Genomic DNA, 288,358 nt, shown 5'->3' on the forward strand with positions numbered 1-288,358 from the left:
GACTTTTACAAACAGACTGATTGTCTGCGTATAATTACATTTTACCATTCTATAAGACATTTATAAGTATCAGTACCTTGGAAGATATAGATTATAACATTTAAAAAATAATAAGTAATATGTAGGTAAAATCTTATTTATTAAATTAAGAACATAAACTGAAACAGAAACTATACAACAAAAACAGAAACTATACAACAAAAAAAGAAACTGTACGACAAAAACGGAAACTATTAAACAAAAAAACAGAAACTATACACCAAAAACGGAAACTATACACCAAAAATGGAAACTATACAACAAAATGAAAACTATAAAACAAAAAATGGAAACTATACGACGAATGGAAACAGAAACCAAACCACCAAACTATTTACAACAAAAACTATTTACAAAAAAAAAATTATTCGTCGCCTCCGATATAGCCGTGGGGGACCGTGCGGATGTCATCTTCACAGATTAAACGTTTGTCATCCTCCCACGTTATGGCTAGCTTATTGCTGTATTCGCTGTACAGCACATGCTTTCTCGACCGTATGGCTCTAACACCTGCCCTCCTTGTGCGGTGGTCTTGCAGGACATCCAGGTAATCACCGAATGTGATGTGGTTTTTGACCACACAACGCTGTATGCCCTTAGCCTTCTTCTCAACCTTGCCACCGCGCCTACTAAACAGCTAATCACGTGCTACATTTGGCCATCGTCGCTAAGGGTTACGTCTCCGTGGCGAAGGTTGCAGTCAGGTTCCCAACTCCAGGCATTATTCTTTATTAATTTGCACCCAGGTGGTACCCACTACTCTCCAAGGTTGTGCACGAAATGAATGTTAATTACCACCGTGGATCATGAATAATATGCTCATTACTCTTCACAAAGGAGCTGTTCAGTTATAAAAATAACATAGAAACGAGGAGATAAAAAACCAGATAATTTTTGAATTCACAATTAAAAATACAAGAAAAAATAACAGAAAAAAATTCTTAAGACGCATCGAGTTCTAAAACAGTAGAGTATGATATGTTGGTGCTTCGATGGTGTGTTTGTAGCCTAGTTTCAAATAAGATAGAATGAGTGACCAAAAAGTTATCACCTTAGATAAAAGTAGTAAACAGCGGAAACCATATGGCGGCCATGACATCATCTAAGATAGCGGCCTCCAGCAGATGAAAACAAAATGGTGGACATGATTTCAGAATTGAAAAGAAGTTGCTGTACACATCAGATCCAAAATAGCGGACATGTCATTATAATTCAAGATGGCGGCCGTAACGAAAATTGAAACGTTCTAGACTCCAAGATGGTGGTCGTTACAAAAATTGCTCTGTGACTTCATACACATAAAATATGGCGCGCATAATGAAAAGTGTAACATTAAAAGTGGGGCGCTCGATTTAAAGATGATGGATCTAATATGGCAATCGAGGTGCAGGTAAATTTAATTCAATATGGCCGCCGTGACGTAAGGGCGGTCGGTCATTGACCCCATCTTCAATCCTCAACCTGGAACCTGTAGCAGGACCACCATTTTTATACTACTGGTATCCTACACAGTCAGCCTTGAATTTTATTTTTGCTACCAGCACTTTCATTCCTCCTTGTTCAACCAGCAGCGTAGAGAATGCTGTCGAGACAGTCCCTGCATTTACCGCATTTACAGCGCTACCTGTTATAAATTTCATATTTCGTTCAGAGATTTGGCGTGTTCCAAATGACAGAATTGTTTGAAGAAACAGTAACACGCACTTTTTTTATGACGTGAGTACTTCAACAGTGGGTAATATTTATTGTTAAATAATCATAATAAGAAAATTGTCTTCTTTCTCTCTTTCTCTCTCTTTCTCTGTCTGTCTTACCCCTTACGATATACTTACTAGTCGAGGATTGAATTGCCAAAGGATTTTCATTTCTATTACACGCATTGAGTTACACGCCCTCTTTTTTCTATTTTATTATTATTTTAAGTAAGCTCTTTTAAATTTATCGCGATACAACTGTTGTATTTTATGGTTAATATAAAATTTATTAAACAAACATTAACTATATTTTATCTAAAAGCGGTGAAATGTGACCTTTCAGAGCTCTAATTTAACGTTAAAACATTTTTTGGTGAGAAAATCTGTGACCCAACACTAAACACAAGTGAGCTATCGGAATAAATGTACATTAATAGTAACATCATTAAAAATAAGTAACCAACTCGGCGTGTGAGATCACCTTAAACGGCATTTCTGTATGTCACCATGAAACGTAATTCATTTAAAACAGAGAAAATTTACGTGTTGAAGTAATAGACCAAAAAAATGTATAAGGTATCGCATAAGACTTTCAAGAATGTCTCTGTGTTTGCAATGGGTGTTTGAGCTGTTCTTGACTGAAGACAGTGAGTAATCACGGGAACAGCGAACCTTGGCCTGCATCCCGCGGCTCTGACCGCCAGGGGCGCTGCTGACTCTTCGAGGTCATCCTCCACTCGGACTCCTCGAGACAGTCTCTCCTCCGTGCGCGAGGGATCAGACTACAGTGTTATGGCTAGAGACCCGGAAATTTCGCGGATTCTTCTGGCCTCAGGATAGAATTCAAAGTTATAGGTGTGCTCGACCCATGTTTACTTCCCCATTGGTTGATTTCTTAGCGAGAACATTTTTATCCTTGTTATTTGGCACTACCTGATTCGCTTACTTCTCTCCTAGCTGGTTATCATTGGCTCACGGTCGTAGAGGGGCGTGTCCAAACAACTGCGTGCCAATCATGAACACAATGCGATAGTGTGAAGGTTTGTATTCTAGCTTGCGACTAAATGAAACCGCGAAATTTCCGGGTCTCTAGTTATGGCATACGTCTCAAATCTGGCATTTCTTTTTGAAAAAGTAGCACACGTGGCAAACATTTACGTCTGCCACCCTCCAAACAACGGTTTTTACGAGCACTCAAAATTTCGTGAAGTTGATATACAAACAGTGTTGACAGAACAACAGTGGCGGAAGGATACTTAAACTACGTTGGATACGTTGGGGATACGAATGATACATTGGGAATAATTTGAAGAACTGTAAAATTGGAGACAACTTCAATGACATAGACTTCCTTTGAACGATTCTTACAAAAGTGAAGAATGATTGAAATAATTAGTTGGGACATACAATTTTGCTAGTTTGCACTGTATGTCACAGAGAAAACACAAAGAACGGACTTAAAGAAAGGTTAATACACAAACACACAGGAAACAAACCAAAATCAGCCGATGTCAAACTGTAAGGACAGCACAGAGAATTGCGTGGAAGGAACAATCATAACAATATCACAGTACAGACTAACACAGTGGGTTGAGAACTACGAGACAGTTGCAAAAAAAAAAGAACAGTAAATACAGACAAACAACAACTTTAGACAACACAGCGACAAACAAAGGAACCCAAAAATGATACTAAACCGAAAATCTGGACACACGCCGACAATACAACGATGCACTTTCGAACCCAGCGAAAACATACAACGATAACAGTACAGGAGAGCACAGTAGGCTCCCTGAGCCAAAAGAGTTGCGACTTTTCGAGAAATGAGAAGTGTTCCCGTCATCAGGCACAAACAGACTGAAACATGTGTATTTGTGTGTTCATCTTTCTTCGTCTGTTCTTCGGGTTTCATTTATGACATGCAGTGCAAACTCTCGATGGTGTTCGTCGAAGATAATGTTTTCAATGACTCAGACTATTGCAATAATTCAATAGTGTTCGGATTAGCTAAGAAGCGCCTTTAAAAAACATTTTTTTTCCACTGCACAAACACACGGCAAAGATAAGGTGCCATTTACTAACATGTAGACATCTGAACACATATGAAGCATTACACCACGGCGACGTGGGTTCGAACTCCGGAGAGTTTACAAAGCATTAATGTGAACAAGCGAAATGTGGTTTAAAGTAAAGGCTGGGTTATTGCGTCGCCGATTTTCTTTAAGGAGGGTTCGCGTTAAGGCTCGGTCTCATAGCAGATATACAATGGGAAAAAGTGTTCATTTTGCTGCACTCTTAGCACAGATTAGAAACATCTTAAAGCATCAAATTAATTATCTACAGCAAGTAGACATTGTTGACATTGGCTGCATAGTAAAAGTTAGCGGCTTAACTGTTTTTAATAATTTTTAAAAAATGTTATATTTGTTCATTTTTTAATCATCAAAAAATGGTTTTATTTTACAATACAGCTATTGGAAATATTACGACGATATTGAATATATATACATTTGTGTACATTCGATAGATGGTTTGCTTATAAACAGTAATTCAAATATTTATATTTAGTTCCGGCGTTTGCCTGAAGAACGCGCGACCCTGAGTCCTGTTCCCCCACCACCGGCAATATCCTTCCCCTCCGCGCTCCGGCAGAGCGAGAGCTTGGACTTCCGCAAGGGAGGTTTAGGGGGTGGGGTACCACCCGCTGTGGCCACGGGTACACGTCGTTTGTCCTAAAATCGTTTGTCCTAAAGCGTTTATCCTAATTTCGTTTGTCCTAAAAATTAGGACAAATGACTTTAGGACAAACGACGTTAGGACAAACGACTTTAGGACAAACGACTTTAGGACAAACGAATTTTAGGACAAACGACGGAACAGCTTCAAAATATTTTTACTCTGAGTTTTAGGACAAACGACTTTAGGAAAACGACATTAGGAAAAACGACTTTAGGACAAACGACTTTAGGACAAACGACTTTTAGGACAAACGACGGTTCCAGTATCGATAAATCCTTACTCTGAGTTTTAGGACAAACGACTTTAGGACAAACGACATTAGGACAAACGACTTTAGGACAAACGACATTAGGATAAACGACTTTAGGACAAACGACATTAGGACAAACGACTTTAGGACAAACGACATTAGGACAAACGACTTTAGGACAAACGACTTTAGGACAAACGACTTTTAGGACAAATGATTTTAGGACAAACAACATTATGAAAAACCAAGTTAGGACAAATGACTTTAGGACAAAAAACTTTGAGTCAAACTATTTTATTTAAAAACCACAGAGCATGTGAGAACTTACAGTAAAAGAAAACGTTTGAAAAAATAATGTTATATACTGGGGAAATACTTTACATTCTATGTAAAAAAAATTCAGCGTTTACGATCGTTACAATTTTTAGACATCTAGGAATGGACTACTACTGTTTCAACGAGTTAAATCTGTTTTTTTTTTATTTTGCCATCTTGGATCCGCCATATTTAAATAGAGCGCCCCACTCATTATGATGAAATTTTCGTCATGACCGCCATATTAAATTTTTCTGTTCCACTGGAGGCCACCATCTTGGATGCCGTCGACTTTGTTTCTGTTCTTTGTTCCTAGATAGTGCCAGCAACGCTCTTGATTTTTTTTTGTTCTTCTGGAGGCCGCCATCTTGGATACCGTTGACTTTGTTTCTGCTGTTTGTTCCTAGAGAGCGCCAGCCTAGCTCTTTATTTTATTTTATTTTGTTCTTCTGGAGGCCACCATCTTGGATACCATTGACTTTGTTTCTGCTGTTTGTTCATAGAGAGCGCCAGCGTCGCTCTGATTCATCACATAAGGTCGATGTTACACCATAGCTATTATTGTCCTTATCGACATATTAAATTTAAATTTTTTAACAAAATACATTGGAAGTGCTGTGATTCGAACCATTGCAGCTCTGATCTCTAGGTTGGAAAGCATACGCCTTTAACCGCACGGCCATCGAGACATTTACCAAACTGAGAATAAAATAAGGTATATATAAAAATAACATGCATATTCGGACTTATAATTTTTTTGATTTGAAGTAATAATAGCACCACCTGTTCGAGACAGAACCACCATCATGTATTAAGACGTAACTGTAACAATTATCGTTACAGTCACAATCTTGAATATCCATAATAATTATTGTTTTGTTAGAAAATCGGGAAAAAATTTAAAAATCATTAAAAAATTAATCAATATAATTCAATAATAAAAACCTTAAAAAAAACACCGTTGCACTTTTCGTTACGGTCGCCATCTTGAAAATACATAATTTTAATGCTAGAGATTCGAGAAAAAAAAATTACTTATTAGAATACTGATTAATTAGTTCGATTCCTGTACTTGATTCGAAACTATTAGAGCAAAAAAATAAAAACAGATCCTTCCTCCACAGAAGCCACCTACAGACTGATCTCCGCCACCAATAGCAAGGTATATATATCGTCAGCTGGTATGACGACATGTCCGCCATCTTGTCTTCATCCGCTGGAGACCACCATCTTGTTTTCGTCTGCTAGAGTGTGCTGATACTATGTTAGTATAATATTCTGTTCACCATAAATTTGTCCTCAACTGTTGGCATTGCACTTTGATCTTGACCTTGAAATTTGACCTTGAACCTTGAAATTTGATTTTACCTTAACGACCATCATGGATCCGCCATTTTGCGTTCAGTACATGCTACCAGGAGCTACCACCTGCTAGAGGTCATTGCCACCATCTTGTTTTCGTCTGCTGGAGGACACCATCTTGTGCGTGTATTCGTCTTATAGAGTACATTACCATCATACTTGTCTAAGTTTTACCCGCTAGAGTGCAGTTATCATTTATTATTACTGAAGTGCCTGCCATATTTAAATTTGGGCGCCATCTTGGAATCGTGTAATTATTTAGCTGGAAAATCTGGATAAAATTCCAAAATTCATCGAAAAATTCACTCTTAAAGTAATGATTGATTATATCCATTCCTGTTCTTGGTTCGATCCTTGGATGATGCAAAAAAATTATTTTATGTAAAAAATAATTATTATAATAAATTATTATCAAAGTCCTAAAAGAGACTTAAAATCATATATTACCATCAACCTTTAAACCATTACGACCGCCATTTTAGATATTTGTATTTATTGACTTATTAGTATGGGAAAAATTCCAAAATTCACCGAAAAAATCACACATTATTTTACATATTGAATCGAAACTTTCTTCGATATATGAACAAAGCTGAAAAAAAATTTAATTTAAATACCAGAAAAATGTCAGGTTCGAGAAATAAAACAACGCAAGTTCTTTTACAAACATATTATTTATTACATAATTTCTATCCTACTAAAGGATCACTTGCGAAAGCCAGCAATCTTATAAACATTTAGCCCTGCATAGACGTGAAACGACTAATTCTTAGCTCCAACAGCTCCAACTGCTCCAAATGCTCCAACAGCTCCAACAGCTCCAGAGGCTCCAAATGCTCCAAATGCTCCAAATGCTCCAACAGCTCCAAATGCTACAATGGCTCCAAATGCACCAAATGCTCCAAATGCTCCAACAGCTCCAAATGCTCCAAATGCTCCAACAGCTCCAAATGCTCCAAATGCTCCAACAGCTGCCAAATGCTTCAAATGCTCCAACAGCTCCAATTACACCAACAGCTCCAAATGCTCCAACTGATTTCAATTACTTTTTTTTTATATCGAACTTGACATGATTACATGCATGACTTTATTAGTATACATTTTGGATGTCAGTGGTGACTTTTTTACACCTTTTAGTTATAAATTTATTTAGAAATGAGCTTTCGAGAAATGATAAAATACATTTTTAAAAAATCTTAATTTTTCTTCAAGTTTATACACATGCAATTAATGGAAACCATTATTTTATGTAGCCAGCTTCCCTCAGTTCTTTAAGTATGAAGAATATTTCTTTGATGCTCGAATAGATTCCTGCACAAAGCGAGCCATGTAGAAGTTTTAGCCTGTCAACCAATATGTTAGGATCTTCCCATGAGGTATAATCAATCTCTCTGCTACGTTCATCTTCCTTGTATGTTTATAATAAATATGATTATCCCTGGTGTCTTCTGATTCAACACCAACCACAAGGTCACTTTCGTCATCAAACCAGTGATTATCACAAGCTTGATTAGGATAATTTATTTTGTGCCGGAAATTATGCATTTCGTCACCTTTTTTAATTTTTCTATAATTTTAAATTTTATTTTGAAAATCTTATTTTTTTTAATTTATCTAGTTGTTAAGGGGGTGATTTACTCTTTGTTAGGCCGGTGTACGCCATGTGTTTAAACTTTGTGCCAGTGGACCGAAGACCCCTTTCCCAGGGGGCCTATCTGATATTTTGCTGTCAAATGTGGACGTGGGCAGCCCAGTTGAAATTTCTCTCGCCTGCAGTCACGTCCCGAGTTTGTAATTTTATTTCTCTTCATGACCAAAATTGCATAGAGCAGCTTCTGGGCTGCAAGCTGCTACTTCTTAGAGGCCTGCTGAGAATAGCAAGTCTCGTCACGAATGGGTCTCCAGTGGACCTGTGTTCCCACCTTAGTGGCTATTTCTGTCCCCCCTTCCTCTCACTCCACGTCACCTTAGTTCTGAGAAATCAAGTCGGGAGCAGTGACCTGACGTGAACTTAGCCAAGACGATGGGCTTCAAGGACTTTCTCCCTGGTCTTTCAGAGACGCCCACGACATCTAGTGGCAGAAAAAGTAACCGCGGGCCTGGTCGCCAGCGTACAGAGCTCACCCTCGTGACACCTGGTGGCAAGTCAGCTCACCGCCTCAATTAGTTCCACTTTACGCCGCTAGAAAGCAGCGTCGCAGCGCCATAAGGCACTATGTTTCTTCTCGCGGCCTGTAGAAGACGATTGTTTGTTGCCTTCTGTACTTGCCGGTAGAGAGTGTGCATGTCTGTGTTCTTGTCACGACCGCCACGGACTCCTTCGCATGTTTTCGGCCATGAGCCGAACCTTCCCCCTCTTTTTTCCTAGGGCCGACCACCCGATTTAATTAGTAGCTATGACCGTCATCGCCAGGACTTAGTACTCTGACCTCGGCTGCTGACCACATCTTCTCGGCATCCTCTGTGGGATAATCATATTTATTATAAACATACAAGGAAGATGAACGTAGCTGAGAGATTGATTATACCTCATGGGAAGATCCTAACATATTGGTTGACAGGCTAAGACTTCTACATGGTTCGCTTTGTGCAGGAAACTATTCGAGCATCAAAGAAATATCCTTCATACTTAAAAAATTGAGGGAAGCTGGCTACATAAAATAATGGTTTCCATTAATTGCATGTGTATAAACTTGAAGAAAAATTAAGATTTTTTAAAAATGTATTTTATCATTTCTCGAAAGCTCATTTCTAAATAAATTTATAACTAAAAGGTGTAAAAAAGTCACCACTGACATCCAAAATGTATACTAATAAAGTCATGCATGTAATCATGTCAAGTTCGATATAAAAAAAAAGTAATTGAAATCAGTTGGAGCATTTGGAGAATATGGAGCTGTTGGTGTAATTGGAGCTGTTGGAGCATTTAAAGCATTTGGAGCTGTTCGAGCATTTAGTGCCTTTGGAGCATTTGTAGATGATGGAGCATTTGGAGCATTTGGAGCTGTTGGAGCATTTGGAGCATTTAGAGCATTTTGAGCTGTTAGAGCATTTGGAGCATTTGGAGCTGTTGGAGCAGTTGGAGCATTTGTAGCATTTGGAGCCTTTGTAGCATTTGGAGCTGTTGGAGCATTTGGAGCATTTGGAGCCTCTGGAGCTGTTGGAGTTGTTAGAGCATTTGGAGAAGTTGGAGCTGTTGGATCTAAGAACTAGTTGTTTCTCGTCTATGCAGGGCTAAATGTTTATAAGATTGCTGGCTTTCGCAAGTGATCCTTTAGTAGGATAGAAATTATGTGATAAATATTATGTTTGTAAAAGAACTTGCGGTGTTTTATTTCTTGAACCTGACATTTTTTCTGGTATTTAAATTAAATTTATTTTCAGCTTCGTTCATATATCGAAGAAAGTTTCGATTCAATATGTAAAATAGTGTGTGATCTTTCCGTGAATTTTTGAATTTTTCCCGAACTAATAAGTCAATAAATACAAATATCTAAAATGGCGGTCGTAATGGTTTAAAGGATGATGGTAATATATGATTTTAAGTCTCTTTTAGGACTTTGATAATAATTTATTATAATAATTATTTTTTACATAAAATAATTTTTTTGCATCATCCAAGGATCGAACCAAGAACAGGAATGGATATAATCAATCATTACTTTAAGAGTGAATTTTTCGATGAATTTTGGAATTTTATCCAGATTTTCCAGCTAAATAATTACACGATTCCAAGATGGCGCCCAAATTTAAATATGGCAGGCACTTCAGTAATAATAAATGATAACTGCACTCTAGCGGGTAAAACTTAGACAAGTATGATGGTAATGTACTCTATAAGACGAATACACGCACAAGATGGTGTCCTCCAGCAGACGAAAACAAGATGGTGGCAATGACCTCTAGCAGGTGGTAGCTCCTGGTAGCATGTACTGAACGGAAAATGGCGGATCCATGATGGTCGTTAAGGTAAAATCAAATTTCAAGGTTCAAGGTCAAATTTCAAGGTCAAGGTCAAAGTGCAATGCCAACAGTTGAGGACAAATTTATGGTGAACAGAATATTATACTAACATGGTATCAGCACACTCTAGCAGACGAAAACAAGATGGTGGTCTCCAGCGGATGAAGACAAGATGGCGGACATGTCGTCATACCAGCTGACGATATATATACCTTGCTATTGGTGGCGGAGATCAGTCCGTAGGTGGCTTCTGTGGAGGAAGGATCTGTTTTTATTTTTTTGCTCTAATAGTTTCGAATCAAGTACAGGAATCGAACTAATTAATCAGTATTCTAATAAGTAATTTTTTTTTCTCGAATCTCTAGCATTAAAATTATGTATTTTCAAGATGGCGACCGTAACGAAAAGTGCAACGGTGTTTTTTTTAAGGTTTTTATTATTGAATTATATTGATTAATTTTTTAATGATTTTTAAATTTTTTCCCGATTTTCTAACAAAACAATAATTATTATGGATATTCAAGATTGTGACTGTAACGATAATTGTTACAGTTACGTCTTAATACATGATGGTGGTTCTGTCTCGAACAGGTGGTGCTATTATTACTTCAAATCAAAAAAATTATAAGTCCGAATATGCATGTTATTTTTATATATACCTTATTTTATTCTCAGTTTGGTAAATGTCTCGATGGCCGTGCGGTTAAAGGCGTATGCTTTCCAACCTAGAGATCAGAGCTGCAATGGTTCGAATCACAGCACTTCCAATGTATTTTGTTAAAAAATTTAAATTTAATATGTCGATAAGGACAATAATAGCTATGGTGTAACATCGACCTTATGTGATGAATCAGAGCGACGCTGGCGCTCTCTATGAACAAACAGCAGAAACAAAGTCAATGGTATCCAAGATGGTGGCCTCCAGAAGAACAAAATAAAATAAAATAAAGAGCTAGGCTGGCGCTCTCTAGGAACAAACAGCAGAAACAAAGTCAACGGTATCCAAGATGGCGGCCTCCAGAAGAACAAAAAAAAAATCAAGAGCGTTGCTGGCGCTATCTAGGAACAAAGAACAGAAACAAAGTCGACGGCATCCAAGATGGTGGCCTCCAGTGGAACAGAAAAATTTAATATGGCGGTCATGACGAAAATTTCATCATAATGAGTGGGGCGCTCTATTTAAATATGGCGGATCCAAGATGGCAAAATAAAAAAAAAACAGATTTAACTCGTTGAAACAGTAGTAGTCCATTCCTAGATGTCTAAAAATTGTAACGATCGTAAACGCTGAATTTTTTTTTACATAGAATGTAAAGTATTTCCCCAGTATATAACATTATTTTTTCAAACGTTTTCTTTTACTGTAAGTTCTCACATGCTCTGTGGTTTTTAAATAAAATAGTTTGACTCAAAGTTTTTTGTCCTAAAGTCATTTGTCCTAACTTGGTTTTTCATAATGTTGTTTGTCCTAAAATCATTTGTCCTAAAAGTCGTTTGTCCTAAAGTCGTTTGTCCTAAAGTCGTTTGTCCTAATGTCGTTTGTCCTAAAGTCGTTTATCCTAATGTCGTTTGTCCTAAAGTCGTTTGTCCTAATGTCGTTTGTCCTAAAGTCGTTTGTCCTAAAACTCAGAGTAAGGATTTATCGATACTGGAACCGTCGTTTGTCCTAAAAGTCGTTTGTCCTAAAGTCGTTTGTCCTAAAGTCGTTTGTCCTAATGTCGTTTGTCCTAAAGTCGTTTGTCCTAAAACTCAGAGTAAAAATATTTTGAAGCTGTTCCGTCGTTTGTCCTAAAATTCGTTTGTCCTAAAGTCGTTTGTCCTAAAGTCGTTTGTCCTAACGTCGTTTGTCCTAAAGTCGTTTGTCCTAATTTTTAGGACAAACGAAATTAGGATAAACGCTTTAGGACAAACGATTTTAGGACAAACGCCGCACCCCCGTGGCCACAACTTACCTGCGACCCTCTTTTTTTTTTTGCTTCCGACAATACACGAAGATGCACAAAGTGGTCGGTCGGGTGGATTATGTCTTTCCCGCGTTCCAGGTATTTGTTTTATTGTTTTAACTTCGTCGTCGCGGGAGCGGGCCCTGTTTAGCTCGAGATGACAAAGCACCACCGAGTTTCATTCTATACAAAGTACCAGTTTGACCCATTATCCTGATCAGGATCTTCAGGATTAGCGATTTTTTATACCCGGAGACACGGTAGTGTCTTGCACCATGTACTCGTATGAAATAAAGTTTCCAGAGGGAGCTTAATAAATTATCGTTTAAAAGTAAAAACCACACGTTAATGATGAATTGATCTAAAATGTAAAAATAAATAATAGTTTGAAAACTAAAAAAAAAACACGCTTTAATAGAAAACCAAACTAAAAAGTAAACAATAAATAATAGTTTAAAAACTAAAAAACACGCTTTGATATAAAACCAAACTAAAAATTAAAAATATAAATAAAAAAACACGCATTAATATAAAACCAAACCAAAAAGTAGAAAATAATTTTCAATAAATTTAAATTAAGAATAGTATGATAAACAAAAATAAATTATTGTAAAAAACGTGAGGTGCTTGATGTCAGTTGTTTTAATATTTTATTGACAGATATTGGTAAAAGTAGAGTCATTATGGAAATATCTTAAAAAGCACCCCACGCATTTTTAAAATTAAATAATTGTTTTTGATAGTCACACTATTCATAATTTAAATTTATTAGAAATTATGTTATACTCTTTATTTTAGTTTGGTTTTCTATTAAAGCGTGTATTTGTAGTTTTTTTTAACTATTTATTTTTACTTTTTAGTCTGTTTTTCTATCAAAGCATGTTTTTTAATTTCTTAAACTATTATTTTTTTTTAACAGAAGTACAATAATACAAACTAAGGTAATTACTTAAATTAGATAATTTACACTTATCTATGGCGGTATTAGCTACTTCAAAAATGTATAAAATTACACATACAGAATTTTGCGATTTTAAAAATAAATTATAGCCAAACATTTAAAAAAAATATTTTCACTCGACAATTCGACAAGATATATGATGCTGGTAGACCACACACAAATTACTTGTAAAATGTATATTGTAAATAATGTGTATTGTCACCATAAAATTCTTGCCAGCTAGTTTCGAATTTTTTTTAAAAAAGTATAAAACATTTTTTACTGTATGTATTGTTTTACCGTGTAGGCTGTTCACGGTAAGATTAGGTCTTTTGAAATCAACATTTGAAAATTGTCCCTACCTGACTGTATGTCCCTGAAACTAAACGTACTCGCCGACAGTTATAAACTGCGTTGTGTTAGTATTGACGAGGGGAAACTATTTGCATATAACTATTTACAAACAAATTGTACCAGCGTACTGTTTATAATTTTTTTTAGGTATTTAATAGCAACCATATAAATAAACTGTTTTCTATTGCACTTCGCAGTACGCATTTATCATTATCCGTATATGGTGACCTTTGTTTGTTTTTTTTCAGAAACATCAATGATGTTGATACGAGTACACAGAAATGTGCATATTCCTTTAAAGGTAGAAGTATTGTTGATATCGGTTTCCTTTTCCAACTGTTAAAAACCTTAGATGATCACATTCCCTTTCATTGTTCATTGAAAAATATGATTCCCATTTCTGAGAAAAGAGAAGGCCTGAATTCGGGAAGAGTACTGAAATGCCAATTGGGCGATTTGAAATCCACCGTTTGGACGAATATAAAACGGAGCTCTAAATCCATGGATGTAAACACTGCTGCTGTGTCAGCATCAATAAGTACTGGTGGAGGACAGTCTCAGCTAGAATAAATTATGACTAAAATGGATATCCCATGAATGTCACCTAACACATTTAAAAAATATGACGATTTGGAGGAACATTGGGCGAAGGCTGCGCAAGCTGAAATGAAAACAGCTGTGAAGGAAGAAATTGAAGAGGCCAAGAAACGTGGTCACAAAGAAAATGATGGCAATCCATTACTCACAGTTGTAGCTGTTACTGCCGGGGGAAGATATCTTACAGAAACAACTATAGTTCACTTTCTAGTGTAGTAAGTACCAAATCTGTACGATATTATTTATTTATATATATATATATATATATATATATATATATATATATATATATATATATTATCGAATTTGTACTCCCGCTTTACTCCATGAAATGCAGAACATTTACACGCTCCCTTGTTTACAGCATGACATTTAAGCGGATAAGTTTATAATATGGTTCTTATAAGAACTATAGACATGTCTATAGACATTTTACATGTAATCGGACAACTTTTTTCATTTGGAGACTAACTTGCGTTGATGTTTACATTCTTTTATTGTAAATTACTGCGTCTTAAAACTAATTATACAGAAAACTGAAAACGTTCCCATACATCTATTCAAGAAGACTTGGGACGTAGTTTTTTTTTTTAGTAAGACAGCTTGTATGCATATGCGCGTATCTCAGGAAGTAAACGGTGTGGGATTATGTTTTTTTAAAAATAAAATTTAAACATTTATTATCTATGGATGATCCTTTAGATTTTATCCTATTTAGTATATGAAAAGAAAACAAAATTGTGAAAATAGTCAAAAAGCGCATATTTAAATCTTGCCTGCGTAGTTTCCTTTTAAGTATTTTTAATGGCCGAATTTGACGTGTTATGAAAATTACATGAACAGGGTACAGTGTTTTCAAGAAATGCAATGTGTTTATGTGTCGATTTGCTGTTTGGCATTGGTAAAAGTAAACCTCGCACTTACAGATTGTAATGTCTGGAATAGGAATGCAACGCAAGGCTAGCCAAACAAGATCTTATAAACACCATAATTACTGAAAATAAGATAAATTTCTATCTTTTTAAATTTTTTATTATTTTTTCCCAATATGTTATTGGAAAACTATTTATACTGATACACTTATCCATAGCGCTGAGATATAAAAACAAACCAGTTATAAAACCAGGGCAAAATCCTGTGTTACTAGGTCTATACAAACTATATCAAAACAGAACAGAATGACACGCAGACGACACCTTCTGACTGGCGCGGTGTGTTACCGATAGTGGCCGTGACAAATCACATGTCTGAAATGCGAGGCTACTGAGCCTTGGCCAGACGAAAGGATTTTCCCTCCCTGTCGCCTGTGAGCTAACAACTTACAAAAGGAAGAGGGGGAGGGGTGCAGTCCGTAAATACCGGTTCCATGCATAGACGAGGGATGAAGGGTAACCAAGGGGCGAAGGAAAACCTACCTCCCTCGCTGTTCTAGAGAGGGGGTAAGGCATTGTGTTGTGAATTCTGCTCATCTTTCCACCCCTCAACGGCCTGAGTGCCGCAAGGACAATTTATCATGACTGAGACCGAGCCTTAATGAGATCTCCTTGGTTGTAGTGGGCTCTAAACCACTTGAATGCCGACCCAGTGGACTAATCACTAGGGGCATGATTTATTCGAGAAAAAGGTTACGAGACTAGCTGAGAGTTGAAACCATGTAGCTTCGTCTGCGTTTCGTGATTTGTTGAGTTACAACATTACACGTGTAATGTTAGTGCACGAATCGCAGCCATTCAACGTGGAAGCAAACGCGTAAATGAGCTTTCAGTTGTTTGCGCGCAAAATACACGGCTCTACAAATTACGGACAATCGTGGAGACTTGAGGTGTTCCCAACGAACTGCTGAAACAACTACCGCATTCGATGATTACAAACTAATGTGGTATGTGTTTCGTTATCATCCGTGAGACTACGGTCAAAATTATTGACGTTGAATGGCAAGCTACCACTGATCAGTTAATCTTATTTTGAATACAATTTTTTGTCTGTTAGATACGATTATTCTGTTTCACTTATAACGATGATATTTTTTTTGTATTGTCACTTTCTTGTCTCATGATTTAAAGTTTTGACAGTTTTTTTCTTGATTATTGAAATTAAAAATGCAGTGGGAAAATCGCGTGTCGTCGTTGTATCCAAACGTGTGCTATGCTAAAGTAGGCATAAAAAACATTAGAGTTACAAAATAAAACACTACAATAACTGTTTCTTACATCATTTATTTTTCTCGTTTAAAATATATTTCAAAACTTGGGTTCAAATGCAGAACATGCAGAGGTCCGGTTTATCGCTAAAGCTGTTACCATTAACATTGAGATACACTGCATCCCTGGTATGGGGAATCCTAAATTCTACACAAAACACCATTCGTTTATCTTACCGATATGGCATTCAATTTAACAGGGCTCCTGTGTAGCTCAATGTACATGGAAATTTCAATTTGGATATGTCTGACTTCTTAACACATTAAACTACGTTAAAAGAATATCGTGCCAAACTTTCAATCACTTGATTCCACTAAATAATAAACACTTGTAATATAACGTATCAATGGTGAGATAAATAACATCCGCAATGCGTGCTCGTATTCAAAGGTTACGTTACATACCGTCGCAACGTCATCAATAGTCGAGGTATAAAGAACAATTTTGTGTTCGTACTCTCTTGACTTCTTTCTAAGGGTAGTTCCCACGACCTTCGTTGTTTACCGTGTCGTACATCGAAATATGTGTGGTAATATTCATATCGCAGAGCACACGACTCCGATTGGTGCTGACGCGACGCACAGTGGGGAAAACGAACACAAAACATGGTAAAACTAATTAAATTGAGCTATAGGTGAACTCTCAGGCGGTAGCGAACAGGACTTGACCTGCACAAACATGTCCTAGCTTGTCACGGCTCCAGAACTTGTACAGTCCCGACCACAAAATAATAAACTAGAAACCTGAAACCATATGGCATATTATAACAAGACGTGTCTTCAAACAAACGGTTAAAAATTCACCTGATAATATTAATTTTAATAAAATATGTCCCCAATTTATTTTTCATTATTTTCATAAAAGTTAGCAAATAGAAGTGTTGCTAGCTTTTAAATATAGGCACATTGTCTACTAATCATTCACACAATCTCGCATATTCACATACAACATAATGTAAAAATTTTTAAAAATAACATTCTTCTTATGTATGAGTGTTCTTTTATGATTTGTATTATTGCACAGTAGTTAAATCCAGAATCAATAATAGAAATAATTCTTTAACTGGTATACAGCAATGATATGTATATTGTCATGAAAGGAAATTTTATTTTATATGCATTGATGATTTTACCAGTTCATGTGCCAATTAAATTATTTATCTGTGACTGATTTTAAATTTAAGTCTACGTATAGTCGCTAAGCCCTGCTAAAATAAAATAGACTCCAAGCACTTTTTTTTTGCTAAACTTAGTTGCGAATTCATAATATTATTGTTTCGTTTGAAATCGACTATCACTATGACTTTGGCTTCGTTTTTTTTCCTCTAGAAAGTAGATACTTTTTTCGTGTTTCATGCTGGGTTCGTCAAGGATATATAAAAGTGAGAAGATTCTCAAGATCTCACGAGATACAACAGCATATGAAAGATTAAGTTCTCAATCTAGAAAATTTTAGAATTTCGTGTAGCTGAATAAGACTGTCAAGGGGTTAACTCACTGAAGAATAATCAGAATTTTAATATCAGGTTTTTGTAAATTCATACTTGCAGTACCAAATCATTTAATTATGGTATTTCACGATAAAGTTGTCACTGCAAACTACAGACGTTGCATTATCTCCAGTACGAGGAATACAATAATCCTCGTGAATTGTGTGTGATTTTTATGATCTAAAATCGAATGGTATACTCAAACAGTTATGATATGAGATATAACTATTTTATAATATGCACACTTTCCTGCATTATCAGTAAAACTATGATAGTATAATTTTATTTTTACTTCCTTGTTCCGTCTGTGTACTTTAAATGTGTCCTTCCAGTAGCAGTAGTGGCCCATGAATTCAAAATAGGATAAAAAAGTAAAAAAAAAAAGTTACCCCAAAAAGATTGGCAGCACCTATTTCATTGAAGCACGTGCGAAAAATGTATAATCGTTCAACACAACGAACAAAAATGACATCCTTAACCCAACTACAGTAAGCTGTCGGATATTGTGACGCTTCGAACAGCTGTTAGCTGCTAGCCGATAAAATAATCCCGAAATGCGTCCGGCTGTAAGCACGTGCACAGATTCTGGACTAAGTAAATAAAAAACTTGTGAAAACAAATGCATAATATTCTACAACAATTGCCAAGAGAGTTTATAAAAAGAACACGCACGATGAGCAAATAATTATACCAATTGTTTATTCTAGACAAAAATCAATTTTTTTTCTCGATATAAACAGTTTACTGAAATTTTGCTCTAAAAATGTTTTGAAAATTGCATGTCATCTACTCCGAACATCATAACGTCACAGACCATATGCTTTTGACTTTATCATTTTCCTGTACTGAAAATTGGTTTAGTATTAATAATTGTCGTGGCTTCATGTAAATAAGCAGGGCAGTAGTGCCTTCATTTTTGAAGACAAACTTGTCCGGCGGTTATGCTATATGTTCAGGAGTATATACAATGTATCTGTACAACAGGCAAGTCAGAAGTAAAAAGTAAACAAATTATAGGCCTATTCGTTTTATTCGTGCAATAAAACGCACCCCACTCACACTCTGAAAAATACATTTTGTAATTCTTACTTAGGTATTATATATAGTAGTAATAAGGGTTGGCCACGTCTGTATGATTTTATGATAACTGTGTGAAGCAGTTTTTTCCTTCAGTTAATTTTTCGCCGTATTGGTTTGACGCCCAAAATATTGGCTGAAGTGTAGTGTTTGCATTGTTCAAACAGTTTCAAATGACCTTTTCAAAACAAAAATGAAAGTGACTGTTTTTAACCAAGGAGATTGTAATTGTTACTTACTAACCATCATCTGACGTTATCAAGAACTATTTCCGCAATGCTTTGGGCGGAACAATATGGCAGTGGCAAGGTTAAAAAGTGACTTCAACTTCGCCACAGCATGCAGTCTTCTGACAGTTACTAACTCCATGGTTGTAACGGAACCAACAGAAACGCAACTCTGATACGCAATTCTCGCGAGAGACAGGCGACGAGTCTGGGCACACTTCAAACTGTGCTCCTTCCCCAATGTTAAAATGTTTATAACAGATGACGTCATGCTCCCGTGCGCATGCGCAGACAACCCTAAAAAATGTACGTAAGTCCATCGTGCGCTTCACAGTGTTGCAACATCGCAGCTTAAAATATTACATAGTGAAGATATTAAAATATCCGTGCTAAATTGAAGGTAATAGGAACTAAAAAGTCACTGCAAATGACACAGATGACGAGTGCTTTTCATACCTTCCGCTACTGCAGTTACTAAAAACTATCTTCTTGTGATGTAGAGCAGCACAATATGTAGGTACATATAGCCTAGGCCTTAAATAATAAATGTCTAAGACCTAAGATATTTATCAAGACTGTTCGTGTCCAACTAAATTTTAGCGAATATTTTGTTTTTTATTGCTTGCCTTATATATTCATAGCTTTAGCTTAGGCGATTGTAATCACGTACTCGAATGCTGTACTATATATATTAAATTACACAAAGCGAGGGTAAGTAACCTGAAATTTAGATTGTAATTCTGTCCCAAAATGAAAACTTGTTAGAGCTGTTATACGAGTGTGTGAATGCTCTTTTTGATGAAACATTTTAAAAAGCAAGTTCAAAGCTGTCCAGCCTCGGTGGGCTACCTAACAGTGTGTCTAACTACTGTGGATTCGTGTGTTTAGTTCTTTTTTCTGGTATGATATGTTTAAAATTAGTTGGTACTTGGTAAGTCACCACCACCATTATACCTGAAGACATAAAAAGGGTGTTTTAAAACCATGTAAAATAAAAAAAATTAAAAATTAACTATTATTAAAAGTCAATTTTTTCCCGGAAAATGTAACCGTTGGAATGCGTGGACATTGACAAATTATTTCATTTTTCTAGACTCAACCTGGCTATCCATTTATTTGGTGGAGTTACAGGAAGAAATTATAACTTTCCAAGATGTTTTCTACCTAGCGCTGAGATGGTTTCATTGATTACGTACATTTCGTAAAGATCCACAGCTTTCGTGGCTTCACAAGCATAAGAGCGCACACACAGATTTTCTTTACTTCGGCATCAAGGGTGTTGGATGGGCGGTGATATATCTCCCTAAATACTGACTATAGGAGATTTTCAAGTATAGCGGAGTTTACATTCGATGGACATGTATTCAGAAAAACATAGCTACAACTTCATCAATTTTTTTTCTATTAAATTTAATGAATGATTTAACATTTTTTTGACGTGAAAACGTCTAATATATCGATGAACGCCGGCTGCACGCACGAAAAAGTGTCCCATTACGCACATTGTCCCGTTACGCTGTGTCCCGTTACGCTCATTGTACGCTTGCGCCGCATCTATCTCTCTTCCACTCGATTGGAACAACCATCGATTTGACTTTTTCGAGGCACATTAAACTTGAAACACTCCCATTCGTTTCCTACTTTTCCGTTAAAGTAATAAACATATTTGAATTAATGAGTGCAAATAAAAGTAAATTTATCAGTTAAATTGTAGATTTCATTTCACTCCTTTGTATCCATACAAAATAGTGATAATTCAATAAAAATTATTCAATTTTATTCATAAAAGTATGCAATCATTTCATCAATGTTTTGTTACGACGTTGTCACGTTAAACTATCGTCCGCAAAACGACTTTACAGACAACCAATTTTTTTACTTGTTGTGTTGTTTGGGGTGAAAAATAGTCCCATTAGCAAACGAAAAATGAGCGAGGTAGTTTGGGTGGACTTGTGCTCGAAAGCCGCGATTTGCTTTCCCCTGAGCACGCCCTGGCGGCGCAGGGCTGCCACACGAGCGGCCGGCAGGAAAGAAAGCCCCGGAGTTGGGGGGGAGTGAAAGTGGCAGCAGTGGTTGACGCGCGCGTGCATGGACGGCAGGCAGCAAGGTCGCTGCGGCGCTCTCCTCCGTGCCGATGTTGGTATCCTTGACGAGGGACCAGCCCCCCCTCCACAGCTTCCCCTCCCCGCGCGAGCACGCGCCTCTCCTTCGACCGCGAGGCTCGCCTTCAGTGCCTGACCGCGTCTCGCCCGCCATGGATCTCCGCTGCTGACCCGCGCGGCATGCGCGACTGACTGAACACTCGAGCCGTCAGAACTGCCACAGCTCTCCGCCCGCGCGCCTTCTCGTAGCCAAGTCACGTCTCCAACATGCAGGGTGGCGGCAGAGGCAAGTTGTGTGCCAAGCTGTCCAGTGGATTCCTCAGGAAGTGGTGTAAGTACACTCTACCTCTACCTCGACGCGAACAGGTTGCGGTACTGCTCAGTGACCAGTGCCTGGAGAAATCAGTCAAGTTACCCGACGTGAGATGACGTGGCTCGCCAAGGGATCTAGCTAACACCCCAGCGCGATAGGACGGCATTCATAACATACGGTTTTATTAAAAACTTCACGTCACCTTTCGTCAGTGGGCTGTCTGCATTTTACAAGCGTTGTGCTCAAAACGTTCAGCAGGAATAAGTACGCATAAAACTTTGTTCAATGCGATATTGTTCATTTGGCCGCATTTTGATGAGCCGTGCGTGTAAACATGCGCCGTGAAAAGTGAAAATAATATTAAAAAAAACTTTCAAACAAGTTACTTTCATAGAGCAAATAAACCAGTCCCGCAGTCATTGAAGTGTAAAGGTTCGTGTCTTATAGGCATTAAAATTACTTGTAGATGTGTTACTAAATATTCATCGTTTTATATGGATTATCATTTTTGTAATCATTCTTGTTTGTTTATTAACTTTATCTTAATACTGAATCGTGTGTATTTTAAGACTACAAGCTCTCGTCAGCCATTTGATACCACGGTACATACCAAATTAGACTCCAACACAATCCAACGCCTTTATTTTGTTTTGTTTTTTCCCACATAGCCTTAGTCAACCTTAGAGATAATGTATGTGTAGTTACAGTGTAAATAATCTTACACATTTAAAACATTTGCTTGCATTAAAGTACTGTATATACTTAATGAATTTTTTTTAGTATCATTGAAGTCATAAACGTTTTGTTGACCAGTAAATAGACTTACACTGTTGTTAACTATTTCACGCTTTCTCATGTCAAGTTTAAACTATTCAGTTATCTAGTAATATGTCGCGCAATAATCAACATTTTCATGGATATACTAAAAAATGTTTTCAGAACATATGACTTTCTTGGATCCTAAGAAACAAGAATAAAATTTTAATTAACGACGTAACAACTTATTTTCCGAATTAAAAAAAATTATGTAAGAGTCTGACATTCCAAAATATTTGCCCGTTTATTTAATGCAGAAACCTATTTTGCATCTCCATATTTAAAAAAAAAAACAGGGTCAGATAAAACGTCTAACTTCACTGAAGTACATCTGGCGTGTTTGATTTTTATTGCTAGTATGGAAAAAGTTTTTCCCAGACTTCTTTCTACTTTTCATCCAAAGTTTTGCAGAAGTTGAAGTGTATAAGTTTAACCCATCTGCAGGCGCTGTCTGATTGCCAGAATCAAAGTAAAATATCCTTACTGACAACAGCCTTGTGCTCATAATTTAAAGTCTTGCCTGGAGTATGGATCGAACTCATGACCCTCGGAAACATAAACGATGACCCGTTAGCGTTCACGCCCTCAGAGGATTCCAACCAATCTGCTGTATTGCCTGATGAGTTAGGGGCAGGCATTTTTCGCGAATAAATCTTAACGCCTATTAGACTGCAACAAGGTATACCCGCACCAGAGGTTTCTTCCTTGTGATTGGCGGCCGTCTGTGAGAGTTGCTGTTATGACCTAGCCACTAAGGACGCGTTTGCTTCCCCACTGAATTGTTGTGATTGGTGTTGTAACAATCGACATGAGCCTGAAAAAAATTCACACAATCACAAAACACAGTCAATGCTATAGTGTTTTAACTTACAACTAATCTCGGAATCTTTTCGCGAAATATGCATGGCCCTACTGATAAGTCAAGTGGAAAACTTGAGCTAAGTGTAATTCCTACACACGGAGTGAGGTGGGCACTGGCGGTGCATGTCGAAGGACGTGGGTTCGAATGATGGCCTTGCAGCGCTGGAGTTGGTTTCCCATTGCTTGTACACGTCACTCCAGGTAAATGTCGGGATGGTAATTGACTATACGCAGAGACCGGGAAAAATTCAGGTATTCATTTCGTGGTAGACTAGACTGCAAACTCGTTCACCTTCATGCTGCTTCGGTGATTGGACCACCTTTTACCTGAAGGACTTGGAGCCAATTAAAAAAAAAACCCTCAACGAAAGAGGTGTCGAATCGCATGCATCCCAGTTAACAGGTGGCACGAGTTAGTAGTCAATGAGCAGACTGTGTGATTTGACCGAGTACATAGAGGATCGTGGAGTCTATCTTGGAGGTCATTGAAACCGCGAATTTTTCATGTCCCTTCCTATGGTTCATGGTACTGTCTAGAAGACATTGCGTGTAAGACCGAGCTTTAAGATAGATTAAATTTGTTTTCTGTAAATGTTAAAAATATCACGAGATAGTTAACAGTTCGGGGAAGGAACGTCAACGTAACGGGACGGAATTCTGATAACACGAAACTAGGGGATAAATGGTTGCATGCTTTCACCACTATTGTCTAATAAAATATCACGGTTTTCGAAGTAAGTCACGTCGAAGTGGCAGATTGTACCGACTTTCGCTCCGCACTGCAGCAGGCATCTTCTGCGTTGAGAAATCTGGATTTCTCAACCCTGAAAATGCCTGTTGCAATGCGGAGTGAAACGTCGTTATACTCTTCTACTCCCACTTGTACCAACCTCAAGAGGTAGTATAATTTACAGGATAACCGTCAACAGTCACTCCACTTCTCCTCAGTCGACTGGGCAAGAAGCAGTCCCAGAAAGTACAATCTTAGAAATTACAGTAGATTTACGAAATTTTCAACGTAGAATTCACCTCAAATAATCTTCATGAAAACTACTCCGTATTTCGACTTCCGAAAACTATTTATGGGTTAAGAACACACGCAGAAGAAATAAGAGTGTTTTTTGTTGGAGTCTTAACAAGTTTTTGAATGTTTTGCTATTATACGAAGATTATTCTTTTGGATTCATGTTCCTAGTAAGTAAATATAGCTCCCGTATTTTAATGAAGATATCTAGGGGCATGCAAATTTCGCGAAAAGATTCCGAGACTAGCTGAAAGTTAAAACACTGTAGCATCATCTGTGTTTCTTAATTGGGTGAGTTTCTTTCAGGTCAATGTAGATTTTTACAACACCAATCACCGTCAGTCAGTGCGGAAGCAAACAAGTCCTGATTGGCCCGGCCAAATAAGACAATAACTTCTCTCGCAGACGGCCGTCAATCACAAGGAAGAAACCACTGTTGCGGGTATACCTTGTTGCAGTCTAATAGGCGCTCAGATTTATTCGCGAAAAATAATACCTGCCCCTAAATATACCGTACATTTACGAAGCTCCCTGAATAATATGTAACCAGAGTTCTTTGTAAGTTTGGGTGGACAATTAACAATGTAACGGGAACGCGGGGGGGGGGGGGGTGGTTAATTGTACAAATTGATACCCTTTGCTCCGGTCCTTATTTTGTGAGGGATACCACGTGTTAATTTTTTTCTAATTCTGCCAAATTTGCGGCTATTTGCAATATGAACCAACTGCTGTGGATTTTATTAAAGCCGCAACATGGACAAATGCTAAAACTATCACCGATTGGAGCCTTACACGAAGCATTTAGGCCGGAAAGATTTTTCGAATAACGTTATTGCAATAATTTGGTTAAGACGACTTGAGTTTATGGGATTTATATAAATGCATACACAGGATGAGTCAGATTCCGACCTACAAACTACGGCTGCAGGTACAGCACGAAAAAAATAATTTGCAAACGTATAACAACCTATGGTTTTAAATGCTCGCCAAGGCTGTTATACGGTTTTGAAGATGGAACTGAAAAACATATTTATACTGAAAATAATAGATAAATTTATTTGAGACAAAACACTGAGCGTCTGGACAATGACCAGTTTAAGTTCTACAACCACCCAAAAAAATTTACGTGGTCGTAAAATGTATTCATAAAAATAGTTCAGAGGAACGTTATTATTTTTTTTTTTCTGAAGTGTTGTTGCCTCCAATTATTTCAAATAAATCATTTAACGACACAGAAAAGTTTTGCGGAGGTTGTAGAAGATTGTTTAACCAAACAAAATACCACCACTCATTGTTTATTGTTAAATACTTAAAATCGTTTTGTAAAAAAGTTTATATCAGCCTTGAGAAGTCCTTTAGACCGCAAGTCGTATATTTGTTTCAACAATTTTTTCGTGATGTCGGTCGCTTTCTGACTCACCCGGTCACGTCTTTGGAAACGTTATGTACTCAGTTTAATTAGAATGTAAAATGAAAGATTGGGTGCAAACGCAGTTGTACACAGAACGCCTCAAGAAACACGTGGGCGGGTCTGTGAAAAATATGCAACTTTGTTTCGTCCGACCAATGTCTTGTCCCTGTGTGCAGACGGTCAGTCGGTCGGACCGACGTAATTGGTTCGCAAGTGTGCAACGTGGCGATATGAAACTTTTCGCGCAAGTAGTACGAAACTAAACTAACATTTTCGTGGCTTTGGTTTTCCTCGTGTACTGCACACATCATTCGCGAATGCACACTCGATAAACGCTGTATATGTAGAGACCGGAAAAATTCCAAAATCGCTCACGTACAAACTGCTTCGGTGATTGGACCACTGTTTACCTGAAGGACTCTGAACCAATGAAAAATCCTCAACAAAAAAAAAGTAACGATTCACCAGCATCCCAGTTAACAGGTGGCATGAGTCAGTAGCCAATGAGCAGGTGTAATTTGCCCGAGTACATAGAGGTTCGTGGAGTCTATCCTAGAAGTTATTGAAACCGTAGATGTTCCCAGTCCCTGTGTATAGAGACTGGAAAAATTCGCAATTTCGATGACGTCTAGGATAGACTCCACAATTCTCTGCAAACTCGGAAAAAATACTACCTGCTCATTGATTGGCTACTGACTTGTGAGACCTGTCAACAAGGATGCCAGTGATTCGATACTTCCTTTTTTGAAGGTTCTTAATTGGCTCAAAGTCCTCCAACTAAACTGGGGGCCAATCAAAGAAGCTGACTGAAGGTAAACGTGTTTTAATTCCAGCCTATCGCGAAATGAATCGCGAATTTCTCCTGTGTCTGCGTATGTATATGAATATACGATAACTCAGCCCTCCACTCCCACTCCCTTCCTTCGTATCTCGTAGTTAAATACATCGAGCGAGTAGGCGAGCTCGCGCGCATGAGGACCGTGGTTCGAATCCCAGTGCTTTCTCTTGATTTTCATTTTACATGACTGAGTTAGCCCAACGACAATTCTTCCGTAACTTCCTCGACTTGTGTAGTGTTTTGTGTGACTTCATTATCGATGGAACGTAAATAATAATAATAATAATAATAATACGTACTTTAAAAACACAGAAAACGGAACACCAATGATACAAACTCGATCCCGCGTTCCCGGTTGTCTTCCACCGAGAGAAAGGATCGTTTGCCTGTACAATATATTTGTTTGTATACGGCAAAATAAATGTGTACAGTTCATCGAAGAAATATTTTGTGCTAGAAAATATTTTTTTGGCCCCCCCCCAAAAAATTGGTTTCGTCAACACAACTGTATATTTTGTAACGTGTAAAAAATCAATTTTGTTGCACGTAAAATTTTGTTTCGCCAGTTACATACAATTATTTGTTTGTATTGAGCAAGCGTGGGCCGTCACACTTACATTTTAATTTGAATAAAACTTACTTATTGCTATTGAAATTTTATCCTCGGACGATGAGTGAGTATTGGTAGAGTGCGGTCGCACGCTGCGCAGTAACATGTAAGTGGTTTTAACATTGAGCAGAATTTTATATAGATATTTTTTTGCAATAGAACTTCCAAAAGCACAGCACAATAATTGACACGTGGTTGAAGTCAATGGAATAACATTGCTCATTGCATTTTTTATGCCCGAGTTTCAACATGGCAAATATTTCACCCAATCATCGGTTTACATCTAATAGCAGAAGTGAGGTATTGGAATATGTGGTTGGATCCGGCCTGGGAATATTGATGCCATGGTTTCCCTCAGTCACTCCAAGATAATACTTGGACGAATGCAATTCTTCTGATTCTGTACCAAATCTGACTTTAGCCTTAAGATTCTTGTTAACATTATGTGTTTCAGCAGCATCGCGCGAGAGAAGTTATTTAAATCTAAAATAATGTAATAGTTATCTCAGGTCCACTATGAGACAAGCTCGGCTCTTTGACTTAACCATTTTGTAAATTGAAAACAGATTACATAACGAAAGGAATTGAATTTGATGATGTGATTTTTCAATTCGCAGAGAACAAGTTTTAAGTGTGAAGTGTTAAAGAAAATAAACCAGAAAATAATACTTGGAACCTTACGAGTCTTATTTGAACTTATTTTAAGAACTTTATTTCGGTGAAAAGAGTTTTGTTTGAGTTGGGGGGGAGGGGGGGTTGGGGGAGGTGACAGTAAATTTCACCCGACCTTGCTACGCCATTAAATGGCGTGGGGATTACCGATACATAGGGCCATGTAGTTTTCGCGAAAAGATTTATAGACCAGCTTTGTGTTAAAACACTGTAGCATCGTCTGTGTTCTGTGACTGGTTGAGTTTCTTCCCGTTGCATGTTTACTGTCGGCCCACCAATCACAATCGTGCATTGCGGAAGTCAACACATTCTGACCCAGCCAAACAGGGCGATGGCTTCTCTCGCAGACGGCAGCCAGTCGCAAGGAAACAATCGCTAACGCGGACATAACTTTTTGCAGTCTAACAAGCGGTCAGATTTATTCGCGAAAAACACCTGCCCTTACCGATACACCTTGGTTTTTGTAGTAGTAGTTCTGTAATAGTAAAATAATACTACTTAAATTATATGGCTGGAGTTCAATGACTAGTAGAACCGCGTTGGCAATAAAAACATTGCTTGCAAATTGAGTCCTTTCCTTAGCAGCAAGAAACATCTGGTGCGCCCATTGTAATTAATCCTATGCTCCTGCGTCTAGAGACGTGGCACATGCTAAATACGCCATCTATAAACTGCATATAAAACAGACACATAATAGCGTAATAATTTTTCACAGTAACCTTGTATATCTATAAGTAATCCTTTAACGTAAAAATTGTCTTATTTAAACTTTTCTCTTGAGAGAGAATATAAATGAAGGCCTTGGTTGACGATATACAGGTTTTATGAAACTGTAATGGAGTTTTCTTAACTCAAGGAGACTTAACTAAGGAAAAATCGATGTATCCTTGATTATCATGATTAAGAGCAAGCGAAATCGTTTATGTTTAACAACTTTTTCTTCGCGTTCGAAAGTAGACCGAGGGCAGCAGACTTGCCGGCAGATATTACCTGTGTGTGAAAAGTTGTCGGTGTGGTCTTTGTTGAACTATGCGTTAGAAATCATTACATTTATTTATACTTTTTCTTTCCCTAATTGTCTATGTTAATATGTTTATGAGCTACTGTAGACTTCCAAGGGTCTACCATGCTAAGGATTCAACAGACATTTGGTATATTTGTACTCGTTTTCTGTAGACGAAAACTGGTTTGTTTCCAGGGTGCTATAAGCTGTGATAAGATTTGGAAAGCCCGTAGCTTTGACCGAGTATCGCAAAACTTACATTTGGAGGTTAAGCTTATCTTAACATGTTTTAAAACAATTCCTTTGAAAATATTACTTTCCTAAGCACGTGAAATGCTTTTAATTATAGTTTCAAAGTTGAAAGCGGAAGACCGCTAAGGACGACATTAGCGCCCATCTGACGTGTCGTCGTCGCCTCTACGATTCTGTCGGCGACACGTCTCTGTGGGACTTTTCGATGACCCTCTTGGGAAATATAAATGGAAGAAGTCAAATGTTCGTATAACATATTGATTTTTCTGTATTTTTACAATAAAAATGTGTTGAACTCATGGTGAAAGACATTTCAGAAATGTTCATTCTATTAAAAATGCGCGTTAAGGAAGAAATGAGAATACAATCAGCCCTCCAGAGGTTAAACTTTTCCTAAAAAGCTTTCCGAAACGTTTCAAACATCTCGAATAGTTTTTTTTTTCATCTAAAACTTTATTTACCTATACATTTTTGCTTGGTATACACCATTGTAGTAGCCAGTATATAAGTCGAGGAAAGAAGTTTTGTATCGTAGCTTTTATAATTTAAAATAAAAGTGATGGCATTCGTGACGTTCTTCATGTGACAATGTGCGGAGTGACACTTGTGACCGAGAGCGCAAATCTGTGGGATTTCACAAATCCTGTGGCCTGTATTTGCGAATTCCATTTGATTAGTAGGGCCATGCATGAAAATATTTGGAAAGTAGCTGACAGTGAAAAAACTTTAGCGTCGTCTGTGGTTCATGATTGGCTTTTTTTTTTTAGTTTTTTAAAAAATAATTCTCTTATCAACCACGACTAAAGTTTATCTACCGATGCCGTATTTGAGGATCCCCGTATCAGCTGACGGCGCTGACAAGTAGGTAGCCATTCCCTAAACGTGGGGAGAGTTTCTAGAGACACTGGTGCGAGTAAAAATCGAGCTGTACCAAAAATACACAACCAGAAAGATTTCCACTTCGCGTTTTGTGTATTATCACAAGAGCCACGACTATTTCGCGGATTCATCGGGTTGCGAAGTAGACTTGAATAACTTGCACGTCTGCTTCACGTGGATGATTGGAAAACAGTGCTCTGGCATGCCCTTGAGGACAGTGAGCCAGTTATAAACAAGGCTATTAAGTGGTTAATAATGTAACCTTGTTATTGAACAATGATCTTTCTTTGATTATTTGTAGGCAAGTTAAGTATTGTCTGGAGTGAAATGAATCAACGAATTGATGTGGCTCTAACTTTCGCAAATATTTATATTTTTTAACGCTGAATACTTTTGTACACTGGGTGACCATAAAATAATTCTCCAGTTTCAATGGTATATAACTAGGGACCGGAAAAATTCGCGGGTTCAATGACCTCCAGGATGAACTCTTGTGAGACGTTCCAGCGTAGCAGCCTGTGATTCGATAAAGCCTTGGTTGGGTGTTTCTCATTGGCCCAGAGTCATCCAAGTGAGTTGTGAACCAATAGCAGAGGCAGCACTGATTTATACCGATTTGTATTTTAGCCTATCGCGAAATGAATTCGCGAATTTTTCCGGTCTCTACTGATAAGTAGGGACTGGAAAAATTCGCGGTTTGAATGACCTCTAGGATGGACTCCACGATCCTCTATGTACGCGGGAATATTAAACCAGCTCATTGGCTACTGACTCGTGACACCTGCTAACTGGGATGCTTATGATTCGATACTTCTTACGTTGAGGGTCATTCATTGGCTGACAGTCCTTCAGGCAAACTCTGTGAAGCGGCAATAAATTACACGCACTTGGATTCTAGCCTATCGCGAAATGAACCCGCGAATTTTTCCTGTCTTTACTGATAGGCAAGGAGTTTTACTCGTGGCGCGCGTGGACTCCACGTTGTTGTGAAAAGGAAGGGTGTAATCTGCCTGGAAGCGAACCGAGACCCGACTCGCGGTGTCGCAGGGGGCAACGACCCCACGACCGCCAGCAGCCGACCTGATGTGCGTCCGGAGCGCGAGGTCCGGCCAGGAGCAAGCGGAATATGGCCACTAAGAAAACTGCGCGGTTCAGAAATGCCAACATCAAAAAATTTAGTTTGGAATATTAAAAAAAAAAATAGAAATTTTTAAAACAAATGACTAGAGACCTGCAAAATTCGCGGATTCATTCGGTGATAGGCTAGAATTCAAACACATATACCTTTTAGATAATTTTTAGAGACCCGTGAATTTCGCGGATTCAATGACCTCCAGGATGGACTCCAATATCCTCTACACACTCGGGCAAATGCCAACTGTTCATTGGCTGTTGACTTGTGAGTCGTCTCGACTGGGTGGCCTGTGATTCGACATTTCTATGAGTGAGGGTCTCTAATTGGCCCTCCGTCCTCCAGATTAACAGAGAACCAATGACAGAAACAGCACTAAGGTATACTTATTTGAATTTTAGCATAACACGAAATGATTCCGCGAAATTCATGGGTCTTTAATAATTTTGCTATTGGCTTACTGTTCATCTGGACGAATCTCAACCAGTTATAAACCCTCAACCAAAGAAGGATCGAATCACAGACAAACAAGCTGGGACGACTTACAAGTCGGCAGCCAATGAACTTGCGTTATTTGCCCGAGTGTACAGGGGTATGTGCAGTCTATCCTGAAGGCCATCGAAACCGCGAATTTGCAGGTCTCTAACAATGACTTAAAAAAAGTACATTTACAGACATTATTAGTTCGAAATTTACGGAATGATGTATTGACGGAGTGGCGTATTGAGTATAACTTCAAACTGTTATACTTTGAAAACAATTATTTGATAATACTGAGTTATCTTGGTAGCAATGAAATAAGAATGGCTGCCATGTGCAGACGTGTGCACGTTTGTATTTTATTTTTTGTTAATCGAAACAGAAATTATGATTTTCAACACCTTTTCTTTGCAACCTTGCGGTTTTTAAGTTTTGATACTAAAGATAAATCACTTTAACATAGTTTCGGTTGTTCCGTACTGGAAAACAGTAACGAACGACCAACTAAAAATCAAGGTAGCCAACATTTTCTTTCGAAAAGTTAATGACTTTTAGGTTGTTAGGTTGATTACAAATACCGCAAAGTTCGCTGGTTTCCAAAGAAAACAAGAGCGTTAGTTATAGCATTGAGTTGTGACTCTTTATCGTCCTTGCTTTGTGGTCTCGGTTACATCCTCTGAACCTGCTTACGGAGCGGTCCGACCAAGTCTAGTAGGCTAGTACGTAGACTAGGTTCGTCGTCACGTTAGTGCAGTTGTCAGATACCTGCAGAACTCGTGTTATGGTCGGGGGATAGCCGGTCAGGTAGGGACTGGCGGAGTTCACGGTTTCAACGACCTTTGAGATAGACTCCACAGTCCAATGCACACTTGGGCGAAATTCCCCTGACCATTGGTTGCTCGACTGAGAGATTTCTATCCTGGATTGGCTCAGGGACCACCACATTGACTGTAGGCCACTAACAGAAGCAGATCGAAGCTAAAACTGTTTTAATTCCAGCCAACCACGAAATGAATCAGCGATTTTTTTTCCGGTCTCCAGGGGTAAGTTAGTCTGATAACATATATGTAAGGACACCTGTATTTCGCGAATACATTTCGTGTCTAGGTACATCGCAAAACACCGTAGTTTTTTTCTTGTAGTTATTGGCTGTGGTCGGCGGGAGGTGTTTTCCCGCACTTGACGGGGCCAATGGGAATGTGGATACCGTACTGCTGCACGCACACGATTCGCCATTACTCTAAGAAAAAACTACAGTGTTTTGTGACATACCTTGACACGAAATGTATTCGCGAAATACAGGTGTCCCTACATATATGTACATTAGAATACGCTTTGCCATTGGAATATCAGTTTTATGCCACACCTTGAAAAACAGAAGCCAATATGCGTGAATCATGTTTAACTCTGAAGGTAAAATGTGGCAACAGCCAATCAGCAAGCGAAACCATTTTTTATCATACTAAGTTTGTTGAGCCTATTTTGGCACCAGAGAGTAATGTAAATTTCTGAGGTGTTAAGTTATTGTGCGTTTTGACGTTTTCATCATCGATATAAATAGAGACCGGTAAAATTCGCGGGTTAAACGACCGCCAGGATAGACTCCACAATCCTCTGCACACTGAGGCGAATGCCACTTGTTTATTGGATCCTGATCTATGAGATTTCTGAACTGGATTGTCGTGGTCATTACTTCTTTGACTAGTGACTTCTTATTGGCCGATGGTCAGCCATATTAACTGCGTGCCAATTAGTAGAGACCCGGAAATTTCGCAGATTCGTTTGGCTTCAGAGTAGAATTTAAGGTAGTAGGTGTGTTCAACCCATGTTTGCTTTCCCATTGGTTGATTTCCTAGCGAGAGCATGTTTATCCTCGTTAATTGGCACTACCCGATTCGCTTACTTCTCTCCTAGCTGGACATCGTTGGCTCACGGTCATAGAGGGGCGTGTCCAAGTAACTGCGGGCCAATCATGAACACAGTGCGAGAGTGTGAAGGTTTGCATTCTAACTTGCGACCAAATGAATGCGCGAAATTTCCGTGACTCTACCAATTAGAAGAGACCCGTGAATTTCGCGGATTCATTTCGTGTTATGCTAAAATTCAAATAATTATACCTTAGTGCTGCTTCTGTCATTGGTTCTCTGTTAATCTTGAGGACTGAGGGCCAATTAGAGACCCTCTCTCATAGAAATGTCGAATCACAGGCCACCCAGTTGAGACGACTCACAAGTCAACAGCCAATGAACATTTGGCATTTGCCCGAGTGTGTAGAGGATATTGGAGTCTATCCTGGAGGTCAATGAATCCGCGAAATTCACGGGTCTCTACCAATTAGCAGTAACAGCGTAAAAATACAATTATTTTAATTCTAACATATTGCGAAATGAATTCTCGATTTTTTCCGGTCTCTGGCCCGTACTAATTAGTAGAGTCAAGATTTTTTCACGGATTCATAAGTTCGCAAAGTAGACTTGTGCACATCTACATCTTCACGTCAATGATTGGACTACCGTGCTCTTGACACGCCCTCGACCACTCTAGACAGTCATAGACAAGCGGAAGAAGTGGTTATCAAATCACTTGCAACCCACCGAAGAATGTGAACTTTTTACGGACCAAATTAGCATTTTTAAATTTATTGATTATATGTAGAACAATATTGACTTAGTCAGGAGTGAAATGTATTCGCGAAATATTCGTGGATCTACTTTATTAGTAGGGACCTATAAATTCGCAGTAGCATTAACCATAATACTAGACTACAAGCTGTTACACATTTTCATACCGCATATCAGTGGCTCTCGAGTTATGCGTAGGGACTGAGGAAATTTGCTAGTTCATTGACCTTCAGGGTAGACTACACAGTCCTCTGTATAGTCGGCCAAAGAACGCCAGTTCGTTGGTTGCTGACTTGTGATCAGTTTCAACTTTATTATCTGTAAATTATATACTTCTTTGTTTTAAGGTTTCTCATTGGCCAGAACCCTCCAGATAAACTACGAGACAATGGCGAAAGCAGCTCAATTGTATATGTTTTTGATTATTAGCCTATCGTAAAATGAATCCGCGAATTTTTACTGTTTTTAGTTATGTAGTTGTGTCAGATTAGAAACCAAAAAAATAATCTTACCAAAAAACTAGGTTAGATTTACAATGTGGCGGCGGCAGACCAACATACAACTCCGCCCGGCGTAATTGTGAAATCTAACCTGGTGACGGAGAATAACAAGAATATGGCAGGTCTCTGCTTGTTAGTGACAGAAAAATGTTTTGGTGACACCAACAAATTGTTTAGTAAAAATTAATTTTTTTTTCGCCAAAGTGTATTTAATCGGGTTTAAATGACAAAAATGCCAAGTCGTTTACACAAAACTGTTTAGTTGTTTAAAATGCCGTTACAAAACACGATTTGATTTACATTTACTTCCATGTATCGAATGCTCGAATACTCTAAATAGTTAAATTCATCAGATTTTCGCGGATTTATTTTATAGCAATGTAAACTTCAAGCACATATGCATATACTCTACTTAATTGATTGGACAATAAATCAGTTGACGCGTCTTGAACGATCTTGAGCTAGCTGTACACTAGGTGCATAAGTGTTTACCCAATCACACACAACACAATCCAAAGGATGTAAAGCCTCTGTTCCTGATACAAGCCAGTATACACAAAAGTTGCCTCTATAAATAGGTGGGCGCGCACAAACTACTGTTGTATCCCCGAGCGGAATGTATACATCTTCTGCTGAGTGGGTAGGTAGGAGAGTGAAAGGCAATTACCTAACTACTGCTCACAGAAATATTCTTGCTGTTTATTTCACTTAATACGAATGAGGCATACAACTGGCTACATTCAATTACAAGTTATTCTACAGCATGATTACAATCCTTGTCTTAGTCAGTCTTACAACTCGTAGTACAGATCACTGGTACAGGGTGGTCCCCTGCGTCTCTCGTGGACTCTACATACTAACTGACGTCCCTGAACCAAAAAGTCCCCTTGAAGCTTGTAAGTCACTATATATCTGTTTCTGCTACATCTCAGGCCAGTTGTTCCTTCTGGAAACTTTCATTTACAGAGTCTGACACAGAACCTTCCGTGGTTACACAAAAGTTTCCAGAACGTTTTGTTTTCATACTGCGTTGCTGGGGTCCTCAATTGGCCCCGTCCAAGTAAACTACCGAATCATCTTATTTGCACTGAAATCACTCTGTTGTCCGCCTGTACTAACAGACTGTTTACTTACCATGGAGCCATAGCTGCTCTGAATCATAGGCCTATTGTTTCCCGTGTTACTAGCATTAAAAAAAAAATTAATTATTATACATGTTTGGCAGCTCACAACACTACTTGCTTGGCCATGTCATTGAACGTAGGTGCCATTTTCTCGTTTCGTTTTGTACGTGACGTTATAAACTCCAAGACGAAATCGTAGTTGAAAGTCCCAAAAAAAAACCGGTGTCACTCTTTGTATTTTCGCAATTTTTGACAGCGTGCTTGTATTCATATTCGAGAATTTTGTCTTGAATCGCGTGTTAGAAATAATAGTTGATTCACTGACTTTTCAACCAAGCATTCACATCAAGTAAGCGAACTGTTCTTTGTAGTTACAGATAACTGGATCGTCGTAGGTGCCATCCGGATTCTTTGTAATCAGGGTGAAAACAGGGTAAACAGGCATGTTGGCTGCAGAAGAGTTATTTTTTCACTACATACTTAAAAATGTTTGAAGAGTTCTGGTTGACATACCATCCTTATTCTTGTGAGTTCATCCGCCATTAAAGTAAACTCAGTAGCCCGTAAATGTTATTGGAGGATTTGTAACCAGTCTTTTTTTTCTTCGTAAATTTCAGTAGAACCTTTTTGATAGTTCTACACGCAAGCTTGTGGAATATGCGTGACAGTTTCTTCCCCTTACTCCTTGACGCGGGCAATTTTTTTTTTAACTTTCCACTGCGAATGTGAACATTTTTTGAGTTGACGCGCGGAGTTCCGGAGGAGCTCGAGTGCCGACAGGCCTGCCTCACCGGTGTGGAGAGCCGATCGCTTTCCCGTGCATTGCAGTCCCCGCGCCAGGCGCCTCTGACTCGCATGTTCCCACTGCTTAGGGCTGGGTCGGCTGACGTAAACCACAGTGGTTCAAACCACGGTCTGAACCATGGTTTCAGTCAAGTGGTTTGTATAAAAAAAGGGGGGGTTGTCTCTAAAGTCGGTTTACGGACGATAATGCTACGTGATAACGTCATAAGATTAAATTGCTGCTTTTAAAAAGCCTTCCTTAACCTGTTTGATATTATAGAAGATTTTCTCGCACGGTTGTTGGCCGGTTCTTGCACGCTCGGCTCACGCGGAACGTGACAATGTGAGTCATGCTTTTTCGTGCGTGCAGCCTGCGTTCATCGATTTATAAGACGTTTTCACGTCAAAAACCAAATGTTTTCTCCAAAAATGTACTTTTAAACAGAATATCTTAATAAATTTTAATTGAAGGTCTACTTCCACTCTAATAACAACAATGGTTTGCTCAATAATAATGTTCGTAGGCTTTCACGGCCATTGTCTGAAGTAGCTGGGCTTCTGGGTTGTAGTCGTGTCCTGAACGAGCTTGGATTTTAGCCTATCTCGAAATGAATCAGCGAATTTTTCCGGTCACTAGGTACACAGTGTATCCCACGTCTTGGTATACGTCTTTGAAGTTAGGGATGAACAATACTTTTATTGTAACTAATAGAAAAAGTATTTAAGATGAAACCTTGAGCGTCTTTATTATCTTTCATTGAACAAAGTTCTACAAACACAGTGAATTTTGTGGTTGTAGAAAAATTATTTAATTTAAATAATTGGGGGTAGTAACACATCACAAACATATTATGTGGAAAAAAAGAGCTGTTCTTCCCAATTGTTTCAAATAAATAAATTTGCTACAGCCACTGAATTCGATGTGGTTGTAGAACTTATTCAGCTAAACAAAATCCAAACGCTCAGTGTTCCATGTTTTTCCTTTTAACTATTTATAATAAAAAAATATTGCTCAGCCCCAACTTTAAATTCGTATGCAGGCCGCAAGAAGCTATTTAGACCATAAGTCGTACAGATACATTCAACTTATTTTGTCGTGATTAAACTGTAGCTCATGAAATAAAAAAAGACGTACGTGTAATTTCATCAGAGTAAAATATATCCTCAAATATACACTTAAACTTTAAAGCGGGTGTTATAAAACGGATACTTCATATAAACTAAAAATTGAACATGATTACGCGTTACCACTTCAGAAAATATTCTGAAACTGTTTTGTTATAAATCAAATTTTTTATGCACACCTTTTGTGTCTATTTCTTTAGTGAAATCGTTTCGTTTGGAAATAATCACATACTTTACTTACAATGGTAAAATATCAGCAATACAATGCCCTGAAATAGTGCGAACGAATCTGCATATGTGTATTTGTATAATTTCCTTACAGTTTTTTTCGGTGATTACAAGTGAAGGTCACTGTAATGAAAGACGTGGCGCAGGAGGATTCTGCGATGGTTTGCCGTTGCTTCCTGCAGCGTGAAGGCATTGTGACAACACCAAACGCTGTCTACAAAGCCTCTAAAAAATTTCTGGGGAGCCGCCAGCTTCGCGGGGTATCAAATTCACGATCTCTGGCTCGCTCGAAGCCGGTCGTCCTTCGCCACAAGGTCCGACGTCCAGTGAATCGACGATGAGGTTAAGACAACTGAAAAAAAAACTCCTCTCTGAATTCTATTCACCCACTAGCGTTGTCATTTACAATTTATATAAATTTTAAAATTTTTCGAACCGGTCGTCGAGTGAGTATAGTTCTCCCGCAGCAGCTGCACAATAACGAATTTCTGGCACCCAAACGTGAAAAACTTTCTCTTGTCCTGGGACTCTCAGAATCATGTCTCACGACGGACGCAATTGCCACATTGTTAAGGGGCCCGCCTAGTCAGGGGCGTATGTGTGTTAGTGAGCCGGGATGATAAGCGCTACGCTCGCTGGTGCTTCTAGCGCGGTATAGCCCCTAGGCGCAAGGCTCTGGACTGGCGCGCAGTCTTCTCGTCGTGCATAGGACAAATTGAGCGGTGGCCGTAACATTACACGGCGGAGAAATGAAGATAAAGTTGTAATGCAAGTCCCTTAATTAATTAATTAATTATTTAATCCAAGAATCTGTACCGGTTGTATTTAAAGACACCCTACTCTGATATCTTGAGTATTTTTAAAATCGCGTTGTTTTCCTGTAGCTATGCACATCGTGTGTGTTACCGGGTAGGCGGGGACCGCAAGGTATAAAATCTCAGAATAGAAGCATCAACGACTTGCAGTGCGAAAATGAAATGTTAAATTATGTCTAATGATTAGGGGCAGGCATTTTTCGCGAAAAGATCTGAACACTTATTAGACTGCAACAAGGTATACCCGCACCTGTGGTTTCTTCCTTGTGATTGGCGGCCGTCTGCGAGAGAAGTCGTTGACTTTTATGACCTTGCCACTCAGGACGTGTTTGCTTACGCACTGACTCACTGTGATTGGTGTTGTTACAATCGATATGTACCTGGGAGAAACTCTCCCAATCACAGAAACACAGACGATACTACAGTGTTTTAACTTTCATGAAGTCCCGAAATCTTTTCGCGAAATATGCATGCCCCTACTAATTTTTATGAGTCGTCTTACCTATTATTGTGTGTCGTGAGCACAGTCAACGCCACGGTTATGACAGCAGTGACGTCCCTATGCTTGCCGAGGCAGGATGATTCCGTGATGGTTTCCCACTGCCTTCCTCAGGATGAAGTGTGAAATAAACATCACCAACACCCAGTCCTGAACTCAGGGAGAAGGTTTGAAAAATCCCAACCCCGGCCGGGAATCAAACCTGGGCCCCTTGGCCTACCAGCCAGACGCCTAGCCACTGGACCAAGTGGACGGACTTAATAGTGCATAGAACAGTTAAATATGTAGACATTGTTCCAAATTTCTTCTGAATACTTTAAAATTTTAGAAATAAAATATTTTTTTTATTGGAATACTAAATGTAGAAATATTAATTCAATTTTTTTACATTTATTTGGACATAAATAGTAGGCATAAGTCAATACTGGGACGTTGCGCAGAATACTGAAAATGAAGGATTACATTATTACTCTGTTATCATTCAGTTTCCCTGAAATAGGTTTCATTTTATTTCAGCTCACTTTCAGAGCATTTCGGAATCGGCGCAGGTCATGCCTTTTGAATGCTTAGGAAATGGTAACACCTTTATGCCATTGATTTGAGTCTGCGATTTTAGCTGCTGTATGTAACCTAGCGTCACTCCAACTCAGCTCATTCAGCACTTCAATGTTCATTGTTTCCTGCCATAAAGGTACACAAGCACACTTTTGAAACTTTCCACCCTTAAATTTATTAAAGCTACATTTTACAAAGTATACAGGGAGATTCGTATCTGTACGGATATCATCGTAAATACAAGGTTGTCTTCGTGAAGTGAATTCAAAGGTAACTATACTGGGTTTACTTGATTAAAACAAGAGCTCACCAGAATCTGCCTGCAGAAAAAAAAAACAATCTTATTCATTTCACGTGCAAGTTTACCCTGTTTACAACACAACCAAAGTCGTACCAGAATTCCATTTTGGGCTCGTGTGTGTCTGTTTGTGAATAGCCGCTGTTTGCTCATATTATTTTCATTTGATAATGGGAATGATCTATTTTGGTTAGGATTTAAGTTTGGGGAGAGGGGGGGGGAAGGTGTCATGATATATCCCCCAATATACCCCTTCCTCCCTTGCGTACGCCATGGAAATACTCAACACAATGTAGTCTTTTTCGAAGACAGCAATCTGTAACTTCGAAAAATTCTTAATTTATTTGAGGTGAATTATTCCTTGTAAACTTGGTTCATTTACTGTAATTCCTAGCAGTTTAGCCGCGAGAGAGTTAGTTTTGCTGGGACAGCAGGAGGGCTTCTCGTGCATAGCCAGATGTCCATCTCCCTCTCTGACTCTGACTGGACCGATGTCCGAGAGCAGGTTGGAGTGGCAGCGCTGGCATGGAATGTGCACACACACGAGAATTACACGTATTCAGTTGTTAGCAAAGTAGATTTTACGCACATGTGTACCTGCTTTACTTGAACGACTGCAACGAAATACGACCGAGACGCCCTGAACATATCTTGGGCCAGTAGTAAACCAGTAGAATAAGTGTCGACCCAGCGACACACAACACAGTCCTAAGGATGGAAAGCCTCTGGTTTTATAATGTGGCATAAATTACACAAAAGTAGCTGGGTTATGTAACAATAAAAGTCAAAACTGAAGCGAAAACGAATCTGCGACTTAACTGTAGCTCTAGGAATGTTCTGTGGAATGTTTAGCAGTCCGCTGGATTTTTTCATTGAAATTTGGTTTATGGTCATGTTGTGTTATTTTCGGGGCAAGGTTTCTGAAGCAAGGTTTCCCACAATGCGAAAATTGTAGCCAGTTAAATCTTACTGTCGTGATGCTCCTGGGGAATAAATTATTTAATAACAAGACGTAAGCACTTTCACTTATAATACCAAAGTATTTTACCTAGATAAGCTGACAAATTGGTATTAAGTTTCATGGTGAAACTTAATGATAGACGGTCGAAAAGATTTGGCATTACACCGAATAGATAAAAGTAAAAATATCTTTTGGAATCTGCATCTCAGGCCAATTCATATTGAATGTTGAAGTTAACTTGAACTTAATACTTAGACTTAGTGTCACGAACACGAAAAAGATAATTATTAAAAAAAAAACTAAATATAATGAAGTTCTTTGCAGGCCTACGTACGTAGGTGCTATATATAACATGGCAGTAAATATTTATTATGAGATCGTGTGTGTAGAAGTTTATACAATCCAGGTTGGAAAAAAAAAAAGGTTTTGAGTCATGTTTCAAATTTAGATCTGAATGTGGCTGGAAAGACTTTTGCTACACGGAATACTAGCACCATATTTCACTTCTCTTCTTACAGGCCACAGCTCATATGGATTTGTTATTACTCCACAACGACACTCATAACATTCCATTATTCAGTGTGGATAAAATTGAAAATTTTATTTTAATAAAACCGCGTTTAACTCAGTACACGCGATAGAAGTAAACATTTTTTGGCAATTTAAACCTCAACTTGTAAGTGCTCTCCAAAACATTCAAGTAACCATTCTGCACCTACTGAAGTCTTGAACAAAATTATTCCATTGCTCAAGATTTAAATAGCAAAAGAAAATCAAAGAATGTAATAGGTATTGGTGCTCAAGCGATTGAAAATATAGCAAAGAAGACAAAGGTTTTGAACGACAAGGCAATGAAAGACGACCGAGCTCATCAACTTACACTTTAATAGCAGTTGCGAACCAACTGAAGATGTGATTCGCTTTTGGATGACACAAATAATTGCACATAATGCCGGGAAATTTATTTTGTTACTCAGAAGAAGCATATTGGATTAGCAATGTTGTAAAAGCGCAAAGTGGTAGCACGGGAGATATTTTGTCTCCGTGAGTAGCTGCAACGATTGTGGTAGGGATAAAAAAAATTACAATGATCAAAAAATACATTTATGTTGTTTTTTTTTTCGTAAAAAAGTCTACAAACAGAATTTTTTTGATGTGTTTAATTATGTGTTACTGTACTCTACATCACACTGAATATTGGCTTAGAACATGACAAGAGTTTTTTTTTTGTTTTTAAGTAGGAAAATATTTACTTTTCTCTAGTTCTTCAGCCAAGTTAATGTATAATTATTACAAATAAATTTTATTTTAAGTGCATTAATTTTGCACCTTTTTTCATGTTGCTATTAAAAGTGTTTTGTATGTACTGTGTTGAGATATGAATATTAACCTGTGTTTAGATAAATATGAATGCTGGTGCCATCTGTCCCACTCCCTGCGCCATCCAACCCAAACGTTCAGGGAGAGATGACGCTAAAGAATACATTTGAAGAGATGACGCTAAACAATACATTTGAAAACAGGCATATATTTTTTAATTTGACTCTAATATAGTTTACTTGTAAGGAAAATTTCATGAAGATTATAAATGAAAGTAACAAGTCACGTATAATGTTGCAAATTTTTATGAACATACAATTGGCAATGACAACTGAAACAAAATGTGCAACAACTCACCCTGTTTTACCTGATATAAATATATAATTATGATTATTTTGCTTTGTGTAATGGTAGGTTTGTTAGCCGATTTAAAGTGCCAGAAAAGCCAATAAAAATAAAGGATGAATGTTACAAAATAAACCAATATCGCAGAGAACTCTTATTTGATGAATAATTTCGCGTGTAGGTTTCTCCTGTCTGTGACCAAAGAGAGCCAAATAAGTGTCTGAGAGCTTAAATATCCTGTGAGCAGTGGAAACAGTGAGTTGCGTTATGAAGCGCACGTTGGTTTAGAGCGGGGTTCGATGCTCTTTCGAGGCGTATCCGTTGCAAACACGTGGAACGCGTCGCTGAAGCGGCCGGAAGATTCCACATCTGTAGAGACAGGAAAAATTCGCGGATTGTGATAGGCTAAAATTCAAACATGTGTACAGTTCTGCTGGTTCTGCTATTGGCTCGTAGTTTAATTGGAGATCTCTGGGCCAATGAGAGACTATCGACCAAAGAAGCGTCGAATCACAAGCTACCCAGTGGAGATGCCTCACAATTTAGTACCCAATGAACACGCGTGTTTACTTGAGAAATGCAGATGATAATGGAGGCTATCCTAAAGGTTATTGAATCCACGAATTTTTCCGGTCCCTACACATCTGTATTGTATCGTGACACGAGCAGATATTTCAACCGACTGTAATTGCCACAGTTATTCCAAATGAATGCCTATTGTGATTCTTCGTCAAAGTCGTGATAACAAGCCTTCCTCTGGAATGCGGGTGCACAAGAATGCAGCGAGCGTTCAATCTGTGATGATACTTACTGCTCGGAAAAATTTCTCGCGATTACTGAGAAGAAACGACAGTGTTGATTGTTTAACCTCAGTACATTTTTTTCTTCCCATCTAGGGCATCCGGGTTTTTGTTCCTAGTGGGGTGAAACAGGACTTTTTTTTTTCGCAATGGAAAAAACGTGACTGACATTACCGTGAGCCAATAAACTTTCTCGGGTTCGTCACTGGTGAACGTTGTCACTATTCTACTCTGATTGCTTTACGCTTATGTTGAGACAGTTTTTTGTATTGAGCGGGAAAATTCGAGTGTTTATAGTGTTGATTTCCCTTTTGGCTTCGTTCGGTGAGAGTAGTTTACTCAGAACTTGACGGTTTCCGTAGGAATTCTGTCGCTGCACTGATGAATGTCTCTCAATTTTCCAGAACTTACTATGTCTTGATTCACGGGATTATATGAACCAGAAGAGAAATATTACGCTGTAGTGTTTCTCGGAGATATTTTGGCATGAAAAATGTTTGCGAAATATATAACTGGCTCGATGTAAAATGTGTTTCTACTGTTACGAACGCGGGAGACAAGGCCGTGATGCGCGCCAGTTACCGGAGCGGCCTGGCTGCCCCGCACGGCCACTGACGTCATGCACGCATACCTTTAGGGATTATAGCTGCCCGGCCACGTCCTTAGTCCTTGGTGCTGTTATGTATCCCTTAGTGGCCTCGGAATGTAGCGAGCTTACAGAGGCCGCCGCCTGGAAAGGTGTGAATAAGCGCAGATGTTCTGAACGCTTCGAGAGTCGGGTAAGACCCGGGATGACGCGACACATGACAACCATCCAGTCAGTTCCAGAAAGACGGCCGACGGGTATAAAAGGGGTGACGCCGGCCTCCGCGGGAGTTGAGTTCCAACGGGCGAGTAGAGTGACACGCGAGTTCTGCGGAGCGACGGGACCGCGCGTGTGTGACCGAGTGGGGCCAGACCGTGTGTGTGGACAGGCGCGGTGTTGGGCCCAGCTCAGCTTGACAGATCCTTGGTGATTTCTGAACAGACTTCAAGTGTGATCTGGTTATTAATGTAAATATAAGTAGTAAATAAAACTATAACATAAATTGGGCTGTCTTTACGAACCCGCTTTTCCCCTAACTCTTAACAGTACGTACGCCATTGCTGGTGAAACCTATCTCATAAGAAACATAAAGTTTAACCAGCAAAGTCCAAAAAAAATAAAGTCTTAAATCAATCGTTCCTATTGCAAGTACAATTCAAAGAAAGTATACAACTCTCTTATAATATGTCTCTACTGGCTTCGATGTCGACGAGGCGTTTTACTATATTATATATTATTTTTTATTTTTTATTTATTTTTGTCTGGAATCAGCAAAACAGTTTTGCAACGCTATCTACTGCGTCAGCTACAATTCCACCGCTGTGTTGAAAGTCTGTAATATTGCAGCAGTGTTCCCATCGCTTTATTTATTTCTAGAAAATCGTGGAGGTTCGCTTGTAAACAGAATGTCCGTTATTTGAAAACAATAAGTAGCCTATGCCATGAAGCCACGAAAACAGCCATGAAGAGTCCTTACCATTGAATTATGAGTGCGGCATCACCAAATAACGGTCCAGTGGTAGAAGATGCTAAGAGCCACAGGCTCTCGTGGCAGTGTGATCTGCGGTGATTGCGCTGTAAGCAGGTAAAGAAGATTACCAAAGTTTCCAGTTATACAAGTGGTAAAACTCCCCGACTCAACAAACAGGACTGCTGACCAGCCAGAAATACTGACCATCTCACCAGTCAGGATATCTTATTATCTAGGTTGCTGACCACTACACCACCCAGAACTGTTGATCAGGAATATATATAATCCTTTATTAGTTTTTTATTAATTATCTTAAAATCACATTTTCCCCTTTTTTCACCCCCTAAGGTTTAGATTTTATATATAGCCTAGTTTTTAAGTGATCCAAAGACCTTTCTAATAAAAAAAAATTCACCAAAATACGTCGAGTAGTTTTCGATTATTGATGCTCGAACAAATAGGCCAACAAAAAAAAATTTAAAAACTAATTTTTTGAATTTTCAGTAATGTAAATAGCCATGTTCAATAGGTTTTCCATCGTTTTATCCTATGCACAGACTTTTTGACTAGAACTGTTTTTTTATTAGTATAGATTACAACTATTGTATTAGCTACAATGTTTCACTATACATATATTTTCTCCCGAATATTTTCGGCATCCTAGTAGTGGCTCTCACGGCCATATGCTGAAGGAAACCGGAGGAAAACTGTAATACGATCTTCTTGCGAACACATTTGTAAGTCTGTGTCTGTTGAGATGTCCGAGATGTTGTCTGTCCTTGTATTCGAGGGGCACCAGTATATAGAATGCGTGCTGTGAGTTAGATATAACGGTGAATGTCGAGGCAAACTCCTGGACAGGAGGTGGACGCTATAGGACGAGGCAAGCCAGTTTGTCCAGCTCCTCTACGCTAAACGCAACCTTGGAAAAATAAATTAAACATAACATGCCGCGTGTTACGGTACGTTACATTTATTTTGAGGTTATGTATTTTAATTTACTTATTTTCAAATCTTGTAACTCTCAGATGGTGAATACTACAAAATATGAGAAAAAAAATTTTTAATTTTTTATTACTTGCTGAAACTTGACAAAAGGAAGATGGCATCATGGCGTCGATAGTGATATGCGTGCTTGCTGCAAGAAATCTCATTCATTAGTCGAAAGTTTTGTGATATTTGCATAAAATTCGTATGTTTAGTATGTAATACCACAAGCTAAAAGCCTCCCAAAAATATATATTCTTAAATCTGTCTACGTTGTATTTGCCAAATAAGATCCAATAAAGTCCTTAAAATAATTTTAGGATTGCTATCCCGTACGCTAACAAAAATAATCTCAAATTTTCCCATACAGATTTGATTTACATTCAAACTATTTTTTTTGCGACATCTCAGTTATTTATAACATAAATTTTTACTGACTTACTATACGTTTATCGTATTTTAATAGCATGACAAAATTGTTTTCGTATTTCTCAAATTTGTAATTTTGAAATTTTATAACGCATTTACACTCGTAAAATTTTCATCTCTAATTTACGAAGAACGCTGGTTACATATTATCGAGGGATCGTAAATGAACGGCTATCCTCGTAAATTTACTGACACTGACACTTTGGCTTGAATCAAAAAGAATATTCTTGGTATAGTAGCAAAACTTTTAAAAACTGGTTAAGTCTACAGAAAGACCACTCTTCTTTTGTCCACGTGTTTGTTTACCTTTGTATAAAACGAAATATTCAACGGGAAAGTCAAAATACGGCGTAGTTTCTACTAAGATTTTGTCATTTGAAATTATGTAAATCTCTTCGTTTATTTAGTTGGGTTCTTCGTTGAATAGTCAGTAAATTTACTATAATTTTTAACAGTGTACGAAGAAAAAACGGCGGTGATTCAATTGCAGCCGGTGCTCACTCTGTGCTTGTACTATGTAACATCATGCTCCTGGACACAGTGAAGAAAGAAGGCACTGGACTTTTTTTTATTATGCTTGGCGCGAGAACGTTGCTGCGTCATAGGCTGCATTTAATTTCGTTGAAACCTCGAATTCTCTTCTGAAGAAAACCCTTTTTTTCAATTGCTATTCTGAAAGTGAATACCAAACGTACAGCCGTGAGAGCCGTAGGAATTGCCTTTTTTCCTTCTTCTTTTGTTCGAGTAAGTGTGGTTATTGTTTCGTGGAACAGGGGACAAGTAGAAAGCAGAATATACTGACGAATGGAGTACACAACAGTTCTTAGAAACAACTGCATGTTGTGGTGTTCATAATGTTATATGTTGTTCACCGGCAATGGATTCCTGACGAATCACGCAGAGATGAGTTACCTTTCAACGCGCACTTGGACAAGTTTTGGTATTGTTTACAATTGTGTCACATGTGCGAGGCAGCAGACTACGTAACACACACATCGAACAATAGAACATTGTAGCAGTGAGTGTCGAGGGCAAATCGAGGAACAGCGATGTCACGGCCTTGTGCCTATCTCTGGAATGTGCGTAGCAATAACCATGACAATCATGACATCTAATGTGATTGTCATTGTGAAGCCTTTAGGCTCCGGGTGTTAGGAATTGTAACCGCGGGAATACAAGTAACTCGTTCCTGAATTAACTGTAAAAATGTTTTCGCATCGTTCCAAAACATACTATGGAAGTTACTGACATCTACTTAACGCATGAATTTTCCATGAATCCATGGTATCCATCGTGCATTTGTTTCGACAAGACTTATTGCATTATAAATGTACCTTCCATATTTCTATGCCAAAACTTTCAAGGTATCATATTTGCTCCCAACACAGCGAACATCTGTTCTGCCTGGCGCGTACGTTGGTTGGGGCAGTTGACTCGCATGCTATTAGAGCTTTCTGGCTTCTACCCAAACAACTATAAACATACATAGGTATTCGCACTTTTTAGAGTTTAGTCCAGTAGTCGGGAAGTCTGGCTGGAGAAAAAAAATGGTTTCGATTTCAACTGTTGGTAGAGCAAGAGATTTTCCTTTATGGCAAACTAACTTCTTTGGCTTTAAGCTTGAGGCAGGAAAACGCCACTGTGGAATCATCTTAATTCTGGCAGTGCAAAGGATTGGCGAGCTACGCGATGAGACCGTGGAAAGGACCAGTGGTTCGCACTTCACCTCTACTCCAGCATCTTTAGTTTCAACTGCCGGATACTGAGTGATTCGTAGCCTGCTACACCATTCAACACCACATACATAGCCTTGACAGTTCTCCGCATAAACGCACAACTTTTGAAACCTTCTTTTTATCCTGTAATTTCGAATTCAGCGTGTTTGAGATGGTTATGTAACGACAATTTTCGTGTCTTCAGGCAATCTCTGAATTGGCCTTGCATAAAAAAAAATTGGTCGTCTGTAAAGTCGGTTTACGGACGATAGTTTAACGTGTCATAAAAAAACATTGAAGAAATGATTGCATAATTTTATGAATAAAATTGAATAATTTTTATTCAGTTATCACTATTTTGTATGGATACAAAGAAGGAGTGAAATGAAATCTACAATTTAATTGATAAATTTACTTTTATTTGCACTCATTAATTAAAATATGTTTATTACTTTAATGAAGAGATTATTTTAACTAAAACTTTTATACATGTTTGCTATTTAACTTCTTCCAATCTGTGTTATTTTGTTAAGGATAGGACGATGATAGGAAAAGTAGGAAACGAATGGGAGTGTTTCAAGTTTAATGTGCCTCGAAAAAGTCAAATCGATGGTTGTTCCAATCGAGTGGAATAGAGATAGATGCGGCGCAAGCGTACAATGAGCGTAACGGAACAATGTGCGTAACGGGACAGTGAGTCATCCTTTTTCGTGCGTGCAGCCGGCGTTCATCGATTTATTAGACGTTGTCACGTCAAAAATCAGTATTTTAAATGATACAGTAACATAACTCAGTATAAAACCTAGTGTACCTCTATAAGATAATTTTCTGGCAATTATGCAGACGTTTAGGCCTCTAAAAGAATCTTCGCACGTAGACGTAATATTTTATGACGTCACACTTGGCTCCAGTGGATGTGTAAGACGGGTGCTGAAACATGTTGGGTCTAGAGGAGTTCACTAGGGAGCTGCATGTTACGTGCATGTTTTAGAAGAAAGCGTGATGCAGTTAAAAACAGGCACGGAAATGTTTAAGGGGCCTCCCTAGTAGCATCAGAAGTTAGCGGAACACTATGTTTTTAAAATAATGATGGGACTTTATTAATCGACACTACGAATCTGAAAATTTTTCACCCACGAGAAGATAATACACGAATTGTCTGTATAATTTTACATTTTTGTTTTTTTCTATCAAAATATGAAATAAAAAATCACCAACTTGTCCAACTTTGGGGCCATTTTATACTGCTTAGGAGAATGACAGAAAAAAAGTACAAGTCTAGAAAAAAAGATAATTTTTTTCTGAAGAAATTCATGTATTTAAAACATATAGTCATCGCTTTGAATTCCGAGATATCTTTTACACAATTTCCGCAAATCCTGAAAGTTTTCCACCGTCTCGTGCTGCCGCTCGGCGAAGCCAGCTCGCAGGCCACACAGCTCAGGTAGCCGGGTGGAGGAACACGTGGCCGGAGGGGAGGCAGGCTACCTGTGTGTGCGTGCGTGCGTGAGAGGGAGACAACCCACAACCGGCACCGGTAAAAGATAATCCCGTGACCGAAAGAAATTCTCAGAATTGCTTTTAATGTGCCTCGCCACAGTACCATGTGCTCGACTTACTCTGTGACTATATTCGTGTATCTCTAAAACATTGCTTTTGTTTAAACTACAAATATCCTAAAGCTTACCATACTAGATCATGTATTACGAAATAAAGTATTGAAACTAATCAATCAACACATTGAAAGTTGTCCTACAAACTATTTATTGGTGGCTTTACAGTCTCGCTAGCTAATTCGACAAAATTTATATTTAATTTTTAACATGAAAATACACTTCATTGTTTTTCCTTTTATTTTTAATAAAAATTCAAGAAACAATTATTATACCACCCAATATTTTTTTAAATTATTTTAGTTTTCCAAAATAATTTTACACATCTTACAATGCCGGGGAAAAATTTTATACTGGTATTAACCAAATTAATTATTTACAAAAGTTTTGATACTTAAAAATGTAGGTTTTATATAAAATGTATTTTAAATTAAAAGAAAAATCGTATTTTGAAAACTAAATGTCATTTTGCTATGCTTTATGGTTAGATAGATATCTGATTGCCTGCACTGTTTTAAAAATGTTCATGGGATGATATATAAAAAAATAAAAACTAGGGAAGTTCCATATTAAATAAGCTAGTCAGAATTATGTAAATGTTCCTCCTGGCGCAGGAATCACGAGGAGGATTGAAGATGAGGTCAGTGACCGATCGCTCACATATGTAGTTATGGATGGTACGTTATTAATTACAAAATTCAAAAACAATTTTGAAGTTAAAAAGTATAATTAGTGGCAATGTTTAATAAAGATGACGTAAATTTTCAGATAAACTTATTTCTACAGCTCAATTAATTAATAAGGGCAGGAAATAAATTTTTTACAGCAATTATACAAAATTATTAAAAAAATTTAAACCACAATTAATTTATCCAAAAACCAAAATTAAGTAAATATTGCCCACACATTACAACATCCACGAAAGAACCTTGCAAATTATTTTTGTTATATGCATTATTTTGCATTCAAGTTCTTTATTTTTTTATACTTCACCTACTTATAATTGTTACATATTTGGCACATGGTCCGTCACGCCCAATTAAAGGGCCTGAATAAGTAGAACGCGTTTCTGATCAAATTGCACGCCTGTTACTTTACCTGCAACCCGGAGCGGTGTGAAATAAATTATTGTACATTCGTGACGTTGGCAATCAACTTAAATATTTATGAGTTAAAACCAAACATAACTATAACGGATAATCAAAGAAATTTTGAAATTTTGAAAGCTTGTTATGTTTTTATATAGTACACAAAGCAGTTAAACCATAAATTATTTGTTGTTGAAAAAAAATAATCCTTAACCTTTCATGCTTTTTTCATTTATTTTTATTACCAGATATTTCCGTTTAAGTAATACTTATATATATAACAATATAGCAATCTAGAAAAAAATTAAGGTAGCCTTATTCCAAATATAGACGTTAGTTAACTAAGAATATAAATTCGCTTTACAACCACAGCTTGTACACAAGTAAAAAAAACATGGTTTTACTTACAGGCCGTATTGAACGTAGGGTAGGTTTATGACAAATACAACAGCAATAAACATATGGCTGAGTCTGCTTTCATGTACACTTTTTTTTTAAGTTATCACTTTTAAAGCGGGTAAAGGGTACCTATCAAGTAGCTTAGCATTACCCAAAGTGAATGTCGTGCTCCAGAAAATGTTCGAACTATGTAATATTTGTATCACTGTTGCGTTACAGACCTGCAACTTTTTTCAGTGCGCGATGTCACTCTCATGTAAAAATATGCCGTGTTTAGCGCAAACGTGTTCGAATGAATCCACATGGAGCTGCCAAAGAATACCTATCGATGTCGGCAACATACATAAGTATACAAACCAACGTTTACAAGTGTATTCATACGTAAGTATAAAACTGGCGGCGGGCCATGATGCAGTTGGTTCTTCGCGTACAGTCCACTGACGGGATTAGAAGCGTCAAAGATCTTATATGGCTATTCTGTAAACTTGTATGTCATTTCACTGCCTGCTTTAGACAAACAACATCCATTACTTTTAGCTTTGGCTTGAAAAGAATTACTCCGGCCTGCTTTCTTATATTACTTATTTCAGCTCCTCGTGCGACCAGTGTGTATACCTAATTTGTCCGCGGCCTTATCTTTGGGTGAAAGTTATTTGTAAGGGAAGTTGTATCGGTAATGTTCATGTATTACATAACAATTCGACTTAGATACGCACATGTGTTTTTAAAATATATGTTTAATAACTTGCAATACAAAGTATGTGTTGAATTTCATGTATTGAATTTTTTTTTACATTATGTACGAACATAATAATCACAATATTTCATGAGAAATTTTTAAAACATTTTACAAAGTAATCTCTAATTTCTTCCACACCTCATGGTTAACCTTACTATTTTATTTCATGTTTCAGTTGATTTAAACTGTTTGGAATCATAATATGACGGACAATGAAGAATATTAGTTTCAGTAAATTTTATGAGATGATTTACTTATTACATTAAATATACCTCAATTTTTACCTCAAAGGAAAATAGTTGCATATAATTAAATGATAAATATTTGTTTCCCATTAATATAGTTTATGAACATAACTTATTGTTATAATACCTACATTAGTTAAATTGTGTTTTTGTAATGCTCTCCTATTTCAGTAAAATTTTGGGCAAATTGAATAGCATATAGTCGATCTTTAACATAAGCTTTTGGAATACATAAATATAATAAATTATGTTCTCGTGATTTTAACAATTAAATATTTCTTCGCATGAAAAAATTAATTAACTAAAAAATATTTCAGTAATTTATACTTAAGGACTAAAAAAATTTATTTTTATAATATAATAATATTGTATGTATGTATACTTTTCTGAAAAAAGTAGATTCAAGAAAACAAATTTTCTTTTTTTTAATTTTGTTCTTGAACTTACTTGACAAGCGATATTGAACTTCAACTTTATACTTTCGGTATAGTACTTTTCGATTTATTTTCTCCAAACGGGAATTAAAAGTAAAGAATAAATAACATTTTCCTCTATAATTATTGCAGCCGTATACTGAAAAGTTTAACTTTCCTTTATTTGCATGACGCGGAGCTCCTAACTACACAAAATTTTTGTTATTTATTTTGAACGTTGTATTTATGTTTCCTTACAAACTTAAATTAACCTCTTAACATTTAATTTCATCAAAAGTTATACAATATAAGTATCAAGTTAAAATATTTTTAAGTGTAGTTGTGGCTATTTTGTTGTTGAAAATGACACTCTTAAGTTTGAATGAAAGTGAGATATGATAAAATTATATTTGTAGTTAAAAACAGATAATTCATTTCAAATTCAATCTTTTGTTACATGCATATTTCCAAATAAATTTGACAATATATTAAATTCTATGCATTTGAATCTATTCGTATATTCTGCAGCATTAATTCCTATAAGCAAATACTTATTACGTACAATGTACTTTTAGTCCTGTCGTATAGTTATGCAAAAAATTGTATCAAAAGTATTGTTTCTTCTATGCGGTTATGGTTTAAAAACAAAAAAAGTAATTTAATTTATTTTTAAATTCGGTTGTCAGTAAGAACACGTATTTAGTGTAATACGACATATATTATTCTGTTTATTAAAACATTACTATCGATAACTCCATTTTAGATTTATCTGTCTGTGTTATATTTCAAATTGATTCTTTTTCTTCGGCTTATGACAGCAGCAAATTTTGTTTTATCGCATATGTAATGTTTTTATGTTTTGCATATTATAATTAATGAGTTAGTATTGTTGGCGGGTGAGGCTTTTTCACAAATGGACGCGTTCTTGGCGGCTAGCAGGTAGGACGCGTGTATTACGCAGGCTGGATAGGGAAGTACGACTGCGGGCGAGCTCCATGATAGAAGCAACGGGAGTAGTATCACTCGGCTATTTGTATAGGTTGGGATAGCTGTGCGAATGGTAGAACAGACCACGGGACTATGGTGAGGAAAAAGGTCCCAAGCTCGACATCCCGACGATGAGACCGTTTACGAACTGTCGATGGATCATCAGGAAAGTTAACAACTTCTTCAGAAACTTGAGTCCCTCTTTCAAAATTCAGTTTAATACCTGGAGATGACTATATTCGGTGTTCTACCAAGCGAAGCATACTCTTAATTCATTACTAGTTGATGTTTAATATTTTGACGCAAAATAAAATTGTGAATCAGCTTACTTTGCTCATGCCAGGTTTTACAAGTTTTGTCAAAGTTAATTAAATGAATAAAAATTGTGTCCCTTTGTTACTGGCTACCCGCAAGAAATTATCATGGTGAATAATAATAATTTTAAGTCGACATGTAATATTTTGATTTTTATGGGATTGTGTTTTGGTAATGGTGTGTGTAACTGTCTTGTGTATTTTATTACATTCACTTCACGTAACGAATTGTCTGAACGTAATGTTATTGTTTGTTTGTTTTAATATTTCGTTTTATTGAACAAAGATACATAGTTTGCCACTTCGAGCGACTACAGAAATGACAATACAATTAGTTTACAGTGTTCCAAACATTTTAGTTTCCTCTACTGTACATGGGGGGAATATTTTTTATGTTATGTTTACTGAAACCATTTTACGCGCTAAGTGAGATGTTGCGATTGAGTAGAAGGGAAAATATGTCATAAAACCCTGCGTAATGTTATGAATTCCATTCATTCGTTTACTCTGTGATCCGGAGGGTCTAATGTTAAGACTGAATACATGTGCACTTCCTCTATGTAGAGTGGCTTCATTGAGATGAAAGCAAAGCTCACGTTGATGAAATACTTATTAATTAAAAAGTTAAAATGTTGTTTTATGCTTCAATTTCTGTTAGTGTCGTACACAGATTAAAAATGTAATGCAGAGTTCCTCAGTTTTATGTATATTGAAATTTGCTCATGTGTAGAGTAGTTATTAAAAGCATAAAAAACATATATGACGAATTGTTGTGTATTATTTCCATTAGGCGTGACCATGAAAATAGATAAGATTTTATCATTATGTGAAATCTACATTTTAAATGTTGGCGTTTAAATATTTATGAAAGCGTGTGATCTTAAAGCACTATTTATCTATTAAGGAAGTAGGTAGTTTCTTTGATTTTAGAAGGGTTTTTTAAACAAACAACTAAATTAATTCAAAAATTTGAACTACTGCAAGCAAAAAATACTTTATTCCATTTTTATTTTAAAATTAGCCATTGTATTCTACCTTGCTTACACTCTATTATCGAAAAATATATTTTTTTGACAGAGATGAATACCGTAAATTAATACACAAAACATACATGTTTTCGTATGATACAATAATAGATAGTGACAGTGACGAAACCAAAATTATTTTGATAGTTTGTATAGAAAATCCCCAACAGTAGTGGTGGTATATTTAGGGATTTATTTGTAGATGGGTAAGTACTATTCCACAATAAAAAGGAGTTATCGTCAATTATCAAAGCAGCCATATTTCGTATCTTCTTTGACAGCCTAAATACAGCACCAAATGACGTACTTGGCTAAAAATTAATTCCAGCTGCATGCGTAGATTCCGGGAGGAGGGGAGAATCTCAGGGTGGCCCGAACCTCCCTGAAATAAAAAAGTCCGTCTGAGGGGGCCCCGCTTGCATTTGCAAAATCTTCACGTTATCCCGTGGGCCTCATGGGAATCCTACAAATTTTCGCCCGTGATTCCAGCTATACATTTCACTGACACCTTGAGCACAACAGTCAGTGCACACTGAGTTCTTCCATACCACCCGCACTTGTCTTCGATAAAATCTGAACTCAGGTGGATTCAGCGTGACTGACTAAGCCTGCAGTCTGAATCCACCTGTAGGCCGCTGTTGCAACAGCTAAGAAATTAACACTGCTCGTAGTGAACAGTCTGTATGTAACTCGAAACGTGATTCCAGTTCATTCGTGTATACTTATTCATCATATTATGCAACGTTAAAGTCATTAAAAAAATATGCAAAAATAAAATAAAATGCTAAACGTGTAATAAGAGCCAGAAAATAATAATATGCAGTAATATTTAGTGTAACTAAATACGACGTGAACCCTAGAATACAAAGTTGACGATGTGTCGTTGGTGGGAACACTTGTTTGTTCCTGACATTTTTTTTCTTTACAGAATTTAAAAGTAAGTTTGACATGCACTTTTTATTCAGGAAGTAAGTTAAAAATTTATTTGTCGTTATTGCGATTTAAAAAGTTGATTTGTGTCTAAGATTAAAAATAATTAATATTATTTTCATCATTTTATTCCCAGTTTTATTACTCAATTATTAGTAGGACGTGATTTCTCGTCGCGGTGCGGAATACTTTTATGAATGAAAGCATAACTGTTCGTGCAAAACCATTCATCACACAAATGTCAGTTCGAAAGTATAATGTTGGAAATTTTTTTAATGATATAATTTTTGCATTTTTTCCCCCCTGAAAACACAAGCTAACACATCGATTGTTGGTGACAGCATTTTTTGTAATGTATGTAAATCTCTTAATTATGTAGAACGTTAATTAAAATAAAAATACCTGTTTTAAACAGAATTGACGATTGTTTGCATTTCATGGATATGGACTGGATCGCAACACTAATTTAATGTTTCAAGTTAATAAACACTGTCAGGAAGCAAGCAAGGCAATATGAGAACATTATCTTTTGGTTGAATGTAGCGAAAGGGAAAAACAGTCATCTTTCTTGCCACGATCTTGTTCGCAGATAACGCAGGTATAAGTAGCAAATGGACTCCACACAATGACAACCCTCCCATTATTCCGCCCCCCCCTCGCTGAAACGCCCTCTCCCCCCTCCACCTCGGCGCAGGCGACAGTCTCAGGTATATCGCCCCGCCCAACCACTGGCCGTAGCACGTGGCCAGTGGCCCACCGCGCTAAACATTTTTACTAGGGAGGCCCCTTAAGGCGCCCGCCTACCTAGCAAGTGTACAACATTGCAGTGTGTTTGAAATACACATTTTTACAGAAAGCTATGGAAAATTTTCGAAATTGGTTTCCGTACGAAAAGAACACACACTTCAGGTATAGGCTTAATTTTTATTAGAAATTAATTATTCATATAAAAAACATATTTTAGAATCCCTCAACATGGCCAAAAACGGGGTTTTCAGGCTGCAGTATCTTACAAACTATTCACGGGATCTATGTGGCACTAATATAGAGACATGCAATGGACCTTGATACAAAATATACACCAATAAAATTATAGGGTCACCGCATTGAATTCCGAGAGGCACTTGTATTACTGCGGCATGTTTTGCACTTGTTGGCAGTCCATCACGTGGCGCGCTCTCAGCCGTAGAACAGCAATCGGCTCGTTTCCGCGGGGGGAGGTGAAAGATGAGTCAGGTTGGCGCGCCTGATGCCCCCTCCACTCTCGACACAGGGCGTGCAGTAAGCAAGCGCAGTTGCGGGGTGGAGTCGCTGGACGTGGCCGGATTGTTTTTATTTTACATCATTATGTTCAGCTGTTTCCTTTGAATATATATGTTATATTTGTTTTAAAATGAAAGCTGTCGACGACGAACGAAGAAAGGGAAAGAAATCAAGGTTGAGATTACACGCCACTCGGAAGAAACGAATCTGGAAAAAAGGAAAAGTTAGATATTTCGACGGCACAAGGTATAATTTTACATTATTACTATTGTGTTTACTAATTTATTTTTAATTTTTATATTATAACTTCATTTTTGTGTTCACAGACGGTCTCTGATAGCGTAGTCGGTTATGGCGCGGGAGCAATAGGCTCTGAGTTCGAATAGAGGCGTGCAAGTAGCAGTAAGTTAAGGTTTAGTAAATAATATAATCCTCTCGCTAGTTTAACCGGCGTAATGTAGGAAGTTAAATAAAACAAAATTCGAGTGATGTTAAATGCGTCACGTTTGATGGATGTATATGTTTCGTTAACTGTGTAAGAGAAGATGCCAGTAGTAAAAATTTTCCTTTTTAAACCTGTACTGTATATGTATTAGGTCAATACAACTCACAATGTAGATACAAGAGCGTGAAAGCTAAAAACGAGATAAAATGGTACGAAACCAAATGATCGCGTAGTTGCGACGGTAAATCTTCACCACGATACAAACAAACAACTGAAACCAATTTACAGTGCAATTTTTCGTAGCTATTACATGCTATTTACCAGTTAGAAGGTCGATGATAAAAGTTTTTATGCATCAGTAAATAAATGGAACGCATTCTTTAACTCGTACGTGTAAATTCATTATCGTTAGTAAGTTATAACCAGGAAACCTTTGCTCATAAATGGTAACGGCATGAATTGGATATTGAACATTATAGGTATTTAAAATATTTATTACATAAACATAAACAAGGCGTGAATTTTAAACTCCATTTCCTTCAATTTAAAAATAATTTTGATATTTTAAATATATATTATGTACTATTTTAATGCTTCAAGGTAAAAACTGACATGTTTTGCGAACGGACTAACTTTGGCTAAATTTTCTCATGTTCTCAGTACTGCGTGGACAGAATTTAATTTCTGCCACATAGCTTTTATGCTTGGATAATAAAATATCTTAGAATTATTTCTTAGATTAGAGACGTCCACTGTTGGTAATCGATGTAGCTATTTATTTTTTTTTCCGTCAGAGCAGAATGTCTGCAGAATTTCGTAAAGAAGGATAGAGATAGAGTTTATTACATAACTTTATGTTGTATTAAGCTGGAGTCACAATACCACGACGAGGCCGACACGACAGGCCCGACAAACCTTCGTTCAGCGTTCCAGCACGACAGATTTAAAAGCGTAGGGTCACAATACCACGACAAAAATAACCCGACGATTTTCAATTTGGCCTTCGGCAAATGGTAATATGTGGATTACAAATAATTTAAAAAGTACAATTTTTTTTTTTAAATAACCAAGCCAAAAACTCGAAGCAACTGCATTCAGAACTGATAAATATTTAGTTAACTTACCGTCAACTTCTTCTCCCGAAAAACTATATGTTATCTCAGCCCAGCAAGGTTTTTTTTTTTTTTGGCTGGTTTCTGTAGTCCTTCACACCAATATCATACAAAATAGCATAAGCTTGGACTTTACTAATTAGAAGTTCTTCGTTGAACTCGTCCATTCTTAAATCCAATCTTCACGATTCTAAAATAACGTCTTTAACCGCAAACAGACGAAGGGAAGCTACCAATTTTTAAATTCATCAACACGTAAAACGAAATTTCACTTTCCAGCAAAAATATTCACCAAGTAGGTAAATATTTTTGAAATTTAGTTCTGTACTGGTTCTTTTCCGTTGGCGTTTTCTTATCTGTCGGGCAGTACGACACGACGGAATTAGAAATATAATCTATTCCTTGCTGGCCCTCGGGGTGCGTATTTTGCCGGGGTGACGTCACGGCGAGCTTGTATTTAATTGGCTATTGAACTTTTCGGGCCTGTCGTGTCGGGGCCGTCGGGGCACTGTGATTCCAGCTTTCCATGTTAGCTGAGTTACTAAGCCAGCTGAGCTGATAAATCAAATAAACCTTTATGACATGACATCATACGTCTAGGGAGTTTTGTTTTTGTCGGCGGAAAAAATCTGTTTCAAAATATCGGGTCTAGTTTCAAGTAGGAATGAAGTTCATTATATGATTTTTTGATGTTAGTCTTGGTAATCAAAATGGCTTTCAGTACTGCGACACTTAACTGTGTTTTGTCAATTGTTCATATTTTGTTCATTAGGTATGTTGAATTATCATTTTGTTTGCGAAAGCGGGGAATTTTTGCCCTCGCTGGGGACAGCAGGACAGACAGCCTGAAAGCGTGACTGTCCCGCCCTAAGTAGGACGTATGGTCACGTTACCTATACTACATATTATAATAAATCTGTCCGAAAGTACAGGAAAACTTACAATTTGAATATTCATTTAAATTTTTGTGGTAAACTTACCTAAACTTTTATTTGGCGCAGAACAAAATTAATAAAGCCAGAAGATCTCAAGAAAATTAAGAACTGTGATGGAGCAAAAACAGCAGTTTTGGAAAATCCGTGTATCCCTTGCACTGACGATCTGCAGGGTGACTCCTGTGGCAACAGTTATGCGAAGACGCGTGATGGGTAAGTAAACAGATTTGTATTTCTTGGAGATGAGAGATCTTGACGCTGAATTTGTTACGATGTGTGAGGGTAAAAATTAGCAGGGGGGTTTTCACGAGTCAAAGTAAGGGGCAGAACAGATGAAGATTTTAAAAAGTCTATGAATTTATTAAAACAATTTGAAGGAAAACAAATGAAACATTTACTTAGAAAACAAAACTGATGATTTTTTTAAATATGATATAACATATTTCAACACAATTAAGTAGATATATAATATTTTAGGTCCACACACGAACGCTTACTTGAGTTTTAAATACTTATGTCGTATACGAACTGGAATTGTAAGATTGGTAGTGCTTAAACTACAGCTATAATTTGGAATGTACTCAGATGCTGCGGTTTCTTCTCACCTTTTTAATTAATTATTATAATGCCGTCATTTAATTTAAAATGATTATAAAATATTTTGTATGATAAGGAATGATATGTCTGCCTATCACGCAGGTCACGCAGACAACATTAACCTTTCATTATACGCACCTTACACTTTAATTAAACTTCATCTTTCCAAGCTTACTTAATTTGAATTTAATTTATTTTACATTAATTCTCTAAATAGCCCATTGCGTCGTGAAGTCCATTAAAGGAGATCTTTCTGTGCTTCGTACTCAAATAACAATGTAGATTTGACACTGCTGTACAACTGCTGTAATATGTTATCAAACATTTTGTTTCAGATCACCCATCCAACTAACCACACTGACAACATTTTCTTTGGAAAACACTCAACCAGGTTGCTCTCATTGGCCTGATGTGTCATTTGAAGTGACAACCCCTACAAAGAGCAGTAACGTGCACAGTGACCTGTCCACTACAAGTCAAGTAAATCACGCTGCCATACCTGACCATTATTGGGATGAATCAGATGTTAGTGTTCTACCGTTATCACCAGCAAGTGAAGTCAATAGCAATGGCCTGTCAGAGTATCCCGCCTCTACAGAAATAAGTGGAAAAAATGCAACTGTATTAGTTCCTGAAACATCTACCACACTAGTACGAGCAATCATTCAGGGGCGTCGTATTTTTTATAAAAATCGCCTGTTTTCAGAAGTAGCAAGAATAAGTAGACACAGTAAAAATTTTGACTGTAGCTTTGATAATATGGTGTTAAGCAACATACAGAACAAACAAAGATCTGCAGAAAAAAGGAGAAAGCGGCTCCAAGAAAAACCGAAAAAAATTAAACGTAGGCGATTAGTAATGACTGGGCCAGATTGTCACTATGGCAATGTGAATGCAGAACCTGAAATGACTAAAGAAGAATTCCAAAGACAAAAGCAAAACTTTTTGGTAAAACTTAGCCTTGATGAATGTGAAAGAAATTCTCTTCAGGCTAACACGACAGCTCAAATTAACTCTCAGCTTTGGTTGGCAGAACGTTATAAACGATTAACAGCATCTTCTTTCGGCCGTATTTGTAAATTTAAATCATCAACACCAAGATCAAAAACTCTTATATCTTTAATTTAAAGCAGATTTCAAGGATCGTTCGCTACAAAATACGGATTGGCCAAAGAACCTATAGCCCTAGAACAGCTAGAAAAAACTCTCGGCAAAACGATTACAGCATCAGGATTGTTTGTTGACCAAGAGATGCCTTGGTTAGCAGCTACCCCGGATGGTCTAATTGGCGAAGATTCAGTTGTCGAGGTGAAGTGCCCTTTTTCAGAATCACGCCTTACTCCAGAAGAGGGTATACAACAAAATAAAATAAAATTCTGTCGTCTTGAAAATGGGGAACTACGCCTGAAAGAAGACGACAGGTATATGTATCAAGTACAGGGAAAAATGCATATTGCTCAAAGACAGACGTGTTATTTCGTAGTGTGGACTCCCTTGGGCATGCTTGTCCAAAAAATTGAGCGAAGTAAATCATTTTGGGAAGGAAAAATGGTAAAAAAGTTAAACGACTTTTACATAGAATTTATGCTCCCTGAACTTGTGGATCCGCAATAGCCGAAAGGATTACCTGTGCATGACATAAAAAAAATAATGTACACAGTTTTGAAACAAAAGTTTCTTGACAAATTGTATTTTGTTGAAGTATGGAATTTTATTTTCAAGACATAGTCACATATGATTTATTTCTAACTAAACATTTGCATATATTACATTTCTGTACTTATTGTTTAATTCCGTTACATTTGTTACAACTGAGTAATGAACTTGGTGTGTTCGCTCTTTCCCCTGTGTGCATATTTGTTGTGGACATGTTTTATACATATTGTTATTTCATGTATTTGTTATAAATAATTTAATTTTTTATAAATACTAATGTCTTAACTTATACAAAAGCATTTTATATTTTGTTTGAACTAAGGTTACTTTTAAGTAAACTTCTCATAAATTACAGCATAAAAATACAAATATGTTCTAGGCAGTCTCAAATAGGTATGTTTCTTAGAAAATTAACATTGTATAGCTGATGAATTTTTTAAAAAAAATCTACACAACATTTTATTTCCATTCGAACTTTCAATGTAAATATATAAAATTTAAAAAAAAATGGCAAATTTATTAATGCCGCCGTAATGATTGAAAACGATTCACTATTAGCTGCGAGTTTGTGATAGCCCATTTCACGCGGGTAAGCGGACTTCGTTTGATGCAGTGCGAGTCTCAGGAATATGCTACATTTTCGCTCGCAATACAAAGATAATACGTGATCATAATTGTTTATCCATAAATTTTAAATTAAAACGATTCTTTAATAAAATACTCGATGATACACGTCGGAAAATAAGATATTGTCAGTAACTTAATTTACACCAGTCCTGAACTGAAACTGATGTTTAATAATTTGAGTGCGATCATTGTGTGTGTGTGTGTGTGTGTGTGTGTGTGTGTAGGTGTGTGTGGGTGTGTCATGATATTTTGTCCACTTAAATTTTTTTTTTTGTTATAACTAGTTCTCGTAGTTAATTTTATATTGATTCGACTGTCTTTTACACTTGAAAGGCAATCATAAATAATTTTTGTTAGAGCGTAGGCCTATTGTCAATCTTAGCAAACTTGTTCAACTAGGTAATAGTAAAATGCCGAGACACCTATATTACAATTCATAAAAAATATATATAGATTAAACTAATATTTACTTAAATTTAAAAACTAGTTGATACAACTAGGAAAATTTAAGCTAATATCTAGATTGAATTATAAAAACTAGAGCCGCGCAAGTGCTGTTGCTGTAGTTAGATACTTTGGGCCCTTTTTTTGTCAAACGATTTTTTTTATATTTTATTAATCCATATTTAATTTAAAACTTTTGTGTTAAAAGTTATAGTTTTACCTTTATCTATGTTGTTTATATTGTCGCCTAAATTTTTATTATGATAACTTGTAATAAAATTACAATATTGAAGGGCTTTCGTTGAATTTAGTACACATAGTACCTTTTGTTTGTATTAACAAAGCAACGGTATTTGTCTTATATAGGATAAATGACACATGAATACACTTATAAATGTTTTCAATTACTCACAAGATTACACTGTGTTAAAAATAAATGAAATGTATTAAATGATTACAATATCATTTTTCAAAACATTCATGGATATGTAAAATAACTGTACTTACAACTATTAGGTTCTGAATAATGTTAATTTGTATTTTTTTCTATTGTATATTACGCAAATCGACGCAATGAATAATATTTTACTATGAAAGAGTTCATTATTATAACTAACTACTAGATATTTTGTACGAAATATATCGCTCGACGTGAACATAACCTACTATTGATGATAATAAACAAAAATAAAATGATTATTCTAATATGAGTAACTCATCTACGAAGGAAACCACAATTTATTTAACTTGCTTCCACTTACACAGAATTTGTCCTTCCTATTGCATGTTTTCACCAATTTACTACACATATCATTATTCTTTGGAAAGGAGAAATGTATATTTTATTAAATAATATTTATTATGTTTGGAGAAACTGTGACATCCGTACGCTTCATAATCTAGCATCTTGACTACATGCATTGAATATATATTCAATGCTACATGTAGCTCATACGATTATACATCAACAATCAGAAAGGTCCTCGCGAGACGTAAATGAAATGGATAGCCTTGGAATAAGAGCTCCGTCTGCAACCAAGGAGCGGTGGCGTGGAAGCTGGAAGGGGGAGAGGGTGGAGAGAGGAGCATGCACGCGGTATCATCTGTCTTTCTTTCCGCCGTGAGAGCAGAAGTACTGGTGGTTTGGAAACACCCTACTACGGTGGTGACTCTCCTTTGGAGGGGGGAAATGGATAGCACTCCCGCTGTGCGAACACTGCTGCAGCCGCCTAGTTCCAGTACCGACCACTGTCGCCCGGCAAGGTCGCTCAGCCAGCGAGTGAAATTTCGGGATGTGCTCCCAGGTAGGCGGGCGCCTTAACACCAATCCACCGTGAATCACGTAGACTACATCAATTCGTTCTGACCGTAGGAGACAGCTTATGTGTGTGTTACATAATGTTTGTGCCAGTAGCGTGGATACATAGGCCTACTGAATATCTGTATGTTTTAAAAGGTCAAAGTATGCTGTCTACTCCAGTCAACATGAAATGTGGAAAATGATCTGCCTTTTTTAAGGTAGAGACCACACATTGAGATATTTTCAGAGCCCACTGAACGTCATTATAACAGTCGTAGTCATTCCAAAAAATAATTAAATTATAAATGCTAGTGTCTTCATAGGGGAAACGGCCATAGGGGTAGCAGCCATTTACTATTAACTTCAGGCATCCAAAAGAATGACAAATTTTGAAAGGTATGAAAGTTTTTTAAATCATGATGACATATTTTGGTTCCTATCACTTCCCCTTAATAGCGTTACACTTTTGTCAAAACATCACATAAACCACAGTAAACCTACAGTAGGTAACTGCTCCCTGATGATGGCGACTGCAATTTCAACCGAAACGTCGGTGAATTATGCACCAAGGACACGGCTTCAACCCAGAAGCCAAGCTACTTCAACATTACATAAAACTAAAGATTTTGTAAGAATATACAGGCTGTTCGCAATTTGCGGGGCAAACATTTAATTAGAGACCGGAAAAATTCGCGAATTCATTTCGCGATAGGCTAAAATACAAATAGTTATACCTCAGTACTGCCTCTGCTATTGGCTCAACACTCACCTGGATGACTCTGGGCCAATGAGAAACGCCCCACCAAAGCTTTATCGAATCACAGGCTGCTACGTTGGAACGTCTCACAAGACAGCAGCCAATGAGTGGGTGACATTTGACCGAGTGTACGTAGAACTATGGAGTTCATCCTGTAGGTCATTGAACCCGCAAATTTTTCCGGTCCCTACATATAATACATTATAAAGCCATTTTTGTTACAAAAAAACGTATATCTGGAAACGAAAACCTTCAAAATTTACAAATGCGACCAGTAGCCCGAAAATTTGAATTTGGCGGGCTTCAAGAGACTGCTGGCTGAGCGCAGCGCAGTGGCGTTCGAGGTTCGAGCACACCTCGAAACAGAAGGCGACGAGCCGCGCGCAGACGTCCAGAGTCGGCCACGCGCGCCAGCAGCCAGTAGCCAGCAGCCAGCAGCCAGCAGCCAGCAGCCAGCAGCCAGCAGTCCCGTGCGCGACACCGGGGCTGGTTGGCTGCGCTACTTTCACGCGTCTGATTTAGGGAGGAATAGCGCAGCGTTGAATGTACTGGCATCGCTGTGACCGCGACTTCTCTCAGCCGGCGGAGTAGTCCCGAGGTCAAACTTGCGCGCTTTCGTTCGCGCCTGTAACGTTTGCAGGTTTTCATTTCCGGACACATAATCCCAAACAAAAAAATGGTTTTATTTGGCATTGCGTACCACCAATTACTTTTATGTCCAGCAATTTGTATATCTATAGATATAAGGACGAATCATATTGTGTTTTAAAGGGCGGTCACAAGGCAGCCAGCAACAGACCCAACTCAACAAACAAATTGCAGTAGGCTCTGCTATTTTAAAAAAATAAGCAGGAGCGGCGCGGTAACGCCCAATCGCGGTAATCTAAATTTTGAACTCGGCTAATGCTAGAGTGACTTAGTTTAGTTCACGCCGGATTTCGGTGCGTGGGGTTACGGAACCCGCCAAAATTTCCAATTTTTTTAAAAAATAAAAAATTTCCCTATTTCGAGGAAAAAATTTCCCGTTTTTCCCTCAATAATTCCAAAATGACTTACGTAATCCCCGCCGTGGAACCTGAGTGGGCAGAACACGCTAAGCTGTGCCGCGGACTTGCGCCGACCTTCGCGCCGCGCGGGAAACAATGGGCAGTGAGCCGGGCATTTCCCTTTGTTTTTCGCCGCGATAGCAGCGTTCCCCGCACCTGAGCGCGCGGGCCGTTACGACTTGTGACGCATTCCCGCCCAGTAGCTCTCGGCGCCCGCTGCGAGACCACCGTTATCTCCGCGCAGAAAGTAGTTCCCCGTGATTATACAGAAGTATCCTCAGGACACCTGTTTGTAATACCACAACAACGATAGTACTAAGTATTTCTAGGGACTGGAAAAATTCGCGGTTTGAATGACTTCTAGGATGGACTCCACGATCCTCTATGCACGCGGGAATATTACACCAGCTCATTAGCTACTGACTCGTGACACCTGCTAACTGAGATGCTTATGATTCGATACTTCTTACGTTGAGGGTCATTCATTGGCTCACAGTCCTTCAGGCAAACTGTGTTCCAATCACTGAAGCGGCAATAAGTTACACGCACTTGGATTCTAGCCTATCGCGACATGAACCCGTGAATTTTTCCTATCTCTAGCGTTTTCAATTACCTTTAGGTCAGACTCCACGATCCTGTATATACTTGGGTAAATTACACCTGCTCATTGGCTACTAATTCAGGACACCTGCCAATCGGGATGCCTGTGATTCGATCATTCTTTTGTTCAGGTATTTTCATTGGCTCAGAGTCCTTCGAGTAAATTTTGGTCCAATAACTGAACCAGAATGAACGTGAACGAGCTTGGATTTTAGCCTATCTCGAAATGAATCCGCGAATTTTTCCGGTCACTAAGTATTTCTTACGAAAATTGGCTCATAACTTTATATATTGATTATTGTTTATATTAAAGCATACATTTTTTTAAACCATGTAAAATATAATCGAATATTTAATAATTGGACTTAATTGGGTTTGTTATTAGAGACCGGAAAAATTCGCAGATGATTTCGTGATAAGCTCGTTCACCTTCAAGCTGTTTCTGTGATTGGACCACCGTTTACCTGGAAGGACTCTGAGCCAATGAAAAACCTTGAACAAAAGAAGTGCCGACTTTCAAGCATCGCAGTTAACAGGCGGCACGAGTCAGTAGCCAATGAGCAGGTGTAATTTGCCCGAGTACATAGAGGTTCGTGGAGTCCATCCTAGAGGTCATTCAAACCGCGAATATTCCCAGTCCCTATTTATCATGCTTATTATGTCCGCATTTAATAGATACCGGAAAGCTATTCAAGGACCAGTTTATAAATAACATCAACTATTTGAGGTACTGGGGCAATACGACGCATAAATGTCAGTTAAGAATCAGAACCCAGTATTATTGCAACACTATTTTGTAGGGACATACGTTTTTTCTCACGTAAATATACAATTATAAGTATCAGATTTTACATCAATCAATTTATTTATTTATGCACGAACAAAAATTCAGCACTAGACAGTTTTTTCAGTTTTTTTCCTTGTTTATTACTAGACACCCGGAAAATTCGTGGGTTCAATGACCTCCAGGATAGACTCCAATATCCTCTACACACTCGGGCAAATGCCAACTGTTCATTGGCTGCTGACTTGTGAGTCGTCTCGACTGGGTGGCCTGTGATTCGACATTTCTATAAGTGAGGGTCTCTAATTGGCCCTCAGTCCTCCAGATTAACAGTGAACCAATGACAGAAGCAGCACTAAGGTATAATTATTTGAATTTTAGCATAACACGAAATGAACCCGCGAATTTTCCGGGTCTCTATTTATTACATATTACAAAAAGTAAAATATCAGTAGGGACTGGAAAAATTCGTGGTTTGAATGACCTCTAGGATGGACTCCACGATCCTCTATGTACGCGGGAATATTACACCAGTTCATTGGCTACTGACTCGTGACACCTGCTAACTGGGATGCTTATGATTCGATACTTCTTACGTTGAGGGTCATTCATTGGCTCACAGTCCTTCAGGCAAACTGTGTTCCAATCACTGAAGCGGCAATAAGTTACACACACTTGGATTCTAGCCTATCGCGAAATGAACCCGCGAATTATTCCTATCTCTAAATATCAGGTTAACATTAAATATTAAACCACGCTATAGAAAACCATGAATGAAACTTAATAACTAAAAAATAAAAAAACCCTACTTAAAAGTTTATTTCCATACATTATACCGCACCTTATAAGTAGAGACCTGCAAAATTCGCGGATTCATTCGGTGATAGGCTAGAATTCAAACACATATACCTCTTAGATAATTTTGCTATTGGCTTACTGTTCATCTGGACGAATCTCAACCAGTTATAAACCCTCAACCAAAAGAGGATCGAATCACAGACAAACCGGCTGAGACGACTTACAAGTCGGCAGCCAATGATCTTGCGTTATTTGCCCGAGTGTAAAGGGGTATGTGCAGTCTATCCTGAAGGTCATCGAAACCGCGAATTTTGCAGGTCTCTACTTATAAGTTGTATTTGGTGGTATTGACTGGGTACAGCAACTACTTCCAGTGCTCTGCCTGTGTTAATGTGGCAGGGTTCCAGCTGTTGGCTGTTACATTAAAAAAAAGACAGTGTAGCCGTTCTTTCCGCATGGGAAACAAATAAATTAAGTTGAAATATTTTGATTTGTACACGAAATACAAATGGAATTGACTGTAAATATTCGCGGTTTATTTGAACTCTAGGATAGACTCCACAGTCCTCTGCACATTTTGGCAAAATATCGCAGCTCATTGGTTGCTTGATTGAAATATTTCTAACCTGGGTTGCCTGCGATTCGATACTTCTTTTAATGAGGGTTTCATAGTTGGCTCAGAGTCTCACATTACCTGTGGGCCAATAATAGAAGCGGATTAAAGCTAAAACTGTATGATTCCTAGCCAACCGCGAAATGTATCCGCGAAATTTTCTGCTCTCTATACACGAACGATTTTTAGTCCATTTATTTTAGTTGTAATGACTAGGGGCAGGCATTTTTCGCGAAAAGATCTGAACACTTATTAGACTACAACAAGGTATATCCACACCTGTGGTTTCTTCCTTGTGATTGGCGGCCGTCGGCGAGAGAAGTCGTTGCCTTATTTGACAGAGACATTCAGGACGCCTTTACTTCCACACTGAATCACTGTGATTGGTGTTTTTACATTCAATATGTACCTGGGAGAAACTCGCCCAATCACGAAACACAGACGATGCTATAGTGTTTTAACTTTAATCTAGTCTCGAAATCTTTTCGCGAAATATGCATGGCCCTAGTAATGACTAGAGAAGGTGATTATCGTGGAAGTGTTTTGTGCCAGTCTAGTTTAAATCCCATATATATTTTTACCCTATGTTTGGAATAAGAGTCACAGACGGTCTTTAGTGCAGTACTGTGTGTTTCCTCATTGGCTGAATTAGGTGCAGAACGAACTTTATGTGCTTATCAGGGCCAATAAGATGAGAAATAGCGCCAACTTGTTAACTTGTTTAGAAGGTGATGAAATAAAAAAAGGTTAACACTAAAAATCATCATCTGTAACAAATTGTATCAACATAAAAATGTCTCGCTCATACCAGGAATAAAAAGCGCACAGGTACTCAGGAAATAATTACATTTATGTTAGAAAAAACCAGTTTTTTTCATAATAAAGAAAAGAATATGGCTTACTTGCAATGAGAAAAATTAGCAGAAAAATGTTGACGGAAACAATTTTGTGACATGTTTAGAGCACAATTATCTCTGTATAGTAGATTTAAACCCTAAATTAACAACATTTAAATTCCTTGCAGGAACAGTGTACCGTAAAAATGACACCAAATAACCGATACTATATCAAAAGTTTATTTTTGTTGTGGGTTCCAAAATTTGGTTCTTGAAAATAATTTTTTTTCTTTGGTGTGGCTTTTGACGTTGCACAACTGCTCAAGGTAACGGAAACATCAAGGTTTGTGTATAAATAATAAAAAAAAGCGTTTGGGCTCTCGTGAGCGATGAGTATGTACTTTGCACGAAGCAGATGCGTATTCTCGGCTGTGCTAACCAGCGCCTTAGCTCGACATCCGTCCGTTAGTTTCTCTTTCGTCGGTAAACGCCACGCAGCTATCCAAGCGATTTACATATCATCCGACTGTCAAGATATTATCCCAAATAAGGGCTGCCAACAATCCATGTTTTTCCATTAGAGATTTATGTAAATGTTATTTGCTTTCATTAGCCCGCGACGCAAAAGAAGGGGTGTTATACCTTTGAAGCCTTTGTCTGTCTGTCTGTCTGTCTGTGGCAATGTAGCTCCAAAATGGATGAACATATTTCAATCCGGTTTTCTTTATTTGAAGTTCTGGTTTAATCGTAATGGTTCTTATCTATGTTTTATGAAAAAAATTTCCAGCTGTTTATAGATAATCAGCTTTTTTTCCTATTTGGCGTAGGAATCTCAGCCATACAATGGATATTTATTTTGCTTCCACTTGTCTGACTGACTTGAAATTTGGTGGACGATGTTAATCGGATATTACTGCAATAATATGGTTACCTTGACCTGATGCTTACACCAGGACAGTCTCCCGATGCTTAAACCAGGACAGTCTCCCGACTTCCCAACTCCTCGACAACTTATGTGCTTGAGCTCATTGAATTGGCTTCGATTAGTAGTTGGCCTTCAGATGTTGTCCAAAGTCTAGGCTCTGATGATGGAGCAGAAAGGTGGTCACAGGAACTCAGCTTTATTAAACGTAGCTCTACCCTAGTTTTGACTCGACAAGCAGTTGGTAGACAGATGGTGATCAAGGTTTGATGATGGATTAGGAAGGTGGCCGGTCACAAGAAGTCAGGTATATCAAACGTGGACCCATGTTTATACTTGTTGGATTAGATTCAACGACTAGTTGCCTGATAGATAGGGGCATGGATATTTCGTGAAAAGATTCCGCGACTAGCTGAAAGTTAAAACACTGTAGCATCGGCTGTGTTTCGTGATTGGGTGAGTTCATTTAAGTTCCACGTCGATTGTTACAACACCAATCACAGCAATTCAGTGCGAAAGCAAAAAGTCCTGAGCGGCCCTGTCAAATAAGGCAACGACATCTCTCGCAGACGGCCGCCAATCAAAAGGAAGAAACCGCTTGTGCGGATATACCTTGTTGCAGTCTAATAGGAGTTCAGATTTATTCGCGAAAAATTGCCTGCCCCTACTGATAGATAATGTCCAGGTATGGATATTTATTTTACTTTCACTCGTCCAAAGTTACCAACTTATGGCTTTTTACAACTTTTGTTATATACACTTATGACCAGAGACAGGAAAAATTCGCGGGTTCAATGACCTTCAGGATGGACTCCAATATCCTATACACACTCGGGAAAATGCCAACTGTCCATAGGCTGCTGACTTGTGAGTCGTCTCGACTGGGTGGCCTGTGATTCGACACTTCTATGAGTGAGGGTCTCTAATTAGCCCCCAGTCCTCCAGATTAACAGTGAACTTATGACAGAAGCAGCACTAAAGTATAATTATTTGAATTTTAGCATAACACGAAATGAATCCGCGAATTTTTCAGGTCTCTTCTTATGACTAATTTTAGGTTATTGAATCTTTGTGCACAATTTGCACAATTTGCCGGTAACGAATCCAAGACAATACGGTTCAGACATCTCATAGATAGAGACCTGCAAATTTCGCAGATACATTCGGTGATAGGCTAGAATTCAAACACATATACCCCTTAGATAATTTTGCTATTGGCTTACTGTTCATCTGGACGAATCTCAACCAGTTATAAACCCTCAACCATAGAAGGATCGAATCACAGACAAACCAGCTGAGACGACTTACAAGTCGGCAGCTAATGAACTTGCGTTATTTGCCCCAGTGTACAGGGGTATGTGCAGTCTATCCTGAAGGCCATCGAAACCGCGAATTTTGCAGGTCTCTACTCATAGATCAGGATCTAATAAACAAGTGACATTGTCTAAGTTTGCAGAGGACTGTGGAGTCTATCCTGGCGGTCGTCGAACCCGCGAATTTTCCTTGTCTCTGTTTATGAGTCGTCTGAACTGGATTGTCGTGGACTAGTGACTTCTCACTGGCTGACGGTCCTCCAGATAAACTATGTGTCAATAGCATTAGCAGCACACGGGTACAATTGTTTGAATTCTAACCTATTGAGAAATTAATGCTCTGTTTTAAGGGGCGTGTATCTTTCATGAAACATTTTTCGTGACTACCTGACAGTTAAAAAACTGTTGCATCGCTGGTTGAGTTTCTTTCATGTACACGTTTACTGTCAAGTAAATGAATCAGAGCCTTTCAGTGCGTAAGCAATCGCATCGTGAATGGCTCGATCAAACAAGGCAATTGCTTTTCTTGCAAACTTTGACCAATTACTAGAGACCTGTAAAATTCGCGATTTCAAATCCCTAAAGGATAGACTCCATGATACTCTACGCACTCTTGCAAATTACATCTGCTGATTGTTTACCGACTCGTAACACATGTTGACAGAAATGATCGTGATTCGCTAATTCTTTTGTTAAAGATTTTTCATTGGCCCAGAGTCCTTCAGATAAACTGTGGCCCAATCACTGAAGCAAAATAATGTCAAAAGTATTTGGACTCTATCCTATCGCGAAATGAATCCGCGAATTTTACAGGTCTCTACCAATTACAAGAAGATACCGCTGACGCAAGTGTGCCTTATTGTCAGAGACCCGGAAATTTCGCGGATTCCTCTGGCCTCAGGATAGAAATCAAAGTTATAGGTGTGCTCGACCCATGTTTACTTTCCCATTGGTTGATATCTTGGCGAGAACATTTTTATCCTTGTTATTTGGCACTACCTGATTTGCTTACTTCTCTCCTAGCTGGGCATCATTGGCTCACGGTCGTAGAGGGGCGTGTCCAGATAACTGCGTGCCAATCATGAACACAGTGCGAGAGTGTGAAGGTTTAAATTCTAGCTTGCGACTAAATGAATCCGCGAAATTTCCGGGTCTCTACTTATTGTCTAATGAACGTTCGTGGCCCCAGCGATTGTATTTTTACGGTACCTTCTCATGAACGTGTTTGATTTTCTCGCGGCCGTTGGTAGTTCGTAAGCCCGGGCCCAGAGGCGCGGCTCCCAGCGCTCCGTCGCTGACCGCTCCTCCAGCACGGGGTCCCGTTAGTCTGCCCGTGCCCGCCCCGCCCCGACACACACACACACACAGTCACCACACTCACCTACACACTCACACTCGCACTCGCACTCCACGCTGCAGCAGGCCTCAGCCACCACCAACCAACCTCCAGCACGTCCTCAAGAGAATGTCCCAGTTACAAATTTGAATGCTATCGATAGAGACCTGCAAAATTCGCGGATTCATTCGGTGATAGGCTAGAATTCAAACACATATACTTCTTAGATAATTTTGCTATTGGCTTACTGTTCATCTGGACGAATCTCAACCAGTTATAAACCCTCAACCAAATAAGGATCGAATCACAGACAAACCAGCTACAAGTCGGCAGCCAATGAACTTGCGTTATTTGCCCGAGTGTACAGGGATATGTGCAGTCTATCCTGAAGGCCATAGAAACCGCGAATTTCGCAGGTCTCTAAGTATCGACGTTGAGTTTTGGTTCAAGGTCACATTTTAAGAGTACTGCTTTGTGGTTTTCTCGCTTGCAGCGCCAATTACTAGAGACCGGAAAAATTCGCGAATTAATTTCGCGATAGGCCAGAATACAAATTGTTATACCTCAGTGCTGCCTCTGCTATTGGCTCACAACTCACCTGGGTGACCCTGGGCCAATGAGAAACACCCAACCAAAGCTTTTTCGAGTCACAGGTAGATACGCTGGAACGTCTCACAAGACAGCAGCCAATGAGTGGGTGGCATTTGACCGAGTGTACGTAGAACTATGGAGTTCATCCTAGAGGTCATTGAACCCGCGAATTTTTCCGGTCCCTACCAATTACGCAAAATGTCGATTAGTAAAGGGTGAACAGGTAAATTTTGATTTGCCAACAGTATTGACCCTCTCCCCATTGGGATCTCTTTGTACGAGAGTGGCTGAACGTCGAAGTCCCTGGCCGTTGGTTTGGTCGTAATGGTCGAGACGACAGAGCTGTTTTTCGCCTGGCTGCCATGTTCACCTACATAAAGCCATGCGATTTTTTTTCTTTTGGGCTTAGTAAAAGATCGTGTGTTTCCGCAGCTACCTAATGATTTGCCAGAGCTGAGTTGAAGAGGCTATTGCTTCCATTACCCCAGACTTCTTATCCAAAGTATGGAAAGAATTGGACTTTGGGTGGGATGTGTGCCGTATAACTAAAGGTGCACATATTGAACATTTGTAAGAGAACTAGGTTAGTTTACCTCCAATTTGATGTATAATTTGTTGGAAATAGTCTAAATTAAACTGTTATAATATACCACTGAAACTGGGACATTCTGTATATGGAAAAGACTGGAAACATAAAGTTTTTTTAATCGTATACAAATACCGACTACACTGCTATCTCTGAATATACACATAAGTAACGTGATCAAAATTGCGCGACGATAGAATGTAATGAAAATATCGATTGTCAATGGAATGAAGGAACTCGGTAACTTTCTGTGTCGCATAGTAGAGTATTAATAATAAAACTAAACGCCTCAAAACGTTTTTATTGCTAGGATGCTTGATACAATTACAGAACAATAATAATTTTTTTTTTTAATTTTAAAAACAATTCTCTTTGGATTATGGACTAAATATACCTGATAATTTAAATTTCTCCAGCTATTATAGAAGCGATCAAGTGGTAACACATAACCGTAAAAAAAATACATTTTTCATTGTAGTCTGTTGGTTTGTGTTGTTTTCTAGAATTAAAAGTCCCTCTCTAAAGGCAGTAGTTACTGTGAATTGGATATGATAAAAGTTATAATAACTTCAAAACTTGTTTTAAAGAAAACCGTTTTGAATACCGCTATTTTAAAGTTTTCCACTTACAGCACGCACATAGGCCTGGACCACGTAGCGAGAGATAAATTGTGTTGGTTTCCGCTACGCGTGTAACCCTTGACCTGAACACCCCCTTAATCAGGGCCGGCGCGTCCATATAGGCGATCTAGGCAACCGCCTAGGGCGCCAAGTAGCTGGGGGCGGCGCAGCACGACACATAACAGCTGATACAATATGTTTAACGATTATTGAAACTAGATGTAAATGGATTTTTGTAACTGTTTGGAATGTTTATATTGACATAAGTAATTATTTAAAGTCCACGGTGACCTGTTTATGATTTGTAATAAGTAAAAAAGTAAAAAAAAAACACAAGCCTGCTTACATTTGATTGTTGACAAAATCTTAGCCAATTTTTTGGGGTGTCCGCCGGGGGGGGGGGGGAGGGGGGGGGGGGCATTGAGGATTTTTCACCTTGCACCGGCCCTGCCCTTAATGCAGGTGGGCGTGATCACTACTGTGGCGTGTCTCGTCCATGATTTGCTCTGTGCATTTTAGAGATCAATCACTCTCTCTTCCAATGCATGAATTCCGCCATTAGCCCTATCCTTGTTTCAGTGTGCTCTGTTGCCAGGTGTACGCCATAGAGCACAAAAATTTTAGACACATCTTTGCAATGTAAAACGCAAAACGTGTTGTTGCCCTAAAACTTTTTTTCTTTGGAAAAAATTAAGGAATGTAATATGACATTATTTCTGCTAGTCGCCTGCGTTTAATTAAATGACATTAGTAACCTACCTAATTCTTAAATATATATGTAAATAATTTTTTGTTTTAGCTTTTGTTTTCTAGGTAAAGCGAGGTCATTGGACGACACGCGTTTATTTTTACAGTTCTTTCCACAAAGCAATAAGTCCTGTAACATTAGAGTCCAGCGTCTCACCGCTGCACCATTTAGCTCGAGTCAATCATTACTAGAGACCTGAAAAATTCGCGGATTCATTTCGTGTTATACTAAAATTCAAATAAATATACCTTAGTGCTGCTTCTGCCATTGGTTCTCTGTTGATCTGGAGGACTGAGGGCCAATTAGAAACCCTCGCCCATAGAAGTGTCGAATCACAGGCCACCCAGTCGAGACAACTCACAAGTCAGCAGCCAGTGAACAGTTGACATTTGCCCGAGTGTGTAGAGGATATTGGAGTCCATTCTGAAGGTCATTGAACACCGCGAATTTTTCCGGTCTCTAATCATTACTCAATGATTCACAGCTCCTCGGGCTGGAATGGACGCGACGCGCCCAAAGTTGGCCACACTGAGGTGTGACGCAAGGAACGCCGCTGTGGCCTTCGATTAATCGGAGGACCCCCTCCCCCCCCCTCCCACCAAAAAGCGCGCGAGGGCACAAGCTCGACAGTAGCGGTCGCCGCTATGCGTGACCTTAGGCACACAGCCTGCCTCATGCATCTGCGCTGTGTGAGGATAACGTCTCAAATAACACAGCGAGCGGCGCATTGCAGGTAGATATTTTATTGCAGAGTTTGCACGGATAGGGGAGTGGTTACACGGAACGCCCAACGGTGAACTGGTGTAAGTAAAGATATTTACAAACCGAAAAAGTACCGGGTCACACGTCAGTTGGTATAAAGTATGTTCAACTCCAAAAAAGATGGACTACTGTCATCAATTGAACGTGTTGTGGATCCTATTTATTTGAGCAAGCGTACCACTGTTGGAGAATTAGCGTCAGAACCTATTTTAAAACAATAAAATATTTACCTTTTAATATTTTTATCGCAGTCGGTAAAATATTACACGGACTTGTGCCGGTAACATACTCCATCTTGCATTTTTCGCGAAGGACTGTTTATAATCCAAACCCTCAACAGCCAATCGGATACTTATGTAGAAGAGATGTATTTCTGAACTACTTTTCCAACCTCTTTAGATAGAATGAGAAATGGCCTCGAACGAAACATGTTCAAAAGTTCAACATATTTAACCGAAGTAGTTCAGAGTCCCGTGTAACCGTGCCATTGCAATTATCTATCCAGCCTTGGAACACATTCTCCCTTCAATTAGACGGTTTCTTTACAAGCCATGTTCTGTAGACAAAACAGTTCAACGTGATTAAATATTACGTACGTAAACATTTAATAAACATGATCCACTCCAGGCTGCCGACGTAAAATTGATAGAGCCTTGACAACGAGTACTAAACGAGTCGTGGCTCGCCAATCCGCAAACGTGATATTGAAGTAAATTCTGCAATAAAATGTAATCTCGACGTGGCTGTTAAATGCACAACTAACTCTGAGGCGCCCGAGTATTGCGGGTTAGCGCGGCCACAGGGACGAGACAAGGCGAGGGAAGAGCACACACGCCACTTCAGAACAGAACGTTACGCCCGTGACAACTGGTCCGACATCTCACAAGTAGTACCATCGATCTGCGCGTCATCCTTCCACTGTTGTTCTGCAAACAGTGTTCGTGAACAACTCCGTGTGCTTGACGGTGTTCGCAAACAACACGCGATGATTTGTAAGTGACAGTTTGTCAAAGAGCACCACTTGTACTACTTACGAGATCTTTTAGAATTCCAGACAAGTTACGTGACACGGAACCATGTAAGCGTGGCGTGAAATCAGGATGCAGGTGGTTTGAAACATCCGTTTTTCATGGAAACTACAGAAAGTAGTTCGTAATCCGAATATTCAGACTACGCGGGTGACCTACTTTCATGATACGTAGCGTTTTGTAAGGTGTTACGTGTCCGAAACGTTGGCTTAAGGGTAAAAATGATTTTAAACTCACATCCGTTGCGTAGCTGCATGCACACCGGGTTTCGATTATAGGGATTCTGGGCTCGAGTCCCCAGTAAGGCATGGATGAATATTTGCATCGTCTGAATTCATCCTAAAAAAAATTCAAAGTGAATGAAACTGCCAAACCAAAATGTTGAAAATTAAAATAAAATTTACTTGCTAGTGAGCCTAAGTTCTTGAGTTCAGTGTCCATCCGGGTGGTGGAATTATTGTCAGTGAAACATTTCCTTGGCTGGTCCATGGCTGGATGCTGCGTTGTCACTTCGTCTACAAAATGTAGAATCCCCCTGCTGCGGGATCCACCAGGCGCACCGCAGCGTCACCTGGGGTTGCCGTGTTCCGACACAAGTGTAAAGGAATCATCATCATCATCATCATCATCATGAACATTAATATACTGTATATCGTTTGGTTACATGAAAAAGTTGTACAGGTATTTTGTGGGCAAGATCTTAATCAATAACTAAAAAAAAAACCTCAAAATATGCTGCCAGACACAGAATCTGTTCTTTTCAACTTCAGATTTTATAAAACACCGCATTTTATGATTGCATTGGACATTGTAGTACCTAATGTCACTGTATGAAAATTGGTTAAAATGTGGTTTTTATATTCAATGAAAGTGTTTGGTGATGCACTTGGTGTGTCAAAAATACTGGGAGATTATGGAAGAATTAAATGTACATGTTGAAAGAATATTTACTGTTAACGATATTTACCATCAAAATTACACTGTTTACATAAAATATTCATCATCCTACAACATAATACTTTTTGAAGCACTTCAGTGTGGCCAAAATTAGCATTTTTTTTTCACCGCTGCAGCTCAAAATATTGTGACTGAATATCTACGAAACCACCCAAGGCGTGTGCACTTAACATTTACGCACACATTTAAACCATAAAATGACAGTTTGGTTTCATACTATGCGTTTCTGTCTCTGTGGCTAAACGTTCCCGCAGCGTTTTTTTGGCTGAGTATCCTTTCGACCTCTTTTCTGAGATTGCATAATGCAGGTCTCTCAAGAATATACTAAGTAAATTGATCAAAATCTAACACGTAAAAAATCGATCTAGAAGAAATCACCAACTAGAAACTGGCAACCGGTCCTGTTCAATCGCATAGTGTGTCACTGGCATGAGGTCCTTAGTTGCACGCAGGTCTGACTTGATGTTCCGCTGCGGCCTGTTCTTTAACACGAGACGATACCATCGTAAAAATATATCGATAAGATCAGCCTAATTAATGTCTTATCGTGCAAGTAATTATGATGGATATTTCAAAACAAAAAAATAACCACTCCTTAAAAAGTTAATTTTTTGCGGTTTTAGACACTCAGCGACCACAATCAGGAACTCTGAGGAAGGAGCCAGCCCTGGCCTGATCCAAGGAATAGTCCTAGCACTTTCCTAAAGTCATAGAAAACAGACACGAGGAAGGCGAACCAGGAATCTCCCGAGCGAGTCACGTGTCTCACCACTGGGGCTGGCTCCCTTGGTGCTCGCTTGTTCCTGGCGAAACGCAAACAGGGATACAGCGGCTGCGATCTCTCACAGTCGGGGCTTGCCGTGGGAACTTGCTCGCGCGGTGGACCAAGTGGACCAAGCCCAGTAGCGCCTCGACCTGCCCCACCACCCCAGTGCTGGTGGGCGGAGTCTTCGAGAGAGAACAATAGCTCGTCGTCATCATGTTGCAACGAGAACAATGAGGAGAGAAAGTAAGACAGAGCAGTTCAGTAATAAGTAGAGACCTGCAAGATTTGGGTTATTTTCGGGTACCAGGATAACTCTACACCCTTGGACACAAACCAGTCTAATGAGGATCGCAGGCTTTCGCGGCCATTGTTTGGAGTTGCTTGGCTTCTGGGTTTTAACCGCGTCGAGAGCGAAGATATCACTGACGTTTTGGCTGACGTTGCATTCGCCATCATCAGGGAGCAGTTACCTACTGAGGTTACTGCAAGTTGGCCAGCACTTCCAGCCAATCACAGAAGCCCAGCTGTGACTGGCTAAACCAACAGGCCAACCAGATGAAAGGAAGGCTCTGATTGGCCCACAGCTGCATCCAATCGGGAAACACTCCCCTCTCAGGCGAGAGTAATGAAAGGCAGGCTACCTGATGATGGTGACTGCAACGTCGACCGAAACGTCGGTGGTATCTTCGCCTTCGAGGCAGCTGCAACCCAGAAGCCAAACAACTCCACAAATAAGTCTGTGTCCACTGCTCAATGGTTGCTGCCTCAATTTACCTTGCGGTCAGATTGTATGTGATTGGGTCATTTAAATTTTGTAATGTTCTTATCGTTCATTTTGTTCTTAGGGGCGTGTGTAAACTATATTTGCTCATATTAGAAGTCATTTTAAGTGCATAAAAGTATGTAATCCAGCGTCTCTCCAACTAATATCAAAAATTATGCAGGTCTCTTGTAAGGTTACAAGGTAGCGGTAATTAAAACAGTACAAACATTAGAGTGATCTTTTTATATATAACAAGAACTTTTGTGTCGTCATTTAAATATCCCATTGGCAACAGTATAGATTTGGGTAGAGATCTGGTAAATTAGCGTCTTTTTCTGGAACAAGACTAAATTCCACACACTTACACATTAATAAGCCAGTGTCTTCTGTCCATTGGTGCTGCCTGTTGTCCGGCTAACATATACGATTGGCAGAGACGGGGGAAATTCGCGGATTCATTTCTCGGTTAGATAGAATTCAAACAGTTTTAGCTTGGATCTGCTTTTATTACTGGTAAAGACCAGAAAATTCGCTGGTTTGACGACCGCCAGGATAGACTCCACAGTCCTCTGTAAACTGAGGCAAAAATCACTTGTTTATTGAATTTTAATTTATGAGATGTTTGAACTGGTTTGTCGTGGATCCGTTACTTCTATGACTATTGACTTTCAACTGGCTGCGAGTCCTTCAGATAAACTGTGTGTCAGTAGCAGTAGTAGCATAACGATAAAATGGTTTGAATCTTAACCTATTACGAAATAAATCTGCCATTTTTTTCTGGTCTCTAATTATTGGCCCATCTGGTCGACTACAAGCAACTAAGAAACCCTCATCAGAACAAGTATCGAATTGCATAAAACCCAGGTTTGAAATCTTTCAACCAAGCAACCCACGAGCAGCGAAGTTTAGCCCAAGTGTATATTGAACTGTGGTAATAGAAACCGCGAATTTTTTCAATACCTAATGTTTGGTTCATATGAATCTTGTAATGCTGTGATTGCTATATTGTCTCTAGGGTGATCTTACGAGAACGTTGTTTAAATGTGCATTGGTGGCTTTAAATAAAAAAGTGATCTTTGGAAGTGTCTACTTACGAGTAGTGGGTGCAAAAATTCGTTTCCTTCAGTCACTCTTAGGTCAGTGTGATAAATGATGAATAATGGGTGTCTATAATTTAATATTATTATGGACATACGGCATTGCAGTATTACACTGTTTACCATTGAAAAAATTCAAGAACACAAATTAAGAAAAAAAAAAAAATGAAAACGTTAACCAACAAAAACAAGTCTTAATCGGCTATGTCAAACAGATAAACCCAACAATATACCAAAACAGATATTAATGGACAACACAACAACGACAGCACAGACGATCACATTAAAACTTAAATAGAAGATAGCACAAGAATTCTGTGAATTCTGTGATTCCAACTATCCAAGCAGTGACAAAACCTAACCAACTCAATAGTTCAGCAGAGTGACACAGATTGCGATGTCGGCTTTCCTTCTCAGGGCCCTGCCAACACCGAAAACCATGTTATCGGCCAGGTATGGAGTGTAAAAATAAACATAAGTGTTTTACCCCAAGGCAATGATGCCTCATGCACCCAATCCCTACAGTCGATGTTTTTACAAGGGACAGTAAATCGTAAATCAAAAGAAAAGGTAATACCAATTGAGTGGTTGTTTTAAGAAAATTATAGTTTATAAAAAAATTATTTTTATATTGTTCAAAAATGACTTCAAGAGCACTTCGATTATATGCCAACCAAAAGTCTCAACATTACCATTTCACTTTTAAATCTACAACTCCACTTAACTTAAAAAACTAAAAAAAATAATGTCCAGCTGAAGCAAAGCTAAAATATATATAAATTAAATTACAAAATTTCGTCCCTATATTATAAAGTGGATTATTTAACAATAATTCGTGTAGAAGCTTATAAGCCCATAATATACAAAACCAAATCATAATTACAAAAAGTTACATCATATTTATTAACCTAAGGAAGTGATTCTAGCCTTTGTTGATTTGTTGTCGATCATTTCACGAAAATAGCAAGCCGAGCCAAAAAAATCACTGTCATTCATTGCTTACTATAAACTAAATTTATTTGGCTACACTCAGCAACATTTTCAATGCTGGTGATTATTTTTCTCTAATCGGCCGAGTCAAATTGCGCCCTAGTACCGAGGGAAAAGTTAATGAAGACGAAAATAGTTTGCATCGTCACTCATCGCTAAATATTGTTATCACTCCATCTAATACTTTGCTGTTAACTCTTCGTTGCCAAAATCTAAAACAGTACTCCAAAAGGCACTGCAAGTCACTAAAACCAGCAACCAGAGTCGTGTCCAATCTCTTCTCGCCGAGCATTCCCACTTGAACTTCCACAAAATCAAATAGAACAGCACAGTTAACGCAACGTATTTTTTTCTGGTAAAATTTCCCATACCATGTAGGAATCGAAATCACATTTTACCGCACACAGTTTTCTAATAATTGTGCGGAAGGGTTAAGTAGAGTTAATAAAAATTCCCGGGCCTTTGCTACCCTTGCCAAACTGGATCAATATAACTTACTCCTTGCTGCGCCGCGTCGCGCAGACTATCTGCAGTAGTCGGCAGTAACCTCAACAGTCCGGGTCGTAAAACCAGCTTATCGCCGCCACCTCGAGCAACAGCAAAAACAGGGTCACCAACAAACAGTTCGTGCGCCAATTTCCCTCCTGCGCACATTTCTTATTTGTTTTGGGCCGGGCTTGCAATAACCTTTTACGTCTAGGAAAAAACTAGCAATAAACTCAGTTAAGGTAAATAACCAAAGTAGGACATGTAAACAAAAAAAAAAAGAAAGGAATATTTAAAAATTAGCAGAAATTATGAAAAGGCAGTACTAAATTGAAACTAAAATATATTTTAACTCCTGAAGTGAAACATTTTGAGGTACCAGTTACCTCAATGGTGTAATATTGCATGGCGTATGTCCAATAAATAGTATTAAATCATAATTCCCCAGAGCACGAATCATTGAAAGAACGTATGAATAGTGCAAAATAGTTCCTATTACATAGATATCACAGAAGAAGTATGAAGTATGAAACTGTGGCAGGGGGGAGGGGGAAGGCCGCGGGAGCACCACCAGGAAACCTACTGTCTCACGGAAAGAACTCGCCGTGGTGGGAGAGCCAATTATCAGACCACTCAGCCAGCGTTGCCCTCTCTTCGTAGTGACTTTAAATAGCCTTGATTTTCAGGTGTTTATTTCTAAGGCTGGAAAAGGTCCTGGAAGTTACAATCTTACAAATAACACTACCAGAGTCGCACGTAACATTGAATTTGATTTCTGTGCAGTAATGAAAGTAGAGATGTTACACTACTTTTCTGTGTTCGGTGTTTAAGTTCTCAGTTATTTTTTTAACGTGTTTTCAGAAAAAAAAACAGCAGATTGTTAAGCATTGAAGAATATTCATCTTTGTAAGTGTTATGTTGTCTAATGTTGTAAATTTATTCTGTAATGATTTGGATAGTTATAAATAACTTGTAGTGAGATGGTAAAGTTATAGCCGAATGTTACTTGGTTATTCTATTGAGAATACCAAGGTCATTGTGCGTATTAACTGTGCGATAAGATTAATTATCTTTAGGGGGCCTTTTTTGTTGCGAAATAATCTAATTGCTCATTAGACTCCAATTAGGTATGCCTGCGCTAGCGATTGTTCCCTTGTGATTGGCGGCCGTCTGCAAGAGAAGCCATTGCCGGCTCGTTCAGGACGCGTTTGCTTCCGCAATGAGTGACTGTAATTGGTATACTGACACAAGACGTGTTCCTGAAATAAGCCCAGCCAACCACGAAACACAGACAATTCTACCGAGTTTTTACACACAGATGGTCTGGAAATATTTTTGCGAAAAGTGCATGGCCATAATTATCGGGCTTCCATACGACTTCACTTGTTATTTTAATTAAACATGGTTTCCCTTTTCTAGGTGAAATTTTTTTCCTGGTTTATTTGCTCTCCGTGTAGCCTGAGAAGTTACGTTGGTATTCAAAGTTCTCGAGTAACTTAACAGTTATAAGAAAACTTCATGTAAGATTTCTGGTACGACGGTGGTCGACAGATTAATCACACGCCTCCGACCTATGTGAACCGTTGTCGATTCCCCAAGGGGACAAGGTCGGATTTTTCGCAAGTGGGCAATGCCTCAGACCGGAGGTTTTTCTGGGGTTTCTCTCATCTCATTTCCCCCAACCATTCATTCCATTAGTGTTTCATTTATATCTCATCGTGTCTAATGACCCGATGTCAACTAGACGTTAAACCGTATTTAATTCTTCCATTGATTTAAAACTCAACCTCCGTTATTATCATAAAATTATATTTAAATGTTTTGCAACCACAATCACCTCAAACACATCCCAATTGAAAATAATTTTTGGTATAAAACTGATTGATAACCGCCTCTCCCACCCTCAACGCAAACGCATCCTGACAAAAGTATATATTACAGGGTTCTAACGCTGATTGAAAGTCCATGCTATAGTATGTGTTATTGTAACTTGTAACAAATTTTACAGTTCTCCAAAGTAATACCAATATCCTTTTGCCACTGTTTTTTCTGTGAACAGTGCCTGTAAACAACTTCATGTGTTTGTTAGTGTTGGTGGAAAGATTACATAATGCTTTGTAAGTGACACGAAATGGGTAACACTGGTATCACTTTCGAGAACTGTGAGATTTGAGTCAAGCTATGTGACAGACTATCTCAGTTTATAGTTTAAAACCCTTTCAAAATAATTTATGATTCTTTCGGCCTTTAAAAGTCCCTGAATTCCAAATAATTGTGAGAATAACATTAAATTGTGTGAACGGCCGGCGTCAGGCAGTGGAAAACATTGCGAGGATTGATTTTTATGTATTTACTTAAAATTGGGTTATAAAAATTAATATTGACTAATGTAATCGATTTTAAATGATAAGTAGACATGTGAGCTAAACATGATTCAGTATTATTAATTTCGTTTCTTGAAGTACTACTTGAAAATGCAACCAAAATATCCGCAAGAACACTGTAATACCTACAGTTGGTTCGAAGAGAACCAGCGTCCTCAGTATTGAAATGTGGGAAGTGTGAGGGTGTGAGGGTGTGAGGGTGTGAGGGTGTGAGGGTGTGAGGGTGTGAGGGTGCGAGGGTGTGAGGGTGTGAGGGTGCGAGGGTGTGAGGGTGTGAGGGTGTGAGGGTGCGAGGGTGTGAGGGTGTGAGGGTGTGAGGGTGCGAGGGTGCGAGGGTGTGAGGGTGCGAGGGTGTGAGGGTGTGAGGGTGTGAGGGTGTGAGGGTGTGAGGGTGCGAGGGTGTGAGGGTGTGAGGGTGTCAGGGTGTGAGGGTGTGAGGGTGCGAGGGTGCGAGGGTGTGAGGGTGCGAGGGTGTGAGGGTGCGAGGGTGTGAGGGTGCGAGGGTGTGAGGGTGCGAGGGTGTGAGGGTGCGAGGGTGTGAGGGTGCGAGGGTGCGAGGGTGTGAGGGTGCGAGGGTGTGAGGGTGTGAGGGTTGAAGGACAAAGACAACACACTGGCGCCAGTGCCGGGGCTGGCTTCCCAGCGGGCGTGCGCCGGAAGGCGAGGTGAGGCAACTACTGTTAGCTGCTGGCTGCTGGCTGCCGGGAAGTGTGTCAGCCGTCGCTGCGTCACTCCAGCGGACTGCACGCGGTGACTGCAGCAGACAAGGACGCAGATAGACTGCTTTCCACCCGGTTTCTCCCCTCAACCAAAACAACCAAACCAAAACCCTTCCCGACAACACCTCATAACGCCATCACTCAATTACCAACATATTTGTTTCAATTAGATGGTCATTTCATTTTGAATACATCGCAAGTTGGATAGTACACGAAAAAAAGTTTTTAAAAATTTGACGATAAACATGCGCGTTTCTTTCAACACAAATAATTCTGTTCATCTGCCCTCAAAACTTTTTTCTCTGTTATGAAATATATTACTCTCCCCCTCCTCTAAAATGCGGCGCTCGTGGCACAAGCTTGGTCTGCCCCCCTCCCCTTCTTTTTATAGTGACGTCCACGACAGCAGCATGCGTCACGTGACTGCTTGTAACAAGTGCGTCAGCTGTAGCACCAGCAACCAGAATACGACCCGAGAAAAAGTGCACGCACACTTTAGGGCACACAGGTTTGCTATTCATGTTTTATGTGTAAAAATAAATTCTCATTTTAACAGGTGATAAAGGGCGGGGAAGCAAAAAAAAAATACTCATAGAAATCCCGCCATTTCTGGTCATCTTATTGTTAACGAGATGGTAAGAAAAAATAGAGCATTTAGAATCTGCAAATGGCATGCGACAATTATTATAGTTCTCACTCAATTAAACACTATATTTATTTTCGTTCATGCAGTGATGAACTACATAATCTATTTCAATGCTGTTTTGATTTAATTCAGGAGTTCTTCATTTATATTGCACACTTTATTTGCTCTTTTCATAATGTGAACAAGCTGATCTACGGTTATTTGTAATGATTTTATTATTTATTCGTTCAGATTTATCAACCGCCATATTGCAGTGAAAACCCGCACTTTTTCTAGAATTGTTGCAGTCAGGACGCACTCGCTGAGTGCAGTTAGCGCATGCTCCTGCACGCAGTGTGAGTCGAGTAGAGTGGCTGGACCAGTGCGAACCGAGTGTAGGTCAGTGCGCTTTGAGTGCAGGTCAGTGCGAACCGAGTGTAGGTCAGTGCTCACAGAGTGCAGGTCAGTGCACTCCGAGTGCAGGTCAGTGCGAACCGAGTGCAGGTCAGTGCGAACCGAGTGCAGGTCAGTTTGCTCCGAGAGCAGGTCAGTGCGCACCGAGTGCAGGTCAGTGCGAACCGAGTGCAGGTCAGTGCGAACCGAGTGTAGGTCAGTGCGAACCGCGTGTAGGTCAGTGCGAACCGAGTGCAGGTCAGTTTTCTCCGAGTGCAGGTCAGTGCGCTCTGAGCGCTGGTGAGTGCGCTCCGACTGCAGGTCAGTGTGCACAGAGTGCAGGTCAGTGCAGGAAATTGCGTTGGACTTTGCTGTGAGCTGGTGGACTTTCTCTATCTACTCCCGTTTCCCCCCACCTATCCTTGCCGGCAAAGCTCCATTCTCATCTCATCGTCACTAGTGCGACGTGTAGACAACTTCCAAGATGGCGAACACTGAACCACGGACTGCTAGCGCATGGTGCAGCAGAAAGTCTACACTATGGATGACCAAATCAGAGATCAGATCTCTCACGGGGTTTGAAGTGAAACTTCTTTGGGCGCGATAGGAGTAAAATTTCAAGGCCGAATTTTAATGCAAAGTTTTCGTGAAACATTGCAGTGAAATGTTTCTGACGCGAAAAGGACGGAGAATACGTTGTGGATGGTGCAGAGAACTAGACGGGCCGCGGGCTCCACGTGGTGGCGTGCGGCTCAGGTTAACCCTGCCATGCTGCAGGGATAGGCGGGTCGCGGCGGTAGGGACCCGCCTGCGCCTGAAGCCATCCGACTTGCTCGCATCTAGTACCTAAGGGATTTTTTGGGCAGAGGACAACACAACGGGGTTTGAGCTTATTTTGAAGTGAGTAATATTTTTGTTATTTCATGTTTATGTAAAAAAAAAATTGGTTGTCTGTAAAGTCGGTTTACGGACGATAGTTTAACGTGACAACGTCATAACAAAACATTGATGAAATGATTGCATAATTTATGAATAAAATTGAATCATTTTTATTTTAATAATAAAAGAATACATACTTGACATTATACTAGTAATCAGATTTTTAAAATGCAAGAATAATTAACCTTTATTGCCGAAATTGTTGTTGTAATAAGCAATGAAAACCACATTAAATTTTCACTTCACTTTATAAACAGTCGAGTGGAAGAGAGATAGATGCGGCGCAAGCGTAGAATGAGCGTAACGGGACACAGCGTAACGGAACAATGTGCGTAACGGGACACTTTTTCGTGCGTGCAGCCGGCGTTCATCGATTTATTAGACGTTGTCACGTCAAAAATGATCTTATTAACTATATTGCTATCTCTCTGCCGTTTTAGCACTTACGATATACTTACGAGTCAAGGTTTAAATTGCCAAGAAGTTTCACTTCTATAAAGTGTTATGAGTTACATTCACTCTTTATATCTATTCGATAAAAATAATTTTTAAAGTCTTGTTTTCAGTCTTTCTAAGCATAACAGTGTAACGCGACGTGCAACACGTCGTTTAGGCCCCGAGTCAAGTCGCCAGTAGGTAGATTAATCGAACTGCGAATCTTGGCGCGCGCGCGGTTGAACCAGAAGGACAGAGGCACGCCGGGCGGAAGAGCAACAATTGCCACACGCCAGTTTCGTTGTTGATGTTGGCGTTGGAAACTGCAAGACCAGCAAAGCTGCCCGCTCTCCCCAAGGTCCTGCGCTACAAACATCCGTGACGTCATAACTGGCACACTTTCGTGTTGAATCGGGAAGTGTCTTGCCCCAGATAGCGTTTATAGACTTTGCATTACAAAGTGTGCCTAAATACACTCCAGAACTTTGAAAACATGCTCAGGAAATGTAGAGGAAGCAGTATTGTTGATTAAGATATGTCCGCTAGTGCTTCTGTTTATCGGTAGAGCCTTTACCGTGAACGATGAGTTGGGGCAGGCATTTTTCGCGAATAAACCTTAACGCCTATTAGACTGCAACAAGGTACACCCGCACCAGTGTTTTCTCCCTTGTGATTGGCGGCTGTCTGCGAGAGAAGTCGTTGCCTTATTTGACCTAGCCACTCAGGACGCATTTGCTTCCCCACTGAATTGCTGTGATTGGTGTTGTAACAATCGACATGTGCCTGAAAGAAATTCACCCAATCACGAAACACAGACGATGCTACAGTGTTTTAACTTTCAACTAATCTCGGAATCTTTTCGCGAAATATGCATGCCCCTAACGATGAAACATGCTGCATCACTGTTTTTATGGCATGTCGCAGAACAGGGATCCAGTATTTGACGTTTATACCTCCTCTAAATGGCATACCCACAGTTATGACATGTATTTTAGATACACCCTGTGTTTCGCTGTTTAGAATTAAACTAAGACACATTTAACTGACCTGTACGGTCTTGAGGCATGATGAAAGATGGCTGTGTTTCGCAGAAAAATAATTGACTGCTTGTTAGACTTAGAATCTCGGGATTAAATGTTTGCACAGTTTCTTTCCCTATCGGTTGTAATCGGTGAGATTAGTCCAGTGAAAATTAATTCGCTGTGCTACAGCATGATGGTTAATTGCATGAAAAGTACAAGGCCATGCAAAAATTAATACCACCAACCAAATTGGTATCCTAAGAAAGAGCTACCTATACCTATACAGTGTTTTAAAAAGTATATTGACACGTAATATTTTCGCAAAATTTATAGCGCACACTCATAACAATTTTGCTACTAGGCTTAAGTTTACTAAACACCGTTTGAGGAACTCAAACCCAATAACAAGGCCACATTGTCATGCATGTAAGTTTAAAGGATTGCGTAAAGATTTGAAGAGAATGTTGGTGCTAAGGTGTTTTTTAAGAAATACCTCAGGATGAAGAAAACGATTGCGACTAGGGGTTTAATATTTTACGATGTCTGCTATGTGAAAGCTTTCCTATAATTACTTTCGCCCACATTTACCACATACAATCGCATTTTTGTTTCCCGTAACTGAAACGACTGCTTACGAATTGTGTGTTTTTTTAACATTCACCAACTATCGCTCTTTCAGAATATGTTCCATTACGTGCCACTTAAATTGTATTATCATAATGTTTTATTTGAAAAAGGCACGTTTTCCTGTTTATTAGATCCTTATTATACTTCTGTGAACAAAGTAAGTGTTGTGTTTTTCCTGCTGTAATACGATTATAAATGTTTAGAGAATGTTAGCTTTACAGCATAGATTGGCGTTGGTAGTTTCCTATTTGTTTTGATTTCCACCCATAAAAAATGCTTCGTATTGGAAAATGGTAAATTGAAACTTTGTGTGCTCGTGTGTGTGTGCATACATTTTTTATTGCTTCATTAATCTTTTGGCTCTACAAAATGACAACATATTTTTTTACCAAACACAATAATACATAACACATCGATTGGAGGCACGTTTAAAAAAATGGAGTGATATAAATGTACCTTTTTTTATATTTACTCATTATTCCAGGTATTGCTATTTTTGTTGATATTTTAAAAGGCAGTAAAGAAAGAAAAACGAAAGCTCTAACTGGACCATTCTTCAATTTGTTTAGTATCCTTAATATGATACACAAAATATTTTAAAGAAAAAAAATAAGTGTTCATTAGTTGATAACAAGGTCACTTCGTTTGGCGGCTAACACGTGATTTGGTAATCATTTCGTCGCCTTGTTAATAACTGGCTCAGGGTCATCAAGAGCGTGTCTAGATTACTGTTGGCCAATCATCTACGTGAAGCAGATGTATGTGTGCTTCAAGTATACTTTGCCACTCAAATCCTCGAAATAATCTTGGCTCTACGTATAACATATACAGAATGTGACGAAATGTGGGTATCGGTTTCGAAGGGCTATTAAAAATAAACGGAGCAACAAACAGAAATGAGGTTTATTTCATTGGAATCAGTTTACAACCACATTTTTTTTGTCAAGCTCTGAAGAGCATATCAGGAAGATGGTTGCCATCAGCAACGATGCATTGATGGGAGCGATTTCGGAACTCTTCGATCACTTTTCGGCACATTTCGAGGGGTATAGCGGCAATTACCTCCCGAATTCGCATCTTCAGTTCTTTCAAGATGTGAGGACGATGTCTGAAAACCTTTTCCTTGGGGTACCCCACAGGAATAAGTCACAAACGATACAATGGGTGACCTGGGATGGCCCGTAAGCTGACTTTAAAATAAAGATCATTTATAAATATTATATACAAGGCTTCAGGATCTTAGCAACATAACTAAAAAAATGAGTATTTTTCACACTGACAGAAGTTTACCACACTTATCCGAAACGTCATTTATAGACGCCTAAATCAATGCGTGGACAATTAAGAGATTTTGTATAAGAATTACCTCAGATGATATTTATTACCTGGGATTAGGCTACACCATTTTTGTTTTTCAAACTTTAAGGGACAGCTTAATGTACACCTTCTGTAGTACGTTGTATGGTAAGACACAGCATACGACTTAATCTTCATAGAAATTAATATTTCTAACTGGTGTAATGATTAGCAGCTAGAGTCGCTCATGAAATACTTAGTTATTTTCTTCCAGCGGTTACAGACTGTAACATTTACAAATATACATCCGGCTGTAATGAGTTATAAAAGCTTTTACGCTTCGGGAAATCTTACTGTAGGCTACACATCTCAGTTATTGGCAGGTGAAACATCACGGACTACCGCCTGTTATTCGGTACTGTGAGTCTTTTGTGGGCCCAATCTGGTAATGATTTTGTACTATTTGTAACTGTCATTCATCGCTACCATCGGGCAGTCCCTCTGGATATGTCTCATTTCCAGGCAGGAAAAGCATCTCATTTAACTTCCTGCTCTTCGAACCTTTGGGATACTTTTCTGCTCAATCCGGCAACCACGTGGTGTTATTCTTGCTTCAGTTTATCCTTACGCATAGGGCTGTTGTACTGGACGTGCCTGTCGTGCCAGAATCTCAGATAAGATATATAGCAGGAAAAAAGAAACATCCAAAATAGTGGCGCCTGATCCTTTTTACATTGGATGATTTGCAAATGCGTTAGTGAACAAGATGATGTAACTCATGTGCTTGTTTATCAAACACGAAAGAGTGATGCCCTCATGCAAGAATGTCTTTGAAGGATGCATCAGGCTCGGTGTGATTGTTTGCCGTCATGGCAGGAATGGGAAATCTGCGGGCTCTAGAGGGACAAAGGCCGTTGAAGTTTGACCAAAGTTTTCGCGCCGGCACGTGATTGCTCCACCACTGACTTCAAACCGGAAGAAAAGCGAGAGAGGGGAAGGGAGGGGACAAAGCCCCTCCTTGTCACGGCGGACAGGCGAGCAGACACGGCCTCGTGCTCGCGTCAGGAGCCCCCCGTTACGTGACAAGGCGCTGAAGTCCGCGTCCACACGCGCAGAGTGCGGCACTAGCGGCGCTTCGCACGGCAATCAGCAGGCCTCTTGGTTGCGAAGTTATCTGCTTTTCCTAAGTCTACTAGCCGGCAAGCTCTTACATCTCAGATATACAGGTTGGCCATAAAAGAACGTCCCAGTTTCAAAGGCATATTATTACAGTGTAAGGGGGTGCCTCCCATTTTAGGTAAAGATTTTATATTTACAGTAATTACAGATAAACGTGTAGACCTTTTCAATTGTTCTGCTTTCACGGAATGGAAAAATATATACAGCGCATACGTTTTGCATAATTAGCTGCAAAAGTTACATTTTTAACGTTTTTGGGTTGTACAAATAAGGAGAATTTAATTTATTGCAAAACTGAAACTTTTTAGGTTTAACTACAATGCCACTGGCTACTTCAAGAAATGGTTTCAATTTATTTAAGAAAATATGGATTGATTTTACCTGCCAATTTGAAAATTCTCAAATTTGTTACGATTTTGACAGCCAAGAAACATGCATTGCGTTTTTGTGATAGAAATTCAAACCATATCATGAAGTAGCCAGTGGCATTGCAGTTAAACCTAAAAAGTTTCAGTTCTGTAATAAATTAAATTCTCCTTATTTGTACAACCCAAAAACGTTAAAAATGTAACTTTGGCAGCTAACTATGCAAAAAGTATGCGCTGTATATATTTTTTTCATTTCGTGAAAGTTATACAATTGAAAAAGTCTAAAAGTTGATCAGTGATTAATATAAATATAAAATCATGACCTAAAAAGGGAGGCACTTCCTAAATTTAGACTATATACAACAAATGATACATAAAATTGAAGGTGAACTAACATAGTTCTTCTTACAAATGTTCAGTATGTGCGCCTTTAGTTATACAGTGATTGCATGATTAGCTTGCAAAGTTGAATTTTAAACATTTATCCGCAGTATGGATAAGGGGAACCAAAAGGGAAAATTTTGGTTATAAAGGCAATGCTGGTGGCTACTGAGTGACATGGTTTTAATTCAATCAGAAAAAAATCTTTTTTATATTATCTATCCTTTTAAAATCATAAAAATACTGATCACTTTTAAAGGGTAGGTAAAATTAAACCATATCACTAGACCTGAAAATTTCGCGTTGTTATGTGAAGACAGGCTGGTATACACCATTACACACATGAACTGAGTCATCATTGAACCATAGTTAGTTTTTAACCGCCCCCAAGAAAAAGAGACCAATAACAACAGTACAATATTCAAATGACATGTGATCCGGCGGGAAGGTAAAATATGACAGCAGCCAATGGACAATAGACACATGATAATTTGTGTTCAATAGCGTGGGGATCATCCTGGTACCAGAAAATAAAGCAAAAATTTCAGGTCTCTACATATTACACAGTAGCAGGAAAAATTGACTTCAAACCTAAAAAGTTCCAGTTTTATATTCCATTTCATTCTGCACGAAAACATTAAAATAGCAACTTGGCCAGGTAATAATGCAAAAAGTATGCGATATTATTGGAAATTAAATATAACATAATGACCTAGAACTTAAGGCGCTTGCTTCGTTGCCCGAGAGACATCAACCTGAGGGAATGCCCACTTCCTTTCCCCCAGGGTGAAGCTGAGGTGTATCTAGGGCAGGCATTCCTCGCGAAGAAAAACACGTGAATGCCCATTAGACTGCTCGCGCAAAACGGTTTCTTCCTTGTAATTGTCAGTCGTTTGCAAGAAAAAAGCCATTGCCCTATTTGGCTGTACCATCACATGTACCTGAAAAAAAAAACTAGACCAATCACGAAACGCAGACTATGTAACGGTGTTAAAACTCTCTGCTGGTCTCGAAATCTTTTCGCGAGAAATACGTGCCCCAAGGTGGAACCCATATCTACGAGACGTGTTCTTATCGAACACACCGCGCATTCCAAGGCCTACTTCGAGCAAGAGTCTGCAACTGAAAACTACATCGAAGCCAACAACTACATTCTGCGATGGCAGACCAAGTCGACATAAAAGTCATTTTCTGCATTTTGTGACAGAACCGAAAAGTAATTTTATATTCAAACATCAAGTTCTTGTACTATCCGTGTGTAAAATGATATTTTTTTTTAAAGAGAATGTAGCTGAGTTTTTAATTTGTTTCAATACTTTATTTTACTAACTTCACTGTATAAGTATATCTAGGAGCATGTATTTTTCACGAAAAGATTTCTGAGACTAGCCGAGAGTTAAAACACTGTAGCATCGTGTATTTTTCGTGATTGGTCAAGTTTATTTTGGTACATGTCTAATGGCAGCACACAAATCACGATAATTCAGCGCGGAAGCAAACGCGTCCTGAATGGCCTGGTAAAATAAAGCAATGGCCTCTCTTGCCAACGGCCGCCAAAAACAAGGAAGAACCAGCTGGTGCGGGTATACTATATTGCAATCTAATAGGTGTTCATATTTTTTTTTCGCGAAAAATGCCTGCCCTCATATATAGGGCATTGAGACAAAGCAAAATCTGTGAAAATTGAAAAATGTGTCCAAAATGCCGATGCGCAGTTGTAATTTGCCCGAGTATATAAAGGATCACGGAGTCATTCCTAGATGTCACTGAAACCGCGAATTTTCCCAGTCCCTAACCATTAAGTTTCTTTGCGTTGCTTTCTGTTTCCCAGCGCATTTAACTTATGCTACAGTAACAGCCAAACCATTACACTTCAGACTATGATTGTCTATAATGTGTTACATAACTACTTTTTTTTATCCACGTTGAAACGATTTATTTTTTGTTTCCAGGGGTGGTGATCCTGGTAGCGCTGGGAATGCTGGTTTTCGGCGGAATTGTCGCCATCTTCTTCACGCAATGGGTGGATCTATTCATCAACAGCGTAAGTAGACTTTTTTGTGTTACTTTCCAGGACGCGTGTAAGAGTGTTTAAATATTGTCGAGCAGATTTATTCTTTTCTGTGAACAAATGTTCAAGTTTTTGGGTTAAATTGGAACTTCCGTGACTAGACTGATGGGTAGAGACCCGTGAATTTCGCGGATTCAATGACCTCCAGGATAGACTCCAATATCCTCTACACACTCGGGCAAATGCCAAATATTCATTGGCTGTTGACTTGTGAATCGTCTCGACTGGGTGGCCTGTGATTCGACATTTCTATGAGTGAGGGTCTCTAATTGGCTCTCAGTCCTCCAGATTAACAGAGAACCAATGACAGAAGCAGCACTAAGGTATAATTATTTGAATTTTAGCATAACACGAAATGAATCCGCGAAATTCACGGGTCTCTACTGATGGGTAAGCAGTGAATGTATGTATGTGAAGTTTTTCTCGATCTGTATTCGAACAAGATTATAGAGAAATTTACTACCCAAAACAATATCATACATATGTAATGTATGACTGCGAGAGTGTAGTATGCAGGCCTTCTCGGCCTGTTTCCTGACAAGCCTTCTAGCCTAAACTGCGATGTTTATTTGGAAACAATTTTATAAACAAGCACAAACTTTTGAGATTTGACTTTCAGGAGAGTCGTAAAATATGTAGGTTAATGAAACAAATAGAACTTCGTTAGTAATTTTATTTTAAATTACTATACATTTTAGTCACATGATAATAATTAAAATATATTGAATAAATATTAAAATTATATTATATTAGAATGGTGTAATTGATCAAGTAATCTATTTGCAAACTGATTCAATACAACTCTTCTGGTGCACGTGTTTGTCTCATCACAGTTAGTACGTTAAAATCTATTATTATCTGTTTCTATTATTAAATAATAATATTATTCTTTAGTTCCCACACTTTACTTTTTTCCCCATTGCTGATGCAACTAACACTGGCCTTAGTGCATCTCAGACATCGCTACATACACGTTAAATAATTTTTTTGTCGATATTCCCACAAATTATTTTGAATATTAATGTGTTATATATATAAATTCCAAGCTTCATAGGTTTTTGTTTCCAAAACGATTATCACACGTTTAAATTTAGAATTTTGTGTCGTAATTTAAATAATCTACTTACTCCAGTGATTATTTTTTATCTAAATTCTAGAGTAACAAAAACCACTTAGCAATTTTTAGTTTTGGAGTTTTTAATTTATTTTATATAAATTTTAATTATATTCGTTTAAATATAATGTATTTTAATTCAGTTTTAATGCTGACTTACAATAGTAAATCAGAAATTAGTACCTAAACTATCCTAATATCCTCCGCTCCAATTGCTAAATTTTTTATAAAGATTTTTAAGTGTTGCCGTTTTGAGTTTCATCCGAATCTTGGCAAATAAATGTAAGAGTTAGATTTGCCACGAAGTTATGATAATTTTAAGTTAGATTTGGAACGAGAAAACTTAGTTTTCGGGCGTATTTCGTTACACTGCAATTTTAAGCTGGTGTATATACAGAGTTAAAGTTTTTCCTGTATTAAACATTGTCTTAGCCAATCATGCAGCTGCGTAATCGTTAAATACCAGTAACAGTCAGTAACTTAACGCTTAGAAGCTCTCACGGATTTAGAGTAATCTCAGAGTAAACGGTTCTTGAGACCATTACGTTATCAGCTGTTGACTTTAGATTTGTAACAATCCTAACGTTCTATCATTGTATAAACTTGTTCCATTTATTTATCACAGAACCTATATCCTATGATTAAAAATTTATTAAAGATTTAGCGAATTATCAAAAGTCTGTTAATTTAACATAAACGTTAATTTTTGATTTTTTTTTTTGTACTTCAAACAGAAATTAAAGCACTCCTACATTGAATACAGGGTGAATATTTGTTTAAAGTTATATTTGGTAAAATATTTCGAGCTAAGATTACTATTCTGTATGTTTAGACCATACAGTTTATTTGTTCTTTCTTAACAGACTTTTGACTACTGAAGAAAATATTCGTAAATGGTGGCATTTAAGGACACGGATTCTTGAACGCAACCAACAGTCTAATATATTACGGATATTAAAATTATTCATTCATTTAGTGTTACTAAATGACGCTAAATTAATTCTTAATATAATTAATCACAAATATTTTAAGGAAAGTGTTACTTCTCATGTATTTAGAATAATTTAAAGTATGTACAATTTTCAGTGGTCAAGGTAGTTAGATACTATCACATTTGAATAAGTCTCACATTTCAAAATGCTTTGAATCTGAAAATTATTCATTACGGCTACACGTCTTTCTCTAAGTAACTGACGTTTCATAATTAGATAACCCGATTCTTCGCTTGATTTATCCTCATTTATGTTCACAAAATGCAATACATTTCATGTCTCAGAGATATGAAAAAAAAAAGGTTTATCACCGTTTAAATATAAGTTTCAGGCAATATATATTATATGTTTGTCATGTTGGATATTTTATTGAAGGGGACACGTCGAGTGTTATACAAAATCAATTTAAAGCAGAGTTATGAAACGACAATGTAACCCTATGATTTAAGTAGAGTTGATTGTGTGGCCAAGTTCAGTACTTAACGGAATGTAAGTTTTTTTTTTTTTGGTGAAAATGTTAATAATTTATTTAAGGATGCATCAGTATTAAACTGCTATATTTCTTCTGCGCTGAAAGACACGACTTTCATATTCACCAGCAGCAAACATTTCTGAAAGTTTTTTTTCCTGGACTGTTCTGAAGCTAGTTATTTCCTCGCGAGCAGAACGTACCGCGACACACGTTACGATATACCGGTCAGGTAAACCTGCACAGATAAACCGGAAAGGTATACCCGTGCAGGCTAGAGCACACACACACACACACACACACACACACACACACACACACACACACACTACGGTAAACCGGAAGAATTTAACTCAGTCGAGAGATGGTGAGCAAACAAGAGGACGACGAGATCGCGTTAGTCGATTTGTTAGTGTCCACGCAGTGTAAGAAGAAGTGAAAACGCAAAGACCGGTGTAAAGATTGGCTCACAAAGTTAGAAAGAATTGAATCTCGATTTTTCTCCGGTCGCCTGCGCAGGTCGCTTACACCATGTGTAGAGACCCGGAAAATTCGCGGGTTCAATGACCTCCAGGATAGACTCCAATATCCTCTACACACTCGGGCAAATGGCAACTGTTCATTGGCTGCTGACTTGTGAGTCGTCTCGACTGGGTGGCCTGTGATTCGACACTTCTATGAGTGAGGGTCACTAATTGGCACTCAGTCCTCCAGATTAACAGTGAAACAATGACAGAAGCAGCACTAAGGTATAATTATTTGAATTTTAGCATAACACGCAATGAACCCGCGAATTTTCCGGGTCTCTAGCCATGTGCAGTCTGGCCTGCGGCGGCTGGCACACACACACGCCCCGGTGCAGGCAAACCTCGCCGGTGTACCGGGACGTGTGTGCCGGGCCCAGCAGGTTAGTGCAGAGCCGTGCGTTCGAGTCTCCAGTCTCTCGCCCGCGGCGCAGCAGCGAGCAGCAGCACGTGACCCGGGTCGGCGGCGAACCGCGCGGTTTTTTCCATCGCCCGAGGCCGCGCCTCGCGCTGACCCGGAGGTGCGCCCGCCGCGGCCGCTGTGTGTCTCTCACCGACTGTGGACTGCACCCTGAAGCTGGGTTTACGATTGATTTCCTTAACAATTATAACTTAACATCGAGCACACGACTAAGTCAAAACTACATTTTCCAGTTTATCATTGACATAGAAGTCGTTAATTCTAACCAATCACAGCACAAAACACATGGTCGGCCATTGTTCGAAACGGAGAAGCAGGTTTGAAATAGGTTATTGACAAATGGGATATCTATTTTTCGAAATGGATGATGATTAAAAATGACAAATATACGAATTCTAATCCAAAATACTGCCTCGCTCGGTCCAATAATAAGACATAAACTTCCGGTTGAAAGGTTCCAGTTTGTTGTGATTGGTCGCTTCCCTTAAGTCTTAACGAAAAATATTAAATATAAACATTTCTGTTAAGTCTTAAGTCATCATATGGTTCGCACACGACCCGTCAAAATTCACACACGACAATTATAAACCATTCCACTAGTTTACATAGAGTCATATGGTAAGTACACGACTAAGCCTTAAGTCTTAATTCTTAATTTTCAATCGTAAACCCACCTTAACGCCCGGTCTCACTCGCCGTTAGTCATTACAATTTATTACTAGGGCCATGCGTATTTCGCGAAAAGATTCCGAGATTAGTTATAAGTTAAAACACTGTAGCATCGTCTGTGTTTCGTGATTGGGTGAATTTCTTTCAGGCGCATGTCGATTGTTATACAACACCAATCTCAGCAATTCAGTGGGGAAGCAAACGCGTCCTGAGTGGCTAGGTCAAATAAGGCAACGACTTCTCTCGCAGACGGCCGCCAATCACAAGGGAGTAACCACTGGTGCGGGTATACCTTGTTGCAGTCTAATAGGCGTTAAGGTTTATTCGCGAAAAATGCCTGCTCCTATTGATACCCTATTTCGAGCGTGGTGAGCCCGGGTAGCGACCATGCAGGTTGATTCTGCGGTGTCTTCCTCAGTATGGCGGCGAAGTACAACACAGTACTCGGGCGGGAATCGAACCCGGTAGAACTTTTGATTCACCAGCCGTCAGAACAAAAATTAACGAAATAAAATGGCAAGAATGCTGGATACCTTAATGAATTTTACGTTAAAATTTGTTGCTAGTTTATAAAAAACATTAACCAATATTAACATCACGTGTCTTAGGTTTTAGTTGTATTTAGTACCTATATAAACACTCTGTAACTCATTTAGTATTTAATTTTGCTTTTTTAACATGGGACATGTAATGCCAAGACCACATCAATTTAAGTAGCGCAATTATGTACTTGCTATTGAATACATTAAATTTGATTTATTCTTGCAAAATGAAAAAAATATATATATATTTAAATTAATTTTATGGACATACCCCATTGCTAGAGACCTCCAAAATTCGCGGTTTCGATGGCCTTCAGGATAGACTGCACACCCCTGTACACTCGGGCAAATAACGCAAGTTCATCGCCTGCCGACTTGTAAGTCGTTTCAGCTGGTTTATCTGTGATTCGATCCTTCTTTGGTTGAGGGTTTCTAACTGGTTGAGATTCGTCCAGATGAACAGTAAGCCAATAGCAAAATTATCTAAGAGGTATATGTGTTTGAATTCTAGCCTATCACCGAATGAATCCGCGAATTTTGCAGGTCTCTACATTGCTTGTTTACACTGCTTATCAGGAAAAAACCTCTCAAGAATGGACGACAAAGATGATTATACCTATAAACACACAGAGAACAAGACAAAATCAGCTGATGTCAAATGCTGAATGGCTAGACAACTCAGGGAATTCCGTGGAAGGAATTAACACAGAATAAATTACAGCACGGATTTACACAGTGTGCTGCACGTGCCCATAAATTTAATTTAAATATACATTAAGTGCCTTCTGTCATAGATTATAAGAGGTTGGTTAAATTGTTTCAAAGGAATTCTCGCATTTGAATTTGAAAGTTACTGGGATCGCATTCTCGTCCAAAGCACGCGTTGTGGGTATCTAACATGTATGTCCCACGCTTTTTTCACGCGAAAGGAAAATTCTGTTTCTACAGTAATAAAGTAGGTGCGTGTGTAACCATAACTCGTGCACTCAAAGTTATTTGCAGATCGTAAAAGGAAACCATACTCCACCAAATAAGATCTGTTGAATTAGTTTTGCTATAATATCTTAAGTTCAAATAATACAAACTATATGACAAAGCTCAATTTTCTTCTAATTTTATTTATTTCTTATAGTCTGGTATCAAATAAAAGTCTTCTGTATGAAACCGATAGCAAACAATTTTATACTGATTCACGCATGGGGACTACAATTAATGTTCAAATATACACTAGGGCACCAGTGATGGCTTCAACAGGTGTCCACATCTGTAACCTGTGGTTTTTAGAGAAAAAAAAACGATGGAATAATAAATGCAAACTGAAAGCTACACTCATGTAAAAAAAAACCTACGTGGTGGTGTATAATTCTACTTAAAGAAAATTCAAGACGGTGATAAGATAGAAGCTTTACTATGATTTGCAAATTAGTTTTAGAAGGTTAAAATGTGCAAGGGTACCTACATTTGCACGTGTCCGCCAGTTTGCAGAGTGAAATAGCTGGACTAAATCACGTTTACAGGAAACTTGATGAAGTCAGTCTCACTCTATCGCAGCGTTTGCGAAACTTTTCGTGACCGCGCCACAGCAATATTCAATTCCAAGACATACACACAGAACACGGGCTAGTAGAGGACAGTGTCCGACGAGACCGAGCTGTTAAATAATACTTGAAGCTGTGCTGGCTTGAGTCGCGTGCAAAGAAGCCATGGCCTGCCTTACTTTGGCCTACAAGCAAGTTTAGAGGGCCCTGTTATGTTCAAGAGGTCCCCATGGATACCATCGCCTGCTAGTCCCCCGAAAGAGAATAAACGCAACTATAATAATTCTCATTTTTCTGATTATTACTCTCTCAGAATACCTCCTTTAAGGAAATTTTAGTCTAAATAATTTATAAAAAGTTCATCTTAAAGGATAATAGCAATTTTTTTGTTGACCTTCCGAATAGGTGGAAGAATCCTTACAGAATCGCTGATGCAGTCTTTCGTGGAAGGATGAGTCGCTCACATTATTTTGTGCATTCTTGTGGCCTTTAAGGCGTTTGTCACTCTTTGTTTTAGTATGAATGTAACGATAGTCTGTTGCTTACCCAGCCACCTGCTGTCGACATCCTTTTATGTTTATCAGGTACTGTCAAATTAACAAGTAAAATATGAAAATTTCCTGAAAGTTGAGTGTGGAAAACTTGTAAACGCAATCTGATTACAAATATTAAAAATGTCTTATCCAAAACCAATTGTCCGCCAGCGAAAAACTGGGACAATGCATGAGCAGCCAGCCATCAGATGGGTTTAACTGCCACGTGTCGTAATGGCCAGTGCTATTACGAGTGGCTATTACCCGCAGAGCTCGGCGAGCTCGTTTGGAAGACGCTATGCTTGACGTCAGTGATGGGAATCGTTACGTCTTGCCGTGAGAAGCCTGTCGCAAGAAAAATGGCAGGTAATTAAAGGATCGCGAAGCATGGCCATTGTCTCGGCAAGCCCTCGCGAATCGTAAAATTTTGCGAACACGGAAAAAAAAAATTAACAGGGAAATTTTTCTAAGGTTTATTAACAATGCTATTCTAACTCACCTTGCAGGTAGAGGAAAGGTTTCCGAGACCAAATGAGTTTGAAAACCTTCAAGTTTTATTTCATTTAATTTACCGTGGAACTTCGTTTTGGTTTGCAATTTCCTTCACAATACCCGCCGTTCTTTGTGGAAATCGCCGCGCCCTGAACTGCACTAAGTGACGATAACTTCTGATGCGGACAGTAAGTGACCGTTAATCATCTTCTCGTAAGCGCTCCGAGTGCTTCGAGGAAAACAAGTGTGTGTGTGTGTGTGTGTGTGTGTGTAAAGAATAATTAAGAATCATAAAGCCTATTCGGTTTTGATACTGAAATTTTTTTTATCAAAAATAACTTAAACTAATGAGACAGTTAATTTGAACGTACGAGGGAATTTATGTAAAAAAAAAAAAAAGACCTCAGTAGTGACATTTCACTTATTGATTCCGTACGTGTGCTGAAAATTCTGGTCAGCGTCAAAGCCAATGTAGTGGTCAGTGACTTAATTTGATTGTATTTTTATGTATTTTTGAATATGAATATACTAATAATTAAGTTTTTTTCCTTTAAAAATGAAAGCTTTTTACCATTTTCTCAGGCATTAGACTGGCAAAGTATTCAGGTTATTCATAATCTTGAGACTTAAATGATTAAGCGTGGTTCAAACTTATCATGTCGATTACTTAATGACTTTTGTAAATATAATAATCATTGTTTTAAATTTTTCCACGCATTGTCTGATTAACATTTAAACAGTCTAAATTTCTTTACTCCTGATTTAAAAAAAAATTGCTCGAGTTACTTCTTCCAATAAATTCGTATTTCAGAACTTTTTAATTAAGATATGAATTAGTTAGCAGATTTTTTGGTGTGTTGCATTTTTTCTTCCTTATCAAGTTAAACTCCATCATTACGCCCCAAGTTACAAACAAGATGGAACATCGTGATATATATTTGGATGGGGCCTACCGAGACATTAACTTATTTTGCTCTTCGAACTCTACACTACATTTTTACTTTACAGTCTTTTTTAAAATTGAGTCAATAATCGAATCGATAAGTCTCTAAATTCTAACCACTGTTCAATAAAATATTCGAACATTTACCATACCTATATTGTGTAGGTCTGCTCTGTTCCTAACAGATTTAGCTACAGAAATCTGGCATCTATTTCGTCACATGAAGCCGACTGTATTTGATTGTGTTGTCTCTGTTATGCTGAACTCATTTGTAATCGCATATCAAGTTTTTTTTCTATTTTTTTTTCTGTCTTTGTTGTGTCGTTTCGAACGGTTTGCTTGTTGTCACTAAAGTGTCCTCATCGTTTATTCCATTTTATTATTCGTTCAGTTGATTTCTATTTGTGTTTTTTCTTCCTTTTTTATGACATCATTCATTCTTATGAATTCCATTTTTTCTTGACAATAACTGATACGATGATGGATATATTTATGTGTTTTTTTCGTAATTTTCTGTTTTCTGTGACTGATAAATTCTCTGTAAAGGCGTAGTGTTCATAATTTATCACTAAATAAGGGAAGCGTATGAATGTGCAAACTGTTTGCTAAAGCCTTTGAATACCCTACACAAAAAAAAAGCATTTGTGGAAGACATAAATTATTTTATCACTAAACAAATTACCAAATATTTTGCTGTAAAAATGTTTTCGTGAAAAAAACAGGACAATTTTTGTTGTCACTAAAAAGTCTCCGATTTTTTTTGTCGAGGCTACAAACGTGTTTTTTTAAGTGAACCGTTCAAGAACTGGTGTCATTGTCTAAGGTCCTCTCAACCATATCTACAGCTTAAACGTGATGCATATTATCTGCCAGCATATGCCATTAAAAAGACATCTCTATTATGATAGGAAAATATATTGACAGTTAATAACCTCAGTTATGACTCATTAATTTGTTCATTTAAAGTCCTTTGAGCAAGTAGCCAATTCATAAAATAAATTTATTTTTCAAGGGGAACAAAGTTGTATCTAAATATTTATTTTATATTGATGACTGATTTTGTTAAGCGGTATTTGTAATGCTGCAAGTATTAGCTTTTGGTAGGTTCCTCTTACAAAGCTCACTACTTGGAACGGACCTGTTATTTCTAACTCGATTCTCGTAGCAGCTTGCAAGTTGCTGAAGTTTGCTGACAGTTCTTCTTTCAAATCATTTAAAATACATGCGGAAAACTGACTCTGAACTAGAGTTATTAATAGAATATCAGCCAAAATTTGCAAAACGATGGAAAGTTGCTGATTTACAGCACATAAATATTCACCAAACAATGAGAAAATAAACGAAACTCTGAAAATAAAAAAAAGATGGAAAAAAATCAACGCAGTTAGAAAAAAGAACTAACAAACACAAATTTAATGGTCTAAATTTGTTTTCGCAAAGCCTTGCGAATAAAATTTTAGACTTAAATCACATCCACACTGTTTGGCATAATTATTTCACTTCTTGGCTTTTGGTTTGAGATTACGTCCGTGGAAATGATGGTGTGCACTGACCTTTGGCATGCTCATTTGTAGTCATCTTTAAGGACGAATAACACCTGAAGTCTTTGTTGTCTGGCACAGTATTAATATAGGAACATTCATAGCCAGGTCCCTATGGGCAGCCATGAATGGAGGTATATCTAGACAATTGTCTAGGTTGACGGTAGGAATGTATAGACAATTGTCTACAGTCTACCTAGTAGGTGCTCAGTTTTATCCCCTTTCCTGGTATCAGCAAACTGTCTTCTCCACATTAAAGAAACTTAAATCATTATTTAGATTAATTCATTTCCAAACTTTATGACAAGTGTTAATCCTTTTTTTAAGCCAAGATCTTAATTTTAAGGGACGGAATATAGTGTCTGACAGAATGAATACCTCCAAAATTTAGGAACATGTAAAAACGACATCCTACAGTACTTCAAAATCACCAATAGTGTTGTCTACGTTGTTGGTTTGAAAACTTTCGTTGTTTCCACGTTACCTTAATCTACGATTTTCCATGTCAATATACGCTGGACGGGATATTCGCCAAACTGGCTGGACGTTTTAGTATCACCGGGTATTTGATATTTTCTGTCACTCTGAAAAAAAAAATTTTTAGAGGAAACAAATTGTTGCTCATTTAATATTTAGATAGGTCGCAAGCTTACAATTATTTTGTGTGTAATCTAATGCCTGGAAAAAATACACTTTCATTTTGCTCCAATGACATTTATTTTTACTGTGTACTGACTAACATCCCGTCTCAGAGGAGCCACGTAAAAGCAGTTATAGTTAGTGCACTATCAGTGGTCGACTATAGTTGCGTAAACATTAGGCTTGGTTACGTCGACACAGTTTGGCGCAGCGTCTGGCCTTCCGGGAAGGGCAACGTGACAAAAACACAAACAAATAAAACAGTTTTTTTATACTGTGATATCTGCAGTTGCTGATATCCGATAGTACTGGAGCCTCAGTCCCACTTTCCCAATCACTGGTCGTGGTTGGAATCTCTAGGGGAAGTACAACTAATTTACTTTTGTTATTCCATAAAGTTGATGACATACTATAATTTTAAAATAATAAAAACCACAGCAGATCAGTGAAATTTGAGTGCAAACTTTTTGAACATGTTTCATTGGTGGATAATTTTTTTACAGATGCGCAGTGTAGCCTTTCCCTAATTTGAAGAGTGGTTTTCGCCGTTTCACAACATGGGTATATATAATTATATATAAATTTTGGTTTTAAACACCTTTTGAGTGGGGCTTATGCACAACGATAAGTATCATACTTGTACTATACTATACATATTCACGAACTCTTTTCTGTGAAATGTTTCTCAGTGTACTAGCATAATTTAGTTGCTGTAAACGATATCCTTATAATCCAGAAGGCAATTCGAATTTTGACTGGTAATAGGCATAATAATTGTTGCAAAGCTATTTTTATTCAATAAAAATTCCTGCTGTTTATAATTATGTGTATTTTTTTTATTGTGTATTGTATGTAAATAATCAACTTTTTAAGTTGACCTTTTAATGATTACTATACCATACTAAAATGTATAGTATTTAGCTAAAATGAATATTATATCTACAGACAAATGTTATGATGCATAGTGATCCTTGTCTTTTACACATGAGACCTTTATTGGCTAACGATTCGCCATCAGAACTGTCAGTATCAGCTGTTTTAGACATTGGCACTTGCGTTTGTTTCAAAATGGTTCTTGAAAAGGCACGCTCTTTTGTTGCAATTAAATAATGTGAAGTTGTAATTTAAAATATAAAATATATAACTACAATATTAATAAAATAAAACAGATATTTAGCCCTAAAATAAGTGTAAAATGTGTCGAAAGAGACCACTAGAGGTCTTGTTCGATTATGATTGTTTAGTAAGCATATTATTGCCTGTGGTGCTGACTCAGTATGATTGTAAAAGCCTTGTAGCTGTTGCATGGGCGTCGCAAGGATATATATTTTTTTTTGGGGGGGGGGGGGGGGAACTGCAATTGATTTAGTTGTTGAGGAATATCCATCCCCTGAAAAAAAAAGCGGGGGGCCGGGGGTCTTCCCCCGGGACAATTTGGGGTTTGAAAATGCAAAAAGGTGGTTTTTAGGCATTTTTCTTTCCTAAATATTCTAATTATAGTTGGTTCCAATATATAGTTAATTTTTAATGAAAAATATTTTCAGAGAACATATTTGTAAAAACATTACCACGATTGGACTAAATGCGCCATGCGAAACATATGGGTTATATCACATAAATCATATTTTTAATACAACTACGAAACTAAATAGGCCTATATTATTGGAGGGGACGAAATTGAAGACTTTTATTATTGGGGGGGACGTGTCCCCCCCGTCCCCCCCCCCCCCCCCGGTTGCGACGCCCATGGATGTCGCGGGCAACTATTCGAACACGCGCGCGCGACCCACTGTCGCTGTGACTTGTGCGCCCGGCCTAACACCCGGTGTCGCGTGGGCGCAGGAGATCGTGCTGCGGAACGGCTCGCAGACGTTCGACTGGTGGCGCCTGCCGCCCGTCAACCCCGTCATGAAGGTGTACGTGTACAACGTGACCAACGCCGAGGAGTTCCTCAACGGCGAGAAGCTCATCCTGGACGAGCTGGGACCCTACGTCTACGTGTGAGTACTCCCGCCCCTTCCCCGACCGTCCTCATCGCACCCTCCGGTGCGGCTGCTTCGGTGTTTCCCTGCGGCTGCTTCAGTGTTTCCCTGCGGCTGCTTCAGTGTTTCCCTGCGGCTGCCTCAGTGTTTCCCTGCGGCTGCTTCAGTGTTTCCCTGCGGCTGCTTCAGTATTTCCCTGCGGCTGCTTCAATGTTTCCCCTGCGGCTGCTTCAGTGTTTCCCTGCTGTTGCTTCAATGTTTCACTTCGGCTGCTTCAGTGTTTCCCTGCGGCTGCTTCAGTATTTCCCTGCGGCTTTTTCAGTGTTTCCCTGCGGCTGCTTCAGTGTTTCCCTGCGGCTGCTTCGGTGTTTCCCTGCGGCTGCTGCAGTGTTTCCCTGCGGCTGCTTCAGTGTTTCCCTGCGGCTGCTTCAGTGTTTCCCTGCGGCTGCTTCAGTGTTTCCCTGCGGCTGCTGCAGTGTTTCCCTGCGGCTGTTTCAGTGTTTCCCTGCGGCTGCTTCAGTATTTCCCTGCGGCTTTTTCAGTGTTTCCCTGCGGCTGCTTCAGTATATCATTGCGGCTTCTTCAGTGTTTCCCTGCGACTGCTTCAGTGTCTCCAGACGACGACTCACCGCAGCGTGACGGCGAGAGCCATCCAGAGATGAGACACGTTCAATAACATGCAAGTTGTCCGTAAAAGACTGTCCCAGTTACGACGGTATATTATAACAGTTTAATTCATACTATTTACCTAGTTTTTCTTTACAAAATTTTTCATTACGTGCACCTTTAGTTATACGGCACACAACCAACCTAAAGTCCAATTCTACCCACAATTCGGTTAACACGTCCGGAGTAATGGAAGAAATAGCCTCTTCAATTCTGTGTCTCAACTCTGACAAATCATTGGGCAGCGGCGGAACGTAGACACGGTCGTTTATAAAGCCCAAAAGAAAAAAATAAAGAAAATCGCATTGCGTTATGTCAGGAGAACGTGGAGGCCAGCGAAAAAGAGCCATGTTGTCTCGAACATTACGGCCAATCCAACGGTCAGGGACTTCGACGTTAAACCACTCTCGTACAAAGAGATTCCGATGGAGAGGGGCTGCATCCTGAAATTACATATTCACTCTTAGCAAATTGCAGTACAAAAAAACAGCTTTACGACCAGGAGTTGCCATTTTGCGTAGGTGGCTCTGCAAGCGAGAAAACCACCAAGCAGTAAAACTGGTTGAAATACTCTATAATTGTGACCTTGAACAAAAACTCTACAACGCTTACAGTTGATACTATAAAATTTTAAACCTGGGACATTCTTTTATGGACATAATACCTATATTGTATGTTCCAGATAATCTGAACTTTCGGAATTAACTTCTGGCAAGCAACCCTGTTCAAAGCTGCAAAAAAATATTTTGAAAGTATATTCAAGTTTATTTATTTTCCAGCTTAAAGCATATTATAGCAAGCAATTTAATAATATAGCACCTTGTTAAGCGAAATAAACATTATGAAGGGTTTTTTGGTGATCGGAACAGTTGTAATAACTTTATGGTCCCGTTGCGAGTCAGTTGTATATTTAAGGCTAGGTTTCACACACCTTATTAGTTTTATAATTTTATTGTAATATGTTATTATAAAGTTAGCGATTTCTCCATAAATTTACCCAAATAGATCTTTTGTATTTTTGGTTTAATCACAAATGTTTCCCTCATATATTTACTCAATTTTTTAGAGCTGTAAAATGTCACATAAGGGATCATAACTGTTAAAAATTGCGCGACTTTTTACAACTACTAGATCATTTTGAGTAAATATCTACGGAGAAATTTTAAGATGAATCATAAAATGCAAGTGAGCTATCTTGATAAATTTACAGGAAAAACCCTTCAAATAATAGCAAATATAATAACCAAATTGGAGTATGAGACCAATCCTTAAGTGACAGGGAATAAATGTGTAGGTTTCCGTATGAAAGTGGGGAATGAGTTAAGCCTGCTATAAAACTCACTATTATTTGCAACCTCGTGGTACACAATAATTTGATATTCGTAGAATGTACGTTTGATACCATATTCAAAGTATTGTGTCATGGTAAACATTATAAACAGGCACTTCAAAGGAAGAAGGATGTTCCTGCTGTAGACTCAACAAGTTTTCAAATGTTTTGTAAGTACTCCTTGTGCGTTAGTATTCATACCCACTACCCACTACCCGCGAATTTGCAAAGATATGGTGGATTATTGATAACTTGTGTTCGTAAATTTAAGGTGAACATTTCATACAGGGCATTAGAATTTCTGAACAGTTTCTTCATTCTGAGATGTCGCAGACCTGGAGACCGTGTGGTCTGAGGGTTCGTTCAGTCCAAACCCACCCACTGGTGAAATCAATACCACCGCTGTTGCACACGAATATAGCGAGATTTTCATCAGTGGACAATCCTTCTCAGTAATTGAGAATATCTTAGAAAAGGGAAACACCCGAAAGTGACCTCTACTGTTCCTCCAGGGAATTGAATTGAAGGCTGCCTTTTCGGCGAGAATGTTTTTGAAACTCTGCAGCCATCAATTCATCGGACTTGTTGATACCTGATTCGGGCGTTAGAGCTGACTTTTGAGCGGCTGGAGGCTTCTACCCAAGGCGTTGGCCAGATAGCTGAGTGATTTAGCGATAAAGCGATCTCCAGCGATCTCCGGCGATCTCTACTGACGATAAAGCATTCAAAACAAACATGCATTTATAACGTTGGCATTACTGGCGCAAGACGTTCACTTCCTAGGGGTTGGTCACTCTATTCTGTGTTTCAAAACTTTGCAAACTCAAATCAAATAAGTTTACCGAGATTGTCCTGTATTCGAAAAATTGGCCGGGGTGTACCCTCATTTGAGGATGTTGACAGGTTGTGAAATCCCCCTTTAAGTTTGTCTCATACTTTTATAAGAAGGACAGCATGAATTATTTGGATTCGTAACAAAATATACTCATCTAATCATTATCTAACAACGAGAAACGATGCCCTCTCAACGCCATTAAACAGACTGACAAAAACTAATCCTGTAGATGTGCGCTGGGTGATGAAAGATTCAGCGCTGCCTCTGCAGAGGAACTTGCAATACTCCGCCTGCTCTGGGGTTTGGAGGCAGAACCACGAGAGAGCCAGGCTAACTACGCCACAACTCGCCCTGTAATGTTTTCCGGCCCGAAGGTTGGCTCACCTTCCTTCTGCCCCGCCCCTCCCAAATACGCGCTAATTCTGGGTAGATCGGGAGTCCACTTCAAGATCTGCTTAATCCAGAGCTCCACTTCCTGTACCTAACAGGCTTGGAAAACATGTTCCCTCCACCCCGTCCCGCTAGCGACCCACAACCAGCCACGCAAGCTTAAAACTGGGATTTCCCAGTATTACCGGATTGAGGCCGGAGGAGCACCACCCGTGATTCCAGCAGTGCAGTCTGGATGACCGAGATCCCCAGACTGCCCTACTCGCTCTGCCCGTCAGGAGACTGGTCTGGCCGAGGCACCTGAGGTGTCGCACTCCGAGCATCTGGCCCGCAAGAAGGAAGCCGCCCCGGGTGAAAGCGACCAGGCAACTGGCCCCCGCCTCCGGACTGCCACCGGTGGTCTTCGGCCAGCAGTTGCTTCTCACGCTGAGCCCCGTGCTCTTCCCCACGACCGTCGCACACTCGCTCCACCTCCGCGCGTGTTGGTTTAGGCTATTTATGATTCTGACGAGGTCATCAGACTAACTACTCCTCGACTTCTTGGTCGGGACCACGTCCTTGGAAACGATGGTGTCCATGAAGTTTTTTCGACGTGCTTCCTGCAAGGGCGATCACGGCCGAGCTGTGATTGTTAGCTCCTGTGGATGGCCATGAATGGTGGAGGGTCTGGCCAGGGAGGATTAGTCTGTTTAGTCGGTGCAGAAGCCTTTACTCTCGTCTAAGGGTCATAAGAGACAAATGCATATTGGGAAATATACAGGTGTCCATTAACTAGTGCCCCTGTTTCAATGGTATATTCAAACAGTTTAATTTAGACTATTTACAACAAATCAAACATCACATTGGCTGTAAACAAACCTAGTTTTTCTTACAAATGTCGAATATGTGCACCTTTTGTTATAAGGCACACATCAAACTTGAAGTCCGATTCTTCTCACACTTTGGTTAACACATACGGAGTAATGAAAGCAATAGCCTCTTGGATTCTCGTGTCTCAACTTTGGCAAATCATTAGGTAGGGTCGGATCGTAGACACGATTTTTTATAAAGCCACAAAGGAAAAAATCGCATGGCGTTATGTCAGGTGAACATGGACGCCAGCGAAAAAGAGCTCTGTCGTCTCGACCATTATGACCAATCCAACGGCCAGGGACTTCTAGATTCAACCACACTCGTACAAATACATTCCAATGGGGAGGAGCTCCATCCTGAAATTTTACTGTTAGCTAATTGCAGAACAAACAAAAAACGCTTTACGCTCAGCAGTCGCCATTTTGCGTATAGATGGCACTGCAAGCAAGAAAACAACAACGCAGTACTAGCGCATGCGCTTATCTAAAACTCTTTAATTGTGACCTTGAATAAAAAACCTTTCAACGCTTACAGTATATACTATTAAAATTTATGACTGGGATATCCTTTTATGGACATACTATATTTGGAAACGGAAATAACGATGAATGAACCGGAATTCGAACCTGCGTCCTCTGGAAAACAAGTCCAGCGTTTTACAGGTGTGCCACTTCCCTCGATACCTATGGTTCCTACAACATAAGATTTCCCTTACATTACCAAGTTAACTAACCCTGCATCCATTCAAATACTTCCAAATAGTAAATATTTCCCCTGTCCTTGTAATGTCTCCTCACAGGTCTTATCTCCATAGTATGCTACATTCACGTTTGATTTTTCCGTTTAATGTTCATAACTTATAATTAGTTGGTAGAATTGGTTGGTCACATATGTACTTGTTAGTTAATTGTACCCTAAAACGTCGGGGTGATATGCTAACTCTCTTTAAGACTCAAGTTAAGAACACAATTTTGGCAGACGAGTAACTGTTAAAAACTCTGTAATTAAAAATGTCGCAAATTTGACAGTTCCCAAAAGTAGTAACAGTTTGACAGGCGAGTAATGCGACCGTCGAGGGTGGCAAGATATATATAAGGGGCAACAAAAAGGAAGGGGAAAAAATTCAAGTGTTAGTGAAGAAAAATCAGTTAAATGCAAAATATGTCTCTACAACACTGATTTCTGTAAACATTTATAATTTTCTTTTTATCAAATTCACTGGTTTTCTTTTGTTATTTTATATTTTAGAGCATAAAATGGTTTTATAATAAAGCGAAAGCTAACTCTGCTTGAATAAATTTATTTGTAGAAGACATCTTGTTTTACTCACTTTAGTAAAAAACATTACCCACAACATCGCTTTCCAAATCACTTGAAAAAAAATTCCGTCTTTCTTTGTCACCGTGTTTTTACTTTCAAAGATATTTATTTGAAATTTTTTATGGAAAGTGAGGGTATGAATTTGTATGAGAGAATATATTTTTTTCTTTTCTCGTAAAGGTGGTCACCTTAGTAATGGGAGAGGCGGCCAATGTGATTTTTTCCTAGGGTGGCAGAACTTGTTGCGCCGGCCCTGCTCATTTGCTAACTGTCACTTGCAAAACAACACATGGTGTTTGTCTACGAACATTGACAACCGCTTGAAGTTGTTAACATACTGTGTTGACAGAACCACAGTGGTAAAATGATACTTAAACCATTGGTACAACCTTTGAGAACTTTCAAAATTGAGCCAAGTAACGTGACATTCAGTAGCTTGAAATCACGATGCCTATTTATGTGACGTAAAACTAACTTTTTTTTTTATCCGAAGGCTATAAAACTGGATCTACAAGGCAAACTTCCTGGCCAGTGAATGAAATACCAGGTTCAGATAGATAACCAGCAAAGTTTCCTATAATCACTCGTCAATTTCTTTGGCCACTTTCTGCTATCACGCTCGCAGCTTCATACACTCGTTTCCAATGCTAGCCATGCGACTACACTTACGATTCGTCATTGTTTGGAACATCCCGGACGGTTTTATGAATCTACTTCGTATAGGTTTTTGCACGTGAAACACGAGTTTGTAACGCATTTGTGATTACATCTGTGTACGACCCCGACGGAGTCACAACGAGTTAAAATGACCTTCAACAATATAAGCTTGGAGAAACAACATGTTCAGTCGTCCAAATTGTTTTCTCTCCTCAGTTACAGAGAAGGTCAACAGAAAACCGGCGTAGCGCGTAGTATTTCTGTTTTTGTTGGTGGTGAATTGAGTCTGGATTGTTTTATATTCCATTAGTCACGTATAGACAAATATTTACAGCACTATTGAAAATGCTCTACAAGTTTAAATGATAAACAGTCATTATATACTTCTTAAAAATTATTTTTGACAAAAGTAATAGCACTGCAACGCTAATACGCCCCTATAAGGACAAAATGCACAAAAAAAAAACTGCTAGCCACGAGTCTTAATTTGCGTTGTGACTGCAGTTAACTTGATTAATACTGCGGAGTCACGCATGCTGTACATATGAGTGTGTTTACGTCCAGTGACTGGTGGTCATTACTGCCGGCGTTACTTTCCACCAACTTCTCCAGCCCGAAGCACGACACCAAACCCTCGCGGGCTCACGTGCTCACACTTCCTGGTTATTGTTTCATGTCTTATCCGACCGTGACTTGTGTCGAAGTCCGCTTTAGTCTGACTCAAGTTCGTGGTCGCACGCCGCACTGACTTCACGGGACTTCTTCCCGTTTTTGTTTCACAGCGCACTCTCTCATTCGAATAAGTAGAAACTGCTCAAAATTAGTTTAAACTGCTCCACTTGAATCTGTGGATTTTTACGATTGGTTTTTCTTTTTAAATGAATTTCAATATTAAATCAGCGTTTTTCACGAATTTCTCAGTGAGTTCGGCTCTTTAATCTAAAGTTCGTAGTGAATTCCACTGATAAAAAGGCAGTAACTACTTGTTTAACTGTATTTTTATATGTAAAGAATTACTGAATATCACCAAGCAATATATCTTCACACAGTAGTAACGGACAGCCATAAAGCTTCATGATAACATGTTCTATTTGCCTTTTAAAAATTATCATGATAGACTTTGTTTCTTGATATTTAAGATAAAATCAAATCCTTGAAATAATGGAACTGTAATGAACTGTGGTTTAGGATGATTTGCATACACGTCATTCTGTTGTCGGTTACCGCAGCATGCTTACTGCTACCTGGTTAAATTTTTACACATCTGTTTCTGCTGTCATTTGTCTGCTAATTTTTCTCAGTGTAAAGTATTATCTATCAGCATAGTCAGTGAATCATTGAAATAGGTTTGAAAGTGACATACAGTTTCGAAGTTCATTTTTGTGTTATTCCCGGAATTCGACTGCTAGAATTTATAATATACTAGCTGCCCGACCCGGCTTCGCACGGTTGTATTTATGGGGGGGAAAATGAGACCAAATCTCCTATTTACAGTTATAATAAATGAAATAAAATGAAAATTAATTAATTTTGACAAAAACTTAATACAATTCTTTGTAATGTACCGAAGAAAAAACGAATGGCACCGATGGTTTCCCGACTCTCGAGCACGCAACGTTGTCATGGAGACGAAGTACCCACTGTTTCCCGGGCTTAAACACCAATCAACATTGATAATCAGTTTATTATTAATTATAAATAATTGAGACTATTAATCGAAATAAAAACTACCCTATCTCTCAAGTTGGAAACAATTACACATAAATGCCAATTTTCATCGAAATCGGTTGACTTGTTAAAGAGTTCACTGGACCTTTTTAGAAATCAGATGTAGTTAGTAATTGTCTTCTTAATTTGAATAATTTATATCACTTTCAAATCCCGACCGACTTTGTTCTACCAGTGAATAGTTATTTACCTGTATATATCTAAAAATTGGTGGTCTGTATTTAATGAGTGATGAGGACTACACTAACAATGAAATAGTCGTTGCCATGGAGACGAATGAAGCATCAACAATGCTACAGCCGTTGCCGTGGTGATTTTCTGCCAACTCATACATACATCACATTAGAAAACTCTAAAATTATCAGATTAAGACCATTAATCGAAATAAAAACTATCCTATCTCTCAAGTTGGAAAAAATTACACATAAATGCCAATTTTCATCGAAATCGGTTAAGTGGTTTAGGAGTCCATTGAGGACAAACATTGTGACACGAGATTTATATATATTAAGATTGACTGGTTTTATTACGTGCCACTGCTTTGTATGGCAATGCGATTTACTCTTGGTATGCGATTGGAAAATACTGTAATTTTAATCAAAATCTGTAGAAAATGGTTAAATATAATGGTTCCTGGAGCTGTGCTAACCGTTTAAGTGACTGAATTTAATCGATGTGAGGAGATATATTTACTGATTACCACGAGTCACTTCACGACATTCTGCGATTTTGTAGTGCACTTACATGGTGTCTTTGAGTCAATAAAGTTACAAGAAAAAGTAACAAAACAAGTACAGGTTACGGAAGTAATGAAAAAGTAACGAAATGTATTGTAACGGTTCACCAGGTATTTGTAGACAACCTGAATAATTTGCCAAACGAGCAAGCAACATTTGAACTAGTGAGGTTCAGTAATTCATTTTGTGTGTTTGTCTTGGTATCAATGTACGCTCAATTGCTGTTAGGCGTTTGGTAGTACAATCACGTAGTAATTTTTCACAAGCAAGTTCGAATTTTAGTTAAGAGTTTGCGAAATTACGTGGCACTATGCGTAAATACTGCAGCTAGATCACACATTAACTGACACACGCAAAATAAAATTTGACCATAGACGGTCCTACAAAAAAATTCACCGAAATACATGCAAACTATTGAAGATTTCTGGACGACAGCAGCCAAAGGGGAAGTGAATTCGGTCCGACTGTGGAAATTTGAAGTCCCTTGTTAGTTGTAACAGTTTCAATGTTAATTTTATTTGATGTTATATTCCCTGTTGAGCAGCAAACAATGCACCATTCTCACCTTGTAAGGAAGTTCTCACGTACATTTCAGCCATGTTTCAGCAAACACTAGACTCCAGTCGAGAGCGAGGCTACAACATACAATATTCTTTTGTTATTTGTTGGCTGCTGACTGCACGTTTTACTTGAAGAGATAATTTGAACTTCATTAAATTTGACATAAGTTAATGGTGATCTGCACATAATAAGTTGACATTGCCAAAACTAAAAAGTTAAAAATGCAATTATTTTTACTTAATTTATGGACACAACTCTTTAGTTTTCTTAAGGAAAACAAATCTTTTTATTTATATAACTTACTTTAGGATTTAATACTTTAAAATAAAAATAAATACGTATAAAATAAAATTTTAATTATTTTCACGTCCAAACAAACATTTTTGTAGTCGTATTCCGTACAACGAAAATAATGGCTGCTATTTCAATCCGTTCTGTATAGAGGTGACAGGGCACTTGATGTGCGTGCTAGTGATGTCCTTATCGGTCCAAATTATGGTCTTTTTAAATAAAAAAATTATGATTAACGGGCTAGCCTATCTGAAGCTAAGCACCCAACTGGCATCCATTATTTACGGTGTATTGCTTGTGACTACAAAAAATTATGAAATGACGCTATAATGTTATGTAATAACGAATAAAATTAAATGACAAATTTTTGTTCTACGAACGTTTATATAATTTTATGTACTAAAATATAAGCTATCTCGTTAAAAAAAATAGAGCACTCAAGCAAGCCAAAGCGAACATTTAAAAACCAACACGACTATTTATACGTGCGTAGTTCATGTAATGCCATTTTGAAGCCAGACCCTACAACATTTACTTCAGCGTGTCTAATAGCGCGTTATGTAGGTGAGTATAGCCTTTGAATATATATACTGTATAGAAGTCGCGAGTGGATAGGATTTACTCTACGTTTTTCAAAAGCGTAAGATGAGCAGCTTGGGAACTTCACCGCTGCAGTGCGCTGCCGTAACGCCCTGTATCGTCTTAGTTGTTATTTACACGTTAGAGCGCAGCCCTGTCGCCCGCTGTCATTCCCCGCACCCCCCACCTATCATTCACTGCAGCTCAAGTTCGTTCAGGGGGAGGGGGAAGGGGTGTTTGAAGAGTTCGACACTTGTCCGCTAGGGACCACCACAAGTCGATGCCCTAGAGATGGTGGCGATTGCGGCGGTGAATTAACCAACTACCTCAAAACCGTATTAGAAGTTTTAACCTGAGCTGGCGACTTCTATACAGTATATATATTCAAAGGTATAGCTGAGCCTCAAAACAATATACAAGAGTTACAGTAGAATACTTTTTTTAAACCTATCAGTATTTTTGAAAATGTTTAATAAACATTTAATTTAAGAGTCTTTACATTCGCGCATTAAATTATATTTTAATTTTAGTTCTCTTTAATATACATATTTGGCAGTTACGTTAATGAAACTAATGTTTGTACAGAATTGTAAAAGTGTGAAATGTTTGGTGCGAAATTTGGAACTGTAGGATTTGGCAGGATAAATTAATTATTATTTCATTGTTAAATTTTGCAAATTTTTCCCGGCAAATGCTAAGAGTTATTTCTGGGCGAAGCCTACAGCCGATTCATTTAATTTTGATTTGTCTAGTTGTTCCTCTTTAGTCTCATTGACCTCGCTTTCAACACATTGTAGAAGGTAACACACTTCTACACCGACTAGGGTTATTGGGACAGGAATCGGTATGGGCGGACAATTTTGGCGAAGAAAACCCAACACTTACTGTACTGCAATGAGATATGCTCACGCCAGTGGTTTCATGTGTGCAATTGGCCGCAATATTGCAAAAGAAGCCATTGCTAGGAGCATGTATTTTCCGTGAAAAGATTTCTAGTCTAGCTGAAAGTTAAAACACTGCAGCATCGTCTGTGTTTCGTGATTGGGTGAGTTTCTTTCAGGTGCATGACGATTGTTAAAACACCAATCACAGTAATTAATTGCGGAAGCAAATGCGTCCTGAGTGGCTCAGCCAAATGAGGCAACAACTTCTCTCGCAGACAGCCGCCAACCACAAGGAAGAAACCGCCTGGTGCGCGTTTACTTTGTTGTAGTCTAATAGGCGTTCAGATTTATTCGCGAAAAATGCCTGCCCCTATGTATTGGGGATCCCTTATGTAGCATAACATTTTTTTTTGGCACAATAGTCGGCTGAGGCTCGCTCGGGCGCATATTTCGCGCCTCGTTCGGGGCTCGTTTTACCCCACTGGCTCATTTGTCTCAGCTACAGTTTGTCTCATTTAATACCTATGCCTCTTCTCTGAATTTTTAATTGCTTCTGATCTGGCGATTTTGAATGTTTTCTTTCTTTTTTCCAACATAACCAGTTTTCGCTTAGGCATTTTGCGATTAATAGCTCCCAAACCAAAGTTAGTAAGTCACATTATAGTTATTCCACTCAAATAGTACCACTCAGTGCTCACTCACGAGAAACTTAAAGTTCTAATCACGCAAATCGATCTATTACTTTCGAAGATTCTCACTGACTTCATTTGGACGCTCCACACAAACATTCACTATGTCATCACTGCAATTGTTAACCGGGTGAGTCATACGTAACGACCACCAGAAAAGTCTGCTCTGCAAATCCGTAGCCTTCATAGTTAACTAGTTTTAAGCGGTGTCGTATCCTCAGCCGAAGTGACACCCAACCCGAGATTAAAGACATTCATAATAGTGTTACGAACGCAGACAGGACCGCGACACGCGCCAGGTTCGGAGCTGGCTGGCGGCCCTGCCAGGCCACTGGCGTCATGTCCCGTGTTACGTGCGGCACACTGACGTAAGGCATGCCGCGCGTGCTTGGCCGGATTACAAGGGGCGTCGCAACCCCCCCCCCTCCCCTTCACACAACACGGCTCGTCCTGCCTCGGCGCTGTTATCAATCGCTGAGCGGTCTTCGGGAATTCTGCGGGCCACCGCGCGAAGTGGCGTGAACAAACGACGCCTTTCTTGAGGTTTCAAGCGTCGGGTCGGCCCAGGATGAAGCGACTCGTCACAGCAGCTCTCGTCGGTTTGAGAAGGGTGCCTCAAGTACTTAAGCAGCTACGCTGACCTTTGCGGGAGTTCCGCGACGTGCCACGCGAGTTCCGAGCGAGTTCCGCGACAGTTCCGGAGTTCCGAGAGCTTCGAGAGTTCCGCGAGCGAAGGGAAGTGCGACATCAGCGAAGAAGGTGAGAGACACCGCTTGAGAGTTGCGCGATGCGTAGTTCGACTGGACCGTGAAAGTGCGGTGACAGTAGCGCGAGACTGTGTGTGTGGACAGGCGCGAGGTAAGGGGCGAACCACTGTTGAGCCCAGCTCCAGTGAGGAGTGCGAACTGCGGAACTTGTCAAACATTGAGTGTCTCGAGAATAAACATTTTTTTAAGTGCCAGTGGTTTGTGATCGGACATTTTTAACTACATTTATTTATTATGAATGTAAATTTTAGTAATTAATAAAACTGTAATAAAACTTCATTGGGCTATCCCTTACAAATCCAGTTTTCCCCCAAATTAAATATCAACAATTTTCCTATCGGAAATCCATGCAAAAAAATTTGCAATGCTTACGAAAGTTAAAAAATGTATTTACGCTTTGGTAAAATGAAAAGTCGTTGGTATTTTATATAAAACTCTTTTTTACATTATAACTGACAAAATAAGTTTTGCAATCAATTGGATACAAATTCGCAGAGATCATAAATAAATTTGCCATAACGCGACCTAATTTGGTAAGGTCTACTGGAACAAAATAGTTTTGTTCAGTAAATTATTTTTTTATCGTTCAGTTGTAGAGAAAAAAACTTGGGACTCACCATTTGAACATTTTCTGCAGCCACTAGCAAAGTAATTGGAACTCGAACAAAGACACGTGGGGATGTTAAGCTAGCAAATGGTTGAACCAATTTCCGAACATATTACCTCGCTGTTGCTCCTAAAGGCCGATCAATAAGCAAAAATTATATTTTCTTTCCAAATGAATAACTATTTTCTACCCCTGAAAAAAAAGTTTGGAACAATGTCAGTTAAATTGCTGTAATAATGCTTTATAAAAGCTTAGAGTTTCTATGGATGCAAAATTATAATAAATCTTTCTACCCCCTAATGAAATAATACATAAATTTCAAAATATCAATCTTGTATTGAGTACATGTTGCAATGCTTTAGTAAGTTGATATAAGTTTCTGAAAAGGTCTAGTGTGTGGAATATTGTGTGCTGTATGAAAATTGCCCTTTCTAAAGAAAAACAAACTAGGTTTCATTATGGTACACGGTTTGAACAACACAATAACAGTACCTACTTTCAGTACACAACTGCACGACGGTACACACGAGAACGCAGAAACTTTCGCCGCTGAAGCCGGATTGTGAGTGTCGTAGCTGAAGAAGACGAAGAAGAAGAAGAAGAAAGGGGCAGTGATGACTCCACGATAAAGACGAGCCACGTCACACTTGTGACTTGTCAGAAAAACCCACGAGTGTCCGCGCATGGGAGGGATATCAAAAGAGTTATTAGGATGACCACTTTCACTGGCTGACGGAATGCCTGAACTTTCCACAGGCGACGGTGAAAGCAGCCACGCACTCGCTTCCGTCTGGCCGTCGTCCGCGGCGCTCTAGGCGGGAGGGGGGGGGGGGGGAAGGTGTCGTAACGCGGCGCGGCGCGCATGCGTGTTCCGAAACGCAAACACACCGGGCGCTTTCCTTTTCGCCGTCGTGCGAGAGCAGGTGGCGCCCGCCCACTGGGATAAATTCGCGGTTTCAACGACCAATGGGATGGACTCTACGATCCTCTATGTACTGGGGCAAGTTACGCCTGCTCAATGGCAACAAATGCATTTGCGATTTCAGTTGAAAAAGGGGGGGAAAAAAAAAATATATATATATATAATGTTAGCAAAGGTAGTGACAAAAATGTCTACCACGACACTCAGCTGATGGACTGATGGACTGATGGACCGACATTTTCGGACTGGAGGTTCGGACTTTCGAGACGCAGTGCAGTTCGGGCTGAGGGTTCTCGAGCCCACAATCGGATTTGATGGAAAGCCATCAGTTCCGACTGATCAGTCCAGGTACTTACACACACACACACACACACACGGCAGTTCCAACTGTCGAGTCCCTACCGGCCGAAGCGCACGGCGCGGCCCTGGTCCAAGAGTCGGGCGGAATGCAGTCGGCCTGCCGGCGCCACCGCAGGTAGGGTTACCAGACACTGATAATAAAAAAGGAAGACATTCATCTCGCAAAAGGAGGACATTTCACTAAAAATGAGGACAATATATTTTCTTAAAAAGCCATGAAATAATTACAATGGGGTACGATATTTTACAATGTTTTTGGCATTTAATACAGTTTCAGTATAAAGAATCAAACATACTACAAAGGCAAGTGCGACCCGACTTGTGATACACGCGTCGTGTCCCAACGTCGAGACCTAATCACGACTTTACGACTTGTTCAGTGAACAGTTCCGTGTAAGTCAGTGACATGAAAAAATAAAACTGATTTAGAATGGAAAGGTTTTGAAGAACGAAATTTAACAATAAGGAGGGATCCGTTCTCGGAAAATCACGAACTAGTCTTTTCTTCTTCATATAAGAACCGTCTTCGTTTTTCTCAGTACCACAGCATTTCATGGAACATCACGTAAAAAAACATATTTTCTTCACGACAACTTAGTTATCGAATAAGATTTCCAAGAAATTCTGATACTGAGAGTAGAACTTTTTATCGATTTTATTTTAATATCCAAGAAATCTTCACACAAATTTAATCATAATTGCCGTAATTCAATGTTACTGGAAAAAGAAAATGCGAGCTCGGTTTACAATGCTTTACTATTGTAAACTTAAGCCTTCTAAACTGAGAAATTTTTAAGGAATGTACAATATTTTGTCGAGGTTTTTACGTGGAGTAAAATTTTTTAAATTATTTATTCTATCATACGGAGATTGTATAACCTTATTTTAAAAGCAAAAATGTATGTTACCGGCCGTAGTTTGTTGTTTGGCTCTTAAATTTATTTTCATAATATTTTCTTGCATATAAATAAGAATAAAGTATGTTCATATATAAAGGAACTTGTCGTCACTTAATGTTTTCACATTCACGCTCGTTTTATTACCGGAACGCTCAACTAACGTACTTTCACGTCTACCTGCATCTAAGGCCGTGCCTGAGTTCCGCGCAGAGCCCTCAAGTATATACTTGTATGTACTTGTCCGCAGAGGGGATATCAAAAGCGCTGCCCTAAATCAATGTTAAGCATGTAGTTATGCAAGCAAATGAACTGAGTACTTCTCGCTGACTTTAGGGCAATGAAATCTCGCTATTTTAAAAAAAAATCCTCTTTTTTAATGTGTACAGGTTGTTTGGTAGAAGGACCGACCAACTTCTTTGAGGGATTGGGGAAGTCATTGGCTATAGTTACTACCCTTAGACCTCATGTCCTAAATGTCACGGTAACGGAGAAAGAAATATATTTATATTTTGTTGAAGATTACCCAAAATCTTTCTTTTAAGTCTTCATAACTTTTATATGTTTTGTAGTAATAGCACAAAATAACTGTTGTTGTATTCTGCGATAAATGTTTACTGTCACTGTCACATTATTATTTGATACTATGGCTTTCATGAAACTTGTGAAAGGTCCTCTAGAATGCGTTGAAACCAGATTCTAGCCTCGCGCAGGGTACCGTTTATCTGAACGTTTGCCGATTTGTTTCCTCACTGGGATTCAGCTTGCACACGTTCTGGAATACGGCCCGCGAGTTAGGTTATCGTTGCATCCCAGCTGTTTGTTTCAACTGTTGTGCTGAATTTTTTTTTGGTTCAATATTTTTGTGCTGTCATCATTTGTGGGGTGTTTTTAGTTCTCTTAGTCCATTTTTCTTTGTTTTTCTTTATTTGTTGACCATATTCATGTTATGGAATATTATGTGGTGTTTATATCCTGTTGACAACAGCAATTTTTTGCTTAATTTGTGCTTTTGTCTTTTGGGTTTTTTGTAGTTTTCTTCTACAGACATACATGTGCTTAGCAATGGCGTATGTCCAAAAGCTTACATCAAGTCATGCACTCCCATTGCACAAATATTTCAAAGATAATATCCCAGCAAGGCAGTGCTTATTCGCTACTTCACACGAACGTGTCGGAACACAAGGGCGTAGGAACCGGGGGGGGGGGGGGGGGGGGACAGGGGGGACGTGTCCCCCTGAACATTTTGGGTGGAGGGGACTGTCCCCCCCAACTTTCTAGACCGTTATATTTTTATTTTATAATATTATTCTGCCCAACTTTATTTGTAATTTCTTCACTCATCAAATTTTTTCTTAAGGAAACAATAATAATTTTAACATCGATGTATCCAATGGTTGGATACAAAAACTGCTTAAAAAGCGCTATTTTGCACTTTTAAAATCAAAATTTTCCGGTGGAGGACCCCCGGACCCCCCGTCTGAGTAAGAGGGGAATGGGTTTACATGACATCAAAATCATTACTTGTCCCCCCCAACATTATGAACACAGCTACGCCAATACTCACTGATATTAGGCTTGCACACGTTCTGGAATACGGCCCGCGAGCTAGGTTGTGGTTGTGTCCCAGCTAGGCCCTGAGCCGGGCTACCGGGCCGGTTCTGCCCCGACGCGACGGGAGATAACCCGCTCCCAGTTCGGGGAAGCGCGCGGCAGCCGCGGCCTGGTCGGACGTATTCGTCAGTCCTTGGGAAACATGACCTTGAGACCAGTTCTCAAGCGCGCAGCAGAAAAATGTTATACCTAGGGCGCGTTCCAATGTCACAGTGTCGCCGCGCCGGTGTACAGGTTGCGTCAAAAAAATGTGAGCGAGTTTTTCAGTACTCGCCAGTGGTGTGTAATATATAACCTTCCGCCTAGTCAGGGGTGTATCTGTGTTAGTGAGGCGGGATGATAAGCGCGACCCTCGCTGGTGCTTCTAGCGCGGCATAGCCCCTAAGCGCAAGGCTCTGAACTGACGCGCAGTCTTCTCGTCGTCACATGATAACTGTGAAATCTGAGCGGTGACCGTAACATTATTTTGCGGAGAAATGAAGATAAAGGTGTAATGCAAGTCCCTTAAGTGCTTTCAAGAATATGTAATGGTTATTTTACACCTAAAAATTACTCTGAAAACATGCGTTTTAGCCATTTTAACTTCTCTAAAAATACAATTTAAAAACTTCATCCAAAATCAAAAGTACTTTTCGGCCCTCAGCGATCTCTTAAATGCTTTTAGTAAGCAGACCCCACTCGGATATCTTGAGTAGTTTGGAAATCGCGTTGTTTTCCCGAAAGCTCTGCGCACCGTGTGTGTTCCCGGGTAGGCGGCGCACTTAATGTGTTCTCATGTTGCATACACACTTATTACACGAATCTTAACGTAGAATTCTTTACGTAAATTGTGTTTTCAACTACATTCCTGGACGTGAATCACGCGTAGTTTCCGCACCCGCCGCTAGAATTCGCTGCCGGAGCAGCCATGTCTACTGTCCAATAATTCGATTTGCAGACCGAAGTATTAAACCATATATTGTAACAGCTGCAATAAAAGCCACAAAGACTTGGAAAAAAAATACTATAACCCGGTTTTGGACCTGATTTTCGACTATGAATTTTGGTAAAAATCCTGTCCATCTTGTTAAAATTCACTAACAGTTAATACTTAAAAGATTCCCATTTGTCTTTGTAAACTTTGGTTCGCGCTATCCACCACCGATGGCAGCACTTTTTCGTTCCTTGAATTCCGTCGCATACATGAAATTACTCCCACCAAATACCGTATGCCGAGAGCGAGCTGTTACACACACACACAAAAAGTCAAAAGCTGAGTGGCGCATGCGCAGGACATGTAGAAAATAAAAAAAAAGTCAGATAACGTAGGCTCGGAATTGTTTGTGTTTGCTGCTAGAGCCATTACAATGCAAAATGAGATGCACTGGGTCCCCGTTATGTGGAATGCCATGTCGGCGATCTTGTGCACTGCACACACCATACCGTGTCGTACAAGGGAAATCCACTAAGTTCGGGTTTTTATTTTTGAGTATTTGTTTGTTTGGCAGTCTGGCAGATAAGTGTACAAAATTTTCTGTGTACATTCTTTGTAGTACTAAACATTTCATTAAACAACGGTATCATACATGCGTGCCAATATTTTACACAAATATATAAATATAAAAATTAATTTTTTTCATAACTTTTGTTTATGGAATTAGTGGGTTTTCCTTGTACGCCCACGTTACAAACTATTGAGTATTTATTCTACCCTTATGAAGTTCCACAAAACATTTATCCAGAATATCTCATAGTACACAGTAACAGCTCTAGCGATAAACAGTGGCATTTTCGGACACATGTTCTTCGACATTTCAACCTCTTCTGCATTTATTTATCTCTTATCGTCATTATTAGTGGTGAAGTGAAGGCGATACGCCTTTTCTTACATCTAACCACATAAACATAATAGAGGATACGATAGGTAGTAAGATAGAACACAGAATAAAGCTCAAACTAACTGTTCAAAGATAAGGAGTAACCGTTTCAAAATTTAACCAAAAGGCTAATTTACAGGTAACTAAGTAGCTCAATAAAAGCGATAACTTTTTCGTCAGTGATAATGCATGTATTGATGTCATGCCACTGAGCATTAGCAGCCTCGTCTATAACTAAAGCAAACGATGCATGCTACCTCTCCTGCATGGTTGAAACCCCGCATGATAAGGCGTATAGGCTTCGGCCTGAGACGCACTTAGAGTCTTTCGCAAGCTGGACCCCTCCCAACCTAATACACTTAGAATAAGTTAGGTTAGGAAAATAAAAAAAAAGTCCCTCAAACAACCTCCCTTGGGGCCACTGTCACTCACCAGCGTCGTTCCACCGTGGACCTTAGCTTCATGTCGCAGTGCTTGGGAACTCATTCAGGTTTAGAGGAGAAAAACCAAAATTAAAATAAAGGCGTTAGGTTTTTATTTGGTCTCGCCTTTATTCAAACAGTGGTAGCTAAATTTAAAATACACTGGCATAAGCTTGTTGTAAAGGGTTTTTCGAAGTCCAAGGAAAACTTACTTTATTTTAAGGACTGCGAGAGCTGGCAGCCTGCGACCTCGGGGCATCTCCGGAGTTGAGGTGTGGAGCTTGTAGGTACACGCAGCAAGCGGGGTATAGCTGGGAATACCAGGAACCGGCCTCTTGTGAGTGTTCTTTACTGTCGCTGGTTTGAGTGCGAAACGTACAAAATAACGCCTCAGATGGCCAGTCTCGGGCCAAACTTATAGTGAATTAACTTCAGAGCAAGGAAAGACCCCTGTTTGATAAGGTCTTGCTAAGAAAACTATGCAAAATTTTGCTATTTTTTTTTATTTTCAAATAGTTACTTTCCAGTTGACTGGAAACAATGCGCGAAGATAAGTGCTTTGGTAATTTTGTTTACAAAATTATTTGATTGTTCAAAGAATGTTTGTTCCGTGCTGTGCAAAGAAAAATTCTTCACCCACATTAGTGTTCCGAGTAGGAATTTCATGTGAAGACGGAGGTACAGATGGGACACTACAACACAGTTATGCGTGGAATACAAACCTCACACACGGCTCCTGTCATCACCACGCCGATGAACTTCCGCGATGGGAACCACGATGTTGCCAAAAGGCACTCCATTCCAAGTGCTTGTTTGCCCACTCGGAGGCTTGTTTGGTCGTGCCGGCGCCGTCTGCTGTGTCGTCACCGTCCCAGTTCGGCCAAGCGATAACATGCCTGATTCACGTTCTGCAGTTGGCATGTGAGTGGTTTTCCATTCCCATAGTCTGGTTTCGCACAACACGTAGGCGAGTGGCCGTGAATGCGCTGCCAGTACTAGGATCACTGAAATAATGAACGTATTCACATTTCATGTCATATATCATACGAATAAAAAAAAATATTTTCCTCTTAAAATTAAGGAGAATATTCCAGATGGTTGTGCGATCAGAACTATAGATGGCTCAGGACCCTCATTGTTAAGTTCAGTCGAGCCGGGTTGCTGGGACGGTGAACGGCTGTGCAGAATGCACAAGCAACGTGTGAAAATTCCAGTGCCACGCAATTAGTAGGGGCATGCATATTTCGCGAAAAGATTCCAAGACTAGTTATAAGTTAAAACACTGTAGCACCGTCTGTGTTTCGTGATTGGGTGAATTTCTTCAAGGTAAATGTCGAGTGTTACAACACCAATCAGAGTAATTCAGTGCGAAAGCAAACACGTCCTGAGTGGCTCAGTCTAATAAGGCAGCGACTTCTCTCGCAGACGGCCGCCAATCACAAGGAAGAAACCGCTGGTGCGGGTATACCTTGTTGCAGTCTAATAGGCGTTCAGATTTATTCGTGAAAAATACTTGCCCCTAGCAATTAGTCAAATGAATGGGAACCTTCTTCCTTAACCACGCTGAAGCTTCGCGGATGGTCTAACCAACAGGCGAGAGCTAGCAGTTGGAAGTGCAGCGGGTGGCGTTCTACCAGAGATGCGACGAAGCAAGTTCGATCGTTGGAAGAAGCAACTGCTGCCAGGCGTCTCGGAAGAATTTTTTAAAAAAAAAGGGGGGGGGGGTAACCGGAGCGGCTACCGCAACGCTGCTGGCGGTGATAGGTACTCGGTCGTCTGATGGACCGTTGTACATATGGCTGACCCGGGAATGATCTTACGGACATGTGGTGTGCAGGGAAACTACTCTGTCCAACTCTTCATCCAGACCATCCTCTGTCTCCTGTATTCTCCTACACTTAAAGCACGCAAATTTGCACCCCGCATGACAGTGCCCACTGATTTCCCTGTGTCTATGCAGGTTTTACCTGGGCCCAACTTATCTCTAGTTATAGTCTAGATTTATGAGCGAGGGGAGTTAGTCATGGCATCAATCGCTGCCATGGCTGGCCAATCCCCTCCTAGCACACGATACATGCGACCCTCTCCCAGCATGGTTAATCCGAGCATGACTAGGCGTATAGGCTTCGGCGTGAGACGCACTTAGGTCCCTCCCCTAACCCGGACCCCTCCCAAAAACACTTAGTTTTAGTAAGGTTAGGGAAAAAATTGGTTGTCTGTAAAGTCGGTTTACGGACGAAAGTTTAACGTGACAACGTCATAACAAAACACTGATGAAATGATTGCATAGTTTTATGAATAAAAATGAATCATTTTTATTGAATTATCACTTTTGTATGGATACAAAGAAGGAGTGAAATGAAATCTACAATTTAATTGATAAATTTACTTTTATTTGCACTAATTAATTAAAATATGTTTATTACTTTAACAAAGAGATTATTTTAACTATAACTTTTATACATGTTTGCTATTTAACTTCTTCTAATCTGTGTTATTTTGTCAAGTACAGGACGATGATAGGAAAAGTAGGAAACGAATGGGAGTGTTTCAAGTTTAATGTGCCTCGAAAAAGTCTAATGAATGGTTGTTCCAATCGAGTGGAAGAGAGATAGATGCGGCGCAAGCGTAAAATGAGCGTAACGGGACACAGCGTTACGGGAATTATGTGCGTAACGGGACACTTTTTCGTGCGTGCAGCCGGCGTTAATCGATTTATTAGACGTCACGTCAAAAAAAATTGTGCAGGGCAAGCACGTGGCACGCGATGCGGGGGCCGTGACTCCGGTAGGCTTCCGAGGCGCCGCGAACAAAACACTGGCGGTGTTTACGGCAAGCCGCACGGGGGTCGCGGCGATAAGCTTCTGTTGGGGTTCCGCCTGCGGCCTGGGAGGAGGCCGAGGACCTCTGGTGCGCCATTCGACTGGCACTCTAGCACGCCTCTTCTCGAACTCCGGGCATTTTACCACCTGTACGCCCCAGTAACATCTATCTGTGCATTCTATAATCTTCCAGTTGCCCCAATAAGAAGTCCGAGTCAGTGGTCGAAGTTCAGCTCTCGAGCGGGTGAATCCCGCGTGGTTTAAGTCAAGGAGGAAGATGGCGTCAAACTCAAGCGACAGCTTGACGAACAGTAAACTTTTTCATTTGTGGGCATGTTTAGAACTGGTAGTCAAGTATACAATGGTAAGGTGTCTTAACAATTAAAAAACTGCTTGAAATCATCTAAATGATACTGTTTGATCACACAGCCCTAACTGTGTGGAAATACAGAAATTTAAAGTTCACTGGATAAACGACCGTTGTAATTGGAACACATGTTATTTGACACGTCTTGGTGGACTATAGCCAATTACAAACATCTTAAAGTCAGCACCTCAAATCAAGTGCGACCTGGATAGAAAATGGAGTGTGGCAAGAGCTAATGAACACCTGAAAAGACTCGATTGTGCAAACGTAGGTGGATTTACGTCTGTTAGCTTGTGAACTTCTCCTTGCTTCAGAAAAGATAGAATTATAGCAAGCGCCAGAATTTATTTAGTAAATATTTTTAATTTTTAAATTTTTGGTTTTTATTAGTCATTTTGATATTTTATATTTTTATTTTGGAATTTTTTTTTTTAAATTTAGGGTTTTCGGTGACATTTTCTCAGAGTGCTTCGAATTTTTATTTGCATGAACATGTTATAACAGATTTTCTCAAGGTACTCCTGGTTATTTCTGTCAATATTTCGTTGATTTTCTCCTTATGCATTTTAAGCAGCATTATGGGAACTTAACTTCTGCCAGCTGAAGGGAAAAAAGTTTGAAAAAACCGGTTTTCTGATAAAATATTGTTAGTTGTTTCCATCGTAAAGAGAAAATGCATCACTATAACATTGTTTCATAACGACCTACTGTGTTGGTCGGTGTTGTCTTCGTTGTGTTGTTCATAATATTTTTTTATCTTCATCGTTGTGTTCATATTTGCTGCGTTATCCAGGTTTTGTTGTCTGCCAGCATTTACTTGTTATTGTTGAAACTATCTCATCGTGGTTAATGCACTGTGTTTTTTTTGCTGTAATTTTTTTTTTAATTAATAAATTTCTTACACGGAAGTCTTGTGCTGTCTAATATTTGTGTTAGATTTTGTTCGTCTGTGCTGTCGTCGTTGTTTTTTCCATAATACTTGTTTAGGTACATCGTTGGGTTTATCTGTTTGACATAACTGATTTAGGCTTGTTCTCTTTGTGTTTAGGTTTCATTTTTATTTCTTAGTTTGCGTTCTTGAATTATTTCCATGATAAACAGTGCCAAACTGCAATGGCGTATGTCCAAGAAATTGTATTAAATCAAAATTCCACATTGACTGATCTATTCAAATAACAACACAATACCAGTTAACAAAACTTTGACACAAGCGGTTGCACATCTTAATGTATAAGCGAACCAAATATAGTTATGTATGAACTTTCTGTAAATATACTGTGTTATATTACAGAAATGTATGTAGCAGTGATTTTTCCTCTTAAGTAAGTGAATTTCAACACTTACATGTTCGTGTTATTAAATAAATAATTTTAATTAGAAGTGCTATACAATATGTTAAAATAAAAATTACTGTTATATAGTAAATTTGCCGCAACTGTTCGTTGTGTGTATAAAAAAAATAATAATTACAATTAATATGTAAACTAACCACAAATTACATTTTATTCGAACTGTTTATGCAGTAAATTTATACAATTAATAAACGTGTAAAATTATAGCCAATTTCTTCAGAAATATGTTTTTATTTTTTTATTTGAAGCCTGTTGACGTATGATGAGTAAGTACATTGAAGCTATCCTTAAGACATTAATTTTTTTACATATTTAACCTTTACGACTGTTTAAACTTAAGTATAATTGATTATTTAAACAATTTTTATGATTTAAATAGTTTTGGGACCAATTAAGACGATACAATAATTTCACTCATGCCATTGCCGGGACTCGAGCTCAGAAGCCTTGACAAAGAATCCGGCTGTTGCCAACTGCGCTACGGAGGTCCGTAATTTTAAACTCTCTAATGTATTGTTACCATCGTAAACGCTAAATCATAATAAAGAAACATGAATAGTACAAGCATGCCGACGCGTTTAACTGGTGATACGTAAACAGTTAGTATATGTAAATTTATTGTGATTGGTTTCGTTAGTGTGAACACGTATTTTTGCAGATACTAAGTAGCAGTTGTAAATATATTTCTGAAAATATCATTCACTTTTACAATGGCTCAAGTGTATTTAACCGATGACCAATTATCGTCAAAAAGTAGTATGACATTAAGAGTAATTCAATACAAATTGTATTTGTTATTTCAATATAAAAGTATATTTCCTACTGTGTAACTTAACAGGTAGGCATTTTTACATGAATGTATATTCGTACAATTTGACCGAGGCGTGTAGTGAATGGGGTTATCTGGAACGACGTGTGTTCAATACTTACAATACACAAATTGTACTTGATCCTCATTAATACCCAACAAAAATGTAACATATTTAACATTTTGTACATGTAATAATAACAATATAACAGCATACAAATCAGAAGACACAGCCTACGGAAAGACCCACACAAATCTAGTACTGTTTAGTGATCACAGTAAAATAACGGAATTTTCAAAGAAGAATTAACCTGAAATAAGGGAAGTGTTCTTCGTAATTTCAAATGACTGAATCTTTGTTGAAACTACGCCGTATTTTGATTTCCGAGTAGTATATTTCGTTCTAAACGTGGACAAAAGAAGCGTGTTCTTAACAAGTTTTTGAACGATTTCTTAAAATACCAAGAATATTCTTTTGGATTCATGTTCAAAGAAAGTGAACCGACGTGTCCTTAAATTTAAGAATATAACCGTAAATTTACGAAGATCCCTATATAATTTTTAACCAGTGTTCTTTGCAAATCGAAGGTGATAATTTTTAACAGTTTACAATTTTAATTTACTGTTCATGATTTTCATCGAATATATTCGAGGAAGCAAGATTCACGTTAGATACCAAAGACCTCGTCAGTAAGGCATACGGAATAATTGTCTACAAGAGCCAAAAAAAGAGAAACACATTTACGTCACTTAAGTTGGTGAGGATAAACTTCAGCTGTGTGAAACTCATTTAGCAGAGAAATAATTAAAAGAAACTCCAGTTGACATTATTTACGCAATTAACCTGGATTTTACTTAAACCACGGTGTATTTCGAAAGTTGTTACACCCGCAGTTATCAGGATTTGCAAATTCACGATATCTCTGCGAGTTTGCGAAACCTTGCGTTGAAGATGCAACGCCTGTTGAGACATCGCGAAAAAAAATTAAAAGCAGAATATAATTGCGAATGCAAAACAATGTGAAGGTTTCAGGCAGTTATTTCTGTGTGACAAGTGTCCTGACAGTTACTTATTAACACGTATTTTTTTTTCCGTCTTTGGTAGTTATCGGTTTATTACATGCCGGTTATAACTGTGAATATTGTGTAGCAGGTCCACTAGTGCGACCATTTAAACAATCAAATTTCAAACTATGTCTTTCATTTAGCTGTGAATTCATATTTGTGGCACGGTTTTACGTGTTTATGAGGATTCTATGTTTTTAATATTAATGCGCGGAATATAAGTGAGCTGCTTACATGTAAAATAGTGAATAAGGGTGGGGATATTGCCTTTAAAATTCAACAGAGTAAAGGAAATAATTGGTTAGGACTATAGGTCGACCTCCGTCTAGGTGGTAGAAGAGACGAATTCGTTATTGAGGATTCGGAAGTACATACCATAAAAATAAATCACCGACACTTGCAACGACTTACAAACGAAAATGCAACAGTCGAACCGGTCTTCAGATTGACCTGAACGGAATGAAGTAATTTACTTCAGTCATTTCAACTATAGCTTTATGAGGTACGCATATTTACTTCATGCCATGAATTGCCATAAAAGAGTTCACATTAAATTAACGCAGAAAAATGGTAAAAAAAAAAAAAAAAAAACCACGGATCTTCGTACATTTTAGGGTGCTCAGTTTAGGTGATATGAACACAAACTCTCGTGAACCATTTTTGGACTATAAACAAAAATCTTTAAAAATACGTTAAATCTACAACAAAATACTCTCCGTAAATTCCGCGCGCAAGTTTACCGTGTTTACAACAGAGCACAGATCTCGGATCTGCCAAGGTCCTGGTATGCGGCGTTAAAGGAAGAACCCTTTGCTTACTTGAGGTTAATTCCAAGTGGAAAGGTCCGTGGATTTACTTTAATTTCCAACAGGGTGGCCACTTCAGGGTGGCCACTTGTAGGTTAAGACCGGGGGCGGACGCGCGCGGAGGCAGACGACGATGTCTCCAAGGCTGCGCGGGTCTCGAAACCACTCACTCACGAACCGAGTCACGCCGAGGACCGGCACCGAACCCACGACCCTCGCCGCGCGAGCGCGACGGCCGCCAAGGATCCCCCCGACATTAGGCCATCGAGACCGCCGGCGTCGTCGCGTCATCGTGACGTCGTCGTGACGTCATGGAGACGAGGCCGCGAGGCGCACGGCCTTGTTCGCGGCGAGCGCGGTGACTTTGCACGCGAGGCTTCAACGTGTTCCTGCTGGGGATATCACGGAGCGAGTGTGGTCTCTGGCCTTGTGCGTCAGGCTGGGGGAGCCCGCGGTTAAAACGTGGGTCTCCACACCAGCCCTTTGCGGAGCCCTTAATTATCGAACAGCCATAACTGAAATATTCCTTGCAAAAAAAAAAAAAAGAAGAAGAATTTTGGAACATACTATAAGTTGAGAATGATTCTAATTTTAAAGAATATTATTCACGATCCTGTTTTATTGCCCATAATCTAATTCCCATAAACGTAAACTTCAATACAATTAACGGCATACTTATACCTTGAATGTATTTCAAAACCCAAAACCGCCATTCAAGAAGATCACGCCCAGTAAATTCCTCCATAATGATAAGTAAATTTTTTATTTATTTTTTTGCACTAGCTTAGTAACTTTATGGACAGTAACTTATTGCTTTATAGTAGTATAAACTTAAGCAATGGATAATTTTTTTCAAGGTCACAATCAAAGAATAACTCAGTTTTAAATAAGCGCATGCGCGAGTACATCGTTGTTTTATTCATGCTTGCAGCGCCACCTAAGACAAATGGCGTCTCCTGAGCGTAAAGCTATTTGTGTTCTGCAATTTTCTAAGAGTGGATCTGTAATTTCAGCTCTCCTCGTCGGAAACTCTTTTTACGAGAGCGGTTGAACGTCGAAGTCCCTGACCGTTGGATTGGTCGTAATGGTCGAGATGACAGAACTCATTTTCGCTGGCCTCCACGTTCACCTGACATAACGCCATGCAATTTCTTTACCTTCGGGACTTTACAAAAGACCGTGTCTACGTTCCGCTGCTACCTAACTATTTACCAGCGTTGAGACAAAGATTTCAAGAGGCTATTGCTTCCATTACTCTGGACGTGTTAGCCAAAGTGTTGGAAGAATTGGACTTGAGATTGGATGTGCGCCGTATAAATAAAATTATACATACTGGACATTTGTAAGAAACACCATGTTAGTTTACCTTTAATTTGATGTATGAGTTGTTTTAAATAGTCTAAATCAAACTGTTATAATATGTACACCATTGAAACTGGAACATTATCTAATGGACATCCTGTATTATGTGTCAATACCATCCTACCACACACATTCTTCAGACTGGCTGGAACGCCAGGATTTTACCGCTGGCACTGCAGTTGGCTGCTGTGGGAGCCAGCTCCATTCCATGCTTGGATACTCTGCCAGAGGCGGGACACAGCATGTGCATTGTTGCGGTGGCAGGCCTCACTAATGACAAATGTCACACCGCAAACTGACCACAGTCACAAATGTTTATCCGAACCAAAGACAAGCTGCACAAAATCATGATTGAAGATAACACAGCGATGAATCGGGGGTCCGCGCCCTGGAACCTGGCAGAACACTTGGAAGTGCCCGGGCAGCCACTCTGCCAGCTGGGGCGAGGGACATGGAAGTGCCCGGGCAGCCGCGCTGCCATCTGGGGAGAGGGACTTGGAAGTGCCCGAGCAGCAGCTCTGCCAGCTGGAGCGAGGGACTTGGAAGTGCCCGGGCAGCCGCGCTGCCATCTGGGGAGAGGGACTTGGAAGTGCCCGAGCAGCCGCGCTGCCATCTGGGGAGAGGGACTTGGAAGTGCCCGAGCAGCAGCTCTGCCAGCTGGGGCGAGGGACTTGGAAGTGCCCAGGAAGCCGCGCTGCCAGCTGGGGTGAGGGACTTGGAAGTGCCCGGGCAGCCGCGCTGCCAGCTGGGGCGAGGGACTTGGAAGTGCCCGAGCAGCCGCGCTGCCATCTGGGGAGAGGGACTTGGAAGTGCCCGAGCAGCCGCGCTGCCAGCTGGGGAGAGGGGTTTGGAAGTGCCCGGGCAGCCGCGCTGCCAGCTGGGGAGAGGGACTTGTAAGTGCCCGGGCAGCCGCTCTGCCATCTGGGGAGAGGGGTTTGGAAGTGCCCGGGCAGCCGCGCTGCCAGCTGGGGAGAGGGACTTGGAAGTGCCCGGGCAGCCGCGCTGCCAACTAGGGAGAGGGACTTGGAAGTGCCCGGGCAGCCACCCTGCTATCTAGGGCGAGGGACTTGGAAGTGCCCGAGCAGCCGCGCTGCCATCTGGGGAGAGGGACTTGGAAGTGCCCGAGCAGCCGCGCTGCCATCTGGGGCGAGGGACTTGGAAGTGCCCGAGCAGCCGCGCTGCCATCTGGGGAGAGGGACTTGGAAGTGCCCGAGCTGCCGCGCTGCCAGCTGGGGTGAGGGACTTGGAAGTGCCCGGGCAGCCGCGCTGCCAGCTGGGGCGAGGGACTTGGAAGTGCCCGAGCAGCCGCGCTGCTATCTGGGGAGAGGGACTTGGAAGTGCCCGAGCAGCCGCGCTGCCATCTGGGGAGAGGGGTTTGGAAGTGCCCGGGCAGCCGCGCTGCCATCTGGGGAGAGGGGTTTGGAAGTGCCCGGGCAGCCGCGCTGCCAGCTGGGGAGAGGGACTTGTAAGTGCCCGGGCAGCCGCTCTGCCATCTGGGGAGAGGGGTTTGGAAGTGCCCGGGCAGCCGCGCTGCCAGCTGGGGAGAGGGACTTGGAAGTGCCCGGGCAGCCGCGCTGCCAACTAGGGAGAGGGACTTGGAAGTGCCCGGGCAGCAACCCTGCTATCTAGGGCGAGGGACTTGGAAGTGCCCGAGCAGCCGCGCTGCCATCTGGGGAGAGGGACTTGGAAGTGCCCGAGCAGCCGCGCTGCCATCTGGGGCGAGGGACTTGGAAGTGCCCGAGCAGCCACCCTGCTATCTGGGGCGAGGGACTTGGAAGTGCCCGAGCAGCCGCGCTGCCATCTGGGGAGAGGGACTTGGAAGTGCCCGGGCAGCCACCCTGCTATCTAGGGCGAGGGACTTGGAAGTGCCCGAGCAGCCGCGCTGCCATCTGGGGAGAGGGACTTGGAAGTGCCCGAGCTGCCGCGCTGCCATCTGGGGCGAGGGACTTGGAAGTGCCCGGGCAGCCACCCTGCTATCTGGGGCGAGGGACTTGGAAGTGCCCGGGCAGCCGCTCTGCCATCTGGGGAGAGGGACTTGGAAGTGCCCGGGCAGCCGCGCTGCCATCTGTGGAGAGGGACTTGGAAGTGCCCGAGCAGCCGCGCTGCCATCTGGGGAGAGGGGTTTAGAAGTGCCCGGGCAGCCGCGCTGCCAGCTAGGGAGAGGGACTTGGAAGTGCCCGAGCAGCCGCGCTGCCAGCTGGGGCGAGGGACTTGGAAGTACCCGAGCAGCCGCGCTGCCATCTGGGGAGAGGGACTTGGAAGTGCCCGGGGTGCCGCGCTGCCAGCTGGGGTGAGGGACTTGGAAGTGCCCAAGCAGCCGCGCTGCCAGCTAGGGCGAGGGACTTGGAAGTGCCCGGGCAGCCGCGCTGCCAGCTGGGGCGAGGGACTTGGAAGTGCCCGGGCAGCCGCGCTGCCAGCTGGGGCGAGGGACTTGGAAGTGCCCGAGCAGCCGCGCTGCCATCTGGGGAGAGGGAATTGGAAGTGCCCGGGCAGCCGCGCTGCCATCTGTGGAGAGGGGTTTAAAAGTGCCCGGGCAGCCGCGCTGCCAGCTGGGGAGAGGGACTTGGAAGTGCCCGGGCAGCCGCGCTGCCATCTAGGGAGAGGGACTTAGAAGTGCCCGGGCAGCCACCCTGCTATCTGGGGCGAGGGACTTGGAAGTGCCCGAGCAGCCGCGCTGCCATCTGGGGAGAGGGACTTGGAAGTGCCCGGGCAGCCACCCTGCTATCTGGGGCGAGGGACTTGGAAGTGCCCGGGCAGCCGCGCTGCCAGCTGGGGAGAGGGACTTGGAAGTGCCCGGGCAGCCGCGCTGCCATCTGTGGAGAGGGACTTGGAAGTGCCCGAGCATCCGCGCTGCCATCTGGGGAGAGGGGTTTGGAAGTGCCCGGGCAGCCGCGCTGCCAGCTGGGGAGAGGGACTTGGAAGTGCGCGGGCAGCCGCGCTGCCATCTAGGGAGAGGGACTTAGAAGTGCCCGGGCAGCCACCCTGCTATCTGGGGCGAGGGACTTGGAAGTGCCCGAGCAGCCGCGCTGCCATCTGGGGAGAGGGGTTTGGAAGTGCCCGGGCAGCCACCCTGCTATCTGGGGCGAGGGACTTGGAAGTGCCCGGGCAGCCGCGCTGCCAGCTGGGGAGAGGGACTTGGAAGTGCCCGGGCAGCCGCGCTGCCATCTGGGGAGAGGGACTTGGAAGTGCCCGGGCAGCCACCCTGCTATCTGGGGCGAGGGACTTGGAAGTGCCCGAGCAGCCGCGCTGCCATCTGGGGAGAGGGACTTGGAAGTGCCCGGGCAGCCACGCTGCTATCTGGGGCGAGGGACTTGGAAGTGCCCGAGCAGCCGCGCTGCCATCTTGGGCGAGGGACTTGGAAGTGCCCGGGCAACCACCCTGCTATCTGGGGCGAGGGACTTGGAAGCGCCCGGGCAGCCGCGCTGCCAGCTGGGGAGAGGGACTTGGAAGTGCCCGGGCAGACGCGCTGCCATCTGGGGAGAGGGACTTGGAAGTGCCCGGGCAGCTACCCTGCTATCTGGGGCGAGGGACTTGGAAGTACCCGAGCAGCCGCGCTGCCATCTGGGGAGAGGGACTTGGAAGTGCCCGAGCAGCCGCGCTGCCAGCTGGGGCGAGGGACTTGGAAGTGCCCGGGCAGCCACCCTGCTATCTGGGGCGAGGGACTTGGAAGTGCCCGAGCAGCCGCGCTGCCATCTGGGGCGAGGGACTTGGAAGTGCCCGGGCAGCCACCCTGCTATCTGGGGCGAGGGACTTGGAAGTGCCCGAGCAGCCGCGCTGCCATCTGGGGAGAGGGACTTGGAAGTGCCCGAGCTGCCACCCTGCTATCTGGGGCGAGGGACTTGGAAGTGCCCGAGCAGCCGCGCTGCCATCTGGGGCGAGGGACTTGGAAGTGCCCGGGCAGCCACCCTGCTATCTGGGGCGAGGGACTTGGAAGTGCCCGGGCAGCCGCGCTGCCAGCTGGGGAGAGGGACTTGGAAGTGCCCGGGCAGACGCGCTGCCATCTGGGGAGAGGGACTTGGAAGTGCCCGGGCAGCTACCCTGCTATCTGGGGCGAGGGACTTGGAAGTGCCCGAGCAGCCGCGCTGCCATCTGGGGAGAGGGACTTGTAAGTGCCCGGGCACCGCGCTGCCATCTGGGGAGAGGGACTTGGAAGTGCCCGGGCACCGCGCTGCCATCTGGGGAGAGGGACTTGGAAGTGCCCGAGCAGCCGCGCTGCCAGCTGGGGAGAGGGACTTGGAAGTGCCCGGGCAGCCGCGCTGCCAGCTGGGGAGAGGGACTTGGAAGTGCCCGGGCAGCCGCGCTGCCACCTGGGGCGAGGGACTTGTAAGTGCCCGGGCACCGCGCTGCCATCTGGGGAGAGGGACTTGGAAGTGCCCGAGCAGCCGCGCTGCCATCTGGGGAGAGGGACTTGGAAGTGCCCGGGGTGCCGCGCTGCCAGCTGGGGTGAGGGACTTGGAAGTGCCCAAGCAGCCGCGCTGCCAGCTGGGGCGAGGGACTTGGAAGTGCCCGGGCAGCCGCGCTGCCATCTGTGGAGAGGGACTTGGAAGTGCCCGAGCAGCCGCGCTGCCATCTGGGGAGAGGGACTTGGAAGTGCCCGGGCAGCCGCGCTGCCATCTGGGGAGAGGGACTTGGAAGTACCCGAGCACCGCGCTGCCATCTGGGGAGAGGGGTTTGGAAGTGCCCGGGCAGCCGCGCTGCCAGCTGGGGAGAGGGACTTGGAAGTGCCCGAGCAGCCGCGCTGCCAGCTGGGGCGAGGGACTTGGAAGTACCCGAGCAGCCGCGCTGCCATCTGGGGAGAGGGACTTGGAAGTGCCCGGGGTGCCGCGCTGCCAGCTGGGGTGAGGGACTTGGAAGTGCCCAAGCAGCCGCGCTGCCAGCTGGGGAGAGGGACTTGGAAGTGCCCGAGCAGCCGCGCTGCCATCTGGGGAGAGGGACTTGGAAGTGCCCGAGCAGCCGCGCTGCCATCTGGGGAGAGGGACTTGGAAGTGCCCGGGCAGCCGCGCTGCCAGCTGGGGCGAGGGACTTGGAAGTGCCCGAGCAGCCACGCTGCCATCTGGGGAGAGGGACTTGGAAGTGCCCGAGCAGCCGCGCTGCTATCTGGGGAGAGGGACTTGGAAGTGCCCGGGCAGCCGCGCTGCCATCTGGGGAGAGGGACATGGAAGTGCCCGGGCAGCCGCGCTGCCAGCTGGGGCGAGGGACTTGGAAGTGCCCGAGCAGCCGCGCTGCCATCTGGGGAGAGGGACTTGGAAGTGCCCGGGCAGCCGCGCTGCCATCTGGGGAGAGGGACATGGAAGTGCCCGAGCAGCCGCGCTGCCAGCTGGGGCGAGGGACTTGGAAGTGCCCGAGCAGCCACGCTGCCATCTGGGGAGAGGGACTTGGAAGTGCCCGAGCAGCCGCGCTGCTATCTGGGGAGAGGGACTTGGAAGTGCCCGGGCAGCCGCGCTGCCAGCTGGGGAGAGGGACTTGGAAGTGCCCGAGCAGCCGCGCTGCTATCTGGGGAGAGGGACTTGGAAGTGCCCGGGCAGCCGCGCTGCCAGCTGGGGAGAGGGACTTGGAAGTGCCCGGGCAGCCGCGCTGCCATCTGGGGAGAGGGACTTGGAAGTGCCCGGGCAGCCGCGCTGCCATCTGGGGAGAGGGACATGGAAGTGCCCGAGCAGCCGCGCTGCCAGCTGGGGCGAGGGACTTGGAAGTGCCCGAGCAGCCACGCTGCCATCTGGGGAGAGGGACTTGGAAGTGCCCGAGCAGCCGCGCTGCTATCTGGGGAGAGGGACTTGGAAGTGCCCGGGCAGCCGCGCTGCCATCTGGGGAGAGGGACATGGAAGTGCCCGAGCAGCCGCGCTGCCAGCTGGGGCGAGGGACTTGGAAGTGCCCGAGCAGCCACGCTGCCATCTGGGGAGAGGGACTTGGAAGTGCCCGAGCAGCCGCGCTGCCATCTGGGGAGAGGGACTTGGAAGTGCCCGGGCAGCCGCGCTGCCATCTGGGGAGAGGGACATGGAAGTGCCCGAGCAGCCGCGCTGCCATCTGGGGAGAGGGACTTGGAAGTGCCCGGGCAGCCGCGCTGCCAGCTGGGGAGAGGGACTTGGAAGTGCCCGAGCAGCCGCGCTCACATCTGGGGAGTGCCCGGGCAGCCGCGCTGCCAGCTGGGGCGAGGGACTTGGAAGTTGCCGGGCAGCCGCGCTGCCATCTGGGGAGAGGGACTTGGAAGTGCCCGAGAAGCTGCGCTGCAATCTGGGGCGAGGGACTTGGAAGCGCCCGAGCAGCCGCGCTGCCATCTGGGGAGAGGGACTTGGAAATGCCCGAGCAGCCGCGCTGCCATCTGGGGAGAGGGGTTTGGAAGTGCCCGGGCAGCAGCGCTGCCATCTGGGGCGAGGGACTTGGAAGTGCCCGGGCAGCCGCGCTGCCAGCTGGGGCGAGGGACTTGGAAGTGCCCGGGCAGCCGCGCTGCCAGCTGGGGCGAGGGACTTGGAAGTGCCCGGGCAGCCGCGCTGCCATCTGGGGCGAGGGACTTGTAAGTGCCCGGGCAGCCGCGCTGCCATCTGGGGAGAGGGACTTGGAAGTGCCCGAGAAGCTGCGCTGCAATCTGGGGCGAGGGACTTGGAAGCGCCCGAGCAGCCGCGCTGCCATCTGGGGAGAGGGACTTGGAAATGCCCGAGCAGCCGCGCTGCCATCTGGGGAGAGGGGTTTGGAAGTGCCCGGGCAGCAGCGCTGCCATCTGGGGCGAGGGACTTGGAAGTGCCCGGGCAGCCGCGCTGCCAGCTGGGGCGAGGGACTTGGAAGTGCCCGGGCAGCCGCGCTGCCAGCTGGGGCGAGGGACTTGGAAGTGCCCGGGCAGCCGCGCTGCCAGCTGGGGCGAGGGACTTGTAAGTGCCCGGGCAGCCGCGCTGCCAGCTGGGGCGAGGGACTTGGAAGTGCCCGGGCAGTCGCGCTGCCAGCTGGGGCGAGGGACTTGGAAGTGCCCGGGCAGCAGCGCTGCCATCTGGGGCGAGGGACTTGGAAGCGCCCGGGCAGCCGCGCTGCCATCTGGGGCGAGGGACTTGGAAGCGCCCGGGCAGCCGCGCTGTCAGCTGGGGCGAGGGACTTGGAAGTGCCCGAGCAGCCGCGCTGCCATCTGGGGCGAGGGACTTGGAAGCGCCCGGGCAGCCGCGCTGTCAGCTGGGGCGAGGGACTTGGCCAACTTTCAGCTCACGGCTACAGTCTCATCACAAGGGAAAACGCGATCACGAGAATATTTGTGTACACCGTACAGCTAAGTTCCGATTGTAATACACATGCGAAAGCGTACATTTGCTCATGCACCAACTACTGTATTCGAATGGTTTGGCTGTTTTTATTATTTTGTAATGTTTTTGAGAATAAGTAATGATCAAGCGTTTGTGGAGTGTTTAAATACGTTTGTCTCGTGCTAGCCAATGATAACTATATTTTTGAAAATACCAGTTCTGAGTTTCCAGTTTATTATGCTTACGTTATCCTTTGCTGTCACATTTTTACATGTGTTGGTAAACCCGTGAAGTGTTCAAATTTATACTCTCCGGTTTAATTTTACTACGTAAAAAAATCTTTATTGCAAATATTATTGTTTTTATACTAATTGAAATAGAGAATTGTGTAATCTACAAGCTGCAGGCAGCTGCAGCAGTATTGTCCAAAGCACTCACATTTCACGACGGTAATCCTGGTTCGGTTATCGGGGAACTCCTTTGTAAGTAGGAAACGTGGCGGATGTTTCATTGCACCGGTGGGTTTTCTCTGCTTACTCCCGTCTCCCCCCACCAATTCATTTCTTTAGTGCTCAATTTGTGTCTCATCCCTATTTATCTTATTTAACTACCCTGATTTCAACTAGAAGTTAAGCTCAGATAATTCACTTCCATCCCCTACTGTTCAGAAACCATCAAAATTTTTGAGTTACTATCCTTTTCATATAAACACAAACGGCTTTTAAAATAAATAAAAAAAACGCTGCACCGCAATTACATTTCCACTACTTCCAGTACGTTTCCAGTTGCTGTGCAATTCATTTTCAGGTAGCTATTGGCTGCTCCACGACATAATTAGCCATGAAGGAGACAGTGGAATTAATTTTTTTTATCTAAAAATTTAAACTTTGGTTTTAAATTTCGTTGTTTTAGTGGTAAAGTTATCGGAAATTTAAAAATTAAATGTGACCGCGACATAATATTACGAGAAAAGAAATTATGAAACGATTAATTCCACTCTTATTTAAAGTAGTCTGGTAGACCAAAAAAAATTAACTTGTTCTTAGTGAAAAATCTGATTTGCAAAAAAACATAAGTAGTGGTCTTGAAATGCGTAAAAACCAACGACAGCCCGTGGGCGAGAGAGAAAGTGGTGCGAACTTCCGCGCTGAGCCGTTCCAGGAAGTGAGTTTTCTCGTTTCGACGCAAGCGAGCGAGGCGCTTCGCAAGATGGCGGCGGTCTATAGCCGCGCGTGACGCAAGGGGGAGTCTTGCAATGACGCGCGCGGTCGTTTCTTGCGCTGTGCCTAGAATTCCGTTGACTATGTATATCTATAAACATACGCCATAGAAGATTTTCGGTTTTATGTGACAAAAAAAAGTTTCGCTATCAGTTATACCAACATTTAAAGCAAGCAAAGAAACCAATTAGTCTGTACACACTTCACTTATATGTACACTAATCAGATTTCTACCTACGTAAAACGCAATAAACAGTTTAAATATTGCCATTGTATGCTCATGCTAAAGATAGTCAACAAAAATGTGTATCGTTTCACAAAGTTTCTATGTTATGACGAACAATTTCGGAAACAATCGTTGGATTATATTTTTGTAAAGTTTACCCACAAGTATATTAAATACTGAAGAAAAGTCGGTTATGTGCGGTTCGTATGAACTTAATTCATCTGTAAAAAGTTCTGCAATGCTATAGATAACGCCTACGGTAATATTTTTCTGAATGTAGAACACTGGGTAACGCAATACATAGTACTTTCTTTTGGTTAACTTAGTCTGAAATCCATTCGAGAAAAAGGGTATCATCAAAACGAAAACTGTATTATTTATTATATACATTAAAGACTTGCGAATTATAATGCAACGACCGTTTCATTGTGTCCTATCACAAGCAAAGGAAGATCTAAGATAGTACTTGTGCGACTTTCAGTGGTGGAATAAATGAGATGTTCTTGCTTCCGCAAGAAAATATCTGGATGCAATCAGTGTGTGGCGTGAGCTTTTGCCGTAAAATGTCACAACAAAGATATGCCTTCTTACGAAATCAGGTCACGGAAAATCGTCAACGTTTGTTGGTATATGGCTTCTCGACTTGGAGCCAATTACAGTTATTTTTTTGTCTTAGCACTTAACACAAAATAAAATGTCAAAATTCACGGCCATTCTTGTCCGTTCTCTTAAATACCCTAATAACTTAAAATTAGTTTTTGAATTTACGTGAAATAACAATTGTCTAATTTTATGATTTTTCAATCTAATGGCATAAACGCATCGATAAATGTAGTCATATCAGTGCCAACACAAGTAACAAGAAAATACAAAATTTTAAAGAAAAATTAACTATTTACAAAAGTAAGCTATCAATAATGCAATCATGCCTTAATACAGTTAATTGAAAATTGGGAATCAACATCGCTAAATTAATATTTATAACATTCGACAGTAAATAAACTATTTTTGATTTAATCGACCATATAGTAGTATTCAAAACAGTTTTCTTTCCTTCATACGTATTTTTTCCTCAACAATGCACACATTCATTAGTACTTACATACATAGTTAAAACTTAAAAACATATATGATAACATGTTATGTTATATAAATAGTTGCTTTAATATAAATATGCATATGTCATCAGTTTTTTTTAAATATTTTATATGTATTGTAGTACTTTAACGTATACATTATTCAATTCATTTTATTATATTTAATCATTGTTTCTGATACAGTGTACTTTTATCCACAGTTATTTTGTGATCAACCCATATATTTTATTATTCACTCATTATTGTGAAACTATATATAACTGTTTGAAATTACGTTTATAACGGTATTTTTTAAATTTTTTATTGATATTCTATACCGACATGCAGTTTTTTTTTAAATTTGGGTCATTCGAATTATACTAAATTTTTTATGATTAGTTTAAATATTTAGTTATAATTTTCGGTTTAAGCTGAGCTTCTAATCTCTATGCGAGGCGATTTGCTTAATGGTGCCGTCTACCCGGGCACACATACGGTGCGCAGAGCTTCAGGTAAAACAACGCAATATATTTAAAACTAATTGAACATTTATTAGAGAAAAAAATCACCTTGCGTTAACAAATTTCAGAGTCTTCACAGATAAATTTACACACACACACACACACACACACACACACACACACACACACACACATATATATATATATATATATATATATATATATATATACAAATACACAAATACACGAATACTAGTATTATTACTAATGGATCAGTGCAGCCATCTTTTAAAAACCAAAATTTCATTTTCAGTTCAGTAAAATTTATGTCGCTTGAGACGTTGATGGAAAGGAAAATACATTTCAAATTGGAAAGTCTGTCGCGCCAGCGAAATTTACCGCGCCGAATTCAGAGATGTTGTCTAAAGACCCTCCACACACGATCAGTCTTGAGGTTGCTGTTGCTGTCGGATGTATCGCTTCATCGTTCATGGACGAAACTTTGATGTTGCAATTGCATTAGCATTTATAGTTATAAAAAAGAAAAAAAAAACATCAAAGCAACCGAATTGTATAAACAAATATGTCTGCCATCACTCCTAGCTGACGGAATGATTGTTTGGACTTGCGGATTGGACTGGCGAGACTCCGTTCCCACACACGGCAGTTCGGAGTGAGGATTCTCGAGCCCGAATCGGATTTGATGGAAATCCATCAGTTCGTCAGTTCATCAGTTCCGACTGATCAGTCCACCGTCCTTGCACACACACACACGGCAGTTCCGACTGATAAGACCGAACTGTCAGTTCGGACTGATCGTGCGCAGGGGTGCCTTTACGTGATTGGTTGGTTGCGTTGAGCCCGTCGCGTGACTCGCGCTATCGTGATTCCAAGCTTCCTCGACGCGGAGGCACGGGCTTCGCACCTCTCGACGAGCAGTCTTGCGGTGTCTGAGGCCTCGTGTTCGCCCCGCATTCTCACAGACGGCCATCTAGGCCCTTATATTTCAAGACGTTCCGGGTGAGGTACCTTTTTGCGGTACAACTGTAACCTAACTCGCGGGCCGTATTCCAGAACGTGTCCGAACCGTATCCCGTTAAGGGATCAGATCGGCAGCCGTTTTAATAAACGGGGCCCTGCGCGAGGCTAGAATTCGGTTTCAACGCATTCTAGCGGACGTTTGGCAAACATCGATATAAATGTCAAGGCAAAAATACCAGAGATGGCAGCACCGTCGCACAAAATATAGAACCGTCTTTCTAATTTGCTCAAGTACTTTTTACGTTACGTTTGAAAAAAAAAATTAGGATAGTTTCACTATCATAAAGTTTCATTTGCCACGCCAACACACTTGGTACGCCCCCCGGTGGTCACAAAAGTGACTATGTACGAGTTAATGGCGCCAGACATGGGTCCGCCATCTGTACGAAATCAAAGAAAAAGTAAGCTCTGTGCATGCGTGGATTTTGGGCAACAGATAGGATATGGATAGGACACCGAAATCCGTTCCCTAAAAAAAAGGAACTGTCCGTCTCCTATCGTGCACCAGAAATACGATTAGGGAACAGGTGTGGCATATTGAACACCGGAACCCTTATTTTTGTGTCTTGGAATACCGGTTTATTCCCGCTTGAAGAGTGTGGGCGGCCTAATGTCAGTTTGAGCGCTAAGAGGTGTCGCGCCGGTCTTGGAAGTCTGCAGAGACGCAGTCAATGACGAGGTGACGCCGTCCCTGTTGCCTGATTTCACATGAGCTCCACGCCATCAAGACCCAACAATTATTTTCTTCACGATATGGCTTTATATATTTTACTGAAGGTGCCCCCACAGTAAATAAATGTACCCAGGAGTCTTGCTATTAAGGTTAATTTTCTCCATCCGTGAGATATTTACCAGCTATGTAAACCTATAGGCTATCAGTTCATAGTGTAATAAATCCATCGAAATTTGCCCATGGTTAAAATTTGTTGTGGATCTCAAACTTTGACACCCTCATTTAACAACAGTTATTCCAGAACATTAGCAACAATATTTAGGAACGAACCGGGTTGAGATTTGTTAATACTGAGACATTAAATGTAATATTTTATTTATATTCTATGGATTTGAGGGATACAATTAGTATGCATGGTAACTAAAGTAACCTTTGAATATCTCAACGTGAAGAGTTGTGTTCGTAGTTAGTCTGTGAAGTACCTTTAGTAATGGTAGTACACTCATAACTGAGTGTTTGTGATTATGTATAATAATTCGCCATTTTATAGACTAAGCAGCATATCAATATACGTGCGAGCAGAATACTTACAAACTATTCTCAACATCGTCTTACACAAGTGTAATTCAAGGTAATCGATTTTTAACGCAACCTGAATTATTTGAATGTGTATTTAATTATGAGGTGTAAATCGTTCATTAGCTAATTAAAATGTATTTTTGTGCCCTCAAAGTTTCCAGTGCTATAATAGTAAATAATTTTTTGAACACGTGTATTAATTAAATGCGTTAAAGCGAAAGCTAGCATAAGGGAAGTTCAAGCTATAACTTCGCAGGTTTGTCAAATGAAGGAATACTTGTTTTGCCTCAAGTCGCGACTGTGAAATAGGTCGTAAAAGTTTCAGCAAACTTCGATGTTGTAGCTTGAATGAACAGTGCAAGCGGTCGTTGAAGTTTGTGATGTGCATGCTTAGTTCAGGCGTACCGCGAACAAGATGCAGCTGCGTGGTTTTCAAGTGGGAGCGGTGTTATTGTGTTGTTGACGTCGCGGGACATCTAGATGTGTATTTTGTTGTTGTTGTTTTGCAGAGAAACGTGGGAGAAAGTCGAGCTGGAGTTCGAAGACAACGGCACGGTGGCTTTCCGCCAGCGCAAGATCTTCCAGTTCGACCCGGACCTGTCCGCCGGCGACGAGAACGACATGCTGGTGATGCCCAACATCCCGATGCTTGTGAGTGTTGGCCACACGCTCGCGGCGGCCACGCACCACAAAAAAAATGGAAAAGTTCTGTCTATCCCAGTGTGGCCTTGTTTCGTGGAGGGAACGGGAAGCCATCGTCCACACGTTGTTGTCGCCTGCAGCTGTGGACGGACAGCTGGGAGCGCGACAGGGCCGCGAGGGGTCGTTACCACAACGCCGAACGTACAATAACGCCGAAAACCATAACGCCGAATGCCAAATTGACTACAACGCCGACAGCTAGAAAACTGCTGTGTACCACAACGCCGAATTACCACAACGCCGAAATAAATTAACGTCGAAAAATGTCATTGCAGGACTGCCACAAAGGTTAGGTTAGGTAAGGTTAGGCTAGGTTAGGCTAGCCTAGGTTAGGTTTGGTCGTGGTATATCGGCGTTAAGATACTTTTGACATTTTTTCGGCGTTACTGTATTTCGGCGTTGTGGTACACGGCAGTTTTCTAGCTGTCGGCGTTGCGGTCAATTTGGCATTCGGCGTTATGGTATTCGGCGTTATTGTACGTTCGGCGTTGTGGTAACGACCCCTCTCGGCCCTGTCGCGCTCCCAGCTGTCCGTCCACAGCTGCAGGCGACAACAACGTGTGGACGATGGCTTCCCGTTCCCTCCACGAAACAAGGCCACACTGGGATAGCCAGAACTTTTCGATTTTAATCTTATTTTTATGATGAAACAGTGGCGGACGGAAAATTTTGCTTTTATTATCTTTCAAAACATCTGTAAAATCAAATCACATTAATACTCGTTGGATAGTAAAATGTATTTTCTACCACCTATAAAAATTATATCCGCACAATTTTTGCTGTTGTTGTTTTGGCAGATCAATTACTTTATCGAAGTTCATTTAGGGTGTCTAACGGTAAAATGAAGGAACACACATATGTGAATACATGGGTAACCTCCTTTAACCATAACTAGTCAATTTAAAATTAATTTAGTTATTTCATCTTAATCACCTCTTAAATTCCACATGTGTTCTGGGCCATTGAAAATATTCTTTGGATGGAAACGAAGCCAATTTATGTTTTCGAAGGCTATATTAATGATCGGCTGATTACATGAAACATAAAAAAATATTAAGAACCTTTTATTTAATGGAAACACAAATCATTCAACTTTTTAAACAAACATAGCAGTGCTAGTGACGGTTTTAGTGTGGTGATAACCCTTGAGATTTATTGATTTACATCACCAAGTTGACTTGTTCGCGTTGTATGATAAACAAATACGCGTTGGCACTTAAAAAGTCAAATATATTAAGACGTGACAATACATAAATTAATCAAATTTTATTTAGAATGTTTATTAACGTTCTCGAACTTTATGCCACGGGTTTGTAGAGGGATCCATAAATTCGAGATTGGGCATGGATCCCGCGTCCATCTTAGATTCAAAACTTTACTGTCGCCATATTGGATGATCTTTACATTTAATCTTGAACCCAGTAACCAAATTGAGTTCTTCCATGTTGGACTACGGAAACTTGGATTCAAAATAATTCAAGAAGTCGCCGTTTTGATTTCCGCCATAAGTAAAATGTTGTAAAACACAGAAATACAAACTACACATCATACCGCCTCTATGTTAACCTGTAGACCGATTCCACCCCACCTACACTAAGGCATACATAGGATGTAGGCTTATTTAAATACTCATTTAAACTGCGCGTTCATATATATGTCAAGTAGAGAAGTCAAAAATGTAAATGGACACAGGTCTGGAATTGCTTCTGGTTATTGCTAGAGTCGTTACCGTGTACAATAAGATGGATCAATTTTATGTAGAACGCCATATCGTAAGTTACACAACTAACCACTATTTTGTAGCTTGTAATCTTCTGGAACTTAGCTGCGTATGAATTTCACTAATCACCGATGTTTTGGTGCACATTGCAGCCGTCATCTTCATAGTGCTAACAGTTATGCGGCAAGCTAACTGTAGTAAACAGGTTGCTGCTCAACTGTTAGCACCCTGAAGAGAGCGAAAATAATGTGTTTCTAAACGTCGGTGGTACGCGGCATCCAGACATGACTAAAGCTCGCATGACTTCATTTTACTGACAATGGCCGCGAAGACTCTAAATAACTACTTTGTTCTCTAATATATTCCGTGGTGAAAATACAATAGTACACCCTTCCTGTTTGGTGTTTTGCACAACACTGTAGTTGGCTTTTACAAACATCACTTGAAGCAAAGTTAAGTATTTCTTCATTTGATTAACCTGCAAAGTTTTTTCTTAAGATGGCCTTACCTAACTCGGCAAGCAGCCCTATGTCTCGTGTGGAATGCCAACTTGTATGATAAGATAGCGCATGCACTACTGAACTGCGTGAAATTGAGGGGTTTGCTGCAAGAGCCAGTTAAGTCCGGAGTTGTACTTTTTGATTAACAATGTTTGATTCGGTCTTATTCTTGCTAAAAACACTTAATATGGTTCATTGGGAAACAGCCATGTCTCATTCAGATAATTCCGCACAGATCTGGTTCTTGCACCAAGAGAGGCGCGCTGTTGTGTTGAGTACAAAGCACTTTCTAATTTTTTTATACCAAAAGTGGACTTATCTGGTTTTTGCAGCAAACCCCTCAATTACTGCGCAATTCCACAGGGCACAAAAAACAAAAGAGATACAGTCAACACTCCCTCTACGTAAGTACTATGGTGTGTTGTGTTCCATGCTCGTCATCACCGATACTATATCCCAAATAACAGAGATCCATTGTACCTCATCGTACAAGCGATAAACAGAAGTATTTCCACTCTAATGTATGTTCATTAACATTTCTGCCTCATCTACATGTCTTGCGTCTTGCTTTAAGATACATCCTGCACACACATGCTTGCCCACGCCATAGTGACGTCTGAGCAGCCATAGTTTGCCATGTTTATTTAACTAGTCGCCTGCTAGAGTATGCTAAGATGGGCCGCCATATTTTCTGCTAGAGTTCACTTGTTTCAAATGCCATTCTGCCGATCTTTTTGACAACCGTCTTGTCTGGCATCTTGTTGGCCCTACTATGATATTTTAAAACTTATGAAAACTTTCGGATGATAGAGAAAAATTTTTTTGAAATAAATCAAAACTGTAGTTAAAACACGAACATAACTTTATATTACAATTAAAAATTCTACATCCATATATCTATCGATAACCTGGGATTAGAATCTTAAACCGCGAATAGATCGCTTGAATCAACTCAGCTACCAAAATTGATAACTCGCTGTACCCAAAACGGACGATCCTCGACTTCTATATTTCAGTTGGTCGGAAGGTTTCTGGGTAAGATGTGGGTTGTACTTTCAGTGTAAGTGCAGTATGTATTGTTTGTCGTAATCACTACAGTGTCACGAACATTTTGCAAGAGTCAAGAGTTTAACTAACATCGTTCAAAACCTACGGCACAAATCAGTATTATAAAACTGAGGTCTAATCGCCTTAGTCACGTAACAGAGAGAAGTAAAACTTGACCTTTACATTAAATTGTAATAGTGAATGTTGATTTAGTAAGTAAGCAAGCCACTCTCATTTTAATATGTAATCGTACAACTTAGCGGTTAATAACTTCAATAAAAAAATTATGAACCTAATTATTGTGTTCTCAGCTCTGGGGCTGACCCCATTCCTCAGACATGTAAGTGCTGTTGGAAACCGTGGTACACCCAACGCAAATCATGCAAAAAGGAAGTTGGTCATTGGTTTCAGCTACGTGTTTGTCAAAGAACATCAAAACACGACGATTACCATAAACGCACGTCTGGGCGAAGGCTCGAAAACAATACTCGAGTGAAGTTTAATGGTTGGGCATATGAAAATGAATACATTTTTAGCATTTAAACGCAAACTGCTGAGAGCCCACAATTTTTTTTAGTTCTTCCCACGTATCTTCATTTCCACTGAAATCATGTGCTCCACGAATGTCACTAGCCCACAGCAACGGCGGAGGGCCGCGCTGATCCACCAGAACCTTGCATACCTTATTACAGTCTAATGAGTAGAGACCTGCAAAATTCGCGGATTCATTGACCTCTAGGATAGACTCCAGAGTCCTTTAAATACTCGCGGAAATGACACCTGTTCATTGGCTACTGACGCGTGAGACGTCTCAACTAGGCTGTCCGTAATTTGGCACTTTCTTGGTTTAGTGTTTCCCTTTGGCTCACAGTTCCCCGGATAAAATGTGGGCCAATCGCAGAAGCAGTACGAAGATATAGTTGTTTTGATGCTAGCCTATCGCGAAATGAATCCGCGAATTTTGCATGTCTCTACTTATTACAGTCTAATGAGCATTCAGTAGGGGCAGGCAATTTTTCGCGAATAAATCTGAACGCCTATTAGGCTGCAACCAGTTATACTCACACCAGCGGTTTCTTCCTTGCGATTAGCGGACGTCTGCGAGAAAAGTCGTTGCCTTGTTTGACCGAGCCACTCAGGACGTGCATTGCTTCCGCACTGACTCACTGTGATTGGTGTTTCAACAATCGATATTGACCTGAAAGAAACTCACCCAATCACGGGACACAGACGATGCTACAGTGTTTTTAACTTCCAGCTAGTCTCGGAATCTTTTCGCGAAATATGCATGCCCGTTAGCAATCAGTAGAGTCCCGTGAATTTCGCGGATTCAATGACCTCCAGTGTAACGCCCCTCGTGCCTCAAAGTTGAATTATTTTAAATTAATTAAAAAGAGCCTTGGAAACTTGCTGGGTAAGAAAAATAAGAAAATTAAGTAATTGACCAGAGGTGGCACGAGGTGGAGAACAAGATAATTTGGATCTCCCTGACACAAGCAACTTGGGAGGAGTATGGATCTTTTAAGGGAAGAAGGTATATCTTAATAAATTAACACTACACAAGTAGCTTGGTCTATAGGTTCCCTGGTTTATTATTAAGGAATTTTGTGTTCGTATTATTCAAACCTGACAATAAAAATCTTAGTAAATAACAAAGTTAAAGGGGGCGCCCCAGGAGTAATTAAAACAGTACCTACATGTTACACCTTAGCAAAAATTATTACATAATTAAAATTTAAAAATTGCACCAAATTTGAATGTCCCAACAATTACATCGCTGATTAGTTTTGTTGATTCTACATATTCTTGAGGAAAGCACTGTTCGCTGGTAGGCTATTCATTTGATTTATGTAGTTCGTAGCTAGAAAGTGGGGGGGGGGGGATGTTGATTTCACATTACCACCCGGGTCTTCAAAAAATAACGTCGGGTCGCGGAAACCTCTCTTCTAACGTGACCCGCAGTGGAGGTGCGGGACCACGAGCTGGGAGCGATTTCTCTCTCCAGCACTTCGACCCTGTCTGAAACCCAAATCAAATTCAAAACGAATTAGACTTGCTTCCAGACAGTCCTATACCGTCGGCGCAAAAGGCCAACAAACGGGAAAGGGGGGGGGGGGGAAAGAAAAAAAATTACTCACCAACCAGGGTGTAGAGTTCGGAGCTCACTAGGTGTCTCGCGCCATCAGGATGCCGCGGACCGAGAAATCAGGATGCGCGGACGAAACCGGAATTTTTAGAATTAAATAAGAAGAAATAAAAATTTAACTACGCATGACTTTTCTAAAAACTACCTCTGCCTGGCTACTGTACAAACGGGATCACATCCCTTAAGCAAACTGACTACATTCTCGTGCACGCGAAAATCACCGTTCCCGCAAAAAGCCTCTTAGCGCAGAGGACGTAGGTGAGACGAGGTCAGTAGCCGAGGTCAGAGGGCTGAGTGCCCCGCAATCGGCCAAAACCCCTAATTAAATCGGGCGGTAAGGCCCCGGGTCAAAGGAGGGGGTAGGTTCGGTTCTAAGCCGAAAATTTCCGAAGGAGTCCGAGGCGGTCGTGGCAACAACACGACATGCGCGCTCTCTACCGGACCGAAACGAAAACAAAGAACAATCGACTTCTCCGGGCCGCGAGAGGAAAGCATAGTGCCTTATGGCACCGCGACGCTGCCTTCTAGCGGCGTAAGGGGGAACTACTTGAGGTGGTGAGCAGACTTGCCACCAGGTGTCATGAGGGTAAGCTCTGCACGCTGGCGACCAGGCCCGCGGTTACTTTTTTTTGCCGCTAGATGTCAGGGATGTGTCTGTCGGACCCGGGAGAAGGTTTTTGCATCAGGTCATCGTCCCGTTCGGTCACTGCTCTTAGCTTAATTTCTCAGAACTAAAGTGAGGAGGAGAGAGAGGAAGGGGGGGCAGAAATAGCCACTAAGGTGGGAACGCAGCTCCACTGGAGACTGCTTCGTGACGAGACATGCTTTTCTCAGCAGGCCTCTACAAGGTAGCAGCTTGCAGCCCAGGAGCTGCTCAAAGCAGTTTTGGTCATGCAGGGAATTAAAATTACAAACTCGGGGCGTGACTGCAGGCGAGAGAAATTTCAACCGGGCTGACCATGTCCACATTAGACAGCAAAATATCAGATTGGCCCCCTGGGAAGGGGCTTCGGTCCACTGGCACCAAGTTTAAATCGGTGGCGTACACCGGCCTAACAAAAAGTAAATCACCCCCATTAACCACCAGACAAATTAAAAAAATGGAAACCCCAAAAAAAATTTAAAATTATAGAATAAATTAAAAAAGTGTCGAAATGCCTAATTTCCGGCACATACTCCCCCGCTTGAATGCGGAGCATATAGGGAAGAAAAAAAAACAACACTTACACTGCTCAGTAAAACTAGTACCAGGTTCGCCTGTATCCTACTACTTAAAAAAAAATATGTTGATCACATCGAATGTGTATTATAATAAATTAAATTACCCTTAACGGTGAATTATGTCATGAGGAAAATTGATCTCAGATGTTGGGAATGGTGTCACGTGACAAAAACTCTAAACATGGGCGCTGTGAGGCGGGCCTAAAACACTGGGCCGGAACCGGAACTTGGTCCGTCGGGTGCCAGGTAAGAAAGGTGGGGATTTGTTTACCCCTGAAAATAATGAAAGTGGGAATGTAAACCCCTGTACAATAGTCTTTCCATAAGAAGCCGAAGGCATTGGGACTCAGCCCTGCACAGTCAGGCGATGGAGAAGACAGTCGAATTTTCTGCTTGCTCGAAGGCGAAACAGAGCCTCAGTCCCAGAGTAACACATGGCATAAGGTGGATTTCCCTTGGCGGAAATTTAAATATTTGGGGATGAAAACCCCAAAAGATCAACGATCCGTAGAGATTAATGAATTTAAAAATATTAAATATTCGATAAATTAAGAACTTTCAGTGCATACCACTCTGATGTTTATTATTATTAACTAATATTTATTATTTAAAAGATTTTGCAAACAAAACGATAAATGAAGGACTCTTCGCACTCAAATTTAAATTATTTAAAGAAATGTAAAATTCAATAAACCAACAATTATAAATCAAAAAGGGATAAATTATAATGGAGCAGTTAGATCTTCCATGACTGCTGATAGGCTTCGCACTGCCTGAGAGGGGGTTTGAACATAGGCCGTCCAAAGATGAGTGGTGGGAATGTAACCCAAAGCACACTCGAAAATGGTCATGAGATTTTTCACTCAGAGGACCTTGGTCATGGCTCGTTGGCTCAGAGGACCCTAACTTTTGCGCCGCTCGTTGGCTAGCTTGACCTAGCTCCTATTTTAGAAAAACACATAAAAGAAACCAGTTTGCCGTCTGGAAGTCACGTAGCTCTTACTTAAATAAAGCATCTCATCGATAACGATGTAAAAGAAATATAACTTTGGGGTAGAATGCAAAAGAAAAAGGAAAAAAAAAATGGCTGGATGTGACAGCTTCAGTGCTCAGACTCTATGTACGTCACTGTACATCACATTTACTTGCAAGGGAAATAAAGAAATAAACATGTAAAAGTATTAACGCAACATCAGTACAAAAAAAACACTACAAACATTATTCTTGCTTACTTTACGAATTATGGTTATTAAAAAAAGAAACGCAATCAGAAATTAAATATAAAATCGTGGAAAAAGATTCATGAAGATTCAAAAAATATCAGAGAGGTATTTCTGAGTAAAAAAATTACAACTCTTTGCGTCAATTAGCATCTTAAAGACTGAACTTACGTAAGTAAAAAAATTAAAAATTAAAATATCTTATATTACCTCGAATGTGCTAGCCTAGAAACGGGATGCTCAAACATACCCAAATTAATTTAGGGGACCTCTCGTTGGAGGTTGAAAAGGATTTCACCACTCTCGGTGATTAGTATAAATATAAAATGAGGCTAGTCACCTCGTAGGTGCTTACTTTCGGTGAAAAACTTTTTTTTTATACGCCCGATTATATTATTATTATTATTATTTGTATAGTCAATATTGTTATAAGTTACATATATAAAATATTTAAGTTATATTTTAAGTTCCCCTAGATTAAGAAAATACTTCGCTGCTAGATTAAGTGCAGTATAGATTAAATATAGTGCCTGGTTTGGTGACATGAAAATAATATATTATTAGGACATACAAGCATGGGTAGTTTGTTTACAAAATACGTGGCACGTGGGTGGAGCACACAGGAGAGGAGAGTGGGTTCCGCGCAGTTGGCGGCCCTGTCATGAGGTGACGAGATAACATGGCGGCGCGCGCACAAGCGCAGAGAGACAAAAATAAAACAAACACGACAGTCCGAAAGGACATTATAGTAATTTTTTTTTTTTGGGGGGGGGGGGGGCCTCATTAGTAAACAAAGTACTGGTCGAACACACAACGTGCTCTGTTTATTATTACTATTACCGGCAGACGTATGAGTTGGTACGTCTGTGGGCGTCTCTCTCAGAGGTAAGCGACCTCCGGGGCTTGCGGGGGAGGGGGGGGGAGAGTCCGCACGAACGTGCCGACACGTACTAGATTAGATAACACCGGCCGTCGGGCGGGGTGAAGAGGGTTAGGGGGGGGGGGGGGTTGTTTTGTCTGTAACAGCTGTGGGCCGCTGGGCGACGTCTCGCGCTGCGCGCTAACTAAGTCCGCACGGGACTTTAAAACTCAATCATAACTTTAAAATAGAAAAGCAATATAACTACCGGGTGTACCAGCGATCAGTTCACAATGTTATTATTACAAATTTGCTAAAACAAAATTTAATTAATTTTTTTTTTCTATATTTATTATTATTATTTTTTTTTTTTGGTATGCCTACTCGATTTAGGTATGCCTATAGACCAAACCATGCTCTGCTACCAATTGTTACGCCCCTCGTGCCTCAAAGTTGAATTATTTTAAATTAATTAAAAAGAGCCTTGGAAACTTGCTGGGTAAGAAAAATAAGAAAATTAAGTAATTGACCAGAGGTGGCACGAGGTGGAGAACAAGATAATTTGGATCTCCCTGACACAAGCAACTTGGGAGGAGTATGGATCTTTTAAGGGAAGAAGGTATATCTTAATAAATTAACACTACACAAGTAGCTTGGTCTATAGGTTCCCTGGTTTATTATTAAGGAATTTTGTGTTCGTATTATTCAAACCTGACAATAAAAATCTTAGTAAATAACAAAGTTAAAGGGGGCGCCCCAGGAGTAATTAAAACAGTACCTACATGTTACACCTTAGCAAAAATTATTACATAATTAAAATTTAAAAATTGCACCAAATTTGAATGTCCCAACAATTACATCGCTGATTAGTTTTGTTGATTCTACATATTCTTGAGGAAAGCACTGTTCGCTGGTAGGCTATTCATTTGATTTATGTAGTTCGTAGCTAGAAAGTGGGGGGGGGGGGGGGATGTTGATTTCACATTACCACCCGGGTCTTCAAAAAATAACGTCGGGTCGCGGAAACCTCTCTTCTAACGTGACCCGCAGTGGAGGTGCAGGACCACGAGCTGGGAGCGATTTCTCTCTCCAGCACTTCGACCCTGTCTGAAACCCAAATCAAATTCAAAACGAATTAGACTTGCTTCCAGACAGTCCTATACCGTCGGCGCAAAAGGCCAACAAACGGGAAAGGGGGGGGGGGGGGGGGAAAAGAAAAAAAATTACTCACCAACCAGGGTGTAGAGTTCGGAGCTCACTAGGTGTCTCGCGCCATCAGGATGCCGCGGACCGAGAAATCAGGATGCGCGGACGAAACCGGAATTTTTAGAATTAAATAAGAAGAAATAAAAATTTAACTACGCATGACTTTTCTAAAAACTACCTCTGCCTGGCTACTGTACAAACGGGATCACATCCCTTAAGCAAACTGACTACATTCTCGTGCACGCGAAAATCACCGTTCCCGCAAAAAGCCTCTTAGCGCAGAGGACGTAGGTGAGACGAGGTCAGTAGCCGAGGTCAGAGGGCTGAGTGCCCCGCAATCGGCCAAAACCCCTAATTAAATCGGGCGGTAAGGCCCCGGGTCAAAGGAGGGGGTAGGTTCGGTTCTAAGCCGAAAATTTCCGAAGGAGTCCGAGGCGGTCGTGGCAACAACACGACATGCGCGCTCTCTACCGGACCGAAACGAAAACAAAGAACAATCGACTTCTCCGGGCCGCGAGAGGAAAGCATAGTGCCTTATGGCACCGCGACGCTGCCTTCTAGCGGCGTAAGGGGGAACTACTTGAGGTGGTGAGCAGACTTGCCACCAGGTGTCATGAGGGTAAGCTCTGCATGCTGGCGACCAGGCCCGCGGTTACTTTTTTTTGCCGCTAGATGTCAGGGATGTGTCTGTCGGACCCGGGAGAAGGTTTTTGCATCAGGTCATCGTCCCGTCCGGTCACTGCTCTTAGCTTAATTTCTCAGAACTAAAGTGAGGAGGAGAGAGAGGAAGGGGGGGCAGAAATAGCCACTAAGGTGGGAACGCAGCTCCACTGGAGACTGCTTCGTGACGAGACATGCTTTTCTCAGCAGGCCTCTACAAGGTAGCAGCTTGCAGCCCAGGAGCTGCTCAAAGCAGTTTTGGTCATGCAGGGAATTAAAATTACAAACTCGGGGCGTGACTGCAGGCGAGAGAAATTTCAACCGGGCTGACCATGTCCACATTAGACAGCAAAATATCAGATTGGCCCCCTGGGAAGGGGCTTCGGTCCACTGGCACCAAGTTTAAATCGGTGGCGTACACCGGCCTAACAAAAAGTAAATCACCCCCATTAACCACCAGACAAATTAAAAAAATGGAAACCCCAAAAAAAATTTAAAATTATAGAATAAATTAAAAAAGTGACGAAATGCCTAATTTCCGGCACACCAGGATAGACTCCAATATCCTCTACACACTCGGGCAAATGCCAACTGTTCATTGGCTGTTGACTTGTGAGTCGTCTCGACTGGGTGGCCTGTGATTCGACATTTCTATGAGTGAGGGTCTCTAATTGGCCCTCAGTCCTCCAGATTAACAGAGAACCAATGACAGAAGCAGCACTAAGGTATACTTATTTGAATTTTAGCATAACACGAAATGAATCCGCGAAATTCACGGGTCTCTAGCGATCCGATATTTTCGCAGAAAGATGCCTCCAAGCATGAAATGCAAAGTCGGTGTGGGCGTCCTCTTGCAGAGCGCCACGTCGCAGAGCAAGCACGCGGCCAGGTTCCTCCGGCTGGCCATGGCGTCCATCATGGACATCCTCAAGATCAAGCCGTTCGTGAACGTGACGGTGCACGAGATCCTGTGGGGCTACGAGGACACGCTGCTCAAGCTGGCCAAGGACGTGGTGCCCAAGGAGCAGAAGCTGCCCTACGACGAGTTCGGGCTCATGTACGGGGTGAGTGGCGACACACGGGCCTTCCCGGGCGCACTTCTCCCCAGTGGCTGGGGTGGTCCCTGACCATTTTTATTTATTACCTAAGCATATTCTCATGACACATAAAACAATTTCAAAATAATGTTATCGTTGTGGTTTTTATTATTTAAGTTATGCTCAGTGTGTTTATAATGCTTTTATAAAACACCATCAGAAAAGTTCTACACACACACTTTTGCCAGAGTGAACTATCTCATTCTTAGTTAAAGAAAAAGAAGAAAAGGATTACTTCCTTATATTATGGATATTTTATAATAAAACGTATGTTTAAATGCTGGCAACACTGCAAAATCTGAAGTGCTGCTTGATGTGGTGAGCTTGGAAACTTCTATTTTAACATGGTTCACTTTGGCATAAGAAAGTGCTATACATAAACCCTGTTTACATAGCCTAGATTACCAACGTGTTTATAGTTATAATTATTTATAATAATCACCTGTGGATGATGTTTCTGACTCAAAACTCGGTACATAGTTGTCAGATGATCCATTGCTGATATCACTCACAGACCTGCCAACTCTCACGATTTTGGAGTGAGGCTCACGATTTTAATGTCCATCTCACGCCCTCACGCCAAAATAGTGTTTCCTCACGATTTTTCGGGGCCCCCAAGATTTTGTTTGTAAAAGTAACAAAACAATTTTTACGAAAGCTTACAGTAACGAGTTTCCATCAATACTCGAGTCACGTAAAGGAAGCTATTTTGCGTTTTGTAGCGTGTGCCGTGCTGATTTTCTATCTCGCATAGTGGAAGAGGAGACATTGTGAAACATGTCGCTACAAAAAAACACAACTAACACGTGAAGTGTATTGCTCCAATAAAAAAATAAATTTTGCTGTGAACAGTGATAATAGTGTTACACGAGCAGAATGTTATTTTATATCTTTTTTAGTTGCAGCCCTGCATGATCACTACACGACTGCGCTAAATTATGTTCAACTAAATTAAATCTGTAACCTATAATTTGTTGAAATAAATTTTGAAGCAGAGACCATGTGACATATGTACAGGTATGTCACTTAAATTTAAAGATTCTCATTTGTTGTTTTTTATATCTAACCTGTATTTATGGGCCTGAAAATTTTTATCGAGGACCTCATGATTTTTTAAATTTGAATATTGGCAGGTCCGCTTTCCTAACTTCCTCGACTTCCTCGTCTCTCTTGACCTCGTCGAAGATAAATAAATTAATCAACATTTATTTTATATGTTGCTTTTAATACACAAATAGTAAAAAAATTGGTTGTCTGTAAAGTCGGTTAACGGACGATGGTTTAACGTGACAACGTCATAACAAAACATTGATGAAATGATTGCATACTTTTATGAATAAAATTGAATCATTTGCATTTTAATGATAAAAGAATAAATACTTGAAATTATACTAGTAATCAGTGTTTTGAAATGCAAGAATAATTAATCTTTATTGCCGAAATTGTTGTTCTAATAAGCTATGAAAACTACATTAACTTTTCGTTTAAATACGATTATGAACAAGTTTTTATATAAATAAACTGTAATAAAATATCTAACGTAACCTATTATTACTGCACTCGCCAACAAATGCTACTTTTTTTAATAACAAAAGAATAAATACAGCGTAACGGGACAATGTACCTAACGGGACACATCGTAACGGAACAATGTGCGTAACGGGACTCTTTTTCGTGCGTGCAGCCGGCGTCCATCGATTTATTAGACGTTAACACGCCAAAAAAATTGTGTATTCTTAGTTTTAAAGAATACGCTAGCTATTTAAGTTGTAAATACTAATAAAAATATGTACTCTCGCTGTAAGAACATGTAAGAGTTTTACTATTGTGCATGGAGGTTACGACACAAGTTATTTTATATGATAAAATGGTTCTACAATTTGTTATGTGTGGGAGAAACTCATCAAGCCTATACAATTTTAGTAATAACACAGCTGTTAGGTTAGCTAGGATTATTTCGCAGATTCGTTTGGTGGCAAGGTAAACTTGAAGCACCTACATCAAGTTGATTATTAAATGTTCTTTACACTGATGCTAAGGGATTTTCCTATAAATCTTTTGCGATAGTCTGGCAATTGTTTTTTGATCTGAAATTTTATATCAGATATTTACAAATCGTGATTTTCGGGGTATGAAATTACACTTAAATAATAATAATGATGAACAATTGTGTGACCTTTCACCGTATTTTTTTTATAGATAATAGATACATATATCTGTTGATAAATTTTGAGACGAACTATAAAATACAAGTGAGCCACCGTGTTACATTAACAGGAAAAAGCCCTTAAATAATATTTGTGACAATATAATGCGATATGGCGTGTGAGCACAAACCTCAAGCGTCGAAATATTTCAATTTGAAATAGTCGTCGATGAAATAAATTTTTGGGTACTTTCCTCAAATGTAATGAAATTTTTTGACGTAGCCTATAAAATTGTATGAAAAAATTACTATCCAAATATAACGCATTTCCTGCACTTTTGTCTTTCCTAAACAATTTCCCTGACAGTTGTGAAGGTTAGTAACCTCCATGACATGTAGAGAAAAAATGAAAATCTTTAAAGTGCTCTTAAATGAGTCAATGCCATTTGAAGCAGACAAAAGTGAATTACAAAAAAAAAAAAAACTATCGGATATGTACTTGCTGTGTTATCTAGCACGTTCCCGCTGTGCGAGGTGTGATGAGCGTAGTCTACGGTACAGTTTACGGCATTCCTTCGCGCGCGCCATGCCATCACTTCGTCGTATCTCCGTGGCAGCGCCGGGTTCAACGCCCGGGTTGCTCCTGCTCCCCGTACGACTGCGTTCCTCTGCCATTTTCCCCCGTTGTGCAGCCACCTCAGCAATTCATCACATTGGTGGAAGTTGCCCCTCCAGTGGGACTCTTCCTTTATTTTTACCAAATATTTTACCATCGAAAACAAAGGAAATATTAAATACGCATTGATAAACAGCACAAGGGATCTGCAGACTTATTCCACAGTAACTTCTGGGTTGAGGCCAACACCGTGAACATTGATTGCTTGAAGTTTCGGTGTGCCTTGTCGCCGCCATCTTCAAACGGCAATGAGCAACTGAAGGCCCTGTGTTGCGGCACTCACTGCATCCTCGGCCGAGCCCTGTGGTTGGTCGTGATTTGCATGGACCAATCACAGCCCGGCTGTGTATGGTCCCACATAGATACTGCGCCATAACACCAGGCTTTCAATTGTTAACCGCTCTCGAAGATGGCTGCAACAAGGCACGTCGAAACGTCAGGCAATTCATCATTTTGACAGACGTGGCATCAACCCAAAATCCGGTAAGTAGGTTTTGATTATGGCCATGAAAGCCAACTATATATTTCCTAGTGTTTCAATCGCAAGACTTTTACTTCCTTACAAAGCCTCACTTCCATAAACGTACAAAGATTCATTATGTTACAATTAAAAAGTTCTCAACGTCCATTAACAGGCCATTTTTCTTTGCTGAGGGGCCGATCATGTGACAGTTATACGTTTTCGTGTATTTACATTTTAATTTAAAGCTAGCTTGGCATTTTGCTTGGAAACAAACTACATGTAACAGCGACGGAGACAAATGATTTAGACCGCCGCTGGTATGTTCATATTGCTATTGCATTAGCAGAAAATATGTCTGGTCTGCTCTTGCTTAGCTTCACGTCTGCCTTGAAAGGTTAGAAAATATCGCTAAGTGATTTTAATACTTTATTTCATTTTTGTTTTATTTTACTGTTTGGTTCCACTTATGAGCAGCGTGTTGCATTAAAACATGTGACAACAGCTGCCAAATGACTTGTGCGTGGATGTTTTTCGATAGTATTATCAAATGTTGCGAAGTATTTCCGTAAGGTGTTACATAATTAATTTCTGTAAATTTTTTAATGCCCTTTTTATCAAACGTATTTCAAGAACCAATTTTAAACAATAAGTTTTTAGTTTGGAATATTTTATTAACATGAATAGTTTTTTTCTTCTGTTTTTATGTCATGTCACCGACGGCCACTGACTTTTTTTTTATCTCTTCAGCGACTTCATGATGGGTTAGAAAACTGTAGTTTCTCAACAAGATAATAGGAAAAAAAGTTTCATTTTTACACATGAGTGCTTCTCTTAAATTTATAAAAATGTTTAAAATTTTTTTTTTTTGTGAAAATTTACAAGAGCCATCAGTTTCAGCAGTTGTTAAAAAGAATCATACAGGTCCATATTTAGTCTTAGATGAAATTTTAGGTGTTAATTAGTGTAATATATAAAAAAAAAGGCGTGTGTGTGTATGTATGCAGGGGGAGTCGGAATCCAATTCTTAAACTTCGGCTGCAGGGTTCATCACAGAAAAATAAGTTAAAAACATACAGGACCTATGATCTACAATTATTTCCAAGGTTCTTATACGCCTTTAAAGTTGGAGCTGAACGACTGGTTTATTATTTGTAATAAAAAAAGTTGTAAAAAGAGAACACTAAGTATCTGGGTAATGTTGATTTGTACAAAGTTTTGCAACCACTTGCCAAAACTTGTATGGGAAATAAGGGTTTTTTACTCAATTATTTCAATGAAATAATTTTACGAATGCTGCAAATTTTGCACTGGTTATAAAACTTGGCTCAATCAAACATAATCCCAAAGCTTAGTGTTAGATTTTAAATTCTTCTGTTTTCCATGTAAAAAACTAGCTGTTCAGCTTAAACTTTAAAGACGTATACCAGCATCCTTTCACTCATCTGTCATGCTTTTTTTTTTAACGGTTTACTGGATTATACAAATTGTGCTTTGAGAAAATATATATGAACACATTTTAATTGGTTATCGTGCTGCTTTAATATTATTAAATGCATAGCTCAGTCCACTGGATTGATTATTTAATACAACTTAAAGTAATATTATATTAAATTGATTACGTTTCTTAGAAAATATATTTCCACGAATTCGCATAGGTAATAATAAATAAAACTTTATAATAGTATAAATACCGTTCATACTAATGATTTATAGTAATCTAAAGTGTGCAGAAACTATACAGTATTAACTTTTTAATGAATTTTATCAAGGTGAGCAGTATATTAATAAACTTATTTGTCAAAAATCAGGTCCAAGCCTGGGTTTAGTGTATTTTCCAGTCGTATTCGTTTCTTTCGGAAAAGATTCATTATGTGCTGTGGGAATCGAACTATTCTATAGTCGACGTAGCTGCTCCTGTAGCGACTCTAGCGGCGGGTGCGGAACTACGTGTGAATAGCGTTCAGAAATTTAGTGATTGATATTGAATACTGGTCCATATAATAAAAAATATTTATTTATTCTTAATATTAGTGATATAAATTGCGTTTACAAATTTTGCAGGGATATATATGTGAGTTTATGTTCCCATTTGAATAATTTATTTGCATTATAAATTATTATTATATTATTTAATGCATAATTTAAATTATAATAAACATTAAGTATATTCTGATTTTAATTATTAATTAAAATCTATCGCTATTATTTTACTAACTGAAATTATAAATTTCTACACATGTTTATATTAATTTTGAATACTGAGTATTTATTTGATACATTTTTGTTACAATAAATTTCAGCATAGTTTTGGGTCTTAAATGAAAAAGAAGTGTAACATTTAACGCGCGTACATAAGTATACACACTTTTTTTTACGATGAATCTGCAGCAGACGATTATCCGTCAATTTTAGACTCAACCTGCATATAGCTTCTAACATATGAATGTCTGAATATAGATAAGATAACATCAATAACCGACTCTTAACACTGTGACTAAAATCCCTTTGATCGATTTTCGAATCGAACTCGAAGTCCGTTTGGCGTTTGAAGTTACGTACTAGTTTTGAAGTTAAAGATTGCTGAAACTGTTCCACTCCTAACGTAACCAGGCAGACTGGTGTGCATCACGAACTCACCAAGTGCCTGGGAAGAATTCACTTTCACCGTCGTTGTGCGCCGTCAGCTGCCGCGTCTGGTAGACTTTCTCCATTTTGAGTGAACTATGTATGCTCTGTTCAAAAACACCAGCCCACTTCTCTTAGCAACTCAGGTGTTCCCGTGCAGGTTCAATGCTGGGGTGCAGGTTGCATGTCAGTGATCGGCTGCCATCTTGAATATCGGTGACCTTTTATCTACCCCAAAACGACTGAAAATTTCACAAACCGACGCAAAATATTCATATTTCGAGTAAATGTCATGTTCTTAGGACAATGGTCTGCATTTTATTTTAAAAGTCCTGATAGGTATTTTCTTTGGCCATTTTCCTGAGAGAGGCCCTATACCATATGAGGCCCTTACCCAGCCGCCACAATACATTAAAATATAAACATTAAATGTATATTAATATATTTATTTTAAAAATAAACTTATAGTTATATCAAAATACATTGTTTCGAACATGTTAAGTGCAGAAATATAAAACAATAAAATGTAGTAAAAATATTAAAAGGACAATAAATATATACTAAAATTTTTAGGAAAATTTTTAATGCGTCACCAATTTCAAACGTTCTGGGTTCAATTTTCAATCCTCCCGAAACGTTGCAACGGTTTTATCTCATGAAGTCTATGTTGTTTGTCTGTGTTTTCGTCCTTTTTGTGCCCTGAGTATCTGTTTTGTCACTTCACTGTTTCTCCGTTGTGTCTCTGTGTTGACGTTTTGTACAGATAATCTGTTCAGTATTATCGTCGGGTTCATCTGTTTGTCGCTGTGTTTTCCAAGGTAGTTTTTTGTGTTTATTTTTTAGTAGTCTAGTCAAGGCCCTCCGAGCGCTGGAGCTGAGTATGGTGTGTGGTGGGGTTAATGACCAACAGTCCTGACGTCTAGATGACCATCTTGGATGACCTTGAATTTTGACCTTGACCTTTGACCTTGAATTCCATCATATTGGATTCTGCTATTTTGTCATCGAGCGCCCCGATCGTAGAAATTTGCATGTTTTCCATGTTATATCTGATGTCTCAACCATTTTTTTTTAGATTCTGATGACACAGTCGCCATTTTGCAATCGTCTGCTGGAGGCCATCATCTTGGATGATGTCACGGCTGCAATCTTGGTTTTTTTTTCAGTTCTGCTGGAGGCCACCATCTGGGATTCAGTAATCTTTGTTTCTGCTGTTTGTTCCGAGAGAGCGCCAGCATCACTCTGTCTCATGCACATAAGGTCGTTGTTCCATTACCTGCTAATGTTGTTGTGGTACTTATCAACATATTACATTTAATTTTTTATACAAAATACATTGGAAGCACTGTGATTCGAACCATCACAGATCTGACCTCTGGGTTGGAAAACATCCGCCTTTAACTGCACGGCCATCGAGACAATTACCAGACTTAGAGTTAAATAAGGTATATAAAAATAACACATATTCGGATTTCCTATTTTTTAGTCTGAAGGAATAATAAATATCATCATCACCTATTTGAGACCAAGCCGCCATATTTATTTTTTTCAATACATGATACCAAGATCTCTAGTTAACAAACATCACCTGCTAGAGAGCGCTCCCGTCAACTTATTTTCAGTAATTGGTACCAGGAGCGCTGGTGTCTAGTAGTACACACAACTTCTGCCAGAGGGCACTTTCACCATATTAATTTAATTTTTACCTTCTAGAGTGCAGGAATAATTTATTACTGTGACGTCGCATCATTTTGTCATTTGGGCGCAATTTTGAAATTCGCTAATTATTAAGCTAGTTTTTCGAAAGAAAAAAAAACTTAAAAATCATTACAAATGTTACTTGTTAATTTACTGATGGATGCGAGCTATTGCAGTGCTCGGTTAAATCCTTGCTTTATGCAACAAAAACATATTTAATCGAAAATACCATAAAATGACTGGTTCTAGAAATAAAACACAATTTTTACAAAACAAAAATACATAATTTACGCAACTAAAAAAACAAGAAGACATATTCTGTTCAACATTTATTTCCACATTTTATTTGTGCATTTCATGACACTATAGCTGTATGGCCCGCTTTTCGAGCTTGATCAACGAAATACTTAAAGCACATCTTACACAGAGCTTGCGCTTATGTTTTGTAACCTGAGGTCTCACAAGACGGGAAAAGTTTTTAATGTATTTTGTAGGAGTAATTTCGTGAAAATGGAACGGAAGTCGAGGAACGGAAATGTGTCACAAAGATGGCGGAGCCAAGTGTAGCAACAAAAACCCGTATGTAGTCACTTTCATAAAAATTATGGAACATACGAAACATATGGGTGTGCCAACTGAAACTTCATGATAGTGAAACTACCCTGGAACATATTTAATGAACTAAAATAGTCATAGTAAAAAGTAATCACAAGGTTTAAAATACATAAGAAAACTGGCATTACAATCATTACATTATAATACATACGTCGTATTTCTCCTTTGAATTCCCTAAAAGGCTTACTAGCACAGTGGCAGAGCGCGTGTATGGTAAACTGAAGATCAAATATCTTCAGTGGGATTTTTAAAAACTTTTTTATAACATTATAGTATAATAATTAGAGTCCCGGAAATTTCGCGGATTCCTCTGGCCTCAGGATAGAATTCAAAGTTATAGGTGTGCTCGACGCATGTTTACTTTCCCATTGGTTGATTTATCAGCGAGAACATTTTTATCCTTGTTATTTGGCACTACCTGATTCGCTTACTTCTCTCCTGGCTGGGCATCGTTGGCTCACGGTCGTAGAGAGGCGTGCCCAAATAACTGCGGTCCAATCATGAACACAGTGCGACAGTATGGAGGTTTGCATTCTAGCTTGCGACTAAATGAATTCCGTGGCTCTACCTATGGGTAGAGACCTGCAAAATTCGTGGTTTCGATGGTCTTCAGGATGGACTGCACATACCCCTGTACACTCGGGCAAATAACGCAAGTTCATTGGCTGCCGACTTGTAAGTCGTCTCAGCTGGTTTGCCTGTGCTTTGATCCTTCTTCGGTTGAGGGTTTATAACTGGTTGAGATTCGTCCAGATGAACAGTAAGCCAATAGCAAAATTATCTAAGAGGTATATTTGTTTGAATTCTAGCCTATCACCGAATGAATCCGCGAATTTTGCAGGTCTCTACCTATGGGTAGGGACCGGAAAAATTCGCGGGTTCCATGACCTCTAGGATGAACTTTATAGTTCTACGTACTCTCAGTCAAATGCCACCCTCTCATTGGCTGCTGTCTTGTGAAGGCGTCCCAACGTAGCGGCCTGTGATTCGATACAGCTACGGTTGAGTGTTTCTCACTGGACCAGAGTCATCCAGATGAGTTGTGAGCCGATAGCAGAGGCAGCGCCAAGGTATAGCTATTTGAATTTCAGGCTGTCGTGATATGAATCCGCGAATTTTTCCGGTCTCTACCTATGGGTTGCTGGAGGCAAGTGGCGATGCCGTAAGAAACCCCGGAGTTTGTAGCGAGAAGCAGGTTGAGGAAAGGAGGGGAAACTCGTTCCTTGCGACCTTCGCCGGTCGAGACAGCGTTAAGGCGTCACGGCCTAGTTGAGGCCGCTTGCCGCAGCCTCCATCTGCGCTGTGGGACATGCTCCAGCCCTGATTCAATACAGTTCCTTGGTCATACGCCATTGCAAGTTTTCAAGCACGCAAACCCACATAGAACAACCCTAGGTCAGCTCATGTCAAACAGGTAAACCCGAACGATGAACCCAGACAGGTGTTACGGACAACACAACAACGACAGCACAGACGAACGCATTCAAACTTAAATATCAGAAAGCACGAGAATTCCGTGGAAGAAATTTAGTCATGAACAATAGTAACAATAAAGATAATTCAAAAAAATAATAATTTTCAAGAAATTGTGTTAAATTAAACTAACCCATTGCATGAATCATTTAAAGAATGTTTTTGAGCCCAGCTGGGAACGGCCTGCGTGCCGGCGGGACTGACGTAAGCGAGTGTCATGGCGCACTCAACTGGTATTGTTGAGGTTACAAAACTTCAGAGCACTTTTTTTTTTGCGTCCGAGTTTCAGTGCAGGAAACATTAAATTATTTGTGCACGCATGTTCAGCAAATTACCACTTAATATTTTGTAACATTATCATTATTTCAAACGTTTCTAATCTAAAATTGGACTGAATAGGTAATTATTAAGTGAATTTTATTGAATAATTGTGACGCAATAAGTCAGTAAAAAATATTAAGTTTGTATGTCCCGTTTCAGGTCACTACCATATTTGGGTTCCACACGATTAAACTTGCCCAATTTTTGAGTGGCTAAACTTTCACAAAATCAAAAAAAAAATAAAAAATTATATATCACATACCTTTCGCATAATTAGCTGTTAGATACATTTTTAAGGTTTTTGTGCAGTATGGATACAAAGTATGAAATAGAAGTTTTGAAGTCAATTTTACTGGCTGCTATGTGATATAGTTTAATTTATTTCAGAAAAACAATTAATTTTATCTGACCTTTTAAATCATCAACATTTTTATAATTATAAAAAGCTAAATAAATTTAAAAAAATTCTTCCGAATGAATTTTAAACAGTTCCACATAGTAGCCACCAGCATTGTCTTTAAAAATAGAAATTTTCTTTTATTTATTCAATTGGTATCTACTCCTTATTTATACTGCACAATAATGTTAAGAATTAAACTTTATAGCTAATTATGCAATATAGTTACGATTTATAATGTTTGTAGAACTACTGGGTTCGTAAGGGATAGCCCAATTAGTTGTATTACAGTTTTATTGATTACTGATATTTACATCACTAATAAATAATTTTTCTTAAATATGCCTAATCACCAATTACTCTCACTTAAAAATGTTTATTCTCAAGTCACTCAGTGTCTTTCAAGTTCCGCAGTCCGCACTCATCACTGGGCCGCCTCCTCGTGCAATTCACGCGGCACACCCCGCGGAGCTCTGTCACCAACAACCTGTCACCGAACTCACAGCGGAACTCCGTCGCATAACTCGGTCGCCAAAACTCTCGCCGCACTCACGGCACTCTCGCCACTGTCGCTGAACTCTCGCCGCACTCCGTCACCGAACTCACAGCGGAACTCCGTCGCAGGACTCCGGCGTCACTGCTTAAGAGGCCACTCCAGTGTTTCAGGGGCACTACGCAACCCGCGTTAACCTCATAAGATTCAATGCTATTTTCATTTTGCTTATAACTAATTATCTAATATAGATTTCGAAATGATACTTGCTTGATATGTAAGACAACGATGCTCTTATCAAAGCCCCTTTCTTCAAAAACGTGCATAAATTATGGTTCAAACCTAGACAATACACTTATTCATATTAGTGAAGATTAGTATAAAACCATAATTTATGCACGTCTTTGAAGAAAAGGGCTTTGATAAGAGCATCGTTGTCTTACATATCAAGCAAGCATCATTTCGAAAAATATATTAGTTAATTAGTTATAAGCAAAATGAAAATAGCATTGAATCTTATGATGTTAACGCGGGTTGCGTAGTGCCCCTGAAACACTGGAGTGGCCTCTTAAGCAGTCTGTGGCGCCCTTCTCGAACCTTCGCGTCATCCCGGGCCGACCCGACTCCCGAACAGTCGAGAAGGGTGGCGTCGCTTGCTCACGCGGTGGCCCGCGGAATTCCCAAGGCCGCTCAGCGATAGATAACGGCGCCGAGGCATGGTGCCGCGCGGGGAGCGGAGGGGGAGAGGGGTAGCGACGACCCTTGTTATCCGGCCAGGCATGCGTGGCATGCCTTACGTCATTGGATGGTAGGTGACGTCAGTGGCCGTGCGGGGCCACCAGCCAACTCCGAACCTGGCGTCGTGGTCTGGTCTCTCCCGTTCGTAACAATATATGTATATATAGTTAGATATGTAGTCAAGTTAGGTACCTCGATTATTTGCCTGGCATTCAAAATCCTAAATAAATAAAATAAATAAATATTTATTAATGTTATTTAAGTTTGGCCACTCATAAACAGTCTACAAGTTTAACCGGGTTAAACATAAAAATAAAATACTTCCATCGGAGTTGTTTCATTACATTGTAAAAAAAATTATCTCTGCAAATCTAATGATTCGATAGTTGACATAGCTGCTCCGGCAAACGAATTCTAGTGGTGGGTGCTGAAACTTATTGCGATTCGCGTCCATGAATCACAGTTCACACAGACAAAGGGATATGTTATAGTATTAACTCTTTGTTGCATTTTAACAAGATGGGCAGTATTTTTTATCATATTCCTTGTCGAAAATCGGGTCCAAAGGCCGTGTTTAGTGTTTTTCAAGTATTTTATGCTTTTATCGGAGCCTTTTCATTATATATTTTTAAAAAACCGGCCTGACAAACAAATGATTCAATAGTCGACATAGCTGCCCGGCAGCGAATTCTAACGACGGGTGCGGAATCTACGTGTAATTCGCGTTCAGAAATATAGCTGGAAACACAGTTCGCGTTTATTTATCATCTCGATATTATTTTAAAGAATTCTAAGTTAAATTTCGTGTCCGAGTTTCGTATTATAAGTGTATTTGAAACATGATAACACACGAATTTGCTCGTTACAGAGGTTAAATGTTACACATCACTGGCGAGTACTGAAAGACTCTCAAATTTTTTTTTTTTAGGTTTTCTTAAGTGTGTCAAGTCTACATACCTAAGTATTTTAATCAGTTCATTTTCCATTACAACGGTCAGTGTGTTTCAATTATTGAATTTGAAACGAATTTTTTTTGTCACACTTCTTCTTCCTGTTCATTTATCGCTTAAGGTTGCCCAGAGTGTGCCTACACAACTGTGAGTCATCAAGGTAAATCAGTCATACATGGTCTGTTAATTCTTACAGCATATTCCTGTAAAATAAAAATTTTAAAAAGTAAATATGATTTATGGTTTAAAAAACACACTGATGAAATAATTTTTTGTAAAAAGATTATCAAAGGCTACACGAGGGTGCGAATGCAATTTGTGGTGTCAGAGTGTGCGGAGGCCGTTTGTAAACACCTCATTTAAAAGTACGTGCAGTGACCAGTTTATTTGTAGTAGTGTCAAGCTTGTTTCGTATCCTGATGCTACCCCTGAGAAGTGAGCTACGCATCACAGCCGTGTGATGCAGCGATGCCTGCTGCATACCCCAGAGGCATTGATACACGCGTGCGAAATCAAACACGCAATTTCTTGAGAAACGGCTAACTCTAGAGCGTTACACCGATTCGACCTTTATTGCTAATCTTTACGTGCTTATTAATAAACACTAGTAAAATTAGCGATTCAACCTCGTTGTTGTTTGCGGTAATGATGTGAATCCCTATTTTCGCTCTAAAGCTAGAGTCACAATGCCACGACGGCACGACACGCTCAGTAGCCAATAAAACACGACGTCGCCGTGACGTCAACACGACAAAATACGCGCCCCGACGGCGCACAAGAAGTAGATTCTATTTCTAATCTCGTCGTGTCGTGCCGCACGACGGAAAGCAAAACGGAAACCTTACAAAAAATAGACTTCAAAAATATTTACTTAAAAACGAAATTTCGTATTACGTTTGGGCACATTTTCACATTTCAAGGTTGACTTCAGCTGTTTATTACGTTTCTTTTTAATTATTCGCATGCCATTCTTCTATCCCTTATTAACATAATTATCTATATCTTGCCTTCTTGTATCTAAAATAAACGTAGTATCATTTAGTCCCAGAGAAAACTAAATTTTATATTGTTCTGCACTTCAACTATCAATAAGAAATAAAATATTTCTACAGGGCGTACGTTGTTTTTAGAACATTCTATACTGCATTTTATGGACGCATTTGGCATGGGAAAATTTGCCGATAGCCATATTAGAGTTAGTCGTGTTAATGTTGTTGTGGTATTGTGACCCTACGCTATTGACTGTGTCGTGCTGGAACGATGTAATACGTAGGCCCTATAATCGGATTTATCTTGTGTCCGACGTAAAATTGTGACTCCAGATTCAGAAGTTATGTTGAGTATACGATATTATTTAAACAAATTACTATTTAGGAGAGTTTGTTTCATCTCGTGTGATCTGTGGTTGATTTTGAAGTGAAACTTCTTTAAAGTTTGCAGGATAAGGCAAAGCTATGATTCATCCTAATGTAACAAGTGTTTTGTCACCATGTTTGTTACAATTGTAAACCTCCGGTGTGAAACACCGTTGTGAATCTCCATTGTGTGTGACCCTCCATTGTGTAACACCATTGTGCACCTCCGGTGTGAAACACCATTGAACCTCCGGTGTGAAACACCATTGTGAACCTCGGGTATGAAACACCATTGTGTACTTTAGTGTTTGGTTTAACCATTCAAGTTAACAGTTTAATATTTTTTTATCATATAAGTGGATAATTGAAGTGTGGAGTTTTACTACTAGCACGCGTAACGGATACGCACTAAATTTTTAACCAAAAATTGGTGCATGTACTTATGTACACGCATTTGAAGTTGTAATTACTTGGCGTGATAAAAATCTAACTTTAACTTTGCATGTGAATAACTAATATAAATAAAATAATAAAATGAAGCGTGAAATTATAAATGGTTGGTAAGTATAAATTGAATAATAATAAAAATTTAAAAACTATCCACTATTCAATATTAATATCAACATATGTATAATATTACTTATTTAATACAATAAATTAATCGAAATAAATTTTAATGAAAATTAAAAATTAATATATATGCTGAATGTTTATTCTAACATTTGTTAAATGAAAATGTTATAATTTATAATGCAAATAAATTATACATACGGGGACATAAGCTCACAAACACTCCCATGAAAATGGCAAGAGTACTACTAAATCTTCCACAGACACTTCCTGCCAACGACAATGGAAGCTTACAAGCAGCCTGTCGTCGTTATACATACAGGAACATAACCTCACTTACATAAATGCAATTGAAAATACACTTGAAAAAGTTTATAAACATAATTTCTGCCACTAATATTAACAATAAATAAACATTTTTAATTATATAGGCCAGTTTTCAATATCAATCACTTAAGTAAATATATATTTTTATTTGTATGTAGCTTTTTTAATCCTGCCAATTTTTTTTGCATGCTGCACGCGCATCGTCAAAATTCATTCTCATCTTCTTTTTTTTTCATAACGCGCCTAAGGAATTACTACTTAACCTCACTTATACAAATACATTAGAAAAAAGTTTATAAACACAAATTCCATCATTAATATTCACAATAAAGAATTGTTATTAATGATATATACCAGAATTCAATATCAGTCACTAAAGTACATATATAATTTTTATTTTAATGTAGCCTTTTTTTTTCATCCTGTGAAAATTTTGTTGCATGGTGCGCGCGCATTTAGTAACCCGCCTGAAGAATTTTAACTTCTGAAATGCTTTTTAAGTTTTATTTACAGGGGCACATAGTAGGCTTATTCGTAGGGACTGGAAAAATTCGCGGTTTGAATGACCTCTAGGATGGACTCCACGATCCTCTATGTACGCGGGAATATTACACCAGCTCATTGGCTACTGACTCGTGACACCTGCTAACTGGGATGCTGTTACGATTCGATACTTCTTACGTCGAGGGTCATTCATTGGCTCACAGTCCTTCAGGCAAACTGTGTTCCAATCACTGAAGCGGCGATAAGTTACACGCACTTGGATTCCAGCCCATCGCGAAATGAACCCGCGAATTTTTCCTATCTCTACTTATTAGTAGAGACCTGAAAAATTCGCGGGTTCATTTCGTGTTATGCTAAAATTCAAATAACTATACCTTAGTGCTGCTTCTGCCATTGGTTCTCTGTTAATCTGGAGGACTAAGGTCCAATTAGAGACCCTCACTCGAAGAAGTGTCGAATCACAGGCCACCCAGTCGAGACGACTCACAAGTCAGCAGCCAATGAACAGTTGGCATTTGCCAGTGTGTGTAAAGTATGTAGGAGTCTATCCTGAAGGTCATTGAACCCACGTATTTTTCCGGTCTCTACTTATTAGTATAGACCTGCAAAATTCGCGAATTCATTGACCAGTAGGATAGACTCCACAGTCCTTTAAATACTCGCGGAAATGACACCTGTTCATTGGCTACTGACGCGTGAGGCGTCTCAACTAGGCTGTCCGTAATTCGGCACTTTCTTGGTTTAGTGTTTCCCATTGGCTCACAGTTCCCCGGATAAAATGTGGGCCAATCGCAGAAGCGGTACGAAGGTACAGTTGTTTTGATGCTAGCCTATCGCGAAATGAATCCGCGAATTTTGCATGTCTCTACTTGTTAGTTCTCGAATTGCGTGTGCGCACGCCCGAAGCACCGGTGTGCTCGCTGTGCGCAGAAAAACGGCACGTCCAAGGACCGGCTGTCCGTGTTCACGGGCGCCGGCGACATCACGAGGTACGGCCTCATCGACACCTTCAACGGCAACTCGCAGCTGCCGCACTGGAAGAGCGACCAGTGCAACCGCATCGACGGCAGCGACGGCAGCATCTTCCCGCCACACATCACCGAGAACACCACGCTCTACGTCTTCGAGAAGGACCTGTGCCGCAAGCTGCCCCTCAGGTAGCACACGCTTGTTCAAACATCTTCACCTCAAATCATCAGTAGCGGATCCAGGGGCTCAAGCCCCCTCCAAAAGCATCTGGGTCCACTATTGTTTTAGTGTTTGCCTTGATAAAGCCTAGCCTCAGCTGGGTCAAGCCCCTCCCAAACCAAAATCCTGGATCCGCCACTGTTAATCATCTAGGGATCTTCGTAAATTTATCGTTATCTCTGCAAGTTAAATTACTTTAAATGCCAGTTCACACTCAATAACCGTCTAAGTCTACTGCAAAAAAAAAACCATTGCTTCCACGTGTGTTTACCTTATTTATAGAGACCTGGCAAAATTCGCGGTTTCGATGGCCTTCAGGATAGACTGCACATACCCCTGTACACTCTGGCAAATAACGCAAGTTCATTGGCTGCCGACTTGTAAATCGTCTCAGCTGGTTTGTCTGTGATTCGATCCTTCTTTGGTTGAGGGTTTATAACTGGTTGAGATTCGTCCAGATGAACAGTAAGCCAATAGCAAAATTATCTAAGAGGTATATGTGTTTGAATTCTAGCCTATCACCGAATGAATCCGCGAATTTTGCAGGTCTCTACTTATTTATAATGATTAAACAAAACGAGGAAGTAGAAATACAACGTGGTTTCTAAACATAAAATTTGTCCGAAATTACGAAGAACTAGTTTATTTGACGTGAATTCTTCTTTGTACAGTCCGTAAATTTATTGCAATTTCTACCAGTGTAACACAAGCAGATATCAGCTGCTACATTGGGAAATAGCTCACGCTCAGCAAATCAGCACGCACTAAGCACCATTTTTCTGCTTACGGCCAATCAGTATCTTCTACGTCAGTGGCATAGAGTAGCCAACTTTTTGATATGAAAAAAAAGAAAAGAAATACGACATGTAGTTTGTCTTCGTGGGTGGAATGGGGCTACCCCAAGGACAGATCTGTCGTTCCGGCCAACCGGAGGAAGAATGCATGAGGCGAAATGAGACGGGGAATAAAGCAGCGACGGAATGAACTGGTGGGGGAAACGGGGGTGCCCCGAGAAAACGCCCCTTTTTTTCACATGCGAATAATTCCGCCGGGAAGCGAACCCCAGTCGCCGTGGCGGTAGACGAGTGTTCGGACCACTCAACCACCGTGCCGCGATTTTTTTTAATGTCATTTTCAAATATAAAAGTATAAACCTACTTGAATGTGTATGTGTTTCTTTGGGAGGCATTGCTTTGTAGCTAGTCACACATTGCGGTTAAAATAAAACGGCGAAATTAAATCCTTGTACTTGCATAAACAATTGCTTTTTGAGTTTTGGTAGGTCCGAGCGCAGAATTCCAAAGGTGGTGCATGTGATGCCGACCACCATCTTGTATTGTGACGTAATGACGGCCATCTTGCATCACATTGACACTACACCTTTATCCTGATTTACATTTACAAATTATTAAACTACGATTTTAATAAAACAAACTTACATAATAACTTTTTCAGTACCTGGTTAGATTCATTTGGATGCACTTAAATATATATTTATATTTTAATAATATTTAATTACATTTTAATAAAATTTTAATAAACAATGCACTTATGTCATTGACCTAGCAGTGCCTGATTCGATTTACGGTGGGTGCACTTAAAAAAATGGTGACATGTCCTTCCTCATTGATGTCTTCAATCAAACTGACTTCCATCACAACTGCCAAGGCATATATAACTTCCATCAGTATGACGTCTCAGAAGCGATTATCGGATACAACATCTTGGATTCTCTTGACATCTGCTAGAGTATGCACCCTCTATTTTAGTTTATTTTTACCTGTTATGAGTGTAGTAGTATCAATCACCAGATCATAGTGTCTACCATTTTGTCAGCCATTTGGACCGCCATCTTGAAAACCTGTAATTATTGCCCAGAAAAATTGTAAGAATTCAAAAACTCCTTCAAAATCTGCTTATTAATAAACTGATTGATTTTATCAATTACCGTCTTTAGGTTGAATCCTTGGTTGAAGCAAATAAATAATTTAGGCTCGTTGAACATATCAGTTTTTCCAAAATTTCGGAACACATCATAAATAATTTTTGATTAACGCAGTAGTTAAAATTTATATTTTAAGTGCTTCTTAAGAGGCCACTCCAGTGTTTCAGGGGCACTACGCAACCCGCGTTAACCTCATAAGATTCAATGTTATTTTCATTTTGCTTCTAACTAATTAACTAATATAGATTTCGAAATGATGCTTGCTTGATATGTAAGACAACGATGCTCTTATCAAAGCACCTTTCTTCAAAAACGTGCATAAATTATGGTTCAAAACCTAGACAATACACTTATGCATATTAGTAAAGATTAGTATAAAACCATAATTTATGCACGTTTTTGAAGAAAGGTGCTTTGATAAGAGCATCGTTGTCTTACATATCAAGCAAGCATCATTTCGAAATCTATATTAGTTAATAAGTTACAAGCAAAATGAAAATAGCATTGAATCTTATGATGTTAATGCGGGTTGCGTAGTGCCCCAGAAACACTGGAGTGGCCTCTTAATGTGTACAAATGAGGAACTTTAGTGAAAATCTTGATGAGTCATTAAATGATTTTGAGATAAAGCTAGAAAACCTGTAACTCATAGTAAAAAATTAGCAAAAATTTGTAACTAAAAGCATCAATTGTGCTTAAATTACTTATTGATGTTAGGTTAGTAATAATTTAATATAAAATTTAATCTGGTAGATAATAAGGAAACAAATATGGACATGTCAGGTATTGTTCTAACAAAACACAAGCATCTGGACATGTTGAGTTTAGTATGTAACATATTGTGGGCAAGTTGGGTTTTAATAATAAAACATAACACATAGTTTAATTTCACGATTTTTTGTATTGATTATAATGAGTCTGTAGTACTTATAACAAGTTACCATGTTAAATATTTGTTTTACTAATACACTGTATTTACATGTTTCGTAACATAGCACATTTTACATGGAATGGTTTTTCAACTGAATTGTTATACACTTTGTACAATTTTCTTATGTTCACATCTCTTGGCAGATATATTCGACTGGATTTTGTTCTGTTGTAGTGACTTTCTGTAGCTTTTAGACTTCCTATATAATTCCTTACATGTTCCCTTTTCAACTTTGATTTGTGAGAAACATGATCTCCTACATGTTTTTCTTTGATAGTATTGCCCTCATGAAGAATCTTGGTTACATAAATTACTCTGTATTTCAATATGTCCAATACTGTCAGGAAAAACTTCCGGCAACTGCTTTCTTTCCACCTTTTATGGTCGGTAGCTAAAACAAACAAAATATTCATTTATTACAAAGTACTGAGAGATATATTCATATTAAACACTTGAATTAAATAGCTCATAATTTTTAAGCTCTAAAATAGCCATTTTTTAAGGTTTAACATGTGTTTGGTAATATGTCCATCAATTACTGATTCTAGGTTACAAAGATTATCATGTTAGGAACAGCAACACCACCCCACAGTACAAAAATACTTTTCTATAATCTTTTCTTATTGTATATTCTACACAGATTTTATGACAGATATCTGATAAGTAATGTTATGGCATGTCATCAACTAAAAGCATCGGACGTGGTCTGTGAGGTTCGGCTACTCCAAGAATAGGGCACTAATGGTTATCCTGATTCACTATATCTGTGTCTACATAAAATTTGGCTCTGATTCGCACAATGTCTGCCACAGTTAATTTCTAAAAAAAGGTTATTTTTGTGCTTGCATGGAATTTGTAAATTTTACATTCTGCATTTTCATACCTGTAATGATAAAATGCATATTTTATAAAAGGGGTTGTATGACAATATTATATATTTTATTACTGAAAGTCATATCAACAGTCACAACATACCTTTGCTTCATCTGCACATTCCCTTTTCTCTCTCTTGGTTTTCTTTTCCTGCTTCCTGCATTTATTTCATCAACACTTTATGTAGAATCCATGATTTACAAGGTTATCTTGCTGTAGAAACATGACATAGTAAGTCAAAGCACTGAAATCAAAAATATATTTGAAAGCCAAAGATAAAAAAATATAGTGATTATTATGTTTGTCAGAATACTATGTTTTTTATGAATTCTATGGTTGCACTTTATCATACGCAAGATGACAACACAATATAAATGTTAATTTCTTATTATCCTAAAATATTACAACATTATTAAGTGTTGATTAATTTAAGACGTACCCTTTAAAAATTGCATTATAAAGTGCAATAATAAAATCTTCCAACTAAATAATAAATCAAATATGGCCTGCCACAACCTGATACAGCCCACATTCATTTAGAGTATATTCTGTAAGTTTCTTTAAATATATTTTGTAAGTGGGCCAGCTGTATGTGGACATGTCGAGATTTGCACAAAAACCCATAATTCACACTTGCAATTGGCTTGGACATGTTGGGTTTTATATAATAGTGAGATAGTAGTGTTCTTTGCCTCAGAAAAAGGGTCTCAAAACATGTGAAGCATACATTTTTACTGGGGACGCTCATGTCGAGTTTTGCACGAAAGCTCCTCAAATTCATAGATACTATCCATAGAAGTATAATTTATATTTCTTTAATGGTATTGATAAGCATGTCTATTTTAGGTTCCAGAAAGAAGTGGATACTGCAGGAGGAGTGAAAGGATATCGATTTTCCCCACCGAAAGATGTTTTCGCTGAAGTGGCGAAAAACCCTGACAACGAATGTTTCTGCCCTTCTGGTCCACCATGTGCTCCTGATGGCTTTTTCAATGTCAGCCTTTGTCAGTACGGTAGGTTCCACTGAAGCAGACGCAACTGGACAATAACAACGTTTAAAGCAAACAATGATTTGTTAAGTGAGTCTGCAATGGCCCAGGGTGATTATATTTTTAATTGACTAAATACGAACAATATGAGCTGACTTATACAATAAACTCATTTATTTCTAAAACAAAAAAAATAATTCTTAAACTGTCCCAATTTGTTTAATTTTAAGAAATATTTTTCCATTTCTCACTCCAAAAAGATAATTTTTTCGGCACTTAAGACAATATTCATTCGCCAGTAAAGCTGATAAAGTCTGATGTTCTATAAGCCTTAAAAATATAAGAAAACACTTAAATAAAAGATAATAATTTTAAATAAAAGCCTTAGAAGAATTTACAAGAAAAAGTTAGACTTTAAAAAATATTATTTTGACCAATCATAACACCCGATTTTAAAAAAAATATAATAATAATGTATGTTGCCTGTAAAAGTTTGAAACATTATTAAATATAGTTCAAATGGTTTGAAAGCTATAAAATATATAACAAATATTTAGGGCGAGCGAAGTGAGTCCTAACAATATCCCATAACCCATACATTTTTGTAGTACACTTTACAAAAAATCTATTACACCTCTAGATGTGAAAGTTAACACAGTAATTTAAAGTAATGTATAGATGTGTTATCTATCATCATTTCTGTACACAAGAATTTAAAAAATACGAAACAGCGATGTATGTGTAATTCTTATTGTTAAATCACCTGACCGGTGGGTTTGCACGTGGAAGGGGGGGGGGGGGGGGGTGGAAATGGGAAGGGGGGAAATCAAAGAAATTTAACTGGACCAGAATTTACCTGTATCATGTTAAATCTATGTAACCAATACTGTGTTGATGTTGAACATTTATGACATTTTTATTTAGTAAGTTCTATTATCAAGTGCACCTATACAAGTAGTAAATTCTATCAATGTTTCAACAAAACTTGACGTCCAAGAGACTAGCCCGAGCATGGGTTGAAGTGTTAGCAACTCATTGCAACATTCCAATAAAACTTGAGATATAAAGTAATTGATAAGTTCATACTGAGGGGAAATTTTAGTTTCAGTTGCTCTGTGTTTCTAATCAAAAAGTATTTTGTGAGCTATGTGTATGCCAAAGACCCTGCTTCAAATTGTAAAGTAACCTGTGTTATTTTATATAAAGTGGAAAAGTCAGAATCTTAACATTTTATTGCTTGCAGGAACTATAGGTTCATGATCTGTGGTTGTGTAGCCATTATGGTACGTTAATGTGGTTGGTTTTAAGTGAAATTTATTCTGTGTAATTGAATATTATAATTTTTTATACATTTTAAATTGTTTTTATGCTACATTAAAGAAACAGTACATTATTAGCTATATCATTTTTACGTAGACATAAATGTTAATCTCAAAATCCTAATCAGTATATTGTTATGTTCATTTATTAGAACATAGCGACTACGTTTTTATGAATGTAGTTTCCCCACAATTATCCATGTGTTTTAATAGACACACTTGTTTGGCGAGGAAAAGTTTGAATCAACTAAGTTTGAACTATGTTATTTATTTTGGAACTTTTTGTAATAAATGTGATAAAATGCATAAAAAACATAAATTTTGGATAGCCATTATTAGGTATTGAACAGATTATGAGTTAAAATAAATTAAAGGTTTTAGGATATAATTTGGTTAACACCTATCTAGTAGATATGTAAACATTTGACAATTAAAATTATGGAATATATATATATATATATATATATATATATATATATATATATATATATATATATATATATATATATATATATATAAATTAACAATTCAGCACTCTCTCAGGTCATCAAGAGATCTGCCCTGGTCAAGACATATCCCTAATAATAATGACAGAGTTGGGCATTTGTTGTGAGATAGCTGCTCTGCTCCTTATTGCCCAGAACAGACTGGCACAGCAGAGTGACTAATGAAGACATTTGTTGAAGCTGCAAGGGCAATGTTACAAGCCAAGAATCCAGACATATACTTGTGGGCAGATCACTTCTACATAATTAACACAACAGCCACCAACTCTGTGATAGATGTAAACTCACATGCTTTATGGATTAGCACTGAAGCTGACATAAAACATTATTAAAACGTTCAGATCAAATTATTTAGCGAACATGCCCAATGAAAATTGTAATAAATGGAATGCAAAGAGTGTAAAAAATTTTTTTTTACTATAACAAAAAACTTAAGAATACATAGTTTAAGTTTAAAACCACAGATATATTGACATTTTGAGAGATGTCATCCCCTTAAATTTCTGAATTTTACAAAGCAGTCAAATCATTCTGCTTTTTAGTTTACATGTTATAAAATGTGTTTGTTTTTTTATCAACTAAAATTAGCTTTGAGTGATTTTAAGCTAGGTAATAGACTGAAACAATGTCATGGATAAAAAAAAATAGTTTTCATGACACCACAGTGGCCACAACTAAGAAATGATAGTGAATGCACGATGAAATGGTTACTATAGAAACCACTCAGAGTCCAAAAACAAATGCCTGAATGTAGTATTTTATTGGGATTTTTATTCAGTTTTGTATAAAATGTAGGTGAGACAGTTGTACCAAGGATCATTATTACATTTTAATTTTTAAAAATAATAATTTAAAAAGTGACATCTGATAGCACAAAAATTCCTGCTAGCTGCAGAACTTTTGAGAAGTTAACTCTAAATGATTATAAGGAAAAACCTATGTAGTGTAATTATTTTTATTTGCTATGTAATAAATGGTGCAGGATCATAATGTAGGCCTACTATTGATTCCCAATGTACATTGGATCACTAACATTATATACGAGAGCCAGAGGTAATGTATTGAAAACAACTTTTCATGCACAAATTAGTATAGTATTTACATGTTTTGCACTAGTGTCGTTCACACATATTTTTGGTACCTATTTTAGATCCAGAAGTTTTTCTTCCTCTTCATTACATTTTTCCAAGTAGCAGCCTTATGGTAGGAGTGAATGTGTTCCGGAGTTAAAATATGCACAATACTCAAACTACTCTCACTAACATACCATTACTGTTGGAAATTCTGTGGTTAAGAATGATGGTATTGCCAAACTTTCCTCTAAACAGTTTTTCCATTCCTCTTTGCCAGTGGGACTTGTAATCAGAGACCTAACTACACTAGTTTACACCCAGGGCATTATTTTTTTCCTGGTAACCGTAGTTTCTCTCGATGACCCTGGTTACATATTTAACTGGTTTTTTAAAAAACTCAGGAATAATATTTATTTATTTTTTCCCATTTGTACTTCATGAAATTGGGACCTGAAACAAAAAAAAGACATAATTATGACATCTTGTACCTATGATCAGTGATCCACAGTAGGGGCAGACCCAGGATTGACTTCTGTGGGGGGATGGGGGCATCGGTAGTGTGGAACCACATGAAACCTTTTTATTACTTCAGAATTAGTACTATCCAGTGCATATTTTACCCTCTGGTGGGGTAGGGAGGGGGGGCATGTGCCCCCAGGCCCCTTCTCCATATCCGCCACTGATCCACAGTAGATACACGACCTTAAGGCCAGTACATTCTAGGTTAGGCTCAAAAACTAAGTGTGGCCTGTGAAATTGCTAGCCAAAGAGGAGTTATTTAGATAGCATGTGATTTAAAAACACTACAAGCAATCTTAAAATTAAATATAAGTTTCACCAAAATTTATTACTTTTTCCACTTGAAAATTTATTTTATCTTTCACATAAAACAAATGCTCAACATTAGGTCTTCTAAGTCCCGCTCTGCACTCTAGTGTGGGGACTGAAACTTTAAACTAGTAGTATCTACAATTGTTTATGAATAGAAAGCACACTTGATCAAGCCACAACAGTCTCCTATTCAAAATAAAACTTACTTAAATAATCAAATCTTAAGATGCAGTACCTACATGAATGTTTGTTTTTAAACATCACATCAAAATCATTACATATTTATTGAGAGATGTGTTTTAATTTAGCCTGATCATGCATGTTTATGAGACAGAGGGAGAAAATGGCTGTAGGCATAGAAATAGTGTTGATTTATAATTTGTCTTGTAGCTTTGAAACACAATTTTAATTATTTTAATTTGGTGAACAGCTGCTCAAGCAACATGGTTTTATAGAGCATTAAGTTTCTGGACTGGAGCCTTACTAGCATTGAAAAGAATACTTGGGAAAATTTTCAAGTTTTTTGTCATTTCGTGCAACGCTAGAGTTTACAAATTGTTTGAATTTTTCAGATTCACCAGTTCTCCTTTCATTCCCTCACTTCTACCTGGCCGACCAGAAATATCGGACTGCAATTGATGGAATCAGCCCACCAGACCCAGAAAAGCACCAACTGTACATAGATGTACAACCGGTAAATATGTATACATTGTTTTACTTCATTCAATATCACTCAAAAAGTCAAAATATTATTTTAACTACACTTTGTGCACTTAATCCATAAAATAAAATAAAAATTCTTTTTAAGTACTTTTTTTTTTGTGAAGTTTGCATGGTACAAATCAGAACAAATTTTTACAGTCACCTTAACTGGGAATACCTCATGCAAAGAAAGCCTCCGGAAGATATATTTCTCTAGCAACAATAGGTATTAAACAAGCATGCATTACTATCACCCAATATGAATCACAATTTCATAGTTGTGTAGGAGATACAGTTCATTCAGTGTTCAAAACAGTAATTTATTACATTATCTTAATATGCTCAGATTCATAAAAGACTACCATTTATTAAACTGATTGTTATGGCCACACCTACAACTGGCATCAATGCGGTGTGCAAGGCAGACGTACATCTGGCAACACAGCAGCGGCGGGGCCAGCAATAACATGGTGTGATGTCGGACCCGCGAGTTAAAACATATTGCAAGAGAACTTAACACTGATGAACAGAAATAACTTTTAGAATACATATATACATAGTGATCAGAATATAGCTGTGCAAAATTTTGAAAGGAAAAGGATAGGCTATCTTTACTTAAGAAAGACAATAATCTGTTATTTTGGTGTATTTCTTATATTCCAAGTATCCAAACATTCTTTTATATTCATTCTACAAAATTATTAGTGAGCCTGTATTTTTTATGTCCTCCCACCCTGTAGTATTTTTCTTTAATGGAAGTAACTTGGTGCTTAACTTTGAAACCTCAGTCATTAGTAATGAATTTAAATATGTTCCTCTAAATAATAATATATATATATAGTATATAAATATATATATATTTTATTTAGTGATCGCATTAACAAGAAACATTATCACAATAAATTAATTTATTTCGCTAGCTAGTCTGTTTTATGTCAGAAAACATACAGTATTATTTTTTCAGAGCTGAAAAAAATTAGAAAATTCGCAGTGATTGTTGTTTATTAATATGAAATGTAGTGTAGATATGTTCACTATAATTATTTATATTAAATTTCTTATACCTATCCACTCTTGTTAGGTATCAGTATCATAGTGTGATATTTTGAAATGGGCGTGGCTTATTATACTCATCTGTAAAGAAATAATAAAATGGTTGTCTGGAGACTGTCTTCCTAAGAAAAATTTAGAAATTTATGTTTATAATTTTAAAAACCGAGCACATTTTCATTTATTATTTATGTGCAAGAATTAACACCATTTTTACTTTTTATGATATGCATTGTAGACACTTTCCCACCAACAAATGGAAACAGTACGCAAATTAAATTATGAGTACACTCATACATACGTAACATTGCATGTCTGTTTAAATATATTTTTATTTGAATGTTGCTTATGAATAAAGACTAGAAAGGGGATGGCTTGTAACAGAGGACTTAACCTATAGGCCATGGCCTATAGCATGGAACCGTAGCAGCATTTTCTAATCTGATTCTGGGAACTATGGAAAAACTAAATCAGTTTGGCTGGAGCAGGTTTAGAACCTGTGTCTTCTAGCATACAAGTTCATTGGGTTTCCACTGTACCGTTTGGATTCAGTTGTATGTTCCAGTTCATCAGCAATAAGCTTTCGCTCATTTCGCTCTTGTAACAGGCTATGTAGTTATAAAAAATGTTCATGGATTAACTCATCATCAACTATTCCCACCTTGCTTTTTATAGATGAAACATATAGTGGCAAAAACGTTTCACACACATATTTATGTTTATATACACACACCTATTATTTTTGTAGGTGATCTGACATGTTTTAAAATTTTACGTATATATATTTTTTTGCTGTTGCTACCACAAGACATGTTTTATTTAGTTCCTAACATTTTCTGTATCAAATCTCATTAGAATTTTGGGACTGAATTTTCAAATGGCAGAGCATCTGTCACATTAGTTGTTTAAGTAGTCACTTATTTTTGGCTCTGCAAAGTAATTTTTTTTTGTTGTTGCAGCAAATGGGAATAGCGCTGAGTGCTCGAGCGAGGATACAGATAAATCTTGCCGTCAGCCAGGTTGTGGACATTAAGCAAGTTGCAACGTTTCCTGATATTATTTTCCCCATACTGTGGTTTGAAGACGTAAGTAGCTCGAACATAATGAGGCTGGAAAAAGTTTAACAAAAAAATTTGTTGTGTCATTTCTGACTCCTACTGCTAATTTATTGTTCACAGGGTATCGATGGGCTTCCGGTCGAAGTGACGGACTTGTTGAACCTTGCAACAAACGCACCCCCTGTGGCTCGAGCAGCCCTCTCTTATGGTCTTTTTGCACTTGGGGGAGTTCTTCTGGTGATGGCAGTCAGCTGTTTGGTTCGCTCCAGTGGGCGTCAGGAGACACTCAACTTGGAAGGCACCAACCACTATGTCAAACCCGAGAAGAAAATCAACAGGAACAAACAGGAAGGAAAGAGCATGGACATCATGAACCCCGCATTTGTCGGAGGTCCAGAAAATGGCAAGACAGTTTAGCACCATCTTGGAATTGATACTTCAGACATCACAATGTCATTCACATTCAGAGTTTCTTAAATACTATGACAATGTTGCTGTAATGAACAGTTTTACTTGACCATATTTGGCCATATCTGCTCTCCCGGGTTGCGTTCTTCCCCGAAACAGAATGTGCTGGTGCCAGTTTGTTTAGTTTTAAGGACAAAAAGTTTCTTAAATGTGAAAAGTGAGAAATAACTCTTCTTCGGGTATCTTTGCACAATTTTTTTCCTCCTGCAGGTGTTTGGTGGGAGGGAATGGCACATACATAGGTTCTCTGTTTAATGTATGTCAACATTTTCTAGGTAACACAGTGTAGAATACTGTATTCATAGCACAGGAGATATATATGTGATTAAATGTAATCTTTAGCCATCCCACCTGTTTCACAACAAATTCAAAATAAAAGAAAAAAATTCTGAACTTAAACGTTACATGTTTTTAAGATGCAGCCTTGCTACCAAAGTGCCAGATGTCTCTATTCATGAGCAAAAACGAATTATTTCTACCAAGCCTGAGATTCATACAATGACAATTGGGGTTACACCGGAAGTTGTGCTGTAGCTTGTCGGCCTTATGTAGGTTGTGTACCGACTAATATGTAGCATTCAAAAATAATTCTCATGATGTTCCTTTGCAGATAGTTTAAGCAAAGCTTAATTTCCTATAGTTTATTAGGACATTTAAAAGCTATGTTGAAAGTTCCAAGTGTTGTTAAAAAGAAATTATTTTCATAATAGTGGGAAAGAAAGTGATAATAGTGAACAGCTGATGTAATAATTTCTTTTTTACATTGCTATGGCTGATGTAGTAGACTTGACGTTACAGAACTGAAAATGTACAAATTATATAACCATCATTTAATTTTTGGACTGTCTGTTAAATGTTTACATTACTATTCATACATTATTTGGACAAGAAATAGCTTTTAACTAGGTTGAAACTGTGGTGTAACGAAACAGTGTGTACTTGAGTACTTTTTTTTCCTTCAGATATATATGATGGCTTTTTCATGGTGATTTCACCTAGCATCTACTATAGAAGACTGTTTGTCGTAAAACTAATTATTTAATTAAAATATTACGACCAGTAAAAGATTAAATTAAAGAATAGCTTACCCTTCAAATTACTTTTGATCAAAAATGTGACGTACCATTTATGTAATGCCATAAAGTAAAAATAGATACATGAGTATTATGCTTACATAAACTTTAGCTAAAGTGTCAAAATTATTAGTTAAAAGTAAACAAAGCTAATGAATAATGGTACCGTACCCAAACTTGTGTTTTTGCTACATTGACAGAATGTAGATTTCATTACCAAACAACTGATTGATTAGTAACATTTTAACTATTGTACGTTTCATTTGGTAAATGTTCCCATAGTTTTGCCGAAGTGTTATTGTTTCCTTTATCCTTCCATGATTTTTTTTTTAATTAATCAAAGTGTTGTATCAAAGTAGGGAAATCTATTACATGATAGATCAATGACATCATAATGCAATAATTTCACCATTATGGTGTAAAGTAATTGATGACAAATAATTTTTTTTAAAGTATTTTCATGTGTACAGTTTTGCTCAATCTAACTATAAGAATTTTTAATGTAGGTTATGTGTTGTTCAGTTAAAGAATTGAATCATATAAATGTCAGAATTGAGTGAATGGTTAGTAAATCATTACTGAACACTATGGTTCATGTCAAGAGTAGTGTATGTTAGTAAAGTTTATGAGATAATAATGTCACAACATTATACTCAGTTTTATTCATTTTTAAAGAGACAGTGTACTAAATTTAAATTTCATTTCTGAGTGGACCTTTAATATCTACCCTTCCACATTTTACTATCCACTAAAAGCTTCACATTTAACTTTTGAAAAAGTACAAAATATAAATCTTCATAATTTTGGTTATAAAAATGTCTTCTTAGTTTAGCTACCTATATGTATTAATATGGCCCTGCTTCAGTTTTGTCTTTGCAATTATCTTCTACTAGTGTTAGTGCTGAAATTATACTTTATGGCAAGTATGAAATACTTACATAGTGTCAACTTAAAACAATACATGCTATTAAAATTTCATTTTGAATTGTAGTAAGATTCTTCCACATATGTATGAAGAAAGGCTCTGTGTAGTATGTAAATCCCTTAACCATGAACTAAAGAGTGAAATTATTGCTACAAAACATGTTATGTTGATTTTATATCAAATTCTGTTTTATTAATTGTTTATTAATTAGGTAGCCTTTCATATTTAACTGTTAAATTTATAAATTTTTATTATTTGTTAGACTTTCCCTGAAACCACATGCATGCTATATAACAACACAAATATTTTGTCATTTTAAAGATAGGTATCTAATTGGTTGTTTATAAAATTGTTTATTAAAATTGTACTCAAATAAAATACCATAGACAATAACATTTATTTATCTTCTTTGAATCTGTATTAACTATTAGGAACATATAGTGTACCTAATAATTTCCAACTAGACTGGCTTTAATATTGTGACATATTGTATTCTGAAGAAACTCAAATGACTTTTTTGGTGCTTTTGCCATAATAAGGATTTCAAAATAAGTTTTATGAAAGTAAATATTTACAAAAAAACATGTTTCAGGAAAGAAAATTTTTTAAACCATGAGTTTTCATTGTTAACTTAAATTTAATATCAAAGACGTTATATTTTGAAGAGAATATATATTTTTTACATTTGGGTAATTTTTGTAAAAATGTCTTTTAGTTTTGTTTGTTAATATTTTTATAGTAAAGGTAAATTTGTTTTGATTGTACTTAAACTGAAGTAAAATAAAATTTTTGACAAGAATTTTTAAGTATTTGTTACTATGAGTTAAGTTTGAATAATTAATAAGAAAGGTGCTTTTAGTAAGGTCTGAAATAAATAAAAAGTGAAAAATTTACTCAAAGTTTTATCACACTCCGCATTAAAACTTCATATGCAATCATTTTAAGTGTTTTATAGTTTTTTATATTGATAAAAATGTTATAATTTTAAACTTATGAAATTATGCCATGGCCTATTCTTGAAATGTTTTTTAATTTGCAATATATATTTTTAATTTGATATTCTTTTACCTGTCATTGGTTGCGTAATGTTTATTTCTCTCACACCAAAAAAAAAAAAAGTCTTATTGTCACCTGGTCTAGCTGAGTTTTCAGCTAACGACATGAGGAAAATAAAATACACTTTTGCCTTCTTCCTACCATTTTTTGTTTCTTAAAAAAATATTTTTTCTGCTTATTGGCCCTTGGCAAATTCTTAAATGCTTTTCGGAAACAGACCCCACTCAGATATCTTGAGCAGTTTTCAATTCACGTTGTTTTTCCTGAAGCTCCGCACACCGTACGTGTATCCAGAAAGGCGGGGCCCTTAAGATAACTTTTTTTAGAAATGCAAAAATGCACAAAAACATTTTAACATGCAGCAAATAGTTCATACACATTAAGCCACATGCAGTTTTCTTTAATTTTACATAAAACCAGCCTCAGCAGAAGAATATTTTTGAGTTTTTCAAAACTGTTGAATTTTTATAGATCTGAAAGAAAAAAAAATTATTTTTGGTCTTTTATAATAGTGGTTAGAAGTTTAAAAAATTAATTCTATGAATAAATGTAATTATTAAGCTAAATATTGTAATGCCGAAGAACTACAAAAGCTATGCAGAAAGAGGTGCACAGGACCGCTGGAGGGAGTTCATTCAGCTTCCTCCTTTCTCTTTCCCAACCCCATCCATGCCAACCCTCTTCAATACAAATCTGAGCATGTTTTTATGTGCATTGTACACGAAAAAATCTTATTTTTGCGATTAAACATTTCAGTTAAAGAAACAAAATTCAGATGCGAAGGTAACTGTGGCACTTTCGTTGCACATGCCTACAGGTATGCATTAACTGAGAGATACAACATTAATTTGTATTTGTAATGAGTGCAGAGTTTAGAATATTTGCTTCATAAATTGGGCTAACCACATGATGTGTAAGCTAACACATGTGCTTTTGAAGGGTCCAAAACTAATAATAAATGAAAGAAAAAGAATCAAATGAATGGATGAAGTGAGTTTAATATCGTGTCCACATCAAAGTCATTGAAGGTAATATGCGTGGTGACTTTATGGAATAAATGTGTGAAAGAAACGGAACGCTCCGAGAACCCGATAAAAAGTAAACCTATTAACTTGCGGCAACACCTGCCATGTTTCCCACTTGCAAAAAATTCGGATTTGATCCACTTTGTGGGAGGTGAGAGGTCTGACTACACAGCCACCGTTACACGTAAACTGAGATGCATTCAGGTTTTGAGGTGAAGTAAGCCAGTGTGTAATGTGATTAAATGACTATATAAAACCTTTTTACTTCATTAAATTTTTTGATATTACTCCACCCAACACTATAGCTAAAGTATAATAATTTCTTCAGTCAATATTTTTTAATTCATCAAAACTAAGCTACATACTACAAAAGTTTATGAATGATAATTTTTTATTTACTTATTTATTTAAAATTTCAGTGCTTGCCACTAGTCAAAGTCTTTAAGAGGCAGGCACTTAAATAATACAATATAAACACACATAAACATGACACATATAAACACAGTATAATATGACAGGAACATAAACATTACAAACAAAGACATAAGAAATCAAATGCACCAGGACAATGGCATGAAAAAAAAATATATGAGCGGGTCTTTCAGTACTTGGCGATGATATTTAGCAACTAGCCTCGGTAATGAGCAAATTCACGCCTTCTCATGATGCAAATACACTTATAATACAAAACTTGGACACAAAATTTAACGTAGAATTCTTTAAACTAATGACAAGCGTGATAAATATATGCAAATTGTTTTATCAACAACATTTCTTGACACGAATCACGCCTTGTTTCCACACCCGCCGCTAGAATTCACTGCCGGAGCAGCTAAGATGACTATTCAGTCTTTCAGCTTGCAGAGTGAAATTTTCAACTTTATAAAGAAACGGCTCTGATAAAAACAAAAAAGACTTCTAAAAATATTCAACCCCAGCTTTGACCTGATTTTCAACAAGGAATTTTATTAAAATCATGCCCATCTTGTTAAAATTCTTTTAAAAGTTAAAACTATAAAGTTTTTCTTTGTTTTTGTGAACTTACCTTGGCCCCTATCCACCGCAGATGGCTGCCCTATGGTTGTCATACATTTCCGTTCCACGGGACTTCCACTGCATTCACGAATTACTCCCACCAAATGCCATACACCGAGAGCTAAGATTTACACTTAAAAAACAGAATATTATAGATATAATTGTTTAATTTAATTTGATATAATAAAACATGTTAATTTTGATATCTTTACTATATACAGTTATTTAATATGTCTTTCAATAAGTTGCTACATTTAGTAAACGGTACAAAACTTTTAAACAGATATTTGAATTTTTAATACAACATTTGTTAGTTCATGATTTCTATAAGTTTTTCAAATAACTGAGGTGCCCTATGCTGAAAAATAGAAACTTTTGGACCAAATTTTTTCGAATATTTCGAAGCAGTGATAAGCATTTAAAAATCAAGTTATCTCATATGGTATCCACCACTTTTCTTCTTAATTGCTGTGTGTTCATGCGCAGAGCATTGAGCGTATATCATAGTTAAATTGCTTAGAACAGTTATAAATGTTTATTAAAAATGTGTCTGAACTATTTTTTTTACAGCTCAAGTCTATTGGAATCAGTATTGGTTATAAAGTTTCAGATGAATGAGCCATAGTCTAATTCAGAACTTACTGACGTGAAATCGAGACAAAGAATAGTCAGGAGAGTTGGTCAAATAATTTTAATATTTTTTTCAGCACTGCCTTTTGTTTGCACCCACAATTAGGCTATCAACATGATGATAAAAGTAATGTTTGGATTCTAAAAGGATGCCCAAATCACTTAGACATTGTTATTAATTACATAGTTTAATATTTTAGTATGTGTTTTCCGAGGAAAGGTTATTATTTTAATATTATTTTTATTTAATTTCATTTGATTATTTATATACAATAGTAATATTATACAGCTGTTTTATAATATTATCAAAAGTTTCAAAGGCTTATTTGAGACTTTGTACCTTTGAACTTAGTCGGAGATGGCTTACAAACTAACTAATTCCAAAAGAATATTTTCCGAAATAAGAGGCAAGCCAAAGACCACAATGCTAGAAGTCAGTAAAGCTGTTCCCCTAGACCACAGATGCAGGCTCCTTCTCTAAGAGAGAGCATTTAAGTTGTGACATCATGTTGTCATTGTTCACATTCAGAGCAAGAGTGCGTAAGGCACCAGGATTTAGATCTCTTTATTGTTACCGATGCTATACTGCTCTAAGTATTTAATTTATTTGCATATCTTTCTGTTGATTTCCATAAAAACATCCCACAATAAAGAAATTGGCTAAATGACAAGAAGCAGAGAAAAAATAAAACAAAATATTTGCACAATATCTTTTATTGACGACATGAATGTAAATTCTATATATCATACCATACATTATATTTTATTATCTGTATTTTATATTATAATTTTAAAATAATTTAAAATGAAGTATGAGAGCACGTAAATTGGGTGACAAATGGAAAAAATACACAAATCTCTTACATTATCAAGTGGTTGTAAAATAAATTTGTAAGTTAATAAATATGAGCTTAGGTATGGAATTTCAAAGATCATCACTTTACTTGAAATGGCATGATGGGTTGATCATGAATGAGTGTATATAAGCACAACAATTAATCCAAATATTTTATTTACTAAAAAATAAAAAATAAAAAGTTTTGTAATTGTACACAAATGTATGTGGCAGCAGTTTCTTCACTGATATATCTGTATTTTTTAACTTGTGTGTTTTCTAATCTCTGTATATAGGCAAGTAATCATATCATCAAAAGTGTAAAACTAAAATTTTGCTATATGGGCATATGCAGAAGGGGGATAGCAGATATATCTCCCTACCCCCCTAAAAAAAACTGTCATTCCCACAAACGAAAGGAAATAAATTGAAAGAAACAGCAGGCAAAGTGGTATCACCTCCTCCCCCCTCCATAAAAAAAATTTGCCTACACTCCTGTGATAAAAAATGTCATAGCTGTTGATGGCATGTTTTCTCTGTTGTGTATAAATATAAGTATGCAACTGATGTTTAAAATTAACACTACTGGTTTATGGTAAAGTAAAGCAACACATCATATATTTGTAAAATATTAATTTTTCCAAAAGTAATCTTTAACTAACTTTAACTAAAGTAAGTTAATGAACAATGAAAATTTCAAAGGCAATTATTCAAAATGTGAAGTATCTGCCGGAGAATGGAACCAATGATACATAAATGTGTGTTCAACTTAGGCCACCTAAACTGTATTTAAATTAAATTAAAAAAAGAATTGGTTTCATAATTAATATACAGACATTTATTTGCGGATACTTGGTCATTAAAAATCTATTAGAAAGCATATTATGCACTTTTACTGTGATATAACAATGTTTATAAAACTATAGCTTAGCGTTAAAACTGGAACACAAGAAATTTCTTGTAACTATGTGTACTTTAACATCAAAATGTATAACTTAACTAGTTATTTGTGAAAATTAAAATAAAATATACAAAAAAAAAATCACAAAGAGTAACATACTTTTTTTTTTTAAATATCATGACAAAATGTAAACAAAAGAATTACCATGTTTCTGTATTAAAAAAAAAACATTTTCTGTACAGGTTTGACAATTTTTTTAATTATGTGTCTGAGTACGTAAGTTATGAATCAGAAATTTAAAGCATTACTTATATATTTAACTTATTATTTACAAGTGCGGATCGAAGAGGGAGAGGGGACTATGGGTGCAATTGCCATGAAACACCCCCGTCGAGTTGCGAAGGACAATTCCTTAATGAAAAATATTTTAACCAAAAATCATAAAGGCTTATGTGTTATCAAAAATATAATATATTTTTAGGACAGTCAAAAACATTACCCCGGCTGCGTCGCTGACTGTGTTGTCGCTTATGCTCAGAGGTATTGGGAACGCAGTATAGCCTACTTGTTAGATAAAAATAAAGTTTTGCCCGTTGACCAGAGATTGAAGTAATATTTAAATTGTGGTATTGTTGTGTAATGCAAAATATTTTCTGTGTCAAATTTTTGTGACAATATGTTTTTGCATTAAATAATTATTAGTGCAGTGATCTTTTCGTCGCTTCCATTAGCGTAAGTGTGAATACCTAAAGGAAATGTGTAATTTTGTGTTTATTCTGAAACCTCTGAGATCATAAGCATTTATTTTATAGCAATTACAAGTTCATTTAAATAAATTTTAATATTCTTTAAACATTAACAGCTGCAGAGCAAGGAAAAAAGTAATCTCAGAAGAAATTTAATTATATACCTTATTGCAATAAACAGGATGAATATATAAGTATTAAGAATTAAGAATTTAACGAAGAAAAATAATTTAAGTCTACTTACTGTTTTAAATAAATGACATACAATAAAAGTATTCCTGAATTTCCTCAAATCATGAAAATGGATTTAAAAACATTTATAAATTGCACTATATTCATTAAAATGTTAGAAATAATATTTTTTTAAAATTTTTAAAATTAATTTTAATGCATAATTTTTTTTAAAAACTATAAACTTTGAAAACTGCGGCAGCGTGCAGTCTCGGCACCGGTGATGCAAACCCTACTTTACACATGAAAATATAGCAACAAATAACTGAGCTATAGCTGTGGAGTTAAGACTAATTTTTAGTAAAGTTTCTGAGCTATTTAAAATTTTAATTTTAATTTTTGGCTGTCTTCTTCAGTTTCTGTGTCATTTTCTGTTTTAATGAAAAAATTACTAAACTAATAAATCAAAATTTTAGTGCCACATACATGAATCACAAAACAAGAATGAAATTTTTAGAATACAGAAAACTTTCATAAAAATTGCACCCTACTGAGGAAAAATCTGATTCCGCACCTGCGTGTTTAACCAATTCTCACTCTGACTTAATGTTTATTCATCTCCTGCCATTTCTTGTGATGCATCGACAATTGCAAAGTGTGCAAATTATAATTTGGGGGAGTGGTATCCTCGTACGGGATTATGTGAGAATTTTTGTTGCGGGCTATTACAAGACATTTTCACATTTCTTTAGAAAAATTCATAATTTTTAAATTATTACTGAATAAAGTCAGTATTTATTTTTAAATGGAGATGTTTTCATGATTAGACTTGTCAGTGTTTTCTTCAAATTTATTGCAATAATTACATTTAATCCTAAATGTTTAGTTTAGCAGGATATTTTTTTTTTTTTGTGAATTTGACGCATATACTATGAGAGACAAAAAAACTGTTTCTTGAAAAATAATTTATACTTTTCATTGCCAAAATATTTAAGAGATGTCTGGCAGGAACGTAAAGGAATTAAATGGCATAAGTTCCTACAGTGGTTGATATGCTGGGTGTTTTAGCTGCACTTTGAGAGCAGAAAATTATTTAATTTTGGTGCTTTATGGACATCATTTTTATAGACAGACATGTGCAACTAAGACGATGCAAAGAATTTGGGTTGGAATCGCTTATGGCCCAGTGCAGGGGTCGGCAGACTTTCAAGTCAGATGAGCCAAATATTACTTAAAGAGATTCTCCAATTTTAAGACAATAAAAAAAGAGGTAAAATCATAATATTTTATTCAAATAGTCTTGAAAATAAAGGCTAATTATAACATATAAATGTCAAAAAATATGGTAGTCATTAGTATAACTCTACTAATAAAACAAGAAAACGTAAATTATTTTAATTAATTATCAAAATAAAAAAATCACTTGGGATTTGTAAAATTTATTACTTGGTTGGAACAGTGACCTTGCATCGCTTTCGAAAGCTTAGCTGTGTCTGGCAAGCAACAAACTATTTTTATTTTTAGGCATGATTGTAAGTTGTCGTCAGTTAAGTCACTCCTTAATTTATTTCTTTTTTGATTCATTAAAGAGAATGTTTGTTCACATGAATAGGTAGAGCCAAAGATTGTTAGAATAGCAAATTCTAGTTTTCATTGTTGTGTTATAGGTTTCAGGAAGGGGTACGAGCACACAGGTTGAGGACATGCGTTGTGATTGAGCCATTTGATTTTGTTCTGCGTTATATTTTTTTTTGTGCTGTGGCAGTGCAGTGAGTTGTAGAGCCGTAAAATCCTTAGAAAAGAGCCGCATGCGGTTCGCGAACCGCGGTCTGCCGACCCCTGGCCTAGTGTAATAAATCATCCCAGCATATGTCTGATTTATGAAACAGTGTGTGAAATATTTTACCACTGTGTTGCCTCACTTGGATAGCTGTGTTTAATTATACATCACAATTACAAACGTGCTTTCACACACAACCAATAAAAACCATAAAGTTTTTAATACCGAGATTGTGCCTGTATAGGACTGACTATTGTGATAAATATGATAATACGACATTAAATATTAGAGAAATAATAAATACGATGATGTGCTGCAACTCATAACAGTAGGTACTTCCAATCTTTGTTTTAAGAAAACATCCATTTATTTAATTTTATCTTTAAATATAGATATATATATATATTTTTTAAAAAAATATCTTGCTAAGAGGCATTACTTAAAAATATTTCTGAGTTTTTAATCTATAAATCAACCTCTATTTTACTGAAGCTCTGCTCATCATTAGTTGACAAAACCTGCCAGTCAAAATTTTACCAACATTTTTAGGATAAGTATGTGAATGCATGTTTCTATCATGAGTTCATATCCTAACTTTGAGATTTATTTTTTTTAAGTTTCCAAATGTTTGTCATGTTTGGACTCGAAAATCGAAGTCTACTGATCTTTACTGGTTAAAAATAATACAGTAATTTACTCTTAATTTATTTTAAAATTGCATGGTCAATTTTTTTTTATCTTTAAACACTTATAAATAATATTGGGGATGACTTCTTTATTCACATTTACAAAAGGTTTTATGGATTATGTAAATGTATTTTAATGGAGGAACCTAACAAAGTTTAATTTTTGGTAAACAGTCTACATTGAAATTAAAATCCTAACAAATATTGTTTTTAATTTTATATTTGCAAGACATGTTAAACATGCACATCACTTCACTTTTATTTGCTTGTTGTCCAAAACAGAAGTTGTTAAAAAGTCTTTGTAAATGATCCTCTTACTTTTGTTAAAATGGAAAGATTATTACACATTAGGCTACTTTAAGCATAGTTAAACACTGGTATGTACTACAAGCTCATCAAGTGAGATATAAACGAACACCATGCGCACAGTTCCAATGCGCACACAAATACAATAAACGTGATTACAATAAACATAAAACAAGACTCAGATATCACGAATCAATATAGGTAAATATCTGGCCCATTCGAACAAATTTTCTTTTGTTTTGAAGATGTCTTTTAACCAAAGGACAATTACAAGCCCAAGAGTTCGGCCAGGTAGTTGAAGAAATGCAAAACACTAGGTACTACTAAAACAGCTAGTCTTAAACATTGATCTCACAATGCCAGCACCATGTTCTACACTGCTGAAACGATGCTAAAGGGCATATGTCATATATATAATAAACAAATATAAATGTGAAAATTGGGTTATTTGGCAGTTGACTTTTGTTATTATAAACTGTTCATTAGTTTAAAAAGACACATCTTTCAGAAAGAATTCCAATTAAATTTTTATTATTATATATTTAGTTTTAAAACTTTAAATTTAATTTTAAAATTTTTTTAAACAAACACATTTCTGTTGAATGTGGCCAAAATCTTAACAAATAACATTTGTTTATTTCAATCATATATTTCTTAGCAGCTAATGTAAGGCATTTTGATTCCATAATATTTTTAATTATATATATATATATATAAAACGTTTTTAATTTTTAAAGGTCTTTAATGTATTTTTTGAATTAAGAATGGGGAATCAAAGTGATAAATAATACCAATCAGAGAAATATTTTTCATTAATAATGGCACTAACTGTGCTGACTATGATTGATAAAGCTGTGTCTAAAATGACACTCAAATATTTCTGGTGTAATGTAAAAATGGTGACAATCTGGTAATTTAATAATATTTAGTTTATTTAATTTATATAATAACTCATGTAAAAAGTCATCAATTGCAATAATAAATTCATTTTTTAGATCTGTTACTATCTTACAGTACAATTGTTTTTAGTTTTAAACTTAAGTTCCTTAAATAGTTATCATGTTATTAGTTTTAATAAATACTTATATAATCACAGATAGTAAAATTAAAACATTGTACTTTTTGCGGTTCTTACTGAGACATATATACCTATATTTAGTTTAGGCATTCTTACATAGATAATTCATGCATGTAAAGAATAAGTCATAAAGACCCTATAGCTATATAAAGATTATTTGCAGCTAAAATATTTGATAGAATACTAGGTTTTTAGTGACATTTATACTGTAAGCTATTTTAAACTGGTTTTTATGTAAGTGGGTAAATATTGATTTTTGTTTGGCAAATGCTTAGGAAATTCTTTGAATTCAGAAGCTTTAGAGTTTGAAATGCAGATTAAATGAACTAATTGAAAAAAAATAGCTCAGGTTCAGAATTAATGCTTAATACTCAAACCAGTTACTTTAACTAATGTTTAAAAATTTTATATGGTATTTATTCTGTTTTTTAAAGTATGCAATATTTTATTTCATAGGTAGCCAAATATCTCCTGTCAAGCCTAATGATTTTTGTAAGGTACTGCTATACTCAACATCGCTAAGAAGTGGATGGCGTTTAAAAATTTCCTTCGCTAATTTTGAATACTTATGAACAGCTGAAACCACTAACTTAGTTTCCCTGTCACATATGTGGGTTGATGTAGGCAGTGGAGATGACAAACGTGAGTACAGTCGATTGTGATTACTGGTGAGGGCACTGTCGTGGATTTGACCAAGTGGATAGATACGAGTCCAAAGGCCTTCTTTGATCGGCGGTGAATGCCAATCACGACCATTTCCCCAGGCTTTCTGAGCGCAGTTGACATTTTCAAAAGAACCCCGTACGCCAAACCTTAGCTTCTCCTCGGTCGCAAAATTACAATACACCAAATCTGAATCATTGTGCAAAGTGGTCACTGCACTGTGCGGTCTTTCTTCTTCCCCGAAAACCGCGGGTTGCCCATTGAAACATTCGATGGACGAATGTCTCGTGGTCAGTTTAGTTATCGCGTCGCATCTCGTCTTCCTCTCGCCGCTCACGTTGTTTGTAATGTCTTCGGCGGAGAAGGCCGGAGAAGAGCTGGACTTGTTCGCACTGTGCCGGCGAGGTCTTTGCGCGCATTTGGCAACGTCGCCCTGCTGGCTCTGGTGGTGTCTCCTCCGCCACCGGCTCGCAGCGGTGACGAAGGTTATGGCCGACGCCGACAGCAAGTCAGCCTCGCCGTGCTTGGAGTTCTCCTTGTCGTCGTCGCGCGCGCCGTCTGCCGCCGTCTCCTTGCGCGAGCTCGCCGACCAGATCTTGAACAGCGAGAGCCCCGTGTTGCACACTGGCAGCCCGAGGAGATCGAACATGTCGTGCAACATGGGTTTCTTTACTGCCGCGTCGACGTCGCAGTCGTTTCCCAGAGCTGGGCTCAAGTTCACCTAGAAACAATATTTTAAAAAACCATCACCGCAAGGTAATCTGTAAAATAAAGGTGTACTTTTACACCAATCGTGTATTTTTACCCCAAATGTGTAGAGTGTATTTTAACTCGCACGGGTCAGTAGTCGGCAAATGGAGGTTCTAAGACAGGTGGAGGAGTGAGGAGGCAATATGATAATTAGCAAAGGAAAAAAATCGTCAAAACAGCCACCCAAAACGGCTGAACAGCTGCTGAAAAGGATAAAAATGTGCATATCATGTAGCTGGCCAAAAACTTCAGTAAAGTGTTTACCAAAGGAATTGGCTACAGCAGCTGGATGGCTTTATAGTACATTATTTACGATGACCTCATGAGACTGTATGTATGTTACCTTCCTTCATTATTTTAACATTGTTTTAAATTTTAAAATATTATATATAAATATTAGTGTATCTCCTTTTACAAACCATGTTAAGAAATACATTTAAGAGATTACTTCCGGGAAAATTATTCTAGAGACTCTACCAGAGAAGAAATTCAAAACTGTTACGCTATGCTAATAAGAAACAAAAAAAAAACGAGATTTATTTAGGAGAAAAGTTTTATAGATATCTCAGCAAAAAAGGACACTAAAAATGTTTAAATCCTTTCAAAATATCACTTAGATGTAGGTATTCAATTTCATTGACTCACATTCCTTCTCTATGAATGGCCAGTCAAGTCGAAAGTCAAAGCTCTTACCTCTAAAAGCCAGGGTCTGAGGCAGGAATCAACCAAGACGTCAAAGCCATAGAATTCAAAACAGTTGGTTGTGTTTGGTATCCCTCCGATTTGACTCAGAACTGTCAGTATGATGAGAGACGAGACTCTCTGCCACAGTAGCCAGTCAGAGATCCCAGCTTGGTGGAAGTATTGGCGTAACTGTTTCAGCGTCCACTTGCAACCTATCAAAAACACTCAATAAAAAAATGTTTTCTGCAGCTTACACAGTTGACTTGCAGCTCAAGGTGAAACACTTAATATTTAACCAATTTTAATAAGGACAGCAACAATTTATGGAATTCGTTCCATGGTACGCTAAACTGCTGTTACATTAATTAGGTGGAGTTATCGTTATGACGTACGCCAAAGGACTTGAAAAAAATAAAACGCACACTGCCAAATCTACATTATGTTTAGTATATCCGTAACTAAAACGGTCATATAATTTTACAGCACAAATTATATTGACTTCAGCATTCTGTAGAATCTAACACACAACTGAAAGAACTTAAAATTTTTCCAACATATTTTAATTTTAAGTGAGAAACGTTTAAAGATAGTTGAAGAATTAAACTTACTGTAACAAAATTATTATAAAAAATATATCAGGATGTATTGATAAATTATTGATAGTAATTTTAATTGTTACAGTGCATTTTTTTTAAATTAATTGTTTTATTTTTGTTAAAATGAGTAGGTGATTCGGCCGCGCGCGTATGTGTGAGTATATGTATATAGCTGATTCAACATTATTATTGTTACGAACGCAAACAGGACCGCGACACGCACCAGGTTCGGAGCTGGCTGGCTGTCCTGTCATGCTCCGTGACACGTGCCCTCCACTGACGTACGACATGCCACACGCGCCTGGCAGGATTACAAGGGTCGTCGCTAACCCCTCCTCCCCCCTCCCTCCCCCCCACGCATCGTCCTGATTCAGCGCAGTTATCTGTCGTTGAGTGACCTTGGAAATTCTGCGGGTCGCCACGAGGAGCAGCACGAATTGACGCCATCCTTCTGGACTGTTCGGGCATCGGGTCGGCCTGGGATTACACGACTCGTCACAGCTGCTCTCGTCGGTTCGAGAAGGGCACTTAGGTACTTAAGCAGCGACGCCGGCCTCCGCGACAGTTCGGCGACGGAGTCCTGCGACGGAGTTCCGCGGAGTGCTGCGTGAGTGCCCAGTTCCGAGCGAGTCCCGCGACGGTTCCGAGTGGATTCAGAGCGAAGGGAAGTGCGAAATCGGCGAAGAGGGTGAGAGACTCCCCACCCCCCACCCCCGAGAGTGGCGCGACGCGGAGTTCGACTGGACCGTGAAAGTGCGGCGACTGAGTGGCGCGAGACTGTGTGTGTGTGTGTGTGTGTGTGTGTACAAGCACGTGTTAAAGGGGCGAACCACTGTCGAGCCTAGCTCCATTGAGGAGTGCGAACTGCGGAACTTGACAGACATTAAGTGACTTCAAAATAAACATTTTTAAGTGCCAGTGATTTGTGATCGGACACTCTTAAGAACAATTATTTATTGGTAATGTAAATTTCAGTAATTAATAAAACGGTAATAAAACTTAATTGGGCTATCCCTTACGAACCCAGCTCTCCCAACATTATAAATCGTAACATTACTATAGTGAAATGTAATTTAAAAATAAAAAAAAACATATAAATTTTTTCAATAACGAAATTTGAACCACTTCCCTTAAGGTAACCGAGCGAGCTCTTTGCCGCTGTGCTACTAAGACTCTTGGACATTGGAAGGAGAATAATTATTTTAATGCCAATTACTTTAGGAATTTTAGAATTTGTGACTGCTTTCTACTATGACTATTTTATTTTACCAAGTATATTTCAGGGTAGTTACACTATAAATTTTTTTTTATTTAGCACACCAATATGTTTGGTATGTCCCTTAAGGTTTAGGAAAGTGACTGTGGCGGTACATCGCGAAGACATCTCCCGCGCTACGCCAACCATGTGGCTATCAGCACCGGCTGTCCCGTCGGTGTTTGTACACCCCTGGGCCAGAATGCAGCGCACCCTCCAGAATCCCGTTAGCCCGGATGCCAAGGGGATTATCACCCCTCCTCCGCGCGGTCTAGCAGGCTGGCGAGGAGGAACGAAGGGACAGTTCGAGTCTGCCTCTTAGCAAGAGTAGGCTGTTGTGCACTGTACATAGATGTAAATTTGCTAGCGCACTCTACGGCGCAAATAAATAGTGTACAACAGTAGACCTATCGTTTATTCTCGCATGGCCTACCTGTCCCTCCCGAATAATCAGTAGCCTCGCGGCTACAGTGGTGACCCCGACGTGATCGGGGCAAGGCTAGCATGCGTTCCGAATTAAGTGTCATGCGATATTCATGTTTCGCGTAAAATAAACAACCTGTCGCACCGCACGTTTCGCGCGTCGCGCATCGCCCACAAGGCACATCGTTCGCGCCGTACGTCAACCGCGTTGCATGTCATCCGCGTTGCGCGTCATCCGCGTCGTACTTCACTCGCGCCGCAAGTCGTCCACGTCGCACGTCATCCGCGTCGCACATCACCCGCGCCGCACGTCACCCGCGTCGCACATCACCCGCGCCGCACGTTATCCGCGTCGCACATCACCCGCGCCGCTCGTCATCCGCACTGCCGCGGAAGTAGAGGAAATGAACGAGTTCTGTGACACTTCCAGCACATACTTCGGACTTCCGAGACTCGTTGTGACATGCAAGTAGGAGTCATGTTGATGTTCGGCGACACAGTCCAGGCAGTTGCATCGTGCTCCAGCACATAATCGCACCTCGTTTTTTTTTTTTTTTTTTTTTTTTAGTGTTCATTATCATTCTATAACACTTCCGCAGTTATGGCTGAACCCCCATCATCAACCATCTCTATCGAGCGTGTTGCAGTACGCATTCCACCCTTCTGGGCTCCACACCCGGAAATGTGGTTCGTTCAAATGGAAAACCAGTTTGCCCTAGCAGGTGTCAAATCCGACGAAACTAAGTTCAACTATGTTGCAGGTCATTTAGACTGTAAATACGCGATCGAAGTGCGCGATATACTTGTCCATCCCCCGACTGAGGACAAGTATGGCCGACTCAAATCAGAACTTATAAAGAGGTTAAGTGCTTCACAGGAATGGAAGACGAAACAACTACTGGAACATGAGGAAGTCGGTGACCGAAGGCCTTCGCAGTTTCTACGGCACCTCCGCAGTTTGGCAGGAACAGTCGTTCCAGATGACCTTCTGAAGTCATTATGGCTGAGTCGGTTACCACCACCAATGCAAGCGATCTTGGTAACACAGACAAATTCTTCATTAGACTCATTAGCCGAGCTTGCAGACGCCATCGCGGATACAAATCCGAGACCACAGATGGCAGAAGCAGCCTCATTAGAATCCATGTGCGAGAAAATGTCAATCCTCATGACTGCCAAACTAGGAGAGATGGCCACAACACTGCGACAGGAGATCGCAGCTGTAGCATCCCAGACTCGTCTTGGCCAGCATGACAGTCGCCGCGACCGCTCCCCATCTACATCACGCCAGCAATGCTCCCGCAGCAATAGTTTGCAGGGGATCTGCTGGTACCATCGTTGCTTTGGCGATGGGGTGCGAAAGTGTGTTCAGCCCTGCGAATACAGCTCGGGAAACGTGCAGGGGACTCGCTGATGGTGGCCAGTGATCCAACCCCGACTTCAAGCAGCCGCCTCTTCATCTCGGACAAGGGCACAAAGGTACAGTTTTTGGTTGACACGGGTGCTGACATTTGTGTGTTTCCTTGCGCTAGACTGCCTGGAAGGCGGCCCAAGTCTAATTATGTTTTGTTCGCAGCCAATGGCTCAAATATTTCGACTTACGGCTTCCTTACCCTACCTTTAAACTTAGGACTCAGGCGTGATTTTGTCTGGCGTTTTGTGGTGGCCGATGTTACCAAACCAATCATCGGTGCTGATTTCCTCCACCATTATGGCCTGTTGGTAGACATTCGGAATCAGCGCCTAGTAGACAGTACCACATCTCTTGCCTCTGTCTGCCACAGGGCTACAAGTGACATCAGTAGTGTCAGGACTCTGCCTCAATCATCTCACTACCTCGAACTCCTCCAAAAGTATGTATGTCTTACCCGCCCATCTGGTACACCACATCTTGTCCAACATTCTGCAGTACACCATATCCGCACTACAGCTGGGAAGCCTGTGTTCAGCAAACCACGTCGTTTGGCACCGGACAAACTCACAATTGCAAAGAGGCAGTTTGAATCAATGCTCAAACTTGGCACTGCTCGCCCGTCTGACAGCGCCTGGTCTTCACCTCTGCACATGGTACCCAAAAAAGGGGAGGAATGGAGGCCATGTGGGGACTATCGGTTGCTCAATGCACGCACAATTCCAGATAGATATCCAATTCCCCACATACAAGACTTCTCTCACACTCTTTGCGGAAAAACAGTCTTCTCAACTATTGACCTTGTGAGGGCCTACAGCCAAATCTCAGTTGCACCAGCTGATATTTTAAAAACTGCCATTACAACTCCCTTTGGACTTTATGAATTCCCATTCATGTCTTTCGGCCTTCATAATGCTGCTCAGACTTTTCAGAGGTTCATAGACAAAGTTCTCAGAGGACTTGAATTTTGTGTCTCATACCTCGATGATATCTTGGTAGCTTCCATCAATGAGGTAGAACATAGACAGCACCTCGAGGAACTCTTCCGACGCCTTGCTCAGTATGGGCTACTTATTAACCCATCCAAGTGCATATTTGGCAAACCACAAGTGACATTCTTAGGACATAATATCTCAGCAGATGGGACCACACCCATTCCAGAGAAGGTTGATGCTATACTCCAATACAAAAAACCAGTTATGGCAAAGCAGCTACGCCAGTTTACAGGAATGCTAAACTTCTACCGGCACTTCATTCCCAAGGCTGCCCAGTTTCAGGCTCCCCTTCATGAACTTCTAAAGGGCGATGTGAAAGGCAAAGCCCTGTTAACATGGACACCTGACAGCGACAGTGCCTTTGAGAAGTGCAAAACTAGCCTTGCTGAAGCCACCCTGCTCGCCCATCCAAGTTCGTCCGCACCCTTAGCAATAATGGCAGATGCTTCAGATTTTGCAATGGGAGCAGTTCTCCAACAGTTTGTGCAAGGATCCTGGCAGCCATTAGCATTCTTCTCCAAGAAATTCAACCCTGCTCAGCAAAAATATGGTGCCTATGATCGGGAGCTACTAGCCATTTATTTAGGGATCCATCAATTTCGCCATATGGTCGAAGGCAGACATTTCTCTGTTTTTACCGACCACAAGCCTTGTGCGCAAGTCACTGGCAGGGGGGTACTGTGGCGGTACATCGCGAAGACATCTACCGCGCTACGCCAACCATGTGGCTATCAGCACCGGCTGTCCCGTCGGTGTTTGTACACCCTTGGGCCAGAATGCAGCGCACCCTCCAGGAGTCCCGTTAGCCCGGATGCCAAGGGGATTATCACCCCTCCTCCGCGCGGGCTAGCAGGCTGGCGAGGAGGAACGAAGGGACAGTTCGAGTCTGCCTCTTAGCAAGAGTAGGCTGTTGTTCACTGTACATAGATGTAAATTTGCTAGCGCACTCTACGGCACAAATAAATAGTGTACAACAGTAGACCTATCGTTTATTCTCGCATGGCCTACCTGTCCCTCCCGAATAATCAGTAGCCTCGCGGCTACAGTGACTATATCCGAATTTAATGTTGCTCCACGTGGGTCTGCCATCTTTGTGGCACATTTCCATTCATTGACTTCCGTTACATTTTCACGAAATTACTCCCACCAAAAGCCGAGAGCTAAGATGTTCACACATCAAAAATAAACTCCCCCCAGTTGGTGTATTTTTCAATGTGTTTGATCATAAGTGAATTGCTACAGATAGAGACAATTTGATGACATTTCCTTAAAACGATTGAATTTAATTTGATATTGGAAATATTTTGTGGAGTGCATGTTGGAATACTTTCACCCTGTACAAAACTAGACAAGTACTGATTTTCCCAATACTTTATGGCCAATTCTTCACAATTAACAGTCGCACAAAACCCATGTACTGTCGTATATGTATCCAACTAGTTACTACATTTGTCACACGCAATACACATGTAATTAAAAAAAAAACATTTTTGACGTGAAAAATTAAAATATTGTTACGTACCTGACCCTACCCTTTCCTTTTTTTCTGTGTAACCCGGCCCAAATTTGTTGAGGGAGCTGTTGGTCAGGTGACAGAACGGGTTGTCCAGATCGACCAGGGAGAACTTCTCTGTGCCGAACCTGGCCAGTCCCTCTCTGTACAAGTACACAGTCAGAGGGTGGTACGAGGGTATGCACACGTACAACCTCAAGTCGAACTTGTATCCGCCAATCAGCAGTGGGTTTTGGATGTATCTCTGAACAACAGCGTTCGAATCGTAGCAGAGTTCGCTGAGGTCCTGCAACATTTATCATCGTCACACACACACAGCGCAAGCATCAAGCAAAACTTTTTATTTTATTTTAAATCAAACACGAAACATTGTAATTTTTTTTTATTTGGGCTTAACGTATCTCGATAACAATGTCATTTCAGATGAATGATGAATAACTCAACAAGCAACATCACAGTTCAAGATAACTGGGGAAGAAACCGGGTATGTCCTGTAGCTAGGAACCATCCCAGGATTTTTCTAGAGTCATTTCAACAGAAAAAAATCGGAAAACCCGAAATCAGGATGGCTGGATCAGGATTTAACCCGGATCATCTGATTGTGAGTTCAGGGTCTCACCACAGCACTGCCTCGCTATATTCTCTAGTCAATTAAACAGATGAACAGAATAATTTCACAGATGATATCCAAAACAGTATGTGCGTTAATAAGTTGTCATTAATTCAATAAAGATATTTTCATTGTAATCCAAATATTAAAATCTAATACTATAACGCGAAAATAACACGTTTTGCGTAAAAATCTGGTGGCAATTCTAGGACACCAGCAGAATCTGTGGTCTGCTGAAGGTAGTTGGCGAACGATATTCTAAATTTGCAAATAATTGTGAATTTATAAATAAAATATCGAAGGCATTATACACATACGTATATATGATGTGTAACTTATATTACAGACGTTAGAAGGTGATTTATCATAAGGTATGTATAAAAAAATTAATAGAATTTTGTCCCACCTCGATCTGTAAGATGGTTGCTTATACCATGCGTGTGAATGCTGTACAGGCAGCTTAGTAATCGTGAAAAGGGAAAAGGGGGAGTACAGTAAGCACGTTATATTGCCAAAAAGTATAAATGCATACAATGGGGCACTGAATGTACCTGAGAAGAGATATTGATAATAATGAAATCTTTGCAGGTTCACCACAGCAGATCATCTTCGTACAATGCTTCAACATTTTTCTCCAGTAATTTTATCAAATTTACGGCAACCAACAGTAACACAGCCCCGACATCGCTGGAGCAAGGACATTCGCGCATGTTCGGACACTCTGGTGCGTTGCTGGCCTCAAGAAGGCGTGGCTGTCGGACTGCTGTATGTTCCACAATAATGGTTTCGCACGCCGCACTTCTGATTTGAACCCAGTCGAAAGAAAGCCAGAGGATCGAAGTTCGCCCGTCGTGGTCGCACGTCCGCCAACAACGCAGAAGTTACTGCGTTCAGCAAAAATAACGTCCGCAGAAGCCTGCTCTACGTGGATAAACACCCTGACTGGACGCTGTGCCGGTAGTGAGTGTAGAGCGTTTGCTCGTGTGCCATCACGTGACCCACAGGGACAGCCGTGACAGAATTTTCGTGCTGGGCTAGATCTCCACGTACACTGGAACTTCATGTTCTGGAGGTTCAGTCATCGGAACACGGTAAGGTGATGTAAAGAAAGCGTCTCGCGAGCACCGCTGCTGCTAAACTTCCACGTGACTGCGTGGCGCCGTGCAGCAAGTACGTGTCTGCAGGCTCCTCTGAACCTAGCCGCCCCATAGCTCAGAGTCGAGCTCACAGCTGTCTGCTGTCCGCGGCTGGAGTTCACTGACCAGACTGGCGAGCGATAGTGCGCGGCGAGTATGTCACTGGCTCCTGTAGTTGGAGTAAGTGGCTACTTTCATGGCAAAGTTCTGTACGCAACCATGTACCTTATCGTGACGAAAACCCTCTTCAAGCCTTTAACGTTATTTATTTAACCACCTTTTATATATTATAAATATTAATATGTATATGTTATGAGTGAATACTTAAGTATTATTGTGTTATTTTTATATGTTCACAAGTATGTTTTTAAAGGCTTACATGGATAGATTAATTCATTAATGCGCGCATGTACTGTAACATGCATACATATGTACCTATATACCTATAAATAGATTATGCACTCATGTAGTGTCTTCACATTTATGGATGCGCATTCCTTCATTTATGGTAATGGAATAATTTTTAAGTTAAGGTAAGTGATGGGAAGACCGTGTATTTGAAAGAATTTTATAACCACAAAAACAATTGCAACAAAATGTTTAAATATTTTTAATAATTTATTTTACTTTTGGTAATAGGCAGTGAAAAATATTTTATTTTTTATTATGTACTTTATTATTTTTTCACTACATTATTTCGTAACAAATGTCCTGAAACAAAAATGGTAAAACCAGAATATTATAATCGTCAAAGTTTTACTTCGTGCTTCTCCCTAGATTGCATTTGGAATGAAGAGACAAAAATACAATTTATTATATGTGCGTTCAAGTCAGCGTATACTGCAAATTTGACGTTCTATCATTCGACCGTTTTTATACTAACCTCTTAATGAATGTAGAGCCATAAATGTATCGCAATAATTAGGTAGAACCTAGAGGCCTACAAAATTGCGTTATTATTTGAAGAGAGGCTGGAGTACATGAAACATTTTTGAACTGCATCCTGATTGGACCATACATAGTTTCGGCAGGCCCCGAAGGACCAGAAACCAAAAAAAATCTTTCGAAATTCAAATGACCTCATCACATGCTATTTAGTTTGAAGGTAAATTGTGGCATCAGTTAATGGGCAATAGACTTCAAAATTATTTGTGAGCAAATTAGCAAATTTCATCTTGGTATCATAAAATAACAAAACATTTGCAGTTCTTGTGCCAATTATTGGTAAGTTTCATATTTGTCTTAAGATTTAATACGGTATGATATGTTAATTTAAAGTTATATTTTATTTTTAGTGCATTTAAAAGTTCCACGGGACTTTCTAATTTAATCTGTCCAGGCCTCACGACTAACAGTTTCATTCCTCAGCGCGGTCAACCATCAGCCCATTCCCCGCTCTCCGTTGCCTCCTATGGCCCAGTGCCATCGTTCTGTGCGCTGCACTGTACCACCTGCGCATCTTTCGTCACGTGACGTGCCCCGTCACCGCTCTGCCCAGCACACGCGGCCATGACGGCGCCTCCCCGGTCTTCCACGCGTCGCTTCTGTTGCCTCCTATGGCCCAGTGCCATCGTTCTGTGCCATGCACTGTACCACCTGCGCATCTTTCGTCACGTGACGTGCCCCGTCCCCGCCCCGCCCAGCACACGCGGCCATGACGGCGCCTCCCCGGTCTCCCACGCGTCGTTTCTGTTGCCTCCTATGGCCCAGTGCCATCGTTCTGTGCGCTGCACTGTACCACCTGTGCATCTTTCGTCACGTGACGTCCCCCATCCCCGCCCCGTCCAGCACACGCGGCCATGACGGCGCCTCCCCGGTCATCCACGCGTCGCTTCTGTTGCCTCCTATGGCCCAGTGCCATCGTTCTGTGCGCTGCACTGTACCACCTGCGCATCTTTCGTCACGTGACGTCCCCCATCCCCGCTCCGTCCAGCACACGCGGCCATGACGGCGCCTCCCCGGTCTCCCACGCGTCGCTTCTGTTGCCTCCTATGGCCCAGTGCCATCGTTCTGTGCGCTGCACTGTACCACCTGCGCATATTTCGTCATATAAAGACCCCCGTCCCCGCTCCGCCCAGCTCACGCGGCCATGACGGCGCCTCCCCGGCGCATCTCACTTCGCTGCTGGAGGACGCCTGGGTGTGCCATCTCTCGGACACCATGATAACCTTTCAGCCTGGTGTTCCAAGGCACACAAATAAGGGTTTAGATGTTGAATATGGCACACCTGTACCCTAACCGCATTCCCAGTGCAATGCGGTACACGGTCCCTTATTTTGAAGGAACCGATTCTGGTGTCCTACCCTGTTACCCAAATTCAGATGGCGGACCCGCGCTTGGCACCACTAACTCGTATATAGTCATTTATGTGACCATTCGGGGATGTACCAAGCGTGTTGGTATGCCAAATGAAACTTTATGATACCGAAACTCTCCTGTAATACATTATGCACACTTTAATGGCCACAACAAGAAATAACCGCAACTTAAAAAAGTACTTGAGAAGATTAGAAAGGCGGTTCTATTTTTGTGCGATGGTGCTGCTATCTCTGGTATTTTTGCCGTAATAATTATATCGATGATTGCGAAAGGTACGTTGCAGTGCGTTGAAACAGGTTTCTAGCCTCGCGTAGGGCACCGTTTATTACAACGGTTGCCGATTTGTTTCCTTACTGGGATTCGGTTTGGACACGTTATGAAATACGGCCGGCGATTTGGGTTACGGTTTTATCCCAACAGGTCAGTGCTTATTCGCTTCCATATCCGAACGTCTTGGAATACTGCCCTTTGTGTATCAGACACCCAACTCGAGATTCCTGTCGGAAATTCATGTCAAAAAGCACTTCTTTTTAATTATGGCTGTGATGCAGTCGTTGCTGTACTCACTCGGAACAGGAAGATGCCTCTGCCTTGACTCTGACTGACCGGCTTGCAGATCCACACCGCCGCCTGGTCTCCCTGGCTCTGACGTATGTACTCAGCCACCAGCTTCGTGTATTCCAGGGGCAAGTTGTACACCACAGGGCTGCAAACATTTCGTTTCTCAATTCCCTCAAATGAGACACACTATAGAACTATAAAATAATTTTCATTTTGAACTTATCCTACCGTTAAATATATGGTCTGAATCGCGCACACAAAGCAGGACAGTGTTTCTCACCTGATAAATTCCTGACTCTACCGAGAATCGAATTTAGGACCTTAACCGTTTTTTTTCCCTAAACAGAACATAAAAGACCATTTAAAGTGAAAACATGACTAAAATTGCTAACTCAAAAATACTTACACAAATTAGAAGAATTTTTTTTAATGTTTCATAAGAATTTTTGTACCAATCACCACGATAAAACGAAGTATTCCATAGTTATTGCTTGCCGTTTATTTATTCGCAGTAATTCACAAAGGTGTGAATGGCAATAATTAAAACTTCGTAAAGGTTTATTTATCAATATAAATGGCGTGTTCCTTTCAAATGTTTTACAAGATATGGAATGAGATATTGCTTCAAAATTTAGCTTTAAACATGCAAATAATACAATTAAATATTTTTGTTTGGCAAAAAAATAACTTTAGGTTCAAACAAAATAATTTGAAAAATTTATGTTTAAAAATTATTATTAAATAATGAAAATTTAACTATCCTGCATTAGACCACACTTCATAAAAAAGGTTTGTCAATACAAAATCTACGTTATGTTGTAACACTGAGTGTTATGTTTTCCGTACAGACAAATTGACGCTGTGTTATTACTTCAGCCGGTATGATGACAAAAGTGCACCTAAATCAAATTACTAACATTAAGATTAAAATTATTTATATAAATAGAAAAACACACCAGAAAAAAGGTTTTGAGTGATTCATTTTACAGAAAAATTAATTATATATGGTTATTTCGATTATTTTTTCAACCAAAACATATTTTAATAACATTGTGTTGATGAACACTATTATTTTATTTGAAAATATATTTACTTTCAAAATAATTATCACATTTGAACAAAAGGCAGCCAAATAGATTTTTTATTATTTTTTTAGAATAACTATCAAGGATCGGAACGATTTATTTATAATTTTGATAAAATTCTGTTATCAAACCATTTTACTTAAATGATTTGGTTCAAAAATGACAAGATGTTACATTTTAAATGTAATAACTTTAAGTAATTGCTATTTAACAAATGATAAAATTTTACAAATGGTTTATACCACAAAATCTGCTGTAACCTAAAATATCTCATTTTATACAAATGGTCACATAAAAAATGTTTAAATATTAAATTCTTTATTAAGAAATCTTACAATAAAAAGAAGATTGGCAGTATTTGCTTTATTAAATAAATTTGGTTTTAAACCATTATACTTAAATATTTGATGCTAAAAGTTGTATTTGGGTATGTTTAAGAATTTTATTTTTTGAAACATAGTTAAATAGCTTTTGAATTAGGCACAAAATGATACAATTGTTAATTAATGCAAAAATACGTATTTTATTAAATATCTACGTTCTTTAAATGGTTCTTGCATTGGGGAATATTGAAAAAATATGTATTTTTGCACATACGCCATTGCTAATTCATCTTTATGTCATACGAAACCTCAATAACAGAGATGAAAGATAAATATACAAATACACTGAAAAGAAACCAAAATTAGGCGATAAAAAATTAAAATAACATAGACAGTACAAAAAATTCCGTGGAAGGGATTAGTCAAAAATGTATTACAGCACAGACGAACAGTGACGAGACAGTAGCAATAAGAACAGTAAACAAAGACAAAAAAAACCTTAAGCAACTCAACTGCAAACTTAATTACCCAACGATGATACTAAACGGACAAAATGTTCAACACAACGACAACACAGAGACCCACAGGCGAACTCAGCCTTGTGAGTAAAATATATTATGGACACCCACAACGACGACAGTTGCGCGACAAAACAGTTATGCTAGACACCACAACGAAAAAAGTGATCAGTCTGTTTGTGCCTGAGAACAGGAACAGAGCTCAGTTTCTGAAACGTCGCAACTGTTTTTTTTTTAGGAAGCCCACGGTGTTCGTCTCTGCTGTCGTCGCTGTGTTGTCCAGAATATCTGTTTGGTCACATCGCTGGGTTTTCCCTGGGTCTGTGTGTTGTATTGTTGTCTATTTTATCAGTTTATTACCATCATTTGGTTATTTTGTTTGTCGTTATGCTTTCCAAGGTTGTTTTTCTGTCTTTATTGCTGTCCTTGTTGCTACTGTCTCATCGTTGTTAGCCCTGTGTGTGCTGTAATAATTGTTTGACTACCTCCTTCAATGGAATTTTCTGTGCTGTCTAGTGTTAATATTTTTTGACATCAACTAATTTTGGCTTGTTTTCTGTGTGTTTGCTTAGTCTGTTTACATTTCTTGCCTGCTATTGAGGTTCCTTATGACATACAGTATAATCAGAAGTTGCGTGTGACTAAAACTACATCTTAAATCATCAAATTTATACTACTAAAGAATAAGAACACTATTTTTACATTATCTTTTAGAATAAAATCATATATTCGAATTAAACTTTTTGACTAAGTGTCTTGCACTATAAGTTTGTTAAAATTTCACTTTTAAAATTAATAACTTAGATATTAAAAATATTTTAATTGGTAAATAAAGTTTTGAAAAAATTTTGGGGACAAATATTTAAAAAAATAATATTTTTTATATTTTAAGAACTTTTGTGGCAGATATAAAAATTAAAAACATACAAAAATTTCAAGAAAAATACTATAACACCAAACCTAAATAGGGATACAATAAAACATTAATATGGAAAATAAACTTTTAGATAAAACTTTTAATGGAAAAAATACTATTAAAAACCAATGAGATATAATATGTATATTTTAGCTAGAAACAAAAATGTAAAAAAATTCTGTTTTGAGTAAACTGCAACAATTAAACACATTAATTAATATTATATATACTTCAACCTGAGCAAAAATTATACGAGGGCTGTTTTTATTTTCAACTTCCAATGTGCTATAAAAAAGACAAATTTACAAAACATAATATTATCACCCAAAGTTCAGCAGGGTCTTAATAATTTTTCTACATAATCGTTAAAACGTTCGAGGTATTTGTCATATCGTAACACCAGCTTCTCGATGCCTTCTTCTAAGAAGTTAGCCGCCAATGAATAGATATACAGGGCCAGCGCCTGGATGTCCCTCTCCCTCACGACGCCGCTGTAAGGCGGATAGACTAATCGCGCGGCGGACTGACTCCCGCGTCAAGAATCATCGCAATATTTGCGTATAGTGGAGCAGAATGCGCCGCGTGATTAGTCCATCCACCTTACATCAGCGTCGTGAGGGTGAGGAAGATCCAGGTGCTGGCTTACTTCTTCGAAGAAGGCATCGAGAAGCTTGTGTTACGATATGATAAATGCCTCGATCATTTTTGCGATTATGTAGAAAAGAAAGTAAGACCCTGCTGAACTTTAGGCAGTAAAATTTTTATGTTAAGTAAGTGTGTCTTTTTTTGTAGCCCATTAGATATTGAAAAAAAAAACAGTCCTCGTAAATTTGTTCAATAGTAGATATATTTTACCTTACTAGTGATAACATAATATTTAAGCCAACGAAAAAATCACAGATAGGATATATTTAGTATCCCAAGTACAAATGTAAAAAAAATTCTATTTCGAAAAAAAAAGTCGTTTCCTCATATTATGCTTTGAAAGCGAAATAAATCTAAAAATGGTTTACGTGTGGTTTGGATTACAAATATATCTTTTCCCCCACTATTCACGAGATTAAAAATAAACAGTTGTATTGTGTCAATAAACGCCTATTTCAGCAAGTTACATGTGGTATTTAGTATTTGGTGATGATTTTCACTTGATAAAAAGTCTCCACGGGTCAAAATTTTGCAGCACTGATATAATGACTGCACCCATACGGAGCTCGTCATGGTAGATAGGTATGAACTTAGGAAATCAACAAAAAACGTTTACTTACAAAAACCAAAATCCGAACGTCAAAATCATTTATGTCCACATTTAAACGCCACTGAGAAAACAAAAATTAAGGTTTCACATTAAATAATACAGGGCTGACATATCATCTAAAGGTTTTGATCTACTTTTTGTTTACTTGTAAAAGCTTTTTGAATATGGAAGCTTCACTAAAATCAAGGTTTCACATAAAATAATACAGGTTTGATATAACATCTAAAGTTTTTGATCTACTCCGCTTGAGGACAGTCTGAAGACAAAATACACACATATTAGTAAGTTTAAAATTAATTTTATGTAGGGGAGACCATGGCTAGTTGTCACAGGGGCAAGTAGTCAAACTCTTTATGTAGACGTTTCTAATGGATATAATGTATAGATATTCGTTCACCGGTTACAAGAGTCACTATCTAAAGGACGTAAAATGAATTACATGCTGACCGCAGATTTTCTTCCTTCAGAATAGCCATTTCTGTGCACATGATATATGCCAGTAAAAGGTTCTGTCTACTTAATCAGTCACTGTGCACGTTCCTTGATATAAGTTAAGAAATTTAACAACATATTCATTTTATGTATACTTTTTTTTTCTAAAATAATGTATATAAATATTATTCACTTGAAAAATTATATAGTGTTTCAAAATAAAAGATTTATGGTGCTCTGGGGCAAGTTGTCACAGTGACAACTAGCCCATTGTTGTCACAAGGAATGAGCTCGTTGTCACTGTGACAACTTGCCCTATGTGAGGAAGAAATTTTAAATAGCTTACCGACATTTTAAAATAAAAATGTTTGCATTGTTAGTATAATGTGTTAGGGATAAGTATTAAACTGTCTTTCATAAATTGGCTCATGACAATGGCCAACGACTTATGTCAGGGGCTTTTTAAAATCATAATATAACAATAAACCGTTCAATTTAACAAAAGATTATATGTAATTTTATCAACAAACAAAACAATAAGGTATAATTGTTAAGTTTTTGGCAATTAATACTTATTTGATGTTCTTTCACTACAAGTCATACATAAATATTTATTTTCCGGAAATATCGTTCCCCACTTATTCATTTCCCCACGTATTAATTTTAAACAGGATTTCATAAGGGATGGTCCATCAGAATGTCAAGGAAGAGCAAATCAATCTGGTTGGATGAAAGAAGACAAATTCCTGGATTTCATTCATCATTTTGTTGCAAATGTTAAGTGTACAAAACTAAATCCCAAATTACTATACTTGATAATCACGGTTCTAAACTATGGATTATGCTAAAGAAAATGGCATCAATATGCTATCTTTTCCACCCCAATGTTCTGATAAACTCCACCCTCTTGATCGAAGTGTGTTCGGAACTCTCATAAAGTTGGTTAACACCGCTTGAGAATCGTAGTTAATAAACCACCCTGTATCAACTCTAAGTATATACACATATGATATTCCATCGATAATTTCCACAGAAATTCTGCAGGCTATCACTCCAAGCAATATATCATCAGGTTTCAAAACGACAGGGATCTTTCCATCCAACCCATTTCTGATGTAGGCTTCCTTCCTAGTTATGTCACGGGAAGACCGAATCCGAATGGATCTACTACAGAACTAATTGCAGGAATTATGAGTCCCTTCTTCTAGTTCCGTTAAGATTCAGGGCTGGATAATTCCGTGTTTCCTGATTCATCTATAAATTCTTCAACTTCATTCTGACCGGAACATGTCAGACGACTTCCCAAGACTGGAGAAAGAAAACAAACTGTCCCTAAAGGAAAAAAGAAAAAAGAAAATCAGCTGCTCTGACTGACACTCCGGTAAAAGATGCATTGGATACAGAAAAAAAAAGGGAATCCGTGTAAAGAAAACTACCGATATTAGAAATACATAGTAAAACTAAATCTTCGAAATCAAGGAAATCATGAGAACTCCAATCATGCAGCTGAATAGTCTGAAGATACAGATACATTCTCTTCAGTGTGTGAAGAACCTTTCAGACAAATTGTTCCACGAGAAGATGGGTTAGATTTAGTTTGAGTTAGGTATCCATTAAAAAAAATTGTTTGAATTTGTAATCAAAAATCGTTTCCTCAATTTTAACTGAGACGAATATTGAACTAAAAACTGCTGGAATTAAGTATAAAAATAGTTTTATGATAATTATTTTAAATAAAAATGATAATACAATACATTATTAATTTACTTTGTGACAATAAGCCCCCCGCTAATTGACGAATTGCCCCAGCATTGGGTTAAGTTGTCACAGTTGCAGACTGAGTTTTGGGAGAGAAAATAAATTCTTTAACTATGTGTTATTAATTTGAAATAAATTTCAATAATAGAAAAAAAAGTGTAACAAGTCATTTGTAGTAACTATATCTGTAAACATTTTACCGTTCATAAGGAGAAAAATAAATTGTGAAATTTGTGAAAACTAGCCCCGGTCTCCCCTAATTTTACAATATAACATTTATAGATATTTTAGGTGCCCGTGAAATACCAAGCCTACTTACAAATATACTAAAATATTATTTAACATTTTTCTCTTCAGTTACTATGTTCAAACGTAGTTTAGTTAATAAAGCATATTCTATTTGTACGCTCTCTGCATTATAGTAGGAATACGCTTATAAAAGCAAAAACTACACACCATGAGACATAGTAAAATTTAAAACATTAATTAATGTAAAGTGATAGAAACTTATTGTTATAGATGTCATAAGAAACACCAGTCATACTTACCTAAAGTCATAAATAGCTCCATATACTTTTCTCATGCACTTCAGGTATCTCGCTAAATTATCTTTTCGGCATATAAGTGACCCTCGTGGTATGTGGTTTGTAAACTGCAAAATAAAATTAAAAAATAACAAAATATTAACACATTAATAATATTACACATTAGCTCTAGTTTTTCTTCCAGCATTGGATAAATGTGATTAAAATCAAGGCCATAATTTACGTATCACGTAAATGCGCAGAAAGATTTGACACTTCTTTTAAATAGTGCTTGTAAATGACATGCTGTAGACTTATAGATAATACACTATGCTGGAGGTTAGACTGACAATCTTATTGCCATGTGAGCGTGACACCATAGTACGTACAGCTACCAAAGACACCACTGGTAAAACCGTTCAAGAAATATTTCCTATCATAAGAAAACATTAGAAAGTTAAATCTATGTCAAGGTTTGAGTCAAGTTAGTGTTATTGTGCGTGTATGTGAGCGTATGCATGTGAGTGTTAATATGAGTATGTAACACCAGTACAGTCATGTAATAAAGCACTATATACCTTCAGGAACAATTGAATAGGTTTGTCCCAATATTTTGTTGGTAGTCAGCCACAACCTTGGAAAGGTGTTGCTCTAGGGTCGTGTTTAACCTTTCCACCATGCCATCAGACTGATGATGTAAGGCTGTAGTCCTGGAATATAGTTGATTAAAAATTGCAGCATTGGTATGAATTCAGCCCCATTGGTACCCCGTTTCTGAAAGTGCATTTGTTGACAAGTATGTCTGCTATGGTGATGACTTCCTGGTTAGGAAAAGCATAAGCCTCCGTCCACTTACTGAAATAATAAATGACCACCAGGATATATTGGGTATAATCTTAAAACTTGGGAAATGGCCTAGCAATGTCAATGGCTATCCTCTTAATTGTGGCTCCAACATTGTAAGACCTCATTTTCCCATGACTCCGGTACTTTGGCCTTTTCCTGGCTGAATATACAAGTATGTCACCTTGTTAACACCAAGCCTCCAAATTCTTATGGTATCTCAACCAGCAGTACCCCTGACATATCTTGGCTAGATGTTTATTTACTCCTAGATGGCTATTCGAGGCCCCATCATACATTTCTTTCGGTACTTCAGACACTAGACTCTTCGGAAAGAGTACCTGGATGTAAACCACTTTACTATTTACACTCTTCAGTAACCCATCCAACATCCTTAAGTAATCCCACTGTGCCCAATTAACTTTCACTGATCTTTGGTCACTGGATATCTTATGCTATGATAAATGTAATGTATCCTTTTATATAACCCCATAAAGGGCCCATGGGTCAGAGTCTTACTACTGTATCACCTTTAAGGTGTAATGGTCTCATTTATACTCGATGTTAATTATAGTTGTATGTCAGTTTTTTTCGTTTCCTTCATTTTTCTTCCCTTTTGCAATGTTTGCAGTTTACATTGCATAATTGGCGCAAAAGGGCATCAGCATTGCTGTAAGTTAAGCCCTAATCTTGTGTTAGATTCGGCAATCATTATGTTTAATTTTCTTTGTTATTAGTTATTAATATAATTACCATGTTATTTAAAGAAATGAAGAAACTCTTTCTAAAAGATCCCTCTGACTTCTTGAACTGCAACAGCCACGTAAGTGCAGCAATGGCATTGCACACAAGGAATTTTCTCCCATACAAATTCTTATGAAAATTTTGGAGGGAGTTAACTACAGCTAGAGGTAATTTTATTGTAATAAAATAGTTATGTTCGGAATCAGTTATAACTTTGTTGTAGTACCCGATAAGTTGTTCACTACATCCTAAACCTAGGAAAGCACAGTGCCAAGCCCATTTCACTTGCATCTGTGTAAAGGACAAACTTTCCATGCTGATTTTGATAGGCGATTATGTATCTAGAACACAGTGAATCCTTAATGTTCTGAAAGGCAGCCTTAAACCCAGAAGTCTACAAAAACTGTCTCTTTTCCTCAGTCAGCTAATGCAGTGATCTGGCAATAGCTGCAAACTCAGGCACGAAGTGCCTATAGTAGGTACAAAGTCCTAAGAAACTCCCTACCTCATATATATTTTTTTATGTTTGTACCACTTCTTGTTAGACTGGATCTTCTTAGGGTCTTTTCGTACTCCATCCTGCGATACCACATGACTTATAAATGTTACCTCGTGTTTGAACAAGAATCACTTCTAAGGGCTTAACTTAAGTTGTGCCTTAACTTAAGTGGTGCCTGGCGAAGCCTGTTAAAATATTTCTGGGGATTTTTAAGATACTTTAAGTGGTATTTACAACCACAATAATGTCATCCAGGTAAACTAGGCATTGTTTTCCAAGTCAAGTCATTCAACTCAAGTTCCATTCGACTTTCAGAAGTTTCAGGATCTAACATAATATAAATGGTAGCACAGTGAACTAGAACAATCCATTTCCTGTTGAGAAAGCAGTTTTCACTTTATCCTCTGAGTCAAGCTTCACTTGCCAGTAACTGCTCTTCAAGTCCAGTGTCGAGAACCAGTTAGTGTTAGCAAGTGTGTTCTGAGTGTCATCCATATGTGGTAGGGTGAGCTGTCCCTTTTTGGTGATGTCATTCAGCTTCCAGTAGTCCACACAGAACCTCAGTTTGGAAAATTTGGAAATTTACATAGAAGCTTGCCTTTGAGACTATTTAATTTGCTATAATTTTTTATGTGAGTTTGGTATAAAGCATTAATCAAACTCCAAACATTTACTTTTATGGTTATTCATACCTGCCAAGATTTAAGTTGCTTGTAATGGTTGACAGGAAAACCACTAGTTCTCCACCAGAGGTTCCATTTGTCTTTCATGACTCCCACATCGCTGTACTCTCGCCAGCCACGTTCCAAACAGACCTACAACATAGGAAAAATGCACATTTACTATTTCTGGTTCAGTTCGGGACTATGGCTACAGTGAGTCAAGTTAGTCAACTGTGCGCAAATTGGCATTACGAATTACAATTGCGTTCAAGTTAAAATTAGCATCTAAAATTCGGTACACTAAATAATAAGTGACAATAATATTTGTATAAGAATGAGAGGGTGTTAATCAGCAATAGTGTTTACAACATATCACCTGTATTTTTAAAAACATAGGAGTGGTTTCAGGTTGTTGTTAAATAGGCGAGAATGTATATGATTTAAGCACAGTTGAATATGAGTGGGTATGAATGTAAATGATTAGGCAGTAGTAAATTGGTATAGTAAAAATTTGTTATAAACTTTTTTGAGTGAACACTTATAGGTAAGAATCATTATTAAGTCTTTTTGAACGAGTATGATTTGCGTGCCTCTTATTGGCACCTTTTTCAGGGAACGAGTAATTTCCTATTTTTTTTTACAATTATTATGTTAAGATTGGTTAGTTTTAAGCTAGATTTAATTATGTAGGACATTTTAAAATTTCGCAGGGCCTTTCATTATAATTTACCCGGGCCTCAAGCCTAGTGGTTTTCCAGCGACCAACTTCCTGCATTTCTTTCCCATACTGTGCTAGCGGCACCTCACTATTACCCGTGCCTATGATCATGTACATATGTGATACGTTTCGCACCACAAGCACTCTCGAGTACCTCTCGTCTCGTGTAGTCTTCGGAGACCCTCTCACTCTTGTTCGCTACCGTGTCGTTAAGTCGGGCCAAGCGCGGCTCCTTGAGATGGGGGGTTTCTGTCGGCTATATCACCTCCCAAACCCATTTTTTTTATTTTGTACAGTATTTCTATGCTAACTTAAGTACTTTAATTCACGTGTTAAACTTTTTCTGCATAAAAACTCGTTTGAAACTATTAATTAACATTATTTGTGACCATAAACTTGTAAATGTTCCAAGCCTATCTCTGACTTATTTAAGCTTCTTTACACTGGGCACTCAAAAAGCGCCACAGTGCTGGTGCGTAGCACTTTGGGAAATCGTAAAAAAATTGTCTCGAGCCACTGCGAACTTGCCACTCCAGCACATTCCCAATTGCCAATGTAGAAATGTATTTAGAGGAAGCAGGTTTGTGTTGTTGATACAGCGAAATAAATGTCGTAAAAACAGAAGATATTGGATTCATCTGTTTCTTTTATGAGCAATAACATAACTATTCCTAACCAACAAATTTTTTTTAACGCTCTGAGTATTCCTTTGCAGGCGTGCGATAACCTCCTGCACTTCTAAAAGAAACCTTTCGGAGTGGGAATATTGACTCCGCCATCACTCAAAGAAACTACTGTATTGCAGAAAGTTGCTTGATTAAAAACGCAACAGTGTGTACGACCCCCGGCCACTGCTGGTATGAATGCGCCACTTAGTGTGAATAGTTCTGTTTGGTTTCAAGTCACCACGGTGTGGCGTGTTTCTATTGGCGCGCTCGAAGTGGCTCAGTGTGAAGGGAGCCTTCATGTCATGTTTTGCAACTGCATCCTTTTTTTGTGTGATAGCCTTTCTCGAAAATTCTTTCTGGAGCGCCCCTGGGTGTAAAGGTGGATCGTAAAGTACAGAAGAAAGTAAAAAGTCGGAGGATCTGGTTGCTGAGTAATTAATTTAATATGGATATTTGTGGAGGCAAGAAATTTCATAAACAAATGGGTACCTTTTGGTTATCATGTAAGTAATAAAAACAATATTTTCATTTATGAAAAATCAGATGTAGGTCCCACGATTAATGTTTTTTTTTCCTTGTCTTACGTTACCGGCATTATGTAGTTGGTGTTAGTTTGGTGTTACTTTCTGGTTGACTGTGATTCTGTTCTCTGCATCCGCGCGGTGACTCCTTCAGGCTCAATAAAGGAATTCCTGGATCATCCCACTAAGTAGTAAGTGGTACTCACTCTTCCTCCTTTTTTCCTATAAAATTTCTAAATTTAGTTTCGGTCTTGGTCTTCTCTCATTGTCCTTTCTAAGTTTATCACTGTGTGACCTTCTGTTCCGCTGTGGGGTCCCAGTGTCAGCTCCCCATTTCCAAAATTCTATGCTCTTTTCTGAGCCAGCCTCGGTCCTACAGGAGGGCCCCTCCTTCTGGCTCAGTGCGCACGCAGGCTGATAAGTAAGTGAAAACAGGACGTAGAACATTTGTTTAAGATGACCTGCGCTTTATTGGAACCTCTTATTCGAACTTGTAGAGAAATAAAACAACACTGTGTAAATTTTTCAGATAAGATTGTGTTAAAGCCAACGATATATTAATATATATCCATTAGTTATCTCTTGATTAAGGAGCATATTTGTGTGTGTATATGTTTCTTCGTTACAATTAAATTTTATATTGTTAAACTTTAATAAAACGTAAATCCCGGCACAGCTATTTTCTTTTAATAGCTTTCTTTTAACAGTTTTTTTAAGAGTTCTGTTTGTCTTTAATGAGCGTGTAAGAGTTATAGATTTTTCATAAATGTAAACATTGTTTTTATTACTTACATGATAACCAAAATATATCCATTTGTTTATGAAATTTCTTGTCTTCACAAATATCCCTATTAAATTAATTACTCAGCAACCAGATCCTCTGACTTTTACTTTCTTCTGTACTTTACGATCCACCTTTACACCCGAACAGTGTTGTGGTTGTAATAAAATTAGATGTGACCCCTTCGTGTTCTGCCTTTGGATTTTTTTTTTAAGTTAGCTAATACGCTTTCAGAATTGACAACTACTTGATGCATCTTTAAAAGGAACAACGAAGTGTGGTAGTTGTACGAGTGGTTTTGAATCAATATTTTATTTCTTTTTGTGAGTAGGAATGGTTGTAATTCAAAAGTGGATAAGAGTTGGATGGTCCTAAGAATGAAAATATGTTAAAGATTAGGCTTTTGTGCGTATGAATGTGTAGATTGGTGAACATTTTTATAAGAAATTAATGAAAAGTGGAGTTTTGTGTCAAACTTGCATGTACAGTAGCTTCACCTTTAAGTTTATGGTGGGCTCCTAACCACAAAGATACGAATCAGTGATCATAAATTGGGTAGTGGTTGGAAATTAGATACAACCCTCCACGAAAACTAAAGAGGACAACGCCTCAGTGATTTTGACAACGAATGGAGCTTTATTGGCGGAAAAAGTAACAGCTGTTTCTGTAGACAGATGTTTGAAATTAAAATGAATTTGCAAATTTATTTCCAGCACAGAAGATTTAAAATATTAAAAAGATCTAATTTAAATTTAATATTGTGATAATTTCTAGAATTATATTGAAGGGAAAAGGTGGTTATTTTATTAATATGCAGAAAATTATTTATGCGAAAGACAAAAATATGTTTCAAGGCAAACATTTTCATTGGTTTTGTTACTTTCTACTTTTTTTTTCTTTTCTTTTAGCAAACTTTGTTTAAATCTGTTTTGATGAGAAAGAACGATATTGCAAAGAGGTTTGCCTGACTTGCGGGGGACTCGCTCGCAAGTTTACTGCTTCGCTCGACGAACCAGGCAATAAAACTGCGGCGCGACGTCACGACCCAGGCGGGCGAGAGGTTGACAAGGGGGAGAGGGGGGTTGCTGGGGGAACAGGCATGGTAATTGAATGGTTCGCGTGTCGACGCGCCCAGCCGTGTGCATGCCCCACTTCCGAAATCTGGTCTCCCGCGGGAACAGCTCTGGCCGCTTGACGAGAGCCGAGGCCAACACCCTTCCACACCATTCACTCCCTTCCAACCTCAGCAGCTGTCATATGATTCAACTCCGTGACCTTGCAAAGCTAACCAGCTGTCTATCTCAACAGGTTGCATGGTAAAAGCCTAGCTCAATTAGAATGCTTAAATTTGTTTCATACTAGCAATTAAATTTTCTTCATATTTGGTTCTATATGGCGCTTCTTTTCATTTTGAAATTTTCATAGTGAAAATAACTTAATTGAGTAATTGAAAAATATTAAAGAAAAAAATATTAGTGATGTAGGCAATATAAAAAAATTATGTCATGTCTACAACACTTGCCTTGACAGGTCATAGTTCATAGCTGTGGGAGGTCCATTTCCCGCCTCTGATGTTAGATGGAGAATGGTGTGATGGACTCGCAGATTTTCAAACATATAATGCCATTTTTTAAAGTGATTCCAATTATGTCTTCTTGTTTAAAAGTGCATACAATTGTCAATCTTTTTTTTTAGAATTTACTTCCAATTGAGAGTCCGTTTTTCGAATGTGTGTCCAGTGTGCTTCCTTTTCATTGAATGTGTGTTCCAATGTTCTTCCTTTTCGTTGAATATTTGTCCCCTTCCCCCGGCTACCTCCTTCCTCGGAGCTTTGTCATCCATCCCTCATCTCCCTGGAAGGTTCTGCAGGCTCTCAGAGGTCACCGCGTGGAGTGGCGTAACTAGGACGCCATTGTTACGAGAGCTTCGGCCATCGGGTCGACCCTAATGACGTGACACGTCAAAGGGGCGCGAGAGAATTCCAGAAGGGGGCTGAGAGGTATAAAAGCGGTGACGCCAGCCTCCGGGCCAGTGGAGTGGAGACTGAAGTGACCCTCTGCGAGCGATAACCGGACGGCAAGCGACGGGATTCGTGTGCGCAGTCTGGTGTATCGGGGACTGCGTCGCGGCGTGGACGAGTGAGTGGTGTGGGATAGAAGTGTGAGGTAAGAGGCGAGCGGAAGGCAGAGCCACTTCCGAGCCGAGCTCCAGGGGGGAACTGGAGGAAGGAGTGATTAATTTGTGGACACTCATTTTAAGTGCTTTATTTTAATGAATATTGTAAATATTAGTAATAAATAAAACTCTGTTTGATTAATTGGGGTATCCTTTCCGAACCTGTTTTCTTACTCGTAACGATATAAATAAAACATATCTTAATATTGCCAGACGTATTCTAGCACTTCAGCAAGTTTCGCCCAGCGTGCCTTCTTCTTTTTCCCAACGGTTTTCGTCTTGTGTAACTTCTCCATGTCTCTCCTCTCCAGTGGTTCGTTCTACACTCGGCGATCATTCAGTTCGAACGTTAGTTCATAAGCCAGCTTTCATATTGGTTCGGTAGTTATTTTGTGTCAGTGTGTGAGGGAAGGTTGGTACGATAACGTCTTGGTCGGGATGCATGTTTGGAAAGCACACGCAAGTCACGCTACTGTCCACTTTTTAGTATCTCTGAGCGCTCTGAGTTTGTTAAGAATGTTTCGCTTAGTGGTTCTTGCCTCTGACGGAATGCATGATGTGCATGTATGTGTGCGAACACTCTGTAAATAGCGTTTTTTTTTAACCCTTCGTGTGGGTTAGTGTGTACATTTTCGCTTCTTTTGATCGCATTGAACTTATATTTGGACTATTTTACTTATCATACGTGTAGGTTTTCACCAGGAACAAACAGCACAAACAATATTCAGGTTAGTTCATTCATTTGATGTAGTAACATTTGGAGTCATCCTGATTCGGTACATTTATTTGTAAATTTTTCTTAGTCTAATGTAGTCTGCTGCATGTCGAAGAGTTTCTTACAAAAGAAAATCAAAGTGCTAGCTATAGTACTGCAAATAGCACACATTGATAATGAAAAAGAATTAAAGTGCCAGTTTTAATAATAATTATGGCCGATTTTTGTGTTATTTTGATTTTATGGCCTTCTTACATATCATGCGCCAAGTGCCCAAGTGCCAATTAAGGATAAGTGACATATACTTCATTTCGGTCATATGTCTACAAGACATGAAGCGGCGATAGTATTTCGTAAAAAATTGTAGATTGAAATTTTTAAACGAACCAATAGCAGCTGGTTTTCGCGAAGTTGTAAGACAGTGCCCTCATACTCCATAGGACGCTGTTTCGACTTCTGGCCTAGGCATCCTAATGGCTATATTCTCCGTTTTTTCAGGCAAGTACTGTGGTTTGTTTAACTCTTAATAAATTAACTCATTTTAAGGCCAACCTGTTTGTATAATTTTTTTGTGGAAGTTAATATTATTTTTTCACATACGCACCTTGCATTCACGTGTTTCAAGGAAAATGAGTTGTGATTCTAGCTTTGATAGTAAAAATTTTCCGGCCATTGATTCTAAAAGCAATTGGGGACTTTTGTTTTATTTTAACTGACATCATTTATTGGAAAGACCTGCGTGTCTGGGCTGCTCGGCTCAACTAAACACTGGGAATATTGCACAGAAACAGGAACAACTCAAATGGATGATGCTATCTATTGATTCAGAATCTCTATATCGTGACAAATTTACCTTAATGGACGTCTCACACTGAGCTAAACTGACTGATGGCATGCGCTTTTGCCATAAAAAATAACCAACTCTTGTGACGATTTAGATGGAATACGTTTACGGTTCCCAAAGTAGTTAAGGAGAAGGACCTAAAAGAAAGGGTAGCTTTCCGCGAGAAATTGCTTTTTCAATGGAAAGAGCTGTTTCAGCGATTTTCGTCGCAGAAGAGAAAGCTGTAGGAACGCAATACGGAAAAAATTTGACTGTAAAAAATAGCTTTCTTAAGTATTTGTAATCTTTATAATTTGTGGTAAAAAATAATCAGTGTACGAAAATATATATGTTCAATTTTCTCATACAAATTACATTTACTTTTAAGGTCTGTTAAATTACGTTACTTTATAAAATTAAAATAACTCCAAATATACTTTACGGAAACTTCTTGTGAGCAGTTGTAATATATGAAACAAAAAATTAGAAATATTCATTAGTTTATTGTTTAAATTTGAAACTTTCGATTTAGGTGACTAATAAACTGAAAAAAATGTATTACCATTATTTACTCAACATATCGTTCATTAAACAAACAATGTAATAACTCAAAAACAGACTGTTTTGGGTTATTTATACCAATGAAGTGGTTCTTGCATAATCTTTTAACTGGTAGAACGTCATAATCTGAAATTATACTACGCAGAGAGATAGAGAGCAGCTATATTGTTCTTTCCCCTCCTTACATTATGTCTTACGCACACAGCAGTACCGTACCATTTGAGATGTGACCATGTCACTGTGTAGAGTGAATGTTGTGGTTATTTCAGAGTGACGTACTTTGAGTTGTGGCACCCTTGTTGTGAGGAAATTAAGTATATTATGTTATGGAATCTCCCATGCATAACTTATTATTTAGACATAATGCGGAATGCACTAAAAATCCACTCAGGTTTTGACTGTGTATTATAAAGAAATTTGACATTATTGGTCCGAGAAATCTTTTTTTTTTAATTTGTACAGTGTCAACTTGTGACATTATTACTAAAAATCACAGTCATCATTACAGTTTGAAATTATGTACTAAATTCTGTTATGGCGCTCTTGCTACAAAGAATGGCTAATTTTTAAAGAAACGTCATTCGATTATTTTCAGTTGTGCCGTTATTGTTAGAATACGTTGTAATTACCAGTGCTGAGATAGGTCAAAATAGTAACTAATTTATTCTCCAATGAAGAGCTTCTTTTTTCAGTCATTGTAGACTACGAAGTCTTTTTGTGGTAGTGTGCTGGTTCAGCTAGCCTGGATGATATAAAATTGATTGATTGAAACAAAGGAGGCTGTAGCGAAGTGACAAGTTGGGACAAAGCGACGTGTAACGGAAAATGAGCCTGCAGTTTCGACATCTTTAGAGGAGCCAGGTATTCACGGGTCTTAATAAGCAACACATTCATGGTTATAGTTCAGAGTTCAAATGTCAGAATCATTAATTAGTAAAGTTTTTAAAAGTATATAGTAATGCAGTTATTTCGTCGTCTGTTTTGATCCAGGAAATTCATGTTGCCCGAATACTGTTTCTGAAGCTTATACAAGGTATTCAAGTTATAGTATCTCAAGTGTTTGATGTACCATATCCTCATCTTCCAGTTCATCGCCATCAAATACAAGTAGCACATCATCTTCTGAAGACTGTGACGACCTACTTTATGACAAAGCATATTCTCCCGAAAATGATGGTGGAAATCATAGTAAGGACAGTTTCGACACTGATATTTCTGGTGTGGCTAGAAAACTACATGAAACTTCTGGAAGAACCATCACTACAAAATGAATTGTTTCCAATATCAAATAGTACTTCCTCTTCCACTGTCGATATCAAAGGTTCAATAGCAGGCATGCAGAATACGTTGAACAGCATATTATTGAGTCCGTGAAAGAAAGGTGTGAAACGGCGGAGAAATGTTGCAAAATGGAAGAGAAACCTTTTGAAGAAAGCAAGAAATAAAGGACAGACATATGAATCCCGTATACACAAAGTAAAAAGGTACGACCCTAGAGGCACATGAAGGACGGGTGAAAAGAAAACTACAAGCTTGACTGCTCATTTATGTTCAGTAATGAGCGTAACTGCAAATGTTTTCGGCTTACTAGTCATTAGCTGATGTAGATATTCAGAGTCAATTCATAACCATTTCAATGATTCCTATTGTTCCTAGGTATCGCAATACTTTCTGAAATTTGAATTTTTTTCATCAAAGTGTAAGTTTTTCCCTCGAAACAAGAAATTTCTGTAGCTTTTTGTGTGTGTGTGTTTATTTAGAATTTTTAGAGAAAAAACCAGAAATTTTCCCTAAGAATGCAAAATAGTGGCGGTTTATTGACCCGGTCCTCGATCTTCAGCCTGAAGTCTGTTCCGAAACCTACTAATCCACACTACTTGTATTTTATCTATGATTATTCTTACATCATCATCTGGATGAATAATAGTTAAAAAAATATGAAATATATACTCGTTTTTGTTTATAATCGTGTGTTATAAAGAGGAAATATTTACACTACAGTTAACGTTTTAAAATCCATAAATTATGGGCGATATTATATTTAAGCTATTTGCCTATAACTTATAGTACTCAAAAACCATCGTTTAACCAAACACTATACAAAAAACTAAATGTTTAAGATGAAAAAAAAATCTCACGTTTGTATTTATAATGCGAATTGATACTAATATTTTACATTCATTTAGCTATCGCATAAGTAGAGACCTGCAAAATTCGCGGTTTCGATGACCTTCAGGATAGACTGCACATACCCCTTTACACTCGGGCAAATAACGCAAGATCATTGGCTGCCGACTTGTAAGTCGTCTCAGCCGGTTTGTCTGTGATTCGATCCTCTTTTGGTTGAGGGTTTATAACTGGTTGAGATTCGTCCAGATGAACAGTAAGCCAATAGCAAAATTATCTAAGAGGTATATGTGTTTGAATTCTAGCCTATCACCGAATGAATCCGCGAATTTTGCAGGTCTCTACGCATAAGTAAATTCAAGCCAGAAGTCAAAATAGGATACAATTTTTAATAGGATGGTTCTGTTGTTACAATGCAAACTACGAATTTTATGTGAAATATGAGTATAAGAAAATTTTGAATATGCATTTACCTACCATTACATACAAAAGTGTTTCTATTTAATTTATAAAAAATATTTTAAATACAATCATAAATTCTCTACAGGCTAGGTCATACTATTGTACAATAAAAATAATTAAAACAAAAAATAATAGTTAACTAGTGATTCCAAAATACAAAACTTGTTATTTTATATCGTGTAACTAGTGACAAGGGATAGAGTGATCATGCCATTTTTAATGTGGTTTTTATTCGTATTTATTTACGATAATCCCAAATATTTTTATGCAAGCTGTCTCATGCACAATACTTTCATACCTGAACCAGTAAATTAGGTCCGCCAGCATTGTCGTTAATCCTGAAGATGAAAGGTTCACCTGAAAATGAAATAAATAACGTAAGTCATAGAAAGATATGAATTAAATAAGCAACTTAAATACGAACACTTCAAAAACTAGGAATAAGTCTTAGGTTTTTTCCTAATTTTAACATTGATGTATCGCCTAATTTGTAGAAATTAGAGCGCAACCATTTTCCTTAACATGCAAAAAGAACTGAAAAAAGAAAAGAAAAAAAGTATGTGTATATAGTACAGTTGTGTGCCGGAAAACTAACACCACGTGATTTGTGGCCTCGGTGTCAGAAAACATGTTCGGTAATTTCATAGGCGCACTGGCTTAAACAATTTTTAGGTATAAGTAACATGAATGTTGTACAGTTGTGAAAAATTGATTGTAAAACCAAATGTTCGTTTGAAAATATGTGCAAAGTGATAAAACGTGACACTTAAAAAGGTTTTAAAAAATACTGTTTGTCGAAGACTCAAAATATTCTGCAATTAATAATGGATATCACTTAGACACGCTTACCGAAGGAGAGTAAATTATATTTTAAATAAATAAGAAAATGATATTTCAAAACCGCACACCATATCTTTACACTCCATTATATTCATGTAAGTTATCATTGTGTTTACTTAACGATATAATAAGTTAAAACCTATGTACATGTTCGTCTTTAAATAAAAGTGAAATACATTATTTTAAATTCGAATCTCCAAATCAAAGTAAAGCCACATAAGCTATAATTGTTAAATAAAACCTAAACTATCACTCTAAAAAACACTTCAAAAGTCAGGCTTCGTTGTTGGCTTCTGTATATATAAAATATATGTGTGTGTTTGTGTGTGTACATATAAAGGTATATATATATATATATATATATATATATATATATATATATATATATATATTTAGACAAAAACACTGCTAGTTTTTTGTACTGTTTTTTTTTTTTAATCAAGCATTTATTCGGCCCGTTCTACAATGACACGGAATCGGAGACGGATCACATCAACAGAGACAGATCTCACGGAACATGGTATCTACAATATCTACAATGGCACGCATGAGAACACAGACCCGTACGGATTAGCTCGGCAATGCCCTGCTCTTCTGTCTACGTAAATCCGCGCGACCAATAGAAGAAGATTAGTTGGCTGTGGTGGAAGTCATATTTGTTAACGATTTAAAAACCTTTAAAATTGTTTAAACTACAAGAATATCTAGTGTTCTAATATTACTTTGTTGTTTATTATATATATATCTTAACAGTGACATGATAAATGTGTAAAAGAGAAGTCGGAGAGAGGATTAAATATGAGGTGCGAGATGCGAGTCAATGACCAGCCACCATTTTGGATCGTAACGTCACGACGGCCATAAATTCCACAAAATTACTCAAAAATTACTCAAAAATCCTCAAATTGACTAACAAATCTACAGGATACATTTATCATCATGACAATACTCGAAACTTCGGTTTATGTGGTATGAACACTAAATTATAAACCTACATATAATATTTGTCTGTAAATCAAGCACAGCCACGGAAATTGACACAGGCCACAAATCCCAATGTGCCTTAATTCTCAGAAATTCATTTCATTTATTATTTCAGTTAATTTACTTTTATAAATTTAACATAGGCTAAAAGGATTAATAATGCATTTACGTAACAAATAATTTGTAATTTTGCTACAGTATTCCAGATTTTGAAACAGCTTGTCGTTTTTATAATGTTTTCACTGTTAGGATGTAAACTAAGTAATAAACCTTTTAAGACAAAAATTTGTGCTGTGTAATAATGTTTTTATTCATAAGAACATATAGGTACAACCGTATTACAATGGCGATAAGTAGGGGCAGGCATTTTTCGCGAAAAGTTCTGAACACTTATTAGACTGCAAAAAGGTATAACCGCACCTGTGGTCTCTTCCTTGTTATTGGTGGCCGTCGGCGAGAGAAGTCGTTGCATTATTTGACAGAGCCATTCAGGACGCCTTTACTTCCACACTGAATCACTGTGATTGGTGTTGTTACAACAATATGTGCCTGGGAGAAACTCACCCAATCATGAAACACAGACGATGCTATAGTGTTTTAACTTTAATCTAGTCTCGAAATCTTTTCACGAAATCTGAATGGCCCTAGCGATAAGCATTAACTTATAGAAAAATATAATTTCGTTTTACCCCGGCGCTTAAAGACTCCATAAAACTTCCCTGAGCTTGACTATTTAATGAGCATTCAAAATAGTAACGTAATCCTAGTGTCTTGTTTGCAAAAATTCCAGGTCACGCGTGTTTATGCAATCTTGCGAAAAAACTGGAGACGCAAATAAAGTTTTTGTTATGTTTCTTGAATCTGTTATTAATGAGACAGACGATCCTGAGGAACGAGAACCGCCGCTCGTTCCGCAATGGGATCAGCGCGCGCTCCGTGCACGCTACCGCCGCATCGAACACTGGCAGTGCACGCCACGCGCCGAGCGACGGAGACTGCCTCGCGAGACTGCGACAGGGAGGTTGGTCCAGTGTTGCCACACATATGCAATTCAATTTCCCCGGGAATCATAAAAAAAAAATTGGTTGTCTGTAAAGTCGGTTTACGGACGATAGTTTAACGTGACAACGTCATAACTAGAGACCCGGAAAATTCGCGGGTTCAATAACCTTCAGGATAGACTCCAATATCTTCTACACACTCGGGCAAATGCCAACTGTTTATTGGCTGCTGACTTGTGAGTCGTCTCGACTGGGTGGCCTGTGATTCGACACTTCTATGAGTGAGGGTCTCTAATTGGCCCTCAGTCCTCCAGATTAACTGTGAACCAATGACAGAAGCAGCACTAAGGTATAATTATTTGAATTTTAGCTTAACACGAAATGAACCCGCGAATTTTCCGGGTCTCTAGTCATAACAAAACATTGATGAAATGATTGCATACTTCTATGAATAAAATTGAACCATTTTTATTGAATTATCACTATTTTGCATGGATATAAAGAACGAGTGAAATGATACCTACAATTTAATTGATAAAGTTACTTTTATTTGCACTAATTAATTCAAATATGTTTATTACTTTAACGAGCAGATTATTTTAACTATAACTTTTATACATGTTTGCTATTTAACTTCTTCCAATCTGTGTTATTCTGTTAAGGATAGGACGATGATAGGAAAAGTAGGAAACGAATGGGAGTGTTTCAAGTTTAATGTGCCTCGAAAAAGTCAAACCGATGGTTGTTCCAATCAAGTGGAAGAGAGATAGATGCGGCGCAAGCGTACAATGAGTGTAACGGGACAATTGCGTAACGGGACAGTGAGTCATCCTTTTGCGTGCGTGCAGCCGGCGTTCATAGATATATTCGACGTTGTCACGTCAAAAAAAATGTGAATACAAAACTACAAATTTTTTTTACACCCATCAATTACACTTGCGTTTTGAAGTTATTCTTTAGGAGCGTTATGAAAAAAAATGATATTAGGCACATTATATATATGTAAGTAAACTATGTATTTGTTTCCCTAAATTATGTCCATATATGATAACCATTGCATTAATAGCTTAATAAAAATCATTTTGGTCGGTACCTACAGTTTATATTAATAGATTTTAACTGCAAGGCTTTCGAGCATCAATGTCACAGCCCAAATAGTTAATTGGACAATGGTCACGAAAGCCTTCAGTTTACATAAAAAATAATCTGTAGTTATTATTACCTTTTTTCCAATGAAGTAAATTGTTATTTACTCGTGTCATAAGCTTAAAAGGATTTTGCAATGGGAAAATAAAGCAACAGTATTAAAAAGGAGAATAGCTTTCAAAAGGTCTAAATGTAGTACTATGTTATTTATATTTCTTCACCTTTAATTTATGTTTGAATATCTGCATTCGCGCGCGGTGATACATACAAGTCTTCTTTCCTTCTGAAAGCACTATAAATATACATAATACTACAAACAAATCAAATTTACAGAAACAAACACAAATCTTTATGACAATAATCACATAACCATAGACAACAAATATCGTTACCGGGAAAAAATAGAATAATTGCAGTGTTAATTTAATTAATTACAGGGTGAAACTGTATGTTTTGAAAGGAAAAAAGGAGACGGAGTAAAATCCAAAAACGAAAAAGATTATTCAAATCTTATCAGTGATTTAAGTAAAGGAAAGGTTGTGGTATCGGTCATCCAGAATGACAGAAATGATTTAGGTTGTAGCTGTCATTTTCCTGCAGACATCGCGAGGTGGCACTAAGCATATTTTTTATAGAATACTGTAAAATAAACACAATGTTAATATAATTTATATTTTTTATTTTTCTTTGAGCAAATAACGGTTTTCTTTTACTATCTATAAATTACAGTCTGGAACATATTTCAAAATGGTACAAAGTGAAAATGTCAAATCTTAGAATTAATGTAAAGCAAGCGGCTATTTTATATTAGTATCTTATAAATATTAATTTATGAGATGGTTTATTTTGCTATAAATTAACCAAACACAGCCTAGAATTGTAAGTCCACAGGGATTTTACGAGACAACGACCCATGTCAAACAATAATATAAAAAAAATTATTTATTGGGTAACAATGCCAAATGAACTAAACACAGATTATTGCAGGCCTTAATAAGTGCTAAACTCACCAAGTAAAATAAATGGCAATTTGAATCCAGAATTATGTCAGTTGTAATCACTACTTTTTTATAGCAGGTATGTACTTTGCTTAATGTTAAAAACGGGGGCATGGAATAAAAAAAAGGCATTTATATAAAAAAAAGTAAGGCCAGAAAGACACAATATTAAAATTTTCATCTAAGGCCTACACTAGTTATTGAGAAATGAACATGTTTGTTTCACGGATTAGTTTACATTTCACAGTCGGTTTCGGTTTTTTGTGAATTCTCTGCCCATTCATTTTACAAAATGAGATTTCGCCCCGCTACAATTAGTAGGTTGGTTTTCATCACTAGGTCTAGTGAAAATTAGCACACGAGAGCGGCGGCGATTGCTAATGTTAGCGTGTAATCTGTGGTTAACCTTGGTAGCGCCACAGCGAAGCGCCTGGGATCGTGGTGTCACGGTGTGTCGGGGTGCGACCTCGCCCACTACGGAAGGGGAGAGAGAGAATTTGGCAAATTGGCGGGAAAAAGTGCGTTGAAGTCAGCGATCAGGACAACAGATTTGAGGTTTGCGATCCTCTTTGTGTGAAAACTATTCGTTGTATTGTACCAAAACTCACGATAATTTTTAATCGGCACAATTTTACGTGGTGGTTTTTATTTTATGCATGTATATATTGCATTATTGTAGCCTTTTTTCTTAAATATTTTCAAAGTAATTTTTTTTATTTACTTAAGAATTTGGGCGCAACAAATATTTAAATTCCATGCCTTCTACTGTAGTATTTTTAGAAGAAAATTTTTTAATGTGTTCTGATGATAAAACAACCACATAGAGTCATGCAAATTGCCACATTTTTCCATGGATATAACTGCTATGAAACCGAGCCTTAAAAGGTTTCGAACAATTTGCGTCATGTAAGTATAAAAAGGGTGCGTAGCCTTTTACTTATATAAGAATTGAAATTCCACACTTCAATAATCAACATGAGCAATTAAATACCAAAAAAATTCAATAATTTATTTAAAATATAAAACAAAATAATAAACACAACGTATTTTAACATTGGAGATACACAATTGTAAAAAAAAATACATAGCAACGAATTACTGCCAAGAGATCTAAAGTTGTTCGACTTTCTAATATAATATTCCCCACCCCGTACTCTGCTCTAACATCGAGTGCCCCACTCCTCAGCGTTGCACTTTTTGTTACTATTTGATGTTCATTTAATTCCTTTACCCTCCTGGCTGTAAAGAATTTCCAAAAAAAATAATAAATAAAAATTGGTTAAATGCCTAAATGTTTACAATACGAACCATTTTCCTTAATAATAGTCTTTAATGTGAAACTTATTCATAGTCGGTAGGGTAAGTCGACGCCATAACCTGTAACAGCATAATTCCAACTACAGGCGTGGAAGGAAGGTGGTGGAATAATGAGCTCTACACTCGTCACCCTCGGCTAAGAGTTCGTGACGCGGCGCAGGTCGTATCCCAGTGGCACATTTCGTAAACACGGTGTTGAGTATTTTATTGTGTACTTTATTGTTTATTTGACTTTCTGCTGTTTATTTTCGTTGAGGTCTAAGAATGGAACATTTGAGTACCGTGAAGACTTGGGTCACGGTGCGTGGCACACACGGAAAAATTCTGGTACAGATACCGTGATGATGGTACGTCTCGGAACACGACTCGGCGGCCTCGGGTCTCCCCTTCCGTGACACACACCGCCAACTGCGGAGCCCCGCCTCCCCTCATCCCCCCTCGGCAATGCTGTCGCGGGGCATGCCGGGAGGAACCGGACATGCTGGGGGGAAACCGAGCATGCCGTGGCATGCCGGGAGGAACGGGGAGGTAATTAGCGATCTAGATGGAAGACACGCGAGCGCCCAGGAACTTGGCGCTAGCAGCGAAGGGCACAGCCTCGCGGCAACTGTGTGGCAGCCGCTGTGTGTGGGCATTCATCAACCGTCGGAACAGAGACCCTGTCACGACCACCTTCTTATACCGCGTCCCACCGTTCGTTTGCAGCGTGAAACGCACGACTTCTGCAGTTAGCGCTGACCTTGTTTCGGTGTGTGCTCAGTTGCCAGATGTATGCCACTGAGCACAAAGATTTTACACACAAATATATAACAAATATATATTTTTTAAATGAATATAGATAGTGTTTGTAAAGGATAATCTTGGAAAGAAATTTGCGGAAAACACATTTCTTGTTTTATTTTATCAAGCGAATATTCTTATTTTAAATTTTTACTTCTAAGGAACTGTAAATGAAAAAAAAAAAACATCTTGGTCAAAACCGTTTATGTGAACAATTATTATTTTATTTAATATAAAAAACTTGCTTTATTTGAGCATATCACAAATAGCGGCTGGTTTTATGACTTTTTATAATAGTTACTCATTGATAAAATAATTTCATCATTTGAAATAATTTAAAATTTTAAGAAATTTACTATTGTTTATTTTCAGAATGATAACAATTGTAATAATACTTTCAATTTACGAAAATTTTAGGGTCTAATAAAAATCAGAAAAAAGAAAAAAGAAAAAAATTACTTTTAATACAAAATAAGAATATTATGTTAACAAGTCTTGTAGCATCAATCTGACAAAAGTGGCCGCAATTTAATCTATACTGCACACTAAGTGTGAGCGACTCTATGCCAGTTTGCAAAAAGCCAGCTCTTTCATTTTTTGTTTTGTTAAATAGGTGTTAATGCATCATAGCTGTGCACAAGGTCTCTACGGAGCGTGACCTTCAAAATTAAAGCCGGCTCCGAACCACGTAAGCCCTAGACACTAATTTATAGCCTCAAGAAAAAAAAATACAAATTCCGAGCACAAAAATAATTAATTTAATTTGAGTATATTATTTCGTGGGCTTAGTGTAAAAAGTTGGTAAGTCCACTTTTTTGTGAAAATGAGTTAACTTCACAGATTAAGTTGTAAGGGCAATATCTTCGCCAAGAAAACGTTTGGAAGTCCAAATATTGGAATTTTTGTGGACGTTTTCTTCTAGCTTTATTTCGGCAAGTCCATTATAACGCTATTCTAGGCAAGCAAAACTTGGTAAGTGAACTAACAGTCTTTTTCCAGAAATTGGACTTACCGACTTTTTCCACTAAGCCCACGATATAACATCTAACTTCAAGCAATGTGCGCCCACGACTCGGCTGTGAGATGTGCATATCATTGAAACTAATTTATCAGGTGGCCAGTGTAGCCTCTCACCACCAGGGGTGCGAGAGACCCCGGGCATAAATCCAGCAATGGATAAAAATACGAAAGCGACTATGGGTCCGAGTGCCCAACCCCCCGCATGGTAGACTCTTTTCTACTCTGGCCAACTCTTCATCCAGACCATCCTCTGTCTCCTGTACACTCCTCCGCAAATAATGCATGGCCTTGCGTCCCGCGTGTCTGTGCCCAGGGCTTTCCCTGTGTCTGTGCAGCTTTGAGCTAGCTATGAGATGCGGGAGTTGGCCGTGGTGCAAATCGCTGCCGTGGCTGGCCAATCCCCGCACAAAGCTCACGATGCATGCCACCCTTCTCTTCATGGCTAATACCTAGGGCCATAGGGCCATGCATATTTCGCGAAAAGATTCCCAGACCAGCTGAAAGTTAAGACACTGTAGCATCGTATGTGTTTCGTGACTGGGTGAGTTTCTTTCAGGTACATGTCGATTGTGACAACACCAATCACTAGAGACCTGTAAAATTCGCGATTTCAAATCCCTAAAGGATAGACTCCATGATCCTCTATGCACTTGTGCAAATTACATCTGCTGATTGGTTACAGACTCGTAACACCTGTTGACTGGAATGATCGTGATTCGCTAATTCTTCTGTTAAAGATTTTTCATTGGCCCAGAGTCCTTCAGATAAACTGTGGCCCAATCACTGAAGCAAAATAATGTCAAAAGTATTTGTACTCTATCCTATCGCGAAATGGATCCGCGAATTTTACAGGTCTCTACCAATCACATGAAGTCAGTGCGGAATCAAACGCGTCCTGAGTGGCTCGGTAAAACAAGGCGACGACCTCTATCACAGACGGCCGCCAATCACAAGGAAGAAACCGCTGGTGCGGTCTAATAGGCGTTCGGGTTTTTTCGCGAAAATTGCCTGCCCCTACTAATACCAGCACATCTGTACGTGGAAAAGAACTTGGGTGGTAAATGTCAACTACTGCGCCAGGCAGCGGTGATCGACGCATGTCTGTCACCTGTGGGCGAGCTTACAAAACAAGCGCAAGTAGTGCGGAATGAAGGTGTCTGAAACTTTAGCAAATCACACACGAATCGTCACCAAGCAACAAACTATTAGGTTTGTTTCGTCGGACTTACAGCTTCTTCTGACCTATGTTCGTTTCGTGAGTTACGAAGGAAAAGTCTGATTCAACTGCCTCCCGAAGCGGTTATTAATCAAAAGAATAATTTGCAGGAAGATTAGGAGAAAAATAAGGTAGGTAGGGAGTATTACAGAACACAAAATCTGTTAAAAGTGCAGGAAGCGCAGATTAGCAAAGATAAGGAAGTTTGTGTTAAAACGAAGATTAATATTGCACAACAAAGAAAATATAACACTACGGCTCTGTACAATAAATAAACAAAAATATTAAGGTCTTCCTCGTGAAGGAATATGACTGTTATGTTAAGACGGTTTTTTACGCCTTACATACGATATAGTGAAAATGTAAAATTGTCACAGTTATTAACATGATTCATTATGTATATGATTAATTTGAAGAGAGTGATTGTTTATCTTGATGTGATATTACATAATAGTGTTTTTCAAATATGTAATTTTAAAAAATAACATAAACACTGTGATTTTTTTTATAAAATTTACTTCCAAAACTGCACTACACACAGAACCCTGTTCTAGTAATAGCTATAGTCTACTACTTTTAATTTAAAGCTCTGCGCTGCCGATGACACTGTCACCATGGTTCTGATAACACCAAAGAAGTATCTGCTGACAGTGAAATCCATTTACAATATAGCTGAAAAATAATGAAACATTATTTCTGGAGAATATCAGTATCGGGGACGTAGGTGGTGCAGCGGTGAAACACTGATCTGGAATCCCGGTCCGACAGTCCTGACTTGGTATTTCCTTGGCTTCCCGAGATCACTCCTTGTAAATGGCTTCCCGAGATCACTCCTTGTAAATGGCTTCTCGAGATCACTCTTTAGTAATGGCTTTCCGAGATCACTCCTTGTAAATGACTTCCCAAGAACACTCCGTGCAAATGGCTTCTCGAGATCACTCTTTAGTAATGGCTTTCCGAGATCACTCCTTGTAAATGACTTCCCAAGAACACTCCGTGCAAATGGCTTCTCGAGATCACTCTTTAGTAATGGCTTTCCGAGATCACTCCTTGTAAATGACTTCCCAAGAACACTCCGTGCAAATGGCTTCTCGAGATCACTCTTTAGTAATGGCTTTCCGAGATCACTCCTTGTAAATGACTTCCCAAGAACACTCCGTGCAAATGGCTTCTCGAGATCACTCTTTAGTAATGGCTTTCCGAGATCACTCCTTGTAAATGACTTCCCAAGAACACTCCGTGCAAATGGCTTCTCGAGATCACTCTTTAGTAATGGCTTTCCGAGATCACTCCTTGTAAATGACTTCCCAAGAACACTCCGTGCAAATGGCTTCTCGAGATCACTCTTTAGTAATGGCTTTCCGAGATCACTCCTTGTAAATGACTTCCCAAGAACACTCCGTGCAAATGGCTTCTCGAGATCACTCTTTAGTAATGGCTTTCCGAGATCACTCCTTGTAAATGACTTCCCAAGAACACTCCGTGCAAATGGCTTCTCGAGATCACTCTTTAGTAATGGCTTTCCGAGATCACTCCTTGTAAATGACTTCCCAAGAACACTCCGTGCAAATGGCTTCTCGAGATCACTCTTTAGTAATGGCTTTCCGAGATCACTCCTTGTAAATGACTTCCCAAGAACACTCCGTGCAAATGGCTTCTCGAGATAACTCTTTATTAATGGCTTCCCGAAATCACTCCTTATTAATGGCTTCCCGAGATCACTCCGTGTATATGCTGGGATGATTCCTTCCTCTGCAACATTAGTGTGGTTGCGTGTTGCCGTCTCACGTGACCGCGCTACACTGGAGCACACTCACACGTAGATACCCAAGTAGGTAACTTTTTTACGGCATAGTTATGTAGTGAAACGAAAATATTATGCTATTAGTGTGAAATAAGAATATATGCTACTCATTTACACGTTTGAAGTTAAACTTCCAGGAATTCTCGTAGCAAGTTATTTGTTACTTTGTGTTTGAGGGACTTTTTGGAAAAAGTTAAAATATGAATCTCACATAAACATGACATGATTAAGACATACATATTTTGTTCTCTATAAAGATGAAGTAAAAAAAATGTAGGATAAAAATTATATATTTCTTACATGCTATTTTATTTCACTCATTTGAAATTCGGAGTTCATTTTTTTTGTTTTCAATTGAAATAAACAAATATGATAAACATATTTTGACGAGCAGTATAAATCGGAATGTTATAAGCAAAAAAAGCTGATATAAATTCAAAAGTGGTTATGCCTATAAGGTCCAAATAAATTTATTTTAATGTTTGTTTTGCACTCTTTCGTGAAAATGGAAACGAAGTAGATGAATGGAAATGTGTCACAAAGATGGCGGACCCATGTGTAGCAAAATAAATCCGTATATAGTCACTTCCGTAAACATTAGGTACATACCAAACGTATTGGTGTGCCAAATAAAACTTTATGACAGTGAAACTACCCTGGTAAAAAGTAATCACAGGTTTTAAAAAACCTAAGTAATGTGGCATTGCAATTATTAAAATACATATTCTCCTTCTAAACTTCCTAAAAGGCCACTGGCACCATGGTAGAGGGCGCGCTGGTTAACTTCACGGGGCGAGGTTCAAATTATGTCACTAAAATTATTTTTACTTTTTAATAACATAATAATAATGAATCAACTTAATCAGGTTAATGCTTGTTCAGAGGAAGTATTTACAGACCGATTTCAGTCGGTTAAGCAAAACCAAATATACAAATATATACTTAGTGTTGTAATATGGGTTTTCAAATATTTAGGGTTAAATAATATTAGTAATACCATAGAATCATAACTTCAACGATTGCGGAAACTTTATAGTATTAACTAATTAGTGAATTTTATCAAGCTGGGTAATATATAAAAAAAAAATTTCTTGTTGAAAATCAGGTCCGATTTCGAGGTTTTATCCGCACCTTTTCTAATAGGTAGTTTAAAATTTTAGGTTTGTTGTGCTGGTAATTTTTTTCTGCGTTTGATGGTGACAAACAGCGTTTACGATTCAAGAAGTGAATTCTAACTGTGGGCGCAAAAAGCATGTGTGTAATTAGTAGAGACCTGTAAAATTCGCGGATTCATTTCGCGATAGGATAGAGTCCAAATACTTTTGACATTATTTTGCTTTAGTGATTGGGCCACAGTTTATCTGAAGGACTCTGGGCCATTGAAAATTCTTTAACAGAAGAATTAGCGAATCACGATCATTCCAGTCAACAGGTGATACGAGTCGGTAACCAATCAGCAGATGTAATTTGCACGAGTGCGTAGATGATCATGGAGTCTATCCTTTAGGGATTTGAAATCGCGAATTTTACAGGTCGCTAGTAATTAGCAACCAGAAATTTTCGCATTTGAATTGCGACTATTTTATTTGTCAGTTTTTTATCACAGTTGGCATTATTATAAAGAATTTTACATTAAATTTCGTGCCCGAGTTTCGTATTATACATTTATTTGCAACATGAAAAACATAATAGCGTACATGATTTTGCTCGTTACCGAGATTAGATGTTTACACATGATTGGCGAGTACTGAAAGACTATCTCACCTTTTTTATTAAAATTTAATTATCTCAATAATTAATGTACACATTGTGAAAAACTAAGCTGATTAAATAAAATGTCACATGTTTCGACGGTCCTAGCTTTGAGTAATCCTGGGTGACTCCCTCAGCATGTTCGACTCGTTTGGCTAAGACAAGAGTTGGGTCATCTTCGCCACCATCATCCTTGTTGTCGGAATTCTGTACATGAACAGATGGAACATTACTGCATTGTTTTACACTGCAAACAATTAACATAGAAACCATCTATGACTATTGCAGAATTTAGTGCTCGTACTAGAATGACACATTTACAGTGAGTGTCACTGTAAAATAATGATGTAAGCAAAAAATATGGAAAATGGTGTAATTTATAACAGCTACTTTTTTTAATGAGTTCGTACAAATTTTTTTTAGATGAAATACATACATTCCTGGAAGATAACATTTTTTTCTTCAAAAAGTTATATGTTTAAAACCGTTGTTGATCAACTTTCAAAAAACGACTTTTCAAAAACAAGGTTTGAGTTTAATTTCCCATTGAAGCAGGAAATATTCGTTATCTGCTTCTGGATTAGTTGATTAACGTTACATGAAAGTTGCATTGAATATAAGCCAATATCTTCAATGCTAGCCTTAATAAATAACCGAGGCGTTATGAAACACTATCGAAAATAAAACTGAAAAAGAAATAATTTAGATCATTTCACTGGTTCCTTAATACTACAGCCAAAAGCTGTGCCCATATCCAGTGACGTTAAATAGTATGCAATTTATAATAACGTCAGCAATGATTTTTAATATACTTAAACGTATATATTATTTTATATTGTAAATCGATGGAATACACTTTGTTTTCTGGTAAATAAAAAACCTATAAATTATGCTTAATTTTTTCTTTCATTCGTCCTTTTTTAACATCACCAAACTTAGATTAACATCAGCGTAATACCAGTACAACCACGTACATACGTAAAAATCAAACAGCAATATAAACTCACAGCAAATTGTCATAATATTACATTAAGTAAACTGTTCATCTTTTCGATTTCCGGATATCTTGAGAAGTTAGGCATAGTCTGAGTGTTTTTTGAAAAATGATCAAATTTTTTCCAAAATTATTTTTAATTTTTATATAGTATTTCTTACTTAAATGATTTTCTGGTTATGGTGTCTTACGGAAATTTGGTTTAATAGAAAATTTTCATTGTGGTTATAAAAAAAAGCTATACATTTTCATAGTAGTTATTAAATTGCTACTAGAGAGCTTATATTTGTCCTTGATAACTTTCAGTAGGGTTGCTACACACAGGGCGCTGGTCGCTGCCATGTTACGAATAAAGATTGCAGCATTTTGCTCTAAGCACCGTGTGCTGTTACTTTTGGCTGTCATAGATGGTTGTATATTTGCCTCAGGCCTTCAAAGCATTGGGTGATAAGATCATAGATTTTGAAACCAAGTTACTGATAATCTAGTGAAACGGCTATTCGTAGTTTTATTCAAACTATCAAAAAATAACTAAAACAAAACTTATTTTCTTAAATCTGGGGCACGAATCGTGGCACAAGAGTCCAAATAGTATACTTTTTTTATTCTTGTCCACACGGACATAATATTTTGATAAAACTATCTATTTTTATTTGGTCCTTTTTTTTTTTTTTTAAAGAAAATTGGAATTTTACACTGTAAATCAGTTTGACGAATAAGTCTCTTTTTTTTTTGTAAATTGACAGTTTACTCAAAATAACTGTATATAAATGTGTGAATGACCATAAGAATTTGAAAATTTGTTTTTCAAACACATTATACTGTTATTGCAGTGAAATTAGGGACTTTTAATGAAGACAGACAAGAAACCTCTTGATTCCGTTAAAAAAACAAGAGGATAAAACCTGATATTATAAATTTAGTTCCATCTTCAAGTTTCTTTCAACGTTCTGACACTGCTTACATGAATTTAAAGTTCAATTTCCCTATCAACTGTAGACAGTCATTCCTTACCTATTTCGATACCTGCTACCACGTTCTGTTGGGAACTGCCTGCTCACAGCTCATACAAAGCTCACTTGTTGAAAAATCTATGTAGCTATAACTATAAAGCTATAACTTCTTGTGTGCGAGAGCAGCAGATATGTTCCAAATCATCCAGCACAATGTTACCATTCGCTCAATTGCTAAATTGTTTTGAGTGACGTACTAGAAAGCAACTTCTGTGGGATTTGATATCAAAATGTTAGTAAATTATCAACATTACATTCAATCCCGCAGTTTTTACTGAGGTTAAATATGACCTTATTTTATCTAGTCATTGACCAGCTTGCCTTAGACACATCAATCCATAACTATCTATCTCTTAGTATTTTCAAGAAAATCTTTAAATTAATGTTGCATGTGTTACACTTATGCCTACAGAAACCAAAATTTAAATATCAGTGTGTTTAAAATAGGCCAAGATACCCTGATATTTTTTTCTTAAACATGAGTTTAATTACATGTTTATACATTTTATTTGTGTTTCGCTAAAATGCCTTTTCTGATTTCAAAATCGACGAAAAAATTAAAAAAAAAAATCTTTATAGGCCTACACGCATATTCACAGAATTTTCTTACACAAAATCAATAATATGTTAACTGTTTAGTTGCAACAGAAATTTTTTTGGAGCACCCTGAAATGTGAACTGAATAGTTTGCAAAATATGCAGAGCGGGGTGGGGACAATAGAGCACATATTTGCAAGGAAATGTGTTTTTAAATGTGATAAGTGGAAGTATTAGTCTTACCCCACAGTAAAAAGAAGCTAGACCCTCACGTGGGATTATTTTCCTATTTTAGATAGCACTAAAAGTTTTGCGGGCAAAATTATAAAAACATAATTAGTTGAGAATATCTGCATTACTTTGTTGCTGTATTCTTTTGCCATTTTCCATTTTCAGTTTTGTGGAATCTGTGATTAACATACACATTTATCTTAAGTGGGAATCTTGCACCGCAATCGTCATGTGCATAAGTTTCGTTGTTAACGTTAAAATAATTTTAATTGTACCTTTGGCTCTCATTACTAAAATCTAATTATTAAAAATTTGTTCATTAGTTAATTACTCAATATTTTTAAGCCACCCCTTTTAGCTGTTATGTAAACATTTTATTTATTATTGCAGTCTGAAAAAGTACTTTCAAACCTAAACATTTCACGCGCGAAGGAAATCGGAAAATTATTTAACTTGCATTACATTCTTCAGAAAGCTAAAATTTTAGAAGAATATTCAGGTTCATGTCTGTCACGACCTTGAGTGGTTGAAGTGGTAAACGTTGCAACGGAACTATGTCTCGCACATTCATAACTTTTTTTTGGTCCAAATGTCACTAAACGAATGCGTGTGGAGCTTTAACATAAACTTAAGCACGTAAAATAATTTATGGGCATCCAGACGTTATAAAATGTCTCAAAGCTAACTTTGATGAGGGGCGTCTACACAGTATATCTTAATGCCAAAACGTTTACGTGAAGTTGGAAGAAATCACGCTTTTCAAAAATAGTTTACGATATCTTATGGATATTATTTTATGAGCAACATAATAAAACAATGCCCGTGTCTCAACGTTGTAGAAGGCCTAGGAGGTCGTAATCGATATCGCGGTAAGCTCGTCTGGTGAGGGTCACGGGTTGGATCCGAAATCCCAACATGACGTATATTTACGAGCATCAAGTAGTTCGGAGATCGTTAATCTAATGCAAAACCGTGTGACGTAAAACCATCTATTTTTATTTAACTTAATGTTGAGGATTTTTATGTTTTCTTTGTTACTTATTTCAAATGTATTTTCAAGCAATAAAAATTCTTAAATATATTTTTTAAAATTTAATTGTACCCAGATTCTTGTGGATGATGTTTAAGGTACTGACGAGGTCCTCGGCGCCACTTAACTGTAAAGATTTCGTCACAGAATGGTATGATCGCCGCTGAGGGTCGTACAAGGAGCACGCCAGTAAGTGCCTCGCCCGTACAGGCGACACAACACCTGATGCGCGTGCCATAGCCGCCCTTATGGCGATCTCGCGTTCCCCTCCCTCGGACGAACCGCGCGAGGCGGCGATATGGTGGGAATATCGTGCCCGCGTCGCAAGGACTCTCGTTCGAATACATCCAACATGATCCTTGTTTCCTGTGGTTTCCTGAAATAATGGCGAGTGCTTAAATGGTTTCCTGACTACACTGTTAGGAACTGCAGGACATGTACGGACTTTTCAACGAAGAATTTAACTCAAATAATCGAAGAGTTCTTTGTAATTCCAAATAACTGAATCTTCGTAGAAACTATGCCGTATTTCAACTTCTGAGTGAGATGTTTGATCCTAAACAATGGTAAACACACACGTGGACAAAAGAAGTGTAGACTTAAACAGTTTTTGAATGTTTTTCTAATATACCTAGAATATATTTTTGGGGTAATGTTCAAAGTAAGTGAACTCAGTGTCAGCAAATTTAAGAAAGATAGTCGTTAATTTACGAAGATCCCTGGATAATTTGTAACAAGTGTTCTTCGTGAATTGAAGGTGCCGTGGCTGATTATTTCCTCGGATTCTTTCAATAGTGTTACGAACGCAGACAGGACCGCGACACGCGCCAGGTTCGGAGCTGGCTGGCGGCCCTGCCAGGCCACTGGCGTCACGCGCCGTGTCACGTGCCGTCCACTGACGCAAGGCATGTCACGCGCGTCTGGCCGGATTACAAGGGTCGTCACTACCCCCCTGTCCCCTCACCACCCGCGTATCATCCTGCCTTGGCACCGTCATCTATTGCTGAGCGGCCTATGGATTTCCGCGGGCCCGCCGCGCGAAGTGGCGAGAACGGACGCCGCTCTTCTGGATTGTTCGGGCGTCGGGTTGGCCCGGGATGACGCGACTTGTCACAGCTGCTCTCGTCGGTTCTGAACAGACGACCCCACTAGTACTTAAGCAGCGGTGCCGGCCTCCGTGACGTTCGGCGACGGAGTTACGAACGAGTTCCGGGCGAGTTCCGGGAGTGAAGGGAAGTGCGACATCGGCGAAGAGGGTGAGATACCCCCTCAAGAGTGACGCGACGCGGAGTGGCGGGGCTGAGAGACTGCGACCGAGTGGCGCGAGACTGTTTGTGTGGACAGGCGTGAGGTAAGGGGCGAACGACTGTCGAGCCTAGCTCCAGTGAGGAGTGTGAACTGTGGAACTTGACAGACATTGAGTGACTTGAGAATAAACATATTTATTTGCTAGCGATTCGTGATCGGACATTTTTAAATACAATTTTTTTTGTTATTAATGTAATTTTAAGTAATTAATAATACTTAATAAAACTTAATTGGGCTATCCCTTACGAACCCAGTTATTCCTATTATAAATCGTAAAAATAGTAACGTATGTGCCGGTTTTTTTATAAAGACTTGTAAGCAGACAAGACATTTAAACTAAACACCTTACAATGAGTTATTGCATTTTCATGTCATTAATTATACAGGGAAATTTTCTACGATCCTATCACCACATAATTCATTTTTGTTTACAATTTTGTCGCCAGCATATGCTTCAGGCCATCTTCTATTTAAAAAAAAAAACTGGCAAGCATTCAAAATAAACAATTTTTTAAAATTATTTAAAAATTAATTTGGCTCGTGATACCAAGCCCCTTTGTCGAAGAAAAATGAAACTGTCAAACTGTTAATTAGGATAAATAATTAAATTTCAAAATAAAACCCTATTTAATTTACGAGTAGGCTACTTTAAAACGAGGGGTTAGAGTTTCTGGCGGGTGAACCAGGGGTCCTTTGATCAATTCCCGACCTGGTAGTGAATATGTTTCTCTTGTGGAAATTTTTTCCCCCTGGGTTCGGTAAAGACCGTTGTGTTGTTTCTGATCCCCATACTGCAGAAGGCAATGGCAGCCAATGCAGAATCGCCATGCCATGACGGTCTCAGCTGCATCGGGGCCACTATGCTCAGAAATAAGAATCAATATTAATAATTCCCGTGCAATAAAGTACCATCGTGCTCTTTACCAGATGTGCCGATGCCTGCAAAATTCGGCTTATTATTTGGTGACAGTCTAGATTGCAAACAACTGTACTCTTTAAAAACCATTTTCAAAGCACTACGGGTTGTTTAGAACGCCCCGAATAACTGCAAAGACCAACGGCAAAAAAAAAAAATGCTGACAAGTTCATGACCCGGAGAGAAGGTGAAATGTGGCTGCACCCAATGAACACTTGACATCAACTCAATTATATGCACAACATGGTGAAGTCTAACCTGGTGCCAGAAAATAAGGCGAATTGTGAAGGTTTCTTGAATTGAGACTTTAAAATGCTTTTCCCAAAAACTCTGACTATTTTTTTTTTTAATTTATGAGTATGGGCATGCAAATGTCACGAAAAGATTCCGAGACCAGCTGAAAGTTGGCATCGTCTGTGTTTCGTGATTGGGTGGAGTTTCTTTCAGGTCCATGTCGATTGTTACAAGACCAATCACAGTAATTCAGTGTGGAAGCAAACGCGTCCTGAGTGGCTCGGTCAAATAAGGCAACGACTTCTCTCGCAGACGGCCGCCAATCGCAAAGTAGAAACCGCTGGTGCGCGTGTACCTTTTTGCCGTCTAATAGCCGTTCAGATTTTCTTCCCGAAAAATGCCTGCCCCAACTAATCAGTAGTTTTTAATGGTTGATTATTCTTAAATATGCTTTAATTTACTTAGAACAGATATATTCCTAGTATACAACCATGATGATTTTATGGGTACACTTCACTCCAATATGTACATTGATTGCGTATGCATGGTTAAACCTTTTTCCTAACAAGGTCATTCACATTCTTTGTCAGGTTACACGTGATTGGGCTGATCTTTTTTCTCCTTGTCTATCCAGGGGTGTTTTCAGAACACTGAAGTACAATCATTAGGGACCGGAAAAATTCGCGGGTTTAATGACCTGTAGGATGAACTCCATAGTTCTACGTACACTCGATCAAATGCCACCCACTCATTGGCTGCTGTCTTGTGAGACGTTCCAGCGTAGCAGCCTGTGATTCGATAAAGCTTTGGTTGGGTGTTTCTCATTGGCCCAGAGTCATCCAGGTGAGTTGTGAACCAATAGCAGAGGTAGCACTTAGGTATAACGATTTGTATTTTAGCCTATCGCGAAATGAATTCGCCAATTTTTCCGGTCTCTAGCGATCATCAATGTGAAGCAGATGTTTATATGCTTCAAGTCTACTTTGTTAACCAATAAATCCGCGAAATAATGGTGGCTCTATTGATGTAGGCTAATCTCGATATTAGTCTGCATACAAGAGTAAATATGGCATGTTAATTGGTTGTTGGCTTTCAGGTGTTTTGACGTAGCTACGTGTGATACTACCCTATTCTTCTTTAAGTGGTTTAACATCGGCTCAAAGTACACTAGAGCGTGTGATACAGCCTCTGGTGCAATTGGTGAAGTTCCACAAACTACAGGTACACATACAACTTTCTAACAAGTCATCATAAGGGCCATGTATTTTTCGCGAAAAGTTTTCGAGAGCAGCTGTGTGTTATATAGAGACCTGCAAAATTCGCGGATTCATTCGGTGATAGGGTAGATTTCAAACACATATACCTCTTAGATAATTTTGCTATTGGCTTACTGTTCATCTGGACGAATCTCAACCAGTTATAAACCCTCAACCAAAGAAGGATCGAATCACAGACAAACCAGCTGAGACAACTTACAAGTCGGCAGCCAATGAACTTGCGTTATTTGCCCGAGTGTACAGGGGTATATGCAGTCAATCCTGAAGGCCATCGAAACCGCGAATTTTGCAGGTCTCTAGTTATAACACTGTAGCATCGTCTGTGTTTGGTTATTGGTTGAGTTTCTTTCGGTTTAATGCCTACTGTGGGGATACCAATCATAGTAATCCAGTGCAGAAACAAACGCTTCCTGAATGGCCTGGGCAAATAAGACAACGGCTTCCTTTGCAGATGGCCGCCAATCAGAAGGAAGCAATCTATAGCACGCATACCTTATTTCAGTCTAATGAGTGGTCAGATTTACTAGCGAAAAATACCTGTCCCTAATCAACAGTAATCCACTAATAAGTAGAGATAGGAAAATTTCGTACATTGATACTCATGTCCAAATTTAAAATGATGTATTTAGAACGAAACTTTCAATCCAACCACATGCTAAATCATACGCCTTAGGGGTCTTTGAGCCAATCGGAAACCAGCGATAAAAAATTGGGCTAATCCCATGTAATGTTCTAGACGCCTCAGTGTCAGCAATCAATGAAGAAGCAAATATATACTTTAATATGTGGAAAGCTATAAATTCTAGCCTTGAGGGTGTTGAACCACGAAATGCTTCGGTTCCTAAGAACAAGTACAGACCTGTTGAATTCAGGTTATTTTGCAGCTACAGGTTGGACTTCAAAAACCGTGTGCATAACCAAGTTGCTTTCACGTGTTCATTATTTGCTGCCACGTTTCATCTTCTCACAGGATGGCACATGAGTTGATCAGTTTTTTTACTAAAATGTGTTTTAAATTTGTTCTAAGGTGTTCAGGGCGTGTAAAACAACTCGTGATCCAATGAAAAGAATGAATTGAACGTGCATATATTCGTAATCTAGAATGTTGCGGTTGCCCAATAATACCGTCTACATTTGCAGGGCTCTGCTAATAATCTCCAGTGAAATGTGCTGCCATAACTATTGGACCCTCTGCAGGAGGTGCAATGTGAATAATTGGCTGTACCGTTGTAAAAAGCTGTGTTAAGCGTGCGTGTTGACTGCTGGCGTGACTACTCCCTGGTGGACCAAGAGTTTACCGGTTAACTGAACACTTTCGATACCAAATTTAAAAAAAAAATTAAATTATCCCAATACCTTCGTATGGTTCCACATTAACATTTCGTGTTTAACATTCAGTTAATTTTGTCACAATGAAGGAGAATGTAAAATTTAAGCGTTTAAAAAATGTAATTTTTATGGTGCCTCTTAAATGGGATTTAGTTTTGATTTATATTCGTTAGAAGAACAATTGAGGTGAAAATAACATCTTTTAAAAAATATTTTTAACTTCTACGTGATCGATCAGTATGACACGTGATTAACAAAATACGTAGTTACCATAAAGTCGCAAAATAACTTTTAGTAGTGCGTTGGAAAATAATTATTTTAATAATTGCTATTACAATCAAGTTTTTTTTTATAAAAACCAGAAATGTTTAAAAATGGCATATTACTGCGTAAAACAAAAGACGGTCGATCAATTAGACTAAAAACACGCTGTAGTAACAACAGAACGACTTTGCAACTGCTAAACAAGTGACTCCAGAAAGCCAGTGATTCACGCACCAGTGTTGCCAACGCACAGCGAGAAAAATAATATATACGTTATTGAGAACCACTTCATGAAACCCCGCGGTGGTTTTTAGCTCAAAAGCTAAATAAAAGAAAATATTTATGAAGAACACAGAGAATAAACCATTTACTAATAATGGGTACAGACCAATTCTATCTTTCTTAGAATAACGCAATCTTTGGCACACGTTTTGCCAACATAACTGTCAAATTCATCTGATGTAAACAAGTTCACGAACCGACACACGTGTTTTATTTATGTAATTTACTGTAAAGAAGTAATTTAAAACAGAATGTAATTATATGCACTCGTTATTAAATTCCCAATTGAAATTTAGACACACACAATGCAAAAAGCTTTCATAACCTCAAAAAAAAACACGCCGGCTGCGTCCACTATGTCACTCGTTTTTTAACATTAGATAGGCGAATAAGCCGTTCACGACGTGCCTCAACATGTTTCTACAGCGCAGTCTACATGGTGTGCTTGGTGGATGCAATGAGCCACGCGAAGGTTCCGAAAGTGCTCGGCCAACCCGCGGAAGCAGGTGAGGCAGCTGATTGGCGCGCGATGACGTCACGTACCCAGGGACCCGAGCCGCCCCGCCGACCACATGCTCCCTGCCGCGGAGACAGCGCGCCGACTGGCGGGCGGGCCGCGGCATTTGTGTATTTATTGTGCTCCCTGCGCCGCTTGCCTAACTGACTTGCCTGGCCTTCCATCCCTCATTCCGCGTCTTTTCCTCCCCCCCCCAACCCCTTCCATCACCACACAGCCTTCCGTAGCTCCCCCCACCCCCGCGCTTCCAGGTCAACCCCACCCCCACGGCTGCCCCGACTTCCCCCTCACCCAGACTTCACTCCCCTAAAATGTTTATAGATTCACTACGACAAGGCACGCACACGCAGAAATGATCACGACGAATTCCCGCGAAGCCTTTTTTTTTTTCCCCTACCTGCCAACCTCGCGCAGCAGAAACCTGGCGAGACGCGAGTAAACCGCGGGGATCTACCCGGCGCTCAGAGTCGTTAATTTACGTACTTACCTCGCAGAGCACTCTCTTTGACCTCGAAGAGCGAGGGACGGTTTATTTGCGTGCCCTGCCCCTCTTCCCCCCTTCTAAAAACTTTTCCCTTTCCATTCCTTTGCTGCCGCTGATAGCTCATACGAGCACGACATAGTTTCATTGAGCACAAAATGGCGTGACGCGAGCCACTCAAGCGAAACTTCGCGGGTCTTTCCTGAAGCTTCTCTTTATACCGCGGTTTTTTTTTCTTCCCCTTTTACCTTTCTTCCAGGTCGCTTTGCGCTCGTGTGCTGCCATGCGATGCATTGTTTACATTCGACAGCTGTGTAACTTGGCGAGATCGTCGTACGTGTGTGTCCTGGTTCATGCCGCTTATTGACGGGTGCCTATCGGGAAACCGCTAGAGCTATCAGATGAATGGATCCCTGCCAGAACCAGGCACAAGCACCGCCCTTGCATCGTTCTTGCACTCGCAGCACAAACCTAGAAGACACAATTCACTACGATGCATGATTGGTCTCCATTTTCATCTGCCTCTTTTATGAAAATATTCTGATGGATTTTTTTTCTTATGACCCAATAATTAACTAAATCTTTATAAATGATTTTCTTTGAGAAACATGAAGAAATTTTTTCCATCTTACATAGGATAACATTGTTTGAAAAACAAACAGGTCCAATAGTTCTTAATTTTATTCTTGCAGTTTCGCAAGTACTACGAAATAATCGATAGGCTATCATGCTTAATCTGAAGGAAAGTTTAGAACCTAAAATATTTTACAGCAGCTCTTAAACGCCATGACTGCCTATTGCTTAGAAAAATGAATCAGTAAATATATTTTTTACATATTCACTTCGCAAACTTGCTTTCGCGATAGCAAAACTATCTTCCGTTGACCACAAGAAATAATTTGCATTTCCAACAAAACAATGTATCAATTATTAAGTTATAAAAATCTTCTTGGCTTTCTTTTGGGTTACGACTTCATCCGATGAAGTAAGAAATGCCAATAAGACGTATAAAACTTTGCCCACGAAAACCTACGATCAAGAATTGATTGTTTAGTTGTAACAAGTTTATTGTTAATTACTAGAGACCTGCAAAATTCGCGGATTCAATGACCTCCAGGATAGACTCTACTACACTCTACACACTCGGGCAAATGCCACCTGTTCATTGGCTGCTGCTGACTTGTGAGTCGTCTCGACCGAGTGTCTGTGATTCGACACTTCTTTGAGCGAGGGTCTCTAATTGGCCCTCATTACTCCAGATTAACAGTGAACCAATTGCAGAAGCAGTGCTAAGGTATAATTATTTGAATTGTAGCATATCACGAAATGAAACCGTGAATTTTGCAGGTCTCTATTAATTACATACTAGCATACTGAATTTGAAAAGCAAAGAAAATTATGTTTTAACGGCAATGTTCTGTGGCGATGTTGCGAGAAAAAAAAATCCCGTGGCTTGCGTTATTAAATTACAGTTAGTATTTTTTTTTTCTTCGAAGGACTGGATAACAACCCATTCTCGTTAGGCTGTGTTGTCGCGCCGTGGCGCTACGTCTCAGCGTCGATTTGGGTTGAACAAAGGATTGCCTCGAGTCCCTGATGCAGGTTGGAAGGGGCTGGAAGGGGTTGGAAGGGCGGTAGGGGGAAGGTGGTAAGGTTGGAAGGGGGAAGGGGGGGGGGGGGAGATAGCGGAGGGCGGAAGTAGCGCTCGCCGCGATACTGCCCTTCGACACGCGCGCCGCTACTGCTCCGGCTCATTTCAAATAAAAATAACTGCAGTTTAGGGGGAAAATACGGAACACGTAAAAAAAAAAAAAAAGGTGCCATGGAAGAAGTTGGTAACATTCCGCGGAGAAATTCATCAATGCTGTGACTTCTGTAATGCTTTCTCGGTAATTTGAACATTTTAGGACCAACTCTCAGAAACACGCGTGTTATTGACCTCTAACACGACATGCGTTTACTTCTCTTATCAACCTGACAGAAATTAAAGAAACTAGAGCTACGCTTTATAAAATGTGTAAATGTAAAATTATTCGCAATTCGTAAACATTTATTTTTGTTTGTGCGTGGCCAGAGAAAGAATAGGTGGATTTTAGAAACCAAAATAATGTACTCACAAAATTTCCACTCTATTTATAAACTAAAAAAAAAAAAAAGCTGTTTCTGCAACACAAGGAAATTTTTTAAACCATGGTTCGGTGTGTTCACTGTTGCTGGTACTGAAGTTTGATTAATGTTACTTTGTAATCTAATGAAAGAACTGTTTTGTTTTCAATTATGTACATATTTTTCTCGGTGATCGATACCAGAGGTCAGACTTTGTCTATTGTTTAAGGCTATGTGACTGTTGATATAGTGGCACAGGTTATAAAGCGTTTAGAAAATTAACACGACAGGATCTCCAAGGTGTACGCTCCGAACCAATAAGTGAATCAACTCGGTGGTTGTTAGTTAATTTACGCCTGTCTCACTGGCCGTAAGTCTAAAAAAAAAAAAACCCTCAGATATTGTTCCGTTAGTGCTGAAAGAGCGCTAATGAGTAGGGACCCGGAATACGTTTTTCGAATGATTCTTACAATGGGGAAAATTGATTTAAAATGATTCTGTGGACATGCGCCGTTTATGGTTGTCATAAAATAAATAAGAATGGAGAACAAGATAAATAGGCATACATAAACCTACGGGAACAAAACAATATCATCCGATGTACAATGTTACACGTATGGACAGTACAATAATTTCGTAAAAGTAAGTTAGTAAAAAACCAGTGGGCTGGCAAGACGAGTCAGTTCCAGAACACTGTGTTCGTCTGTGATGCCATTTTTTTTAAACTTAATTCCTTCCCAGGAATCACCGGAATCACATTGATACTGGCTGATAGTGACTTGTTTTTGCTGTGTTTATGTTTTCACCTCTAATGTATATTCTTGAGGTTTATTCCATGACACCAACAACGTAAGTAAGCAATTAAGTGTAAGTAGTGTATAAAAGTCGGTCCTGCGGCTGGGCCCGGGTCGTGGATTGAAATTGTCAGTGTCCGCCATTTGGGATTGTGACGTCATGGGTGCCATATTGGATGATCATTGTGACCTTCACCTGGAATCCGACCCATCATTTTGGATTTCTATCATTTTGTATTATGATGTCACGTTCACCATTTTGATTAACGCCATCTTGAAGTCTAGGAATTTCCGCCATTTATAATTCCAGAAATTTGAATAATGATGCCACATCAGCCACTTTACATCATGTCAAATACACCAAACTGAAAATCTGTAATTATTGTAAACAATAGAAAAAGATAAAATTTATAAAAAACTATTAATTAAATTTTTGTAAAATATTAATACAAACGCACTTACGTCATAGACATTGTCATAGGAGTCTTTGGTTAATCAAAGAAAAATGGCGATGGGTCCTTCTTCCTCGGAGGCTACCAGAAGACTGACCTCTCCTTAAAATACCAAGGATTATATACATCTCCGACCAGTAGGACGTCATGTCGGCAATCTTTAATCCGCCATATTGGTTTATATTTACTCTCTAGAGTACAGTAGTATCAATCACCAGATCGTCAGCTGTCGTAGCAATCGCCATTTTGTCGGCCATATTGGCCAGCATATTGAAAATCTGTTATTATTAACCCAGAAATGTCGAAATAATTCTAAAAATTATAAAAATAGCATAATAATTAGAGTCCCGGAAATTTCGCGGATTCCTCTGGCCTCAGGAGAGAATTCAAAGTTATGGGTGCGCTCGACCCATGTTTACATTCCCATTGGTTGATTTATTAGCGAGAACATTTTTATCCTTGTTATTTGGCACTACCTGATTCGCTTACTTCTCTCCTAGCTGGACATCGTTGGCTCACGGTCGTAGAGGGGCGTGTCCAGGTAACTGCGGTCCAATCATGAACACAGTGCGACAGTGTGGAGGTTTGCATTCTAGCTTGCGACTAAATGAATGCGCGAAAATTCCGTGGCTCTACTAATAATATAATTATTAGCTAGATAGATTTCAGTCCTTGGTTAGATCTTCGGTCATTGTAAAAAGAGTATTTATTGCTAAACATAACTTATTTAATTTAATATGTTGAAATGACCCCAAAGAGGCTTGAATTCCCCATATACCATCCTCCAGTAACCTGCCGATGTCAATTTGTCCACCATATTGAAAGTATGTAATTATTAAACTAGAAACTCGGAAAAAATTCTAAACATCATTAAAAAATTTACAAATTAATATATTTGTTAATTAGATTGATTAGAACCTATCCTTTGTAACTGTTAAAATAAATTTTATCTTAAATAACTTATTTAATTATTTTACCTCGTTACCATTTGACGAGTGAATAATCTTTATACTAAGAACAAGGACTCTGTACAAGATAACTGCTTTACTGAATAAGTATGTTACTCGATATCATTATGCATATCCAGAGGCCACATTAGGCGCACCTTATGACTACTAGAGTGTCAACTATGTACATATTAGCCAAGCATCTCTGAGCCACGAGGCCTCCATCGTCGATACTTTATAGCCTTTCAAAGAATCTTCAGACTATACTTCATTGTGCTGTGTTCGATCAAAACCTTATACATTTTTTATGGGCTATTGTCGTCAAGAGAAGACACATTGGTATGTAATGGCCTGAACATGATTCTGTAGTTTAGTTGTTGTTTGTGCTGTGTTATTGGATTGGGATACATAAGACCGTGTTAAGATAAATATGCTCCAATCGAAGACGTCGCAAGAACACACGAGTGTTTGGAATTGAAACTTTTGTGACTGAATCCGTAAAATTATCAGGTGTTTGCTGATAAACACTACTTGCACTTGCACCAGTCCCTTGATAACATAACATGGCTTTGTTCCAATCAAAATATGCATATTTTGCACATTATCCAGACTGCATTAGGAGTTCTAAATATATTTTTATATTTCGTTGCTGATAGACTGCGTAAAGACTAAATAGTTTTGCATATAGAAACCCTTTAAAAATTTGTAACGTTTATTTTTAGATTTTTTAGTCAATTTTGGGGGCGGAAAGTTTTTTCTTCTCTAAAAAAACAAAATGAATATCTCTTTTAGGAGTATAAATTAAATTAGTCCCTATCTCTAAGTGAAACTTTAGGAGGACTAAGCATATTACAAGCATATACATTTTTAATGCCAGTTTGAGTAGGCCTAATTGTGGTGCTTGCATCGGTATTTAATACTTTCCTGAAAATACCAACAGTAAGATATAGTTTGTTAATGTTGTTAGAGGCAAGCTAGTCAATGACTGTAGATGAAAAAAGTTGTAGTCATTCATAGATTAAAAGTCATAATGGAAAAAAAATGTTGCCTGATTACTAAAACCGTCTGATTGAAAATACCACAAAGCTGCTTTCTTGTAGGCATTCAAAATAAAATAGCTATTGTACGATCATTTACAACCATCTATGATAAGCTGATACACATTTGCTTCTCTCGTACAAGTAGTAAGTTATCAGCGGTCGAAAAACGTTTTGTCGAATGATCGAGATTTATACATGCAAAGAAAGAAGATGGATGTGGTTACCCTGACAGAACACGATAGCAGGCATCGAAATATACGATGAATGATTATCCACAAGGTAAATGACAGGCTCATGTTTGGAAGGCTTGGCACGACAAGCGCAGAACACAGAGCCACAATTGAGAGTGGAGCTCAATCGTTAGAAAGGTTGAGGTTTCATCCTCTTGTGTCTATCTGAATATGAATAGGTAACTAATCATTTGAAGTAAACAATTTTTTTCCAATTTTTGGGAATTTTATTCCAATTTCTAGCTAAATAATTACAGAATCTCAAGTTTACGGTCAAGGCCAAGATCGTGACCCAGAGGCTTGGTTTCTTGGTATTTTAAGAAATGTAAGCCTCTTAGAGGAATGTTAAGCCTCCGTGAGGAAAATTAAGCCTCTCTGAGTAAAATTAAACCTCCGGATTTTGCTGAGAAAATAAACGAGACATTTTCCTTTTAAAACTGAAAGTTTTCCTTCGAAATAGGGAATTTTTTTAAAGGAATTTTGAGGGAATTTGTCACCAATGTGGCCACCGTGACGTCAAAATCCAAATCCTGAGCCTTAAGCCTGATCCCGGATCCCCTTTTTTGTACTACTCATGATGTACTCACTAATCTAAAATACGAACAGCCACGTCACAAGATACGTGGAATGAATTGTTTATGGCTATCTACCTACTTATTACCCACTTCTTTAATGAAATGAGTCTTATGTTAACTCTTTTCTGAGCGTAAAAACTATTACACAGTGCTTTTAAAAAGATACTGGATCCTATCTTAGTAAAATGGCAGCAGCAAAACACCAATAAACCCATATTTGTAAAAACTGTACAGAAAGAAGAATAAGGATAAAAATAAATCCTACCTTGTGGTTATGTTTAGAACTGCAACTAAAGCGTCTCTTGTCCTTTATTTACTTCATATGTTGTTAACTTTATTAATGTCGGAAAACTGCAAGAAACAATCTTATACATATATACAAATTACATTTTAATTGTGTTTCCTCTTTTTTAATTACTGCAGCATAATATGTTTATATTTTTTTCACATTTTTTTTATATAGTGTCAAACGTAAACGAGTCGTCATTTTGACACACGATCATTTTAAAAATTTGGTGAAAAAAATATAAACATATTATGCTGCAGTAATTAAAAAAGAGGAAACACAATTAAAATGTAATTTGTATATACGTATAAGATTGTTTCTTGCAGTTTTCCGACATTAATAAAGTTAACAACATATGAAGTAAATAAAGGACAAGAGACGCTTTAGTTGCAGTTCTAAACATAACCACAATGTATATATATATATATATATATATATATATATATATATATATACACATACACACACACTATCTTTAACTAGGAAAACGCAAATTTTTATTATTTGAATATATAGCATCATCTTTTTCTTTCAATTAAAAAAATAATACTAATTGGATGAGATTTGTTTCAATAATATAAAAGGGGCATGAAACCTGGTTGATTTCAGTGGGGGAATGCAGTTGACCCTTGGAGGTCTCGGCGTGCTTCTCATGTTATCGCGTCGACGAGCACTTAACAATTAAATGAACTAAATAATACTTTTCTGAATTTTCCGTGCTTAACGCGTAATACATTAATGGTTGCCATTTAATTGGGTTTGTAGGTATTAACGAGAAGAGGAATAACATTTCGACGCATAAGTTTTTAAAATTAAATAAATAGTGGCGATGGGTCACGAGCATTAATTTTAGACAGTCACAAAAGGTCGTGTCCAAATTCCAGTGCACAGTTACGTACTCGCTACATCGCATACTTTACTTTCCCCAGTGGTGTTTTAGAACAAATCGGGCGGTATAAGCCACCAAAAATATTTTTGATATTAATTTTAAAATATAAATCTACTTTATTTCAAAAAACTCTGAAATTGAAATAAGATAATTAGTGCACTTCATTAGCGAAACACGAATTTACGCAAGTCTATTAAAAATTCTACCTTTTCCCCCAGTAAAATATGACCGGTATGTGTGTAAGTATTTCTTAAAAATGTCCCTATGAACTTGTTTAAATGCACATATATTTTTCAATAAATTCGATAATCGCACTAAAATATACAGTGAAAGGGATTTTAAAATATGGTAATTGCAACGTTGAGCGAAACGTCGGTGAACCCTTCGCCTTTGACGGAGATAGAACACACAAGGCAAGCAACCTGAGACAATGGACGCGAAAGCTTGCAATACTTATTCATTCTTCATAATGATTTATGTTTTCCGTGATGGAACAAGATAGTTTGCAGTCCACTGTAGTCGCCTCGGTCTTGTCTCTTAAAGTTTTCTGCACAAAACTGCTGGACGTACGTAAAAATGTGTACACACTTGCCGAAGTTCTGAAAGGAAATAAATGGAAATGTCAAAAGATAATGTTAGTGTTTTATGTTTATGCCCATGCTATATATGGGAACTGCCAGATAAAGTGAATGGGACACATAAAACAATATAAATCATGGTGTGTTTAAACAACAATTATTTATGACTAAGCATACCAGGCTACTCGTGCCCAACGCACCATCTTTACTGAGGACTTCAGAAGCACTCCGAAGAAACCCGACGTATTTTACTTCGCCAATGCTAAACGAATGCAATCTGAGTGACTGTTAATAAAATAAAAAAAAATTATGCACCAATCATCGGCAACGTCACGAAGTAAACTTACTTGGATACACTCGTCTGTAAGTTTCATAAACAATGCCTACATAGGCGGTACCGCAAGACTTGGAAGAAAGTTAAATGTATCGTGACTGTACTCGTGGAAACCTTGAAAACTCTGTGTTATTTGCGCACTTGTCTATATCCAAAGCACTGCAGGGACATTAATATCGTTATGTTTGTAACTTAGAGCCAAGTTTTGCCAGACATCCCAGCGCCATACAGAGGATAATTGGAGGAGCTGCAGCAGTGAAACACGTCACTCGTATTTTAAATGGAATCTAGGGCATCATTTTGTTCCTTGCTGGTGGTTCGTGCTTGCAGTCACATGAGACGCCCACCTTTGCGTGACATCATACAGCCAGAAAGTTGCAATGAGACAAAGAGTACCGTGATGGTTATTTCGTAATTATCGTTCATTTAACTACCAAAAAAAATTGGGTTTGTTCGGGATAAATTATTAGATTTTTTAAGTTTCTTTTATAACTAAGTGAAATATGGCCGGCGACAAACAAAGTTACGAAAAACTCGAGAGTATCATTAAATCTACAGTGATTAGTTTTTATTTTTTTTAAAGAAAATAGTATCAAATATTATTCGTGATTCCCAATCAGATATCAATCTAGAATAACTAGAATATTTTCATCTTTAAAATATTCTGGTTGCATTTTGTGTAAACATTGGGACGTGTGCGATTTATTTGGTACATATTCCAACATTGCGTATAATATTTTCTTATAAAAATATGTCTTGTCAATGACAAAACTTCAAACAAGGAGATCTTTCTAAATTATCTACTACGCTCAATCAAATTATTGCGAATAAGAACTAAGTGATGAAACTTCGTAATAAAAAACATATTGTCAATAATTCTGTCTTTATTAAAGGCAACAAAACTGTAGAACCATTTAAGCCTATGAGAAGAGATTTAATTTAATCATAAGAATTTCCAATTCATGTTTGTGTAAAAATAAGAGATAATAATTTTCTAATAAAATTTGAAAATCTTTAGCGGTAGTCATTAAGGAATTTCACTGCATAGTCGAAAAAAAATAAACATACCTTTAATGATTAGGTAAATCTATGAGGATACTTATTGGCGGTAATCGTCAGGTTCTCTTGTAGTAAATGAAAGGAAAGAGAGACTGTGCGCAGGCTTCAGGGCGAGAATCTTTCACGATGTCACGGAAGCAGGATTACGTCTACAATTATTACCAATGAATATAAATGTGTGCCTATCCTCGCAATTTTGATGTCACGCCAGCAAAATCATACCTCAAAATCGTTTTTATTGACGTTTACTACAGTGTGTTATCGTCGGTAGCCATATTGCTTCACTTGTTTGTCCACTAGAGTGCATTTGTTTCAGGTACCAGATTGTCGGTACTCATAGTGTCTACCATATTGAAACCTATCACTTCGGTAATTTTACAAATCATTAAAAAAAATAAAGCCCGGATGCATCTGTGGTCGCAGACTTTGTCATCCATGTCTCACCGAAGCAGTGGTCGCCGAAGAAAATGAGCAGTCAGATACCTGTGTTCCTGAGGTCGATTCTGGGGAACCAGTTAGTACTGAAGATGTCGAGACAGTAGCTGGAGTTGACGAGATAGTATTTACAGTTTTAAAGACCTTGCTTGCGAAAATGTTATGCCTTAATCTGAATTGTATATGTGAATTTTTTAAATAAATTCTGAATATTGTAAATTTGTGCGGTTTTATTTCTAGTGTTTTAAAGTACCTTCATTTTAGCAAAATAAAAAAATTTAAAACGTCGTTGATTTGACTCATGTAGTATACCAGCAGCCACAGGTATGTAAGTGAGGCCTAGCCGACGGAGTCTTCAGTCCACCTCTGACTGTGGAACATTGCGGATAGGCTCTCTTCAGTATATTTCCTGATATTTATTTGCTGTTCCAATGCTGACCTTGATGAAAGGTCTACTATCAGCTGTGCAGAACCTGATAGCAGCGACGCTAACAGCAGCGGAGACTTCGTTGGCAGCGAAATCGACAGCAACGCAGATCCCGATGGCATCTGATATAAGCTGCAGAGGGGAAATTGGCAGGTGCTGTTACATCAGTGAGGTTTCGCCAGCAACCTCGGATACTTCAATGAACGATGGACTTGTATTGCACCAGTACAAATAAAGTGGTTTGTCATTCTCTACAACTTCAAACTCTCGCAGACATGAAAGAAGCGGATATGCAAATAATGCATTGTAAACCACACTGTTTCAGTTTATCATATGTAGTAAGCATTTTAGCCATCATGATAGCTTACATTGGCATTACGAAATCGGCACTGAGACAGTTAGGCAATAACCTATTTGCAAATTCTGTGGTAAATCCTTTATGCTAGCACAGCATAATAAACATCACGAAGACTGGAACTGCCTAATGAACAAATTGTTATGTTCATTATGCGAAAATTGTGGTATGGTATCCCGACACCCTATTTGTTAAAGCATTCCAAATAGTGTGAAAACTGAATGTAGCTTGTATATTTAATTAAATTAACATTTTTTGCATTTAAGAAAGATCGAATCAAGGAAATTAGTTGATCGAATCAATCAGTAAAGTAATGAGTGATTTATATTAATTTTTAGGATTTTTTTTCCGAATTTATAGGTTAATAATTACAAGTTTCCAAGCTGGCAGTCAAGATGACCAACAAGATGGTGGATTTCATGGTAGTAAATACTACAGAACACTAGCGGGTTAAGATAAACTAATATGGTGGCAGCACCCTCTAGCAGACGATGTGTGCACTAGTGCTTGAGGTATAAAATATTAAAAATAAAGATGGCGGTAATTCCCTCCAGCAGTGATGATTTCATTCCTTCAAAGTAAAAAAAAATACAAGTCCGAATATGTGTGATATTTTTAAATGCCTTATCTAATTCTCAGTCGGAAAAATGTCTCGATGGCTGCGCGGTTAAAGGCGTATGTTTATCAACCCAGAGGTCCTATCTGTCATGGTTCGAATAGTAGGTGTATTTGGTATGTATGGGGACACCGGTGGGTGGTGGGGGATCCGGGGATCAGCAGCGGCCATCTTGGATTATGTCACATCCGGTCGCCATCTTGGATTACGTCACTTCCGGCGGCCATCTTGGATTACGTCACTTCCGGCGGCCATCTTGGATTACGTCACTTCCGGCCGCCATCTTGAATTTGACTTTAACCTTTGACCCCGACGACCATTTTGTTTTCTAGAACATCCCGACATTTCGAGTTTCATCCGCCATCTTGAAAATCCTTATTTATTATCCGATTTTAATTAAAAAAAATAAAAAATAAATAATTTAATTTTAATTAAATGTTACAATTATCTAGCACCACACTCCTATACATTACGTTTACATCATAGAGCGCCCCACTCTTCTACATTACGATTACATCATCGAACATCCCACTCATCCCTGTCGCAATTTTTCGTAACACCACCATCTTTAAAATAAATTTATTATAAAAACAATAATCTAACCCATTATCGTCTGCTGGAGGCAGCCATCCTGGATTCCGCCATATTGATTTCATCCGATGATGTCATCACCATCCTAAAGCACCTTAGTGTATGTAAGGCCGACTTTCTATCCCGTACCAATGTTGTTATGATCCTTATAGACCATAAAATCCTCAGTCATTTTGTTGTTGTGACAACCATTTATTCTTAAAGGCATAATCATTTACAGGTTTTAACTAACATATATGTTATTATTTCATTGCTGCGGATGCGATAGTTAAAGTAATTATAATTTTAAAAAAATATAAATTTATTACTCCATCTTAGCGGACCAGAAATTTTTCAGAGTCCGTGTTTGCGTACTTGTGTTTAAAAGCTGCACGGAAGCAGATAATTTAAATGTTTGGGTATATATCCATCCCACTCCCCTAAAAGTTTTAATGAAAGCAAAAACACAAGCAGCTTTAATCGTTCATGACAATGTTATGATACAAACAAAAATACCGATTGACATTTGTACAGTATTAGATGTTCCCCTATCTTCACGAGAGAGACCACATCCGTCACATAACATTTTACGTTTCAACTTAATGTCTGATCGCTATAGTGTATATGATGCAATTACAACACTCACCTCAGCCATTACCTACTGTCGCTACGAGCAAAGCTATTACCTACTGCCACTACGAGATGCACTTCATATAAAAATAAAATAGTATTTTTTTTAAGTCGTGTCAAGAAGTCGAAGTAAATAAAATATCAAAAAAAAAATATTTAACACTATTAAATAAATAAACACACACTCCTTCACACCATCTTCCCCCCCCCCCTTTGTTAACACAATACCATTCAGAAGGCGTTACCGACCCTCTTCACAACACCCCGCTCCGCAGTACTTTCCATACTAGCATCAAATACTTTGCCCACACAACTATACAAGCATCACGCAGCCCCAAAGCCGATATCCACCCTTCCCTTTACAACAGCGATATCCTCCACAGTCAGAGTGGAGGTGTTCACAGGTACATCTGCGATGTCTTCCCTGGAATCTTCGTCTTCATCCATCGCAAGAGCTTCTTCCTGGCCGCCAGCCTCCTGACAGCATGCGTATAACTCATCCTCAACAATCTTCTCATAGGTGGCCTGACACATCTTACTAGCTCTGTTGATAACTACGAATGATACATCCTAAGGCTGTTATTGTTCAACTGTCCCCACCCCTCTACCCTTTCCATTGCAGTCCTGTTCGTGCGTGCCAAGCACACACGTTACTGACGCACGGCCTTTGACGTCAGCACACCTACCCACTCCCCCCTCACCCTGAACCATCCACACCCCAAATAGCTGCGTCATTTAGACCTGTCGCCACGCGTCCCCAGCCTCTTAATACCATTTTAAGCACCTTCGACGAACATCCCGACCTCTGGTAACTAGTTAAAAGTTTCAAACAGTACATAAATAAATACATTTTTTATTTATTTTAGACTTGCATTTATTAATATAAAAATTTACAACATTTCAAAACATTAAAATTTATATGACATCAGTCGATTTTATTCAACTGATTTTCACATTTATCGAATCCTAGCCACTTCACAAACAAGGGATCATCTTTCTAATACATAAATTTTTCTACTTAATAATCGCTTGGGTACTTGGTAGGCTGAATTTCTTCCCCATAGAATCCGCCACGTATCGCCGAACCTCGTAAATCTTCCAAGTAGTAACATCTCGGATGGTAATTACGTATTTTAACAACACGGAATATTTATATCGACCATTTATAAATACACACAAAATATTCAATTTTAGCTCTAAGTTTTACTACGCCTAGTTTAATTGCATCAAAATAAACAGTTTCCAGGAGTGAGTTATCTTTTACATTAACAGACACCATGCCAGTTTTTCTGTATTTTCTGTAACATATAAATCCACATATAACTCCCTTTTGCTGCGAACTCCCTTCACATGACTTCCTTTAGAGCAGGAATAAATCAATCATCCGCCCATCCTTTATCTCGGTGAACATAGTTGAATTATTTATTTCAAACAAGGCTAGAAGACTTCTTGGCTACAAAGCTACAAGCTACAAGGTTCCAATCGGCTACGAGTCTACAATACTACCAGGCTACAAGACCACGAGGCTACAAGGATACATCAAACACATAGAAAAAAATCTGGGTATAAAAATACCAACTCAGCAAATTTAAAGCCTACTGTAGAGCCGAAACATCCCTGAAATATGTATTTTATGCTTCCTACAAGACCAAGGGGTTTTGAACCATTACATATTCAGCCCTGGCTACAGGCTTGACAACACACATTCAATTAAACGGGCACACATTTGGATAAAACATTCAACTCAGTAGGATACGATACCTAGGATACATTAACTAAAATACTAAAGGAAACGATAGGATCCAGCTCAATCCGGCTACAATGCCTCCAACCACATTTGGCTCCAAATGATTTTAGTTAAAATGTAGCACTTACCCGACACAATTGACGGAAAGACGTTATTATGACTCTCCATTTTGTTAGTCATTTATTACGAATTTTACATCTTTAAGTTAGAAGTTGTTCTACGAGAACCCAACCTTGGCTAGAAATAAGATTACAATAAATAAAACAAACTTTTTTATCCAAAGTATATTTTGGTTTTTCACTTTTATACACATGCAGACAAAACAAGTTATTATTGTATGTAGCATACATTTCTTATTTCACGAAGTATAGAGCATATTTGTTTGGCATTGATTAATTTTTCTTCATTTTTGCGAGGCAAGTAGAAGTCTTAACCTATCTACCAATAGGTTAGAATATTTCCATGTGGCATAATAAATATCTTCGGCTTCTAACATCTTACGTAAATTTTCATTACTAATACTTTTAAGACCCCTAAAGTTCCGTTTTTAATACCAGCCTCAAAGCCATTAAAATTGTAATCACCCCACTGACCATCATAAGCCTAATCTGAATAATTTAGTTTAATAAGTCGTTTCCATCATTTTGGTCTCAACACTTTATCACAGTATTCGATCTTGTGAGCTTCAAGTTCTTAATCATAGACTTAGTTCTTGTAAGCTTCAGGTGAATCATAGCAGTCTTCGACATTTTCAGCTTTAGGCTGTTCTAAAGTGCTCTCAATTTCATGAAGGCGACTAGAAATTGGTGTAAAATTTTTTCAATTACCCATGAAAATGCTACTTTCTTCGTTAACTTTTAAATCCAAATAATTAACAAGACCTGGGATAGTACTATTAGAATCATCATCTTCACATTTCTCGTGATCATTATAGTCGTCTAATATTTTGCTACCATTTCACTTCTTTGCTTTTATAGACACACAATTCTTAACATTAACCAGCCTTGTTTAACCAGACCTCAAGGGGGGAGAGAATCATGTTACAAACGAGTGTTTCTCGGCTGTACTTAGCCTATTTAACGAATGAGTAATGGATATTTTTATTCAAGTACCACCTGATTAAAATGCGGAAATTTCTTATTTGGTGTCAGGAATTGACAATACAAACGGATATCTCTCAATATATTTCAAGACCAATACAAAAAATAAAACTCAATAAAAGATATATGACTCAAGAAAATCTGGAAACACATTCCATTAAATTAATTTATTAACTCAGAATCATTCCTCTAAAAGAATACAGATGTGTTTTTTACTAATGTGAACACACATTTAAACACTAATACTCTAATTTCAAACACAATTCATCATATTTCAAACACATCTCAGCATATTTCAAACAATTATCCACACAATTCACAAAAACTGCATATTTCAAGACCAAGAACAGAAGTTTGAAAGATGTTCTTTTCTCTTCTAGAGCGACTCGTGATGTTACAATCATCTAGTTTTTGTCGATGCTATAGATGTTTATGCAGGCACGAGGATTCTGTTTGTCTAACAGAGGTATCTGGCGAAGTGGATTGGGAAACTCGTTGTTAGTGAAGTTGAACTTCCCCTCCAAGTCATTGTAGCACTGACTAACATGCTCAGATGCTCACCCGCTTTTAACTTGACCAGAATTTCACACTTAAAACATATGTGCTCATCTAAGTATTTACAGATTGACCACCGCATATGTTTCTTTGATGCAGGTAGGTATTTCGATGTAGGAGCTAGCTCGAAGTGGATCAAGCTTGTTAATGTGTAGTTGTAGTCGCCAGACAAAGACCATCCGGACCCCTTTCATAATTAGTATTCTTCCTCTTTACATATCTTAAATATGTATTCAGTAATGACATCCTCCACTTCACGAACTGCAAAGAGTGGAACATTCGTAGTTTTGAAGGCACTCTTGTCTTCACACGTACCCATTGGCTTTTCACAATTGCACTCAAGCACGATGTAATACTTGAGTGGACCATCCTCTACAATTTCCTCTAGAAGTTGGCTTATTAGTTTAACCTTGATAGAGTCCAAGTATGTACATGTGTCCTTGGCAGAACTGGTATTATTTTCTACCACACAAGTCTTCAAGTTACCCCAGATTCCCACTTCTGCAATGATGAAGTCATGGATGTTGGCCAAAACCCGCCTCTGTCATCAGCGATGTTCGGCTGGTGCTTGGCTTAGCTATGACTACAGGCTTAAGCGCGGCCATTCTCTGCTTCTTAGTTGATAGTGGATCAGGACCCTTACACACTTTGGTATGTGCTTTCAACTTACCAGCCCTGGCGAACACTTTAGCATAGTTCCCACACAAATACATTTTATGGCTAGGTTTGAGACCGCAAGCCGTCTTCTCATGATGTGTGACATGGCTGGAGTTTTCGAAGGTTTTGAAGCAGAAGCTACACCAGGTGACTGAAGTCGTGAGGGCAGCACCAGTACATGTTGTAAGATATTACCGCAATTTATCACTGCGAGCAACCATCTTTCCACACAGATGACACTGCTTGAGGTCATGCTGCTGGTTGTCAGCACACTGACGTTTATAACGGTAGCAGTTATTAGCTGATGTATAGGTAGCAGGGCAGAAACGTCATTTCTGCATGGTTGATGTCATCACAACAATCGTTAGTCTGTGCTCAATGCACGGAACACACGAAGGAAGCCCGACGTATGGAGAACTATTACAGAAGTCTTAAGAAAACAATGTAGCTACCCATTACATGAAAATGTTTGCATACATAACTTCAAACCTACAAACTACAACTTCAACAAACCAATCCTTAAGTTAGCAATACCTTACCCCGAAAAAATTCTAAAAATCACTAAAATGTTAAAGTACTGTAACTGACAAGTTACACAGAAGTAGTCAAAAAATATTCAAAGTCCTGGTAACTGGTAACTTTTACAAATTTTTAAGTACAGAGAAGCATTTAGCTGAAAAATATTCAAAGTCCACACAACCCACTCTCCACACAAATGTTTAAGTACAGTGAAGCATTACCTGAAAATATTCAAAGCCCTATATAGTTACATTTTCAAACAAAATATTAAGTACACAGCAGCATTTAGCTCGAAAATATTCAAAGTCCACACAACTCCCTCTCCACACAAATGTTTAAGTACAGAGAATCATTAAACTGAAAAATATTCAAAAGCCCGCACAGCTACATTTTCACACAATAGTTTTAAGTACTACACAGAAGAAGCTAAAAAAAAAAAAAATTTCAAAGTTCTGATAGCTAACAAAATTATTTAAAAGATCATATAGATAGCTATCTAAAAAAGGAAAAAAAAATGAATACACAGCCTCAAATCCACTCATTTACACGAAATCCAAAAAATTAACCCACAAACTACAACTAATCATACTACCCTTCAATATAACAAAGAAGCCCCTTGCTTGAAACCAACCAAACATAAAAATTGTTACAATTTTAGCACAAAACGTAGCTCATGTGCAGGTTTTCATAACTCCTGAGTTTCGGTAGGTATGTGATATGTGCAGGGGTATGGGGTAAAAACATGTAGCAACCATGCAACAAGTATGATTAACCTGTATAGCTTGGACCAAGTACAACCACTTTTGGCTTTACCAATTAGAGATGAGGTCGCTAGGTACTTTCACAATCATGACTCATCTCTCAACAATGTCTGAGAGCCTGAGCTATCCACAACAGTCTCAAGCAATTCACGCATCGTGGACCCATGAGTCTGTCAGCACACAACCATTATCTACACACACAGTTAAACTTCTACATGTCAATACTTGACATGGTAAATGTTATAGTTGTGAAAGGAAATAGTTAGAAACATTGAAATCCAATACTTTTTTTGGATTCAGAACATACACATACATGTGTGAAACTAAGCATGGGACTTGAGCGAAAACACTAGTTGCTCACGAAACATTTTGTGTAAATAACTTCATACCTACAAACCCACATTAAATCCATAATTCATAGTGATAAATTATCAAACCAACCCACAACACCATCAAATTAATCCGCACATTAGCATATTGCAGCTACCCCCACCACCCTTTGAATTCAATCTAACATAAAAATCACTCAAATACCACCAATGTAAAAATTACAAGTCGAAAAATTATGCATGAGTTCAAGTATGGAGGTGATCTCATCCATATCAGTATAGGCTCCTACACAAAAAGAAACAATTAAATGTCCCACCCCGGCCACCAAATCATTTAGACCATCCCAAGACACATATAATATCTCTTATGCTGCCATTATTCTGAAAATCACAAGATTCTTTGTTTTTAACACCAGCTACATAGTCATTATCCTCATCATCTTCTCTGATATCATCGACACAACCATCATCATGATCAACATACTCATCCAGATTACTGTCATATTTCGTAATCTTAGGCGTCGAAGCTTCTTATTTGTATTGAAACATTCTTTATAAGTGTCCATCAATTCTCCAAGTTCGAAGGCTCCGGAGAAATGGGCTGAAACATATTCTCACTATTCGCAATAATGATACTTCCACCATCTTCGGTCTTCCTTAAACCTTCAACATCCTTAATTTCAAGTTCTTTGTCGAGATCAGAAGAGCTACGAACATTCATCCCAAGGAATAACATTCATCTTTACAAGTCTTACAATGTCTTTTTAAGCTCTCTTAGAACAAAATACCTGTCACACCGATCAAAACTTAACATTTTATATAGTTGGTTTTTGACATCATTCCTTCTCAATGTAAAACCCCTGTCACAATAACAACACCAGTGACCTTTTCATGACGTTAATAGCACCGATCCTGAATCCATATTAGTTTCTACGACAAATGTCAGAAGCAACCTGAAAGTTAAACGCAAACACTAAACTTAAATAGAACATTAAAATAAACTATCAGCGAGAGTTAATTCCGAATTTTAAATAATAAATGGTTAAGTAGTTCCGCTTATCACCAACCTATTTTGCAACATGCCAATTTAAAGTAACTAATTATTTATTTCTAATGAAGTAAACCTTATACAAAGTACATAATATTAGTTAAGTAAACATAAATGTTACCCACATATGACTACAAATGTAGTCAATTCGGCAGCAAATGTAACCAATTTTCTCCATCTGTCTACAAATGTAACCCTGCAGCCTATGTATTCCGATCTTCAACCCACTTCGTTTCAGAGTATGATGAGTGCATTCATACTGTTTATAAAGCTATGTTATTATGTAGCATGCAGGATGTATACTTGGTGTTCGCAAGAGAAGTAAGGATTCGATAGGTCTCAAGGGAAAGAATATCAAATTTGTGTTGTCCTCCTAACAAGCTACCTTTTGCTTATATGTAACAAAATAGTGAATTTTAATCAAGTGTCATCGTTATTTTCATTTGTTTAAACTAACTGAAATTCTCAGCACATAACCAGTCACATGTAGAAATAATCTGACTATGGTGGATTATTACCATAGAATTCACTGAAAAATGCTATGTGGGAATCAATTTTATTTCTAAATAAGGTCACATTCGCCAGTTCTAAGAGTGAACATTATGGAGGATGTATACTTGGTGTTCGCAAGAGAAGTAAGGATTCGATAGGTATCAAGAGAAAATCATCAAATTCTTGTCAGGTAAAAAAGCATAAGCACACGAAAAAAAAATTCTGACACAGTAAAGTTGAAGCAAACTTAGAAATACATCGAAATTTCACGTGAAAAAATAGGAGCACTCAGAGAAAACCATCAGGGAGAAGATGTCGTTTATAAACATCATATATTATCAATTTTTTTTAAAAAGTTCAAATTTAATCCTGCTTAAGCAAAGAGTTCTGTCACAAGATGACTTGTGCCAGAACTCTCATGTTGCTTAAGCAAAGAGTTCACAAGCTGACTTGTGCTAGAACTCTCATGTTGCTTAAACAAAGAGTTCACAAGCTGACTTGTGCTAGAACTCTCATGTTGCTTAAACAAAGAGTTCACAAGCTGACTTGTGCTAGAACTCTCATGTTGCTTAAACAAAGAGTTCACAAGCTGACTTGTGCTAGAACTCTCATGTTGCTTAAACAAAGAGTTCACAAGCTGACTTGTGCTAGAACTCTCATGTTGCTTAAACAAAGAGTTCACAAGCTGACTTGTGCCAGAACTCTCATGTTGCTTAAGCAAAGAGTTCACAAGTTGACTTGTGCTAAAACTCTTTGCTTAAGCAGGATTAAATTTGAACTTTTTAAAAAAATTGATAATATATGATGTTTATAAACGACATCTTCTCCCTGATGGTTTTCTCTGAGTGCTCCTATTTTTTCACGTGAAATTTCGATGTATTTCTAAGTTTGCTTCAACTTTACTGTGTCAGAATTTTTTTTTCGTGTGCTTATGCTTTTTTACCTGACAAGAATTTGATGATTTTCTCTTGATACCTATCGAATCCTTACTTCTCTTGCGAACACCAAGTATACATCCTCCATAATGTTCACTCTTAGAACTGGCGAATGTGACCTTATTTAGAAATAAAATTGATTCCCACATAGCATTTTTCAGTGAATTCTATGGTAATAATCCACCATAGTCAGATTATTTCTACATGTGACTGGTTATGTGCTGAGAATTTCAGTTAGTTTAAACAAATGAAAATAACGATGACACTTGATTAAAATTCACTATTTTGTTACATATAAGCAAAAGGTAGCTTGTTAGGAGGACAACACAAATTTGATATTCTTTCCCTTGAGACCTATCGAATCCTTACTTCTCTTGCGAACACCAAGTATACATCCTGCATGCTACATAATAACATAGCTTTATAAACAGTATGAATGCACTCATCATACTCTGAAACGAAGTGGGTTGAAGATCGGAATACATAGGCTGCAGGGTTACATTTGTAGACAGATGGAGAAAATTGGTTACATTTGCTGCCGAATTGACTACATTTGTAGTCATATGTGGGTAACATTTATGTTTACTTAACTAATATTATGTACTTTGTATAAGGTTTACTTCATTAGAAATAAATAATTAGTTACTTTAAATTGGCATGTTGCAAAATAGGTTGGTGATAAGCGGAACTACTTAACCATTTATTATTTAAAATTCGGAATTAACTCTCGCTGATAGTTTATTTTAATGTTCTATTTAAGTTTAGTGTTTGCGTTTAACTTTCAGGTTGCTTCTGACATTTGTCGTAGAAACTAATATGGATTCAGGATCGGTGCTATTAACGTCATGAAAAGGTCACTGGTGTTGTTATTGTGACAGGGGTTTTACATTGAGAAGGAATGATGTCAAAAACCAACTATATAAAATGTTAAGTTTTGATCGGTGTGACAGGTATTTTGTTCTAAGAGAGCTTAAAAAGACATTGTAAGACTTGTAAAGATGAATGTTATTCCTTGGGATGAATGTTCGTAGCTCTTCTGATCTCGACAAAGAACTTGAAATTAAGGATGTTGAAGGTTTAAGGAAGACCGAAGATGGTGGAAGTATCATTATTGCGAATAGTGAGAATATGTTTCAGCCCATTTCTCCGGAGCCTTCGAACTTGGAGAATTGATGGACACTTATAAAGAATGTTTCAATACAAATAAGAAGCTTCGACGCCTAAGATTACGAAATATGACAGTAATCTGGATGAGTATGTTGATCATGATGATGGTTGTGTCGATGATATCAGAGAAGATGATGAGGATAATGACTATGTAGCTGGTGTTAAAAACAAAGAATCTTGTGATTTTCAGAATAATGGCAGCATAAGAGATATTATATGTGTCTTGGGATGGTCTAAATGATTTGGTGGCCGGGGTGGGACATTTAATTGTTTCTTTTTGTGTAGGAGCCTATACTGATATGGATGAGATCACCTCCATACTTGAACTCATGCATAATTTTTCGACTTGTAATTTTTACATTGGTGGTATTTGAGTGATTTTTATGTTAGATTGAATTCAAAGGGTGGTGGGGGTAGCTGCAATATGCTAATGTGCGGATTAATTTGATGGTGTTGTGGGTTGGTTTGATAATTTATCACTATGAATTATGGATTTAATGTGGGTTTGTAGGTATGAAGTTATTTACACAAAATGTTTCGTGAGCAACTAGTGTTTTCGCTCAAGTCCCATGCTTAGTTTCACACATGTATGTGTATGTTCTGAATCCAAAAAAAGTATTGGATTTCAATGTTTCTAACTATTTCCTTTCACAACTATAACATTTACCATGTCAAGTATTGACATGTAGAAGTTTAACTGTGTGTGTAGATAATGGTTGTGTGCTGACAGACTCATGGGTCCACGATGCGTGAATTGCTTGAGACTGTTGTGGATAGCTCAGGCTCTCAGACATTGTTGAGAGATGAGTCATGATTGTGAAAGTACCTAGCGACCTCATCTCTAATTGGTAAAGCCAAAAGTGGTTGTACTTGGTCCAAGCTATACAGGTTAATCATACTTGTTGCATGGTTGCTACATGTTTTTACCCCATACCCCTGCACATATCACATACCTACCGAAACTCAGGAGTTATGAAAACCTGCACATGAGCTACGTTTTGTGCTAAAATTGTAACAATTTTTATGTTTGGTTGGTTTCAAGCAAGGGGCTTCTTTGTTATATTGAAGGGTAGTATGATTAGTTGTAGTTTGTGGGTTAATTTTTTGGATTTCGTGTAAATGAGTGGATTTGAGGCTGTGTATTCATTTTTTTTCCTTTTTTAGATAGCTATCTATATGATCTTTTAAATAATTTTGTTAGCTATCAGAACTTTGAAATTTTTTTTTTTTTTAGCTTTTTTCTGTGTAGTACTTAAAACTATTGTGTGAAAATGTAGCTGTGCGGGCTTTTGAATATTTTTCAGTTTAATGATTCTCTGTACTTAAACATTTGTGTGGAGAGGGAGTTGTGTGGACTTTGAATATTTTCGAGCTAAATGCTGCTGTGTACTTAATATTTTGTTTGAAAATGTAACTATATAGGGCTTTGAATATTTTCAGGTAATGCTTCACTGTACTTAAACATTTGTGTGGAGAGTGGGTTGTGTGGACTTTGAATATTTTTCAGCTAAATGCTTCTCTGTACTTAAAAATTTGTAAAAGTTACCAGTTACCAGGACTTTGAATATTTTTTGACTACTTCTGTGTAACTTGTCAGTTACAGTACTTTAACATTTTAGTGATTTTTAGAATTTTTTCGGGGTAAGGTATTGCTAACTTAAGGATTGGTTTGTTGAAGTTGTAGTTTGTAGGTTTGAAGTTATGTATGCAAACATTTTCATGTAATGGGTAGCTACATTGTTTTCTTAAGACTTCTGTAATAGTTCTCCATACGTCGGGCTTCCTTCGTGTGTTCCGTGCATTGAGCACAGACTAACGATTGTTGTGATGACATCAACCATGCAGAAATGACGTTTCTGCCCTGCTACCTATACATCAGCTAATAACTGCTACCGTTATAAACGTCAGTGTGCTGACAACCAGCAGCATGACCTCAAGCAGTGTCATCTGTGTGGAAAGATGGTTGCTCGCAGTGATAAATTGCGGTAATATCTTACAACATGTACTGGTGCTGCCCTCACGACTTCAGTCACCTGGTGTAGCTTCTGCTTCAAAACCTTCGAAAACTCCAGCCATGTCACACATCATGAGAAGACGGCTTGCGGTCTCAAACCTAGCCATAAAATGTATTTGTGTGGGAACTATGCTAAAGTGTTCGCCAGGGCTGGTAAGTTGAAAGCACATACCAAAGTGTGTAAGGGTCCTGATCCACTATCAACTAAGAAGCAGAGAATGGCCGCGCTTAAGCCTGTAGTCATAGCTAAGCCAAGCACCAGCCGAACATCGCTGATGACAGAGGCGGGTTTTGGCCAACATCCATGACTTCATCATTGCAGAAGTGGGAATCTGGGGTAACTTGAAGACTTGTGTGGTAGAAAATAATACCAGTTCTGCCAAGGACACATGTACATACTTGGACTCTATCAAGGTTAAACTAATAAGCCAACTTCTAGAGGAAATTGTAGAGGATGGTCCACTCAAGTATTACATCGTGCTTGAGTGCAATTGTGAAAAGCCAATGGGTACGTGTGAAGACAAGAGTGCCTTCAAAACTACGAATGTTCCACTCTTTGCAGTTCGTGAAGTGGAGGATGTCATTACTGAATACATATTTAAGATATGTAAAGAGGAAGAATACTAATTATGAAAGGGGTCCGGATGGTCTTTGTCTGGCGACTACAACTACACATTAACAAGCTTGATCCACTTCGAGCTAGCTCCTACATCGAAATACCTACCTGCATCAAAGAAACATATGCGGTGGTCAATCTGTAAATACTTAGATGAGCACATATGTTTTAAGTGTGAAATTCTGGTCAAGTTAAAAGCGGGTGAGCATCTGAGCATGTTAGTCAGTGCTACAATGACTTGGAGGGGAAGTTCAACTTCACTAACAACGAGTTTCCCAATCCACTTCGCCAGATACCTCTGTTAGACAAACAGAATCCTCGTGCCTGCATAAACATCTATAGCATCGACAAAAACTAGATGATTGTAACATCACGAGTCGCTCTAGAAGAGAAAAGAACATCTTTCAAACTTCTGTTCTTGGTCTTGAAATATGCAGTTTTTGTGAATTGTGTGGATAATTGTTTGAAATATGCTGAGATGTGTTTGAAATATGATGAATTGTGTTTGAAATTAGAGTATTAGTGTTTAAATGTGTGTTCACATTAGTAAAAAACACATCTGTATTCTTTTAGAGGAATGATTCTGAGTTAATAAATTAATTTAATGGAATGTGTTTCCAGATTTTCTTGAGTCATATATCTTTTATTGAGTTTTATTTTTTGTATTGGTCTTGAAATATATTGAGAGATATCCGTTTGTATTGTCAATTCCTGACACCAAATAAGAAATTTCCGCATTTTAATCAGGTGGTACTTGAATAAAAATATCCATTACTCATTCGTTAAATAGGCTAAGTACAGCCGAGAAACACTCGTTTGTAACATGATTCTCTCCCCCCTTGAGGTCTGGTTAAACAAGGCTGGTTAATGTTAAGAATTGTGTGTCTATAAAAGCAAAGAAGTGAAATGGTAGCAAAATATTAGACGACTATAATGATCACGAGAAATGTGAAGATGATGATTCTAATAGTACTATCCCAGGTCTTGTTAATTATTTGGATTTAAAAGTTAACGAAGAAAGTAGCATTTTCATGGGTAATTGAAAAAATTTTACACCAATTTCTAGTCGCCTTCATGAAATTGAGAGCACTTTAGAACAGCCTAAAGCTGAAAATGTCGAAGACTGCTATGATTCACCTGAAGCTTACAAGAACTAAGTCTATGATTAAGAACTTGAAGCTCACAAGATCGAATACTGTGATAAAGTGTTGAGACCAAAATGATGGAAACGACTTATTAAACTAAATTATTCAGATTAGGCTTATGATGGTCAGTGGGGTGATTACAATTTTAATGGCTTTGAGGCTGGTATTAAAAACGGAACTTTAGGGGTCTTAAAAGTATTAGTAATGAAAATTTACGTAAGATGTTAGAAGCCGAAGATATTTATTATGCCACATGGAAATATTCTAACCTATTGGTAGATAGGTTAAGACTTCTACTTGCCTCGCAAAAATGAAGAAAAATTAATCAATGCCAAACAAATATGCTCTATACTTCGTGAAATAAGAAATGTATGCTACATACAATAATAACTTGTTTTGTCTGCATGTGTATAAAAGTGAAAAACCAAAATATACTTTGGATAAAAAAGTTTGTTTTATTTATTGTAATCTTATTTCTAGCCAAGGTTGGGTTCTCGTAGAACAACTTCTAACTTAAAGATGTAAAATTCGTAATAAATGACTAACAAAATGGAGAGTCATAATAACGTCTTTCCGTCAATTGTGTCGGGTAAGTGCTACATTTTAACTAAAATCATTTGGAGCCAAATGTGGTTGGAGGCATTGTAGCCGGATTGAGCTGGATCCTATCGTTTCCTTTAGTATTTTAGTTAATGTATCCTAGGTATCGTATCCTACTGAGTTGAATGTTTTATCCAAATGTGTGCCCGTTTAATTGAATGTGTGTTGTCAAGCCTGTAGCCAGGGCTGAATATGTAATGGTTCAAAACCCCTTGGTCTTGTAGGAAGCATAAAATACATATTTCAGGGATGTTTCGGCTCTACAGTAGGCTTTAAATTTGCTGAGTTGGTATTTTTATACCCAGATTTTTTTCTATGTGTTTGATGTATCCTTGTAGCCTCGTGGTCTTGTAGCCTGGTAGTATTGTAGACTCGTAGCCGATTGGAACCTTGTAGCTTGTAGCTTTGTAGCCAAGAAGTCTTCTAGCCTTGTTTGAAATAAATAATTCAACTATGTTCACCGAGATAAAGGATGGGCGGATGATTGATTTATTCCTGCTCTAAAGGAAGTCATGTGAAGGGAGTTCGCAGCAAAAGGGAGTTATATGTGGATTTATATGTTACAGAAAATACAGAAAAACTGGCATGGTGTCTGTTAATGTAAAAGATAACTCACTCCTGGAAACTGTTTATTTTGATGCAATTAAACTAGGCGTAGTAAAACTTAGAGCTAAAATTGAATATTTTGTGTGTATTTATAAATGGTCGATATAAATATTCCGTGTTGTTAAAATACGTAATTACCATCCGAGATGTTACTACTTGGAAGATTTACGAGGTTCGGCGATACGTGGCGGATTCTATGGGGAAGAAATTCAGCCTACCAAGTACCCAAGCGATTATTAAGTAGAAAAATTTATGTATTAGAAAGATGATCCCTTGTTTGTGAAGTGGCTAGGATTCGATAAATGTGAAAATCAGTTGAATAAAATCGACTGATGTCATATAAATTTTAATGTTTTGAAATGTTGTAAATTTTTATATTAATAAATGCAAGTCTAAAATAAATAAAAAATGTATTTATTTATGTACTGTTTGAAACTTTTAACTAGTTACCAGAGGTCGGGATGTTCGTCGAAGGTGCTTAAAATGGTATTAAGAGGCTGGGGACGCGTGGCGACAGGTCTAAATGACGCAGCTATTTGGGGTGTGGATGGTTCAGGGTGAGGGGGGAGTGGGTAGGTGTGCTGACGTCAAAGGCCGTGCGTCAGTAACGTGTGTGCTTGGCACGCACGAACAGGACTGCAATGGAAAGGGTAGAGGGGTGGGGACAGTTGAACAATAACAGCCTTAGGATGTATCATTCGTAGTTATCAACAGAGCTAGTAAGATGTGTCAGGCCACCTATGAGAAGATTGTTGAGGATGAGTTATACGCATGCTGTCAGGAGGCTGGCGGCCAGGAAGAAGCTCTTGCGATGGATGAAGACGAAGATTCCAGGGAAGACATCGCAGATGTACCTGTGAACACCTCCACTCTGACTGTGGAGGATATCGCTGTTGTAAAGGGAAGGGTGGATATCGGCTTTGGGGCTGCGTGATGCTTGTATAGTTGTGTGGGCAAAGTATTTGATGCTAGTATGGAAAGTACTGCGGAGCGGGGTGTTGTGAAGAGGGTCGGTAACGCCTTCTGAATGGTATTGTGTTAACAAAGGGGGGGGGGGGGGGAAGATGGTGTGAAGGAGTGTGTGTTTATTTATTTAATAGTGTTAAATATTTTTTTTTTGATATTTTATTTACTTCGACTTCTTGACACGACTTAAAAAAAATACTATTTTATTTTTATATGAAGTGCATCTCGTAGTGGCAGTAGGTAATAGCTTTGCTCGTAGCGACAGTAGGTAATGGCTGAGGTGAGTGTTGTAATTGCATCATATACACTATAGCGATCAGACATTAAGTTGAAACGTAAAATGTTATGTGACGGATGTGGTCTCTCTCGTGAAGATAGGGGAACATCTAATACTGTACAAATGTCAATCGGTATTTTTGTTTGTATCATAACATTGTCATGAACGATTAAAGCTGCTTGTGTTTTTGCTTTCATTAAAACTTTTAGGGGAGTGGGATGGATATATACCCAAACATTTAAATTATCTGCTTCCGTGCAGCTTTTAAACACAAGTACGCAAACACGGACTCTGAAAAATTTCTGGTCCGCTAAGATGGAGTAATAAATTTATATTTTTTTAAAATTATAATTACTTTAACTATCGCATCCGCAGCAATGAAATAATAACATATATGTTAGTTAAAACCTGTAAATGATTATGCCTTTAAGAATAAATGGTTGTCACAACAACAAAATGACTGAGGATTTTATGGTCTATAAGGATCATAACAACATTGGTACGGGATAGAAAGTCGGCCTTACATACACTAAGGTGCTTTAGGATGGTGATGACATCATCGGATGAAATCAATATGGCGGAATCCAGGATGGCTGCCTCCAGCAGACGATAATGGGTTAGATTATTGTTTTTATAATAAATTTATTTTAAAGATGGTGGTGTTACGAAAAATTGCGACAGGGATGAGTGGGATGTTCGATGATGTAATCGTAATGTAGAAGAGTGGGGCGCTCTATGATGTAAACGTAATGTATAGGAGTGTGGTGCTAGATAATTGTAACATTTAATTAAAATTAAATTATTTATTTTTTATTTTTTTTAATTAAAATCGGATAATAAATAAGGATTTTCAAGATGGCGGATGAAACTCGAAATGTCGGGATGTTCTAGAAAACAAAATGGTCGTCGGGGTCAAAGGTTAAAGTCAAATTCAAGATGGCGGCCGGAAGTGACGTAATCCAAGATGGCCGCCGGAAGTGACGTAATCCAAGATGGCCGCCGGAAGTGACGTAATCCAAGATGGCGACCGGATGTGACATAATCCAAGATGGCCGCTGCTGATCCCCGGATCCCCCACCACCCACCGGTGTCCCCATACATACCAAATACACCTACTTCGAATCAATTTACTTTCAAGTTAATTTTTATATAAAATTAAGTTTAGTATTGGTAGGTAATGGAACATTGACCTCATATGCATGAGACAGAGCGATGCTGGTGCACTCTAGGAACAAACAGCAGAAACCAAGACGGCGGTATTAGAGATGGCCACCTCCAGCAAAAAAAAAAAAAAACCAAGATGGCGACCTCCAGCATACGAAAACAAGATGGTAGATATAATTTTAGAATCGAAAAAAAGTGGCAGTGCTGTCTTCATTGCCTTCTCCTCATTTGTGTGAATATTAAGTCTTTCTCACAGTTTTTCTGTGCCTTCTAAGTTGTATTGCGCTGAGCTGTCTTTTTTTAGTAAGTGTTTCCTTTTTGGTTATGTCAGTTTTATTACTTGATAGGTTATGTTCCTTGTTTTTCTGGGTGAAGTTTTTTTTTTCATTTTGAAAATATCCTACCTTTATTTGTTTTCTGTATTCTATACATATTTGCATTTATACATTTTATTTAACTTGCGTGGTTTCTTCGACTGAAAGATTATCTTAAATGGCGCTTGCCAGTAAATGTTTGCCAAATTGTTTAGATTTTTATAGTTGAGTTACAAGAAACTAGCATGAAAAATTGGACTCCCTGGAAAAATTGCGTCGCTGAGTACCTTAATGTCCTCTTACTTTTTTTCCTTCACCTTTTAACTTTGTTGATTGGCCTTGGGGGAGCAGTGCCGCAGTTACTCGTCATCATCGTGAGGAGCGCTGCGTACGCGAACTTCCCATTGAGATGCAAGATAAGGATCGTGTGGCCTTTGGAGAGAAGCGCTTTTCAAAACAGTGAAGACAACCTTGAGTCCAATAAGCAGTATTCTGAAGTGATTTGGCTGATTGCTTGAAATGTGGGTTATGTTGTGTAAATGAAGATCTGTGGTAGTGACTTTTCAAACTTAAAATTTGTACTTCGAAGTGCTCTTATGTGCTAATAAAACTCAATATTTATGTAAAATTACTAAAAATAATTTTTACTTCTAACCCTAAAACTCGATATCGCTTATATTTATGAGCATCAAGTCCATACCAAGTGGTTTGGAGCCCACTAAAATCTGGGAAGTTTCGTGACCTAATGAATATTCTTCGCATATTTGCATGACGTAGAACCCTACCAAACAACCACAGACATATTTTGAAAATGATGTATTCTATCGGATAGTTTCTCTGAACACTTTCCAGAATTATTGCTCGAGTTCTGCAGGTTCCAAAGCAAAACCACCATTATGTACCATAAGCATAAACATGTCATTGAAATCCACTTTTCCTAAAAATAATATTCTTATCGGTTATGGAACCAGTTTCATATTGGTATTTACTTGCCTTGAAATTGTTATACGTCCATTCGTCTGCTGATTTAGCAGTAACATTCTCTAGTTTTGTGGAAACATAAAAAGAAATCATCGCCTACTCGATATGGTTAAAACAATGTTCTCGTGTTCGAGAAAACCCGGGTTTGCATACCGGTCTAGCGATTTTAAATTTTGGTTCTATGTGTTTTTCTGAAATATAATTTGGTAAATTCTGGGCTACTTAATTACCACAGAAGTAGTATATATTGGTATGTCCGGCGGCTGGCTTCTGGTTAAGGTGCTGGCTTCTGATGGAGGTGCCGGAGGTGCCAACCATCCTATAAAGACACGGCGGCCATCTTGGTGTGAAATTTCCTCTAATATCTCAAAAATGACTCAAAATTCTTCAAAATTTCTATAAATTCCCCTGTTTCGAGGAAAAAATTCCCGTTTTTAAGGGAAAATGTCCCGTTTTATTTCTAAAAAAAAAAAAATTCGAAATTCAAAATGTCTCAAAAGACTAGCCTTAGAAAAATCAAAAATCACCCATTGAAGCTTAAATTTCCCGGCGACATGCCTCCAATAAGCCTCTGGGGGGGATCTTTGATCTTGACCTTGACCGTAAACTTGAAAATCTTTAATTTTTGACCAAAAATTCCGAAAAAAATCCCAAAAATATAAAAAAATGGTTTGCTTCAAACGTTGAGTTACTTAATCTATTTAAGTCCTTGGTTAGATTTCCAGCGAGAGTAAACATGTAATTAATAAGTATATTTAAAAAATTCTAAATTAAAATTTAATTACAATTTAAACAAAATTTTAATAAAAATCTTGCTTACGTCACACCGGTCATCTTGAATTTTAGAACGTTGCACTTTTAGTTATGGCCGCCATCTTTAAAATCCGTATTTCTATGCTATAAAATGGGAATTTTTTTTAAATAAATAAAAAAATTTACTTAATAAAAAATTTTAATAAAAACCTTTTACGTCATTATGAAAACAAGCCACCATCTTGAAAAATTGTATTGTTGTTGCTAGAAAACAGGGGAAATTTTTAAAATGCATAAAAAAATTACTTAATTAAATTTTGATTAAAAATTATTATGGAGTCCATGGTTCAAAACCGACGAGAACAAAAGATTAAAAATGGTGATGGATCCTTCCACGGAAGCCAACTGCACTGACCTTCCACCACTTATGCCGGGTAGATATAACGTCAGTCAGTATGACATCACGGTGGCCTTTTTGTTTTCGTCTGCTGGAGGCTGCTGCCGACATATTGTTTACGTCTGCTCGAGAGCGCTGCCGCCATATTAGGTAAATTTTTACCCGCTAGAATCCAGTAATCAGTTATTGCCAAAGAATTCCGCCATATTGGCCGCCATTTTGAAAATATGTAATTACTAACCTAAAAATTCGGAAAACTTCAAAAAATCATAAAACATTCACTTGTTAAAAATCGATTGATTCGATTTATTTCTGTCCTTGGTTCGATCCTTGCTTAATGCAATAAAAGATAATTTAATTAAAATTACCAAAAATGCCAGGTTTGGAAAAAAAAATTACAAAAAAAAAATTACACATATTTTACAAGTACAAAAACAAAGTACTTACTTTTCTCGATGAATACAGTCTTCTTAGAAGGCGGAGTGAGTCCTCTGCATGCCTTGACATGTGCTTTCATCATATTTCTACATGTAAGTCGATTAACCAGCTACGTCCAGTCGGTGACTATACACATCAAAAGATTGGCCAGACACGCACGTCCACTCGGTTAGAAAGGCTATTACGTCAAGTTGATGGCAAGGTACGCCCAGTCGATGGTCAGACACGTCTATTCAGTGGCCAGGAACGCATGTCCAATAGGTGACCAGCCACATCCAGTTGGAAGCCAGATGCCACCAGTAGGTTGTCCTTCTTGATATGAATGACTGAATTAATTTTTAACGTCTCTTTGAAGTGCCTGTCATTATAAACCATAACGAGCCACATTTCCCTCAGGTGAAAAATATATCCTTCCCCACGAATCGAACTTGGATCATCTTGGTAGGAACTGAGTGGTCTGGCGTTAGCATTGAAGCTGAATGTTGCTACGTAGCCACAAGGAATTTATCAAAGATTTTTGTAGTTTGCTAGTATGTATTTTCAGTCAGTAGCCAAGAGGTATTTTTCGTTGATACTCGGCGAACATTTTAAACA

General features: G+C 38.7%; 2 protein-coding genes across 2 annotated transcripts; one reads left to right on the forward strand and one right to left on the reverse strand.

Moving 5' to 3' along the window:
- Positions 1-21,320: 21,320 nt before the first annotated feature.
- Positions 21,321-191,113, forward strand: LOC134529622 (lysosome membrane protein 2). Its single transcript, XM_063363918.1, has 10 exons — positions 21,321-21,623; positions 95,096-95,187; positions 107,474-107,631; positions 148,164-148,305; positions 159,793-159,999; positions 176,314-176,540; positions 181,167-181,333; positions 185,611-185,732; positions 187,750-187,875; positions 187,969-191,113. The coding sequence occupies exons 1-10, from the start codon at positions 21,560-21,562 to the stop codon at positions 188,263-188,265; spliced, it is 1,602 nt and encodes a 533-aa protein (XP_063219988.1). The 5' UTR covers positions 21,321-21,559; the 3' UTR covers positions 188,266-191,113.
- A 7,844-nt stretch (positions 191,114-198,957) lies between these two features.
- Positions 198,958-233,948, reverse strand: LOC134528953 (probable tubulin polyglutamylase TTLL2). Its single transcript, XM_063362620.1, has 9 exons — positions 233,942-233,948; positions 232,888-232,946; positions 223,069-223,191; positions 220,315-220,418; positions 213,486-213,624; positions 208,863-209,139; positions 202,670-202,872; positions 201,564-201,947; positions 198,958-199,011 (listed from the first exon to the last, which is right to left on the reverse strand). The coding sequence occupies exons 1-9, from the start codon at positions 233,946-233,948 to the stop codon at positions 198,958-198,960; spliced, it is 1,350 nt and encodes a 449-aa protein (XP_063218690.1).
- Between the last annotated feature and the right edge of the window lie 54,410 nt (positions 233,949-288,358).

Source organism: Bacillus rossius, chromosome 2 (genome assembly GCF_032445375.1).
Source record: "Bacillus rossius redtenbacheri isolate Brsri chromosome 2, Brsri_v3, whole genome shotgun sequence".
In the NCBI taxonomy this organism is placed as follows: Eukaryota; Metazoa; Arthropoda; class Insecta; order Phasmatodea; family Bacillidae; genus Bacillus; species Bacillus rossius.

Excerpts from the sequence above, each read along its gene's own strand:
- LOC134528953 (XM_063362620.1), bottom strand. Across the intron at positions 209,140-213,485 it reads GAGGCATCTTCCTGTTCCGA|GACCTCAGCGAACTCTGCTA; the intron begins GTGAGTACAGCA and ends TAAATGTTGCAG. Across the intron at positions 202,873-208,862 it reads AAAGGAAAGGGTAGGGTCAG|GTTGCAAGTGGACGCTGAAA; the intron begins GTACGTAACAAT and ends TGTTTTTGATAG.
- LOC134529622 (XM_063363918.1), top strand. The coding sequence starts at position 21,560 with ATGCAGGGTGGCGGCAGAGGCAAGTTGTGTGCCAAGCTGTCCAGTGGA. Across the intron at positions 21,624-95,095 it reads TGGATTCCTCAGGAAGTGGT|GGGTGGTGATCCTGGTAGCG; the intron begins GTAAGTACACTC and ends TTTTGTTTCCAG. Across the intron at positions 187,876-187,968 it reads CCATACTGTGGTTTGAAGAC|GGTATCGATGGGCTTCCGGT; the intron begins GTAAGTAGCTCG and ends TATTGTTCACAG.